Source organism: Aotus nancymaae, unplaced genomic scaffold (assembly GCF_030222135.1).
Source record: "Aotus nancymaae isolate 86718 unplaced genomic scaffold, 86718_ANA_hifiasm-v0.15.2.pri h1tg000051l, whole genome shotgun sequence".
Lineage (NCBI taxonomy): Eukaryota > Metazoa > Chordata > Mammalia > Primates > Aotidae > Aotus > Aotus nancymaae.
In genome coordinates this window covers 133,515-421,872 of record NW_026988465.1, presented here as the reverse complement: position 1 = coordinate 421,872, position 288,358 = coordinate 133,515, and the positions used below count along the sequence as shown (strand labels likewise).

The 288,358-nt window shown below is 43.7% G+C and overlaps 4 protein-coding genes and 1 long non-coding RNA gene across 12 annotated transcripts; 4 read left to right on the top strand and 1 right to left on the bottom strand.

Annotated features, from left to right (window-relative positions):
- The first annotated feature begins 3,403 nt into the window (after window positions 1-3,403).
- LOC135269214 (uncharacterized) lies at window positions 3,404-10,222 on the top strand. The gene is made up of 2 exons (XR_010337502.1): window positions 3,404-3,935; window positions 9,813-10,222. It is a non-coding gene; the product is annotated as an uncharacterized LOC135269214 (long non-coding RNA).
- A 4,773-nt stretch (window positions 10,223-14,995) lies between these two features.
- On the top strand, window positions 14,996-29,625 carry SERPINB9 (serpin family B member 9). Of its 2 annotated transcripts, none has more exons than XM_012464865.2 (7): window positions 14,996-15,162; window positions 17,725-17,902; window positions 21,586-21,723; window positions 22,229-22,346; window positions 24,168-24,310; window positions 25,699-25,854; window positions 27,073-29,625. In XM_012464865.2, the coding sequence occupies exons 2-7, from the start codon at window positions 17,735-17,737 to the stop codon at window positions 27,475-27,477; spliced, it is 1,128 nt and encodes a 375-aa protein (XP_012320288.2). In that variant the 5' UTR covers window positions 14,996-15,162; window positions 17,725-17,734; the 3' UTR covers window positions 27,478-29,625. The 2 variants fall into 2 exon arrangements, with proteins under 2 accessions (XP_012320288.2, XP_012320289.2); XM_012464866.2 differs by lacking the exon at window positions 14,996-15,162 and adding an exon at window positions 17,455-17,636.
- A 36,244-nt stretch (window positions 29,626-65,869) lies between these two features.
- On the top strand, window positions 65,870-74,992 carry SERPINB1 (serpin family B member 1). Its single transcript, XM_012464867.3, has 7 exons — window positions 65,870-65,966; window positions 67,100-67,275; window positions 69,602-69,739; window positions 70,282-70,399; window positions 72,014-72,156; window positions 72,242-72,409; window positions 74,477-74,992. The coding sequence occupies exons 2-7, from the start codon at window positions 67,108-67,110 to the stop codon at window positions 74,879-74,881; spliced, it is 1,140 nt and encodes a 379-aa protein (XP_012320290.2). The 5' UTR covers window positions 65,870-65,966; window positions 67,100-67,107; the 3' UTR covers window positions 74,882-74,992.
- A 41,908-nt stretch (window positions 74,993-116,900) lies between these two features.
- On the bottom strand, window positions 116,901-137,958 carry WRNIP1 (WRN helicase interacting protein 1). 2 transcript variants are annotated; one of them, XM_012464868.2, is made up of 7 exons: window positions 136,902-137,958; window positions 134,430-134,621; window positions 132,946-133,187; window positions 123,158-123,387; window positions 119,046-119,201; window positions 118,233-118,312; window positions 116,901-117,634 (listed from the first exon to the last, which is right to left on the bottom strand). In XM_012464868.2, the coding sequence occupies exons 1-7, from the start codon at window positions 137,727-137,729 to the stop codon at window positions 117,359-117,361; spliced, it is 2,004 nt and encodes a 667-aa protein (XP_012320291.2). In that variant the 5' UTR covers window positions 137,730-137,958; the 3' UTR covers window positions 116,901-117,358. The 2 variants fall into 2 exon arrangements, with proteins under 2 accessions (XP_012320291.2, XP_012320292.2); XM_012464869.2 differs by having other exon boundaries at window positions 132,946-133,112.
- MYLK4 (myosin light chain kinase family member 4) lies at window positions 132,988-245,088 on the top strand. 6 transcript variants are annotated; one of them, XM_012464872.3, is made up of 13 exons: window positions 132,988-133,249; window positions 153,325-153,595; window positions 216,776-216,854; window positions 220,817-220,922; window positions 223,430-223,523; window positions 223,600-223,709; window positions 225,814-225,955; window positions 228,716-228,786; window positions 229,601-229,729; window positions 230,464-230,616; window positions 233,348-233,426; window positions 237,479-237,554; window positions 241,001-245,088. In XM_012464872.3, exons 1-12 carry the CDS (start codon window positions 133,194-133,196, stop codon window positions 237,527-237,529), a joined length of 1,341 nt encoding a protein of 446 aa, XP_012320295.2. In that variant the 5' UTR covers window positions 132,988-133,193; the 3' UTR covers window positions 237,530-237,554; window positions 241,001-245,088. The 6 variants fall into 6 exon arrangements, with proteins under 6 accessions (XP_012320295.2, XP_012320294.2, XP_012320293.2 ...); XM_012464871.3 differs by lacking the exon at window positions 132,988-133,249 and adding an exon at window positions 138,240-138,431 and having other exon boundaries at window positions 237,482-237,554; XM_012464870.3 differs by lacking the exon at window positions 132,988-133,249 and adding an exon at window positions 138,240-138,431.
- The last annotated feature ends 43,270 nt before the right edge of the window (window positions 245,089-288,358 follow it).

The following is a 288,358-nucleotide window of genomic DNA, read 5'->3' as shown; positions in this document are numbered from 1 at the left end:
TTTTTTTTTCCATATGTGAAGCCTATTGTGGGTGAGTGGCACCTATCAGGGCCAGTGGTGCTGGGGGAAAAGAATTTCCCAAGAGAGTTGTAGGTAAAGAAAGGCAGATTTATTAGAGAAAGTAGGATATACATCATAAGGTCGAAATGGGCAGAATCAGCAGGAGAGGAGCTGACTGCAAGGGAACGAAGGCTTGCTGAAGATTTTATAGGATGGTTCTCAGGCTGATTGATAACGCCAAGGCAGCAGGCAGCTCACTTGCATTCTTCTGTCAGCCGAGGTGTTTGATGATAAGTTGAAGTGTTTGATGATAAGCAGGAAGTTTGTGAGTTATGTACATTATTTGCGCAGGAGGGCCATATGTCCTGGGCCATAAAGAAAAGCAAACCTATAGCTTATCTACTTTCCCTTGCTACTCCTGAGTAGCTGGGACTACAGGCGTGCGCCACCATGCCCAGCTAATTTTTGTATTTTTTAGTAGAGACGGGGTTTCACCATGTTGACCAGGATGGTCTCGATCTCTTGACCTTGTGATCCACCCGCCTCGGCCTCCCAAACTGCTGGGATTATAGGCGTGAGCCACTGCGCCTGGCCAACTTCAGATCTTTAGATAAACTTTCAACCAATTTACAGCCAGAAAATCTTAGAATCCACCTATGACCTGGAAGCCCCCCACACCACCACCTTGGGCACGTGTTCCAGAATCTCCTGGGGCTGTGTCAGGTGCCGTGGTCACTCACATTTGGCTCAGAATAAATCTCTTCAAATACTTTACAGAGTTTGATCATATTCAATTTTATTGCATATATTATATTGCATATGAGTTTAACTCATATTTTATTGTGAGTTGTTGTTAATCTCTTACTGTGGCTAATTTGTAAATTAAACTTTATCATGGATATATATGTATAGGAAAAAAAACACGTATGTATAGCATTCAGTACTATCCATGGTTTCAGGCACCCACTGGAGATCTTTGAACACGTCCCCTGCAGTTAAGTGGGGGACCGCTGTGTATTTCTATATAATGTGCCGCATATGTAGTGTAGACAAAATGGGAAATCTGAAAATGAAAGGCAGAAAATGAACATAAGGTTTTATTTATTTACTTTTAGAGACGAGGTCTCGTTATATTGCCCAGGCTGACCTCAAACTCCTGGGCTCCAGCAATCTTCCCACCTCGGCCTCCCAAGTAGCTAGGACTACTGGCAAGTAGCCACCACACCCAACTTGGGTTGTTTTATTATTATTTTTATTTGTTGTAAATCATGTTGGCTACAATTAAAAACAACATATTATATACTTGAAAATGACTAAGAGATTTGGAGTGTTTTGTTAACTATGTGTGTCTGCAGCTACCTGGAGGAACTCTGGAGTGGCGACCTTGCAACCATCTTGATCTTGGTCTTTGTACTTTTGAGGTTAAAGAATTCAAATGAGAGACACAGGCAAGGTTTAAAGCATCAGGGAACGTCTATTTTAAGCAATGTGAGAGTTTATTGGAGAAAGTAGATTTGAAATTGGAAGAGGGTCAAAGAGGAGACTTGAAAATTCAAGTGCCTCTTCCACTTCTTTGCTTACAGTTTTATTCTTTTCTTTTTTTTTCCTTTTTTTTTTTTTTTTTTTTTGAGACAGAGTCTTTCACTGTGACCCAGGCTGGAACTCGATCTCAGCTCACTGCAACCTCTGCCTCCCGCGTTCAAGCGATTCTCCTGCCTCAGCCTCCCGAATAGCTGGGATTACAGGCACCGGCCACCACATCCAGCTAATTTTTGTATTTTTAGTAGAGACAGGGTTTCACCATGTTGGTCACGCTGGTCTCGAACTCCTGACCTGTGATCTGCCTGCCTCAGCCTCCCAAAGTGCTGGGATTGCAGGCGTGAGCCACCGTGCCTGACCTGCTTACAGTTTATATCCCTTACTCTTTTCCGGGCTCTCTGTCTCCACTCTTCGTTCTTCCCCTGGGCGGGCTGTCCTTCAATTACCGCATGCCCAGTAGCCTTGGCAGTAGGCGCAGGATGTTCGGGAGGAGACCCAGGTGCGGTATATTTACTGAAGTTATCCGCATGTCCATTAGAGGCAATTCTCCCTTACTGGTCGAGCACCCCTAGAGGAAGGTCGTATATCGGGCAAATTTCACACCTTGCTATTTTACTGCAGATGCTCAAAACCTTGTTTGGGACTGTGGCTTGCTAACTCCAGGTGTCTTCTGTCTGTTTCAAGGCTCCTGTTATTCCCAGGGCCAGTCATGGCCACTTATTACTCTAGAGGGATAGGTTTTTTTTTGTTTTTTGTTTTTTGTTTTTTTTTTTGTCTTTGTACAAGATTTTATTAAAGATCGTTACAAGCAACATCCAGACTCCAGAATGCAGCTGCCAAGGAGACCCTGTTACGCTGTGCGGACGGGCTGGGGCATGGCAGGCGGCTCTGGCTTCCCACCCTTCTGTTCTGAGATGGGGGTGGTAGGCAGTATCTCATCTTTGGGTTCCACGATGCTCACATGGTCAGGCAGGGGCTTCTTAGGGCCAATCTTACCAGTTGGGTCCCAGGGTAGCATCATCTTCACCTTGATGCCCAGCACACTCTGTCCGAGCAACACGTGGCGCACGGCAGTGTTAACATAGTAGTTAACAGGGTCTCCGCTGTGGAGGGATAGTTTTATGCCCTCCTGTCCCCACCTCAATGAGAACCAGACAGCTCTGGGGTCCCTTCCTTGTCCTGCTTGTTATTTCAGAGGGACAGATTTATAATCGTCTGACCGTAGCTCGAGCGGGCTAAGACGTCGTTCTTGGTATATAGTCATATACTGTAATTCATTTCTTAGCTGAATCTACCTTTATCTAACGTCACTGATATTTTTCCTCAATAAGGTCTTTTTCAATAATATTTAAAAAAAATTTTATAAACTGCACTTCATTGTCAATCAGTATAAAATGACTATCATGGCCAATTGACTCTTGTCTGTTGACCACAGGTCCTGTGTGACCTACGAAACCATACAGGGCTCCACACTCACAAGGCCACACACTTGGATGGATGTTTGACTGTCATCAGTTTGAAATTCTTTATAATTTTTGAACAGAGGATCCTGCATTTTCATTTTGCACTGGGCCCTGCAAATTATGTAGCTGTTCCTGCTGTTAGACCGTGGAATTTTTATAGAGAAAACACTCTTCAGGAGATGAGAGACATGGTACGCTCAGAGCAAATTCTGACAAATGAACTGTCTCAATTCTAATTTTTCTCATATTAAAATGTACAAGTATTTCAGTCTGAATATTTTCAGAGTTACAATCTTTTTTTTTTTCTGGAGACAGAGTCTCGGTCCGTCGCCAGGCTGGAGTGCAGTGGCACGATCTCGGCTCACTGCAACCTCTGCCTCCCGGGTTCAAGCAATTCTCCTGCCTCAGCCTCCTGAGTAGCTGGGATTACAGGCGCGCGCCACCATGTCCAGCTAATTTTTGTATTTTTAGTAGAGATGGGGTTTCACCATGTTGGCCAGGCTGGTCTCGATCTCTTGATCTTGTGATCCACCCGCCTCGGTCTCCCAAAGTGCTGGGATTACAGGCATGAGCCACCATGCCTGGCCAGAGTTACACTCTTTTTGCCTGCATACAATGTGTTTCTTTTCCAAATACACTTATCAGACAAAACTTATCAAATGACTTACTTAGCTGGGCAGTAAGTTTCATTGCATTCTGATGTAGTCTATAAATTTATCTAATTAAAAATAGGAAGTTCATCTAAAGAGTCTTCCTCCAAATGAAGATAGGCCAAAATTCAATTATAGAATTTGAGAAAGTTAAGTCTTATACATTATTAAGCTGATGCTGTTTAATTAGTTTCTCCTTTCGTTTTGTAGAACTTTGAATATATTCATTGAAAATGAAAAGGCTGTGACGAATGTTAACCCAGGCAGGACACCAAGGCAACAGGTATAATTGAGACCGTCCCAGACAAACCAAGTTGTATGGTCATCCTACTGATATGCCGTATTTCGAAAGGAGATGAGGATTGCATTTCCTGTTTAATTTTCCTGTCTGCATTGCATCCAATCAAATCACCCAAAAAAGGAATGGATACATTTAGAAGACAAACAGGGCCCCCTTACTGCTACCCAACTCCTTGTCATTTAATATTTTCAGGTAACACCCCTGGAATTAATGGGGTTTCTCATTTTTTCAACAAGACACTGAGGAGGCACTAGAGGCAGCTTCCATGTGGGATCCAATCAGAAACACTTGTTTCTCTCACAAGTCCTTTCTAACAAAAAAATCGGACTAACTAATTAATGTGACGCTTTTCAAATTGAGATCCACTGCGTTCTGCACATTTCTCTTTAATAGCCTGCTTTCATTCGCTAATGATCTTTAAAAAGAGGGTTGGTCAGGCTGGGCACAGTGGCTCAAGCCAGTAATCCCAGCATTTTCGGAGGCTGAGGATGGCAGATTATCTGAGGTCAGGAGTTCAGGACCAGCCTGGCCAACATGGTGAAACCCCGTCTCTACTAAAAATACAAAAAATTAGCTGACTGTGGTAGCACGTGCCTGTAATCCCAGCTACTCGGGAGGCTGAGGCAGGAGAATCTCTTGAACCCAGGAGGCAGAGGTTGCAGTGAGCCAAAATTGCGCCATTGCACTCTAGCCTGGGCAACAAGAGCGAAACTGCGTCTCAAAAAAAAAAAAGAAAGAAATTTGGTTAATTTGATATTTACTTTTTTTTTCTTTTTGAATAGCAAGAGTTCCAAATGTAATGACCTGTTCTTGATATATGGTTGTTAGTAGAATACCTAGCAAATATTTTTGAAAAACTATAATCAATTGACTTTGTAGGTAAAGATGCATCTTATCATGAATAAGGAAGAGTGTGGAGTGATCATTTTAAAACACCCATTTGGAAGTTTTTCTTTCCCTTGTTAAATGATGTTATTGCTACAAAATGATGTTAAAACTCATATACTCTTTTTTTTTTTGAGACAGAGTTTCGCTCTTGTTACCCAGGCTGGAGTGCAATGGCGCCATCTCGGCTCGCCGCAACCTCCACCTCCTGGGTTCAGGCAATTCTCCTGCCTCAGCCTCCTGAGTAGCTGGGATTACAGGCACGCGCCACCATGCCCAGCTAATTTTTTGTATTTTTTTTTTTTTTTTAGTAGAGACGGGGTTTCACCGTGTTGACCAGGATGGTCTTGATCTCTTGACCTCATGATCCACCCACCTCAGCCTCCCAAAGTGCTGGGATTACAGGCGTGAGCCACTGCGCCCGGCTCATATACTCATTTTTAACACTTGGAAATGTAGTTTTATAACTTTTAAAAATCTCTTCCAAAAAGAAGAGGTTTGGTTGGTTTCATATAATTAAAAGTATAAATATATAATATCTTAAATATTACAATTAGCATGTAGATTGATAATCAAACATCAAGGCTTGGTAAGTTTTTTTCAATGATTTTATCTTATTTAAATCAACCTGCATAATTCCAGTGCCGTAGGAGGCTGAGGTGGGAGGATTGCTTGGGTCCAGAAGTTTGAGCTCGAAGTGAGCTATTGGTAGGGAAACAGGAGCCCAGGAGAGCCAGAGTAATGTCATTTTACATTTGACTTCATCTTGAGACTAACAAGGCACATTCCTTTTTAGTCACCACTGATAGTCATTGTAAGGTTCGAATAAAGCAACTGAGGCCAGTTGCTTCATTCGAACCTCGGTTGCTTCATTTGAACCGTATAGTCATAAGATATTTACACTTAAGAAACAGCTTAAAGATACCTGCAGGAACACAGGGCTACAACAACAGAAAGTCAAGATGTCCCAATGCCCATGGCAATATATGCTTTCAAGATAATTATATTTATGCTTTGATGTATGCACACTCTAAAAAAAAACCAAGGATTGTTTTCTTTTAATCAACAGAATAATTAATTTTTCATGCTGTCAGCCTACCCACACATAGACATGGCTTAGCTTAGCTTTTACATAGACAAGACCTGCTATAGAAGAAAAAACTTAAAAGGCTGGGCGCGGTGGCTCAAGCCTGTAATCCCAGCACTCTGGGAGACCGAGGCGGGTGGATCACGAGGTCAAGGGATCGAGACCATCCTGGTCAACATGGTGAAACCCCGTCTCTACTAAAAAAGAAAAACTTAAAAGATAAGTTTCTCCTCTTACTTTCTGAGGACGCTGTACTCTGTATTTGAGCAGCTTTCAATAGACAATGTCTTCTCGCTGCACTCTGAGACTTGCCTTGAATTTCCTCCTGCATGAGATCCAGGAACCCTCTCCTGGGGTCTGAATCAGGACCTAAGATCGTGCCACTGCACTCCAGTCTGGACCACAGGTCCTACTCTTGGGGCTTTGTGTGTAATTGTGTGTTTGTATGTGTCCAAGCAAGTGAGTGTCTTTCTTCTTTTTTCCTTTTTTTTTTGAGATGGAGTCTCACTTTGTCGCCCAGGCTGGAGTGCGGTGGTGCCATCTTGGCTCACTGCAACCTCCACCTCCCAGGTTCAAGCAATTCTTCTGCCTCAGCCTCCCGAGTAGCTGGGACTACAGGTATGTACCACGTGTAGTAATACGCCTGTAGTGGTGTATTTTTTTTTTTTTATTTTTAGTAGAGACAGGGTTTTGCCATGTTGGCTAGGCTGGTTTTGAATTCCTGACCTTAAGCGATCCACCTGCCTCGGCCTCCCAAAGCGCTGAGATTACAGGCATGAGCCGCCGTGCCCAGCCAATCGAATGTCTTTTGTGGGTACCAGACAGTGGGACTGGCTCCTCTCAAGTGAGAAATTCCAAAGGAATTTTTGTTTGCAGATTGATCAAGTCCAATCTACAGAGACAGGAAGTGCCTCACTGCCTCAGTCTGGACGCTTGGGCTTGCTTGTTGCTGCACCAGTTGAATTGCGTTTTGGTGATTGTTTGTGCGTGTGTCGATACAGCCATGGGAAGTTTGAATCTGATAAACTGATATTCTTCTGTAATACTGTTTGGCCCCAGTATTCTTTGGAATCTGAAGTTTGCTGTTGAATGAGAAAGTGGGATGGAGCTCCCCGTATCCAGGCTTTTATGTTGCTGTTCTAAGCAGGGTTGGGCCTGGTTGGTAGGTTTCAGGTGATATTCTTCTGTGGTGCTGTTTGGCCCCTAGTGTTCTTTGAAGTCTAAAGAGGTTTTGGCCTTTAAAAATCAAACTGTCAGGCCGGGCGCGGTGGCTCACGCCTGTAATCTCCGCACTTTGGGAGGCCGAGGTGGGCGGATCATGAGGTCCAGAGATCCAGACCATCTTGGCCAACATGGTGAAACTCCGTCTCTACTAAAAATACAAAAATTAGCTGAGCGTGGTGGTGCGTGCCTGTAGTCCCAGCTACTCGGGAGGCTGAGGCAGGAGAATCACTTCAACCCGGGTGGCAGAGGTTGCAGTGAGCCGAGATGGTACCACTGCACACCAACCTGGCAACAGCATGAGACTCCCTCTCAAAAAAAAAAAAAAAAACTCAAACTGTCATGAAAATTGCTTTACTCAAGGCTGGGCGTGGTGGCTCATGCCTGTAATCCTATAACTTTGGGAGGCCGAGGTGGGTGGATCACCTGAGGTTAGGAGTTCAAAACCAGCCTGGCCTTCATGATGAAACCCCATCTTTAAAAAATAAATAAATAAATAAAATAAATTTTTTAAAAATTGCTTTACTTAAAATTTTGGTCCACAGTCTTTATTGGATCTAAGAAAAAAAAGTGTAGCCATGGAAACCAGTGAGTTTGTATTGCTATCTCATGACTGGTGTTCTGAGGTAAAAGCTATTGGATTTTTGTTTATGTGTGTGTATACATGTCTAGATGTGTTTATGTATGTCCATTTATTATGTTATACATTGTGTCTACCAAATTGGCTTATAAATAAAAGAGCGCTCATAAATTAAATAAATCCAAAGCGTTTTTCAAGTTTACGTGACTTAAAAAGATCTTTACTAAACAAGCTGGCTTTAAAATGTCTTCAGAGCTGTCAGCATACATTTCTGCCTGGGTTTTATATTTGTCTCTGCAAGATATATATTTTTTTTTTTTTGGGACCGAATTTCGCTCTTGCTACCCAGGCTGGAGTGCAATGGCGCGATCTCGGCTCACCGCAACCTCCGCCTCCTGGGTTCAGGCAATTCTCCTGCCTCAGCCTCCTGAGTAGCTGGGATTACAGGCACGGGCCACCATGCCCAGCTAATTTTTTGTATTTTTAGTAGAGACGGGGTTTCACCATGTTGACCAGGATGGTCTCGATCTCTTGACCTCGTGATCCACTCGCCTCGGCCTCCCAAAGTGCTGGGATTACAGGCGTGAGCCACCGCGTCCGGCCCTCTGCTAGATATTTTGAGGTGTCACAGTTTGACATATAAGGTTATAAAACCATAAACTCAGCCAGAATGAAATGATGTTGGTTTGTGTGCCTTTTTTGACAAATATGACTAATTTAATGTTGATAGTTAAATCTTCTGACTTATTGGAAAATTATTTAAATATTTAACTTTAAGTTTCTTCTGTCAGCACCTGATATTCACTGGCTATCCAAAAAAAATTCTTAACAAGGAAATAACAAACTTTAAATGATGAGTAGCTGTGTCTAATATCTCCATTTTCAAAAGTAATCGAGATAAACTGTTTAAAATGAAAGTACTGAGTACAGGTATACAGGATAAATGTTGCAAGTGACTTTTTGTGTAATTTAAAATATGAAAATTATTTCTGATGCTCATTGGATGTCTGGGACATTTCCAATTAAGAAAATGTTATGAGGAAACATGTTTCTAAAAATAGTGAAATATAAAATGCTAATATCTGATAGGCAGCTCAGAACTTCTTGCTTCCTAGGTTTTCACTAAAATGTAAGGTTACTGAGGATAAGAATTATAGTTAATATATAATTCTGTATATAAAATGTGCCAAAGAAGACATGTTCTTCCTGAGATAAAGAATAATTTTGTCTAATTTAGAAGTTATCTAAAGGTTAATTCTAATTATGGTCTGGAAAAGGTTATTTATGAAAAGAGGTAGTAGGGAACCAGTAAGTAGGGCAGAGAGATGGGAAGAAAGTTCTGTATATGAAGACGTATTTTTGTTTCTGTTAACTCTGAAGATTGTGCCATTGGATTAGAGAGAACATTTCCAGGGTACTGATTGAAAGGCTTGGCCGGGTGTGGTGGCTCACACCTGTAATCCAAGCACTTTGGAGGCCAAGGCAGGTGGATCACCTGAGGTTGAGAGTTCAAGACCAGCCTGACCAACGTGGTGAAACTCTGTCTTTAAAAAAAAAAAAAGAAAGAAAGAAAGGGTGATGTGCTCATAAAGATTGCTAACCCAATATGAAGCAGAGCAGAAGTTGATTGCATGGACTGAACTAACGGAGGACTGAAATAATTTCTTACGGTCTGGAGAATATTTTTCTTTTTTTTTAAATTTTTATTTATTTATTTATTTATTTATTTATTTATTTATTTATTTTAAAGACGGGTTTCACCATGTTGGTCAGGCTGGTCTTGAACTCCCGACCTAGAGGTGATCCACCCACCTTGGCCTCCAAAGTGCTTGGATTACAGGTGTGAGCCACCACGCCCGGCCCACGTTTTTCCTTTTGAGCTATTTATAACCTTTAACAATTGAGTAGACTATACTTTTGTAAACAGAAATTAAGGCATATTTTGCTCTCTGTCCAATTTCTCCAGAATTTGTAGTTCATTTATGAATATTCTTAATTCATGGCAATGCGTTTGTTTGCATAACTTCAATATGAATCTGTTTTCTTGTATACTGGGACATAGTGGAGGAACTGGCTCTTTTCCCAGGCTTTGACTGAAATGCCTTTGTGAGAGGTTCCAGCCAGCCCAATCTAGGTGAGCCTGTGTGGACAAGCATTCCTGCTGCGCTTTGTGTGAGTAACGAGGCTACCTATGTGGGTCTGAAGGTTCTTTTGCAGGTAGGTTGGTCCTGCTGTTACTTGTCTTTGGTGGAAGTGAGGCCTGGAGAGAGAAAGATTGTGTTTTGGAAGAAAACTCTGTATTAAATTAACCTTTGATTCCTGGGTGGTCATGTGGTCACCCCTGGTGTGTAGCTGCCCATGATGCCCCTCCTCAGCGTGAAGGAGCCAGAAAGATCAACAACCAGATTCCCCAGGATTGAGGAATTCATAAACAGAAAAATGGGACTGAAACCAACCCAATAGCCCCACAGGCAGTTTTTTTTTTTTTTTTTTTTTTGAATAAACATGGAAATTGGTGCTCTGATCATAAATCTTGAAACTTACATTTGTTTTATCTGAATTCCTTCCTCAGGAAAGGACTCCTAGGCCTCTCAGAAAGTATCAAAGGACTAAAACTCACCAGATCGCTGTATGCAGATAAGCTGTCAAGCCTCTCATTCATCATGATCCTTGTCATGCTTCCTTATCCCTCCCAAGTTCTTGTTTTCTATACACAGTACATTTAGCCTCCTATATAAACCCTTAATTTTAGTCAATCGAGGAGATGGATTTGGGATGGAGCTCCCATCTCCTTGGCTCCAGGAGTTGATTAAAGCTTTCTTTCTTGGTAACACTTGTCTCAGTCATTGGCTTTCTGTGCAGCGAACAGCAGGAGCTAGACCCAAGCCCTGGTGTTTCAGTAGCAGTAGTGACGGCAGGAGCCTCCCAAGTGCTGGAGTCTTGGAAGTGTGGGCCCCATGGATGAGCTAGGACTCTAAGTGAGCTTTGGGAAAGGAATCGGACTAAGGCCTGAGGCAGGCACAGGGGAGGGGAGGGAGAGCTGCAAGCGGAAGGGTCACAGGGAGGAACTGCCAGAGGGGAGGAGCTGTGGGCAAGGAGGAGCCTTGGGTGGGAAGAGCCACTAGTGTGGAGTTGCTGTGGGTATGGCGGCTGGAGAGTGGCCATAGCAGTGGGGCCAGCGCCCTGCAGGGTTCGCCAGCTGGGAAGTGGATGGAGAGGATGGGGTCATTGCTCAGACTCAATACGCGGGTCCCAGGTAGCAGGGGCAGTGGGTCTTGTTTCTCTGGGTTGGTGTGGGCCAAGGAGTCACCAGATAGGAGAAGAGAAAGTCCTGATATAGGAGAAGGGAAAGTCCTGATGTGCTCACTGCCCGCAGTCTACAGCAACTGTCATGTCTGTAAATCAAAAGCAGAATTCTATGCTTCCCAACCACCTGAAGGACATTCCAAAGTTTACCTGAAAAACTAGTTTGGGCCATGATGGGAAGGGAGAGCAGGACGTGCCTCATTATACCCTCCTCCCTTTTGGAATTACTGATGGAACAGATTCTTGAAATCTGATTAGAAACATTTACTTGGCCAGGCATGATGGCTCACACCTGGAATCCCAGTACTTTGGGAGGCAAACATACATGGATCATTTGAGGTCAGGAGCTCAAGACCAGCCTGGCCAACATGGTGAAACCCCATCTCTACTAAAAAAAAAAAAAATACAAAAATTCGCTGGGCATGGTGGCATGTGCCTGCAATCCCTGCTACTTAAGAGGATGAGGCAGGAGAATCACTTGAACCCAGGAGGTGGAGGTTGCAGTGACAAGATCGTATCACGGGGCCGGGCGCGGTGGCTCATGCCTGTAATCCCAGCACTTTGGGAGGCCGAGGTGGGTGGATCACGAGGTCAAGAGATCGAGACCATCCTGGTCAACATGGTGAAACCCCGTCTCTACTAAAAATACAAAAAATTAGCTGGGCATGGTGGCGCGTGCCTGTAATCCCAGCTACTCAGGAGGCTGAGGCAGGAGAATTGCCTGAACCCAGGAGGCGGAGGTTGCGGTGAGCCGAGATCGCATCACTCCAGCCTGGGTAACAAGAGCGAAACTCCATCTAAAAAAAAGAAAAAAAAAAGATCGTATCATGGCATTCCAGCCCTGGCAACAAAGCAAAACTCCATCTCAAAAAAAACCAAACAAACATTTACTTTACTTTAAATAGGATAAAAAATACTTACAATCTATTCTCTCTGAAGCCTGCTACCTGGAGGCTTCACCTGCATGATGAAACCTTGGTCTCCATGACCCCTTATCATAACCCAGACATTCCTTTCTATTGATTCAGAAAGTCTTTGAATCTGCTTATGACCTGAAAGCCTCCACTTTGAATCATCCCACCTTTCTGAACCAAATTCATGTACATTTTACATGTATTGATTGATGTCTTATATCTCCCTAAAATGTATAAAATCAAGCTGTGCCTCGACCACCATAAGCAGAAAACTAATACAAAAATCTCCTGGGATATTGTTATATCAGATTCTGATTCTGTGAGTCTGGGGTGTGCACTCAGATTTCTGATTAATAACAAGATTCTGCATAATTCAGGTGCTGCCAGTCCATGGACCATACTTAGGGTAGCAGGAGTCTGGAGTTTAGGCGAGAAATGCCCCTTAGACTTGCTTTTTTGACTTGGACCGAGCCCCACCTGCTCCCAGCTCTGTTTTGGAGTCACACGTTATCATCTGTTACATGAGCCATTCATAATATGGCTCTTTTTAAAAATATACCACGCTAGACTAGGTTCTCTGTTAGACCATGCCTACTCCCCACCAACAGACCCCAGTGTGTGGTGCTCCCCTCCCTGTGTCCATGTGTTCTCATTGTTCAACACCCGCCTATGAGTGAAAACATGCGGTGTTTGATTTTCTGTTCTTGTGTCAGTTTAAGAAACTGCCAAATTGTCTTTCAAAATGATTGTACACTGAACATTCTCAGGAGCAGAAGAATGTTCCAGTCACCAAAACTTGACAAATTTTGTCATTTTTATCAGTGTTGTTGTCATTTTTACTAAGGATAATCAATGTGTAGTGGTTTCTCATGGAGGTTTTAGTTTCCATTTCCATAATGATTAGCGACGTTCCGCATTTTAAAATGTGTTCATTTGCCATCTATGTATGTTCTCTGATGAAACGTCTTTTTAAATTTCTCACTCACATTTTATTTTATTTTGGTTTTGTTTGAGTATTGCATTTGAGAGTTCTCATAGATACTAAGTTCTTTATCAGATAGCTTATTTGTAAATATTTTTGCCCAACTTGCAACTTGAATTTTCATTTTATCTAATTTGTCAAATTTATTGGCATGAGGTTGTTTATAATATCCGTATCTTCTTTCTAATATATATAAAATCTGTAGTGACACCATCTCTCTTATTCCTGATACTGATCATTTGTGTCTTCTCTCTCTCCCCCTTTCTCTCTCTCTCTCACTCTCTTTCTCTTTTTTTGTCCTGATCAGTCTGGCTAGAATTTTATCCATTTAATTTTGTTTAAAAAATAGATTTTTGGCCAGGTGTGGTGGCTCAGGCTGTAATCCCAGCACTTTGGGTGAGTCACCTGTGGTCAGGGGTTGAAGACCAGCCTGGCCAACATGGCGAAATCCCATCTACTAAAAATACAAAAATTAGCCAGGCGTGGTGGTGCATGCCTTTAGTCCCAGCTACTGCAGAGGCCTAGGCAGGAGTATAGCTGGAACCAGGAGGCGGAGGTTGCAGTGAGCAGAGATCACGCCACTGTACTCCAGCCTGGCGCCTAGCGAAGCAACACTCCGCCAAAAAAAAAAAAAAAAAAAGAACTAGTGAATTGCATGCTTTAAACGGATGAATATTATGGTAGTCAATTGTCTTTTAGTAAAGGTGCTAAGGGCGTGGTGGCTCATGCCTATAATCCCAGCACTTTGGGAGGCCGAGGCTGGCGGATCATGAGGTCTGGAGTTCAAGGCCAGCCTGGCCAACATGGTGAAACCCCAACCGCGTCTCTACTAAAAATACAAAGATTAGCCGGGCGTGGTGGACCGCGGCTGTAGTCCCAGCTACTTGGGAGGCTGAGGCGGAAGAATCGCTTGAACCAGGGAGAGGAGGTTGTAGTGAGCCGAGATCATGCCACTGCACTCCAGCCTGGTTGACAAAGCAAGACTTCGTCAAACAAACAAACAAAAAAAAAACATTTAAAAAAAGCAAACTGGGCACCTCGGGTGTAAAATTGGAGGAGGTTCTGATTCTCAGGGCCGCGCAAATGCAGGGTTGGCACCTACGAGTGTGGCCTTCCTGAAATTTTGGGCTTTAGGCACCTGACTTGCCTCTCCCTGATTCAGGCCCTCAGGAGAAAGCTCTACTTCTGGTCAATTTGAAATAGGAGGGCGGGCTTCTGGGAGACTCTCCCTGGGAGCCGTTTGGTCTGTTCTCTTCCTCTGAATGTCACCGTGTCAACACAAAATGCTTCAAATTGCGTCCAGCCTAGGATGGAGAGGGTGGGGGGATATCGGATGACATCACAAACTGCTGCATCACCTCCCCCAGGTCTGTGCCCCTGGACCCCTGATAGAGGATGCAGGAGTGTCCTGAGCCCGCGTAACTCAGCGTCTCTTCCCATCACTTTGCGGGAATGGTGGGGCTGCTTAAACCAACCGCAGTCCAAGCAGCTGCGGCAGGAGAAGGGCTCGGGTACTAGGAGTGAGGACGCCTGGTTCTCTATCTGGACTAGTACCAGTTAGTACCAGTGCCCAGGACTAGTACTAGTTAGTGGCGGAATCTGGAACAAATGCTTTGGTTCTAACTGAATTCCTCATATTCCTAAGAAAAGAGGCGCGGACAAAGATCCATGGGGCCTTCCCACTGGAACATCGAGCTTGGCGGTCACCCGACCTTCGCTTCCTGGAAGTAGAAAAGTCCAGGGTTTCAGGCTCTGTCTCCTTCCCGCAGACCCCTTGTTTCTTGGCGCGGAGGCCCTGGGCACCGCAGACTCCCAGCCTACTTCTCTGGGCTGTCAGTTTCAGAACCGGGTCTCGAAGCGGCCGTGGGGCTGGGGTGGGCCAGGCCAGGCGAGCGCCTTCGGCACCTGGCTGGCCTCAGGCGGGGGGCGGGGGGGGTGGTCATGCGCGGACATCGCCCTGGGCGGGGCGGACGGGCGAACCTGACCGGCTCCGGCCCCTAGCCCCGCTCTCGGCCACCTAGCGCTGCGACCCTGCTGGTCCTGGAAGGCGGAGCCCCAGTCAAGCGGAAAGTGTGGGAGGCGCCCGACTTTGTGGTAGTAAAAGGCGGTGCAGGCTGAGGCCGAGAGTGGGAACCCACTGAGCGCAGCAGCAGGGCCTGGTCCTGCGCTTTGGGAATCGGCGTCCAGACTCGGAGCGCGACACGGAGAGAGGACAGCGCTGGACCAGGTGGCAGGTGAGGGCGTCCCCGCGCAGGGCCGGGGTGGGGGACGGGAGTGGTGAGCTTCAGGTCCCCCGGCTGCCACCGCGAGATGGGACCCGAGGATAGGAGCGGTCTCTCGGCCAAGAGCCCCGGGGAGGCGGTGCCGTCTCGGGGTGGGGGGGACAGCAACGGTCTCTGGGGGTCCCTTGCAGCGCGCAGCCGGTCTCTGCCTCGGCGGCCCCCAGCCAGCGCGGACGCCGCCTTCCCCTGCAGGCCCTGTTTTCTCACTGCTCTTCTCTGCTCTGGGATCCGCAGGATGACGTCTGTCCTGCTGCTTCTCTGTCCTTTAAAGTCGCCAGTCTCGGCCGGGCGCGGTGGCTCACGCCTGTAATCCCAGCACTTTGGGAGGCCAAGGCGGTCTGATCCTTTGAGGTCAGGAGTTCGAGACCAGCCTGACAAACGTGGTGAAACCCGGTCTCTACTACAACTAAAAAAATTAGCCGGTCGTGGTGGCACACTCCTGTAATAATGTAAGCTACAGGCTGAGGCAGGAGAATCGCTCGAACTCGGGAGGCGGAGGTTGCAGTGAGCTGAGATTGCGGCCACTGCACTCCAGCCTGGGCGACAGAGCAAGACTTAGTCTCAAAACAAAACAAAAAATCAAAAAACTCACAAAAGAATAACAAAATAATTAAAAAATAATAGTCACCAGTCTCCATTTCCAAATCCGAGCACTCTTATCTATCCTAATTCTTTAAATAATTCAGCTAAACGGATGGGGTCTTTCCTTCCCCGGAGCACTCCTCCAGGGCTTGAGAATCCGGGCAGCCAGGCGCAGCCCTTTGCCTGCAGGTCTGTGGAGACCGCCAGCAGGTAGATGAGGAATCAGTTTTGGGAGGAAGGGTCGTGCTGGGGAGGTCCGCACCAGCGGAGTCAAGGGAGCCTCCTCTAGGGTGGGAATCAGAGCCTCCGGGCGGGGTCGAGGTGTTTGAGGGTGAGTGGAATTAATCCGTGATTGTCATGGCACCTCCTAAGGGGACCAACAGTGTTTGCCAAGAGGTGACTTTGGGAGGGGTTCAGGATGGCCAGAGATGGAGGCTGTGACCTGAGTGAGGCTGGATCAGGGGAGGGGCAGGTGGAGAAGAAACCATTTCAACAAGGCGGCTTTGAGCGGACCATAAGGCCCCGGGAGATTTAGAAGGAAGGACAAGAGGATTAAGACATTGCTTTCCTCTCAGGATGCTGTGTGGCTGAGGCTGAGGGTAGCTGGCGGGCAGCGGGTTGTGTTCATTGTCCAAGGCTCTTTAGTGATTTGGCTGGCGTTTTGGGAAGCACAGGTGAGGTGTCCGGACAGTGGGGAGCCGCTCTGGGGAGACCAGAGGCTCGGGAGGAGGCCTGGGCATTTGGCCAGGCACAGGATCTGAAGTGGAGAGAAATGTGGGCGCAGAGGGCAGGCCTTGGGGATGAGTGTGGGGGAGGAGGGAGATGGGAAGGAGTCAGGGAGGTCTCCCAGCCTCACCTGGATGAGTGAGGCTCATTTTCAAGGGCATTGGGAACTGCAGCCTGGGGGTGGGCATTCCTTTGGTTTCAGATCTGTGGCCAAGAGACCCACCCACTCACATTCACACTTTGGCTTCACAGGCACCACCTCCTTGTTCTCACTGGTTTTACTTCCTCACCTTGGGCTGCTTCTTGCCTTTCCATTCTGGCGTTCTGCAGGGATCGGTTCCTTCCTCCCATGCACAATCTACTCTCCTGGCTTTTGCTGGGAGTAATGAGGAAAGCTCCCACATGAATGTTTCTGAGTTAGCAAGAGCATTAACAAGAAAATGAAACAAAGCAAAAACGACACACAATTCTCTAAGTCTCACTTTCAATTTTAAACGGTCACATGATGTCCAGAGGCTAGGGATGGGCAGGAACCCTGAATGCATTCCTGGGATGTCAGAGTGGGCCTGGGCCAGTCTGGCTGGCTGGGAGCAGACTGGCTCCACCCCAGCCGTCCAGGACCCAGTCACTTGCCTCCATGGACAACAGCTCTTTGCCTCACAGCTGTCTCTGGATCAGATTCAGCATCTCAGTGTCTTTTGTGTATCAGCTAAATGACAGGGAGGCCACGGGCTGGTGCCTAGTTGAAAATCTCACAAGGACTCTGTAAATGCATGCAAGAATAAGAATAGCATTTTCCTCCTCCTCCCCGGCCCCATTGTCCTCCTCAGATGGGGCCAGGGAGGAGGATCTGGTCCTTACGGAAAGAACTGGAGTTCACTGCTCCCAGCTGTGCGCGCGCGTGTGTGTGTGTGTGTGTGTGTGACAGAGAGAGAGAGAGAGCGTGCGCGCAAGCGCTCTGCAGGCGAGCCAGTTCTGTTGCTATGGCTGGTTTGAGCTGCTGCTATCACCACACTTAGCTAATTACCTTAATATTTGCACTTAGTTTTCCGTCAGAGAGTAACAGAAAATAGGTTTTTCTCCAACTTAAAATATGAACTTTGAGATGAAAACAAAAGGTACGATTCCAAAATCGCCACATAGCAAGTAGGTCAGTAACATTCAGGGAATGTCGAAACTGCATTTCTCTTTGTTCTTGGTTTCCAGGCCCTGCATCATGGAAACTTTTTCTAATGCAAATGGCACCTTTGCCATACGCCTGTTAAAGTTGCTCTGTGAAGATAACCCTTCATGCAACGTGTTTTGTTCTCCTATGAGCATCTCCTCTGCCCTGGCCATGGTTCTCCTGGGAGCAAAGGGAAACACCGCCACCCAAGTGGCCCAGGTAAGCTTGCCTGTCCCCTAGGAGGGGGGACTGGTCTGGGTTGCGTGTTCTGTCACCAGTTTCACACTCACACTCCAAAGCCACTGAGGAAGAGGGAAGGACTGGGGCCCGAGTATGCACGGGCCATTTCAGGGAGGTGGGGGTCCACTGGGGAAGAAGAGGGACAGGGCAGGGAGGCAGGAACTCCACTCCGCCGAGATTTACTTGGTGGGAGAGTGTCATCAGTTAATCTTTTGGAAAAGACCGTCCAAGCTGTCTGGTCCTAGCACAGAATCTTTGTTTAGAAAATGATACTGAAATTATTTGAAACATGAGTTGCAAAGATGTACCTCTTTTTTGGAGCAGGAGACTTTGTAGCTATAAACTTTTATTGGTAATGAGGGTTAATACCTGTTTCAAGTTGTTTCTGTACCAAGGGCTCAGGGAGGGCAGAAACAGAAATTTGCAAGAAGGATTCCAAGGCGTGTGCTTAGTTACAGCTGCACACCTGTGCGGGTACTGCTCAGCTCAGTCTCAGCAACACTCAGAGAACCTCTGGAAATGATAAGAGCTCTGTGCTGGTCCCCAGAGGTTTGTGGAGAGGGGAGGAGACACGTACCTGAGATGAAACCAAAACCTTGCGTCATCCCTGAGTGCAGGCCCCTGGACACGCTTTCATTGTGGGAGTGTTTCCCACTGCGCTTTGCTCAAGATGACTCTTTTTTTCTTTGATGACACTTTTCAGTAGTGAATTACTCATCTTAATCATTTCCCAGCTCATTGTGTGAAGGAAAGAAGGTTTATGTGTAGAGGGTACCAACCTCAATAATAAGCACAGATAGGCTCTCTAAAAGATATTTATTTGCACGTCGAGCATTGCAGTGAAAATGCACATGGCATAGCAAGCTATGTGCACATTCAGGGTGGTAAACAAACACTACAGTTTTTAAAGAAAAAGGTAAAGAGGATTACATAATTCCTTTGAAATAATTATTTCTGGCAAAAAGATCAATAAGGAAGGTGACGCCAGTGTGAGGTTGGATGGGGAGTTCTTGGGTAGATGTCCTTGCACAAGTATTTTTTGTGTAAGGCTGTGATGGCCTTTGTGCAAGGGTGTGGTTTTTAGAGTCCTCTGTGATAGTTTTGTTACCAGGCATTCAAGCGTGAGAACCCTTCCTTTGTGGCTTTCGCTGGCTCTGTCAAGGTTATTTGTGTGTGTGTGTTTTGCTTTTTTTTTCCTTTTTTGAGATGTAGTCTTCTTCCACTGTCTCCCAGGCTGGAGTGCAGTGTCGTAGTCTCGGCTTACTGCAACCTCCGCCTCGTGGGTTCAAGCGATTCTCCTTGCCTCAGCCTCCCTAGTAGCGGGATTACAGGCACCTGCCACCACACCTGGCTAATTTTTTTTTGTATTTTTAGTAGAGACAGGGTTTCACCATGTTGGCCAGGCTGGTCTCGAACTCCTGATCTTGTGATCCACCCACTTTGGGCACCCAAGGTGCTGGAATTACAGGCATGAGCCACTACGCCCAGCAAGCTGTTTTTTTTTTCCTTTTTTTTTTTTTTTAACATTAGTGACTTCATTTTGATTCTGAAGTTGCTTATGCTTAAATTTTTATGATCTTTTTCTATGTTTTAGGCTCACTGATAAACCTTTATTGAAAGTTTTTCTTTGAGAGCACCAAAATTGTCTGGTTACCCTCTGCGGTGTGACGCCGGGAGCTCTCCATGGCTCCAGTGTGCAATTGGATACTCCTCAGGCACCAAACATGCTGAGTGCACATTGCTACCTGTAACATGAAGGGAAGCATTAATGTCATCAGAAATGTTTTAAATAATTGTTTATTTTTTCCTTCATTATATAAATAGTAAAAATCCACTATAAAAATCTTTAAAAAAGTAAAGTAGAGCTGGATGTGGTGGCTCACGCCTGTAATCCTAGCACTTTGGGAGGCCGAGGTGGGTGAATCACCTGAGGTCAGGAGTTCAAGACCAGCCTGGCCATCATGGTAAAACCCCATCATATTATTTAAAAAAAAAAAAAAAAAAAAAGAGGAAAGTAGAAGGGAGGAAAAAAAAATCCCTATGAAATCATCACACGGAGACAACCACCCTTGATAACGTAAGGCATCTTCCTCCAGCCTTATTTCCCCATTTCCGCTTGACATGTTGTACTTTGGTGATTATACAGTATCTTTACTTTTACAAATGTTCTTTCAGTTAATTGAGGAGTCAATGAGAGTCTATGTAAAGCAAGTGCTCAGCATGTGTTGGCTATGGCTAGTCATTGTGGTGTCACAGCCGTAGGTGAAATTGGCCTTAGCTTTTGGTTTTGTTCTACTTTTGACAGGGTTTCTTATCAACAGTCCATGAACTGTCTAAAATAAATTTAGTAGCTTCCTCTTTTCTCTCTGTTCTAGAACAGTGTGTATTACACGGGAAATAGAAATTGTTTCAATATTAGAAATAATCCCTCAAAAGATCTTCTAAGATCATCTAAGCCTTTTTAGAAGTACTTCTCTCTCTCTCTCTCTCTCGGTTTATTCATTGTCAGTGATAATAGATTCCTTTTTTTTTTTTTTTCTGAGACAGAGTCTTGCTCTGTCATCCCAGCTGGAGTGCAGTGGCGCTATCTCAGCTCACTGCAACCTCTGCCTCCTGAGTTCAAGTGATTCTCCTGCCTCGGCCTCCCGAGGAGCTGGGATTACAGGCACATGCCACCATGCCTGGCTAATATTCATATTTTTGACTGGCATTTGGTAACTTATAATCGATACTTCACTGAAAATAATTAGACATAGTTTTTATTGTTTTAACATTCCCTTTGTATACATCACTATAACCTCTTTTTTTACATATAACCTTCCTTTGGGGTACTTTTTCTTATATGTGCTGTGTGGTTGTCTGTTTTGTATGTGAGTATGTGTGTTTTCTTTTTTCTTTGAGACGGAGTTTCACTCTTGTTACCCAGGCTGGAGTGCAATGGCGCGATCTCGGCTCACCGCAACCTCCGCCTCCTGGGTTCAAGCAGTTCTCCTGCCTCAGCCTCCTGAGTAGCTGGGATTACAGGCATGCACCACCAAGCCCAGCTAATTTTTTTTATTTTTAGTAGAGACAGGGTTTCACCGTGTTGACCAGGATGGTCTCGATCTCTTGACCTTGTGATCCACCCGCCTTGGCCTCCCAAAGTGCTGGGATTACAGGCGTGAGCCACCGCGCCTGGCTGAGACTTTTCTTATGACCCAATATGTGTTACATTTTTTGAATTATTTAAGTAATACAGACACGTATAGTCTCTACAGGGTACAATTTAATAACTGTGTTTTCGTCTTATTAATCACATTGCTCATTTAATATCCTCATTTCCTTTTGAGGATCCTGATGATTGTATTTCTATTTCTCCTTGCACTTTTTCTGCTTTTAACTTTTTAACTGCATCTTTTTTTTTTTTAACTATAAATTTTAGAGATAATTTTCCCACCACTTAGGGTGCATTTATGTTTTTCTTTGGATACGAGATTTTATCACAACCTCTTTTCTGAACTTTTCTCACCTTGCCATTTTTTCTGTTACTCATCTTTAAATGAGCGAGGTCCATTCAGGCAGGATACCTACATCTTTTACTTGCCTGTTTTCTATCCCCTCTTTCCTCTCCCCATCCACCAAAGAGCTAAATTGATAATTTTTAAAATTGTTTTTCACAACAGGCACTTTCTTTAAACACAGAGGAAGACATTCATCAGGGTTTCCAGTCGCTTCTCACTGAAGTGAACAAGCCTGGCACAGAATACCTGCTGAGAACGGCCAACAGGCTCTTTGGAGAGAAAACGTGTGAATTCCTCTCAGTAAGTTGAATCAACAGAACAAGAAAAGTTGTATTCAACATATCTGGTGATATAGAGTCTGAGAGAAAGGCTCTAGAGAAATTGAGAAACTTACGTTAACCAAATTTTTAAAAATTTAGTATTTTTTTTTCTAAGATGGGGTCTCACTATGTTGCCCAGGCTGGTCTCGAACTCCTGGTCTCAAGTGATCCTCCTGCCTGTTGGGATTACAGATGTGAGTCATCACGCCCAGTCTAAGCTTCTTTTTTTTTTTAAAGACCATAATTCTATAATTATACCTTGCATTAACAAAAACTTGACTATTCTCAAGTTCATTTCTGGCTATTCAGGGTTCAATACGTACCTATTTATAAATTCTGATATTTTAACATATCTTAATATGATTGCTTTTAAAGAGTTATGTATATTCTTTTTATTAAGAAGAGATAAAATATTTAGAATTTTTGGAAGTTTGCTGACATTTGTATTTAGCAATGCAGCCTCACTGAACTTTTTCTCTCCAAAGACGTTTAAGGAATCCTGTCTTCAATTCTACCATGCTGAGCTGAAGCAGCTTTCTTTTATCAAAGCTGCAGAAGAGTCCAGGAAACACATCAACACTTGGGTCTCAGAAAAGACTGAAGGTCAGAATGACAAGTTATTCCACACTCCTCCCAACCCCTCCTCCTGCCGCTCTCCTATTCCTTCTTCTCCCCTCCTCTATCCTCCCTCCTCCTCCTCTCCCTCCTATCCCTCCTTCTCTCTCTCCTCACCCACCTCCACCTCTCTACTCCAGCCCCTCTAATTTCATGGTGTTTCAGATGGTCAGAGTAATGTTGACTGGCAGGGCCTCCTGGCATACTGAACCTTTGTGAATGGACTCACAAAGGTTCTGATTAGACACTCAGGTTTTCAGCAACAGAGATTTACTTTTGTCTGTTCTCCCAGGACCAGAGTAGCTGATACAAATGTCAAAAGAGGGCCGGGCATGGTGGCTCTCGCCTGTAATCCCGGCACTTTAGGAGGCCGAGGTGAGCATATCACTTGAGGTCAGGAGTTCGAGACCAGCCTGGCCAACATGGTGAAACCCCATCTCTACAAAAAATACAAAAATTAGCCAGGTGTGGTGGCCCATGCCTGTAATCCCAGCTACTCGGGAGGCTGAGACACGAGAATCGCTTGAACCTGGGAAGCAGAGGTTGTAGTGAGCTGAGATCACGCCACTGCACTCCAGCCTGTCTGGAAAACAAAAAACAAACAAAAAAACAAAATGTCAAAAGAAACCCAGGCCAGGTTTCCAGTTTAATAACTTACATTAAAATATACTCTCCCTAGCCTGTAACATTCACATGTCAGGTGACTCCGTTGTCTCTGTGAGAAGGAGGCTGACGGACACATCTTACTTGAGTTGTACACTTGGGCTGCCTCTTCCTAGGTTCTGTGGGACATCCATCACTATCACTTTTACCCGCTAAGGCCACTTCTAACTTTTCAGGTCTTCCACTTAAGCGCCTTTAATTTGACTTGATAAGCCTACATTTGCTTGGTTAACTGCAGACCCTCTCTCAGGGCTGATGAGTTCCACAGACTAATACCCTCCATTTGGGGTTGAACCTTATTCATCTTCATTTCAGAGAGGGACATGTTCCAGTCTTGGCCTCCAAGACCAATGATGGTCTGAACCATTCAGACTCCTCTGCACCAATGCTTAGTACCACTAAGAACGTTTCCATTCCGGTGAATAAATGAGATGGTAAAGAGTGGGAGATGTTCTTCACTTAAAGTCTCAGCAGTTGTTTCCCCCATTCCTGGTTGGAATATTTACCACAGATGCCCTCTTGAGGCTGTGAATCAGCAGGGATGCTCTCAATTCATTGAATAAGTACCACTTGGTCTCCATGGAAAGAAGGGGTGATCTTTGCTTGTCTACATTCTCTTTTCCAGGGATGCCTGGTGCTTTGTTTAGCAGATTCAGTGGTAATATCTCTTCCAAAAGCTTCCAGAAACCCCCCATGTGCCCAGTGCCAGCTCTTCCCCCTTTGAGCCATCCATTCTGGCTGCTTCTGACATGTCCACGTGTAGTCATAGCATGTTAGAATCGGGTGTGACCACGAAGGGTTGGATCAAACACTCCTTTTAACCACGTGAGACAAACACCCCTGCAGCCTATCACATTTCCTGCTGGTCTTGTTCTCCAACCTGGTGTAATCATTCTACTTTCTGCCAACCTGTTTTCCTCGAGTGACTTAACAAGTCTTTCACTATCCTCAACTTGGTGGGTGCTCTCAAGGTGTCAGTAATCATGAATACCACTCATAGGTGCCGTTGTAATTTCTGTACGTAATAACCCAAACTCAGCAAATTTGAAAACAGAAGTTTGGTTCTCAACTAATAATTCAGGATCACTGAATACATCAGGTTCTTATAAAAAGCAACTGAACATAGGCCTCTGCTTTTCTTGAAAGGTAAAATTGAAGAGTTGTTGCGGGTTAGCTCAATTGATGCAGAGACCAGGCTGGTTCTTGTCAACGCCATCTACTTCAAAGGAAAGTGGAATGAATGGTTTGACGAAACATACACAAGGGAAATGCCTTTTAAAATAAACCAGGTAGGGGGAGGTTTTTCAAAATCTTGCTAGTTTGTTGAAGAAGTTGAATGGAAAGATTTAACTTTGTAAAAGTGTAAGTAACATAAGCTTAAGCCAAAGAGAATTTGAAACTTAAACTATTTCTGAATGAATTTCTTAACTCAGTAGAAAAAAATGGAAGGAGTAAAAGACATTTGCTGCATATAGATAGATTTAACATATAGGTAGTGTTTTATCACTGCTCTTATGGCCTTTGATAATTTCTCATAAACCATTGCTGCCACCTAGTTTTGGAAACTAAAGATCTTCCTTCAAGCCCAATTTACTTGGTTAGAAAGCAAAAAAAAAAAAAAGAGGTGTTAATGTTAAGGTAGTGTGATATATATATGGGGAGTGAGGAGAATAGGGCAGGATGGAGGGAGAGAATGTGAAAACACATGTCTTTGATTAGTTATTTTTAAAATTAAGTTTTATTTGAATTGTTAACTAATTATTATTAATTCAGTATTTACAGCTTTCCAATATTAAAATTTTGTGACAAAGACCTTAGTTTTGACATCGAAGTAAAAATTAAGGCAGGTGTTAGAATAATTTGCCAAATCCTCCAGCCCCTAAAAATACACCATTGTAATGCAATTAGAATACGAAAGTAGGTAGCCCTCCTGCATTTTTTGTAAGTTGTACCTTACATAACTTAAAAAAAATTAGTTGTCTAGTTGCAAAGGGTGGGAGGAGGAGAATTCTTCTAACCTTGGTTTTAGAACTATTTTAATTGTATAATAGATGATCTGTATCAATTTTTTAAAGTAAGTTTAATAACTGTAACACTTTGCTGAACTTCTGTGTGCATATGCCTCCTCGGTATTAAAAAAAATATTTCCTTAGAGTATCAGAATTGAAAAGATTTGGTTAAAATGCATTACCATACATGTAGGTTGTTACTCTTTCTGAAAGTGTTTATTCATTTATACTCCCTGTCATACTGTTGTGAAACTAAGTTTCACTCCCCTTTATGACATTTTTTTCTTATATGTTGGGTTGGATAAATATGAAAAACAATATACTTTTTTCTAATTAAATAGAAATAGCTGTATTTAATTTCATTTGATTATATTGTTTTCTTAGATCTATTTGCTGAGCATAATTTAAATGAGAAAAATCTGACTTTCTCCTCTGGAAAATGCAGAGTATCACATCTTATTTTACAGAGCAAAACCTTTCCCAGGGTAGTACTGTGTCTGCTTGAAATGATGATAAGAAGGAAATGGTTGACTTTGTTTTGTTTTTTTTTTAGTGTTAACTGGGGCATGAATATGGCGGTTTCCATCACAGGTGCTGAAAACACTCCCGGAGGCAACTGCAGCTCTTTTGAAACGATTAATTGCTTCTTTCAATAATCCTTCCCCCAGGAGGAGCAAAGGCCAGTGCAGATGATGTATCAGGACGACTTCTTTATGCTCGCCCACGTGGGCGAGGTGGGCGCGCAGCTGCTGGAGCTGCCCTATGCTCGGAAGGAGCTGAGCCTGCTGGTCTTGCTGCCTGACGAGGGCGTGGAGCTCAGCACGGTGAGACCCGGGCTGCGGGAGAACCCCGGGACACCTTTGCGGGCAGAACTCTAGCGCCACTTCCACCTCTTTACCTTCCGGGTTGGGGACGCGGCAGACGCAGCCTGCGGAGCGCACTGTGCAGGCTCGTGGCTTTGGGATCAAATTTTTGTTCAAGGCTGACCTTCCCCGGTATTCGTGATCTGCCAAATTACACATCCCAGTCCTCTGTTTTTTCATCGCTAGAAGGGGTGGGGGGCGGTTAAAATGCCTTTTAAAATAAACCAGTTAGGGGGACGCCTATAAAAATCCTGCTAGTTTGATGAAGGACACCAGACTTTTAACTCTGTAAAAGCACTGCTTAGGGTTAATGCCTGGTAGGCTTATGATGAGGATAAAATGTGGGTAATTCAGGTAGCAAGCTTACGGCATTGCCTGGCAAATAGTAAACTATATGCAAATGTGATCCTTTATTAGAAGTATTATTATTATTAGCATCATGCTTTTAAAGGCTAGAATCTGAAATAGAGAATGAAGAAGTCTTTCACCTAACAAGGCTGGGAGCAAGGGGATCGTGGGATCCAGGGAGGTGTAAAGTCCAGTGCTCAGAGGGTCGGCCCAGAGACAGCCTCTGATGGCACATCGAGGCACCTGGCTTCCCTTCAGCATGGATCTCTGGGGTGACAGAGTCAACCATGGCAAATGGCAGGCAGTGGAACCCCATGACTTAAGAGGCCTGTGTGTGAGGCAGCCATTGGCACTCCCTCTGCCCACCTCCCTGACCACAACCTCTCTGCTCCAGAAACTATGCAGAATCTCACCTGGGGCAGATTCCTCTACTGGGGTGGCTCACACTGAGAGCCCTTTCATTTCCAATCCTTTCCTTTACTAGCAATGGTTTGTTGTTTTTAAAAATAAGCATAGGTTGGAAAAAAAATCCTAGTCGCCTGGGCATTGACACTCGTCACAATAGAATTAGTCTTGGGAGTTGTTGGGTAAGGAAAGGACAGCCACAGCCTTCCTGCCTCTGGCTGCTTGGTGTCTCTCCTCCTTGTCAAGGAGGAGGTACATGGGATGGTGCATGAGACACAGGACAAGTAGGAGCGTTCACAAGCTTCTGGCAGATCAAGGGGCCGCTGGTCCTATGCAAATAAACAATACCCACGTGCAAAAGGAGGAAGGGGACTGTGAGTGCCTGAAGTCGAATCGAAATCTTAAAGTCTCATTCTGGTCTTTCAGGTGGAAAAACATCTCACTTTTGAGAAACTCACAGCCTGGACCAAGCCAGACTGTATGAAGAGCACTAAGGTTGAAGTTCACCTTCCAAAATTTAAACTGCAGGAGGAATATGACATGGAATTTGTGCTTCCACGTTTGGGAATGGTTGACGCTTTCCAACAGAGCAAGGCTGACTTGTCAGCAATGTCGGCCGAGAGAGACCTGTGTCTGTCCAAGTTTGTGCACAAGACTTTTGTGGAGGTGAATGAAGAAGGCACGGAGGCGGCGGCAGCCTCGGGCATGATGATGGTAGATTGCGGCATAGAATCTGGCCTGAGGTTCTGCGCTGACCACCCTTTCCTTTTCTTCATCAGGCACAACAGAGCCAACAACCTTCTGTTCTGCGGCAGGTTCTCATCTCCATAAAGGGTGCATTTACAATGTACTCAGCCATTTCCCTCTTGCTGTGTCCCCAGATCCCCCCCTCCCCTACAGCTCCAAGAGGATGTGCCTAGAAAGCCAAAGACGAAGGCAGATTCCTTACCTGTCTGCCCTCATGACTTGCCAGGATGAGTTCATGATGCTCCACACTCCGCCCTTCTATACTGACCACTCCTTTATACCACACTTAATCAGCATCTTGGGAAAATCAACCATACTGATTCCCTGTTGCATTAAAATTGTGTTCCAAATCCCATAGGAGGGCATGCAGAGTTTTCTAGAATTCCACATGCAGTTCACCCTGGCTACCGTGTGCTTTCCTGATACCTCAAATACGTGACTTTAACACGCTGCCTCCGTGGTAATATATGCTGCTAGATACTGCTATTTTATAGATTTTTCTGGTGCTTAGCCTTTTTAAAAGTTTTAAAAATGCACATTTATATTTTATCTTTATTTTATTTTTGACATTTACCAATCATCAAACATGTACTTGGGGACTGCATTTGGCACTGGGGATGCAAAGGGGACAGAGCCATTCTCTATTGACACTTGGTCTTCAATTCTGTGTCCAATTTATATAGCTTTGACAACAACCGGGTTGGACTGTTTAACAATGTCTTTCCACTTATCAGGTAATCCTCTAGTAGGGATCACACCTTTCTTTATGATATTGTGTGTCTCTACCTCTAACGGTAAAAATTCCAGTCAACCCTTAAAGCTCATTTCAAATGTCTTATTTCAGAAATGTTTCCTTTCTCCACAACCAGATGTACATATGTGAACCCTGCACTTGAAGGGCACCTTCTTTGTGGTAGTTCTTTTATTTGTTAACCTCTGTATCCTTAGATAGTCCTCCAACAAGACCTGAAGTTCGCCAAGGGTTGGAACTCTATCTTACATATCTGAGCACAGTAATAAGTAAGTTGATTATATACGAGCTGTGAAACTTTTTTTTTTTTTTTTTGAGATGGAGTTTCGCTCTTGTTACCCATACTGGAGTGCAGTGGCACGATCTCGGCTCACCGCAACCTCCGCCTCCTGGGTTCAAACAATTCTGCCTCAGCCTCCCGAGTAGCTGGGACTACAGGCGCTCACCACCATGCCCAGCTAATTTTGTATTTTTAGTAGAGACGGGGTTTTACCATGTTGACCAGGATAGTCTTGATCTCTTGACCTTGTGAACCACCCGCATCGGCCTCCCAAAGTGCTGGGATTATAGGCGTGAGCCACAGCGCCTGGCTCGAAACTTATTTTTTTAATGGTTGGATATTACTGGCTTTATTTTTTTCTTTTTTAAGAATTTTTGTATTGAGGTGAAATTCACATAAAACTAACTATTTTAAAGTGAGAAGTTCACTGCCACTTGGTATTGTTAACAGTGTTGTATAACCACCGCCTTTGTTTAAAGTTCCAGAAAAAATGTTCTGCTCTAAAAGGAAACCCCATCGTATTAAGCAGACACCCTCCATTCCCACCTCCCTTCAGCACCCAGCAACCACCAATCAGCTTTCTGTCTCTATGGAGTTATGTATTCTTGATATTTCATATAAATTGAGTTGTATGAAACCTTTTGTGTCTGGCTGTTTTCACTTAGTATAAGTTTTTGAGATTCATTTACATAGTAGCATGTATCAAAACTTCATTTTTATGGCTAAATAATATTGTATTATGTGTTTATAGCACAATTTATCCACTCATTCATTGATAGACATTGGGTTGTTTCTGCCTTTTAGCTATTGTGAATAGTGTTGCTATAGATGTTTGTGTACCTGTATTTGTTTGAATATCTATTTTGCATCCTTTTGGATATACATCTAGGAGTGGAACTGCTGGGTCATATGGTAATTCTATGTTTAGCTTTTTTAAGGAACAGACAAACTGTCTTCCACAGTGGTTGAACCATTCGACATTCCCACCAGCAATGTTAAGTTACGGCCATCTTAGTGGGTATGAAGTGGTATCTCATTGTGTTTTTTATTTGCATTTCCTATGTTATGAACTAGAAACTGAAGTACAAACGAGAAGGGACTCTAGTTCCCTGGGGATTTCCATAATCAAATATAGGAAGGCAGTTGGCTTTTCACATCTCAGTTCTTTGGAAGGCCCAATAAACTCTATGAACAGGAGTGAGCAATTTTCTCTCTTTTATTGCCTTTTAAATTTTGTTATGATGTTTCATTAATAAACAGGGTTTTGTTTTCCTCTGTAATCAAATCTAGATTTTCCCTTCGTAATTTCTGACACCACTTCAATTCTTAGAAGTACCTTTCCATTGATGAACTAGTTAAATAAAATGGCTATTTTTTTATTCTAAACTTTTATTTTTATAATGATTTAACTAATCCACATGGGATTTGATTATGTATTATTGACATGCAGGGGGAAAACATAATTTTATTTATTAATAGCCAATTTCTGGATATTATTTGTAAATCTATTTTTCCCTACTATTGATTTCTGATTTTCCATCTTTATTCTTCTAGGTGAATGTTAGAATAGAATAACTTTTTAATACCCAAAGTCATTTTTTTAACTTTGAGATTTTGATGGGGGAAGGATTAGCATGACATTAGCATACAAATTTCTTGGGTAAATTGAAGTATTTACAATGTTTAGTCATCTCATTAAGGAAAATGAGAAGAGTCTCCATTTATTCAAGCCCTTTCTATATTATTTTATTAAAACTCTTTTTTGAGTTTTTTTCAATGTAAGTCCTACACATCTTTTTTTTTCTTGTTATGGTTATTTCTAAATTTTAGTAACAATTTTAAACAAGAGGATTTCCCCTGACCTGATTATAGATGGCAGATAAGTGAACCACTGACATTTATCTTGTGCATGACCAATTTGGTATACTCTTTTGGTAATTTAAAAGTTTTCAGTCAATCATCCTGGAGTTTCTGCTATATAATTACACAGTAGGCAAATGATCTTTACTACGTATGTAATGGTATGTACAAATAAGAAACAGGAGATCCTTCTAATTGATAGGCCTGCAACATCTGTTTTTTGTTTATTGTTTTGTCTGTCTTTTTTTGCGTTTCCCAGGCATTATGAGACAACACGCTATGGTTTGGATATTTGTCCCCCAACATTTCATGTCAAAACTTGATCCCCAGTGTTGGAGGCGGGGTCTAATGGGAAGTATTTGGATCATGGGGGCAGATCCTTCATGAATGGCTTGGTGCCATCCTTGAGGTAATGAGTGAGTTCTGGCTTTATTTGTTCCCTTGAGAACTGGTTGTTGAAAAGAGCCTGACACCTGCCCTCTGTCTCTTGCTTTTTATCTATTGCCTTGTGATACCCAGGCTGGAGTGCAATGGCACGATCTCGGCTCACCGCAACCTCCGCCTCCTGGGTTCAAGCAATTCACCTACCTGAGCCTCCCGAGTAGCTGGGACTACAGGCGTGCGCCACCATGCCCAGCTAAATTCTTTTTTGTATTTTTAGTAGAGACGGGGTTTCACCTTGTTGACCAGGATGGTCTCGATCTCTTGACCTCGTGATCCACCCGCCTCGGCCTCCCAAAGTGCTGGGATTATAGGCGTGAGCCACCGCGCCCGGCGCTATTACTTTAAATAAGTTTAATCAGATTGCTGTCTTCCTAATGCACAATTAATGCTACAGAGTGGAGAATGAAATTTTATGGGAAGGTGGTGAAGAAAAGTAGGAGGGAGACAAAAGTAGTTAATGAATTCGTTAATGCAGGTGTTTGGGCAGAGGTGATGGTTCTGGAGCACATGTTGAGGTGTCTTTGGACAGCAGAGGCAGAATAAGGGAAAGTCCTGAGTGCTGGGCAGGGCAGGGCAGGGCGGAGGAGAAATGTGGCTGCAAGTGAGTGAGCAGAGAAAGGAGCAGTGATTTTGGCTCTAACTGGCCTTACTCTTCCTCCCTGACATCAGATGGCCTCCGGAATCTGCCAGTTGCATTGCTGTCCCCCTTGGCAAGCATAGCCTCCTGACTCCTAGCCACCCAGCCTTATCTGCTGGTCGCTCTGCCCTGCCTGAGCGAAGAAAAGATCTGCTTCTTAGTACCCCTTCTCCCGAATTCCCTGGGCTGTACAACAGCGAAGAGCTACTCCTCCTCCCCCGACCCTCCCACATTCTGCTGCTCCATCTGAGAAACCGCTTGTCCTTGTCCTCCTCGAGGATGACAAACTGCCAAACAACTTCTCCCTGTGTTCCGATCCCAGACCCTCCACCATGAGCACCCGCTCTGAAGCAAAAGGCTCCAGCCATCAACTTTTAAAGAAACCACACGGAGAAAACCCTTGATGCAATGCGCTTTTGTCTGCCCCAGGTGTCTCCTGTTCTGGCTGTGCTCTTCCTGGGAGTGGAAGGAAACATGGCTGCCCAAATGGCCCAGGCAAGGAGACCTCCACTGCAAAGAGAAATTGTTTGTAGCCATTAAAGCTGTTTACCAGAAAGGCCCGGATTTCTTTCCCTTCCTCTTCAGCACATAGTAGGTGATAAAGCCTGGGCCTGTGTCCCCACCCAAATCTCATTTTGAATTGCAATCCAAACTGTAAGGTCTGTTCTCGCTGAGTTTAAAAAGGAAGAAACTAAGGCCAGCACAAGAAGATCCAATGTGAAGTAATTTATTCAGGCTCCCGGGTGAGGTTCTTCTGTCTAACAGGAAGTGCCGAAAAAAATCCCACAGACACCTCTTCGACATGGGTTTTTATAGGGAGTGAAACAGTTCCATTGGTTGTGGGAGAGCAGGACTGCTATTGGGTAAGTTACAAGCCTTTACCTAGGACTTGGCTTGTTGTTGGTTGGAATTACTCGGCTGCTATTGGCTGTTAAGACTCGGCTGCTATTGGCTGTTAAGACTTGGCTGCTATTGGCTGCTATTGGTTGTTAAGACTTGACTGCTATTGGTTGTTAAGAGGCTAAGGTTACAAGACCTCGTTTGCATACTGGGCTCTTTAAGGGAAGGCCAGGCTGTGCGAGCATGGGAAAAGGTAATATATCTGAGCATGTCTGAGCTTGCCTGAGCTCGTCCGGGCTTGTCCGGGCTTGTCCGGGCTTTTGAAAAAGAAGGGGGCAGGGGTGTATGTCTGAGCTCCCGAGGAGGCAACCGGCCTTACACAAACTATAATCCCCACGTATTAGGAGAGGGACCTTGTGGGAGGTGATTGAATCATGGGGTGGTTCCCCCATGCTGTTCTCATGATAATGAGAAAGTTCTCATGAGATGTGATGGTTTTGTCAGGGGCTTTTCCCCTTTTTGCTCTGCATTTCTCTCATTCTGTCTCCTGCTGCCTTGTGAACTTCAATGTGTTTGCTTCCCCTTTCGCCATTATTGTAGGTTTCCTGAGACTTCCTCAGTCACGCAAAACTATGAGTCAATTCAAAATCTCTTTTCTTTAAATTACCCCGTGTGAGAACAGGTTTGTCTTTTTTAGCAGAGTGAGAATGAACTAATAGAGTAGGATAGTTTTTTTTTTTTGGCTCCCTTTTGGGGCTTTGTGACCCGTTCTGCCCAACAAGTTGTGTGTAGAAGTGAGACACACTGAAGTATTTAATGGAAAGTTTGAGGTCCTCTAGAATTCTTTTGTTCTTCTAGCATGATATCAGCAACATGCGAGGGGATAGCTACTCTACTTGCTTGGGTCCCCAAGTATCCCTGCCTATTCATGATGGACTTGTAGCCTGAAGCACAAATGATACCTTTTTATCTGCAACCACTGAGATTTGAGATGTTCTTTGCTACTACAGAGTAACCCCTTCCACAGGTTATGGAGTTCCTCATGAGCACTCTTGCCAGTGCTGCTGGAGCAGGAAAAGGAGTAAAAAATGTGCCGGGCATGGTGGCTCACGCCTGTAATCTTAGCACTTTGGGAGGCCGAGGTGGGTGGATCACCTGAGGTCAGGAGTTCAAGACCAGCCTGGCCATCATGGTGAAACCCCATCTTTAAAAAAAAAAGAAGAAGTAAAAAATGTGTTAGGACTTTGCAGACCTGTGATAATTTCTTCCATGGCTCTCTTTTTATTTAAACTCAAAGGTTTCATTGCCTTGTGGAAAGGCAGCAGGCTTCCAGTGAGTTGATGAGCTTTAAAGTCCAGGTAGTGCCTCTGATTAACTGTGGAATCTTTTCTAAACCACATAACTTTTCAGGGCCTTATAAAAGAGAGAAGTATCAGCTTGGCCTACTATACATGAGGTGTTTATAATCCAGCAAAATGTGTATGTGAGAGTACATTATAAACTGTAATATATTTGTCTAGTAGCCAGAAAATGTTGGGTATATCTCTGGAGAATTTTCTAGCTAAAAAATATTTCTATGATTGCATAAGAGTACATTCAAGAGAACAAATCTAACTTTTACACTGGAAACTCATATTGTAGATGAGAAAGTGTTGCCTGACCTGAGAAATAAGTCTGACTATGGACAGAATCATACGCGGCAGGTGACAGCTTCAGGAATGTGAGGACCTTCTGCCTAATTTGAAACTGATGCAGTTTTGAGAGTCGTCTGTTGGATGCCATCTCTGCTGGGATGCTCTCGTGTCCCGTCTTTTGGAGTTGGGAGCTCTGCTTGGCAAACTTTCCTTGTCCCATCATCTTGCTTTCCTTCCCCTAGATGAGCAAATTCTCTGTCCTTCCTTTCCCTTTGCAAGTTCCGTCAGGTCTCCATATGCAAGCCTGGAGCCTGAAAGTCTGAAGTCCTGCCTGCCTCAGCTGAAGTCTCCCAACCACTGCCTGGGTTCGCCATTGTGCCTGATCGCCCAGCAGAGCTTCCCTGGACAAGCCCCTCACCCAACCCTGCCGTCTTAACTGTTCTTATGATACTGTAAATACCTCTCACCCAACCCCACTACTGTAACTGAATTTACTCTGCAACCCCCCTACCCCCCAAAACACTACCCAAACCTATAAAACCAACTCCAATCCCACTGCCCTTTGCTAATGCCCTTTTTGGCCTTAGCCCACCTGCACCCAGGTGAATAAGCAGCCATGTTGCTCACACAAAGCCTGTTTGGAAGGTCTCTTCATTCAAAGCTCACGTTTTTTTCAACATTTGGTGCCCAAACCTGGGAAGAGGGAACTCTACAGGAGACCAAACTCCCGTCCCTGTTCTTGTGCTCCCTCCATGAAGAAATCTACCTACCGACCTGGGGTCATCGGACCAGCCCACAGACGCACACCACCGGCTATTTTGGTAAGCAGTCTCTCTGTTTGCTTTCCCATCTTTTTGTCTTTTCCTTTCCATTTCGTCCTCCTTTCACTTTCGTCCTTTTTCCATCGCAAAGACAAGGATAATCAGGTAAACCAGGTGCTTCCATGAGGTTCATGACCGGAAAATCCCATGTAGATCATGGATCTGGGGACCCAGTTTCCCCAGGGATTTGACTATCTTGGAGACATTCACCCTAGTCACTTGCCCACCAGGCTCATGGCCGATATTGGTGGCAGGTCGACGTAGAGGACACTCTCTTTGACCACCCACCAACAACGAGGTTCCACCCAGCCTCAACTAGGGACGCATTTTAAGTGGCTGTTGCGTGCCCATTTTCCTTGTCTCTGCTGCCTTTCCAGAACCATGGGCAATCGTCCGTCCTCTATCCCTCCCTCCTTTCTGCTGGCCTGTGTTCTAAAAATCCTCAAGCCTCTGATCTGTCTCCTGATCTAAAACCCAAACGTCTCATCCATCTTCTTTTGTAACACTGTGTGGCCACAATGCAAGTTAAACAACGGCTCCAATTGGCCAAAAAATGGCATTTTCAACCTATTTTACAAAATTTAGACAATTTTTGTCGCAACACAGGCGAATAGTCTCAAATTCCCTATGTCCAGGCATTTTTATACACACCAATCCCTCCCTAATCTCTACTCCCAGCTTACAGTTTAGCCCCGTGGCTACCTCCTCTGCCCCTCCCCAACAATTCCTCCTTCCAGAGGTGGCTGGAGCCAAAGGCATAGTTAGGGTGCACATTCCTTTTCCTTTATCCAACCTTTCCAAATTGGCCACGAGTTAGGCTCCTTTTCGTCAAATCCTCCAATACTTAACCCAGTCCTATAATCTCACCTGGAGTGACTTAAATGTCATTCTTATTTCTACTCTCACCCCTAAAAAATGCTTAATATGCATTTTATCACCCAATCAACCCCAACATTACAAAAAGGTACACAAATTAAAATCTGGCCCTCAAACCCCAAAACAGGAATGAAGCAACCTCACCTTCAAGGTGTTCAATAATAGGGAAAAATCTGCCCGGCGGCAGCGCATCTCAGAACTACAGATGCTTGCTTCTTTTTTTTTTTTTGAGACTGAGTCTCACTCTGTTGTCAGGTGCCAGGCTGGAGTGCAGTGGCACAATCTCGGCTCACCGCAACCTCCGCCTCCTGGGTTCAGGCAATTCTCCTGCCTCAGCCTCCTGAGTAGCTGGGATTACAGGCGCGCGCCACCACGCCCAACTAGTTTTTTTGTATTTTTAGTAGAGACGGGGTTTCACCATGTTGACCAGGATGGTCTCGATCTCTTGATCTCGTGATCCACCCGCCTCGGCCTCCCAAAGTGCTGGGATTACAGGGTTGAGCCACCGCGTCCGGCCAGATGCTTGCTTCTTCTGTAAGACAAACCGCAGCCACACCACCGGCTCACAGAGACTTCGGAGTGCCCAGACTGCAGTGTGTCCAGCCACCCCTCCTGGACCTTGCTTCAAGCGTCAGAAACCTGGCCACTGGGCCAAGAAATGCCCGCAGCCTGAAGCTCCAATCCTCAGCTTGGTGGCTAAAGACTAACGCTGCCCTAGCATCTCAGAAGCCCCCTGGACCACCACAGATGCCAAACTTTGGGTAACTTTTAGGGTGGAGGGTAAATCCATCCCCTTCTTAATCAACACGGAGACCACCCACCCCACGCTGCCTTCTTTGCAGGGACCTGTCTCCTTGGCCTCCATAACTGTTGTGGGAATTGACAGCAAGGCCTCCAGGCCTCTCGCAACTCCCCAAGCCTGGTGTCAATTAGGCCAGCACTCCTTTCCGCGTTCTTTCCTAATCATCCCCACTTGTCCAGTTCCCCGGTTAGGCCAAAATATCCTACAAAATTGTCTGCCTCCTTAACTGTTCCTGGGCTACAGCCCCACCTCATTGCCGCCCTCCTCCCCGAACCTGGACCTCCCTCAATAGCTCCCCTCACGTCCCCCTACCTTAACCCTAGGGTGTAAAACACTGCCTTCCCATCCGTTGCTATAAGTCACTCACCACTCATCATCCCCTTAAAACCTAACCACCCTTACCCTGCCCAGCCCCAGTACCCCATCCCACAACAGCCTTTAAAAGTAAAGCCTGTTATCACCCTCTATTGCAACATGGCCTTTTAATTCACCCTCCTGCTTCTTCAGCATCTATACTCAAAGGGATAGCATGTATCCCCTCCCAAAGCCCAAATTCTTCCCCACCGGTTATAATCTTTCACCAGCACACACACGCTCCCCGTTGCCAACAGTATCCAGTTAATTTCCCAAACCCCAACCCCACCTACCAAACAACAGCTTCTCTCCTTCCTGGGTGTGGTTGCCACTTTCACCTCTGAATACCAGGTTTTGCTATTCTAACTAAGCCATTGTATAAACTCACTAAAGAAAACTTATCCAACCCTATTAATCCTAAATCCTTTCCTCATTCCTCCTTTCTCTCCTTAAAAAAAAAAAAAAAAAACAGCTCTAAAAACTGCTCCCTCCCTCCAGGGAATGGAGAAGTAAAAATAAAACAAAACAAAAGAAAAACTCCTCCCTCCCTAGCTCTCCCCAACCTGTCTCAGCACTTTTCATTATATTCTGCTAAAATCCAGGGCTGTGCGGTCAGAGTCCTCACATAGGAGCCAGGCCCATGGCCTGTAGCCTTTTTATGCAAACAACAATAGCCTCAGAGTCCTGGGCTGGCCCTCATGACGACGCGCAGCAGCAGCTGCCGCCCTAATGCTCTTAAAATCCCTCAAAATCACAGGCTACGCCCCATTTACCCTCTAGCTCTCACAGGCTCCGAAGTTTTCTCTTTACACCTCACACACTTTCAGCCCCTCGCCTTCTTCACCTTTATGCAGTCGCCCCTACTCCTTTAAACCACACCTCAAAAAGTCTGTTTCTATTATTTTCTGTCTAACTGTGCTCAACTTCACTGTACTCATTTACTTTTCCATGCCCTGCTTTTTTTTTTTTCATTTTTTTTCAAGATGGGGTTTCACCATGATGGCCAGGCTGGTCTTGAACTCCTGACCTCAGGTGATCCACCCACCTCGGCCTCCCAAAGTGCCAGGATTACAGGCATGAGCCACCGCGCCCAGCCCTGCTTTTGTTTAAGTTGCCAGTTTACACATTTCCTCCAGGCAATTACAGCCAATATTTCACTTTTAATCTGGCTCCGGTTCTCTGCTCAAACCAATCTTGTTAATAAAAGTAACTCGTTGCTTACAGATGCCACAGGCTTCCTCATACACCATAAAAACCAAAGCTCTGCCTCCACACAGTTAACCTCCTCTAATACTATCTTTCTCCTTCTCTCATTTAAACCCTGTGTTTTTCCAATTAATCTCCCAATTCCTACAAAATCGTATACAAGCAGACAAATGCTCCTTCTAACAACCCCACAATATTATCCCTTTCCCCAAAATCTCCCAGCAGTCTAAATTCTTTCCCATTTTTAGGTTTCCACCCCGCCCCCAATCCCGCTCCAAGAAGCCTTGAGAAACTTCGCCCCCACCCCCCAAAACCTGTTATCACCCCCTCTTCTCTAATTCTTTCTCTCTCTATATAAAAAGACAGGTATGTCAGGTCTCCATACGCAAGCCTGGAGCCTGAAAGTCTGAAGTCCTGCCTGCCTCGGCTGAAGTCTCCCAACCACTGCCTGTGTTCACCATTGTCCCTGATCGCCCAGCGGAACTTCCCACAACCCCCTCACCCAACCCTGCCGTCTTAACTGTTCTTATGATAATGTGAATACCTCTCACCCAACCCTGCCATTGTAACTGAGCTTGTATACCCTTGCCCCTGTAACTGAACTTACTCTGCAACACTCCCACCCCCCAAAACACTACCCAAACCTATAAAACCAACTCCAATCCCACTGCCCTTTGCTAATGCCCTTTTTGGCCTTAGCCCACCTGCACCCAGGTGAATAAGCAGCCATGTTGCTCACACAAAGCCTGTTTGGAAGATCTCTTCATTCAAATCGCACGTTTCTTTTCAACAAGTTCCACCCTGTGTGTCACGGAATTGTAGGAAGTCAGAGCTGGATGGATACTAGAGACTATCCAGGCCGGGGGTTCTCAGCTTTGGCTACATTAAAAAATCTCTGGGGTAGCCGGGCGTGGTGGCTCACGCCTATAATCCAAGCATTTTGGAGGCCAAAGCGGGCAGATCACCTGAGGTCGGGAGTTCAAGACCAGCCTGACCAACATGGTGAAAAAATAAAAATAAAAATAAATAAAAATATTTTTAGAAAAAGAAAAATAAATAAAATTTTTAAAAAAATCTCTGGGGGAGATATTAATTCTATTTAGGCCTTGATATTTTCTCTGTTTTCAGTTTACTCATTGCAGTGTTTTCATTTTTATTTGTCTTGCATGTAGTTTTATCAGTCAATATAAATCAATAAAAAGAAAATAATGATACATGCACATGAGGTAAGTTCTCCTTGGCCTCCCAGATACAAGAGTGAGCATGAATGGGACAATTTTAAAGACTGACCTTATATGAAAAAACAAACAAAAATTTTACCTTCCACTGAAAGTCTAATTATTTTAGATTGGTGCCTAAGCAATGGTGTTTTTTAAAACCTCTCCCAGATGGTTTCAGTGTACTACCAGGGTTGAAAAATCTGGCTCTAGTCCAGTGATTCTCAAAGTGTAGTTCTCTGTATGAGCAATATTGGAATTGCCTGAGAACTTGTTAGACCTCCAAATTCTCAAGCCCACCCAAGACTTTAGGAATCTGAAAATGGAAACCTCCAGGTGGGTGATTCTGATGCATGTTACGGGTTGAGAAACACTTATCTAGCCCAGCCCCTTCCCACACGTGGTCATGAACCTGGGGTTGAGAGCCTAAGAAGTTCATGTTACTTCTAGTTCCAGCCAAGATGGAGTAACAAGCATTAGATTTACCCTGTCGTTGTTATTCACCATAAACTGGACAAGATATATGAAACAACTGGGGGTTGGTTTGATCTTGTGGAAGCTTGGTTTTATTAGGAATAGTTTAATCTTTATTCTAGGACTATACGAGCCCTCATCCTAAGGCCTGAGACTTCTGGACTCTCAACTATATCCCAAAATGTCCAGTATATCATAAAAAGTTACTAAACCTACATAGTGTAGGTAAATAGGACCCATAACCAGAAAAAATAGCCATCAATAAAAACAGACACAAACGTGACAAATGTTGAAATTAACAAAGACTGCAACGCAGCTCTTATAAATGTATTAAAGGATTTAAGGAGCAGATGGCACAGTGAGTGAACAGATAGAAAACCTCAACAGAAAAGTAGAAACTTAAAAAAATATATAAAACTGAAACATTTAAAATGAAACATTTGGTAGATGAACTTAATATTGGATTGGGCATTTTAAAAAATCAGTGAATTGTATACATTATTACTTTTTACCCCTTAATACTTCAGTGTGCATTTCTTACTTTTTAAAAGAAGATTTTCCTATATAACCATAATAATGGCCTCACACTTGTTAAAATGAACAATTAGTTTGTCATACTCAATCCATTTTCAAATTTTCCAGTGGTCTTGGAAATATCTTTTATAGCTTGTTAATTTGAACAAGAATCCATTGAAGGGTTAGCACCAAATTTCACTGTGATGGTGCTGAAAACTCTTTGAATCCAGATCACCTTCTGTGAGCATTCTGTCTCCTTCATTTTCTGACACATTCACTTGTTTCACAGCTCATTATCATACAATATCCCATGAGCAAGATTGCTGTTGGTATTCATTTTAGTTGATTTCAGCCAGAATACAGGTGGGAGAAGAAAAGATGCATGAAACAGAATGTTTCTGGATCTTTATGTCTTTAGCTGCTAAATCAGAGTCACTGTGCCTATGCATATTTCACACAACCGAAAAGCACATGGGCTTTGTTAAATGTCTGTGAATACATCTCTATGGCATCATTTACAACGGCTACCTTGTGTTCCATTAGGTAACTTAACCATATGTATTATTCCATCATGTAAAAATAGACATTGCAGCTAATTACCTTTTTACCATTACAAATATCACTTCGATAATCTGATGGGAGGAAAATTGCATGTCATCATTATTTAATTTTTCATTTGTTTATTGTCCACTCATATTTCTTCTTTTAGAATTAGCCCATTTTTATTATTTACCTACTTTAATCCTTGGGATATTCATTTTTTTTGTCTTGTAGTTTTTAAGCACTCTCTACCAATTAAAAAGATTTTCTCAGTGTTATATACATATTGCAAATAATTCCTGTGCTTTTTTTTTTTTTTTTTGAGACGGAGTTTCTCTCTTGGTACCCAGGCTGGAGTGCAATGGCGTGATCTCGGCTCACCGCAACCTCCGCCTCCTGGGTTCAGGCAATTCTCCTGCCTCAGCCTCCTGAGTAGCTGGGATTACAGGCATGCGCCACTATGCCCAGCTAATTTTTGTATTTTTAGTAGAGACGGGGTTTCACCCTGTTGACCAGGATGGTCTCGATCTCTTGACCTCGTGATCCACCCGCCTCGGCCTCCCACAGTGCTGGGATTACAGGCGTGAGCCACCGCACCCGGCAATTCCTGTGCTTTTAATTTACACTTTAGTGTTATTAATGTTTTAAATAAAGAACTTTTACTTTTTATTTAAATAGTCCATTTTACCATTTTTCTTTATTTTTTTTCCTTCAGAGTCTTGCATATAAATTCTTCTTGACACTAAGATTATATAAATAGTCACTTGTCTTTTTCCTTAGAGCTTTTATAATTTTGTTGTTTTTTTTTTTTTTGCATTAACTCATTTGGAACTTCTTTCAGACTAACATATGAGAAGTTTAATATTTAAGGTAATAAGTCTTATTGTGTGTATTAAAAATACTGAGGCTGGGCATAGTGGCTTACACCTGTAATCCCAGTACTTCGGGAGGCCAAGGTAGGAAGATCGCTTGAGCCCAGGAGTTCAAGACCAGGCTAGGCAAGTAAGACCAGTAAGCCAAACCTAATGAAGTCATGACTGGTAAGAAAAAGGAGTTACGGACTTAGCAACACTATTAGTAAGTGGGAGTAAAGATCTTAAAGAGTTTTTCTCCTTACACCAATCAATTATTTGACAGGAACTCGTGTCCAACAATTCAATTCAATTCTGACATTTACCTCCAGTTAGATGGCTCAGCCCCCAAGACTGCCGCCTCTTCAGACATCTGTCACAAATGGAGCGCCCAAGTATTCACACTGCTGCCCGCCCAGCTACAGATTTGGGGATTTCCATAACCCCCCTCAGGCTTAATAATTTACTAAAATGACTCACAGAACTCAAGAAAGCACTTCATTATCATCAGTTTATTATAAAGGCTGCAACATAGAAACAAACAATGGAAGCGATCACAGGGGAAGTTCCAGGGGCGGGGGGCGCATGGAGAGCTTCCGTGCTCTCCCTAGGCACGCCACCCTCTCAGCACCTCTGTCTGTTCTTTAACCCAGATGCTCCCTGAACCTGGTCTTTTGGATTTTTATGGAGGATCCATTACATAGGCGTGATTGAGTAACTCACTGGCCATTGGTGACTGAACTCAATTCCCAGCCCTTCTTCCCTCTCCAGGGCACCACTAAGAGCCACCTCATTAGCATAAACTCAGCTGTAGCTAAAGAGACTGGTTGTGAGTAGCAAAACACACTCCCATTACTCAGGAAATTCCAAGGGTTTTAGGAGCTCTGTGCCAGGAACTGGGTCCAAACACCAGATATATATTTTTTATTATATCACGACCTTATATGAAAGTAACCTCTTAGGAAGCCTGAAAATGGATGAAAATAACTAGTTAGGAGTTGTTGACCCAAAGGAAGAAACTGAGGCAAATTTAATATACAGAGTTTATTTGGGCCAGGGTTGAGAACAGCTGCTTGGAAAACACTTCCAAGTTGTCTTGGGAAGTGCTCCAGAGAACAAAGCATGAAGCAGGAGACAGGGCAATTACACGAACGCATACAGAGGGAAGACACCATATAGCTACAGCGAGAGGAGGGCCATCTGCAAGCCAAGAAGAGAGGCCTGGAACATGCTCTCCCTCTGAGTCCTAACAAGGAACCCACCCTACTGACACCTTGATCTCAGACTTTCAGCCCTCAGAACTGTGAGTCGATAAATACCTTTCTGCTGTTTAAGCTGCCCAGCCTAAGGTACTTAGTGATGAACGGCAGCCCTAGACAGTTAATACAAATATTAATATGAACTGTCACAATGAGTCCTTTTGGGTTTTTAAATGCAAATGAGTGTCTAAACACCAGAGATGCTTTTTCTTTAGCTGAATCATGTGAGTATTCTGAGTCAAGTTTATATTTTTAATAAGTTAAAACCTTTTGCCTTCCCCTGTCCATTATATGGTTGTGGTCACCTGGTGTCAATAATATCCACTTTCTTTTACAATGAGAACAAAGCCAGCACACTCATATCTAAAACATACCCTTCTCACCATCTGTTCTGGGGTGATTAATGATTGTTTAAAAATTAAATGCAGCTTAAGTTGTGGCCAGGCAAGGTCGACTGACTTCCCGAGATGTCAGGATCCTGTTCTTGGAGCCACCTCATTTGCTTGCATGGCTCTAGGGGACACCTTTCACATTGGGTGTGACTGGAGCGTCATCTGTGAAGGTGGGTGACTCTATAGCCCTGCCTGCCTTCTGGTGACACCTGAAGTGTTGCTGGCATCAGTTTTAATTCAGAGGAACTCTACACAAATATCTTGGGTAATCCTATGTGCTGAATACTGTGGGAAGATCATTCCTCAAGGAGTTCACGATCTGCTTTACAGGTGGAAAGGTGTTGTAAGCCAGTGAGCGCGAAATCACCACTGAGACAGAAGTAAGCCAATTCAGAGGGTCATTTATTGCCGGCGACCATGGAGGACTCGCATCTCTCTAACCCGTGGCCCCGAAAGGAGGATGTCTTGACACCTTTTATGCCCGTAAACCACCTCCTAGGCAGGGGTGGTGGTGAGGGGCTTTGGACATTCTGAGGGCCAGTGGACTTTGGACATTCTGTAAACCACCTCCTGGGCGGGGGTGAAGGTGAGGGGCTTCGGACATTCCGATTGTTACTAAAGTGGGTCACAGAAATCAAGATAGGTGTTAGTTTACACATTGCCTTGGTAGGGTGGAAATTATAGAGCTTAGTTACTTATTACAAGTCACAGGGGCCAAGATGGCGTGGGTTTGGACTGCTTGCCTGTCACATCAGGGTTACAGAGAGCAGTTTCAATGGAAAGCCGAGGTATGGTTAAGGTGTGCAGTTTTATGGGGCTTTTACTATGTCACAAAGGCAAGTCCGCTTTCAATAGACATAGAACATGGTAACAAAATAGGTGTGTAAAGCAGCACTTTTGCTACTTAGAAACACTTCAGATTTATTTTAATATTTGTTTTTTTCCAGCATTCTTGAGGTATAATTGACAAACAAAAATGGTATATATTGGCAATGTACAATGTGATGTTTTGATATACGTCTTAGTCTGTTTTTAAAAAATTTCCTTTTTGACCATATCTTAGTCCATTTTGTACTGCTATAACAGAATAACACATACTGGGTAATTTATGAAGAGTAGAAATTTATTTCCTTACAGTTCTGGAGACTGGGAATCTAAGATTGAAGGGCTGGCATCTGGTGAGGGCCTTCTTGCTGCCTCAACCCATGGTGGAAGGTGGAAGGCAAAAGAGGGTGACTGAGACAAAATAAGGCCCAACTTGTCCTTTTATAAGGAACCCACTCCCCCAGATAAAGGCATTAATCCATTCATATGGGCAGAGCCCTCATGGTCTGATCACCTCTTAGAGGTCTCGCCTCTTAATACTGTTAGAGTGGCAATTAAATTTCAACCTGAGTTTGGGAGGGGACAAACATTCAAACCATAGAAATATACAGATACATAGAGAAATGATCACCATAGTCAAGCAAATTAACATATCCTTCACCAAATATACTTATCATTGTGCGTGTGTGTGTGTGTGTGTGTGTGTGTGATGAGAACATTCAAGATCTACTCTCTTAGCAAATCTCAAGCATACACGCTCATGAACTTTTGTCAACATGCCGTACCTTCAATTTCCAGAATGTGTTAATTTTGAGTAACTTAAAGTTTCTTTTTTTTTTTTTTTAAAGACAAGGTCTCACTCTTTCACCCAGGCTGAAATGCACTGGTGTGATCTCACTGCAACCTCCACCACCTGGACTCAAGTGTTCTTTTCACCTCAGTCTCCCAAATTACTGGGATTATAGGTGTGAACCACTGTGCTCAGTCCATAGTTGAAACTTTATACCCTTTGACTGACATCCCCCCATTCCCATGTCCCCCAGCCCCTGGCAAGCTGTTTTCTAGTCTCTGCTTTCATGAGTTCTACTAGTTTAGATTCCAAATATAAATGAGATCATGCAGTATTTGTCTTTCTGTGCCGGTGCCTGGCTTATTTCACTTAGCATAATGATTTCTAAGTTCATCCATGTTGTCAAAAATGACAGGCTATTTTCTTTTTTAAAGTTGGACAATATTCCACCAGATATATATACACCACACTTTCGTCGCCATTCATTCATGGACAGACACTTGGCTTGTTTCCATATCTTGGCCATTGTGAATAGTGCTGCAATGAACATGGAGTGTAGATACCACTTCAAGGTGAGAATTTCATTTCCTTTGGAGATATAACCAGTAGTGGAACTGCTGGATCGTATGGTAATTCTATTTTTTTTTTTAAGATGGGGTTTCACCATGTTGGTCAGGCTGGTCTTCAACTCCCAACCTCAGGTGATCTGCCCACCTTGGCCTTCAAAGTGCTTGGATTACAGGCGTGAGTCCTCACGCCTGGCTGGTAATTCTATTTTTAATTTTTTGCGGGACTTCCACACTGTTTCCCCAAATGCTTGTACTAATTTAAATTCCTAACAACAGTGTGCAGGGTTTCCCTTCCTCCACATCCTGACCAGCCCTTGTTATCTTGATTTTGTTTTTTTTTTATTTATTTATCATGCTATTTGATTTTTAAAACAACTCTAAGCCATGGGCAAAGCAGAAGCCATTCCCTTCCTTTCACAAATGAGGAATTGAGGACAAGGAGTTTTAGAAACTTACCCGACATTCCACAAGACACTTGTCTAAGATCACACAGATAGTAGACTTAAATTTAGATGTTTGATGACACAGAGATACAATCAACAGGGAGAGTATGGAGGTTAAACCCAAAAGCTCCAGCAAAGGGCTGTTGAGCTCAGCATCTGCAAGGCTGCACTATGCCGAAGGACCTGCATGAGCAACGGTGCAGAGAGAGAAGACGCATCAGTCCCGGGAGGGACCAGCCCAGACGGGAGGGGGCAGGAGACAGAGCCATTGGGGCTAGAGCCATACCGAAGAGGAGCTGGAAACTTTTCCAAGGCCATCATTTATGATCAGTGGAGTCACATGATTTCCTGAGAGGCTGGGACACTGTTTATTCCTTTCTTGTCTTTCCAGAACCTAACCTAATATTTGGCACTGTAATCGAAAGTGCGTAACAAATGTTTATTGTCCAAGCCAGCAGGGAGCTCTCACTCCAAGGGTAATCTGGCAGCGGAAGGAGGCTGGTTTGGTTGTGGGGGAAAAAGTAGGGTGGGTCGAACAGAGGTGGGGCCATGAGAAAGGGGCATTCACTCAGAGAACGGCTGTCAGCTGGAGAAACAAAATGAAACCAAATTATTTTTCGCAGGCCTTGAGGCAGAGCTCGTTTTTTCTAGAAACATGATAACAGAAAGAAGGGGCCAGGCGAGGTGGCTCATGCCTGTAATCCCAGCATTTTGGGAGGTTGAAGCGGGCCAATCACAAGGTCAGGAGTTTGAGACCAGCCTGACCAATATGGTGAAACCTCATCTCTACTAAAAATATAAAAATTAGGTGGGCGTGGTGGTGTGCACCTGTAGTCCCAGCTACTCAAAAGGCTGAGACAGGAAAATCATTTGAACCCAGGAGGCAGAGGTTGCAGTGAGCCGAGATCTCGCCACTGCACTCCAGCCTAGGCCACAAAGCAAGACTCCACTCCGTCTCAAAAAAAAAAAAAAAAGGAAGGAAAAGAAGTAGAGAGAGGGTGAGAGTAAGGGAGAGAGAGAGAGATGGGGAGGGAGAGGGAGGGACAGAAGAGGGAGAGAGGCAAAGACAACAATTCTGAAGGCCTGTCATCTATTAATTACCCTCGCCTTGGCCACAAACACAGCTGAGTCCCAACACACACAGAATTTTCCATATTCCCTTTCCCTCCTCAACAGCTCTCTCTCCTCCCACGTAGAGAGTTTAATTCAGTGCTGCTTTCGCTTTACGCCCTCATGGAAACAGTAAATGGCTTGCAGCGTTATCATAACCTTGCTTAGATCTATTTTTCTGTCTCAAATACGCTGTCCTCAGGAAGACGCATCAATGCTGGTTGGCCTCCCAGCACCGGGGCCTCTGCTCACGTGCAGCTCCTGCTCTGCCCCGCCTCTGAGTTACTGTGAGTCCCTGCTCACTCCAGAGCACACCACCTGTCTCACCCCAACAATTTTAAAACGGCAGCCCCCTTGCCTTTAGTTATAGAGGGGTGCTTTCCCATCCTTAAGTGCTTTTTTGGTGGACAGGTCATAAAGTTTCCTGTTATGGCATGGGGTGGAGGGGACAGCCCCCTGAGAGGGGTGTGGGGACCTCAGCCAGTGGTCACACGTCACACTGGCCTCTCCCGCCTGCAGCCTTGCCCTTTGCAGATGACTCAGGTGGGGAAAGCTCAGAAGGAAGGACAGACACCACGTCCGGATACCCTACCCCACATGCAAAGTCAAGCCTTTCAGGGAAAGCAAGCAGGAGACGCTTCAGGAGACTTTTCTGAGGCCAACCTTGGGCATCTTTCTTTGAAAAGACATTTGTGCCCCTTTGCTCCATTTTTTTTTTTTTTTTTTTAAGAGGGAGAGTGTTGCACTGTCGCCCAGATTGGAGTGCAGTGGCGGGATCTCAGCTCACAGCAACCTCCATCTCCCAGGTTCAAGCAATTCCCTGCCTCAGCCTCCCAAGTAGCTGGGATTGCAGGCACGCACCACCATGCCTGGCTAATTTTTTGTATTTTAGTGGAGACAGGATTTTACCATGGCCAGGATGCCTTGATCTCCTGACCTCGTGATCCACCCGCCTCGGCCTCCCAAAGTGCTGGGATTACAGGTGTGAACCACCGTGCCCGGCCACTTTGCTCATTTTTTTGATGATTAAGGAGGGTCCTCCCAGGCTGCCCTTAGTGAACCCCTTTCCTCATACCCCTGTCCACCCTGTCCTCTGGCTTCCAGCCTGTCCGCTCCTCTTTCCTGCTTCCCAAACCTCACCCAGAGCCTGCAACCCTCTCGCCCTGGTCCAAAGTTGCAGACACAGATTTGAAGCAGCGCAGCCAACGCTGTTTTCTTTATGTGACTTCCTGAGACACCGCCTAGCGCCTCCTCCCATGTCTTCCTCAGGCTCCAGCACCTCTCAGGGCTCACAGAGGCCCCTCTTACTCCAGGGGGACTTCTTGGTCTGTTTCACCGGCCAGGAGACAGTGTTCAGATACATCCCCGCCAGATGTTCTAGCCACAGCAGTCTGGCCTTCCCATGAAAAGCCTCCGTGTGAGCAAATTGAAAATGGGGTTTCTTGCCCCAACCTTCCATGGAAATGGCTATGGTTTCAGTCTCCATAAAGGCTGCTTACTCTTTTTCTGAAAATTCAAAAAGTCAGCGTGAACTCTTTGTACAAACTGCATTGGCCATTTGGTCATAGCGCAAACTTTTTGGACTGTGTTTCATTTTCATTTTGGGATGAAAGGAAATATCAAAGCCTCCTAGCATCATTTTGAAACTACTCAAATATCAAGTGCAAAACTGCTGATGGGATCAAAGATGCCGGCTAAATTCTTGGCCAATAAGATAACACTCTTTCCTGTCAGCTAACAAGCAATACATGAATATGTGCAGGGTAGCTGACAATCTATGAAATTATCGGCTGGGCACAGTGGCTCACACCTGTAATTCCAGCACTTTGGGAAGCCAAGGCGGGTGGATCACCTTAGGTCAGGAGTACGAGACCAGCTTGGCCAACATGCTGAAACCCTGTCTCTACTAGAAATACAAAAATTAACCAGGCATGGTGGCGGGTGCCTGTAGTCCCAGTTACTTGGGAGGCTGAGGCAGGAGAATGGCTTGAACCTGGGAGGCAGAGGTTTTGGTGAGCCAAGATTGCACCACTGCACTCTGGCCTGGCGATAGAGAGAAAAAAAACAAAGGAAAAAAAAAAGAGAGCCGGGCATGGTGGCTCACGCCTGTAATCCAACCACTTTGGAGGCCAAGGTGGGCGGATCATCTGAGGTCGGGAGTTCAAGACTAGCCTGACCAACATGGTGAAACCCCATCTTATTTAAAAAAAAAAAAAGAAAGAAAGAAATTACCAATTACTAACTAGTAAGTAAGGAGTTATTTGAAATAAACTTGATCCTTGTCTTAAACCACGGTAGGGTACAGGAAACTTGAAAATTCTTGAACTGCAGCTCCCTTCTGACTTGCGGCTTTCATTGCAATACACACCTCTCTACTAGGCACAGGTGACGTATAGGAGCTTGTGTCAAGACATGTGGGGGCTCTGTACAAGGTCCAGACCTCGAGGTGCCAGGCAGCAGAGCCCGTGGCTGGGAGTGGGGCTACATGGGGTTTTTCCTGAGTCGCATAAAGGGCCTCAAAGCTAAACTGTTGAAATTATTTCCTAGTGATCTTACTACGTATAGAGTCACAGAAACAGACACACTAAAAAGGTAAGACAGAAATTAATGATAAAAGTGAAGCTCATGTTCCATGAGAAAAATGCCATAAGAATGTTTTCTAGGCCGGGCGCGGTGGCTCATGCCTGTAATCCCAGCACTTTGGGAGGCCGAGGCGGGCATATCACGAGGTCAAGAGATCGAGACCATCCTGGCCAACATGGTGAAACGTCATCTCTACTAAAAATACAAAAAACATATATATATATTAACTGGGCGTGGTGGCACGTGCCTGTAGTCCCAGCTACTCGGGAGGCTGAGGCGGGAGAATTGCTTGAACCCGGGAGGTGGAGATTGCAGTGAGCTGAGGTCCCACCACTGCACTCTAGCCTGGCGCCTGGTGAGAGTGAGACTCTGTCTCAAAAAAAAAAAATGTTTTCTAAATCCTATGCTTAACTTCAGAATAGCACAGTTAAGATTGTGTTGCAGTTTTGAAAGATCACTGGTTAAATACAAAACTTTAAAACATACCACAAGGTTTGGTACTTCATATTTTTATTAAACAGGGAGAGTCGGAAACTCACAGTGGCCTGGGCCCATGTGAACCTCTGAAACCATCACACCAAGAGAAAGGACATGGAGGCTATGGTACTAGGTGGTGTAGGGTTTGTTTTCCCCGAGTTTAAAACGAAGAAGCTGAGACCAGCACAAGAAGATCCAACATGAAGAAATTTATCGAGGCTCGCAGGTATGCTTCTGCAGTCCGAAATGAGAAGCCACAGAAGTCGCACGGACTCCGCTCAGACGTAGAGTTTTATAGGGAGTGAAACAGCTTGATTGGTTGTGGGAGAGCAGGACTGCTATTGGGTAAGTTACAAGCCTTTACCTAGGATTTGGCTTGTTGTTGGTTGGAATTACTCGGCTGCTGTTGGTTGTTAAGACTAGGCTGTTATTGGTTGTTAAGACTAGGTTGCTATTGGTTGTTAAGACTCAACTGCTATTGGTCAATAGGGCTTGACTGCTATTGGTTGACAAGAGGCTATGGTTACAAGACCTTGTTTGCATATTGGGTTCTTTAAGGGAAGGCCAGGCTGTGCAAGCATGGGAGAAGGGAACATGCCTGAACATGCCTGAGCTTGTCCGGACTTGTCGGAGCTTTTGAAAAACGGGGAGGGTGTGTGTCCGAGTTCCCGGCGAGGCAACAGTGGGAATGGGAGAGCAGTGTAGGCTTTGGTGCTGACCTAATGCTGGGGCCCTAGGGCTCTCTTCTCTTTTCTTCTAGGTGAAAAATGAGCTTCTGTATGAAGAGGTCAGCGAGACGACAAAACCAGGTGCAATGGATAGCAAAGATGGGGAGGGCTTTCTTCTTGATTCAAGTTAGAAGAAAACTGCAGTGTGGGGACTGCTCTCAGCTGTTTGGGAATTACTGATACCTTTGACTAAGCCAAGACGGACTTTTCCAGATTATCACGCAAGAGATAGCGCCTCCCCTGTCCAAGTTTGTGCACTAGTCCTTCATGGAGGTCAGCAAGGAAGGCAGAAAGGCAACCTCAGCGGTCACAGTGTCAGAACGCACGATCCCCATAGAGGTCGAATGCAGGCCAGCCACCCCTTTCTGTTCTCCAGCGTGGTAGGACAGAGAGCGTTCTGTTCTGCGGATGGTTTTCCTCTCCACGAGCCTATCCCTCAGCCGCTTTGCTGTATTCTACTGTCGCCTGTCACAATGTGTATGCAGTGACCTCAGCCAGCAGCTGGGAAAACCCCCTACCCCCACTCTCAACAAAGGAGCTCATTTGAAATCCTGAGCTCAGAGCTTACAGACTTGTGCACTCACACTTTACCTAGGCTGTGACTTTCAAAAAGCTTCGGGAAACTTTAGGATGCTCTGTGTACGTGGAAATTACAGCAGGGTAGAATGTTCATTTGGATTTAGAAAGAAAATGCTTATTTTATATTTGGCTGCTCCCAAACTGTCCCTGCACTTCCTCTCCAATGGGTGACCCTCCACTGCCCCGACGTCCCCCATTTACACTCACACTTTGACCCTAACAAACTCCTCCAGGGGTCAAACCACACATTGCCTCATCTCTGTAGTGACGACTTCCTGTCCTCTGCTCTGTGGGTAAAGGCCCAGATAAAGATGCCTCTATTGTTCAACTCTCATTGGAAACCTTTTGAAAGCAGAAGGAACGGAGACAGATGATGTGGGAAAATAAAAGCGATGCTCTGTTTGGAAACTTTTGAGAATCTCCTTCCCTAAGAGACAGCAGTAAAAGTGCACAGTGCTTCCCAGCTTGCGGGTTCATATGGCCGGCCAGACTGCGCTGCTTCTCACGGGAGAAGTCCTCTCTCCTGCAGGCACTTCCCTGCCTGCCAGCCGGGTCTTCGCTGCAATCACATCATGGTGCATTCCCAAGAGGGAAGTGCTTGATCAAGACTTCTGCTTGCGTTTGACTATCGGTTCTGGTTTCCTTTAAGGCACAGGATTTTCTCTTTAAGGCTCAAAGACCCCCTGACACAAAGTAAGGGACAAGGGAACTTTAAACCATTTGTACATCCAAGCACAATAGGCTGTAGGTCATGAGGAGAAATCACAAAGGCAATTTTACCTGGAAGAGGGAGCAGCTGAACTTCTGTAGAGTAAGGTTCAGATCCACTTTCGTAACTGAATAGAAAATGTTCTAAATTCTTGGGAAATGCCGAAATGTTTATCGTCGGCATTCCACAGACACTTTTCAAAGTTCCCTAATGTTAGTTTCCTGTGTGCTCATTCCCAAGGCTACTAAGCAACCTCAGTAATTAGCTTGATTGAGAAAAGGAACCGAAACTGTGGGGGACTCGGGGCTTTCACTTTCCATGATAGGAAAACCAGGCAAGAAATACTGTGTCCTCAAGTTGTGATTAGGTAGTATTTCTTGCCTGGTTTCCCTCTCACGGAGTCCTGGTATGGACTCTGCTATGCGTCCCTTGATGAAATGTGATAGTAGCAATGGAACAATTAAGAAAATGGATGTGGCCGGGCGTAGTGGCTCACGCCTGTAATCCAAGCACTTTGGAGGCCAATGTGGGCGGATTTCCTGAGGTCGGGAGTTCAAGACCAGCCTGACCAACATGGTGAAACCCCGTTTTAAAAAAGAAAGAAAGAAAAAAGAAAATGGATGTTGCGTGGTGGAGCAGGTTGTCGCTACTAGAGTTTCGGAAGCACAGTGGGGAAAACTGAGAAACGTCCCCCAGGTCATCACAGCCTCAGCACTCATTAGTCATGTTGATGGCATGCACCCTGGATATGACACAATGAGATGGCACTTTATCTCTGTGGCCTTTCCCCAAAAAACCCATAACCCCTGTTTGATTATGAGAAAAGTATAAGACAATGGTGCAGGGTGGTGTTTCAGGAGAGGGTCAAGGAAAGGGGAGGGGGCCCCAGGAGAGGGTCAGGGGAAGGGGAGGGGGCCCCAGGAGAGGGTCAGGCAGGAGAAGGGGAGGGGGGTTCCAGGGGAGAATCAGAGAGAGGGGAGGGGCCTCCAGTAGGGGGCTTCAGGAGAGGGCCAGAGGGAGGGGACTTCAGGAGAGGGTCAGGGAGAGGGGAGGAGCATCCAGGAGGGAGCTTCAGGAGAGGGCCAAGGGGAGAGAGGAGGGAGCTTCAGGAGAGGGTCAAAGAAAGGGGAGGGGGCTCCAGGAGAAGGCCAGGGGAAGGGGCGGGGCTTCAGGAGAGGGTCTGAGGACACCCGGGCAGGAGATACCTTAAAATCCCATCTCAGTCAGCAGTGACTCCTCATAGGCCCACCATGGGCTTAAATATCAGAGACATGGTCAGCACCACCCCGTGTGAACTCACTTCATACAGAGGGTCAGCACCGCCCCGTGTCAACACGCTTTATACAGAGGGTCAGCAAAAAAATTAGCTGGGCGTTGTGGAGGGTGCCTGTAATCTCAGCTACTCAGGAGGCCGAAGCACAAGAATTGCTTGAACCTGGGAGGTGGAGGTTGCAATGAGGAGATCGCAGCATTGCACTCCTGCCTGGGCAACAAGAACAAAACTCCATCTCAAAAAAATAAAATAAAATAAAATAAAATAAAATAAAATAAAATAAAATAAATATGTATTTGGTCTTAGTTCCTGGTTCCTGGCACAGAGCTCCAAAAATTCCTGGAATTTCCTGAGTGATAAGAGTGTCTGTTTATTTGTAAAGAGCTCTTTCTGGCCATGCCTGAGCTTATGCCAATGAGGCACTTCAAAGTGGGCCTACAGAGAGCTTCAAGGGGGGGCTGACCATGCCAGAGAGATCAAGTTCTTATTTAGAGGGCTAGAATGTTCAGCCCCACCCCACCTCTGCAGGGGGCAGAGGCGGGCACTGACTTCATTCCTGCTTAAGTGGCTAAATTTTATTTCTCTCTCTCTCTCTCTCTCTCAATCTCTTAAATGAGTTGAGACCCATCACAGTGGCTTACACACGTCTGTAATCCTAGTGCTTTGGGAGGCTGAAGTGGGAGGATCACGAGAGCCCAGGAGTCTGAAACCAGCCCAGGCAACATAGCAAGACACTGTCTCTTAAAAAAAAAAAAAAAAAAAAAAATTGGCCGGGCGCGGTGGCTCAAGCCTGTAATCCCAGCACTTTGGGAGGCCGAGGCGGGTGGATCACGAGGTCAAGAGATCGAGATCATCCTGGTCAACATGGTGAAACCCCGTCTCTACTAATACAGAAAATTAGCTGGGCACGGTGGCGCGTGCCTGTAATCCCAGCTACTCAGGAGGCTGAGGCAGGAGAATTGCCTGAACCCAGGAGGCGGAGGTTGCGGTGAGCCGAGATCGCGCCATTGCACTCCAGCCTGGGTATCAAGAGCGAAACTCCGTCTCAAAAAAAAAAAAAAAAAAAATTAACCAGGCACAGTGGTGTGCACACCTGTAGTCCCAGCTACTCAGGAGGCTGAGGCAGAAGGATCACTTGAGCCCAGGAGGTCCAGGCTGGAGTGAGCTATGATGGCACAGCCTGGGTGACAGAGCAAGACCCAGCCTGAAAAAAAAAAAGTTGAAATTTTAATGTTCATATTTTAGCTAGAACTTACTGAAATTCTAAATAGCCTTGAAATTCATAATATCACGAACAGGCCAGGCACAGTGGCTCATGCCTCTAATCCCAGCATTTTGGAAGGCTGAGGTGGGTGGATTATCTGAGGTCAGGAGTTCAAGACTAGCTTGGGCAACATGACAAAACCCCGTCTCTACTAAAAAATACAACAAATTGCCCAGGTACTGTGGCTGACGCCTGCAATCTCAGCACTTTGGGAGGCCGAGGTGGGTGGATCACGAGGTCAGGGGTTCAAGAACAGCCTGGCCAAGATAGTGAAACCCCATCTCTACTAAAAATACAAAAATTAGCTGGGCGCAGTGGCAGGCGCCTGTAACCCCAGCTACTTGGGAGACCGAGGCAGGAGAATTGCTTGAACCTGGGTGGTGGAGTTGCAGTGAGCCAAGATCGCACCACTGCACTCCAGCCTGACTTCGTCTCAAAACAAACAAACAAACAAAAACAACAACAAAATTAGCCAGCAGTGGTGGTATGCCCTGTAATCCCAGCTGCTCTGCAGGCTGAGGCAGGAGAATTGGGTGGTTCCCTTGAACCTGGGTGGTGGAGTTGCAGTGAGCCGAGATCGCACCACTGCACTCTGGGCTGACTTCGTCTCCAAACAAACAAACAAACAAACAAAAACAACAACAAAATTAGCCAGCAGTGGTGGTATGCCCTGTAATCCCAGCTACTCTGGAGGCTGAGGCAGGAGAATCACTTGAACCTGCGAGGCGGAGGTTGCAGTGAGCTGAGATCACATTACTGCATCTCAGCCTGGCCAACAGAGGGAGACTTGGTCTCAAAAAACTAAAATAAAAATTAAAGAACTATTAAAAACACACACTGAGGAGAGAGTGCTCAAGGAAAAAAAGGGCTTACATATTCTGCTCTGCTTTTCCTCTAAAGAAAATGTCAGAAGAGACAGGGAAAGGGTCCCAAAGGCTGTCCCCCTGGTAGGTCCCCAGGTCAACACTTGGGGTGGGAGCTGGGAGCGCTGGTGTGGAGCTCAGGTGGGAGCCATCTCCTCCAATGCAGTCGTTACATAGAGTCCTACGTTGAGGGTCCCAGGTGCATATATATATATATATATATATATATATTTGAGATGGAGTCTCACTCCGCTGCCCAGGTTGGAGTGCAGGGGCATGATCTCAGCTCACTGCAACCTCTGCCTCCTGAGTTTAAGCAAGCCTCGAGAGTAGCTGGGATTACAGGCATGCACCACAACTCTCAGCTAACTTTTTGTAGTTTTAGTAGAGACAGGAGTCTCACCATATTGGCCAGCCTGGTCTCGAACTCCTGACCTCAGATGATCCGCCTAGCCTCAACCTCCCTAAGTGCTGGGATTACAAGTGTGAGCCACCGGGCCCAGCCCCAGGTACATTTATTTTTTATTTTATTTATTTATTTATTTTTGAGATGGAGTCTTGCTCTGTCACCAGGCTGGAGTGCAGTGGCACAATCTCGTCTCACTGCAACCTCTGACTCTTGGGTTCAAGCGATTCTTCCGCCTCAGCCTCCCGAGTAGCTGGGACCACAGGCGCGTGCCCAGCTAATTTTTGTATTTTTTTTTGGAGAAAACATGTTGACCAGGATGGTCTTGATCTCTTGACCTCGTGATCCGCCTGCCTTGGCCTCCCAAAGTGCTGGGATTACAGACGTGAGCCACTGCTCCCGGCCCCCAGGTACTTTTAAAAAGCAGACACGGCCGGGCGCGGTGGCTCATGCCTGTAATCCTAGCACTTTGGGTGGCCGAGGTGGGTGGATCACCTGAGATCAGGAGTTCAAGACCAGCCTGGTCATCATGGTGAAAACCCATCTTTTTCTTTTTTTTTTTTTTTTTTTTTGAGACAGAGTCTTACTCTGTCGCCAGGCGCCAAGCTGGAATGCAGTGGCACAATCTCGGCTCACTGCAACCTCCGCCTCCCAGGTTCAAGTGATTCTCCTGCCTCAGCCTCCAAAGTAGCTGGGACTAGAGGCGCACGCCACCACGCCCAGCTAATTTTTTGTATTTTTAGTAGAGATGGGATTTCACCATATTGGCCAAGATGGTCTCGATCTCTTGACCTCGTGATCCACCCGCCTCGGCCTCCCAAAGTGCTGGGATTACAGGCTTGAGTCACTGCGCCCGGCCGGAAAACCCATCTTTTTCTAAAGAAAAAAAAAGCAGACATTTTGCCTCTGCTTTGCCCCTTGCACCTGTCCAGAGTGCTGGGCTGGTGCTGGGTTCCTTACAAAAACGTGGCCGAAGTTGCTGATTTCATAGACAATTTAGAATTAAGAACAAAATTTAGAACTCTGATGTTAACTCATTCACTCTTTGGTCCAAAGTAGAAATTTCCTCTTCACTATCCCTGAGTAGATTATCAAGTTGGCTTCAGTGGCAAAAACGAGCATCTCATTTCCATGGAGGGCTTCCCGTTTGTGTATGAGAAAGGTCCTGACATCGCACTGCTTCTGTCACGTCCATCATCAGTCACCAGAGCCATGCAGGAGCCTGCTGTCCATGACATGATGCTCCATGAGACAGCACCTACACCTTTGGAAGGTTGCCTAGGTGTCCCCCACCCAGGTGGTGTTGGAACAAACATTCTGGTCTATCTTGTTGGATACCAGCCCCAACCCTATTCATGGGTACCCTTAGTCTTGGCGGTGACGAGGGACTGAGAAAAGGAAATAAAGACAAAGACCCAAGAGAAGAATTTTACAGCGTGGGTCCAGGGGACCAGCGCAAGTGTGGGGACTGCATTGGCCCCGAGTTCTGGTTTCCAGAGAAACCAGAACTTTTTATTAGGTACACACACTTGTTAATTGAGGGGTGGGGGAGCAGGGAGGGGTGATCAGAAAGAACTTGAAACTACTGTGGGCAAGATAGCTTGGGGGAGAGGTGTGGTCTGCAGTATCCAGTAGCAGACGTGATTTTTTTTTTTTTTTTTTTGAGTCTGGAGTGCAGCGGCACAATCTCGGCTCACTGCAACCTCCGCCTCCTGGGTTCAAGCGATTCTTCCACCTCAGCCTCCCGAGTAGCTGGGACTACAGGCGCGTGCCACCACACCCGGCTAATTTTTTTTGTATTTTTTAGTAGAGACGGGGTTTCATCATGGTGAGGATGGTCTCGATCTCTTGACCTCGTGATCTGCCCGCCTCGGCCTCCCAAAGTGCTGGGATTACAGGCGTGAGCCACCGCGCCCGGCCGCAGATGTGATTCTTACGAAAACCTAGAACACTGAATTCTACCTTTGGTTCCTATCAAGGTGCATTTGCATCAGAAGCATAGCAGATAAGGCAGCCTCTCCAGGTCTGACCACATCCAATGCATGAAGGGGCTTTTATCTCCCAGCATTGAGGACACAGAACAATCAAAATTACTGCACATTCTGAGAAACTAGGCAGAGCCTGTGTTCTCCACCTAGGATCATCTCTGCCCTGCAAGGCTGTTCTTCCTTGCAAGCTCCCATCTGCAGAGACCCTCCTGGATCTTGTGGGCAGAGGTGGCCTCCCTTCTCAGAGATCTTGCACAAGTCCTCTTTACGAGACCCTCAGGCAGCCTCCATGCTGAGGAGAATACATGCTGAGAAGCGGTATTTCCTGTTCTGCAACCACCTGGCGGTGTTCCACGGTTTTACAGCACTCTCAGATGGTCTTACCATAGTTCTGCCCCTGGCCATCTTAACCCACATGTCTCTCATCCAGAAGGATGGAGGCGCACCAGTCTGGTTGGTTAAGTGTCTGTTGTGAATTGCGCCGAGTGGCACTAGTGGGTGGGGCTAGGGGTGTGGCTCCTGGGACAGGTGCTCTCATTTGCATTCAGCTTCCTGTTGCCATACCTGAAACACACCAAGGCAGCCTGAGCTCCAACAACCAGTTATTGCACGCATGCTGTAGGCTAAGCATGCTCTTACCACCTGGGCTGTATCTAGATTGATCCTAACCTTTACAGTCATTTCATTTAATCTACCCGAAAACCTTAGGAGGTTGCCATTGCTATCCCCAATCATAGATGATGCAGCTGGGTCTGTGAGGATATGGGAAATTTTCCCCAAAGATCCAGCCAGTAAGAGGCAGCACTGGCATCCAGACCCAGGGCTTCTTGCCACAAAATCTTCCTTCAAATGTCCTATTGAATTGTCCAGTTCTACCTGATGGTTTTCGCTCATTTCAGAGTCTTTTCTTCTGAATTAAGCAAATCCAATTCCTTCCAAAATTCCCCACAGAATATCACCCTTGTCCCCCTCTGACTGCGTGTGGCACCCACATCTGAAAGCCATCTCTGGACAGATCAGGCCAGAGCGTGGGGAACGGCCCCTACCCCCTTACTGGATGTGGCTGCTACACTTATATCAGTGCTAAAACCTTCCTTACCCTATTGGTGAATATTGAGTTTGCGGTCAGTTAAAATTTCAGATTTTTCTTCATGTGAAGTGCTTCTAAAATAGGCCTCCCATTTCTGGCATTGGCAGAATTGATTTTTAAAAATATCTAAATTTGAAAACATCTCTATCATCATTATGACATTTCTTTGTATTGGTCTGGGATGACATTTCAGCTAGCAGACTTCTTTCAAATCTCAATTCTGTCATCACTGCAATAGGCTTGTGCTATTAGAAAATTTCTTCTTTATGGCCTTCTATGCTTCCATCAAAGTTGTTTGTGAGAGGGTAAGACAGGAACACATACAGGAAGAGCCCTGGGGTATACCTTGAGAGACCTCCTTCCCAGGTGAGCCACAATTTTGAGTCATTTCTTTTTTTTTTTTTTGAGACAGAGTCTCGCTCTGTCGCCCAGGTTGGAGTACAGTGGCATGATCTCAGCTCACTACAACCTCCGCCTCCCAGGTTCCAGCAATTCTCCTGCCCCAGCCTCCTGAGTAGCTGTGATTACAGGCATATACCACCATGCCCAGCTAATTTTTGTATTCTTCGTAGAGACGGGATTTCACCATGTTGGCCAGTCTGGTCTCGAACTCCTAACCTCAGATGATCCAACTGCCTCGGACTCCCAAAGTGCTAGGATTACAGGCATAAGCCACCGCATCTCGCAATTTTAGGTCATTTCTATAGCCAGCTAACAATCCTGTATTATAATTGTTAGGGATGAGCCGTGCTGTCTCAGAAAACCCCCTCCGTGCTGGCTGACCCCTCCCCGCATCTAACTGCTCTGCAGCTGCACTCCTGAACCCCTACCTAGGTGCCACACCACGGCTGCCAGACATGTGGCAATTAAGCAAAGTCTGATTACAGCCATCCGGGCAGCTCGAGGGAGGATGGGGAAAACAGAGGTTGGTTCTCTATACTTGTCAATTCGTGTTGACACACGTCTGTAAAAAATCCTGGTTTCTGTCTTTTTTTAAAGACTGCCGCCACAGAAGTCACAGGATGATGTATCATAGGTTCGTTGCAAGTTAACAAGCTATCTCTGCGCCTGTTACCTGAAACGCCACCCCCCAACTTATGCCCCTCTCACCCTATATAAGCCCCTTGTTTTGTAAGCTCAGGGCTGCCTCCTCTGACTGTTGGGGAGCAGCCCGGCAGGTTAATAAAACTTTCTTGCCTGACTTTGGGTCTATTCTCCTTTCTCTCGGCTACCCTGACAATAATATCAGCTTACCCTTGTTTATCTCGTCCTCAGAGTAACACTGGGAGGCTTCAGTAAATGCCACTTTCTTTGTTCTGAATTCCAGGCAGACTTTTTGCACCGTGATTATGCCATGCATATCGTTTCTCTCACGTACTTTGTTTCATGTATCTTGCTATTTATACTGGGACCTGAATTCCTCTTGTGGGGGCTCCATTTTCATTCGCATTGTAGTTATTCTATGCATGCAGTTTGGAGAGCCTTTTCTTCTCCTTATCATTAATCAAGAAATTGAACTGAGCATATCATCTGTCCACATGGCTCGGTTTATTCTGAACTATAACCTTCCTTCACTTATTCAACAAAATTTCTTAAACAACTACTATATGCCAGGTGTTTTAGAGACTGGGGGTGCAGCAGTGAACAAGTAGGTCAAAGCCCTCTCCTCCTGATGTTATGTTCTATTGAAGGAGGTAGGCAACCAGTTTCTGATGGCGATTGAGGCTACAAAGCAAACAGAAAGTAATTCGGGATGAGAACAGAAGTCAGGGAAGGTCTCAGGGAAGAGGTGGCATTGAACCGAGACCAGAATTAGAATCAGCTAGAAAGAGGCAATAGCAGGGGGCTAAGACCTGAAAGAAAATGAGCCTTCTAAGGTGAGACACTGAAAAGAAGCCTCTGAAACGAGGGAGAAAGAAGGACGCAAGGTCAGGGGAAGTCCCCAATGGACTGCTTACATGGATATTCACAACATAAAATTAAATTAGAGACATTCTAGCTACCCCAGTAAGGAGGACCAAGCTTGACTGAAGAAAAATTACATGCTGTCCTGGCATTTATGTTCTCAGCAGAAGCCAATGATTTGCATTTTATAAATGATGCAATTCTGCCCTCTGGAGGATAAAGCCATGTTGCACAGCTGAAATTTTAATGCTAGGTTAGTTCCATTATTTGGCAGAAAATAAAAGGACTAAAAGAAACTCTGGCCAGGCGCAGCGGCTTGCTGGTAATCCCCTCATCTTGGGAGGCCGAGGTGGGCGGACTGCTTGAGGTCAGGAGTTCGAGACCAGCTTGGCCAACATGGTGAAACCCTGTCTTTACTAAAAATACAAAAAATTAGCTGGGTGTGGTGGTGCACGCCTGTAGTCCTAACTACTCAGGAGGCTGAGGCAGGAGAATCGCTTCAACCCAGAAGGCAGAGGCTGCAGTGAGCAGAGCTGAGATCGTGCCACTGCACTCAAGAAAAAAAAAAAAAAAAAAGAAACAAACAAACCCTGAGAGGTTATTTGGTTACTTTGTTCATTTCTGTCACTTCAATCATGTAAGCTGCCTAACATAGGAAAATGTAAATTATTTTAGACTTTCCTGAAAATGTCTTGTTATCTGTAACCACAGCCCAGGGGCCAAAATTATTCACGGTCATGAAATTAGCCTCACCCAAAATTCTCAGACTATTATAAGAAAGCATTATCCGTAGAATGATTTTGTGTTATTTTTCTAGCTTATAAGTTATTAACTCATTTTTCGATGTTTTTTTTTCTTTGAGACAGGTTCTCACTTTTTCACCCAGGCTGGAGTGCAGCGGCGCCATCATAGCTCACTGCAGCCTCACCCAAGTCCTGGGCTCAAGCAATCCTCTCACCTCAGCCTCCCAAGTCGCTGGGACCACAGGTGTGCACCACCATACCCAGCTAATTTTTAAATTCTCTTAGAGATGGGGTCTCCCTATGTTGCCCAGGCTGGAAAAACTATTTATTAAGAACAAGTTTAACAGTTATTTTCATATTTCTCTTTTACTATAGCAAATACACACTATGGCACACAAAAATTGCTTTTTTAGTTTAAAATGTTTTGAATTGTTGAACTGCTAGTGAATTACTGTGAATTTTATGTTTTGAGGAATTGATTATCTTTTTTTTTTTTTTTTAGAGGTGAGGTTTCATCATGTTGGCCAGGTTGGTCTTGAACTGCTGACCTCAGGTAATCCACCCATCTCGGCCTCGCAAAGTGCTGGGATTACAAGCATGAGCCACCACTCCCGGCCTGAGGAATTGATTATCTAAAATAAAATACATTACTCAGGGAGCACAACATGGAAATAATTTACCCAGAAGAATTATATTTAACATATTTATAATACGCTGTTGTGAGACTTTTAATTTCACCGTGCTGCAAGTTTATTAAAAGTGTCACTATTCACTTAATAGCAGTTTCTTAAACTGAACAAGAAAACAAGCTAATTCCAAATGACTTTTGAAAAGTGAGGAAAAAACTTCTCAAGATGCTTCTGAGAGTTCTGGGTGATCAGTTGCAGCTTGAAAAGCCAGAAAAGTCTAAGAGTAAGTCACTTTTACTTTCAGGAGCTGGGGGCAGGAGGAATAATTCAGAAATAATTCAAGGTGGAGGAGAACAAGGAAAATCTCGTAGGAGACTGACATTTCTCCATGTTATTGTCAGAAGAGATGGGCTAGGAAGACTCAGGGGGCAGTAATGTGGAGGTGTCCACACGTTTCTCCTAGACAAGAGGGTAAGGACAAGGCCAGCTTCTCAAGAAGAGCTCCTGTCTTGGCCTTTTCCTGCTGCTTTATCAAAACACCTTGTAAACAATAGACACGTATTTCTCATAGTTCTGGAGGTTGGGAAGTCCAAGGCTGGGAAGTTCAAGATCTGCAGGTGCAGACCCAGTATCTGATGAGGGCATCTTCTTGCTGTGTTCTCACTTGGTGGCAAAGGCAGAAGGGACAAATGCTGTGTCCTCACGTGGCAGAAGAGATGTTATGGGCTGAATGTGTCTCTCCAAAATTCATATGTTGAAGCTTAATCACCAATGTGAAAGTATTAAGAGGTAGAGCCTTAATAAGTGATAAGTTATGAGGGCAGAACCCTCATGGGTGCGATTAGGGCCCTTGAGGGAATGCATTCATCCCTTTCCATCCTTCCCACCACCACGTGAAGATACAGTATTTTCCCCTTTAGATGCAGCAACAAGGCACCATTTTGGAAGCAGAGAGCAGCCCACACCAGGCACCGAGTATGTTGGTGCCTTATTCTTGGACTTCCCAGCCTCCAGAACTGTGAGCAATAAATTTCTGTTTTTAATACATTGCCCAATCACAGGTATTTCTTTATAGCAGCACAAATGGATTATGACAGAAATTGATACTGAGAAATGGGATGTTGCTATAACTAATACCTAAATATGTAGAGAGAGTTTTGAAACTGATTAACTGGTAGAGACTGGAAGAAGTTGGAGATGCATGCTGGAAAAAGCCTAGATAGACATGAACAGAGCATTAAGGGCAGTTCTGGTGAGAGCTCAGAAGACAAGGACTGCTGCAGGGAGAGCCTAAATCTTCTGAGAGATTAAGTGGTCATGATCAGAATGCAGTTAGAGGTAAAAAGACAGTTTTTTTTTTTTTTTTTTTTTTTTGAGGCAGAGTTTCGCTGTTGTCACCCAGGCTGGAGTGCAATGGCGCGATCTCGGCTCACCGCAACCTCCGCCTCCTGGGTTCAAGCAATTCTCCTGCCTCAGCCTCCTGAGTAGCTGGGATTACAGGTGCGCACCACCATGCCCAGCTAATTTTTGTATTTTTAGTAGAGATGGGGTTTCACCTTGTTGACCAGGATGGTCTCGATCTCTTGACCTCGTGATCCACCCACCTCGGCCTCCCAAAGTGCTGGGATTATAGGCGTGAGCCACTGCGCCCGGCCATAAAGACAGTTTTGATGAGATCTTAAAAGGAAACTGGAGGAAAGGTCATCCTTATTACACAGTGGCAATGAACTTGGCTGAACTGTGTCTGTGTCCTAGTGTTTTCTGAATGGCAGAACTTAAAGGTAATAAACTAGGCTATTTGGTGGAAGAAATCTCTGAGCAAAGTTTCAGAGTGCAGCATGGCTTCTCTTGACTGCTTATAGTACAATGTGGGCAGAGAGAATGAATTAAAGACAGAATTTATAATCAAGAGGAAAGCAGAGCTTAAAGGGTTAGAAAATTCTTTCCTAATCTTTGGCCGTGTAAAGAATGAAAAGGCATGTTTGAGAGTGAAGACCAAGGGTGTGGCCAGGCTCACACTTGATAATGAGATGAGTATGGATAGAAGGAAGCCAGATGCTATTTATCAAGACAATGGAAGAGTGAACCCAAAGGCATTTCAGAGGTTGCTGGTGCTGGATTCCCATCACCATCCCAGAGTGCCAGGCCCCTGAGGGCAGCATGGTTTTAAGGGAGGACTCAGGACACCATGGAACCTTGGGGCTTGCTGCCCAGGGCTGCCTCAAGTCTCTGCCCACCCGCCCCCTGAATTCTGGTGCAGCACTCTTTGGCCACCACTCCAGGTGTGGCTTATGCAGGCCCTTGTCAGGACACCCTTCCCGTGAGCCTTGGCAGTGTCCTTGTGATGTTAACTCTGCAGGTGCACAGAGTGCATGAACTGTGGAGACATAGCCACCTCCACCTAGATTTTGAAGGATGTCATGGGGAACCTGCGGGTCCAGGCAGAGAATTGTCACTGAGGTGAGGCTGCTGCAGAAAGCCCTCACTAGGGCAATGTTTAGTGGAGCAATGGCACTGGGGCCACTGCAGAGAGCCCCAACTAGGGTAATAGCTAGTAGAACTCTGGCGACAGGGCTGTCCCTGAAAACTCAGAACCGTACAGCCACCAGCATGCAAGTCCCCGCTGTGAAAGCCTAAACTTCAAACTGTCAGAGCTGCTGTAATGGTTACACCTGGTAAATCCATGGGACTGGGTCCCCTGGACCCCAGAGGACCCAATCCCCACCCCGATGTGCTTGAAATGGGGGACGCAGCATCAAAGAAAATTATTCTGAAGCCCCAAGATTTAATGCTGTTTGCCTTGTTGCATTTTTGGACTTCCTTGGGATCAGATGCTCCTTTCTCCTTGTCTGTCACTCCCTTTTGGAATAGGAATGTCCTTCCTATGTCTGTCTGGCCACTGTATTTGGAAGGCATGTAACCTGTTGGATTTCACAGGCTCATGGCTGGAGGGGAATTTCAGTTAGGATGAATTGTACCTTGAATCTTATGCCTTTCTAATTTAGAAGATATTTAGATGAGACTTTGGACTTACATTTTAAAGTTGATGCTGGAACTTTGTGGGCCATTGGGATAGAATGCATGCATTTGTATGTGAGTAGGGCATGCATTTGTATGTGAATAGGGCATACATTTGGAGGGCCGGGGCAGAATGCTATGCTTTGAATATCTGTGTTCCCTCCAAAATTCATGCTGAAACAATCTTCAATGTAATACTAAGAGGTGGTGCCTTTAGGAGGTGATTCGATCTTGAGAGCACCTCCCTCAGACGTGAGATTGGCCCCTTTCAAAGAGCCTTCACGTGGGATTTGGCCCTTTTGCCCTTCCACTTTCCACCATTGAGGATGCAGCAGCAAGCTGTGATCTTGGAAGCAGAGAGCACGTGTTTGGAATTGGGTCTGTTTTATCTGATCCTGGAGGCCCCTCTTTTTCCCTATGTAAGATCCCCACATTTGCTTCCTCCCTTCAAAGAAAGCTCCCAATATAGATAGGACTCAAAGAAAGTCATTTGCACTCCAAGAGGTGACACACTGTCTTCTCAGTCTTTCACACCTTTGTAAGAAATAGCTTTTCAGGTCTTTGCCAGAGATTCCGGGAAAGGCTTAGAACTGAGAAAGGCGCCAATTCCCTGAGGAGGGCGCTGCTGGGAAGCCACGCTCACTTCTGCCTCCACTTAGGCAACCCCAGGAGCTCTGACTCCTAGGCAGTCACGGGGAAGGGCGGCTGCCCCGCCCGCGGCCGCGGCCTGAGAAACACTTCCGCACGGTATAAGGGCAGCGGCCCTGGGCGCTTCCTCCCAGACCTCGCACCCAGCTCGGAGCCCGGAGCGTGCCTCGGCGCATCGGGTAAGGCCGGGACTCGGAGGGACCAGGCCCCCTCGCTCAGCTTCCAGCCCAGCACCCCCCACCTCTTAGGCTCAGGCCAGTCTGCCCCACAGCTCCGCCTGCACCCCCGGTGCGCGCCCCCATCCCCTAGCGGCGCCCGGTCTGAGATAGACCCCTCGGATCCTCGCCCTTGCGGAGGCGCAGGCCGGGCCAGCCAGCGAGGGAGGCAGGGAGGACGACAGATGCAGGACTGAAACCTGAGATCCGAATGTTGTTCTTTCTCTCTGAATTCCCTGCTTCCCAGAGCTGTTTGTGAGTTTCCAGGCAGCCCAGGGCCAAGCCGCTTCCCCTTTCTGCAGCTGCAGGGAGGGAGAAGAGGAACCCCGTGCGATTCTAGACACAACTTAACAGCAAGGAGAAGTCAGCTTTGTACTTACGTGCCGAGCAGCCAGCACAGTTCTTCTTTGCCTGTCCTTGAGGAAATAAGGGCTCTTGAGAGTGGAGATCAAGATGGGCTGGTGGGTGGAGGATGGGGATGTTGCACCGCCACACCCCGGCGCATCCTGCGCCGGCGCTGAGACTTTGGGCACTGGACCTCTTACACCTTTTGAACCTCAAAAATGAGGAATAATTATATGATTATAATAATTACAGCGATACCCTTGCTGGAGTTTTAATGCACAGTAGCTAGCTATGAGTCTCTGATAGAACGCTTTTAGTTCAGGTAAAGGTAGGCAATAGATTCATTGCCCAGTGAATCAGAGACTTGAATCAAAGGCTCAGAAGCAGGTGCACTCCCAGATGTAGGTTGGAAGGACCCAGGGCTGGGTGGCTATGCTAGGGCTGGGGTGGCTGGGGTCTGCCCCACCCTACCCCCCAGACTCACCTGTCTGCAAAGTCAGAGCCCTATAGGGCACCCTGGGTCCTGATCCCCTTTAACTGCTGAATCCTCGGCCAGCATGATCCCATATCTGTGGGCCTGGGAAAGTGTTCTTGCCCCGCTGGAATAAAAAAGTGGGGAGAAAGTACAAGATCCAGGGCATCACAGGGTGGTTGGCACGAGATGAGGAAGCTTCTGGGGAAATGGTGCTGCCTGATCAGCTGGGATGAGCAGCGGGAACCAGGCACCATGGGGTTCCTGTTATGTGTTACAGCTTTCACCATGGAGCAGCTGAGCTCAGCAAACACCCGCTTCGCCTTGGACCTGTTCCTGGCCTTGAGTGAGAACAATCCGGCTGGAAATGTCTTCATCTCTCCCTTTAGCATTTCATCTGCGATGGCCATGGTCTTTCTGGGGACCAGAGGTAACACGGCGGCGCAGCTGTCCAAGGTCAGCAGAAAGAAACAAAAAGGGTCTGCTTTCCTGCTGTCTCCCTACGAATGGACAGTCTGTATGGAAAGGTTGTGCCGTTGAGCTCTTACAGCATGTTTTCAAAACGGTATTTCTGTGTTCAACAACTATACATTATGAGATCAGACTTTCCGAAAAGTCCCATTTGTATGTAGACTTTCTTTTTTTCTTTTTTTTTTTTTTTTTTTGAGACGGAGTTTCGCTCTTGTTACCCAGGCTGGAGTGCAATGGCGCGATCTCGGCTCACCGCAACCTCCGCCTCCTGGGTTCAGGCAATTCTCCTGCCTCAGCCTCCTGAGTAGCTGGGATTACAGGCATGCACCACCATGCCCAGCTAATTTTTTTTTTTTTTTTTTGTATTTTTAGTAGAGACGGGGTTTCACCATGTTGACCAGGATGGTCTCAATCTCTTGACCTCGTGATCCACCCGCCTCGCCCTCCCAAAGTGCTGGGATTACAGGCGTGAGCCACCGCGCCCAGCTGTATGTAGGCTTTGATTCATCATCAGGTTTTTCCTAAGTACCTACCACATGCCAGGAACTGTTTTTTGTGTACTTGAGGAGACAGCAGTGAGCAAAGCTGACAAAAATCCCTTCAGGGCGAGGCTTCTGCTCCAGTGGATGACTCTGACAGCTTTCCTGAAAGCCATACCAGATCCTCCTGGGCCAGCAGCTTCCAGTTTTTTCTTTGCATATGATGATTTGCAACTCATAAATACTGCCTGTTATATAATGCTACTTTCAATTATAGTGAGAGCAATGAGACATAAGGAATGCACTATAATGAAGATAGTGGCATTGCTTTTTTGCAGGGAAGAAAGTGACCCTGTGGTTCTATAGTCCCAGGGCGCTGCGCATGGCTTAGTGGGCTGTGGCATAACAAGCCCTGCAAGGGAGGTGACGGGGAGACCCAATAGCTTCGGGAGCAGGACCCAGCCCCTGGCGATGTGACAGGTCACTCTCATGCCCAGCCTTCCTTCTTGTCCTTAATGGAGGGGACTTCTGTGCTTGGTACTCTTCAATTCTGAGAAGAGAACTCTAGCTGCCTCTCAACGCTCAGCAGAAAGGAGAGGTGACAGTGGAGGTTCTTCTAACATACCTGCCGCAAATTATACTGCACCTGCTCCTTGGCAAGATGCAGCCCGGGATTCAAGTTTCAGGGGCTGTGAAGCTTCTATTACTCATCGCTTTAGATATGAAAGCATTTTAAAGAATTTTTAAAAAGTTTGTTAAAGAAACTTCTGTTACTAATTGTTAGTTGCTTCTTGCAGGGTTATATCAGTTCCTAGCTTGAGACTTTCCAGGGACTTTAAAAACCTCAGCAACGAATAGTTTTAAGGACTCCCCCTTCATTTCCATTAAAGCAGATCGATCATAGGCACAGTGGAAAGATTCCATATCCCAGTGAGTAATGTGGACTTTGTACTCTATATAGTTTTGTTCTTTGTGTCTTAATAATAAAAGAACCAGCCTAGGCCTCATAAAACCACAAAGGGCCTCTTGATTTGTAACTGATACATGAGGAATGTTTTGTTTAAGAATGTTAAGTTTAAGGAAGTTATTTTAAAATAAATGAGTTAATGTTTAATAGGGTAATAAAATTTTAAAAACCTCAGTTTGTAATATGTTTGTGGTTCTGAATAGAGGATGAATCCTATTTTTACTGCTTATTTCTAAGAACTTTCAGTAAAACTGTATTTGATACAGAAAATAAACATGAACATACCATTTATGATTTGCTTTGGAAAAAGACAGACGTATACATAAATATATAGTGTGTTAACCACTCACATTTGAGGAACTGCAAGTATAACAAAAAGTGATGTGAAAGCAATGGCAAATTAATAAATATTGGGTTGGGGATCATCGATAATTAGTAATAGAAACACACTAATTTAATTTGATAGAAGGAAACACCAAGGAACCACTTTATGGTTTTAAAATAAATGGTTGTGGCCGGGCGCGGTGGCTCACGCCTGTAATCCCAGCATTTTGGGAGGCCGAGGCGGGCGGATCACGAGGTCAAGAGATCGAGACCATCCTGGCCAACACGGTGAAACCCCATCTCTATTAAAAATACAAAAAAACTAGCCGGGCGTGGTGGCAAGCACCGGTGGCCCCAGCTACTTGGGAGGCTGAGGCGGAAGAATCGTTTGAGCCCAGGAGGCGGACGTTGCAGTGAGCCAAGATTGCGCCACTGCACTCCAGGCTGGTGACAGAGCAAGACTCCGTCTCAAATAAATAAATAAATAAATAAATAAATAAATAAATAAATGGTTGTGGAAAGAATGTTTTCTTTATTTTAGACTTTTCATTTCAACACGGTTGAGGAGATCCATTCAAGATTCCAGAGCCTGAATGCTGATATCAACAAACGTGGCGCATCCTATATTCTGAAACTTGCTAATAGATTGTACGGAGAGAAAACTTACAATTTCCTCCCTGTAAGTACTTTGCCTTTCACATTCTAAAACCCCGCTACACAGTGCAGATATTCTCCGGCACAATCAAGTCATGGAAGTCAGTTTTAATATTTGTAAACTTTCAGAAAAACAATACAGAAGGCAAATATGGCAGAAACAACACGGAAGGCAACATGACAGAATGCAAACAGCCAGAATGCAAACTTTAATTGACGTGGTGGTTTGTGTATTACAGTCTTTTTAGTGAAAAGATAGCTCCTGGAGGTTTTACTGAAGCAAGAGTACAATCAGTATTTGTGAAATCTTAGTCCAAGGTCAGAAAAGAGTGGTAATTTTTATATAACACCGACAGGATAAGGGTTAGACTTACCATGATTGAAACGCACATGTAAAAACGGCTAAGATAGTACATTTAATGTTCAATGCTTTTTGCTACTATGAGAAAAACTGTAAGAGTTGAAACTGTAGCCTTTTAGGACAATTTCTGTTGCTTTTCAGGATTTTAGAAAACAATTTCTATAGGTAGGAGGAGTTGCTTCTATTTTCTTCTTTTTTTTAAATAGGAGTTCTTGGCTTCGACTGAGAAAACATATGGTGCCGTCCTGACCAGTGTGGATTTTCAGCACGCCCCTGAAGATGCAAGGAAGACCATAAACCAGTGGGTGAAGGGACAGACAGAAGGTGAGAGCCTGGGCAGAATGGAATCATTATACACAGGTCATTCCTTTCCTCAGTCTGCCTTCCCCACCTGCAATTCTTCCCTCCCCAGCTCCCACAGTCCTGGCACACATCACGGTTACAGTCGGAGGATGCTTGGGGTGCGTGAACTCTGCACTGTCCATTGCTGGACAGCTCTCAAATATTAGAAGTTCACCAGAGTGGAAACTTAAACAAGATTTAACTCAAGCAGCTAAATTCTTTGTTCTCATCAGCTCCCCAAAACTACATTTTAAAGTTCAAACCAACATTGGCAGGCACGGTGGCTCATGCTTGTAATCTCAGCACTTTGGGAGACTAAGGCAGGGGGATCATTTGAGGTCAGGAGTTCAAGACCAGCTTGGCTAGCATGATGAAACCCTGTCTCTACTAAAAATACAAAAAAATTAGTTGGGTATGGTAGCACACACCTGTGATCCCAGCTACTCAGGAGGCTGAGGCAGGAGATCGCTTGAATCCGGGAGGTGGAAGTTACAGTGAGCCAAGATCATGCCACTACACTCCAGCCTGGGCAACAGAGTAAGACTCTGTCTTAAAAAAAAAATTAATTAAGAAAGTAAATAAGTAAAGTTAAAACCAACACTGAATATAGCAAAAAAGAAATTAAAATTTTGAGGAGAATCCAGCCTGCCAAAAATTATCTAATACCCATAAGGAAAGAAATGTCCTGGAATTTCATGGAAATACCTGAAATCAATATTCACAAACTGCTGTGGTCATAAATTTTTTTGCCAAGATCTTGTCCAGTAAAAAAAGGTGTGGTAGGTGGGGACTGACTTGCTCTTTAGGGGGCAATTTATTTCTTTACCACATCTGTTTTCTTATATAGTCCTGTATCAGTCAACCCACTCCAGAAGGCCTGTCTGCCATTATGGGAATTGTTCCTGGCCATACTTGTGGTCACCAAGGTGACCTTTGTTTCCATGGAGTAGCTGTTTTGCTGTTTTTTTGGTTTGTTTCATTAGTTTTGGTTTTTAAGAGACAGAGTCTTGCTCTGTCGCCCAGGCTGGAGTACGGTGGTGCGATTGTGGCTCGCTGCAGCCTTGACCGCCTGGGCTCACGGGATCTTCTCACCTCTGCCTCCCAAAGCACTGGGATTGCAGGTGTGTGCCACCATGCTTGGTCTTGTTCCGCCTTTGGGATATTGTTTAAATCTTTTTTGTGAGAGTAGGCATCTACTCAGCGATTTGAAGAAGTGATTTACTGATGACTAAAGCCATTTTTTTCATCAAGAATTGTTTTTCTAAAAATGAATGCTTGTTACAAAATGAGGCTCATTGATTATCATACAGTCCAGAAAAGGAGAGTTTTCCTGTCTTTAGTCTTTCAGCACATTTGACTTGTTTAAATTTTCGAGTCCTTTTTGGGTAGTTTGTGTGTCACCCTGGTCTGCCCCACAGGTTGTTATGTTTAAAGTGAAGACATGCTACTAGGTAGGGCTTTCCTAACTTAATATGTGGTTTAATGAAGATTAAGTACAAAGTGTACATTTGCATTGCATTTCTATGCTAATACATTGTCAGCTAAATTTGGAATTCCAATTTGGATTTTTTCTAAAGCTAACTTGATTTTTTTTAGGGAAGATTCCGGAACTGTTGGCTTCAGGTGTGGTTGATAACATGACTAAACTCGTGCTAGTAAATGCCATCTATTTCAAGGGAAACTGGCAGGAGAAATTCCTAAAAGAAGCCACGACGGATGCCCCGTTCAGATTGAATAAGGTGAGGTGAGGTAACTGTACAGAATCATACATTGCTCTAAAAGAATGCAGAGAGTAATTTCAGTGATTTTTTTTTAACTGTTCAGAAAGACACAAAAACTGTGAAAATGATGTATCAGAAGAACAAATTTCCATTTGGCTACATCGAGGACCTTAAGTGCCGTGTGCTGGAACTGCCTTACCAAGGCAAGGAGCTCAGCATGGTCATCCTGCTGCCGGATGACATTGACGATGAGTCCATGGGCCTGAAGAAGGTATGGCTCCTGGCCTTCATGCTTTGTGGTTCCTCCTGTGTGTATGTGTCGCATGGTAGGTAGGTGCTCATTAAGTGTTCACCGATGGCACATTTTCCAATAGTTTGTTATTCCTTTGTAAATGTAGCCTATCAACACTTACTATACCAAAGCTCACAGTTAATTTTTTTTTTTTTAATTTATAGACACAAGGTCTCACTATGTTGTCTAGGCTGGTCTTGACCTCCTGGCTTCCAGCAATTCTCCTGCCTCAGCCCCCTGAGTAGCTGGGACTATAGGTGTGAGCCACTGTGCCCGGCTAACACTTCATTTTTCAAGAAAGATGGGCAGCTACTTTCAGTGGACACATGTGATGGGGTCATCTAAAGATCTATACTAAATATAATACTGGTTAGTAGCAGCCCATGGAAAAGCTCTTGAATTAACTTTAGAGGAAATTACAGTAAGATGAGGATTGTTTTACTAAGGAAAAATATTGAAACATCCCAATAGTGCAGCATATAGCTTCATCATCTACTATAAAATTCTATTATTACACTGTTCATTCTCATCACAGTTCATAGAGATAGTGAATTAAATTTCCAATGGTTACAAGACAGAAAAAGCCTCATGTGACATATTAAGCCTATTTACTAATATGAACTTTGTATGACGTTTCCATTATGTGTATTTTTTTTTTTTCAGATAGGGTCTCATTCTGTCTCCCAGGTTGGAGTGCACTGGTGATCATTTAAATTTTTTGTAGAGACAGGGTCTCACTATGTTGCCCAAGCTGTCTGTTATATGTAATTTAAAGGCTATTACATTTCTTGCCAGGGCTAGAAGTAAGCAAAACTGTGAAGATTAAAGTTTTTCTTTAGGGACCCTGGCCTGCTCTGTGCTCTTTCTTTCCTCCCCAACTAAACTTGCTATCAGGAAGGGAGTCTAATAATAATCATTTGCACCTAAAGTGCAATAAAAAAATACATATATATATATAAATAATACTGGTCTTAAATAATAAAAGTTTTGCCTTTTATTTCTAAAAAAAAATCATTTGCATGTACAGACTTTTAATACATTGTATAAAAATCAATGTGGTCTTTCTTTCAGTTGTATTTTTGCATTAGTTCTTTTTTTTCTGATTGTAAAGTGAAAATCTCTAGCCTCATAAAAGGAATTATCAGCACGACTGGAACAAGTAGAGTGATGGCTCTGTCCCAGTCCGATAGCTATAACAATAGTAATGATAATAGCTGACATTTATATAGCACTATGCACCAAGCACTTTATATACATCATTTCATTTAATGCTCTCAACATTCTGTAAGGTAGATATAAGTATTGTCCACATCACAATTTCAGATGAGGAACTATACCCAGTGCATAATCTGCCTTTGTAATTTTTACCTAGGAGCTAAAGTTATTAGATATTACTTCGGCTCCAGTGAGGTTCACAGATTACCACAGATTCAGTGGGATTCAGACTAAACAGAAGAAATATTTTAAATTTCTTCTAGCACTACTCAGCCAATGAAGAGTAATAGCAGTTGTCATGGCCTATCACAGTAATCCATTGTGGCAGGGGTTTAGTAAGCCTTGGATGAATGGATGGATAAATGGGTGGACGGATGGGTGGATAGGTGGATGGGTAAATGGGTGGATGGATGATGGATAAGTGGATAGGTGGCTGGATGGGTGGATAGGTGAATGGGTGGATGGATATATGGGTGGCTGTGTGGCTGGGTAGCTGGGTGGGTGGATGGATGGATGGATGGATGGATGGATGGATGAGTAGATGAATGGATGAATGGGTGGATGGATGAATGGGTGGGTGAGTGGATGATGGACCCAATGTACAAAGTCCCTGTACTTGAACCTTTGATGACTTGGAACACTAGCTCTGGCCTATTTCATCAATTGCCAGAAATAAATAAAATTCTCCAATGGAATCTGTTTTGGCACAAAACGTGAAGGAAAATAACTAGCAACTGATATTATGGGTCCATTCATTTAAATATTGCCTTATTTTGCCTTACTTATGTAAAAATTGATATCACTTCTTCTTTTGCCTCATTTTAATTACAGGTTGAGGAACAATTGACTTTGGAAAAGCTGCATGAGTGGACCAAACCTGAGAATCTCAGTTCCATTGAAGTTAATGTCAGCTTGCCCAGGTTCAAACTGGAAGAGAGTTACACCCTCAACTCTGACCTGGCCCGCCTGGGTGTGCAGGATCTCTTTGACAGTAGCAAGGCTGATCTGTCTGGCATGTCAGGAGCCAGAGATATTTTTATATCAAAAATTGTCCATAAGTCCTTTGTGGAAGTGAATGAAGAGGGAACAGAGGCAGCAGCTGCCACCGCAGGCATCGCCACTTTCTGCATGTTGATGCCAGAGGAAAATTTCACAGCCGACCATCCATTTTTTTTCTTTATTCGGCACAATTCCTCAGGTAGCATCCTGTTCTTGGGCAGATTTTCTTCCCCTTAGAAGAAAGAGACTATAGCAATACAAAATCAAGCTTAGAGCTTTATTACCTGAGTTTTTAATGGTGCCAATGTTCTTACATCTTTACCAATAAAACCACTATCCAGAAACGAATCTTTCAATTTCTTTCTAAGTTCTGCTCTGTTGGGTGTTTACACTCAGGAATTTTGGCATGAGTATCTATTTTTCTTTTTTCACATTGAAAAAATCCAGTGGTTACTTTTGAGTGCATCAAGTAAAAATGAAAAAAGAATACATCAGATGTGTAGATTCTTGACCATGTAGTAATCTATAAAATTGCTGTATCTTCCTGATAGCCATGGGAAAACGTGATAAGGTGGTCAAGCATTTTGAAATTAGAATTTTGGACCTCCGGGTGCGGTAGCTTACGCCTGTAATCCCAGCACTTTGGGAGGCCGAGGCGGGTGGATCACGAGGTCAAGAGATCGAGACCATCCCGGTCAACATGGTGAAACCCCGTCGCTACTAAAAATACAAAAAATTAGCTGGGCATGGTGGTGCGTGCCTGTAATCCCAGCTACTCAGGAGACTGAGGCAGAAGAATTGCCTGAACCCAGGAGGCGGAGGTTGCGGTGAGCCGAGATCGTGCCATTGCACTCCAGTCTGGGTAACAAGAGCGAAATTCCATCTCAAAATAAAAAAAAGAAAAAGAAATTAGAATTTTGTAAGCTGCAAAATAGACAGACACCCTGACTGTTGAATGGGCAATTAAAAACAGGTATTCAGTTGAAATATAAGAGAGCACCCCAATTGAGAGCCTGGGTTATGAAGACAAACTTGCCTTGCCTGATGTTTCTGTTTCTTGTTCTGCAGGATTAGTATTCTGTTACAGCCCTCTAGTTCTTAGACTCTTCAATTAAAGGGCCAACAGTTATAACCTGCATTCCCTTTTTTGTTCTTCTTTATGTATGATATACATACAGTTCATGTGGGACTGCATGGAGTCAAGAAGTGAGTGTTTTAGGATAAAAGATGCCAAGAGTCTACAAAAATAACCATGTAGTAGGATAAACTGCTGAACAAAGGTTTTACACTTAGCCACCTTCTCATGTGTGTTCTTTTTTTCTTTTTTTGAGACAGAGTCTTGCTCTGTTGCCCAGGCTGGAGTGCAGTGGCGCTATCTCGGCTCACTGCAACCTCTGCCTCGTGGGTTCAAGCAATTCTCCTGCCTCAGCCTCCCAAGTAGCTGGGATTACAGGTGTGTACCACCAGAGCTGGATAATTTTGCATTTTTAGTAGAGATGGGGTTTTGCCATTTTAGCCCGGCTAGTCCTGAACTCCTGATCTCAGGTGATCTCTGCCCACCTCGGCCTTCTCATGTGTTTTCTGATTGAGGCTCTTGACTTCCCTCATTCACACAAGTTGTTATGGCAATAAGATGGCACTGTGCGAGGCTGTGTGGGGAGATGGGGTGGGGGCTCTTGGACTAATAGAAAAGTTTATCAAATGTAGTTCTTTGGGGCTTGAAATGCTGCATTTTCTTGCTCCCACAAGGATAGGGGGCATCATAAATTAATAAAACTTCCTAGGATTCTGCAAGCCAGACTGGTCTCAGGCCTCTTCTTATTTCTCCTTGATCCTAAACAAGTTAAGACTACAAAAGGGGATTCCCACTTCAGAATTAGCCTCCACTTCCTTTGGGTCACCTAAGGCAGTGTTTCTGAAATATTAAAAACTCGGAAGATATTTGGAAGCCAGTTCTCCAAAGTTGTGACTACACGGAGGTCCCTCCGTCTGCCTTCACTATACTTTTTCAGCAGCAGCTTGGGAGATCACAGAGTGAAGTGGGAAAAGCTCTAGAATTGGAATGCTGCCAATGGAAACTCTCAGATCCTATTCAGATGTTACAGCTTCTTGGGGCATTGGTCTACATAACTAACCCTGAGGCTCACCATTTCCCTCTCTTAATGCTATGTTTTGCAGAACAAAAGTTCTTAATTTTCATTTGGTCCAATGTAGCATCAAAAATGTCCATATGCCTCGGACTAAATGTAACAAAACCTGTGTACGTGTCTTCTTCAGAAATCTCTCCCTTCACAAGTTCACGAAGATAGACGATTCTATTATCTCCTGAAAGCTTTATTGTTTTGCTTTCACAGTTAAGTCTACAGTCCATCTGGTATCAGTGTTCGTGTTGGTTGTAAGGCAGGAAACAACTTTAAATTGATTCATATGGATTCCTAAATGTCCCAGACAACTTATTGAAAATTTTGCCCGTTAACTCTCAACCCTGAAATGCTGCATTTGTCATAAGTATAATGACCATAGGATTTATTATCCAAGGTGATTAAATTTTGAGAATAAAAGATAAAATATATAGCCGGGCGCAGTGGCTCACACCTGTAATCCCAGTACTTTGGGAGGCCAAGGCGAGCAGATCACGAGGTCAGGAGTTCAAGACCAGCCTGACCAACATGGTGAAACCCCCTCTCTATTAAAAAAAAGCATTTCTTCAGCTGCTAATTACGTATATTTAAAATGACAGAATTGCAATTCTGGGGAGACTTCTGATCTGAAAAAACATCCAGCAGCTGCTGTGAGCACAACTGAATCCCCACGTTGTGGAAGAGGGGTGTGGAGTGAACGAATTGACCTCAAATCACTGTGCCCAAGGATAACTTATAATGTGACATCTTACCTGTTATGTGTAACAAAGCTGATTTTCTTTCTGAGATGGAGTCTCACTCTGTTGCCCAGGCTGGAGTGCAGTGGCACGATCTTGGCTTACTCCAACCTCCACCTCCCAGATTCAAGCAATTCTCCTGCCTCAGGCTCCCATATAGCTAGAATTATAGGCGTGTGCCACCACGCCTAGCTAATTTTTGTATATATATTTTTTGAGACATAATCTTGCTCTGTTGCCCAGACTGGAGTGCAGTGGCCCAAACTCATCTCACTGCAACCTCCACCTCCTGGGTTCAAGTGATTCTCCTGCCTCAGCCTCCTGAGGCAGGGATTACAGTAGCTGGGATTACAGGCGTGAGCCATCACACTCAGCTAATTTTTGTATTTTTAATAGAGATGGGGTTTCATCACGTTGGTCAGGTTGGTCTCGAACTCCTGACCTCAAGTGATCCACCCACCTATAATATATAAAATATATATACGAAAAAAATGTATATTTTTTAATGTCAAAAAGCCTCATGGCTGCTGAAGCATATTATGGCCAACAGTGACATAAACAAATTCACATTAAAACACTGACTCTGCCTGCCACTTGAAGAATAATTGCAAGGTAGTCAGAGGTGGGAGCTGCAGGGTCACTTAGGGGTCACGAGAGTGGCTTCCACCAGGGGCCAGAGGCAGTGGACATGAAGAGATGGATGTGAGACCTACTTGAAAGCAGCACTTTGCAATGTTGATAAGTTGTGGAGGGTGAAAGAAAATGAATGATCTATTAAAGTTTTCCTTCAGCTTTCTAGCAGTTAGGCAAATGAACATGCTACCCCTGAGATGAGACACCCAGAAGGCTAACAGTTCTGGTGAGAAGGTTGGGAGTGCAGTCAAGAACACGTGGGTCTTTCAGAAGGAGGTGCTATGTTGGCGGTTGGGTACGTGGACCTGGAGCTCAGAAGTGAGGTCTGGGAAGAGATGTGAACCTGGTTACACACACCACAGAGCTATGAGATTACATGGATGAGAAGGTGAAGGATATGAAGAGGGGAGGGCCTAAAAGAGAACCAGAGGTATCCACCATTCAGGGCCAGGAACAGAGTGAGGATGACAAGAGGCCAACGAGAAGTGGCCCAGGAGATGGGAGGGCTCGAGATGAACTGCATCACATTCTACTTGGAAGTCAGGTGAGGTGAGTTAGCAACATGGACGTCATTGGGGACCTCAGCAAGGAAAATGTATTTGGAGTGGTGGGAACAAAAGCCAAGTTGAAGTGGTTTAAAGAGTAAATAGTGTAACTCTGGCTGCAAGATTGGGGCGCTAACATACATTTTTTTCTTATTAATCAGTCTCGAATCATAGTTTACACATCATCGCCCATTTTAAGCATAAAGCTCAATGAACTTTGATAAGCGTATATCCTTGTGAATCCAGCACCCCAGTCAACATATAGAAAACCCTGTCACTCCAGGAGTACAGTGATTTTTAAATGTCACTATAGATTCCTTTGTTCTGTAATTTTATAGAAATGGAACCATATACTGTGCACTTTTTGTGCTTGACTTCTTTCACTTGGCATGCTTTTGAGATTCATCCATGTTGTTATATGTATCAGTTCATTCTTTTTTAATGCCAAATAGTATTTCATTGTGTCTTAGTCCATTTGGGCGGCTATATCAAATCACAATAGACCAGGTGGCTCATAAACAACAGAGATGTATTGCTTACAGTGCCGGAGGCTGCAAAGTCCAAGATCAAGGTACAGAAAGATTTGATGTCTGGCAAGGACCTGCTTCCTGGTTCCTAGATGGCCCTTTCTCGCTGAATCCTCATGTGGAAGAAGTGGGGAGGCAGCTCTCTGGGGTCCCTATTATAAAGGTGCTAATTTCATTCATGAGGGCTCTACCCTTATGACCTAATCACCTCCCGAAGGTCCCACCTTCTGATATCATCAGCTTGGGGGTTAGGTTTCAGCACACAAATTTTAGGGGAATGCAGACATTCAGATCATAGCATTTGGATATATACCATAATTTAATTATCTGCATATTTTTAATGGACATAATTGAGTTGACTCTACACTATGAAAGCAAATACAATTCTGCATTAGACAGTCTAGTAAGAAGAAACACAATATAATGAGAAAAAGATATAATCATTATGACAAATGGCGACAAAGCATTTGGAATAACACCCTACCTTGATAAGGAACTTTTGCTAGAAACCCATAACATCATGCTTAGTGATAAAATATTATAAGCATCTCCATTAAAGTCAAGACCTGTTATTAAGGATGCCTGCTATCACCAACACCAACATTTTTCTAGATATTGCAGTGAAATGAGTCAAGAAAGAGAACCGAAGTACGAATATTCGAAAAAGAAAAAGACAATATCTAGAAAATTAGGGAATGAATGAATAAACTGCTATAACGAATAAAGGAGACCAAGAGGATAGCAAGATTCAAGGTAACTATTCAAAAATTAGTAGCTTTGCTATATAACAGCAGTGGTAAAGTAGAAATTGGAATAAAAATCCCATTTACCATATCAGATAAAAAAATCTAGAGGGCCGGGCGCGGTGGCTCAAGCCTGTAATCCCAGCACTTTGGGAGGCCGAGGCGGGTGGATCACGAGGTCAACAAATCGAGACCATCCTGGTCAACATGGTGAAACCCCGTCTCTACTAAAAATACAAAAAATTAGCTGGGCACTGCGGCGCGTGCCTGTAATCCCAGCTACTCAGGAGGCTGAGGCAGGAGAATTGCCTGAACCCAGGAGGCGGAGGTTGCAGTGAGCCGAGATCGCGCCATTGCACTCCAGCCTGGGTAACAAGAGCGAAACTCCATCTCAAAAAAAAAAAAAAAAAAAAAAAAAAATCTAGAGATTAATAGAGGTGCAAGAGTAGGAAGGAAACTACAAAACTTTAGCGAAAGATACAGAAGACACTGACTACGGCGTCACATTATTAGAAGACAGACTCAATATGGCAAAGACACTAATCTCCCCGAATTAATCCATAGTTCTAATGTAATCCCAATCCCAATTTGGCAAACTAACTCTAAGGCTTTTCTGGAAGAGTAAATGAGTAAAATGGGAAAAGTATTTTTGAAAGAGGGGAAAACGAGAAAGAATTAGTCCTATAGTTAAACTCTCTGGCTCTGGCTCAGAAATAGAAAAATCAACAGAGTACACAACTGTCAAGTAATAAAATCTGTGAAAATCTGTGAGAGTTCATTGTGTGATTAATGTGCCACCTCAAATTTGGGGAAAGGATGGACTAGGTGGGTGTCGAGGCTGTTCTTTGGTAAGAAGTAGTTCTCTACTTTGTACCCTGAACAAATTTCAGATACATCAAAGTGATAAATTTAGATGATAAAGCCGCAAAAGCACTGGAACAAGATACTGGAGAATATATTTTATATCCTTGAGTGAGGAAAGGACTTCTCAAACAAGACAAAAGATCCAGAAAGTAGAAATTTAGCCATAAAGTAGAAATTTAAAGATTTGATTCCATAATTTTTTTCTACTACCCGTATAAAATATTTGCACAATACATAACAAAGGCGTAATGTATCTGAGACATCTGCCAGGAGAGTAATCACTGTGTCCCACCATCAGGGACAGAAGGTTGTGTGAAGGACCCCTCAGAAAATGCCTTTGTCCCTGTGGTCCTGTGATTCCAGGAAGCTGCCTCACCGGGACCCAGATGCGAAGTCCTCTTGTCCATCCACCCACTCAACAGATGAATTATGAACACTTGATAAGTACCTCTCCTTGCCCTAGATTCTGAAGAATAACATGTAAGTAAGAAAAGGTGGTTCCTTTGGAAGGTGGCCATCTATCTGGGGAGGCAAATACCATAAGCTGGCAGCAGGGACATCCACTGCATTCTGCAGCACAAAGGGAGAAGAGATTCACTTTGCCCTGGGGAGCTCAGATAAGCCTGGAACTGGGTTCCACACATTACTATAGTTATTTTGTTGCTCTTTGATGATGTTTGTTTTATTTAATTATTGTAACCAACCATTTTTCTAGCAAGGGAATACCTTTATTTGTCCTCACGAAACTTAGAAAGCTCTTTACAAACAAATGAAAAAAAAAATACACCCATGTATTCAGCACTCAGATCAAGAAATCCAATTCTCCCAGCACTCCAGAGGCCACAGACCCCTTCTAATGAGCATAGAGGAATTTTGTCTATATACTGTCTTAATTTTCTTACTGTTATATTTTTTGTATACATATGTGTGGCATCCATGATCAATTTGTTTTGAATGACCAACTACCCTTGTGAAGAAAGTAACATCCTTTAGGACTGAAGTTCTGTATTTGGCTTTTAGGTACATGCAAGTTCATAGCAAATTCTTGCCGTCTTTTTTTGTTTTTTCCCTAGCCTGCTCTTTTCTCTTGGACGTTAAGAAACCCTTCTAGATGTGAGCAATCTAGCACCAGTTAAGCAGGAAACCATTCTCTTCCTGAACAGTTCAACCACAGTTTTGTCATGATGATCCATCAGATTCTCAGGAAGGCCTCTTGGCCTGGTACTTTTTAGAAAAAATAAAAGTTTACTTTTATTATATGTCAAAATCAGCACCGACACAGAAAATCCCAGTGAAGAAGAGCCAAACAATTGCTTAATTTATTTTGCTAAGAATCACCAAGCCCCAGCAATCAATCAAGTGGATCATGGGAGGAAAGTAAAAAACCCCAAAGAAAAGGAAAGGTGCCTGTGTTCCCCCAGCCCTACCCACTTTCTGTTTTTCTTGGCTTTTGGTTTTGAGCACAGCCCTTCCAAATTCCAATCTGTCACCCTGAGGAAGTTTTGCGTTGACATGATCAACGATGACATTGACATAGATTGAACTCTAAAAGGAAGATGATATCTCACGCTACAAAGCGCTGAAGTAACAGAAACTTTCCTAAGTTCTAGGAGTGCATTTAATCCTCTCAACAATCTAGGAGTTGGGTATGACCGGTGTCCTCATTTTATGGACGGTGACACCGACACATACCCTGTTAGGCATGTTGCCAACAGTCACGAAGGACCAGGATTCAACCCAGACTGCCTGGCTCCAAAGCCTGTGCTCTTTTTTTTTTTCAATTTGTATTTACTCATCTATTTTTACCTTTTAAAAAATGATTTTTACTTTTATTTTGGATTCAGGGGTGCATCTGCAGGTTTGTTACATGAATGTATTGCATGATACTTAGGTTTGGGGTCTGATCGATCCCATCACCCAGGTAGTGGGCATGGTACCCAAGAGAGAGTTTTTCAGCCCCATTCCCTCCCTCCTCTGCAATCCAGTAGTCCCCAGTGTTCATTGCTCCCATCTTTATGTCCATGTGCACCTCGTGTTTAGCTCCCACTTATAGGTGAGAACATGCGGTATTTGGTTTTCTATTCCTGTGTTAATTCTCTTAGGATAACTGCCTTCAGTTGTAGTCATGTTGCTGCAAAGGACACGACTTTGTTCTTTTTTTTCTGGCTGAGTAGTATCTCATGGTATATGTATACCACTTTTTTTTTAAATCTAATCCACTGTTGATGGGCACCTGGTTGAATCCATATCGTTTCTATTGTGAATAGTGCTGCAATAAACATCCAAGTGCAGGTGTCTTTCTTATAGATTGATTTCTTTTCCTTTGGGTAAATACCCACTAATGGGATTGCTGGGTCACTTGGTAGTTCTGTTTCAGGTTTTTTGAGAAGTCTCCAAACTGCTTTCCACAGTGACTGAGCTAATGTACATTCCCACCAGCAGTGTATAAGTTTTCCCTTTTCTCCACAGCCTCGCCAGCATCCATTGTTTTTTGCAAAGTCTGTGCTCTTACCCACTTTACTGCCCCCAGCATAATACAGGGTGGCAAGGGAGGAGTGACATTTCTTTATGTGCTCAAGACAGCCTGCGGCAGACCAGAATCTACTGTGCATCCTGAAGATCCTTGCTCAGATCCACGTATTAATGTTTCTGAATACTGGAAAGTGTGCTAGTGGCTGGGGACCAGGAATGAGTATAGCAGAGTCCTTGCTAGCAAGGAGTCTTTTAACAGAGGAAAAAGACAGGGCAGGATGAGCTCGGCTGCACAAGACTCTGAACATAAAGACCAGATTCTATTTGGACCTGTTGACTCAAAGAGCAAAAGGAGATGGTCATTAGCATATCAGGCATAGAAGCCACATTTCCCATGGGCGAAAATGAAGAATGTTCTGTAATGATCCTTCAAGCTATACCACCCTGCGGTCCTCACTAGTGTTCATGGTCCTGTTAAGGAATGGGACTCACTGGTCAAATGCTGTGATCAAGCCAGCAAAGCTTCACCAGGCAGGCAAAACAAGATATCTGGCATTATTTGGATGCATCACATGACTGCAGTTGATTGTGTTAAGTAAAAATATTACACACAGCCTGGGTATGTAATCAAAACAAAATAGGAAAAAGAAAAGCCACAAAATGTCCCAGCTAGCCAAGAGACTGCACTCCAAATGCGACGGATCCTGGACAGGAACCACAGTCCATGTTTACGGAATATAACAGGAGAGCTAGATGCTTTGGTTTTTTGGAAAGTATTTGGCCTAACCCAGTCACAACACAGCTATTTTCTAACTCAGGGATTCGTGAGTTATTATCATAGATTGTTCATGGTTATTACCGAAGGTTGCTCTGTCTCTTTGACAACCAACCATGTTGCCGGGCAACAACTTCCTTGTTGATTTCATTTCTCCTCTTATCATTGTCTCAGTAACTTCGGCAAATGTATCCCTATTCTGTTCCCTCCCACACATAATAAAGTCCCTTTACATTCCTGAATTACCAGGCAGCAGAAGTAAAAAGTGATAGATTCAGCAGGCTTAACTATAGGATAAGATGCTGGATGTTTTACTGCTATTTCTGCAGTCTCAGCTTTGGTTTGAGTTTGAAGCATTATGGTCAAAATTCCTATTGATTTTTGAAAATGCCATCTGTGAGGCCTGTGGCAGAGCAAGCAGTTATACTGGGAGAAAGCAAAGATAGAATTTCAGAGTTCAGGTTCACGTGCTATAAGTGATTTGGTCAGAACTAGATTTTCCTGGAGAGCAGGAAGGGTATGATAACCTTTGAATTTTCACCAAGAAGCAACAAGGCATGTTTCCTTTTTAAAATGGTAAAAATGTTGGAGGATTCTTTGGGAACATAAAGTGTTTATTGTACCCGAAACCAGGCTCATCTAAGCCAAAAAGAAATGTTGACAGTCTACAGCTCTTCCTGCAGGAGTCCAGTTCCTCTGCTTCCAGAGATCGTGCTTATCCTCTGACTAATGCCTGAAATTCCATGGCTGAGCTAGAAAAGAGACTGCACTCCAAATGCGAGGAATCCTGGACAGGAACCACAGTCCATGTTTACGGAATATAACAGGAGAGCTAGATGCTTTGGTTTTTTGGGAAAGTATTTGGCCTAACCCAGTCACAACACAGATATTTCCCTGTTACCTTAAAATCTTAAGTTCTGTTTACTATAAAAATGCTTACTACAGGAATGATGGTCTTTAATCTGCATCTTAGTAAAGATTAGTCATTTATATCTTTGTAGGAATGAAGAATCTGAGAGCAAGAAAGAATGAAGGCACCGCACTTTGGATAAAGTGACAAAATAGGCTGGACGCGGTGGCTCACGCCTGTAATCCCAGCGCTTTGGGAGGCTGATGCAGGTAGATCACAAGGTCAGGACGTTGAGACCATCCTGGCCAACATGGTGAAACCCAGGCTCTATTAAAAATACAAAAATTAGCTGGGCATGGTGGTGCATGCCTGTAATTCCAGCTACTTGGGAGGCTGAGGCAGGAGAATCGCTTGAAGCGGGGAGTTGGAGGTTGCAGTGAGTCAGGATTGGGCCACTGCACTCCAGCCTGGCAACAGAGCAAGACTCCATCTCCAAAATAAAACAAAACAAACAAAAACAGACTTTGGAGGAAACACTGGCCTAAGACTGTCCCTAATTTGAGCACCCTACTTGTCCAGTGACTTACATAAATAGCTGAATGCACAGATATCAGACAATACAGACTTATTTTGATTCCTCCTTCTTTTTCACCAGCACCCCATCCTCATCAACCACAAAGCTATAAAGGATTACAGATTCCCTTCCTCCTAAACTGATTCTAGACCATGCACATAACAAAAGATCAAAATACTTTGAGCAAAAACTGAAAGAATTGAAAAAAAGGGACAGATAAACCCACTATTATAGTAAGAGATTATAGTACATCTCTCTCAATAAATGATAGAACAGACAGAAAATCAGTAAAGATATAGAAGACTTGAACAACACTATCAACCAAATTGGCCTAACAGACATTTCCAGAACACTCCACCCACCCAACAACAGCAGCATACACAATCTTCTCAAGGTACATGGAACACTGAGCAAGATACACCATATTTTGGACCACAAAACAAGTCTTAATACATTTAAAATTATAAAAATCATATGAAGTTTTTCTCTGACCACCATAGAATTACATTAGAAATCAGTAACAGAAAGATATCAAGAAAAATCCTCTATGAAAAATTAAACAATGTACTCTAAAGTAACCCATAGGAGAAAAGTAAAAAGTAATCAAAAGCATTTTGAAGTAAATTTAATTTTGAAAAAAAATGACATATTAAAATTTGTGGTATACATCTAAAGTAATGTTTACAGGGAAGTTAAAGTATCAAATGTCTATGATAGAAAAAAGAAAGGTCTCAAATTGATGGTCTAAGCTTCTATGCTTAGAAGTTAGAAAAGAAAATATATGCCAAGTAAGCAGAAGAAAGGAAAGAGTAAATATAAGGGCTGAAGCCAATCAAATAGAAAGCAGAATTAAAAATAGAGAAAATCAACAAAGCTAGAAGCTGGTTCTCTAAGAGTATACATAAAATTGACATATCTCTAGCCAGATTGAACAGGAGAAAAAGATGCAAATTACAAATACCAGAAATGAGACAAAGGACATCATGGTTATTCTATAATGTAGATCTCTACAAGAGATTCTACAGACAATAAGAAAATATAATTACAAACTTTATACTGATGCTAATTCAAAAACTTAGGTGAAATGAGTACATTTATTGAAGATAAAAAATTACCAAAACACACTAAAAATAAATCAATAACCTAACTATCAGTTAAAGGAGTAGAATTTGTAACTAAACATCTTCTCATCAAGAGAACTCCAGGCCCAGATAGCTTTCGTTGCTGAATTCTACTGAAAATTTAAAGAATATATAATAATTCTATATAAACTCTCCTAGAAAGTTGAAAAGAATGAAACCCTTTCCACTAATTACATGAGGCCAGTATTACCAAAACCAGACAGATATTACAAGAAACAAATACTAGACAACAAGATATAATATGATGCAGATGCAAAAATTACTAGTTAAATTTTAGCAAGTCAAACACAGCCATATACAAAAAGATAATACCTAGTGATCCAATGGGGTTTACCTCAGGAATGCAAGGTTGGTTTGACATTCAGAAATCAATCAAAACTCGATTAAAAAAAAAGAATTAAATTAACCATATTGACAGATTAAAAACAAAAGACTATATTCATGACTATCTCAATATAATCATCTGAATAGATACAGAAGAAGTTTTCAAAAAATTAAATATCTATTCATACTAACACTCTACCTCAACAAACTAGAAAGAGAAGAGTGGGCCCATACCTGTAATCTCAGCACTTTGAGAGGTGGAGGTAGGAGGATTGCTTGGGGGGCCAAAAGTTCGAAATAAGCCTGAACAACACAGTGAGACCCTGTCTTTACAAAAAAATTTAAAAAGTAGTCAGGCATGGTGGCTGCACCTGTAGTCCTACCTACTTGGGAAACTGAGGTGAAGGCCTGCTTGAGCCCAGGAGTTCAAGGCACTGTGAGCTATGATTGCACCTCTGCACTCCGCCCTGCATGACAGACTGAGACCCTATCTCTGAAAGAAAGAAAGAAAGAAAGAAAGAAAGAAAGAAAGAAAGAAAGAAAGAAAGAAAGAAAGGAAGGAAGGAAGGAAGGAAGGAAGGAAGGAAGGAAGGAAGGAAGGAAGGAAGGAAGAAAGGAAGAAAGGAAGAAAGGAAGAAAGATAGGACTTCCTGAACCTGATGAAGAACATCTACCAAAAAACCCACACCCTAACATATTTAATGGGGAAAGATTGAATACTTTTATCCTATGACTGAGAACAAGGCAAGGATGTCTTTTCTCATTTACTTCTATTCAGCATGATATGGGGGGTTTTAACCAGTGCCACAAAAAGAAAGAAATAAAGGCATCCAAATTGAATAGAAAGAATTAAAATAGCCTTTATTCGTAAACAACACAACAATCTATGCAGAAAATCTAAGGAAAGTACAAAAAGCCACTTAACAAAGTTTCAGGATGAAAGGGCAATATGCAAAGCATCAGTCTTAGAATCATTATTTCTATATGTTCACAATGAGCAGTCAGAAGTTGAAATTTAAAAATATCACTTGCGGGCTGGGCGCGGTGGCTCACGCCTGTAATCCCAGCACTTTGGGAGGCCGAGGCAGGTGGATCACGAGGTCAACAGATCGAGACCATCCCGGTCAACATGGTGAATCCCCATCTCTACCAAAAATACAAAAAATTAGCTGGACATGATGGCGCGTGCCTGTAATCCCAGCTACTCAGGAGGCTGAGGCAGGAGAATTGCCTGAACCCAGGAGGCGGAGGTTGTGGTGAGCCGAGATCGCGCCATTGCACTCCAGCCTGGGTAACAAGAGCGAAAACTCCATCTCCAAAAAAATAAAAATAAAAATAAAAATATCACTTGCAAGATCATCAATATAAGATACTTATTCAAAAATTTGACAAAATACATTTAAGGTTTGTACACTGAAAACTACAAAATGGCTCATAGAAAAGAAAGAAAACAAAACAAAAATGGTGAGAATTACCATGTCTGTGGACTGCAAGATTCAATACTGTTAATAAGTGAATTCTGCCCAACTAGCTCTGTAGATTAATGCAATTCCAATCAGAATCTCAGCAGGCTACTTGTAGAAACTGAAAAGCTACATCTAAAATTTACATGGAAATGCAAAAAATCTAGACTAGGTCAAAGCAACTTTGAAAATGACGTAAAATGTTGCAGGCTTTAAAATATTTTATTATTATGTTTTTTAGCAGAGATGATGTCTTGCTATTGAGCCCAGGCTGGTCTCAAACTCCTGGGCTCAAGCGATCCTCTTGTCTCAGCCACCCAAAGTCCCGGGATTACAGGCATGAGCCACTGTGCCCAACCTAAATGCCTTACTTTAAGATATGTTATAAAGATCCAGTAATCAAAGTAGTGTGATATTCAGATTAAGGAGATAGATAGATAGATAGATAGATAGATACATAGATACACACACACATATATATATGTATTCATATGTATGCAATTATATATGTGTGTGTGTATATATATGTATTCTATATCATGTATACACATGGAGCAGAATAGAGTCCAGAAATAGACCCACACATATATGGTCAATTGATTTTTAACAAATGTGCCAAGGCAATTCCATGGGGAAAGTAAAATCTTATCAACAAATGGTTCTGGGACAATTTGACAGCCATATGCAAAAATATGAATCTCAACACTATTCCTTGTGTATAATTTTAATATGCAAAAATGAAGTACAGAATGAAGCACAGACCCAAATGCAAGAGCTTAAAAAAAGCATAATTTCTAGAATAAAACATATAAGAAAATCTTAGTGACATTGGGTTAGTCAAAGAAATCTTTAGTGTGACATAAAACAAACTATTTTTAAAAAAAAAAAAAACAGTATATTGGATTTTATCAGAACAAAAAACCTCTTTGCTCCTCAAAAGCAAGCCATAGACCAGGAGATAATATTTGCAAGACATATCTTTGACACAGGACTTGAATGTAGACCGTATAAAGAATACTACATGATAAGAAGACAAACAGCCCAATTTATATATTTGTTTTTAAGTTTCATAGAGGTATGAGATAAAAATGCAGTTGTGTGATACAGATTTATTGCATAGTGGTGAAGTCTGGGCTATTAGTGTACCTGTCACCCAAATAGTGTACCTTATCCCCAATAGGTGGTATTTCATTCTTCACCCCCTTCTTACCTCCCACCGTTCGGAGTCTCCAATATCTATTACTCCACTCTGTCAGTGCATATCCACTTTTTAAAAAATGGGCAGAAGATGTGACCAGACACTGCATCAGAGAAGATATACGGATGGCAAATAAGCATATGAAAAGGCGGATGCCCATACTTAATGGTTGACTACTTTCACCCTATGATCAAGAACCAGGCAAGGACCATCATTAGTCATGTAATGATCGTCATTAGGGAAATGCAAATTAAAACCATCATGAGATATAGACCCACTAGAATGCCTAGAATTAAAAAGTCTGACCACACTAAATGTATTCTTCTGGGGGGACTGTCAACTAGTACACTACTTTGGAAAACAATTTCTTTTTTTCTTTTAGAGATGGGATCTTGCTATAGTGCCTAGGCTGGACCCAAGTGTTCTTCCCGCCTCAGCCTCCTGAATTTTTGGGATTACAGGCATGAGCCGCTGTGCCTGGCTTGGAAAACAATTTCCTAAAACATTAAATGTATACCGGACATGTGACCCAGTCATTCCACTTCTATTAATAGGTGTTTACAAGAAAAGGAAGCATAGACCCATACGAAGTATGCACAAATTAATAGCAGTTTTATTTGCAATAGCCAAAAACTGAAAACAACCAAAATGTCTATCAACAGGAAAATGAATAAACAACCTGTGATATAGTCATACGGTGGAATACTACACAGCAAAAAATAAAAAATAAATAAAATTATTGATACACTTTATAACGTGGATGAATCCAAAAATACCTATGTTGAGTGAAAGAAGCAAGACAAAAAAAAGAGTATATATTATAGAATTCTGGTAATTGCTAACTAATGTGCAGTGACAGAAAGCAGGTCGATGGTTGCCTGAGCTGGGGAAGGGAGGGAGGGATTATAAAAGGGAATGAAGAAATGTCGGGGGCTAATGACTATGTTTGCCCTCTTGATTGTGATGATGATTTCACAGGTGTATATATACGTCAAAACTCAACTGTGCATGGCGACTCACTCCTGTAATCCCAGCACCTTGGGAGGCCGAGGCCGGCAGATCACCTGAGGTCAGGAGTTTGAGGCCAGCCTCACCAACGTAGAGAAACCCCGTCTCTACTACGGGTATGGTGGCACATGCCAGTAATCCCAGCTACTCGGGAGGCTGAGGCAGGAGAATTGCTTGAACCCAGGAGGCGGAGGTTGTGGTGAGCCGAGAACGTGCCACTGCACTCCACCCTGGGAAACAAGAACTAAAAAAAATTTAAAAAAAACCAACAAAGGTGTTAAAGAAATCTCTGTCTCCAACCCATTCCTTCTTTTTTTTTTTTTTGAGATGGACTCTCACTCTGTCACCCAGACTGGGGTGCAGTGGCATGATCTCAGCTCATTGCAACCTCCGCCTTCCAGGTTCAATTAATTCTCATGTCTCAGCCTCCCGACTAGCTGGAATTACCAGCCCCTGCCACAACACCCGGCTAATTTTTGTATTTTTAGTAGAGATGGGGTTTCCCCATGTTGGCCAGGCTGGTCTTGAACTCCTGACCTCAAGTGATCCACTTACCTCGTCCTCCCAAAGTGCTGGGATTACAGGCGTGAGCCACCACGCCCAGCCCGTTCCTCCTTTTCCATTTCCACTGACACCCTCTATGTTCAGGCTCTAATTACACCCCACCTCTGCTAACACCTTCATTGTCGTTTACTGTTTAACATCCTCCAATCAACCATTCATCAATGCCACAAGATCCAACTTCCGAAAATTCAGCCATACCAACATAACAACACAGCAACACACCAACACACCAACGCCCTGCTCCAATATCTTCAACAACTCCTATTATCCACTGATTTAAGGAACGATGATAGCTCTATGTGCCAGAAACTTCACATACATTATCTTATTTAATCTTTTCATTAATCTTTCAATGTGTTATTACCCTCATCCTCTTTTCCAGGCAGTACTTGCCCAAGTTTGCACAGCAGCACCAGAAAAAACTCCATGTCTGTCTGATTGTGTGACCCTTCATCACCTCTTTACAATCCATCCTGGCGTAATCTAGTCAGCCTGACATTCACAGTGGCCCCTAGTTCATCTTCCCAGCTGTCTATTGCTACCTATATCTTATAGGGTCTACATTGTTGAGCCAATATGAGGTTGCCATTTTTGTAGGTAAAAAATGGTGAAATATGGACAATTTCAACTGGTTCAACTATATATGTGTGTGTATATATATTGGTGCATGTATACATTTATAAAGATACATGTACATGTTTGTATATTACATATACATACATATATGTGCAGTAGGTCTGAACTTCCCCAATAGGTTTTTGGAAACTGCAATTGTAAGTGAAATGATGTATAATGAAAATGAGTTTTTTCTCCGTTATGCTCTAACAAAATGATGTGAATGAAATGATGTTATTGGAGGACCTGCTGCACATTGTCAGTTCTCTTGAAGCCAAAGTGCCTTGGACAGTTACTGTATGTATATATGTCTCCTCATATATGTGTCTGTGTGTATATATGCTGTGTCGGTAGCTCTCCTTCAAGGTGATTTTGCCCTCAACCCCAGGGGACAGTCGGCAATGTCTGAAGACACTCTGGTTGTTATGACTGGGGTCGGCGTGTCACTAGCATGCCGCTGCACAGCCTACAGTTCACAGGACCGCCCCCGCAACAAAGAATTATCTGGCCAAAATGTCAGTCGTGCTGTGGCTGCGAAACCATCTCCTATACTGAAGCAGAGCTGTGGATGCCCTGTCTTCTTTATGGAATGCCAGTTTCTGCCATCTGCACCTGTTGGAATACTGCTTAACCTCCAAGACGCCCTCGGTGCCCTCTGCACTTGGACCTTTTCCTGATGGAGCAGCATCCTTGCTCACGTCCTCGGCCCTCCATTGCTATTTAAAATGCACCACATATTACTTCTTTGAGTTACCATTAACGTTTCTGTCTTCAAGCTGCAAATATAATAGACTTACCGTAAACTCCACGAGGGCAAATACCCACTTCTTGCTTATCTTTGTACCTTCTTCAGATCCTAGTAATTTAACTAAAATACAAAGCAGACCGTGAAAAGGAATAGAATATCAAAGATAAGGTACTAGCCCTATTTGACCGAACAAAAAGATTAATTCTGGTCAAAAGACTTCTCCTAAGAGATTGTGTTGAACCTGTCCTGTTCCTAGCAAATTTTCTCTCTGTCAAAGTACCAACTCTTTTGCAATTATGTGTAAAAGTGTTTAAGCTTCCAACTGTGTGACTATTTAGGGATCTTTAAGACTGCTAAGTTAATTGGAGTGATGGCTTCTCTGAGATGCTGGATTTTATAAAATTAAGGACTGCACCTGAATTATAGGGCACAGTGCAGTGTCGGAAAGATGACCGAAGCCTGCCTCTGTGGGTGATAAGGCATAGCATTGCCTAGCTGGGAGTCACCGAGGCCTGTGGCATTGACTCTGTGATGATAATTGTGAAACAGTCTCTACATATTTGAGAGGCACTCCCTTTCATAGAGTAAGAAAAGCTAACCTGTAGGACAGTCAGCAACCTCCATTACACAATTGTAACCTGAGGCATAAGTTCATAGAGTTCCCAGAATTACTCTCCACATCCTTCTTGGGAGTTCCCTTCTTTTGAAAACCTCCGGACTGTTTGCTGTCTCAGCAGAGACTGAAGGGAGGGAGAGGCCCAAATCCTTAATCAGAAACTTTCTGACCACACCTGTGCCTTATCGTCTCATGGGTAGCACCTGTTCCGCAGAATAGATCCCTGAGTCACCCTCTTACTAATCCTCCTCGGCTGACTCCCAAGGCTCTCAACCCGCTCTGTCCTCACCCGCCTTCATCATGGGAGATCTCACCTACTGCACCCAGCCCATGGGAACAGCCTGTGATTCAACCCCACTGCGGCTGCAGTTCACAATACAGAATTCTAATCCGCGGAAATCGCTCTTTTGACTGAAAATCTTTCATGACTCTGCATCACCTACAAATCACTAAGGCACGATTATAACTCCAAGTACTACTCTGCTTTCCCCACGCCAGGTGTTCCTCTTTCTGTCTTCTCTCCCACCGCACCCAGGGACACCCCTGGTGTACAGGAAAACAAACCCAAAGATGAAAAACTGCTGATTTTGTTGCCGTGGTTTCTAAGGGCAGCCTCGAGGTAGGCATATCTGAGTCTTTCTGATTGCAAACCCTTGATAACACTGGCTTAGGCTGAAAGACGAGATGCTGTGAGTGGCGGGGGAGGAACTGGCACAACTGAGGAAGGCAGGAAGGGAGTGAGGTCCTCTGTGCTACAGTAAGAATGGGTGGAGGAACCAGAGAGCAGAGATAACTTGGGCCAAGTTGTCCTCTGACCAATCCATTGCCTAGGACAGCCTGTCCTCCAATAGTCCTGGGTACAAACAGAGCCTTGAATAGAGGGACTTATGGGGGGAGTCAGGCTTGAAGGGGAAGTTGTGCTCATCGATAGAAGTTGAATAGAATGAAATTGATAGAGAATTGATTTTTACTTAGGGAGGGTGAGGATTTAGCTCTCAGCTTCCACTACTCCCTTTGCTTCCAATCACCCTCTTCTTTGCTTATAATTTTGAATTAAACAGTATTTGGTATAACATTATTTTTATAATCACACAAGGGTTATTTACAACTGAGCAGCATGGTAAACTCTGATTGCTTCTCTTCTTGCTTTGAAGTTTTTCCCGAGGTTAACAGCTGCCTTGTTTTTCATTGCTCAGTTTCTTTGTACCTATAATTTTCCCCATGCTTTCCAAGAGCCTCTTAGCACTATTTTCACAGCAAGGTCAATGACATCAGTTAATCAGCTGCATCCACTTTGTTCATGGAGATATCCCCCCGCGAACCTCCTTGCTCATCTGTCTGGAATGATTGCATAGATCGCATCCTGGGACTTCCGTTTACAAACCCCCAACCCAGCTTTATTAAAGTATGATTGTCAAATAAACTAAAAAATGTATATATTTAAGGTAAAGAACATGATTAGACATATGTATACCTTGCATAATGACTCCTCAAGCTCATATATTGATCACTTCACAGAGTTATGAGTGTGTGTAATTTCAAGTGTACAGTACATTTTAAAGTGTGGTCACCATGCTGTACATTCCCGGAACACAATCATCTTATTACTGCAAGTTTGTACCCCTCGACCAACGTCTCACCGTTCCTTTCCCTGCATCCCAGCCCTCCTCCACCCCAATTCCACCCTCTGTTTCTAGGAGTTTGACTTTTTTAGGTTCCATGTATAAATGAGATCATGCAGTATTTGTTTTTCTGTGTCTGGTTTATTTCACTTAACATTATGTTCTCCAGGCTCATCCATGTTGTTGCAAATGCAGGATTTTCTTTTAGGGATAAATCACATTCTACTCTATGTATACCACATTTTCTTTCTTTTTTTTTTTTTAAGACGGGGTTTCACCATGTTGGTCAGGCTGGTCTTGAACTCCCGACCTCAGGTGATCCGCCCGCCTTGGCCTCCAAAGTGCTTGGATTACAGGTGTGAGCCACCACGCCCGGCCTATATACCACATTTTTAATCCATTCATCCATCAACGGATCCTTAGATTGTTTCGTTATCTTAGCTATTGTGAATAATGCAGAAATAAACATGACAATGCAGTGATCTCTTACATCCTTTGCATATATACACAGAAGAGGGATTGCTGGATTATACGGAAGTTCTTTTTTTTTTTTTTTTTAATAAGAGACAATCTGTCACCCAGATTGGAGTGCAGTGGTGCAATCATAGTTCACTGCAGCCTCAACCTCTCAGGCTCAAGCAATCCTCCTGCCTCAGCCTCCTGAGTAGCTGAGAACGCAGGTGTGTGCCACCATGCCCGGCTAATTTTACTTTTTGCAGAGACAGGGTCTCACTATGTTATCCAGGCTGGTCTTGAACTCCTGCCCTCAAGCAATCCCTTCTGCCTCAGCCTCCCAAAGTGCTGGGATTACAGGCAGGAGCCACTGTGCCCGGCCCCTCATAAGGCAATTCCATTTCTTAGTTTTGTTTTGTGGAACCTCTATACTGTTTTTCATAGTGGCTGTGCCAGTTATGTTTTGATTTCCTCCAGCTGTATTTAGGTATGATGAACAAATCTTTTTACTTTAACTCATGGAATTCCCTTTATCTTTTTCCTGCTTGGATTTCCTATTTCCTGGATCTTGCCTCTTCCTACTTTTTGACTTTATCTCCTTGGTTGGTGGGGCACATCCTCCCATTGTTTCATCCCAGGGAGGTGGTGGCACAAGGCTGAGGGCACAGTGACATCCATTGCAGTGTGCTGCCTCAGAGTCTCACTGCCTGTTCTGGCTGGGTGCTCCCCCTGCCCTACACTTATTTGTCATTATAGAATTCTTTTCCAGCTCAAGATGTACATCATCCTAGAGATTTCCTTTTCCTTCTAGGTAGGACTTCTTCATATTCTATATTCCATGTCTTCCTTTATCTTGGTTCATTCTCTTCTTTGGGGGAAGCTATCCTGGAATATGATACGGGGCAAGTATTTTTGTTGTTGTTGTTGAGAATTTACATGTCTGCACCTGTTTTGTGCTACCATCAGATCTGATAGGTAGTTGTGGTTTAGAATTCTACTTGGGAAATCATTGTCCTTTTGAATTCTGAAGGCAATACTTCCTTGCCTTCTATTTTTCCAGTGTTGTCATTTGCAAGCCCCCAATCCTTTGTATGTGACCTGTCTTTTTCTTTGGAAATTTGAAACATATTCTCTTTACCCTCGGCATTCTGAAATATCATTTTTCTTGGGCATCCGATGATTGGTTATCTTGTGACTAAGAGTCGGGGACTAGACAAGTAATTACAAGCTCTGTGCACCTAGGTGGTCAGTGTCAGCTTGCAGCTTACTCTAAGGTGGGCCATTGTCAGGGTGTCTGGGTTTTTCCTCTTTCACTGATTAGAATCCCAGAGGATATCCCCAATTTCCTGCCTAGATATTAAAGATCTGGCTGCCAATGTTTTGGGAAGAATGAAGTGAGTTTCTGCATTGATATTTGGTATGTACAGGTTCATTTAATCTCCACATAGGCCAAAGACCCTCTGTTTTACTCTCTCCAGACTTCTTCTACTCCGGGCAGCTTTCCTGAGCCTTGGAATGTAAGTGCTCAGTGGGTTCCTCTTATCTGCTGTCCAGATAGAGTCGATTTATCAAGGCAAGGAAGTTGAAATAGAGAAAGAGTTTTGCATAGATAGAGCTGACTGAATGGGAGGTCAGAGTTTTATTATTCCCCAAATCAATCTCCCTGAAAGCTGGGAGGCTAGGGTTTTTCAAAGGTAGTTTGGGGGAAGACAGGAGTGGTGGCTAGGCTGGGTGTTTGCTGCAGATTGGCTGAGGCTGCAATCACTGGGCTCTGGGAAATGGTTCTCCTGCACACTGAGTCACTTCTGGTTGGGGCCATAGGAGTGGTTGGTGGGTCCAGGTGGGATATCATGTCAGACATGCAAGAGACCTAAAAAGACATCTTAAAAGGCCAATCTTAGGTTCTACAATAATGATGTTATCTTCAGGAATAAATGGGGAAGTGGCACATCTTGTGAACTCCAGAGTGATGTCTGGGCCGTTTTGGGTGCAGTGACCATGGTTCCCGCCTCTGAGTGCACTATAACAGGGGTCCCAACCCCCAGGCCACAGACTGGTGCCAATCTTTGCTGCCCCTCCTGTCAGAACAGTGGCAGCATTAGATTCTCACAGGAGAGCGAACCCCATCGTGGACTGTGCATGTGAGGGATCTAGGTTGTGTGCACCTTATGAGAATGTAATGATAAATATAATGCACTTGAATCATCTTGAAACCATCCATTCCACTGTCTGGGAAAAATTGTCTTCCACAAAATCAATCTCTGGTGCCAAAACGATTGAGGACCTCTGCATGACAGGCACTGACACTTGGGCTGCAGTGGCACAGAAGGTCACACTACCTAGATGGTATGCCCTCGCAACCACAGTGGGGTAGACCCACTCCTGCCCACCACCTAAGCTCCCCAAGCCCCAGGGGGCTGTTCAGCAAAAGCGGTACTGAATGCAAAGGGGAAAACAGGACATTGCGTTAATTCCGATAAAAAAGGTTACAAACATTCTGTCACAACGTGACAGTTGACTCTGGCTGGTCAAAAAGATCTTTGGGGCATGGAGACCAACAATGGGCTGTTGCGGGCTGAATGCCAAGGCCACTTGGGTAGCAAGCCAAAGAAATGTCCCAGATGCCATCAAGAAAAATTGTTGGCCTGGCAGCGTCCTCTAATAAAGAGGAGGTCCCATAGCAGGTAGGTCGCTTTGGGTGCTAGAGAGAGGATATACCCACCTTTTGTTTTTTTTGTGCCCCCTTTAGTCAAAGTGACAGGCAAAGCTGCCAACTTTGAACAGGGCTCTTTGCAATAGCAGGCCTTGGAAGTCATTTAACAAGTTGTGTCCCAGGCACTGCCTTTAAACTTTTAGAACCTGACAGCCCAAAGGAATTATGGGAGTCTGCCATCTCCACACTTGCCCATTGGAGTCTCTTGCAACAGGAAACTGCCACTGGGGTGCACCAGCCTTAGGTTTTGGATGCATAATTCCTTTTTTTTTTTTTTTAAAGACGGGGTTTCACCATGTTGGTCAGGCTGGTCTTGAACTCCCGACCTCAGGTGATCCATCTGCCTTGGCCTCCAAAGTGCTTGGATTACAGGCGTGAGCCACCATGCCCTGCCTGGATGCACAATTCCTAAAGCAGCCCCCAGATATACGTCTATTGAATGGCAGCTCCTTGCTTGCTACTGGGCACTGGGGGAGACTGGAGCCACATGTGACATTGCAACCTGAACTGCCCAACTTGAATGCATACAAATCCCACCAATAAAATCAAACAGGCTCACCAAAGCCCAATTGTTAAATGAAAATAGTACATTTAAGATTGGGTCCAGCCAGGACCCCAGGGGCCAGTGGGCTTCATGAATAATGGCTAGTTTGACAGAAGGCATGATGTGAGCTGACGGGGGTGCTTCAGCTCCTTCTGTGGCTACCTGGGACCCAAGATTCAGATTCAGAGACTGGACTGCCTATGATATGGCATGGTTCACTGACAGCTCTGCAAAACAACCAGCAGACAGGGTCCACTGGGCTGCGGCCACTGTCTAGCCAATGAATGGCTATCTTTTGATTGAGACTGGGCATGGACATTCTGCCCAATGGGCTGGACCACAGGCAGTGATGATGGCCACGCAGGCCACCACCATATCTTGTTATATATTCACTGATTCATGAACTGTGGCTCACAGCCTCGCCATCTGTTCAGGAGAATGGCTACTGAGTAGCTGGACTATTAAAGGGTCTCCTGTTAAAGAATTATGACAATAGCTTGCTGCCTGAAAGGGACACAGAGATGTCACTCATGTGGATGTTGAGACTCCCATGGCCACCCTTGAGAGGAGTCTCTCATGTTTTTGGATCTCCCGGAACCTCGCTCTTCTCTCTCACTGCCCGAGCAGCATAACGGTGGGTGCATACTTACAGAATAGGGTGGACTTTCCATGCACGCTGTCATCTGCAGGCCAATCGGGCTACTGAATGATGGAACCGTTGTCCACAGAGCAACCAAAGACAAGACATCAAGATGGCCCGCTAGTGGGGTGACACCATCTCACTGGGGCATTATGGCCCTAAACCCTGCACTCCCGCACAAGGGAAGCATGACACTGCAGGGCACGTTAGAGACGCTGCGCTTGTGAGGGTGGCAGGGGACCAGGCAGCGCCTCATTAGGCTGCACCTGCGAAATCCCAATCTCAGCATTCCCTGCCATTCTTCTTCCCTTCTGCCTTTAGAGTGCACGTCCTGAAGGTGGTTTGTGGTTCGGGCTGCCATAGTACCCCAGACAGGGCCCCCAACCTGAACCTGGACTCAATACTTCCCCTGGGGGCCTCCCCTCTATGGGGTCCCACAGGAGTGGGGATGGGACCAAGGAATACCTAGGTGCTCGGGTCTCTCTAGTGGCATGGGGAACATCTGATCTTCCACTAAGGTGGGTAACATTATCAGGCATGTCGTTTGTACAGGACGTGACACCTCTTCCTGGACTGGATGAGTGAGGCCAGAAGGTCTGTGTCATGCAACCGGGGCCATGGGTGCCACAGAGGTAGTGGCCTGGGCTGGGGCATACAGACTGGGTCACTGCAGCAACTCAGCCCAGCCTCCTCCACGGGTGAGGAACACTTGGGACCCCGCGTTGGGGAGGGGCACTAACATGTCATTGCTTTTCTACAGGGACGCGGCAGCAGAGGTCCAGAAGCGCAATGTGTTTGTCAGGCTCTCTGAGCTGCAGCCCCCTTGCCCCCACCAGGCAACCTGGCAAAGTGCTAGATCTACCCTCCTGGACCTCATTCTGTCCCTGACCAGAGCAACCCTCTCATCCCATCAATGGTGAGTGACATCTGTGTGCCTGATGCCACCGCGCACCCAACAAAGCCAGAGCCCTGGCTGACCGAGGAAGCCTCTGGCACCCAGGCATGGGAGGGAGCTGGAGGCGGCATGTTTTAACTTAACCGAGTCTGCAGTAAAATGGCATGAACACAACTAATAAAACCTCTCCATGGGCTTGTCCTTTGACACACCACACTCCTTTGTTTCCATGGACAAGAGGTGTCCCCGTGCAGTAAAGAAAATCAGAATTGGATTGGCACCAGCCCTCTGTGCAGGGGAGACTGAGCTCAGCAACTCTGCATCCATGAGGCTTGGCTGGTGAACAACAGTGCCTCCACCCCCGCCGAGTGGGCACTGAGCAGTAACGTGAGGAAGGGCTACACCTTTCTCTGTGGGCAGCCCTGGGACAGGCAATGCTATGCCAGCAAAGCCTCTAGATGGTGGGATCCTGCATGCTGCGTGTGCTAGGAGCGACCCTGGCTATCACCTCTGAGAATGGGTCACACCATTGGGCCAAGAGTCTGGAGCTTTACACCAGGCTTGCTAGGGACCTGCCAGGAGGAGTAACAGACCGAGGGTTTCTGTCCCCAAGGGATCTCTGGTAGCATCATATGAATCAGTGCTCACGAAAACCTAAGAAACCTGTCCCTGAGTGTTGCAGGTATCACAGCCTCCACCACCTCTGCCTGGGCAGCCAGCAGCCAGCCCTTGGCTCCTTCTGGAAGCTACTTCAGACGACAGGATTGCTCAAGACTGTCTTCCCTGACCAAGAAGAGTGTGTGTGTCAAGGACTGCAGAGACACAAGGAGAGGTCTGGAGGCAGACCTACTACAGGCTACCTAAGGACCCTTCTCCAACCTCGTTACCTGGATCGCTGGGATCCTGGGCCAGATTGCTGCTCCCGGCAGGTCTGACCATGCTGCTATGGTCATCATGGTCCTCCTGGGCCTGGTGAAGTGTAACCGGGCTATGGCACAATGACATTGCACTGAGCCTGTGTCTGTCAAGGTGTTACATGCCTCTGCCCCTAGATCTGGAGAGGTCCGAGGGCATATGCAAAGGACTGGCTTTGCGAAAGGGGGCACATGGGTCCTGAGGTGGACTGCAGGACAACTCTCCAGGTGACCCTGGACTAACCCAGTTCTGCCGACTTCTCACTCATAGCTGTCAAGATTAACCATAGAATGTGTTGGAATGCAACATCCCAAGATAGGGAGGGACTGACTGGGCCTGCCTCGGCTCTGTTCCAGTCTCCTCTAGAAACAGTACGTCCTTCAACACTGAAGCCCAGTGTGTCCTGTGACCCCAGGGTGGGCTGCTTTCTGGGGGGGTCACTCAGCTGCAGTGCAAGAGGGGTACACATAGGAGACTCTACCCACCTGGGCAGCTTTCCTGAGCTTTGGGGACTGGCTTGCAATGGAGCCAAGTCTTCTGCGGTCCCTTGCGGTCCACCTGTGAGTAAGAAATCTACCTCATGGCGCTTGTTAAATTTGACTGCGTTCTGTCTCACCAGGCTCAGACGTATTCATAACCAGTGCCCAGTGATGCTGCTTCACAAACTCTTTCTAGACCGTTCTCCAGCGAGCCTGGACCATTCACAGAAACTCGGAGGGAACTAAGTGGAATATCACGGGAGGGCATAGAGTCAGTGGAGGAGTTAACTTGGTCTGTTACTCACATACTTAGTGAAGGCAGTCAGGTTTCCAGTTACATTCTCCATATCTGTAACCTATGGTCACTGTGCTAAAAATAATGTACCATTTTTTATTTGCAGGCAGAAGTATTATCGAGCTGATTAGATTAGGGATTGGTGTTTACTAGCTATATCAACAGAAAACGTTATAATCAGACACATTATCTACCAAAGTATCCGTGATTTTGATCTTTCCTTTTCCCACCACGGTGTTTCTGGCACATTGTCAGTGGATGACACGTGGTTACTATGGAAATTGAATTAAATGACTCAGAAGTTCCTTTCCAGTCCCGTAATGCTATGTGACATGGTGCTGATTATCTACAAGGGATCTAATCTTAGACCTCGAACACAGACCATCACCCAGCTCCATTTACTTATGTATGTTTTAACAACACAGGGAAAAGGACCTCCAGAAGCAAATCCCCCAGAATGAGTGTTTGACACTCCTGGCTTTGCAGGTGGACAGAAAAAACACATCTGTCCAGGTCTCAGCACAGGAGTACTATGCTGGCCACTTCTAAAAATAGTCAGGCTCAGAGAAAAAATCTTTGCTTTGACTAGAAAGTGTTATTACATAGGGAGCTTTCAAGATATGCCGCAAAACACCTTGTGTGTGCCCGGCATTTTGTATTTGTTGTCTGAACTCCTCTCTGGTCCTACAAGTAGTTGTCATTTGCTTGGTTTTGCAAATGAAGGATGGAGGTTCAGAGTGTGGCTGCAATGAGCCAGGAAACCGGGCTTGAGTGCAAGGCCCATGGTCTCTCCAGAGGCTCCGCCCCTTGGTGGGGGATGTGGTATCAGGGCCTGATGGAGAGGGGCAGAGGTAAGCGGGGAGCAGCCGCCAAACCTGGCTGCTCAATTGAAATTAAGAAACAAACAAACAAAAAAACTAGAGTAGAAGGACGTTCCCACCAGACTTTTAAAGTTCTTGAAGACAAAGACACTCTGCTTACCTCCATTTCAAAATAAATTTTGAGCTTTCCTTTTTCAGTAGAAAATCCAGGCCGAGTGCAGTGGCTCATGCCTGTAATCACAGCATTTTGGGAAGCTGAGGCAGGCAGATCGCATGAGGTCAGGAGCTTCGAGACCAGCCTGGCCAACATGGCGAAACTCCGCCTCTACTAAAAATAAAAGAATTAGCTGGCTGTGGTGATGCATGCCTGTAATCCCAGCTACTTGGGATGCTGTGGCAGGAGAATCACTTGAACCCAGGAGGCAGAGGTTGCAGTGAGCTGAGATCCCACCACTGCACTCCAGCCTGGGTAACAGAGCAAGACTCTGTCTAAAAAAAAAAAAAAAAAAGGAAAGAAAATCCAAATTCCCGGCTGGGCGCGGTGGCTCACGCCTGTAATCCCAGCACTTTGGGAGGGCGAGGCGGGTGGATCACGAGGTCAAGAGATCGAGACCATCCTGGTCAACATGGTGAAAACCCGTCTCTACTAAAAATATACAAAAAATTAGCTGGGCATAGTGGTGCGTGCCTGTAGTCCCAGCTACTCAGGAGGCTGAGGCAGGAGAATTGCTTGAACCCAGGAGGCGGAGGTTGCGGTGAGCTGAGATCCCACCACTGCACTCCAGCCTGGGTAACAGAGCAAGACTCTGTCTAAAAAAAAAAAAAAAAAAGGAAAGAAAATCCAAATTCCCAAGTTCCCAATAAACCAAGGTACCCCAATGGGTATGGGGTTTCCGGGGCTGCGCTCCACCCACCCCGATGGCTACTGAGCCCCGGCCTCATGGGCCTCCGCACGGCAGGAACCCAGCTGTCCTGGCTCCACCCGACACTAGCCCTGCTGTCCAGTGGTCATAACACCTCTTGGTTGCCAGTTATTGAAACTCAATTTAAACTGGATTAAGAGGAAATAAAGGAAGGGATTTTTGGAAGCTTCAAGCTACCACAGAAATGGCAGGGGTGTGGCTGGCGTCAGAAACACCTGTCACTAGGCGTGCCAGGGGTCCCCCCTGTCTCCTCCTCTCAGCTGTGTTCTTCCCAGCCTTGTTTCCTCACACTGGCTTCTTCACATAGCAGGAAACACATGTTCACATCTCTGAGCGTCATGACCAAAGAAGAATCAGGGCTTGCTCCTGTGTCCCCAAGGGAGAACGTAGGCCAAGAGCCCGTCTTTGGATGGAGTGATTGGGGCCTGAGGAGGGGGCACCAGAGGAGGCGGCCTGGAGGGAGTGTTTCTCCATGTGCTGGGCGGGGCAGCCTGGGACTTGAGAAGTCCACACCTCCCCTCACGTCACACGCTTAGACTAGAGGAAGAGGAAATGTCCCTGGAGAAAGGAGTTGCTGTCATGTGTATGTGAAATCCTCCATGCCTATGGTAGCCAAGCAAGCAGATCTCTGCAAATGTGTCTCCATCCACCGCCCAAGAGAGGGGTCTCATCACTGGGCATGCAGCAGGAGCTATCTATTTAGTAGAACTCACTACAGGCAGTGATTCCAATCACTAGGGGCTTTGTGTGAATTTTAAGTTTAAAACATTGTTTATTTCAAAGTTATCACTACCTCACAAGTATTTTAACAACTGTTTATTTAAAAGTATCTTCTTGATGCAAAAATAAGAAGAAACTATGACACTTAAACATATTTGGATGGAGAGGAGGAATTCATTTGAAGTTAGTTTGATGCATTAGCTTGAAGTCACAGCGGAAGCTGATTTTAAAGTGACAGCAGCTCTTTCCCCGTCTTCTCTCACAGCCTGCCCAGGGCAGCATGAAGGGGGGAGGGGGAGGGGGAGAGGGAGGGGGAGGGGGAGGGGAGAGGGGGAGGAGGAGGGGGAGAGGGAAGGGGAGGAGAGGGGAAGGAGATCTGCCTGAGGTGAGATCAGGCCAGGGCTGAAACCGTGGTGTTCAAATTGGTGGTTTCATGGTTTGTGTACATTCTTGTGAAGTCATTCCTTGGGCTTTGTCCCTCCCGCCCTTGCTTGCTGTTGTCTGTCTCAAGGGACTTCAGGGAACTGGGAACTGGGAAGTGTGTTGCTCATGAATGTCACCTGTCACATATCCTGGGAGGAGATCAGGGAGGGAAGGACCACTGCACAGTACTGCTGAGGACACCACATTCATTCTCAGCTCTTGCCCAAGTTTCCAGGGACTACATCACTGAGGGCCAACCCCTGCTCTCCCACCCTTGCCCATTGTAGGGAACTTCAGGTGCCTTCCTCCACCCACCATTCAAACTCCTAACTGGAAGGAGCTGGCCAAGGCCTCGGAAGCTGCAGCAATGAATCTGGTGTCGCGCCTCCAGGCCACTGAGCCCAAAGTCTCACCTGGCCAGCTTCCTCTCATCTCCTTCCTTCTGTGCTGAGGCCTCAGTTTCTCAATTCACCAAGACCACTTCCTGCCCCAAGGGGCTTCCCCTGTGTCCTTGGTCCTGCAGACACAGTGCAACCCCGGAGCTGTCCTTGCGAGCTCCACCATGTGTGGCCATCCTTGTGGCTCTTCCCAAATGCCAGGGGCCTAAATCCAGAAGGAATGAGTTGAGTAAGAGTCTTCTCAGTCAATGGAGAGACATCCAGCCTTGGAGAGCCCTGGACATTTCCATATTAAAGAGACTTGAAGTGGAGGAATGGGGGGAGAAGAGAGGACTGGACTTGTTCTCTGAGAGCAGCTTTTGGGCTGGTGGTTGGAGGTGGGCACAGGGGAGGAGCAGGAGCAGTCCACCCCCTCTTCCTCCTTGGCCTTCAAAATGCCCGGTGCTGCCCTGCAAACTCTGTGGAACTGTGGAATGATCAGCTAGCCCTTTTAAGGCATCTGCTTCTAGATAAAAGAGGAGAGTCCCAGTGAGGCACTTGAGGAGAAAGAGAAGAGACTGGGAAAGCTGATCTGCTGCTTTTTTTTGAGACAGAGTCTTGCTCTGTTGCCCACGCTGGAGTGCAATGGTGCGATCTAGGCTCATTGCAACCTCTGCCTCCCGGGTTCAAGCGATTCTCCTGCCGCAGCCTCCTGAGTAGCTGGGATTACAGGCACCCACCACCATGCCCAGCTAATTTTTATGTTTTTAGTCGAGATGGGGTTTCACCGTGTTGATCAGGCTGGTCTTGAACTCCTGACCTTGTGATCCACCCACCTCGGCCTTCCAAAGTGCTGGGATTACAGGCGTGAGCCATCGTGCCCCGCCCCGCTATTTTGATATTATCTGACAGTTACTGAACCACGTGATCCATTTTCCTGACATTCTGACACAAAAGTCTCTTAGCACAACCTACGATATTGTTTCTTAAAATGTAGGGGTACAACAAAATCTCTTGAGTGTTTGTTCACACAGATTCCTTAGCAATTCCGGCTGAGTCGGCCGAGCCTGGGCCTCGTGTTCTGCGTTTCTCGCGGGCTCAGGCGCTGTTGGCTGCTGGTCCGGGCACCAGACCCTGGGCAGCACTGGCTGAGAGCACAGGGCTGGCGGTCCTGCGGGGTCATGGATGTGCCATCCACCTGGAGGGCAGCTCATACTCCTAGTTCAAGTTTGACTTGCAGAAACTTTTGCAAAGATTTCATAAGCCTCGCTGTTGTGACACTGCCTCTGTTCTCTTCCCAGTTCTGTGTCACGGTGACAACCCACAGGCCAGAGGAAACTAGAAAAGAGGTTTCTGGTACGAACTGTCCTGAGGGCTCCTCTCCTCTCTATTTCACAATTTCTGCACCATCACCAGGTTAGCAGTATTCTTTGATGATCTTAAATTCTCTAAATTTAGCTTCTCAATCAAGCCTGCTTCCGGTTACAGGAATGGGCAGATGGAGTGGGCAGACGGGCAGTAACAGATCTTTCTAAATCTACCAAGAGGCCAACGACAACTCCAGCTTATAAAAGGCAGCATGTCCGTCAAAATCTGTGGCCATCCAGGTCTGTTCTCTCCCAAGGAGGAAGGAGCCAAGGTTTCTCCAACGAGGGAGGAAAGGAGACAAGGAAAGAGGGAGGCACACGGCACTTTGATCATTTTCCCATCGGAGTTCATTCCGTTCCTATTTGACTATCATGAGAGTTAATGAAACAATTCTGACTTCCACAGCATCTCCCTTCTGAAAACTGCTAATATTTCTTAATGCTTTCCTATATAAACAGTCAAAATAATCACGCCTTAAGTTTATATAGCACTTGACACTTGGTAGAATATTTTTATCTGCATATCTGACTTGATTTTCATAAGAAACTTCCCATGTAAAAGTGGTCCTGCCACAAAATAAAAGTGAGCCTGGAAGTCATTGTTATACCCACTTCCAAGCTGAGAAAACTGAGGCCTGAATGAGTGAAATGACTTACCAGAGATTGAACAATGGCCTTGTCTCAAAAACCATTTTTCTCAACATAGAAGCTTGTTGGAAGGATATAAAATACGTATTTAACAGCTCATTAGCAAAATGGAGAGTTTCCTTTTAGTGGTTCTTATGATATCGATAACAACTATGTATTTTTAAACAGCATGAGTTTTTAGAGATTATTGTAATCGATCCTCCTTTAAGAGATAAGGAAACTGAGACTTAGAGAGGCTGATATCCTGTAATCCAGAAGTTGTTCAAATCTGTTTTATGATTTATGACCCTAAGCATGTTAATTATATTTTAAAATTCTACTTCATTAAAACACCATAGGAAGGTACAGCAACACTATATTTGCAATGAGGATATTGCATAAACTATCATGAAGCAGAAGGGATGTGAATCCTGTTTTTCGTGCACTAGTAGGAAATTCATACCACATCTTAAGCTATACCAGTCGTTCCACTCTGCAAACCAGAGCATGGAAAATGATCTCAAGTCATGATTAATCCACTGCCCTGAGCCAGGGGATGTTCACGCCTACACTATCTGAGACATGTACTTGCCTATTCTTGAAAAGCACCATCTTCTGTAGCGAGGAAAGTCAGTTAAGCAATTGCTTGCTGAAAACCTACTAAGAGCCAAACGTTGTGGAGTGAACATGACTATGATATGACTGTGCTTGCCCTCAGAAAGCTTATAATCCATAGCCAAAAAGACAGAACCTCTGCAGTGTGATGTGAGCAGAGGAAGGAGAGACTTAATGAACTGTATGGTTTATTTTTAAATAGATCCTGGGGTAGGATTTCAAAAAATTAGGAAATGGAAGAAATGTGGAATTCAAATTCAAATACTTTCTGCTTCAAACAAAGTTGAGGAGTCATAGAGATGGCAGTTGAGTAACTTCCATGCAGAGTAAAGAAATACCACACCCAGGACTTTGCAGTTGCTCAAGCAGATGGCCACATGGACCCTGGCTTCCTTAGAGCCTACTGTGACTAAAGCACAACCAGCACAAGTGACAAGAGACCTGCCCCTTGTGTGCACCTGCGACTCAAGCTTCCGACATTCACCATTGCCCACACTGGGGGAATCTCGAAGCAGAAAGTCTATTCTTGACCCAGTAGACTTTCCATTTCACTGTACTTGTCTCAAGTACCTGGAACAGTGAGGAGGTGATGAGGCAGGTAGAGAATTTGCAGGCTATGGAGTGGAATTCGTGTATTTTATTCCTCAGTAAGGAGCCAAATGAGTAAGAAGGTGTATTTTCTCTTGTTTTTTTCTTTGAGACGGGGTCTTGCTATGTTGCCCAGGCTGGAGTGCAGTGGCTATTCACAGGCACGATCCCACTACTGATCAGCACGGGAGTTTTGACCTGCTCTGTTTCCAACCTGGGCCGGTTCACCCCTCCTTAGGTAACCTGGTGGTCCCCCGCTCCCGGGAGGTCACCATATTGATGCCAAACTTAGTGTGGACACCCGATCGGCATAGCGCACTACAGCCCAGAACTCCTGGGCTCAAGAGATCCTCCCACCTCAGCCTCCCAAGTAGCTGGGACTACAGGCACGCGCCACCACACCCGGCAGAAGGTGTATTTTCACTGGAAGCCACAAGCTAAAGCAAAATAGGCATGAGGCATGGATGGACTTGCTCAAAAGCCTCTATCTTCCCTCAGAGCCCAGCTAGCCCATGTGTGCCTTTGTGGACTCAGAAAAAGGCGTCCTATCCTCTGGATTTCTGCCTGCTCACTGTCGGCCCTCAGCTGGACCCCCTGGGCATTGCCCTGTCCACACAGCCACACAGCAGCCAGTTCTCCACCCATGCAGCAATCTCAAGTGTGGATGACACACTTGGAGAGAAGCAGCAGCTGCCGTTAGAAGGGGTGACAGGGGAGGGGGAAGAAGGAGGCAAGTGCAGGTGGCATGGGGGCTCAGGACTGCCCGAAGGCTGCATAAGTCACTGCCTGTGTTTGGAGCAAGGAAGAAAAGATAAATGACAGCTACAGGTAGGGAGGCAGGAGGTGGGTCTGGAAAGAGCCTGTTTGCCACTAAAAACTTATTTCTAGGCTATTGATGGCAGGTCACATAGCACAGTGTAGTGGTTCTCAAAGTGTGGTCGGTGTGGAACAGCCCCGTTAGCACCACCTGAGAACTTACTGTTAGAAATACAGATTCTTAGGCCCCATTGAAGACGGACTGAATTAGAAATTCTGGGATATTTAATGAGCCTTCCAGGCAATTCTGATTGCACATAAGAGCCTCGGAGCCACTGGCAAGGGGGCCGGGCAGATCAGGCTCTGGGGGTTTCCATCCTAGCTGACTCTCAGGAAGTCACTCCACCATTTTAAGTTGTACATTCCTTTTCTCCATATAAAAGAGACATAATAACAGCACCGGCTTATGTAGTCTTTTTGGAAATGGAGATCACATACGGAAAACATTTTGCATGGTGCCCAGCATATGGCTGGCAGGGAATACATGTTTGCAGTTACTGCTGCCAGCCAAAATGAAGCATCAAGTGTGCTTGCAAGACTGCAAGCCTCCGCTGTCCCCAGGTTCAGCCTGGCCCCTGAGAAGAAAAAATGAAGAAGGATACAGGCTGGCGTCCAGGGGGAGCCCAGAGGGAGAGAGCAATGCCCAACCCGTAACCACCCAGGGCCCTGGAACACCACAAGGGCTCAAGGCCATGAGCAACAGCACCTGGGGCTGCACACAGCTGGGCTGGAAAGCTGACCCAGCCTGAGGGCTCAGCACAGGCTTTTTTTTTTTTTTTTTTTTTTTTGAGATGGAGTTTCGCTTTTGTTACCCAGGCTGGAGTGCAATGGCGCGATCTTGGCTCACCGCAACCTCCGCCTCCTGGGTTTAGGCAATTCTGCTGCCTCAGCCTCCTGAGTAGCTGGGATTACAGGCATGCGCCACCATGCCCTGCTAATTTTTTGCATTTTTAGTAGAGACGGGGTTTCACCATGTTGACCAGGATGATCTTGATCTCTTGGCCTCGTGATCCACTCGCCTCGGCCTCCCAAAGTGCTGGGATTACAGGTGTGAGCCACCGTGCCCGGCTTCAGCACAGGCTTTGAGAAGAAAACAATGCTTGAACTGAGATGGGAAGAATGACTAATGGCAATAACCAACATTTATGGACCATGTGCCAGACTTGACTTAAGCAATGCCAGGTTTGAATCATGTAAACTCCATTGGGATTAAGCAATATTTTAATCCCCATTTTAAAAATGAGAAAATAGGAAGACGATAACCTTGACCAAGGTCATGGAGTAAAGATAAGGATTTGAACCCGAGCAGACAGATTTTTGGGCCCACACGCCTTGTCATGTACGGTTGGCTGGAGAGCTGAAAGAACCCTAGGGGCGGGGTGCTGAAGGAGGAGAGAAGGAGAGAGTGGTGTGAGGCTCTCCATTTCTCTTACTAAATCCAGTTCTAGGCCAGGTGCGGTAGTTCACACCTGTAATCCCAGGACTTTGGGAGGCCGAGGTGGGTGGATCACCTGAGGTCTGGAGTTTGAGACCAGCCTGGATAGCATGGTGAAATCCCCATCTCTACTAAAAATACAAAAATTAGCTGGGCGTGATGGCATATGGCTGTAATCCCAGCTACTTGGGAGGCTAAGGCAGGAGAATTGCTTGAACCCAGGAGGCAGAGGTTGCAGTGAGCTGAGATTGCGCCACTGCCCTCTAGCCTGGGTGATAGAGCGAGACTCCGACTCAAAAATAAAATACAATAAAATAAATGAATCCAGTTCTTAGATGCCCAGCTTGTCCTATCCCCTGTGGATGAAACGGCCAGTGGGGTGCAGCACAGGAGGGGTGCAGCCCCCTGGTAGCTCCAACTCAGCCATGAAAAGTCACATACTAAGAGACTAATTCTGCATGTGGGAAATCACGTGAGTGGTGAGAATCAGCAAGCTATAAACAGATGGTGTAGGTCTCCGATTTTCACACACACACACACACACACACACACATACCCATTGGAAAAAATTCCCAAAGGACGTACACTAAAATCTTTATAGTGGTTATCACTGAGAAAAAAATATTAAATATTAAAGTTGATTTTTATTATCTTTTATCGACTTTTTTTCATCTCTCCTGTGCCTAGGTGCAATGATCATGTATTACTTTTGCAGTCAGACAAATACATAAACTCTATTTTAAAACCGTTTATTAATCTATTGGGTTAATGACAAATACTGAAACTCAGTCTTGGCCTGAACCTGGTCACCTGGACCTGGTGGAAGCCCTGGTGAGAGACAGCGCGGACATTGCCTCACTCTCTCCTGGCTGAAGCCTGCCTCCTGGTGGACAGAAACATCAAGGGCAGACTTCTATTTTAAACGTCTACATACACACCTCAGGGAAAGTTTATTTATTCCCTCATTTTGTCATTCAACAAATATGTACCCATCACATTCTACTTCCCCAGTGTGACGGGACTGTAAAAATAAATTTGAGATGAAATCTTGAGGAAAATGGCTTCTGTCTACTTTCATTCACACTTTCTTTTGTTTCAACAGTATGGTATCATACAGTAGTTTTCTTCATGTAAATCCTGCTCCTCAGTTACAATTCGGTTTATTTCCAGCTTGCTACTGAGAATGGAATCTTTTTCTTGGTGTCTTTTCTGATTACCGTAGTGGCCTGGAAGCTATGGATTTCCATTCTTGTTTCCATGTGGCCACTTTACTGGACTATTAGCTGTTCGGACTATTCTTGGCTCTCAAGGTATACAATCACACAGAAAGAATTTTGTTTCTCCTGAAATAGAGCAGTAGTATTTCTCATTTCAGAAATCTGTCCCCACTGGGTATTCTCTACCACTCTTGCCTGGCTTTTTAACCAGGGAAACTTCTGGTTGTTCCTGCTCGTGGGAGAGGCTGGCAGGAGATGAGAGGGCAGGAGAGAGAGGGGTCAAACCATCCATTTCCTCCTCCAACCCCTAGTTCCCTACTCCAGATGTGCAGCAGCTGCTGAGTTTTTTGCCTCTGCTAAGGGCTGCAGTTCCTGTCTGAAGGCCGCTGGCCAACTCCTGCTCTCTCAAGGATTCCTGCCTGTTCCCACCCCTTGTCTCTTCAGGTCTGGCCAGGGAATTGCTTCCTACCTTGTATTGGTCCCCTGACCCATCCCCATACTTTTCAAAGACTTGTGATCCCTGATTAAAAGTTACTCAGTGGCCTGTTGAGAGGACCATCTGCATCCTCCCCGGAGCCTTGACTGGCTTAAGAGCTTCAAAACGTTTAGTTTTAAATGATTGCTTTCTATGAAGATTTGTTAACTCTGTTAAAAATTATTTACTTCTGCTTGGTTTCTACTTAAGTTATAAAGGCCTTTGTGGGCTCAAACTGCCTGGAACTGCATCTATGAATGTGTAGTAATGCTTTCAAACTGTAGTCGCTACACAAAGGCTAATTCATAAAAAAGTAAGACATCCATGGCATTTATATGAAAGTATAGGAAATTCATACTTTCTCATGTAACGTCAGTATCAAAAGGCAGGTTCTCTCATTTGGAATTAATTGATAACATTGTCTAGGGTTGAAGACTTGTATCTGAAAAGATGAGTTAACAACTATTCTTACTGCAATACTTGGAACAAATCTCTGAAAGTCACCATTCTTACTGTTATTAAATTCAGGTTTGGCTGTATGAGGGTGAACAAAAGTACAAAATACACTAGGAACATAAGGAACAAACTGTGTCTGGTGGTGATACTGCTTTTTCAGAACTTGCGATATTTATTTATTTCTTATTTTTCGAGATGGAATCTCAGTCTGTCGTCCAGGCTGGAGTGCAGTGACACGATCTTGGTTCACTGCAACCTCCACCTCCCAGGTTCAAGCCATTCTCCTGTCTCAGCCTCCTGAGTAGCTGGGACTACAGGTGTGCACCACCACACCTGACTAATGTATTTTTAGTAAAGATGGGGTTTCACCATGTTAGCCAGGCTGGTCTCAAATTCCTGGCCTCAAGTGATCCACCCGCCTCAGTCTCCCAAAGTGCTGGGATTATAGGTGTGTGCCACCGCACGTGGCCGATAACCTGTGATATTTAAATGGCATCATACAAAGGGCTGCCCCCAATTGTTGAATTCTACTATAAACAGGCAAGAGATCTGCCTTCCTCACCAGAAACTGGCTCACTGCATTAGTTTTTCCCAGGGTTCAGCTAATGTATGTTCACACTCATGTTCACTGTGGTATATGGTAAGTATTTAGGCAGTAAACATCTGCTTTAAAAAACTTAAGGGCCGGGTGCGGTGGCTCATGCCTGTAATCCCAGCACTTTGGGAGGCCGAGGCGGGTGGATCACGAGGTCAAGAGATCGAGACCATCCTGGTCAACATGGTGAAAACCCGTCTCTACTAAAAATACAAAAAAATTAGCTAGGCATGGTGGCACGTGCCTGTAATCCCAGCTACTCGGGAGGCTGAGGCAGGAGAATTGCCTGAACCCAGGAGGTGGAGGTCACGGTGAGCCGAGATTGAGCCATTGCACTCCAGCCTGGGTAACAAGAGTGAAACTCCGTCTCAAAAAAAAAAAAAAAACTTAAAAAAAACTGCTTTCACATAAGATCCGTTGAAACCAAAAAACGAACGTTTCCAAACTTTCAAGCTTGATTTTACAATTACAGAAAGTTGGCTGCTCAGCACCCGCGGCTGGATACAGCAAGAACTGTGCTGCAGGCTCTCCCCAGTACCGTGTGCTCCGGAGCAGGCCCCGTGTCTGTGTTACACACTGTGTGTCCAGGGCCACATGTCTCTCATCATGTATTTTTTGGCTTGAGTTATGATGCTTGCATATTTTCCTGGCATAAATTCACACCTGTGCCTTCACCACCACCAGGCTCTCCGTCCCTCAGCAAACTGGCAAGAGAGTCATGACTGACCAGCTTGTTTGAGAGTTAATGCTGCCTCCAGTTATATGACAGCACACTTCTTATCTGAAAGTGACTCCATCCCCCAACAAAAATGTTAAAGAATCAGGATTGGCTGGGCACGGTGGCTCACACCTGTAATCCTAGCACTTCGGGAGGCCCAGGTGGGTGGACTGCCTGAGCTCAGGAGTTCAAGACCAGCCTGGGCAACAAGGTGAAACCTCTTCTTTACTAAAACACAAAAAATTAGCCAGGCATGGTGGCATGCACCTGTAGTCCCAGCTACTCAGGAGGCTTAGGCAGGAGAATTGCTTGAACCTGGGAGGTGGAGGTTGCAGTGAGCCGAGATCACACCATTGCACTCCAGCCTGGGCAAAAGAGCAAGACTCCGACTCCAAAAACAACAACAACAACAACAAACCAACAATAAAAACTGGGCAATAAATTTCTTAATGAAATACCAGTAGAAATAATGGATTGAACCCATATGTAATTTTATTTCCTCCTAAGCCTCCACCAAAACTACAATAAAGAAATCCTTAAAAACCATCAATCCTTAAAAGTAAGGAGAACAAGTGAGAGAATGGGAACATGGTGCTGGAGGTGGAAACCTGACAGGCAAATGCTAACCGACCCGGCAAGTCGAGTGGGGAATGCCAAGAGGTCAACGTGGCAAACATCTCAGAGGCCTGGAAAGTGGCAGCAGGTAGGGAAGTTAAGAGGAAGATGGGTCCCCAGGCACCTTCTCCTACTCCAGGCCATGGGAAGATCTCTGAAGCAGAGCACCCCACATAGAGCCAGGGGCTTGGGTACCATTTCAGTCAGAAGGTCAAAATTATAGGCACATACTAATTGATGTATGACAACTGTCCTCTTTCCCTACCTGGCACTCAGAAGGCAAGGCAGGGAGCCATGCCTTGACCTACTTGACTGAATAGATGAGTCTTACCCTATCTACCATTTAGTCTCAACACTGTGGCAAGGGATCCCTATAACATCTAAGTCTTATCATGACACTCCTTTGGAGGAAACCCTGAGTAAAAGCCAAAGTCCTCATCATGACCTAAAAGGTCCCACCTTATCTGAAGCTCCATGATCCTCGACCTTGACTTCTATCACTGCTTCCCCCACTCTGGTGAGACTGGTCTCCTTACTAGACCCTGAACCCGCCCAGCCTTCCTTCCTCCCTCGGGGCCTTTGCACTTGCTGTTTCCTCTGCCTGGGATGATCTTTTCCCGGATGTCTGAATGGCACATTCACTTCCTTGAAGTCTTGACTCAAACACTCTCGTGAGATCCACCTTGGCCATTCTACTAAAACTGCACCCGTCTCCCTACCCTTTCCATATCCATTCTTCCATTCATTTTCTCCTTAGCATAGCACTTATTATTTGAGATATTAACATGTTATTTTTCACACCATAGGCTTTGAGCCCAGGATTTTTGGTCCCTTCTGCTCACTGATATGTTTCCAACATCAACAAGAATGCTTAGCACAAAGAAGGCACTCAGTATTTATTGAGGCCGGGCATGGTGGCTCACACATGTAATCCCAGCACTTCGGGAGGCTGAGGTGGGTGGATCACCTGAGGTCAGGAGTTCAAGACCAGCCTGACCAACATGGCGAAACGCTGTCTCTACCAAAAATACAAAAATTAGCTGGGCTTGGTGGCCAGCGCCAGTAATCCCAACTACTTGGGAGGCTGAGATTCGCTTGAACCCGGGAGGTGGAGGTTGCAGTGAGCCAAGATCAAGCCATTGCACTCCAGCCTGGGTGACAGAGCGAGACTGTCTCAAAAAAATAAATAAAATTAAAATAAATAAAAATATTTATTGAATGAGTAAAAAAGAAACTTCTTTAGAACTGAAAGACAAAACTCCCTAGAGTTTCCAGATTGAAAGGCCCACCAAGTGCCCAGTGCAAACTTTTAAAACATGGGGAGCAAAGACAGAAGAGTCTACAAGTTGACAGAGATTACAAACAAAAGAGCACACACATCAGGATGCCTTCAAACTTGACAGCAACGTGGGAAGGTGGAAGACAACAGACAAGTAATTTCTGACCTACAATATATTCCTAGCGAAACCCTCAGACACATCTGAAGGTAGAATAAGAGCATTTTGAGTCTCTCGAAGCCTAAAAATATTTTTCCTCCACACACCCCTGCTCCATAAAGCTACTAGAGGATACGCACCACCTGCACGAGAAAGCACAGGATCCTGCGATCAGATGGGGTGCAGGGAGAAGCAAAGGGAAGCTCCAGGGTGATGACGAAGGGAGATTCTGGGGATGGCAACTGCACACTACAGTGCAGCCACTCCAGGCAGAGGGAGGGAGGCCCAGTCGGGACCAAGCCTCTGCAATGTACAGGCCCTCCAGCATGATAAAAACTACTAGAGGACGGGTCACACCGAAATAGCAGAATAAACCAAGAAGGCAGGGTGGCGCATACAGAAGATGGGAATCTCACTCAGAAGAAAGGCAGAGGACGTCCCGGGCCAGCAACCGGCAGCTTTGCAGACATGGCAGGAGGACCCCAGGAGGCATCACGCCAAGGCGGGAAGAGAATCGACTACCTGAAGGGGCCGTCCTTGCGGGAATATGCATGACATGCGACTAAGGAGAGGAAGTAGCAGCAGGCACAAATAACTCTAAACTGAGAGGGGGAGTGGCATATTTTATGTTCAGGAAACACAAAAACTCAAAGAAAAATTACTGTTTGGAAATATGGAGCTGCAAGAAGAAACCAGGGGAGGCGGGGAGGAATGGGCCATGGGGACTACTGGAGTCTTTCACAAGCCATTTAAAAAGGAATTCCTTTAAAGAAATCAAAGTTAACTTCCAACAAGATAACCCTGACTTCTCAACTCAGCTCCCCACTCTTCCCACCACCAGGGTGATGTTTCTCCTTCCCCGTATCCACCCACCAAATGCAATGGTGACGATGTTGGTACCTAGCATCCAGGCGGGAAAATCATGACAGAATCTGAGTACTTTCAAATAGTTTTATTGGCTCATAAGACCTTTGCATATAAAAAAAATACCCAAAACACTATGCAGTATTAAATCACAATTACATTTTTTTACCAATTGAAACTACCTAGAATATACATTTTTAAAGAAAAATCCTACAGAACTTAATTCTGAAATGACATTATGACTTAAATACTATGACAAAATAGATAATTCCTTATAACATTAAATCATTGCACAAAGCTGCCAGATATTTTCATAAGCATAACCGCCGCACCAAGTGCAAATGAACACAATTTCAATGTTACACGTTTAGTTGAAATAACTGCGCCTCCACCTACGAAACTCTGAAATTTCTGGCACAAAATGTGGTTCTGTTTTAACTTCCACCAGGCAACCAATTTTGCAACCCAGTTACTTTCTTTCTGGCCCTCCCTTAAAAAAGCAACATCCTTCTGCTGTCATGGCCTGAAGAGTCAGCACCTCCTCTGCTTGAAGAAATCGACTCCCCGCAACTCTTCCGGCAGGTACTCCTGATCCACAGGCTCGCTGTACATGGGGTTGTACTTGTAGCCTTTGCCATAGCCCAAATCCTTCATCAGCCTAGTGGGTGCGTTCCTCAGGTGCAGGGGCACGGGGGGCAGCGGCCCCTGGTGGTTCCTCACGCAGGCTTTGACGTTGTTGTAGGCGCTGAACACCTCAATGGACTTTGGGGCTCTGGCAAAGTAGACCACACACTGGGCCAGAAGCACCTACCGATGACACAGAAGGACACATTTTACTAGCAAGATGCTGCGCTTCTGCTCTGCAGAGCCCCTTCCGATTCACAGCTCTAGGTAATGCTGAGAAGATCCCCACATGATTTTATCCCCCTTTTGTGCCTAGAGCCTGGATAACCACCTATCACAGAGAGAAGAAATTCCCACGAGGTGAGAGGCAAACCAGGTGAGTGGTTTTCTTTTTTTTTTTTTTTTTTAACTGAAGGATTTTTACTAAATTAAATTATTCTTAGGCCTCCAATATATAAAGAGATGAATATGAAGCTGCTCTGGGGGCAAACTTGCAGAGGCTTCCTGTTTGGCTCCTTTAACCTTTCTGCTCCCTGGAAAAGCTGGCGCATGTCCTCTGAATCCCGGAATCCTGAGGACAGTTTGAAACACGACCTCGCTGACAAAGAAGGTTTCCCTCTCTAGGAGTCTAAGAGTCTACTATAGGCATTCAAAAGCCAAGTAGCCTACTCGGTGGGCTCAATCCACCAACGGTGAAGGAGGGACATCTATTCAAATCTACAAAGGGACAGAGCACAAGAGAAAAGAAGTGATGTGCAAGGAACTGAGCTGATTACTTTACCTCACATTCGGGCATGCCTATAAAATGACAGCCTTGGTAGGCAGCAACTGCTTGTGTTAATGCAGATGGGTCTGCCAGACCTGCCACACACAAAGAGATAAAGGAGAGTTTTAGTCACGACACACGCTGTCCTCCTGGCCTATGCGCAGGTGACCACAGACCACCACTGCTTGTACACTTGACGACCAAAACAATCCCATGTAGCAAAACCGACTGACTTAGCTCTAGTCTCTGATCCCATGCACTTAAGCAAGAAATATTTAGTGAGTGGTTACTGTGTGTGGTGTTAAGAGCGGTTTCCCTGTGGGTAAAAACTCTACGTCTAGGAAAACAAGAGTCTCGGTACAATAAACATAAGAAGTCAAGGCTATGGAGACATTTGCCAAGATGGAAACACTAAAAACCAAACATCCCAAGACCAAAGAAGAGGAGTGCTTTCCTGATCTTTCTCTTCATCTAGTGTCTAGAGTCTTCCATTTCTACCTTGGGAGTTATCCAAAGAAAACCCTGAACACCTGACTTCAAAGCAAATTTAAAAGCAGCTCATCTTACTGCAATACTCTGAATGTTAGTAAAAACATTCCCAAAGAGGAAACAGAAAATGGTGACTTTAGGAACACAAATATTCAAAAGCACACACACACCAAGTAATAAACACCTAAGCTTAGACATAAAGTCTTATCTTCCCCTGCCAGTCTCACATAGCCTGGAGACATTCTTCCTGCCCCCCTCCCCCGAAAAGCCACGATGTAACCGTCAGCCATTCCCCCACCCCCGGGACACAGGGCTCCGGGACTCTCCCACCACACTCACCTATGTCCTCGCTGGCAAACCTCACAAGCCTCCGTGCCACATAGAGAGGGTCCTCTCCTCCCTCGAGCATGCGAGCCAGCCAGTAGAGGGAGGCGTTCTGGTCGGAGCCCCGCATGGACTTGTGCAGGGCGGAGATGCAGTTGTAATGCTCCTCTCCTGACATCACAAAGAGCACCACTCACATAGAGCTCACAGGAGGAGCGCCCAAGCCATCTTCGTCTCCACCAGCTGACTTCCAGGAAGCCTGAACTAACAAAGGCCCTGGGAAAGCCGAGGAGAGGTTTGGGCAGCTGCCTCAACTGTGCTCTGAGCGGGGTGCACTGGCTGCTCGGGCCTAAACCTGGGACATGGCCCAGCGCAGTTCTCTGTGGGGCTAGGAGCCTGTTCAGGAACCCAGTCCTATTCAGGGGAAGAGGCTGCTGCAGCAGCAACCTGTGGCTATCCACACAGTGTGCACACACAGGCACAGAGGCAGCGGGTAAGAGACGTTCACTTGGAAAAGTGGTCCTTCCAGCTGGCGGATTTGCCAGAGACAAGAGTGAAGGGATGGCGAGTCTCATGTTCTGGCTCCATCCTGCAGCCCACCCTCTACAGCAGGAAAATCGACAGTGGGCCTGGTTGGAGCCAGGAGGATGCAGAGCCAAGCGGCCAGGGCAGCTGTTATAGCCCATCTGTTCCTCAGTGTCATTTCCAGCTGCCTTTCTGATATCCAAAGCCTGCCGTCATCTAAACATCCTTCTGCCAGCCTTGGTGTGGGGACACCTGTGTGGCAGGGTCCCAGAAGGACCGACACATGGACTACCAGTTCCCGCCCTGAAGGTACAGAAGCCCAGTCTCTCACTGCCTGGTCTTATCCCATTTTTACTTTAGATTCACATGAAATCAGTGAAATGTGCTTTTAAAAAAAGGCATATTTAAGGGCAAAAAATTAAAGCTAAACAGTTCTCAGGAACTAAGCAGTGGCACTTGCACACATTTCACTATTCTTTGGCTATTGTCCCTTAGGTAAGTTCAAGGAGGGGGCACCCTTCTCACAAGAAAGCAGAGAATGGTGTTCCTGTGAGTCTCACTCCTCCCAGAGGAGCTCCTGGTCTGTGCTCAGCCTAAGCCCATGTCCACAATACAACTGGCGCCAGTCACAAATCCTGGCAGCCGAGCTCGCTGGCAAAATGTCGGTTGGTCCTCAGGTAGAGAACAGAGCAAGCAGAAGATGCTGGCCTCCCACAGGGGAAAGACCTGCAGGACTCACGGCTCAGCCTTAGTGACTCTGGTTTCCGAGAACCGGGGCAGAAGGATGGGTCAGCTCAGCTACTGGATTTCTGAGAACAAACTGAGGGTCTCCTGTCCAGGGCTTCCCTGGTGAAGTCAGAGTGCTAGCAACACTGGCTCAGAGGGTGTCCTGGAAGATATCTGCATGATTCTGGCTCACGCTATCACCCTGCTGGCCCAGGCACTCTGGCTAAAATCTGCTCCTTTGCAGGGCGGAGGAAGGTAGGGAGGAGGGTGGCAGAGAACAGAGCAGGCTAAACTCAGGGCACGGGGGCTGGAAGAAACTACCCAGGCCACTTTACGTCAAAGTTAAACTCTTCCACACAGGTCAGTCATCCTCTCCCACCTTGTCAATGTCAGAGGCAATACCACCAATATAATAGGCAAGAGCAACAGGTTCTGGGACCAGGCAGCCTGGGTTGGACCCCCAAGCTCGTGAGTCATGGGCAAGTTTCTGATTCTCACTGTGCCTCAGGTTTCTCATCTGTAAAATGGGGACAACGAGACCACTTACCTCACAGGGCTGTATTAAATAACACACGCCTGGCACAGAGCAGACACTGTAGAAAGATTCTTTTGCATCAGTGGTAGATACTTGTATTATTCTATGCTACCTTCCATGTTTACTTTTAATATATACTACTTTATAACCTGTAATTTGACTATTTATATAGAACCCCGATGTCAATGCACGGCAGAGACTTTGCTCTCATTTAGAAATTCCTTCACTCTGATACAGAAACATCACTGGATCCTACTAGCAGGTAACTATGTACTAGGTGACATATAAAAAAAAAATAAAAACTCTGGGTCTTTGTCTGACTCGAGTTATAAAAAGGCCTAAGAGTATAAGCTAACAGGTTTCCAGGGCAATGCTTCTACCATTCTTATTTATGGAGCAAAGCCTGGAAGAGCAGCTTTCTCCAGGATCTGAATGATATTTATGTGTCTGTGGATCTACAATGGGGCAGACATGTTGCAGTGGGGTGGGGTGTGTGAGCACACTCATCCTGGCAAGACATGTAGGATGTGGGGTTCTTAAGGCTGTGGTACTAGGCAGCCTCCATGGCCCCCCAGCTACAAGCTATAGACAAGGTGATCCCCACTGTGCAGAGTTCTGCAACATGGGGCTCAAGAAGTGGGATTCCTAGGACTGGACCCCTTCAAGATCCCCTCTGCATGTATGTGGATGGAGGGGTGATGCCTCTCAGGAGCATGATGTAACAGGTAAGATCAGTTACGGCACAGGGAGGCTGGTATGGAGGCAAACACGGATGTGGGGAAGGACAGTCTTGGGAACCAGTCGGACTTGGATTTAAGGGTCAGCTTCACTGCTTGCTTTGTGAACACAGGCAAGTTTTATTATCTTAAAATGGGGTAATATAATAGCTATCTCCATAAGATTATTTTGAGAATTTAAAAAAATGAATGCATCTATAAAATACTCTATGGCTGTTAGTGAATGCCATGTTACACAGATCTCAAAGTCTGATAAAATGTCAAAGAATAGTCCTAGTCGGTCCAATCAAAACAGGGCGAAACCTTTGGGACGCCTACAAGAAGGGAGAGAGACTGCTGCTGCTGGACCTCAGAAACAGTGGCGAGTCCGGCATGGGGAGATTTTTTTTTTAATGTCTTAAAACCTTTTATCTTGTTCACATGTACAATTTTTGTATTTGGCCAAAAGTTAAGCAGAGCTCTACACCTAGAACGTGTTGCTTTTCAGACTTTGCAAGCATTCACGTCACATTGCAGAGCACAAGGGAGAGCCGGCCATCTGAGAAGGCCCCGCTGAGGGCACATTCACGTCACCGTGTGGATAGGACTGTTTGTTCAACTTGCCAATGTATCCTTAGCACCAATGAACACTCCCGAGCTACTATCAGCTGAGGTGTGCTGAGGCTGAAAAGCTTTGGTCAGCCTCCCAAGGTCATGCAGCGAGTGTGCTCACTCACGAGGAGGCAGCGCCCAAACCAAAGTCATTCTTAAGCCCCTCCACCCCTTCTCTAACCAGTAAGGGCTCTCCATTGTCATGTGGCACAGCCTACGTGAGATCTGGAACATTCAATTATCAGCTTCCTTTTCTGGCAGAGCTTTTAGAAGTGTGGAAATTATATTCCACAGTGACTGCAATATGACTCCATCCAAAGTCCCACAAACGCTCAGGCAGCAGCAGTTTGGCCTAATCTACGTGTGTTATCTTCATCTCCCATTTCTTTTATAAAAAGCTGCAAATGTGCTGTGCTAATGACATTTAATATCGCTAGGTCACAGATTTCATAAGAGCTGGTGTCAAATCTGGTATCTGTAAATGCAGTTCTACACAGGTAAGTGTGCACAGTGAATTTAATTTTTGAAAAAGCTACTAAAAAAAAAACCAAAATCTTCAAGATCCACGACAATTTATTTTTTAGTATAGACTCTAGAAATAAAGCATTGTAATTCTCAATTAAACCTATTAAGTCATCATGGCAAAAGTCCCCTTTTTATTTACTGCCATTGTAAATGATCACAAAACATATTCACTGTGAAGTGAACACACAGGCTTCCAAAGGTGCTTGTATTCTGCAAGGTGGGGAATAGCTAACTACCTTCTAAGGTGAATGTGCAGCCTGCCATTTCCAACCCCAAAACTCCTCTAGATTCTCATCAGGGTAGCTTCTGCTTCAAGCCTCTCTTTGGAAAGGTCAGCCCTGTGTGGAAGGCTTATACCAACATGGAGATCCACCTAAGAATCACTGGCATGCTTTGGACTCAGCTGAAAGTCAGGCTTCCAGAAATGAGAATGTGTGCACACACTTCTTTCCCTACAGTTTTACTCTTTCCACATGTCAGTTACTTACCTGCCCGGTCATATAAAATGTGGGATCGCTGGAGGCCTTCCTTCACATCATTCTCTGTGATCAGAACTCTACTGGGAGAATAGGTTTGCCCACTCTTCTTACAGAACATCTTCCTAGAGCTTAACCTAGCCAGCACTGCCAGCTGCAGTCCGTTCAACCCAGCTCGGGCGTCACCGTCACTGAGGTAAGCCAGGGTGTCTACTGCTTTATCCTCTATGAAGATGGCGGGCCTGAAACACAACCAGGGTTAGTTACCCTCACACTCAGGCTGCATACGTCTCGTTTTGCATACGTCTTAGAAACTCATACTTCTCGGCAAGGACACTGAAGAGTTGAAGGCCTTTGCCTCTTATTCTCACCTCACATTGTCAGTGTGCTTAAGCATCATCAAGACTATGAACTGACTGGGTCTCCTAAGTCAGCAGGTTATCGCCCTGTATCTTATGAGTGTCGAGGGTTTCTCACTGTACAGGTTCACACATCTAAGCTTGTGTGAAACAGACACTGAATGGCCTGGAAAGTTACTGTTGACAGGTGGTCTCTCTGGTTCTACCCTACAGAACAGTGAAAACTTTATTAGAAATGCTAGCACCTCATTACCGTGTATGGAAAACATGTTCCAAATGCAGCCTACATCCTGCTGAGACAGGCATAAGCTTAGACTACTTTCCACACAAGGGAGAGACAGCATCACATCTGAATACTAGCTCTGAAAGGCTCCAGATCATGCAGTTCAATTTCTTTGCTTTAAAACAACAAACTGGGTCCCTAGTTACTCTGAGCACAGCAGGTCCTAGAAGGTCTCAGGAATTTGGCCTGGGGCATTTTGGAGGTTGCAATAGGTCATCTCATAGTGGGCATGAATCATGCAAAATCCGCACAGGTAAGCAGAGAAGTCATTAGCTGGGAAGCGACCAGAAGACTGCTGGTACATAGCCATGAGACCCTGCGTAAGCCATCTAACCTCTCTGAACATCAGGACTAAAACTAACAGTCACATTTCTAAATTTGGACCCTCATAAATAAGACCTAACTACAATCAGAAGACTGAGTCAGTAAAATTTTCTATTCCTAGTCAAGTTAAACAAGATATCTAACATATTTCATGACTTAGTGGGGTCTTATATTATTCCTGGCTGGGCTGCTAGTTGCACATTTGTGAAGCAAAAAAATAATTTTTCAGTTACAGTTCTCTTATGTCATTATCAACGTTCAGCTTATAAGCTGAACAGTAAATAAAAAGCCCATTAGGACTGTCCGAATCAGCTACCTGGAAAATAATGTACAAGCACCAACGAGGCTGGGCCAGGAAGGGGGTGGCAGTTTCCAAAGGGGACCAAGCTTGCCTGCTGCATCAATGCAGAACTCCCCACCACACACCCATTCACCGACACTACTCTGCTCACTGAGGAACCCGAGTAACACCAATCGGCATTTCATTCATGGAAAGATTTGTTCCTAATGTCTTCAAGATGCCTCATCTCATCCCTATATTTACCAAAGTGTTGATTTCCAGTTATTCCTTGTGGGTCTCTCACCACACCTAAGACACCTGACCAGCCCCAGCTTTACAACAAATGACTCTCTCCTCACTCATGCCAACCACTGGGGCCCCAGAGCCACCGGTGCAGCCTGGAGACCCATCTTCCTCTCTCCTGATGGCAGCATTCTCTCAGTAGACCTCACCAGAACACACACACAAAACACACACCAAGGCCACGTCACTGGCACTCTATAAAGTCTGTGGATCACTTCTTAACTAGAAATTGGTTGGCAAGTTTTCTGGAAGATGATTTGGAAGATAATGATAGACAGAACATATACTAAAGAAAATGTATGGGACATATACTAAAGAAAATGTATGGGAGGGACCAGCATCAGAGGGGTGTGGCAGTGTGCGACATCCCTGGGAGAGAAGGGCATGCTCTTAGCCCCTTACCGGGCTCGACCTGTGTGAGGGGACAGGAAGGGAGAATAGAAACTGCCTGGGCATCTCACTTCCACCTCGGAAATAATAAAAGCAATGGCTTCTATCTCCTTGGAAGGCTGCTGAGCAACAAAAGGTCTGTAGGACAATTGAGGGAAGAAAAAGGAGTAAAAGCAGGAGCCCCAGTGGATCCTAACGGACCGAACCAGCCTATCTCCTGCACCATGTTGCTTACGTTACGTTCATCATCTCTCCATCTCTACTACATGTTGAGCACCTCAAGGACAGGAATATTTTATTCTTTTTTTGTATTCCCAGACCTGGTAGATGAGAGGCATCCAATATTTGCACAATAAAGGGACTAACTTCAGTTTCATCATAATCTCAGAGTGAAACCTTTACTTTTTATAAATTATACGGAAAGTGTAGAGAAAACAAAAGGAATCCATATTTTCGGCACCCAGAGATAACAGCTACCGTGTCGAGAATTTCTTTTATGCAAACATCAACCTTACGCCTAACTTTTTAAACAAAAATTGGGACCATACTTTGTATAGTTTTACATGCTTTACCATTAAGTAGTTGTTTGAAAAACAAGTTACTCAGACCTGTGAATATTTACTTTTAAAAAATGTACATTAAATTTTAAAAATAGACAAAGGGAGAAAATTCACCTTGCGCTAGACTACCTTGACGTTAGTATTTTGGTATGCATCCCTTTTCCATGTATTTGTCCTTTGTATGCATTCAGGGGCAGGACAAGATGGGTACAGTGGGGACAGTGACAAGATGGGTAGCCTTATATACCACGGCATTTATTAGTATACTGTCCCACTTCTATTAGTCCTCATATACAGTCAGGAAGGCAGGCCTTATTAATTGGAAGAGAAGCCAACTAGCAGTTACAGATTCATGAACAGCATGCTGTGAATAAGTCTTTAGCAATGATGATGTATTTTATGTGGCTGGAAAATAAGGTCTTCCTTTGGCTTTTAAACACCTGACCAAAGTACAAATAGTTGTACTCTTCTGGTTTGGGGTCATGAGGAATGGAGGTGCTGCCACAACAAAAGCCACCTGTGCTCCCACCACTCCCACCACTCCACTTCCCCTTGGATATAATCCACATTTTAAATTTCACCCCGTCCAAAAGAAGAAAGTATTTCAAGGTCCAAATCAATCTGTCAGCAACACTCTGTCCAAGTAATACAGGAGCTGCTGACACCACTCACAACGGTCACACAAGAAAATTATAAAATGGGCCGGGCACAGTGGCTCACACCTGTAATCCCAGCACTTTGGGAGGCGGAGGCAGGTGGATCACGAGGTCAGAAGATAGAGACCACCCTGACCAACATGATGAAACCCCATGTCTACTAAAAATACAAAAAAAAAAATTAGCCAGGTGTGGTGGCACGTGCCTGTAATCCCAGCTACGCGGGAGATTGAGACAGGAGAATCGCTTGAACCTGAGAGGTGGAGGTTGCAGTCAGTCGAGATCGTGCCACTGCACTCCAGCCTGGGCAACAGAGCAAGACTCTATCTCAAAAAAGAAAAAGAAAATTACAAAATGGAAATTTACCGTGAAGAACACTGAGCCTTTTAGGGAAAGATTCCACTTAACACCCAATATATCTTGAACCCCTATTTACTAAGTCCTGAAGAATAAAGTAAGATACACTAAAATACTTTGAGATCTTCGAATGGGGAGCTCATGAGAGAATTCATGTCAAGAGTGACGAAAGGATAGCTGTATTGATATTGGCAAAATCCCTCAGCAAACAGTAACTGCTACACAAACTCTTTTGAAAGAGTATTCCCAGTATAGAGAATTTACAATTATTTTTAAATTTAAGCATATATTTATAAAATGTTTTACATTTAAAAATAACCTTCCAAAGTTAGAATACAATTAAATGACGTGAGATGTATTCTGGAGACAGACTGCCCAAAATGTCATGGCATCCAACATCGAAATAAACAATAGGAAGTAAATTATGTTGTTATAATAAAACACTATTCAGTAACAAGGGAAAACTGGTTCAAATAATGCACTGGAAAAATCATATTTCTAGTTAACAAGATCTAGAGATAAACACAGACTTAGAAAGCTTAGCTTCTCCAACTGAAGAGAAGAGCTTTAATCTTAATAGAAGAATACAGGAAGCTGTCTTCTTTCTTCTTCTGGGTACCTAAATCCTGAAGCCTTCTATACATTGGATAATACTGGGATTTGGAGAATAATTAGATAGCTGGATTTATAAGTGGAAGAGTGTAGTAAGTAAAAATGTATCTGTTATTTCATGGCAGAACGAAAGAATATACACGGCTTGATTAAACACTCCCTCTCTAAATTACAAACCAAACCCCACAAATCGCTTTCACTAAGGAAAAGGAACATTTCACAGTCAGGGTGATAACTGCTGTGCAGTGGTTTTCAACTAGGTACATGCATCAAGTTAGACACAAATACAGCCACATGCACCTTACCACAGACTGACCTCAAATCTCCAGACACAGACCCTGGGCAAGGTATGTTTCTAAAATGTATCCCAGGGAAGAGTGATGTACAGATCTGGTTAAAAGGCTCTCCTGGGCTGGGCGCAGTGGCTCACGCCTATAATCCCAACACTTTGGGAGGCTGAGGTGGGCAGATCATGAGGTCAAGAGATTGAGACCATCCTTGGCAACATGATGAAACCCCATCTCCACTAAAAATACAAAAATTAGCTGGGCGTGGTGGCGAGCGCCTGTAGTCGCAGCTATGTGGGAGGCTGAGGCAGAACTGCTTGAATCTGGGAGGTGGAGGGTGCAGTGAGCTGAGATCGCGCCACTGTACTCCAGTCTGGCAAGCGGAGACTCTGTCTCAAAAAAAAAAAAAAAAGGCTCTCCTGCTACTTTACAGATGGAACTACTTTGTTCCTAATCCATTAAAAATGGATACAGAGTTGCTCTTACACAAAGTGCCAAGAGAGAACAGTCACAATGGAAAAACTGAGCGGTGGGTTCCACCTCTCTAAACTTGGCACCTCCACCTGAAGTCGCTGAGTACACAGAGACATGTCTTAAACACTGGCTCCATCACACTGAAGCTAGTTGGTCTTGGGCATGTTAGTTAATCTGTCTGTGCCTCAGTTTCTTCATCTAGTAAATAGGAGGTAATGATACCTACTTTGCAGAGCTGTACTGAGGATTGAATAAGACATGTGGAATGCTTGGAGCAGTGCCTGCCATGTCATGAGACTTAACAAATGCTGCTATCAGGATCAACAGTAAGGAGAATCACCCTCATCAGACTGCAACAGCATACTCTCCAGAACTGCACATATTCAAGGGAGAGCCCCAGACGCTGCTGGATCCCTAACACCAGAGTGAAAGCAAAGCAAAACAAAACTTACACTCTCCACAAAGAGAGAAGGTACATTTCAGATGATGGTATCTTTCTGTTTAATCCCACAGAGGCACATGTCTTTCCAAATTACATTATACTTGGTAGAGGTCTGTAGTGGGTTGAACAGTGACCCCAAAAGATGTAAGTCCTAATCTCTGGAACCTGTGAATGTGACTTTATTTGAAAATAAGGTCTTTGCAGATGTAACTAAGGGTCTCCAGATGAAATCACCCTGGATTTAGGGTGCACCTTAAATCCAATGGCAAATGTCCTTATAAAACACAGAAAAAGAGAAGACATAGGGACACAGAGAAGGCGGCCACCATGTGAAGATGGATGCAGACTTGAGTGACATGGCCACAAGCCAAGGAATGCCAAGAGCCATCAGACGCTGGAAGAGAACATGGCCCGGCTGCTTCTTGGATTCTGGTCTTCTGGCTTCTAGAACTGTGAGGATAAACTTCTGTGTTCTAAGCCACCCACTTTGATTGTTACAGCAGCCACAAGAAATGCATCCAAGGCCGATGAGACCTGTGGTTCTGGCTGCTGGTGCTTTTATGGCATTATTTTGGACCGTTATATTAAAACAGCTATGTTAATTTACTATATTAATGTACTTAAAAAAATTTTCAGTTAAAAGTATTGAGATCTACCCTATACCAACAATTTATTCTGACCAGGACCTTGTATTCTGAAGTTCTACTACCTTTTTTTCTATCCAATGGCAGAAAAGATTATTTTAAACAAATATTTAAACTTTTATAAAAAGGAAAAAGAGTGCATAGCCACCTTATTTGGGGGCCAGGCTGTCAGGGGCTCTCCTCTCCAGATGATTAGAGAAAAGTCCCAAACCCAGTTATGCCACAGCACCTTACCCAGGGACAGACCCCACTTTCAGTCTTCCAGTCAACTCTTGGAACTTGGCCTAGTGAGGCAGAGGGCAGTTATAACTTCTCATTTCACTCTCTTGATCTCCAAAGACTTGTATACTCTATCTGGTTCACAAAGAATTGATTCTTTAGGAGCGTTTTTGAATATGTATATAGTCTATGACCTAGGAATCCACACTCCTTCAAAGCAGCAAGTAGTGCAGGATGATGAAATACTAGTTTACTTTTTCATTTTCAGCAGCACAAGCTCATTCGTCGTGTATCACAGACCATGGACATTTTTTCCTGCCCTCCAAAATTAAAGTAGAGCAGATAGCATGCTTCACTGTTTATATCATGTGACCCAAATATTTTTAGAGAGCAAAATATGTGAACACTGTTGCTTAGCCATACAAACCAAAGCAACTATGGCACAATGAGCTTTCTATTTCACTCAGCAAATTCTGCTTATCCTTCAAAACAACTCTGCACCCCTCATCTAGGAGGTGAATACTGTATTTCGCATATTCTGAACGCTTCTTTATACCCACCGCACTTGGCATATAATCATGGCACTGGAAGCAGACCTGCTCCTCTAGCCTACATCATACTGCACTCCCTTTAAAGGCAAAGGAACAAGCTTTTCAACCCTCAGCCAATGCCTAGCATATGCAAGACCTTCAATTTCGACTGAATAATAACTATAGGAGAGACTTTTTTTAAAAGAACACTTATTTTGCTCTAACGGGAGTGTATCACTCACATGAGTATACTGCATGAGAACTCATAATTCCTCAAGTATAATCAAGAACAGCTAAGCGGCAGCTTGATTAGTTTCCAAATCCAGTGCCCTGCTCACCTCCTCTCACGTGCAGTTCAACAGCCTGGGGACTTCTCTGTAAATGTTCTAGTTGCTATCTAGGGCACCAAAACGTGACACAAGAATACAAATGCACACCAATAGCTTCCCGGAGAGAGAAAGTAAGTATTTGGGATTAAACGTCTTTTCTTTCAGCTAGATTATTGTCACCAAATCTGATTTATATGCACAAGGATGTATATATAGCCGTCAACAGGGATTGGAAAGTAAAATTTTACTTAAAAACAACTGGAAGATATCACAATCCACTCTTAATTATCCATGACAACTGGGGTGGCAGGTACTTCTATTTGGAAGTCACTTGTTATGTAAAAGTTCTTTCTGTGGGCTATGATATCTCCGAACTTAACTTCTTGCTAGAATTGCTAACAAGTAGACCAATTAATGGATTTAAGCTAAATATTCTTTCACTTTACTCTGCTTGCTGCTGATGAAAAGGGCAATAGTATTAAAGAAAAAGGCTCTTGATACCTGGGTAATTATCCCTTATGCTGGATAATACGAGAAAAAAAATTAAACTACTTTTCTCACATCGAAAGTTAGGATTTATTCATTTACAAACCATTCACCCAGCACATTATGCATGCCAGGCACTGTGCTGGGGATATGAACAAGGACGAGTTCCTGTCCTCCCAGTCTTCCCAGGAGAGGGGAACACAAGACAGCAAATACGTGAATGAAAGAAAGTCATACTTGGGATCAATTCTAAGCAAGTGGTAGTGGAAATAGTAAACCATTTACTGGGTATGGGAGGTTTTCTCTGAAAGGCAATTTCAGCAGATTAAGAATCTCTAGCTCATTTTTCTATCAGTTTCAATAACTAAGTCTTAATTCTTTCACTTGATCTTCTCAAACTTTAATGTGCCTGCAAATCGCCTGAGAATTTTTCATAATAAAATACAGAAATTCTTCTCACAAGGATGAGCTCCTTGGCTGCTGCCTTCCTCATTTCATTTAAATTCTGGCATGGCAGTGACTGGGGAGAAGCGGAAAATCTGAGGATATCTGAGTAACGATTATTATTGATTTCATGTCATCAATATTAATTATTGATTTCATGTTCTATTTCATGAACTGATGACATGAAATCAGTAATAATCACCCTAGAAAAATACACATGCAAGATATTAAGTTGCAGATACATTATGATAATTAGTACACAGGAAAAAGAACACACAGAAACGTGTTAGGATTTCCCTCCGTTTGCTTTCAACTTGTCTTTAACATGTGGTTTACATGAGGCTGTAATGAGAATTCTGTTACAGGAAAGCTACACAGGTTGAGAATCTCACATCTGAAGTACCTGGGACCAGAAGGGTCTGAATTTCATATTTTTTTTTATTTTAGAGTATTTGCATTATATACTTACCAAATGAGCAACCCAAAATCCAGAAATCTGAAGTGCTCCAATAAGCATTTCCTTTGAGCATCATGAAGGTGCTTAAAAAGCTTTAGATTTTGGAGCATTTTGGATTTTAGATTTGGGATACTGAACCTATACTAGATAGGAGGAGCTGGCAGGCCCCCTTAGGCCCTGACAAATGCCCACCACACAAGGGCTTCTGAGTATGAGTCCATATGGCTGATACCAATAGGTTCTACACTTCACTTGTGGTCGCAGTCCTAATGGCTATTCCCATCACAACGGTATTCCAAAATGAGGCCACTCTAACCTACCCAGCGGTCCATGGGCCAAATGTTTCAAGGCTTTCATTATACACGGCAGAATTCTTCCTCCATCTCAGACAGGAGCAAATGCGGCCAGACACATAGGGAGAGTTGCTGAAACCTAAACCCTGAGCCTAAAACTATGCCTTGTACTTTAATCCTCACAGAAAAGTGGCTCCAGAACTTGGCCTCAGGGCAGGCACGAGCAGCTGCAGAATCCACAGCAGGAGGAGGTGGGCAACAGCCTCTCATCAGACCAGATTATGTTCCATGGCAGTATTTCAGCCAACACATGGACAAATACCATCTGAAGAATATGTTGTAATACAAAGAAAAGGAAAACCTCTGACCAAGAAATCAAATTGAATATCTATGATATATACTTGGTATATTAATGAGCAATGTGGTACTCATGATGCAGAAACAGGTCACCAAAAGAATAGGGACAACCTCTAATGTCATTTCCAGTTGCCATTCCTTTACTTTCATGAAGTTGAGTTTCAAGTATGCAAAAAAGGATTACATAATTTTAAGGTTACAAGTACTTCCACTGCAAGTACATTAATTTTTACTTGATATTTTTTAACAAAATGCTAAACTGCAGGTTAAAAAGAAACTGAAATGGGAGTACAATGCTCAAAAGAGTTGTAAGTCTAGGAAGTATCTATTTTTTTGTTCTATTCAGTTAGGGACATAAAGCCTTTCAAATCATCAATGAGGGACATAAAGCCTTTCATATAATCACTAAGACTTCCCATAGAACCCTAAGCACAAAAGCGAACACTCGAGAACTAAAACAACAAAGCTAAATTAAAGCTTGAACAACTATAAACACACATTAGAGGCTAGAAAATTATAAAGTTTGCCAGGATACCTTTGTAGATAATCAAACACTTCCCTCTTCTTTTATTTTCATTATTGGCAGATCAACATTTCTTCTCTGTCCCCTCTGTCCCCACCCTCTCCTCATTGATGCCCAGCCCCTTCTGGCCCCCTGCCAGGAGACTCGCTGGGAGGTGTGTGCCCCCAGGACGCTGCACACTGTCAACTTACTCTGAGCTGCTGTTGCTGCTGTGGCTCAGAGGGTCAGTGGGACGGCTAGAGTCTAGGACGTGGATTCCCAGGGAGTTGATCGCTCGCATTAAAATAGTCACCATTGCTTCTACTGGAAGCTTCTCAAGAACAATCACTCGACAGCGGCTCAGAAGAGCAGCATTGACCTGGAAGGAAGGGTTTTCAGTGGTTGCCCCAATCAGAGTGATCGTCCCACATTCCACGTGAGGAAGGAAAGTGTCCTAAACATGGGAGGAAAACAGAAAAAAGTGATTCCAGTCAACAGCCACCTGCAGAATCCTATGTAAGTTGGCTATCCATTCCTTCCTTTTCCTCATTTTTACCTTTAGAGTTCAGGAATAGCAGCAGCCTTATAGTCATTGAATGTGGATGCAATATTGGGGGAGTACAACTCTTAAGTCTAAAACACATCTTCTGGAATGACTGTCTAAGCCTGATCTCTTGCTGGTAGACTAATAGCTTTAAGTAGAATTCTAACTTAGTTTCGACCAAAATGATTTCTTTACTCAGAAAAACATCTACCCAAGGCTGAACTGGCACAGAGCTTATATGTTAACAGCTATTTATTTACAGAAGAGAAAGAATACACAAAAACATTAATTAACACTTCCAAAATCTTCTTCCACTGCAAGTACTCAATCATATTATTATTCCTAACAAAATTGGTGATTATGCTGTTTTATAAGGAAAAAATACTAACATGAGTCAATGGTCCAATATGAAACCTAGAATGCTAACATCCAGTCAGAACTTAAAAAGGTCTGTTTATTCAAAAAGTTTCAAAGAAGGCTTAGTAGAATTTTGTGAAATATTCTGTGTGTGACTAAAAAGTTGCAACAAAATAATTAATAAGTATGCCTAAAAATTTAATTTTTTTAATTTAGAGTATAGCTCTCAGATGTTAGCCTGATAAAATTTTAATGTTTATTTTTTAAAATCCCAAAGTGGCTTTGTTTATAAAAATAATTGTGTCCTTTTATTCAGAAAGCCATTTAAATAAACAGTAACCATTAGCTCTTGCAACATTCACCTTGAAGGGAGACTGGAGTTACAGAAAATAGATTCTTTAATTTTGAAAATAAAAATACCATTAAAGAAATTAAAAAACACATTAAAATAATGATCTTAAAATCATTATTTTACTGTTCACAATGACTCCTAGTATTTAGATTAAAAATTTCTAAAACTTGAAAATTTGATTCAAAGCTGCTTTTCTGATATGTACAGCTCAGGGATATACCAACCACTTCATTTATCAGATAGAGAAAACATTTTCTTGTTCCCAAAAAACACTAATAGGCTTGAAGGAGATGGGTTGACAAGCCTATGCTTCTTTATAAACAAAGCTCATAATAACAAGTCTCTAGGATTTGTATAGTGCATTGTTCTTTCCAAGGTGAGATCACATACTTCATATTGTTTGATGTTCACAATGACCAAAAGGTAGAAGGAAGTTAATATACCTGCTGAGATTTATTGAACCGATGAATCTCATCAATAAAAAGGATGGTTTTCCTTTTGAAAAAGCTCTTTTCATTTTGAGCTTGTTTTATGACATCTCGCACATCATTTGTCTTGGCATTTGTTGCAGATAATGTCACAAACCTTATGCTATGTTTCTTGCTGTTGTTGGCTATGATGTGAGCCAGAGTGGTCTAGAAAAGATGACACACATACAGTTTGAAAAGCTGATAAGACACAGAGAGACCAGCACCCATGGGAACTACTACAAGCAGCATCACCATTTCCCAAGCAACTTGAACTCTGAAGAATGCTTAGCAGCACAGATGCAATCTAAAATACCACAGTACATTTCTAAACAAAAAAACCAAAAAACCAACATTATAAATAAAACAGGAAAGCAGCTAAACCTCAGGCTAATCCTGACCTTTTCTCCTCCGTCCCTAATCATCTTTGATTCCTTTCTGTGGGACTCTTTAAGATCTTTAGAATCCCAGTAAAGAGCGGTTGTCTTGATTTAGCAGAGTGACAGCTGTGACCTCTCACCAAAGAGAAAATTCTCCCGCCTCCAGCCAAGACAGCACTGCTGCTGAAGGATCTAAGTGCAGAACTCATCACAGAACCACAGCTCAAACTGGAAGCTCAGCACAGCTGAGAAAAGGAGAGTGGAGACTTTGCCTTGAGACCAATGACAATGACCTAGCATTTGAGATGACTGCAGGCCACTTCTGTGTGTTCACTCTGGTAGGAGATGAACAACAGCACTGTGGTCACATTAGCAATTACTAGAAAACCAAGGAGACCCAAGTAAGGCACTGGCTCAGTACCTAGTACTTCATGGGTGCTCCACAAATATGTATATGCTGTTATGAATATGAATGTTGTTATTGTTAGTACTAAAGAATGAGAATGAAGAAAAAGTGAAGACTGTTTAATGAGTGGAATGGAATGGTGGCACTTTGTTTTCTCAAAGTTGTAGAGCACCATTCTGTGGCTGCTGCTTTAACAAATCCCAGCCTGCCTGCCTGCCTGCCTTTTGGAATCAGGCTCCCATGTCACAGATGCCTAGGTCTGCAACTGACCAACACCCATCTCACCGAGCAGCCTGGACCACTCAAATCTCTTGCCTGGCATCTGGTAGGTGGGATGAGCTCACCCACTCACTTCCCTAAGGACCTTGCTGACTGGGGCTACTAACAACTGATTATCCATTCTCATGATCTTATGTAAAGACTTCACAATTACTAAGAATGCTATTGCTCAATCCCCTAAATGGGGTAACACCTAAATCCATGGGGACAGACCTCAACAATTTGACCACCATCATCATAAAATGTTATTTGGGATAGCTCCAGTTTATTCCTGGCCAAAGGGAAGACATGAGGGCAAACAAGGCGGCACAAAAAGGGCAAGATGCATTCCAGGAACTGGAGTTAAAGGGGGTGTGGTTAAGCGTGGGAGATGAAGCTGGAAAGAAAAATAGAAAAATCATAAAAGCTTTGTGTGCAAAAGAGTCTGAATCTCAGAGCTACAAGAACTCTTTACAGTTTGATGCTGAATTCTCCCTTTCACTCCCTGATGCTGGTTCTTCTCCCTTATTATGGATACAAAAGCATCCTGTATTTAAGCACTTCTTGGCTTTCTGTTTTCTGGCTCACCGCCTCCATTTTTTCTCAAGTGTTCTTACACTGACATGCTTTCTAGACCCACAGTATCCTAACCGCCCTCGTCTGGACTTGTGCTAACGCCTCACAAAGGGACATAGAAATGGACACCAAAATGCACAGATGTTTCTTCTCTAGAGTACAAGACATCATGAGAAAAGTTATGAAAATATTGGACGAAAATAACTTGCAGATGAAAAAGTTTTTATGTTAGTTTTGTAAATGTATGAATATATTTAGTAAAATAAATATATTCTCAAGAATATAAGAATGTTAAATAAACATATTCTCAAGAATAAATAAATATCAGTCTGTTAAACCAACAACTAGTAGAAAGGGAAGGAAGCACAACAGAATTCGATTTTTTTTTCAAAGCTGAAACACTATTATGTACAAATGGAATACACAAATGTTTCTTTACAATTTAAACTTGCTGATTTCTGGTGAATTCAGTTACTAAATCAAAGTCTGGGGAAGGGGCAGGGAGGCTGATGGAAGATAAATGCAGATCAAATCTAAGAGTCCACATCTTGTAAAACTGTGGATTCACAGACAACGTCCTTTTTAAAACTCGGCAGGCCTGTCTTACGAATCTGGGGAGAGGAGTGTGTGCCGTTTTCACACCCATCACAGACTCCACCTGTGGACCAGGCACTGGCCCAGCTACATAGGCTGCGTCTGCACTCCTGGGCCCTCCTATCCAGGCGAGCCAGGCGGCTTCTTTGCGGGCAGCAAACCCGGCTATGGGACCGCCAGCGGCATTCACAGCCAAGAAAACTAAGGAAGCCCGGCGGCCAAGGCGGCACTCACCTTGCCGCAGCCCGGCGGCCCCCACAGGATGAGCGAGGGGATTTCGTTGGTCTCCAAGAGCGAGCGCAGCAGGGTCTCCTGGCCCACAGCCCTGCTCTGCCCGAAGTAGTCCTGCAGCGTGTCAGGACGCATCTTGTCGGCCAGCGGCTTGCCCTCTAGCATCTGTCGGATTTCCTCGGCCGCCATTGCCCGGGGGTGCGGGCGGCCCCCGCCGGTGGCCCCGAAGGCGGTGGTGGCAGCGGCGTCGGCAGCGTCCGCGTCCCAGTGCCCCGGGTCGTCCTCGCCGTCCGCGTCCACGTCCCCATCGCCATCGCCTTCGCCCACCGCCTCCTCCTCCTCCTGCGCCTCCGCGTCGTCCCAGCTGTGCGGAGACGCGCTCCCCGCCGCAGCCGCGGCCGCCGGCCTCTTCCCAGACCCCTTCCTCCCGGGGCTGCTGGAGCGGGGCACCGGGAAGTCGGGGATGAGGCGGGCGCCGCTGGGCGTGGGCGGCGCGTCGTAGCTCTCACGGCTCTCGGTCTCGCCGCCGTCGTCGCCCTCCTCGCCCTCGCCCTCGCTGCTCTCGGCTGCCGTCGGGGTGGCCGGCTGCTTCAGCGCCGAGCTCTCCGACAGCCGCCGCCTCTTGGCGCCGGGTGGCGAGGACCCCTTGGCCCTCTCGCCGGCGCGGTGCGACCCGGCCGCGGGCTCCGCGTGTCCCGCGGGGTGGAGCAGCAGACAGCGGTCCAGGTGCGAGTTGATGTGCGCGGCGGGCATCATCTGCTGGCACACGGGGCACTGCACCTGGTGCAGTTGCGAGAGGAAGGGGTCGTCTTCCGGCCCGCTCACCTCCATGGCGGCCGCCGCTCTCCCCGGCGCCCGGCGCGGCCGCAGCAGCCCGTGCGCACGCTGAGGCCTCTGATGCCCTCCACTAGGCCCCGCGCCGCGCGACCCTTGCTCGGGGTGCCGGCAGGACGCGCGCGGGTCGGGGGAGGGCGCAGCTCATGCCTCACGTCCGCAGCTCCCGCGTCTGCCCGCCCTCGACCGGCCGCTGGTAGCGCCTCGCGCGGCGTGTCGGGAAGTGCAGTTCGCTGCTGTTTGCCCCGGCGGCCGCACCTCTCCGCGCGGCGTGTCGGGAAGTGTAGTCTGTGGCCATTTGTCCCAATCTCCGCCGACAATACCTCGCACTGCACTTGGGGAATTGTAGTCCGCGGCCGTTCGCCCCAGCCGCCGTGCGTCCATTTCCGGCTATGAGCGCAGCATTTGTGAGGGGTCGTGGGGCAAGCGTGGTGCGCGTGCGCGATATTGCGAGGTGGAGGAGGCAGCGCCCCACTCGAGCCTGCGAGGCGCGCGATGGCGGGGCGGAGCGGTGGACTGCCTGCCGTGCTTGCAGCGGCGAGCGTCGCTTTCCCGGTCCTCTGCGCCTGGCTGATAAATGGGAGGAGCAGGAGGAGGCCTCAGCAGGTCGTTTATAACTGAAGGAAAATGGAGAACACCCCTAAAAGTCTCCAGTAGAAAACTGGACAACGGACCTGAACAGCAGAAAAATACAAACAAGTACGCAGGTGAAAGAAATGCTCACCTCAGTGGCGGTCAGAGAAATGCAAATAAAAGTCCCTCGCCCCCTTTTAGAATTGTTGGCCTTTTTAGTCAAGGGCGGTTCACCTACAGCGCGCTTCGAGCCTAGAGACGCTTCTCGCGGGCCGCTGTGTGATAGTGGCAAATCGGAAACACGAGCCTTCTGTTACCTTAGCAACCAAATGATGGGAGGTGCCCGTGTGCAGTTACGTCGTAGGCAGGGATAGATATAGACTATCAGATTAAAACAAGTGTGGCATTCTGCATCTTTGAATGAATTACCATGTTCTGTGATTTTATTTTCTCCTTTTCTGTAAGTATTTCGTTTTAAAACATGTATCTTAAACATGCATTTTTGGTAACCAGAGGAGGTAAGTGAATTGAGGGAGAATGAAGACTTTTCTGAAATTTGGCGGAAGTTGAATTTTTATTTAATCTGCACAAGAGCAGCTTGAGGATGTCACTGGTTCTGTCGCCCAGGCTGGAATGCCGAAGCCTCGAACTCCTGGGCGCCAGGGACCCTCCCATCTCAGCCTTTGTAGTCATCGGGATTACAGGCTGAGCCACGACACCTGGCTTGATGGTTAAGAGTTTTTCTAACTAAAAAAGTTAGGCTCAAAAATAAGATTAATAGAAAAGCTAGAGAAACATGAGTTAAGAAATTTTATTTCGTTAATCATCGTATAATTTGAAATCGTGCAAAAGATAGAGGATCGTAAGCTTAATTGATTGATTGATTGATTGATTGATACGGAGTTTCACTTTTGTTGCCCAGGCTGGAGAGCAACGATGTGATCTCGGCTCACCGCAACCTCTGCCTCTTGGGTTCAAGTGATTCTCCTGCCTCAGCCTCCCGAGTAGCTGAGATTACAGGCATGCGCGACCAGCCCAGCTAATTTCTTTTTTTTTTTTTAGAGGCAGGGTTTCTCCAGGTTTGTCAGGCTGGTCTTGAACTCCCAACCTTAGGTGATCCACCTGCCTCAGCCTCCTAAAGTGCTGGGATTACAGGCGTGAGCCACCATGCCCACCTGAGCTTTTATTTTTATTTGTCCCTCAGAAGGACCATCACAGGAACATCACAGAAGCAAGTACTTCTTGGAAAAAGAGGTTCTAGGGCCGACCTCAAAACAGGTTTTCAAAAGTGTTACTAAATTTGGAAATACACTACACTGATTTTAAACATTTATAGAAATATATGGACACATGATCACTCTTAACCCATCCAAAAAAATTTTAAAATATTGACAACAAACTAGACAACTGTGAAGTTTCTTGAATCTCTTTTTTTTTTTTTTTTGAGACAGAGTCTCACTCTATCACCAGGCACCAGGCTGGAGTGCAGTGGTGAGATCTCGGCTCACTGCAACATCCGCCTCCCGGGTTCAAGCAATTCTGCTGCCTCAGCCTCCCAAGTAGCTGGAACTGTAGGCCCGCGCCACCATGTCCAGCTAATTTATTTTATTTTATTTTTTTTAGTATAGACGGGGTTTCACCATGTTGGCCTGGATGGTCTTGATCTTTTCACCTCGTGATCCGCCCGCCTTGGCTTCCCAAAGTGCTGGGATTACAGGCGTGAGCCACCGCGTCCAGCCGAATCTCTTCTTTTAATAAATGTAAGGCCTAAAATTTCTTTTTTTAAAAAAATACGTGCTATAGAAAATTTACTTATAATCATTGTTAGTGTTTTAGCACCTTTTCCTAGTCTTTTAAGGTGTATTTCAAGATTAGACAGTATACTTACATACAGATGTAATTCTATGTCCAACTTTATTGTTACCTAATACGTGTTTTCAAAAGTATTGTTATGGGAAACTATTTATTATATACTATGGGAATAAAAAGAGATATAGAACATATATATAGTATAATCCCATTTCCTTTTTATATTTGTGCTTTACTAATCTATGTTATATATATAAGAAATACAAAGCAAAGATTCTGTGTGTATGTACATATGTGTGTGTGTGTGTGTGTGTATTTTACTCCCATGGCCACACGTATGGATGAAGTTGAGCTATTTGGATGAACTATAAGGTGAAAATGGTACTAGACCTTGAGTTCAAGAACCCGGGTTTTGAGTTGTCCATAGTGTGACCTTGAGAAAAACTACGTAAATTCTCAGACTCAGTTTCCAAATGTAAAGGAGGAATAAGAATGCCTACCCCACAGTCTGTTGTGAGGATTAAATGAACTTGTCAATGTGAAAGTAGTATAGTGCCTGGCACCCAATAGGTCCTGTATGCTTTTTTCCCTGAACCCTAGCCCACTCTGTCTGAAGTTCAGGGTTTTCTCCACTAGGTGGCGATGGTAGAAAAATAAATGAAAAAACATACTTCCAAAAATCACCCCTCTTCTATTGCTTTGCCAACCGTGTTTAAACTTTCTTTTCAGATCACCATAAATACAAATAAATTTAAACTCATATATTATAAGCTCTCAGGAGATGACATCAATGTAAAGCAGAAACCCAGGCTTCCATTTTCTCCTTTAATACCTCACTGTTGAATTGTCTGCAGGTGGCCTCAGTGGTTTACTTTTAAGTGTGTAACCATCTTCTCTGTCTTCCTTCCCCAGAACCAGAATCGGGGGGATAGATTCAGTGGTGACTCGATAGACCTTCTGTCAGTAACCACAAGTAGAGTCAGCTTGGCTGCAGTGCCTACGAGCAGGTATTTTATAAGAGTCCTAGTATTAACGAACCTTTAGGCATCATCTTGCACCCTCATTTTCATACGTAAGGTATGCTGGACAGTTGAGTCCAGTTAATCCCACATGACTCACATCCCTGCCATCTTTAGTCAGCATCCTCAAAGTTAGTCCTATGGTCATCTTTTCTTCCTACTCTGATTACTCTCCCCTAACCCAACCTCATGTTCCTTTCTCTTCTTGTCTTTCCACTACATCTTCTGGAACCTATGCCACATTTCTAATTGTTTATTCTAACACATTTAAATTTTCTTGCTATTGTAAGTAGAACCTTTTATTTACTCTGTTACTGCCCTTTATTGATATAAAAGAAATGCATTGACTTTTTGTTAATTTCTTTCATACTTGGCTTTTTTGTGAACTCTTACTAGTTTTAAGTGACTTTCCATTGATACTGGTAGTATAAAAAGGAGTATATTCAGCCTTTCTCCCCAGCTCCTGGCACAGATCTTCAGAATCCCGTGGGATTTCCTCAGTGCCAGGAGTGCCTTTATAATGCTAATGAAGCAATTCCTAGTGGCTCCCTAAGGTTGGAACTTGGGACCAGACCAATCTCTGGGGCTAGAAATTGAATTTGATTGCTCGGTCAATGATTTAATCAGTCAGGCCTACATAATGAAACCTCAGTAAAAACTGTGGACACAGAAGCTCTGTGGAGCTTCCTGGTTGTGAACATGCTAATGTGCTGGGAGGGTGGTGTGCCTGGATTCTGCAAGGAGAGAGTATGGAAACTCTATGTCTGAGACCCTCCTGCCCCTCACCCTGTGTGTCTCCTTCATAAGAAAACTTCTAATAAAACTTTATAATAAAACTCTGCACATATTCCCATATAGTTTAAATCATCTCTAGATTACTTACGATACCTAATACAATGTAAATGCTATATAAGTAGTTATACTGTATTGCTTTTTTACTTGTATTGCTTTTTATAACCTATGCATATACTCTCATATTTTAAATCATCCCTAGATTATTTGTGATACTTAATACAATGTAAATGCTATATAAATAGTTATTATACTGTGTTGCTTTTTTATTTGTATTATTTTTTGTTACTGTACTGCTGTTTCTTATTTTTTCCCAAATTTTTGATCCACAGTTGGTTGAATGAGTGGGTGCAGAACATGTGGAAATGAAGGGCCAACTGTATTGTCAAATTATTGGAAAGATCAGTTTTCTGTATCTTATAAAGTGGAATGTGAAGTGACTTTTGATAGAAGTCTACTTCAATCCCTGATTTTAAAAAAAATCTAGTAAAATAGAGAAAATTATCTTTTTAACATGATGATTTTTTTTTTTGCCTCAGACCAGCACAACTATCATGTTAAATGGTAAAAATATCATTGATGAGGGAAAGATTTCTTTTTAAAAAATAATGCACTAACCATAAAAGGAAAAACTGAATACATCTTACTACATGAAAATGAAGATCTATTTATTTATCAGAAGATACTACAAGAAAGAGTGAAAATACATCGCACAGAGAGGGAGAAGGCATCTGAAACACACATTACTGTTAAGCACAGTGTGTAGGTTGTAGAGTAAGTCCTACATAATGATAAGAAAATAGTAGAAAATTGCTGGGCCCTATGGCTCACACCTGTAATCCCAACTCTTAGGGACCCAGAGGCAGGAGGATAGCTTGAGCCCAGGAGTTCAAGACCTGCTTGGGCAATATATCGAGATCCCATTCTCCACAAAAAGAAAAAAAAAAGTAGAAAATTTAATTAAAAGTGAGTAAAGAACATAAATATGTACTTCATAAAAAACAGAGACCAAGTGACCAAATATGCATTTGAGAAAATCTTGGCTGGTCCAGTGGTTTATGCAATCCCAGCAGTTATGTAATCCCAGCAGTTTGGGAGGCCAAGGCAGGAGGATCACTTGAACTCAGATGCTGAAGACAAACCTAGGCAAGAAAGCAAGACCCCCATCTCTACAAAAACTTTTTTAAAAATTAGCTTAGCGTGGTGGTGTGCACCTGTGGTCCTAGCTACTTGGAAGGCTGAAGTGGGAGGATCACTCGAGCCCAGGAATTCAAGGCTACAGTGAGCTATGTGCCATGGCACTCCAGCCTGGGTGACAGAGTGAGACTCTGTCTCTAAAAATAGCAACAAAAAAGAAACTCTTCAACTCTAGTAATCAGAGAAATGCAATTTAAATTTAAAAATGATATATTATTGTACCCACTAGATTAGCAAAAACTAAATCTTCTTCAAGCTCTAGAGCAACAGGAGAATTCTTAGAGGTGGGAGTGTAAATTGTATATACATTTAAGTGTATGTACTTCATGCCTGCACATTGGTCTTCATAGCAGCCCCAAATGGAAAACAGCCAAATGTCCGTCAGTGAATAGACATATATTTTATAATATTCATACAACAAAATACTACACAGTAATGAAAACTACAGAGACATCTGTACACACTATATAAAACAATATGATGGATCAAAGACAGTTTTGATTGGAGGAAAGACTAAGAAAATAATACAAACAGTGAATACATTCATACAAATGAAAACTGCCAAAACAAAGCTATATGTTTAGAGTGCACATGTAAATGGTACAACTGCAAGGAAAATCAAGGAAATTATTGAAAAGTTTCAGATTAGTGGTTAGCTTGGGAAGGGCAAAGGATGGGATTTTGGAATTTGGGGATTCTTGACCTGGTGGTGGCTTTATGAGTATTGCTTTTATAACTATTTATTAAATAGTATTTATGGTTTTATGTACTCTCCATATATATATCTTCCAATAAAAGATATATATATCTTTTATTGTCATATATCTTACATATTATATATCATGTATACTTATATAACATTTGTATGTTATATTATCAAAAATATGTATTTTCATATATACATATGTAATATATATTTAATATATAAGTCCTGATAAAAGAAAATATTTTAAGTTACTGTGACTTCATTTTGCAACTGCTGAGGCCCTGGTGTACAATAACAGTAAGTGATGTTACACTGTTGATGAAGAAAACTGAGCTACTCCGGAATATTTTTCCTCCTTAGAATCTTGGCTCTAAATTTTTCAGCCAATAATCTTTCATTTCTTATGAGATTTGGTAACATCAATAGCAATAATATTACCAATGATAACCATAAAGGCTGTCATTTATTAAGTCTCTCTGATGCATGAACCGTTTTTATTGCAAGTTTTACCCCTAAACAACCCCATGGGTAAATGTCGTTGTCCTCACTTAACAAATAGGAAACACTGAGGCTCAGGAAGACACAGCTGGTAGAGCTTGAACTGAAGCCGAGGCTGCCTCCAAGGCCCCGGAGTTTCCTACTAGGCTGGGAAATTTATTTTGGCAATTTTTTTTTTTTAATTAAGAAGGAAATATATGATTAGGAAAGCACAAACCCATATTTGGTGCAGCAATCTTATCTACTTAGCTGTGGATCTCTGTATTATCATTCCTCTGCTACGTATTGACACTGCATCTTTATTCAGTTAAAATTCGGATCCTATTGCATCTACTGTGCCCTGATCTGCCCTTTTTCCCCTAATGATAACATTGACACATGACTAATAGAAGCCGAGTATTTTTTTTATGGTAGTACCCTATTTTACCAACTCTTGCACTTAGTTTCTATTTCAGTGTTCTATATATAACAAATGTTATGATGATATCTTCAGAGATAATATTTTGTGTACAACTGTATTTCTTTGAGGTCAAATTCTTAGAAATGCAATTGCAGGGTCAAAGGGCATGGCCAAGTTCCCTTCCATAAAAATTAGAGCAATATGCATTTTGACCAGAAGTGTACAAGGCTGCCAATCTGCCTTCTCCCTCCCAGGGTTCATTCACACTGAAGATGTTTTCCATATACTAACTGGGGCTTATAATGCCTTTTACCATTTTACAAGCTGCCATGGTCCTTTCGCACCCCAGAATCTTCAGTATTTTTAGACATAGAGAATAAAAGCTAGCAACCTATTATGAGCCATTACATAATAGCTCAATTTATTTTCTACCTAAAAATACAACTTTTAAATAAAAAAAAATACCTCTGAGAGTGTGTGTTTTCACCAAACTGCCCATCAGCCATTAATGCATGCCCCATGGCAGTGTTTTTCCGTGTGGAAAATTTCTCCCCTCAACCTTACCCTCTTCGGACAAGCAGGCCAACATTTGGTCAGAAGAGCATGACTTGGACTTTGCACTTCTGTAATTTCATGCCTTGTTACTATCATAAGCTTATTCTAGCTCTGAAATCCACTTCCAATTTAGAAGGTAGGAATGCATTCCCAAGAATGTAAATATAAACATATTCTTCCTCCAGTTCCTAAAACTAGAAAATGATGACTCATGCTGTAGCCTGGGATTTTTAAATATTGGAAATGAGCATCCTTAGACTTTCCTCAATTGTTTAGAATGGATAGTCACAACAGGAGCATGAATTTTACCTTGTAGCCAGCATTTTATTTTGTGTTTTCTTATGTTTAAAATTTTTAGGCTTAAAGAATCGGTGGGAGGGGATTACGTATGTGGTATGGGGAAAGGGTGGAAAGAATCCTATGATATTGGTTTGGAATTAGAACTATATTAATATGAGTATGAACTCATAATGTTTTTAAACAATTATATTTCCTTGCTCTATCCTCTGAAGTGTCTAGGAGCAGTGACACCCCAGTAGAAAAAACACTGCTGGTGCCCAGGGCTTGATTTCTAAATACCATTCTACTTAAGAGGAAGGAGGGCTCCTTGAAGAAATGGCAGAATTCAGAAATAGGGTGAAAACAGTATAGAAAGTAATGAAGTACTCAAAAAATAATAATGACGTGTCAAAAGTACGTAGGGGCTAGCTCAAAGGTACTTCCATTGGCCATTCTGGGACAATTAGAGCATCAAAATAAAGAATGTAGGGCAAGTATATCCATTTTTAAAAGGCCATGAGGCTGGGCACGGTGGCTCACACCTGTAATCCCAGCACTTCGGGAGGCCGAGGTGAGTGGATCACCTGAGGTCAGGAATTCAAGACCAGCCTGGCCAACATGGTGAAAACCCATCTCTACTGATTTTTAAAAATAAATGGCAAAGATATAAATCTGAAAGGCCATGAGCTCATCCTGATACTAAAAAGAGCAAGGTTCAGGATGGGGATGGAAAGCTCTTCTTTATAAAAGAATACCAACTAGTAAGTATAGAAGAAGTGGTAGAATTAGAAAATCATTTCACAGTCACTGTGGTAATTACTGATTCTTGAGAGTAGATACTAAGAAACATTGGGTGATGCAGTGTTGGGGAACATGATACCTACAAATTCCCACAAGTTACTTATCAATCACAAAAATTAAAGGGTTAATTTTACATTTGAGAAGTCTGGTGGACACAACCTTAATCAGATCACCAAATTTGACATCACAGATAATAGCACAAACTGACATCATATGCCACCTTTTGCGATGTTCTGAAGAAGGTACAGTATCACTTCTGTAGTTTACATGCTCAGATATAACCTGGCTCCAGGAACAAAGACACAATAGAAGTATATTAATGTGAGTGTGATCTCATAATTTTTTTAAACAGAAATTAGAATTGAGAGATATTTTATGAATCAATTTGTCTGAAGACTCCAAAAATATGAATGACATGAAGGATTGAAAAAAAGAGAGAGAGAGACTAGGAAGGCTTATCTTCACAAAAAATACAAAACTTAGCCCAGCATGGTGGTGCCTGCCTATAGTCCCAGTTACTTGGGGGGCTGAGGCAGGAGGATCCCTTGAGCCAAGGTCAAGGCTGCAGTGAGCTGTGTTCACGCCACTGCACTCCAGCACAGGCGACAGAGTGAGACCCTGTTTCAAATAAATTAAGACGGAATGACTATTTCCTAAATAGATAAAAGACTAAAAAGACATGGTGATTAAATGTACTTTGATTTTTGAGTAGATTCTGTTATGTGAGAAAGTGTCTTTTTTCTCAAGAAACATACACCAATTCATATAGGGGTAAAGTTTCATGAGATATACAACTTACTTGCAAAAGAGAGAGAGAACAAACAGGGAAAACACATTTGGCGAATATGGGTGAAGGATGTATAGGTATTCATTGTACTATGCTTGCAAATTCTATGTAGGTTTGAAATTTTTAAAAAACGTGTGAGAAAGGAAAAGTATTTAACAAAAACAATATGAAAGTCATCTATGAATTTATTTATGAGTAGTTTTGCATAATGTACTTTGTTCCCATTGAAATATTACACGTGTTGTTTTCTAAACAATTCCTCAACTTAATGATATTTATAAGAAAGTTTAAGGGATATAATTAAAGGAACAATTTATATAGCCACTATAGAGGTAATAAATGAAACATTATTTAATATTTCTGAAAAATACTAATTTTTAAATGATCCAATACATATTTTTATCTAATTTTTAAAGCCTATTTTATTTTCATTTTTAAGTTTCATAATACTTAGCTAATTGCTGCCATTTAGACATTTTAATGGTCTAATATCAAACTTTCCTGTGAATAAAACTGAATATTCTATAACATTATCTTTCTTGCTCAAAGTATCCTATCTCCAAGCAGAAAATAAGAGATAGAAATTTTTAAATTACGATTAATTTTTCTATTAATTACAAAATCTTACATTATGTGATATTTATGCCAGGAGAAGAAAAGCATGAGAGTCCTGTCTCCTGCTCACCATTTCCGTTTCTTTGGCCCTAGGTGACCTGGCAAGTGTGGAATATAATTTATGTTTCCCTGGAATCCAGCCTTGGTCACTGGGGACAGATGGCCACAAAGCGTTCAGTTTTTTTTCTCTCCTTTTAACAACCTTACTTTTTATTAATTGTATTATTGGGTTTTTCTTTTTCTTAATGACTCTATTGAAATATAATTTACATATTATAAAATTCACCCATCCGAAATGCACAATTCTACTCTGTTTTAAGAAACTTAATGAGTTGTGCAGTCATCACTACAACACATCATCTGGTAAGATTCTGTTTACAGTTTACCCCCATTCCTGCACCCAGCCTCAGGCAACCACCAGTCTGCTTTCTGTGTCTATAGATTTGCCTTTTCTGGGCACTTTATACAAATGGAATCATACAGTCTGTGGTCTATGTTTCTGGCTTTTTTTTTTTTCAATTAGCACAATGTTTTTGCTCATTCATGTTGTAGTAGATACCAGTATTTCATTCCTATTAATTACTGAGTAGTATTCCATTTATATGGGTATACTACATTATCTTTTCCTAGTCCCCAAACCATCTGATGGACATTTTGGTTATTTTCAGTTTTCGGCTGTTGTGAATAATGCTGCTGTGAACGTTCATGTTCCATGTTTTCTGTGTTCATATGTTTTCATTTCTCTTGGGTAGATACCTAGGAGAAGAATTTCTAGGTCATATGGGAAATAACTTTTTAAGAAACTCTCAACCTCTTTTATAAAACCTGTGCCATTTTAAATTGCCTTTAACATATTTGGTGAGGGTTGCACTTTTTCCACATCCTTGTCAACACTTGCTTTTCTCTGTCTTTTTTTTTTTTTTTTGGTAGAGATGGGGTCTCGCCATGTTGCCCAGGCTGGTCTCAAACTCCTGGGCTCAAGTGATTCTCCCGCCTTGGCTTCCCAAAGTGCTAGGATTACAGGTGTGAGCCACCACATCCAGCTTCTCTCTCGTTACTTTTTCATGATTATTACAGCTCTCCTAGTGGGTGTGAAATGATGTTTCATTGTGGTTTTAATTTGCATCTCCCTGATGACTGGTTTTCAGCATTGTTTTCATGTGCTTATTCACCATTTTTATATCTTCTTTGGTGATGTCTGTTGTAATCTTTTGTCCATTTAAAAAACTGGAATGTTTTGTCATCCTATTATTAAGTTGTAAGAGTTTATTATATGTGCTGGCTGGACACAGTCCTTTGTCAAATATGTGACTTCACAGTATTTTCTACACATCTGTAGCTGGTCTTCTTATCGTCATAATAGTGTCTTTTCATTTTCCTAATAGTGCCTTTTCAAAGCCAAATGTTTTGAATTTTGAAGAACTGCAATTTATCAATCTTTGCTTTTATGGGTCGTGTTCAGCGGTGCTTTTTGAAAGTGAGGAGGTTCCATTGTAATGTGGATAACAGGGATGCAGTAGCTTCTTATTTGGGTTTTGGTATTTGTGTTGTTGCTCCACTTTTGTGTGTAAACATTCAAGAGGCCTTGTTTTGGAAACATTCAGAATGCTGTGTGGAAACAAAAACTCTCAGTGCAGTCCAGGTGGGTTTCAATGCCAACCAGTAGACAAGAGCTGCGACGATGTTTCTTCCTGTGGCTCCTTTGACAGCACAGTCTCTTACTCAGCTAACGGAAATGTCCCTTGAAAAGAATCAAGGGATTCTTTTCCATTGCTCTGTAGGGTGCTATTTTCCTGATGTTCTTTTTTTTTTTTTTTTTTTTTTTTAAAGATATATAACTCCAAAATATGGAAATACTGGAAAAGTATTACTGGGCCTGCTCATATTCCTCACTAATGAATATTTCCAGGTGTAAGAGCATCTTTAAGCATACAGAATATGTTACGGGTACGGGCTTAGGGTCCTGAGACTAGGCCAATAGACCAGAATGAGTATGCGTGTATAACTAGTTTTTTTGTGGTCAAGTGTTGTGCCAGCAGTGAGCTTGTCCTCTCTGCCATCGAAAGCTGGGAACAGTGTGATGTAGCAGAACCAGACAACTGTCACTAATTTTAGAGGACAAGTAGCATGGATTCTTTTAATTGACTTGTTTTTTAGGGCAAGTAGACACAATTAAAGATCATTCTGCCTAGTAATTAATCAAATATGTATTGAATGTATATTGCGCATGGAAATATCTGTATGTGGATGACTTCCAAATTCTTATCTCCAGCCTACACCCCTCCCCTGAACTCAGATCTCTATCTCCACAGCCTATTCAACTTGAATGTTTAATGGGCTTGCCAAAGACTGCATGCCTGACCTTTCCCCTCCAGAGTCGCCCTCCCACGGCCTTCTCCATCTCAGTTAAGGTTCACTCTGTCTTTCAAGTGCTCAGGAGAAAATTTGCAAAGGTGTCTACCATCTTTCTTTCACATCCCTTACCCAATCTATCATAAATCCTGATTCTAAATGTAATTTGGAATCCTGCATGGGATTCTGGAACAGAAAAGGGGCATTTGAGGTGGGGGGGAACCAACAACAATAAAGTATTGAGTTTATGTAAAAATAATGTTCACAATGTTTCATTAATTGTGACAAGTATACCAGACCAAGGTAAGATGTGAAAAACAGAGGATTTGGGGTGCAGGACAAGGGAAACTCTCTGAACTACCTTTGCACCTTTTCCGTAGATGTAAAACTACTCTAAAAGGAGAAGTTTATTAAAAAAGAATAAGCAAAGGAGCAGATTCTCCGGGCCTCTGGCTCACTCGAGCCTGTGGTTGGTTTGCTGGAGCCAAGGAGATGGAAAGTCTGATTTTGTGTGGTGGTGGTCTGGGTGGAGGATGTGGTTGGATCAGCAGCAGCCCACACACATTTTGCTTCTGGCAAAGCATTTGTCATCTTAGCAGTACTTTTACACAATTTAATTATACTAACAAAATTGGTGACCTCAAATCAGCTTAGTCTTTATATAATAATTTTGTCAGATAATTTATCTCTCACAAATTTATAGTTCCACTTCATTACTTTTCCTGAAGAACAAAGCTCTCTAATCTGAAAAATAGCAAACGTTTTGTGTTTTTAAAAAGATTTTGCTATAAGTCATTAGTACTACATAAAATGGAAAAATGTGTATTTTTATTTCACATGGAATGCATTAATCTGAATTAAAAATAAGGATTTTTTTTTTCTTTAAGAAGCAGAAGAGCTGTAGAGGCTGGTGTTATAATGGGGCATAGAGGGGCTGGCACAGGCTCCAAATAAGAGGTGACAATTGTCCGGGTCCTGAAAAATTGCAGAGTTGTCTGCAGTATGAAGTCCAGCCTCTGGGCAATCAAGTTTTTTATGCCACTTCAGTGAATCTAGGCGTGCACTTCTGTGAGAGTGGGGCAAGCAGGCTGAAACTCCCCTTTCTTGGTCTGTGCAAAAAACTACGGGGGAAGTCCCAGTGTTGCTTAAGGAGAATTTATGAAAAATTCATTCCTGTTTCCTGGGTGCCTGTGCCTTTAACCTTTCCCTAGAGCTATAAATGGTTGGAGACATTGCAAACATCTTTAAGAACTGAGAAAATTAAAACAAACTTGCTAACTGCTTTCAGAAGATCTTCTGTATTGCAGTTGGATATGCTCAAAGCATAAGATGGGCAAACAGAGGTGGCTGTGGAGTTTCCACGCCTGGAATTTTCCCGACTGGGGGAAATTTAATGAGCACTTAAATAATCCTGAGTCTGAAAGGGGCAGAGGGGCCGGCAGATGATGGCCGAGGACAAATCTAGCTTTGTAAATTCGAGAGTATTGCCACACTGATACGAGGGAAAGGTCAAGGTGATATTTCATCCAGTGCTCCCAGTTCGTCCTCTCCTTACCTGACCTCTGAAATGGAGCCATCAGCCTTGAAAAGCCTAGTGTCTAAAATTAATATTCTTCCCCATCTGACTAAGAAGGCAACAGCTGAGCAACATGAGATCAAGGGCCATATTAATTTAAACAGGGGCTCAAAGTGGCATTTGAGAGAGAAGATACTTCCTCTCGTAGTGAACACTTGTCTTTTCAGAAGATTTATACGACTGAGAGTCAAAACTTTTACCAGAGACTTCCACAGTCAGTTTGAATTCCGTGAATTTTCTCTTTACCTTCTGGAATGTATGTTCCACACTTGGAGTGGCTCAAGCTCTTTGATGTTCTATCAACGGTAATTATTTTTGTTTATTGCTATAACCTCCCAAATCTCTTTCCCTTTTTTCTAAGTTGTCTTCAATAACAAATTGTAATAAAATTCAGGTAGAGCTTAATGTATAATATTTCTTTGCAAAATTATTGTGTCTTAAACCTAAGCTTTTGTTTTAATACATTAATTTTATGTGGCTTCCTGATCCAACTTGAGTTTCATCTGTAATTAGCCATAGCATTTTAGTCATAGTTCGTTTTAGAAATAGCCATGCGTTTGTTTCCTTATTTTAATAATTTTTTTCAGGGCAATTTGAAAGAATGCTGGGAATGGTCTGTAACGTATTTGTAGAGCTCTGGTTAATAGTATTAATATTTGCATTTTTATTTGTTTGAATGTAAGCTCTTTATGTGGACGTGTAACTTTTTAGAACAGTGAATTTTAAATACTTTGAAACTCAGGAGTATCATTTTACTATAGGAGTTGAGAAAACAAAATATTAAGTTTTGTGGTGAGAATTACAATATGGTTTTTAAGGTGAGAAAATGCTGGTAGAGGCGCTTTTCAAAAAATCTCCACCAGGGGGTCTCAGTAGTCAGCCATGCGGAACTAGCACAAATTAAAATCTTTCCTCTTTCTCTCTCCCTGCCTCTCTATGCAATCAAGTGATGTGTACATATAGACATGCGTATATGCTCCAGTATCAAGGCATATTATGTATTTTGCATTACTTCATTTGTGAGGAAGGTATTTTAAGGAATGTGAAAGGACTCTGAACTCCTCAGTACATAGCTGTTAATGCAGATGCAAAGAAAGGTATCTGGGTATGCTGCCCACGTGAGAGGACCGTAAGGAAGCACGTTTCTGTCACAAACACCGCACATGTTAAGACGTAGGTAGAGAAGAGAACTGGAAAAGGACTCATTTGGGGGAGATCCCTCTGAAGAGGGAGGCCAGGGGAAGCAGGAGAGACCCCTTCTGTGATAAGCCCTTCCCACGGGGCTGCAAAACCGGCGATTCCAATTAAACCCAAAGATACTTTGTTATTTTACATTTAAACTGGCCACTTGATCCACAGCTTATTTTATGCAATAAGGAGCAGTTTCGTCACCCAGTGAAACTCAACATTGCTTCTTACTGTTCACTTTTGTAGTTTTAAAGTGAAAAAAACATTTTTCTTTTAAAGTTCCAATGTTGGAAACTCGATATGAATATTAGCATTTCTCTTCTTAATTTTGGATCTACTCTCCAGTTTAAACAGGAGAGATTTCCAAATTCTCACTGTTCATTTTCCCAAGAAGTCAAATATGTGAATAAGTGATGAGAACTTTCTGTGTTTCTCTTCTCTGCAGTCAAGAAAAGGAAGCACTGAAGAGTCACAATTGTGTCTTGATTTATAAATCGGAGACAGAGGGAGACGAAAACCGCAGTCCAGACAGAAGCTTAATCGGACTCACCACTAAGATGTTAAAACTGAAGAGGCTGGAAGAATTCAACACATGTTACAACAGCAACCAGCTGGAGAAAATGGCCTTTTTTCAGTGCAGGGAAGAGGTGGAGAAAGTGAAGTGCTTTCTGGGAGAAAGTTCTGGGGACCAGGATTCAAGATCTGAACAGAATGAGGTAATCATGTGCTAGTTTAATCTCCTAAAAAGTATTCATTCTACCTTATCTTTTCTTATGTCGTGGAGCGGTTCATCAACCCTTTCCAAATTGAGTAGAATTAAGGAAAGTCTATGAGTAGACACCATTCAGTTTCGCTTCACTGAGAATTGTGTGTGTCAACTAGGCAATTGCATTTGGTAAATAATTAGGCGTTTGAAACTGCATTTCTGCCTGCAATCTACTTCACATTATGGTTAGTGGCTTCAGAGTTATACAGCCAGCTTGTGGAAATGAAGAAGAATCCTTTAAAATGATGGATTTGGGCTTGAAATTCAGAAAAGTGCTGTGAGAGGCACAACTGTTCTGCAAAAGAAGTTTCTCATTTCCTCCAGACTTTGAGTTCCTCACGGGGTAGATGGCAGAGCTGTTGATAGTGAAGTTCGGAGAAGGGACAAGAAAGAGTTGCTGATGGCACGACTGTGGGGCTGTGTCCTCCTCTGTGCAGAACGAGAGCTCTGAACTCAACGCAGCTGCTTGTTCTTGGGCAAAATATTAATTTAACCGAGGGCTTGCCACCTCTGAACTAGTGAGATAACAGCAGTTGTGAAAAGTAAGTGTGATCACGTCTGTAAAGCACTCAGCCTAGTATCTGTCACTAGAGTAAGCATTTCATATGTGTTAGCAGCAGCATCAATTCCCTCGCCTGCCTTGGCCCAGTCAGTTCCGGCCCATCATCCATTGGCTCCTTGCCTGGTGGGAGCATCGAGCATTTTGCCCTTGCCTTCATTCCAGCACATGCAGTGGTTTTGAACATGTGAATCACCTTTCTCTAGACAAGCCTTCTCCAGGTTGGGACCTTGTGTTATTTGTTCATGTTTTCTCAGTTGCTTTCCTGGTAATGGGAACAAATAGGCACCAAAAGTGTTTTTGGAACAAACAGATCTATTTAAGTTAATTCTGCTTGAGGGCTGGGAACCATTATTTTTGATAATCAGAGCAAGTGATTCTTATCAGGCAGGTTTAGAAAACGTCCTTCTTTGCCCAGCTACTGTTCTAAAAAACACTATTCAGGTAGGAAGAGCGTTTCTAACAATGCGACAGACAATGAGATAGAAATATTGTATATGAAAGGTCTAGGAGGCTTTTTATTGTAAGTGAATAAGAAATGACAAAATGTGCTGGAGAGAATAAATGAATCAGGTTGAAACAGATTTTTTTTGAGACCTCTGCTTTCCCCATGAGTTCAATATATACCAAGAAGAAATATCCACAGGCAAAGTTAAGTGAGACATGACTTTCTCATTAGGGTCCTTAGTGGTACAAACAAACAGGATACTTTTTTCTGTTTATTAATTTCGGCAGGACAGAGAAGACAAAATATTCTTCTTGGATAACTTTGAAATCATCAACTAACTGCAATAGTTTATATGAATTTCATTATCTTTCAAGTACTGTTTTTCTCCAAATTCTGTGACACAATGTTTAGAAATGGGAAGCACTTTCAAGAGTGAGATAGGCTGGGTGCATGGCTCATGTCTGTAATCCCAGCATCTTAGGAGGCTGATGCAGGAGAATCACTGGAGGCCAAGGGTTTGAGACCAGTCCAGGCAACATAGTGAGACCTCTATTTCTACAAAAATAAAAAATACAAATAAAATAACCAGGCATAGTGGCACACATAGTGACACACAGCTACTTGGGAGGCTGAGGCAGGAGGATTGCTTGAGCACAGGAGTTCAAGGCTGCGGTGAGCTATGATCACACCACTGCACCCCAGCATGGACAACAGAGCAAGACCCTGTTTCTGAAGATTAAAAAAAAGCATGAGATAGTGCTAAGTTGGAGCATAAATATATGTAGGGATATTACTTTCGTGATAGCCAACTGCATCCAGAAGTTGATGATTTGGAAGTTAAATATTTTTAGCATGTTTTTGAGGGAAAAACTGAGACTGCTATTTAACCCCTAGAAACCCTCAGAGAATGTCCTTTGTAGTAAGTCTCATATCCCTTCTGTAACTTGGGCCTCCTGGCTTAGGTCCTGCAGTTGACAGCCTGCGGAAGGTGGGAAGGAGTCACTAGGAGCTCCATGTGTCCCATTCAGTTTCTTACTTGTAAATGGTGAAGGGCCTGGAGACGTCTGCAATAAATTTCCCTGTCTCTCTCTGTCCATGTGGAGAACGGATGGGCGCACGTGTGTGAGGCACAGGGTTCTCCTTTCCGTGGCCTGGAGCCCCAGCCTGCCCAGTTGGTGGGTGCCAGGGCAGCCAGCAGGCTTGGCAGCGAGTGGGTGGAGAAGGACATTCCAGCAGCTCAGATGTCTTCAGGTATGCAGACAGAGCAAGATTAACACGTCTTCATCTTCTGCTGGAGTAGCAATAAATCTTTAAAATGCCACTCTTTTCTCTCCAGGGACTATAAAAAAATGCTTGTCAATTTTCTCCACCTATTCCCCTTTCTCTCTCATCCCTTTTCTCTTTGAGAAGATTAGCACTGCTAATCATAGTAGAAACGTGCTGTGGTGCGCTGGATAGAATTGACTCTGAATTTCAGACTCTGGTGACATGGTGACATGAAAGCTTTGTTCTGGAAGCTTGCAGTGCAGTTTCTTTAGTGTCTAGAATCACTCTCCGGTCCCAATAGGGGAAGAATTTTACATAAACAACTTATAGTTGTTAAAACAGTTTGATAAAACTCAGATTCTTTATGTTTTCCTGCTCTTAATCAGATTTTTCTATTTTTTTAATATTTCCTCCACTGAATTGATTAACGATCTTCTTTCTTTTCCTCTATGTTTTGTTGAGTTTATGAAACACTTCATAGTGTATTTTTCTTTTTTCTACTTAAGTTCTTTTCTTTTTCTTGTTCTTTTAATTTTTCTTTTTTTTTTTTTTTTTTTTTCATTTTGAGACAGGGTCTCACTCTGTCACCCAGGCTGGAGTGCAGTGGTTTGCTCTTGGCTCACTGCAGCCTTGACCTCCCTGGCTCAGGTGATCCTCCTGCCTCAGTCTCCGGAGTAGCTGGGACTAGGCAGGCACCACCACCCATGGCTACTTTTTTTTTTTTTTTTTTTTTGAGACGGAGTTTCGCTCTTGTTACCCAGGCTGGAGTGCAATGGCGCGATCTTGGCTCACCACAACCTCCGCCTCCTGGGTTCAGGCAATTCTCCTGCCTCAGCCCCCTGAGTAGCTGGGATTTCAGGCACACGCCACCATGCTCAGCTAATGTTTTTTGTATTTTTTTGCAGAGACAGGGTCTCCTTATGTTGCTCAGGCTGGTATTGAACTCCTGGGCTGAAGTGATCCCCCTGCCTTGGCTTCCCAGAGTGCTGGAATTATAGACATGATCTACTATGTGTGGCCTGTTTTTCCTACTTTTCTTTTTAGTCTGTTTTCTAGTGACTTTTCTCATTCTATTATTTCCAAAGGCTGTTCAAAGTCACCCAAGTTCTACGTATTATGTGAAATTCTAAGTTTTCAGCAGATAACCATATGTCATAATAAACTAGATCTAAATATACATACATGGTATGGTATTGACATCAAGTAAAATTTACAAAACCAAATTGGTCTGACTCATATAGTGATGAGCTTGATGGCTACTGTGTCTGTACCATTAGGTTATAAATGATGAACAGATCTCATCATTGTAATTAGTATTGTTTTTGTACAATCAAATCTAGGATCTTTTCTTTTTCTTTTTCTGTTATCTATATAGTAAATAGCCCTCATATTGTATTTCCCTCAGATTTACTTGAATGTTTAATAGGATCTTTCTCTCTCACATACACCCCTACACCCCTCTACTTGCTTAATGAAACAAAAATGTGCCTGGTAATATTCTCAGCCAACCATTCGGCTCTGTGTGCTTCTCACTGATTTCCTCTGTGCTCCGCCCCCATCCCTGCTTATGAGGCCCGGGGTTGTCTGTGCTCACCTCCTCGTCCCTTGGCTTTCTCCACCTTCCTGTTCACCCCTAGTTACTCATTCTCCATCCAAAAGGCATGGTCCCAAGTACAAAAATAGGACACAGGTTGTGAATGCTCACTCTACACAAATACGTCAGCATGGCCCACCATTCCACATCTGCGCCTGGAGGACCCCTAAGTAAATCATTTCTGAATTTATCCTAACCCTCGTTGATTTGTGTCTAGAAGCCTTCCTTCATCGGGAATAATCCCGTCTTAAAACCTGTCTTAAGTTCTTCCATATCCCAACCAGGGGGTATCCCAAAGCTGTGGGGGTAGAAACAAGAATGTCCCCAGCAGACTCAGGACCCACAGCCCCCGGAGTGTTTAAATGGCCAGGACAAATGCTCCCAAGACCAAGCAAAGCAAAATATTTATTAACAGGATGTGCAGAGGGACAGAGTGGGTTGGAGTAAAGTGTGGATCTCCCCTTTTTGATTGCAGTTGGTGGATTTAACACCAGGTGGAATTTCCTGACCAACTGCTGTGAAATTGTACCATCAGCACCATCCATAATGACTATAACTTAGATCTCAAAATAACAAGGCTGAGGGCAGAGGTTTTGTGATTTTTAAAGTTGTGTTTCCCCACCCCCATCCCTGTGCTCCTCACCCTGTAAGGCCAGGAGAAATCTCCCTGGCGGTGGCCCAGCCTTGGCAGCCAGCAGATGCCAGATACAGTCGTGCTAATTGTCCTTGAACTGGGAACAAATGCACATTCATGGTGTAAATTGTTGCCAGCAGGTCTCCCAACGCCCCTACACCTGTTTCAGATCTGTCACACGAGGCCGTCATATTTTTCCTTTTAAAGAGGCAGATAATTTGCTGATCACGTAACTGGAGACATCATTGCATTGGCAGGACTCTGCAAGAACCTCTGTAATTTGGTGACACCCACTCCTCAGGGCAGAGCAAAGGGTGATACTGCTTGGGAAGTGCTGGTGCTAGATCAGGGCAGGGAAGGAGCATATAAGCCAAGCGACATCCACAGCTACTCCCAGAGAATGGACTTCACACTCAGAAGAAAAGACGTCTGGGTTATAGGCAGCGTGTGCCTTCTCTCGTCTTCAGTTCTCTGGCACTTGATCCGGTTCGTGATGACCCGGGGAGGCCACTGCCAGGCTCCTGCTCTTGAGGACGTGCAGGTAGTAAAATCACTTTTATCTGACAGACTCATTTTGTTTGAACGCTTCCAACCTGGGAGTGGCGCTTGCCAAAGAAAATGGAATGCATGCCCTGGCTGAATCTTTGCCCAGGACACTGGCCTTAGGAGCAGTTGGGGTAATAATAGTGGCATGAGGCACATTTCAGCCTTTCAAACACTTGCACCAACTTTTGGGGAACCTCATGGGTAGGGATTCCCTGTGCATAGTAGAGTTGGTGACCTGTTTTTGTTTGTGAGGGCTACAAATAATGTCCATATCTCTTCATTCTCCTACTTATATGAGTTATGAAAAGAAAATAAAACCTAAGCAGAAGTTCTTTTACTAAGAAATAGATTGCAAACAGCACGTGCAGCCATAGCCCTTCTGAGCATAGCCTTCTCTGCTTTCTTGGTTGAACTGTTGCCTGATAATGTGTTTCATGTGACACCATAGCTATTCCAGGAATGGAATTCAGTCAGGAGCATAGTAGAATTCTGGAAGAAAAGAAATAATTCCTATTCTAAGGATTTTAGCACTTTGCAAGAGAGGGTATTCATATCTGGGAAGACAGCTCTTTCCTCATATTTACTACCTTATAATTAGCATATGATAAATTATTTTTAAAACAATATACAACAGTTTAGAAAGCACTACAGAAAACCGTGTGAATCGCTGTTCCTGTCTGAAGGTGGGTTTGTAGCAATGTTTCTCAGTCTTTTTTTTCCATTATTGTGCACCCTCTCCTAGAATTTTTAGGGTTTTTTCCCCCAGGTGACTCTTCCCATTAAATTTTAATACCACATATATACTGTATACCTATTGATGCATTGTTTGTATATCTATGCTTTATACATAAAAAGAGTAAGATTTTTTTTTTACATGCCTCCAGAAGAACCAATTTTCGTTCCTTTGGGGTGCTGTTGTCCCCACTGACAATGCATGCAGTTAAAAACATTTCTCTAGGGGAGTTAGACAATCTATCCCTATACCTGTGTATAAATCCCTTATTTATATCTTATTCAACAAGAAGCCACCAACCCAGCATCTTGTTGGCATTCCGAAGTCAGAGAACTCTAGGAGTCAGGCTTCCTACATGCCCTGAGCCTTTCCAGGCTCCACAGCAAATATTTCTGGAGCATCAAGTTCATAATAAGAGGAACTGAATGGACAAGCCAATCTTGGAATTGTTTGTCAATCATCTGATCTATCTTAGTTGAGGACAAAGTGAAAGAGATGGAAGAAACATAGGGAGAGATTTTTTTGTTTTTAAAGTAAGAAATCATAAAACATTATAATTCTCTTTAGGTCTGACCTAACATCATGGTTAAGTCTATATTTTTAGACAGTCACTGTTACTCATGTGTGAATCATTTTTTGCTGTTTATCATATTTCCTGTGGGCGATACTAGGAGGGATATCTTTCTCCTTGGGAGATACCAGGAGGACTACATTTCTCCTATGGGAAATACTGTGAGGGCTTTCATCTTCCATGTGGAAAAGAATGTTATGAGAATGTAGCCCTCGCAGCATTTCCCAGTGAAAAGGTCAACAAGATATATGAGTTCATTAGGAGTATTGTGGATGTGTATTTCAGAATGTTTTTGCAACTTTTTAGCCATAAAGAAAATCTCTCTTAAATTAGAATATACAACATGTCCTCATCGCTTTTCTTTTTATTACTGAATATTTAGAAATGTGAGCGACCTATTGTCTTTGAAATATCTATAAGCACAGCAGTTTTAAGAACTGTCTTTTGTAGAGGTGTCAGTGAATCCTGTTTATTTTTATTTTATTTTTTTAAAATTTTTTACTGTTTCATTTTATTTTATGTTATTTTATTTTTATTGCATTTTAGGTTTTGGGGTACATGCGAAGAACATGCAAGATTGTTGCATAGGTACACACATGGCAGTGTGATTTTCTGCCTTCCTCCCCATCACCTGTATCTGGCATTTCTCCCCATGCTATCTCTCCCCAACTCCCCACCCCCCACTGTCCCTCCCCTGTTTCCCCCTGACAGACCCCAGTGTATGATGCTCCCCTCCTTGTGTCCATGTGTTCTCATTGTTCAACACCCACCTATGAGTGAGAACATGTGGTGTTTGATTTTCTGTTCCTATATCAGTTTGCTGAGATTGATGGTTTCCAGATTCATCCATGTCCCTATGAAGGACATGAACTTATCGTTTTTTATGGGTGCGTAGTATTCCGTGGTGTATATGTGCCACATTTCCCTGCCCGGTCTATCATCGATGGGCATTTGGGTTGGTTCCAGGTCTTTGCTATTGTAAACAGTGCTGCAATGAACATTTGTGTGCATGTGTCCTTATAGTAGAACGATTTATAATCCTTTGGATATGTACCCAGTAATGGGATTGCTGGGTCAAATGGAATTTCTATTTCTAGGTCCTTGAGGAATCGCCACACTATCTTCCACAATGGTTGAACTAATTTACACTCCCACCAACAGTGTAAAAGTGTTCCTATTTCTCCACATCCTCTCCAGCATCTGTTGTCTCCAGATTTTTTTAATGATCGCCATTCTAACTGGCATGAGATGGTATCTCAATGTAGTTTTGATTTGCATTTCTCTAATGACCAGTGATGATGAGCATTTTTTCATACGTTTGTTGGCCTCATGCATGTTTTCTTTTGTAAAGTGTCTGTTCATATCCTTCGCCCACTTTTGAATAGGCTTGTTTGTTTTTTTCTTGTAAATCTGTTTTCGTTCTTTGTAGATTCTGGATATTAGCCCTTTGTCAGATGGGTAGATTGCAAAAACGTTTTCCCATTCTGTTGGTTGCCGATTCACTCTAATGATAGTTTCTTTTGCTGTGCAGAAGCTGTGGAGTTTGATTAGGTCCCATTTGTTTATTTTGGCTCTTGTTGCCAATGCTTTTGGTGTTTTAGTCATGAAGTCCTTGCCTATGCCTATGTCCTGAATGGTTTTGCCTAGATTTTCTTCTAGGGTTTTAATGGTATTAGGTCTTATGTTTAAGTCTTTAGTCCATCTGGAGTTAATTTTAGTGTAAGGTGTCAGGAAGGGGTCCAGTTTCTGCTTTCTGCACACTGCTAGCCAGTTTTCCCAACACCATTTATTAAACAGGGAATCCTTTCCCCATTGCTTGTTTTTGTCAGATTTGTCAAAGATCAGATGGTTGTAGATGTGTGGTGTTGCCTCCGAGGCCTCTGTTCTGTTCCATTGTTCTATATCTCTATTTTGGTACCCTACCATGCTGTTTTGATTACTGCAGCCTTGTAGTATAGTTTGAAGTCCAGTAGTATGATGCCTCCAGCTTTGTTCTTTTTGCTTAGAATTGACTTGGCTATGCAGGCTCTCTTTTGGTTCCATATGAAGTTTAAGGTGTTTTTTTCCAGTTCTGTGAAGAAGGTCATTGGTAGCTTGATGGGGATAGTGTTGAATCTGTAAATTACTTTGGGCAGTATGGCCATTTTCACGATATTGATTCTTCCTAACCATGAACATGGAATGTTTCTCCATCTGTTTGTGTCCTCTCTTATTTCATTGAGCAGTGGTTTGTAGTTCTCCTTGAAGAGGTCCTTGACATTCCTTGTTAGTTGTATTCCTAGGTATTTTATTCTCTTTGTAGCAAATGTGAATGGCAGTTCGTTCTTGATTTGGCTCTCTTTAAGTCTGTTATTGGTGTATAGAAATGCTTGTGATTTTTGCACATTGATTTTATATCCTGAGACTTTGCTGAAGTTGCTTATCAGTTTCAGGAGATTTTGGGCTGAGACGATGGGGTCTTCTAAATATACAATCATATCATCTGCAAATAGAGACAATTTGACTTCCTCCTTTCCTGTTTGAATACACTTTATTTCTTTTTCTTGCCTGATTTCTCTGGCTAGAACTTCCAATACTATATTGAATAGGAGTGGTGAGAGAGGGCATCCTTGTCTAGTCCCTGATTTCAAAGGGAATGCTTCCAGTTTTTGCCCATTCAGTATGATATTGGCTGTTGGTTTGTCATAAATAGCTTTTATTATTGTGAGATACGTTCCATCAATACCTAGTTTATTGAGGGTTTTTAGCATAAAGGGCTGTTGAATTTTGTCAAAGGCCTTCTCTGCATCAATTGAGATAATCATGTGGTTTTTGTCTTTGGTTCTGTTTATGTGGTGAATTATGTTTATAGACTTGTGTATGTTGAACCAGCCTTGCATCCCCAGGATGAAGCCTACTTGATCATGGTGGATGAGCTTTTTGATGTGCTGTTGCAATCAGTTTGTTTGCCAGTATTTTATTGAAGATTTTTGCATCTATGTTCATCATGGATATTGACCTGAAGTTTTCTTTTCTTGCTGAGTCTCTGCCAGGTTTTGGTATCAGGATGATGTTGGTTTCATAAAATGATCTGGGAAGGATTCCCTCTTTTTGGATTGTTTGGAATAGTTTCAGACGGAATGGTACCGGCTCCTCTTTGTATGTCTGGTAGAATTCGACTGTGAACCCTTCTGGACCTGGGCTTTTTTTGGGTAGTAGGCTCTTAATTTCTGCCTCAACTTCTGCCCTTGTTATTGGTCTATTCAGGGTTTCGACTTCTTCCTGGTTTAGGCTTGGGAGGATGCAAGTGTTCCAGGTTTACTGGTTTATGTGCATAGAGTTATTTGTAATGATCTCTGATGGTGGTTTGTATTTCTGTGGAATCTGTGGTGATGTCCCCTTTATTGTTTTTTATTGCATCTATTTGATTCTTCTCTCTTTTCTTTTTTATTAATCTGGCTAGTGGTCTGTCTATTTTGTTGATCTTTTCATAAAACCAGCTCCTGGATTTATTCATTTTTTGAAGGGTTTTTTGTGTCTCTATCTCGTTCAGTTCTGCTCTGATCTTAGTTATTTCTTGTCTTCTGCTAGGTTTTGAGTTTTTTTTATCTTGCTCCTCTAGCTCTTTCAATTTTGATGATAGGGTGTCAATTTTAGATCTTCCCTTGCTTCTCATGTGGGCATTTATTGTTATATATTTTCCTCTAAACACTGCTTTAAATGTGTCCCAGAGATTCTGGTACATTGTGTCTTCATTCTCGTTGATTTCGAAGAACATCTTTATTTCTGCCTTCATTTCATTGTTTATCCAGTCAACATTCAAGAGCCAGTTGTTAGTTTCCATGAAGCTGTGTGGTTCTGAGTTAGTTTCTGAATTCTGAGTTCTAACTTGATTGCACTGTGGTCTGAGAGACTGTTTGTTTTGATTTCCATTCTTTTGCATTTGCTGAGGAGTGATTTACGTCCAATTATGTGGTCAGTTTTAGAGTAGGTGTGATGTAGTGCTGAGAAGAGTGTATATTCTGTGGATTTGGCGTGGAGAGTTCTGTAAATGTCTGTTAGGTTTGCTTGGTCCAGGCTTGAGTTCAAGTCCTGGATATGTGAAGGTGCTCTATCTCTATTCAGGACAGAGAGCAATAAAAAGATTTTCCAATGTACTGTGTATAGATACCTGCCCATGTAAATTCTGAGTGTCCTTGATCAAATGCACAGATGAGTCATATTTATGTGTATGTTGTTTGAGCTTCTTAGAGTAATTAAAATTATGATTGTTTTATAGATTTTTATAGATTATGCTATTTCTGTTATTTGTTTTAATATGAGAAAAATATCTTTATTTGTTCTCTCTGAAAGTTAAAATGACAATGTCAAAAATACAAATGTTGCAAATCAAATCTGTGTTCCTAAGTAAGAGAATAGTTAGCACACTTGATAACCAAATTCCTAAATATAGATGCCCAAACTACGATCCTATCCACTTATCTAAAACACAATGGTTATAAAATGCACATTCATCTATTAGTTTTCCAGACCTTTTTTTCACACACCACTATCATGGTTTTTGCTGTATTTGCATGCTAACTTTATTTCTATTAATATTTTTCATATGTCAAGTCATTTAAAACATTTTAGCAAAAGCAAAAATAAAGTGAAATCATGGTTTTGATGTTTTATTTATAGATTTTCTAATGCACAATAACACACACATAAATTTTTAAAATGGTTTGTTACTTATGGTCTAAACCCACCTTAAGCCGCTTGCAGTGAAGTGGCCCCAAGTCAATCTGTGGACATTCGACTGAAGAAGCTATTCCAGGTCTTTGCTCTGTGGAAATGCCACTTCACTTATTTCTCATTTTCTGCCCACCTTATGGTGACAGCAAAGAAGACCATTTCCCTCAAGAGAGCATGTCAGTTTCTGCAGCCCCATCTACCACCCAGGGTTGCTCTTAGTGCCGTGGAGAAGACTGATAATAGGCAGCGTTTAGTATAGAAAATGGCTAACAGGTAAAGTGTATGTAGGGTTTCTTATGTGCCCAGCACCATGTCTCCACGATGTCATTCCTGAGTTCCTACTAGAAGGCAGAGCCTGAGACCAGAACATGCATGATGGGGGCTTGTTTTGGGGACTGACAATAGGGAATAGATATGAGGCTTGAGGAGTATGAAACAGGGAAGGAGAGAAGCCCCAGCAAGGTTGCCTTGCCAAGCTGGCTACTTCAGACAGGATGACCTCAGAGCCGCCCGCCCATAGGACTGAAGTGGACACTGGCACTGATCCCTCAGGCACCATCTCCACCATCAGGCGGGTCCTGGGGGGTGACTATCCCCTGGCATTTTCAGTTGCATATGCATACATGCCAGTCCCCACTAGAGTCCCGCAGCAATGCCAGAGACCCTGGAGAGAAGGCGTGATGCAGTGGCCTGAGGTGAAGCACTTTCAGACTGCACCTCCACGAGCTGGTTGCCACAGTACTGGCTGGAGCAGAAGTGGATGAACCATGCACAGAGGACGAGGAGAGGTGCACATATTCTGATGCCTTTAAAGTCTCACTGTCAGCCGTGAGGTAGGTACTATTTCCTCTACTTTACAGACCCAGGAAGGCTAATTGACTGGCCCAAAACCCACATGCAAAAGAGCTGGGCTTTGAACCCATTGGTGGGCACCTAGCTTGCACTCTACACCACCATCAAGGATTGTCCTGCTACACCCAACTTCATGCTTCACAGTTAAATATCCTGTTCAAGATGAACCACTGGGGTCAGGAGATGCAGCTTCCAGTCCTAGCTGTGCCCTCTCAGGGGAGTTCTTTAAATTCTTTGTACAACAGTATATGCATGTCAGTTTCAGCAGCCCCATCTACCACACAGGGCCAAATAAAATACCATGTGTGTATGAAAGTTCATTGTAAAATGTAAGATGCTGTAAGTACTGCGATCAGTACATTTCTCTTATGTGCTTAACTATCGTCAGGTCCTAGGTCTATTTTTTTTTTTTTTTTTTTTTTAAGACAGAGTCTCACTCTGTCGCCCAAGCTGGAGTGCGGTGGCTTGATCTCAGCTCACTGCAACCTCTGCCTCCTGGGTTCAAGCGATTCTCCTGTCTCAGCCTCCCTAGTAGCTGGGACTACAGGCACGCACCAACATGCTCGGCTAATTTTTGTATTTTTAGTAGAGATAGGGTTTCACCAACTGACCAGGATGATCTCAATCTCTTGACCTTGTAATCTGCCTGCCTTGGCATCCCAAAGTGCTGGGATTACAGGCGTCAGCCACCACACCTGGCCCAGGTCCTAAGTCTTATTAAATATGGAGATACAACCTGTTCAGTACCTCCTGGCATTTTGTATTAATTTTAATGATTTTTTAAAACTTCCTTTGCTATTTTCAGTGGGGAAAAGTGTCCAATTTGCTCATCCATTGAGGGTGGTATTATGCTGTGTGCTCGGCTGGATACCAGTAGAAACATAATCCGTGGCTCATGGATTCCTCCACTTGGGGTTGCACACAGGTTATCATGGCATTTCCATGTGAATGGGACACTGAAGGTCTGTGCTCTGACCCGCAGGTTGTGACTCAAAGATTAGGGACCTTAATGCATAGATCTTGAGGGACCTTGGGGGTCAGCTCATCCAAACCCTTCTCTGAAGAACTCAAAGATCAGGAGAAGTTAGATGGACTTGTGCAAGATTCCTTAGTGTCTAAGCATTCCTTCAAATATTTATGCCTAGATTCTGTATTAATTTACTCAGCAAATAATTGCTGAGCCCCCACTGCACAAAAGACACTGTGTTGGTTCTGGCTGGGCTTTCCAGTAATGGTTGCCAATGACTCTTGTTTGGAGGAGAAATACTTGAAACCCAAAGGCAAGTGAGACAGAGTAGGGACCCTTCTTAGGTGCCTGCCAGGCACCCCTCTCCGCAGGCATGGAAATAAAACAATAAAATTTAAGTTTCTTCCAAAAAATTCCAGGCACCTAGCTAGCCCTGAATATTAAACAACTTAATAAACAAGAGGGTAATAATAGCATAAAACAATAGCCAAGGAAGTTTGAGTCACAGAATGTTTGGTTCCTTATAAAAACTAAATATAACACCTTAACATATGTCCTGGAGTTGTTTTTCAGAAACCCGGATCCATGCCAAATAAAAAAATGACATCTGCTGTTTCGTAGACCGTAGATAAGGGGAAACTGAGGACTCAACTTTCACCACTGCTCTTTGTTCTAAATTCCTTCCTGAGGGTCCTGGAAGAGGTCATGCCCACAGGCCAGATCTAACATTCTTTTCTGTTAATCTCAAATTTTTAGACAAAGCTTTCCCTCCTTAACCAATCACAAATGGGAAAATCTTTAAATCCATCAATGATATGTGGGCCTTCACTTCAAGATGTCCCACATTTTTAGGTCAAACCAATGTAGAGCCTTGAAATATTGGTTTATGACTTTGCCTATAACCTCTGCCTCCTGTCTTTAAAAACCCTTACCTATAAGCCATCTGAGAGCTTGGTGTTAAGAATGAGTTGCCCACTTCTCCTTTCTTGGCACTCTGCAATAAATGCCTCTCTTTCTCTTGCCAAAATCCCAGTGTTTGTCCTCGGCTTTAGCTTGGCCATGCCAGACCAGCAGACCCAAGTTTAGTTAGAGAGCATAAGTGGTTTTACTTATTAATGGTTACTGATGGTCTTAAAAAGAGACAGAATCTGATGAAACAGGATCATTTCTTGAAAAGGTAAACATAGATACATATTCCGTTTGTGACGGGCTTTTTTTCCCTTGATACAGAGATGTTCTATGTCAGGATGTCCCTTAGGCTACTTGGCAATCCAAGTAGTTTAGAAACTGAAAAACTGACAGTGACAAGTAAAGTCTTACTTCTGTTCTGCCTTCTAGAATGAGCATGTTGAATTGAGATGATACAGATACATTTTTATAGTCTTAAAGCTATGTTTGTGTGTTACCTATTTTGGATTTAGGCTTTTGACTTGAGTATATTTAATTATTTACTTATTTTATTTGACAAATGTGTAAATGGGCATTACACATTTACACATTTGTCAAATAAAATGACAAATATTTAACCAGACCTGGTTCTAAGTGCTTTGCAAATGTGAACTCAAATCTTGCCACAATCTCAGGAGGTAGGTACTCCCTGGGTTGGCTCAATGGACGATAATAGTGAATGCTAACGTTGCTGTTGGAGTGACTGTGTTCCAGGCACTGTGCTAAATAGTGTGGAACATTCACAGGGACCCATGAAGTTGATATAATTCTTTTTTTTTTTTTTGAGCTGGAGTTTTGCTTTTGTCACCCAGGCTAGCATGCAATGGTGTGATCTTGGCTCACTGCAACCTCCACCTCCTGGGTTCAAGTGATTCTCCTGTCTCAGCCTCCTGAGTAGCTGGGATTACAGGCACCTGCCACCACACCCAGCTAATTTTTATATTTTTAGTAGAGATGGGGTTTCACCACGTTGGCCAGGCTGGTCTTGAACTCCTGACCTCAGGTGATCCCCCTGCTTTGGCCTCTGAAAGTGTTGGAATTATAGGCGTGAGCCACCTCACCTGGCTGCAGTTGGTAGAATTCTTATCTCTACCTTGTAGGTGAGCAAACTGAGGTGTAATGAGGTCAGGAACTGGTCCAAAGTTATGAAGCTATGTGCCATCTGATCTTTGAATGCATTCTCTTACCCAACATATGAAACAGGTGCTTAGGTCTCTTTGTAGGAATTTTAACTGAATTAAAAAAATTTATCAACTATCGATGATAATTTATCAAGCTCTTAACAATCCCAACAGAATTGGGCATTTTTTTACAATTGATACATTAACATATCAGTATCACTCAGAGGCCGTGGTTCACATTAGGGTTGACTCTTGGTGTTGCACATTCTGTGGGTTTGGACAAATATATAATAACATGTATCTACCATTATAGTAACTTAATAATTAAAAAGTGTGAAGATGAAACATTAAGTATCTGAAAACAAGCTGCTATCACTGATGAATTTTCTAAGGATAGTTTATAGCCACATGATCTGAAGTATATTTAAAATTTTATTATTGCTTTGGTTGGTTGATTTCCTTATGCAACTACAGCCAGCCTAGATAGATAAAAGCATCCACTTTCTTTACCACCACAAACTGAGGTTCTTCTCTGCAACTACAAGGTAATAGTGACCTCTAGTGGGGAAAAGTTGCAAAAGTTACTGCGGCAGTGCAGTGAAGTCACAGCATTTTAGGCTAATCCTAATTGTTGAAATCAATGTCAGGCCACTCTCAGCTCTCCATTCGTGGACACAGAAGTGGCTGGGAAAGACCAAACTGGAACGAATGATTCCCTCAAGTATATAGAATAAGGCTGGACGATTATAAACTAAATGCAGTTTGCCGGCATGCTCTAAAATACTTTGTTTCATTAAACAATGTATTAATATATTCCCATGCTCAGTACTTTATTAATCATAATTAAGTCTTGACTACTGAATGGAATTCACATTTCACTAAAGACAGATCAGGAAGGTGGGTGATCCAAAATTTATCCTGTTTAGCTTTTTATAGCGTCACCCACTTGCTAGTTTTGCAGGGTTGCCTACTCACCTGTTTTGCCTAATAAGTTGCAATGTGACACATTCTTACTGTGCAATCTAGTTTCACATAAGACCACCAGCTTGAATTTCATTTCTGCCTCTTGCTAATTCTGTGACACTGAGGAGATCATTTAGCCTCTCTCAACTATTTCCTTATCTGGGGTTAATAATATTGACCCCACAGAGTTGTTGTATAAAGCAGTTAACACAGTGCTTGGCTTGGAGAAAAAAAAGCAAAGTGAACAAAACAATGCACTCTTACTATTAATACAGCTAAAACTTTACACCACTCTACCGTTACAGTAATTTATAGGGCATATGGTCTATGACCCAATGTCTTCCCTGCTCAGAGTCCTACAGATCTAGTTTCCTGAAGGACATTTTCTTCTTTCATGTCTTTCCACACTTAATTTCTTTCTGTGGGTGATGCTGCCACATTTCTCAGGCACTGGGCTGGGATCCTGGCATCGATGCCACATTGCCCGAGCTATGGACTCCCCCTCCCTCCCCTATCATATCCCATAACATACCAAATTCTGCACATGATTTCTTGAAATGTGTCTTATGTCTATGCTTTTCATTCCTACTGGTAAGACTGCAAAATGTGTTAGTCCCTCCCCACCCTGACTGTCATCTAAGGATGTGGATGGATGAGTCACCATGAGAGACTGAAGAAGGAGAATGGAACTTCATCCAGTCCAGCATGAATACGATGCCCAAGTACTATCAAGGTCACAGGTGTGAAAATGCCTTGGAAAATCCAAAGCATTAAGCAATGCGTCATGGTAGGATCGTATTATTTGATGTGCCTAAGAGCTTAGCAACATAGGCTTCGTAGAACATAAGAGAAGGCAGAGACTATTTTATTGGACACATGCAACTCAGTATGTCACGAAAGCCAGGTGATGGATGGCTACTTTAAGCTTCGTGCAGATAGTGTACAAAGACTTATAAATTAGGAAATTACAACAGTTAATATAATCAATGTAACAAAAGGGGCAAGAGAGATTCCTTTGGTGTCTTGTCTGGAACCATTGCCTCTTGATATGTCAAATGGTGACCCACCAGACCTGACTTACCTGGCTGTTAGATACCACAGCGGAAGCTGTGTCTCCACCTTCCATTCTCTGTCCTTTTCCCCTGAGAACTGCCGCAGTCTGTTAAAGTGTGTCTTCAAATGAAATTAGCTGGGGATGTAAGGAAAAATGGAAAGTCATCAGGCACACAGTGTCGCTCTTAAGCTAGTTCACCCTAACATAATGACTGATCGTTGAAACACACCAGAGTCTACTTCCCATTATTTGATTTCAATATTATGTTTTTACATGATCCATATTTTCTTATGTGGGATTTTTAATATGATTCTAACACATAATATTAGAGATTTTCAATGCAGGCTAGAGTGTTAAAGGCTCTGAGAGGTTTCTGTTACAAAGATTAGCTGGGTGTGGTGGCACACGCCTGTAGTCCCAGCTACTAGGGAGGCTGAGACAGGAGATTCACCTGAACCTGGGAGGCAGAGGTTGCAGTGAGTCGAGATCATGCCATTGCACTCCAGCCTGGGCGACAGAGCTAGACTCTGTCTCAAAAACAACAGCAGCAACAACAATAATAATGGCAAATATTTTAAACCAGGCACACGGGAAGCATGCAATAAATGTTAACTTCTATCTGTAACAGTATTATTATTTATCCTGAAAGTTTTCAAAATTAATTTGATTCTGGCATTTTCTTTTTCCTGATGCATTATTAACATTTTAGGGAGCTGTAAGATGTGCTTTGGGGAGTGCTGGTTTAGCGTGGACTGATGATTGACTTTGGTATCAAATCGGTGCAAATTCAAATCCCAGTGGTGACCGTCTACCAGCTGTGTGACCAAAGTCATTGAACTTTTCTGAGTTTCAGTTCTTGGTTCATGAAATTGGTGGAATAATGCCACTTTGCAGGATCATTGGGAGGACTAAATTATCGATGTGTCTGTTAGAGATGTGACCCAAAAACTTAACTTCTGTCTGCGTCATTGTTTTTCCCCAAACCTGTTCTCTTCTCCCTCGTCTTCTGGGCCTTTTAAAATCCTTCACGCCAAATTGAAATCCCACCTCAGCTGATTCTCATTTTCCCTCCCCAGTTTGCACTGACTACATACGCTGCACCAGGTGTGTGCATAGTTTTGGGGTACTGTATGATAAATACTATTTCATGGGTGTGGACTTCCATTCCTGAAAAGCTGGAGGTCCCTCCCCATGGGAATCGTTCCATGTATTTCTTCGTATCCTTCACATGAGACGTGTCCGTTCTCAATGGATTGTGTACCAATTATTACCAATACATTTTAGGCATAATTTCATCTTTGATGTTTTAGAAGTGAAGATAATGATTAATGTACTTATTTCAAATATTTAAACAATGTAATGAATAGGGCCAGCCTTCATATAGCAGAATATTTGGAATAATATAGGGTTTGCATATTTTTTCCCAAGGGCTTCCAAGACCTGGAATTTTAATCATTTCTAGACTGGTGGAATCAATTTTGAAGAGTCAGAGTGGCCTGATATGCCCCAGCTTTCTTCATTTACCTTCAGATCAGAGTGTCAAAAATGAAAGAAAAATACCCATAGTTCTGGGTGCTCTCTGTCCTCTTCTGAAGAAGGCAACCTGATTCTTGTAAGTCAGGACTTGTCTGTTAACTCTTACTGAGATGGCTCTAATATTGGAAGAATTGTTTGTAATGATGGCTAAGAGGCATTGAAAGAGTGTCTTAGTTTGAACTTAGTTTTGTTTATTTTACATATTCTAAGTTTTGACAGGTGCTGTTTTATGTGTGATGCAAATATGGTCATCTATCACAAACTGGAAGCTGATTGCTCTGAGTGGCTCCTGCCTGAGCCCCAGCATTCCCTGGGAGCTGGCTGCAAATGCAGGCTCTCGGGACCATCCAACCTGGTAAATAGGAATCTGCAATTTTTTTTTTGAGACACAGTCTCGCACTGTTGCCCAGGCTGGAGTGCAATGGCATGATCTTGGCTCACTGCAACCTCTTCCTCCCAGGTTCAGCGATTCTCCTGCCTCAGCCTCCCGAGTAGCTGAGATTACAGGCGGCCGCCACCACGCCCTGCTAATATTTTGAATTTTTGGTGTAGAAGGGGTTTTACTGTGTTGGTCAGGCTGGTCTCAAATGCCTGACCTTGTGATCCGCCCGCCTCGACCTCCCAAAGTGCTGGGATTACAAGCATGAGCCATCACGCCTGGCCCTGGAATCTGCATTTTATCAGGGTTCCTGGATGACTCATGTGCACATCAATGTGTGAGAAGCACTAGAATATTCATTAACCCTTGCAGTCGAATAATGAAATTTACTTCAAAAAATTGCTGAAAAAAATAAAGATAACGTGTACTACTGCAGTTGTGACTATATGCTCACCTAAGTAATATTCCTATGCATATTACATTTAAATACACACACATATATACACATGTGTGTATGTGTGTATGTGTATGAGTGTGTGTGTGTATATATATATACACACACACACATATATATATATGAGACTATATATATATGTACATATATATAGAGAGAGTCTCTCGCGCTATTCCTTGGGAACCAGGCAGTATCCTTTCTTGAACATTTTAAGAGCATATTTTCCTTGATAAAATAAATATTTCTAATAATAGTACTTTCCATTAGATTTCCCAGGCAGACAAAACACAGAACTTGTCTTGCAGCCAGTGAGATAAGCCAGGGTGAGAGGACGTGTGAAGTGGCAGCACTCCCCCTGCCCTGGGAGGATCACACTGGTGCCCCTGGAGGGCAGGTCTGGGAACCAAGTTCCCCACCCTTTGGAAGGGTGGTGGTTCTATGACAGACCCCGACAGACCCCAGCATGGAAATTCCTTGGTCGGCCCTTGTCAGCAAAGCAGCAGGTGTTTTAGCAAAAGCCACATATGTGCTGGGTAAGGGAACAAACCACGAGATTCTATCCTGTTACAGAGTTGCTTCTGCCAGGTGCCCGCTAGCAAGGGTTTGCAGACATGAGTATGTGTGGCGTGGAGCAGCTAACTACCACTGCATCCTACTGTCTCTGGTTTTACCATGTTTTTTAGCTCGTAAGTTCCCAGGGTTGAATGGGAAGGTCACTAGTGTCTGGAGTTTGTGGTCCTTCTGGGCTTTGGCACTTATGTTAGATAAGTGACCTTGACTTTGAGCATGTTGTGGGATGCTCTGACATTTATTATTTATTTATCAGGGATGAGAACCACTGTAGATAAGAGTAACCCAGGGTACTAAGTTAGCATCCAGATTCCCAGGATTCCCTTAGAGTCACCAAAGCAGCATCTCCATGGGTGGAGCTTGGGTATCTGTGCTTTTGATAACCCTCCAGGGGTCTCATGAGAAGTATGGTTTGTGCTGTTGGAGGGAATCCACTTGATTGCTGTCCACTCACTTTCCTCCTTCATCCTTCTAAATTCACTTGTACCAGGAGATGCCAACTGACAGCCAAGAGGGTGATATTGTGTCATTGCTAGCTAGGGATTGGTTAGACTATAAAAAACATATTAAACTTTAAAACATTTGAGCTCTATCTGTGCTGACTGCGCATTGCCCCTCCCTTGTACAGCTCATTAGTTTTGTGACTACTAAGGTTTCCTTCTCTGTGAGTGAGGCTGATGACAAACACCTCTTAGGTGGTTCCTCGTTCTGAGTGAACACTCCATGCTCGTTTTGGCTGATACCATTGGGTTTCTAGTTCTTCCCATTGCTTGGTTGGTTTCTGAGGTCTGTTGGTCTCTGGGGATTATGAATTCACAGAAAACTGTAGAACTGTAGTTTTTACACATGTATTTCCATTTCTGCCATAACTCTTCTTCCTTTGTATCAGCTGCGCTAAGACTGAAATAGGAAAAATTTGGTGGGATTAAAAATTTGGTTCTCTTATACCTAGTGAAGTCAGAAACCTTTCTCTGACAGTAGGCTGGCTTCTTTTACAGTTTGCAAAAGAGATCTGATATGTGGTTGAAGTAGCAAAAGCCCATTTTTACAGGATAAAAACAACAGATTATAAATAATTCAAAAAGAAGAAGAATATAATTTGACAATTTGAAGAAGAGTTGAGACCATTTTTGTTCTGTGTGAAAGCAGTGGGCCATTCTCTGCCTGAATAGTTATAATAAAGTCAGCCTTCCTTTAATCTACTTGAGAAATTGAATGAAATCCAACTCCAGTGTTGTTAGCCCTAAGCACGTCCACAAATAGATCGAGGGAGCAGATGGGGACAGAGGGTCAAGGAAGGTTGTGAGTGAAAGAATGTTTGGAAGGAACAGCCAGGGCTAGGTGGAGTGAAGCCCAACTCTCTGTGATATAGGGTCACTCTCAGCAGAAACAGAGCACAGTCCAGTCCCTTTGATCGTTCCTGCAAACCCTCTAGATTTTCACTTTTATGGCATCAGAGGAAGCTACAGCAACCACTCAGGATGTTGATCTAACACTCTCCTTAGGCTCCATCAGCCCCAGTGGGTCTCAGGGGTCACTTGGCATGATAGGCATAGTGTGGTGTTTCTAGGGCCACTGCAGAGCTGGCCGACGAACTCTGTCAGCCCAGGGGTCACTCAGACCGACTCTGTGGCTGTAAGTGTAGGCTCAGGTGGAAGCTTCTGTAAATGGAAATACAAGGACTTCTACTCTGCTCTGGCTAAGTTGAGAGGATTTATTGAGTGCTTCCTGAGTGCTCAGATATCCATTAGGATCTATGGAAGATGCCAAAGAAATGGGGTTTCCAGTGCCTATCACAATGAGCTGCTGGACCTATGTAACCTATTTGAAATATGGGGTTAACGCTATTGTTTCTGTCTGGGCTGTGATGCAGGTAAATATATGCTGTGCATAAAATGCTTGGACTGTGTCAGGCACAAAGTTAACACTCACTAAATGGTAGCTAAAATCATTATTGATGGTATTGTTACCGTCACTCCGGAAGCTTATTATTTTTTTGGAAACTGACGTGTCTGATTATATGAATCAGGAAGAAAACAAGGCTGGCCAAATCCCAGCATGGGTCTTTGAGGCTACAGTCTTCTAGGTGCATTTTGCAGGTGCACGAGCAGGCTGGTCCAGGCCAATTTCCAGGTCTGTTTATTCTTTCTTCCCTCTCACTTAAGTTTGGGCAGAAATGGAGTGTACCCTGTGCTCCCCGGAGATGGGCAGCCTGACTGCCTGTGGATGGCCTTCCCACTGCTGGAAGGACGATGCCGTGGTCACCTCACCTCTCCTTGCTGCCGCTTGCTCTTCCTTACCAATCTCCTTAAAATGCTAACTTTGGAGCCAAAGCATCACGTCCTATTGTAATAAAAGATAACCGAGGCATATAAAACTGGACTCACAGAAAATAGTATTGATTCATTTCATCAGTATTCATTCAGCACCTAACGGTTGGGTATGGGCTTGGATGAGTGAGGGAGGGTGAATACAGTGATGAATAAAAAAACAGTCCCCTCCCCCACCAATCTTAGAATTCAGCAGTGGAAAAGGATGCTCAGGGTTAAGACCAGAGCAGGTGCTGTGGGAGTCCAGAGCAGGGGAATTTTATCTAATCTGTAGGGATTAAGGAAGGCCTCTCTTAGCAGGTGAAGTTTCATCTGCACCTGAAGGACAGCGGGGACTAAAGCCAGGGCGCACAGGAGGCGCTCAGCAAAGGCTCAGCAGGGGGTGAAGGAATGCCGCCAGGCAGAGGCAGAAGCACCTCCAGCAGCCATGGCTCCGTGACCAGGTTTCAGACCTGCCTACCTAGAGTCCAGAGAGACTGGGGCCTCGTATCCAGCCCCGGAGCCAAGACACCAGGGTGCAGCCTGTTTCCATCGTCCTGTCAGGTCCCATTTTCTGATCATAATCCTACCATTTTTTTTGGTCACCCCTAAAAGTTAATTCTGGCAGTTCCAGGATTCATTCCTGGGACTTCTTAGAAATGAAATTATGCTTGGTACCATTTTCCTTCTTCTGAAATTACTGTCGCTATATTTTTAGTATGTTTTGGGGGAGTGAAAAGCATTACTTACCTCTAGTTTTCCATATAACCTCTTCTGATGACTACCCCTTTTAAATCCTTTTTTTTTAAAAAAAGGCTATCCAGCCTGAATTAGCTTTTCTGTAAGAAAAGGTCTTTCGTGGTTTATAAATTTTAATGCAGGACGCTAACTGCCAGAATATTTTTGGACCACAACCAGGGTTTTAGGCGGCCTCCCGTAACAGATGAAGCGAGGCCAGCCTGAACTGCACCTGGACAGACTGGGCCTTTCATCCTGCACATTCACAGTCATGGCACCTCCCGCTTTCAACCTTAGGACGTCAAGAATTTTCTTTTTAAAACTCGTTTCCTGGAAATAGGTCTTTGCTGTGCAAATGGATAATTTTTCACTTCATATTTTTTTAAGGTGAATTAAGTCTATTTTTTTTCCTTTTGCAAATAAGAAAAAAAAAACAGGGTGTGGGGGGCTGTGGTAAGCATCTCCTCTGTATTAAATAGCACAGGCCATTACTGTCCTGGATTTTTAAATGTTTCATTAGCAACAGGGGATTCCTACACTGCCCTATTCATTCCTCCTCAGACACTGGACTGATTATTTTGACTAAAAGTGCTGAGTAAGAGAATGTTGCCTGGAAATTCGCCTGTTACGTGAATGCTGGGGCTTTTAACTACACGAGGACCTGTTCTTGTGGCTCCTTACAGTCCCTCATTCAATGTTGCAATGAAGAAAACTGGAATTTTCAAATTCAACACTTTGCTTGTGTTTTCTGCATCCTTCCTCCCTCTATGCTATACAATTCTCCCAGAATAATGGATCACTCCAAGCAAGCAGGTACAAAATTGAAAGAGACACTCCCTTGGGGGTAGCAGATTGACAGGGATATCCTTCTATTTTTTTTTTTTTGAGATGGAGTCTTGCTCTGTTGCCCAGACTGGAGTGCAGTGGCACAATCCCGGCTCACTGCAACCTCTGCCTCCCAAGTTCAAGCTATTCTCCTGCCTCAGCCTCCCAAGTAGCTGGGACTACAAGTGCATGCCACCATGCCCAGCTAATTTTTTTTATATTTTTAGTAGAGATGCGGTTTCATCGTGTTAGCCAGGATGGTCTCAATCTCCTGACCTTGTGATCTGCCCACCTCAGCCTCCCAAAGTGCTGGGATTACAGGCGTGAGCCACCACGCCCAGCCGACAGGGATATGCTTCTACGTGCCCTGTTGGCTTACATCTTGGCCAGCTGACAGCACTTCCCCTCCTTGGGTTTGGCCAAGGGAGCACACACTTGCTTTCAGCCCCTTACCTCCTCGAAGGGCCGCCCTGTGGAGGGCGTGAACTATATGCTGCAGGCGTATGGCCTGCTGGAACGCTTCCCCAGCGCTCTATTCTCATCTACCTCTCTATTCTTTCTTATTGAACCACTAACATTTTATCCAAAATCATTTACCCCAGATCATGAAGTTTTGAAGGAAGTATAGTTTCAGTAAGGCGATGTGCTTTAGGGAGAAAATCCAGCGTTTGAAGACTGCCAACTGTGTTTCTGTCTGGACGGAGGGAAGAAGTTGTCTTGGGCCCAGTGGCCTGGCTGGGAGGGATTGCTCCAGCCACCCTTCTTGCTTATGTAAATAAAAAAAGATCACAGAAGCCACTGCCTTCGTATAGGTCCTAATGGGGTTCTTTGTAGGTTGTGAGAAACCTCTCCCAATGGTCTTGGTGTGTAAATGCTGAAAAATGCCTCTTAGAGAGAAATAGCATGAGGCCTTCACCCCCTCTCCAGTGAAGTTCAAAGTCACTAAAACACATGGGATCCACTGAAGTCCACAGTCTGGAAAGCATCCCAAGAGACCTGAAGAGAAACACTCCTTGAGAGAGCCTGGCCCCTTGCTGCAGTCAGGGTTTAGGGTCGGAGAACTAAGAAAAATACAGGACCCCTTGGTGAAATTGGAATATAGATTATGGTGGATCGTGTTTGGTATAAGTTTGTAATGATTGGTAAACATCCTAAAGTTGTTTGTTGCTTATCTGAAATGTGAACTTTGCTGGGCATTCTGTATTTTTATTTGCCTGATAATAGGGGCATGACCTGTAAGTGGGGCTGGCACATGAAGCGTGTGTCGTTATCTGCGGCTTTGCAAGAGTGTGAGCTAAAGAGCTGGAACCTTGGGAGCCCAAGCATGAGCACAGTTGGTGGATTGTGAGCTAGGAGGGAGTGGAAACCTCCTTTGAACTATGGTATGTGTGTACAGATAGCAACCAGCAAAGACTGCCGAGCTCTATTATAGCAAAAAGGGGAGGCAGCAACAGAAGGCAGAGACACAGAAAGCCAGGACCTGCCATGCACCGTGGAGATTCTCAGCTCCCTTTCCTCTGAGGTCAGCAGTAGGGATAGCTTCTTGGGATGATGCCATTTGTTGAGACTTCATTTCTCAAACTGTGGTACCTCGATCACTTTTAAAAATAGAGATATCAGCTCTGCTACTTACTCAGTGACCTTGGACTCATTCTTTATCCTTTCCGTGCCTCAGTTTACTTGTGTTTAGCATGGGGAAAAATGGAGCCCATACAAGGTGGAGGTGAGCACTACATAAGGGCTATGCCAGGGATACTGTAAGCCCTAGTAAATTACAGCTATTAATAATAATGATGATGATGAGATATGAGTCATCTTATTTTTATTTTAGAATCCCATTCCAGGCTTACGAAATTAAAACTTCTGATCCTTCTGTCTAAATGCAACCTCGAGTGGTTTGTAGGCACTCTACGATTTTGGAAGCACTGACTGTCATTTTCTGGGAAGAGTGGCTGTCTTTGGGGGGCCTTCCCACTCACTTGTGCATGGGGGCGGGAATCAGGGGCCCTCCTGAGACTCTAGAGGAGAAGGCAGAGTTTTTCAGTGCCCCTGCCTCCAGCTCTGGGCAGCCTTTTCGTGGCATTCCTCCAGCTCTCCCAACTTCATTTAACGCTGACAGCTCTGCGAGGCTTGCCAGGGTCTTCTCTTTCCTTGTGGGCAGAATCTTAGAGTAGTGGAATCCAAGTTTTTATTTTTAAGGCTGAGCAGTGGCTTCATTTTGCTTTAAAAGATAGCAGCCTTTGATTGACCTAGTTAATAGAGCCACTTCTTTAAGATCTGTGAAAACTGACAGTAAGACAAAAAAGAGCAAATCCTCTAGGTTGGGTTCCACCTGTTCTGCCCACCTCTCTGAAGCCATGCTCTCTGTTCAGCCCACTCTTTGGTATTTTGTGTCATGAAACTGATCTCTCCTGCTGTGAGATAATAATACAGTTTTAAGATATTTACACAGAAATTTGTTTTAGCCCAGGTAATCATTTAGTTAATTATATAGTAGGTGGCTGGGCATGGTGGCTCACATCTGTAATCCCAGCACTTTGGGAGACCAAGGCAGATGGATCACCTGAGGTCAAGAGTTCAAGACCAGCCTGGCCAACATGGAGAAACCCCGTCTCTACTATATATACAATATTAGCCAGGTATGGTGGTGGGCACTTGTAATCTCAGCTACTCAGGAGGCTGAGGCAGGAGAATCGCTGAAACTCAGGAGGTGGAGGTTGCAGTGAGCTGTGATCGCATCATTGCACTCCAGCCTAGGCAACAACAGCAAGACTGTCTTAAAAAAAAACCCTAAAAAACAAAAAAATAAACAAAAACAAAGAAACAATTCTAGCCGGGCGTGATGGTTCATGCTTGTAATCCCAGTACTTTGGGAGGCTGAGGCGGGCGGATCACGAGGTCAAAAGATCGAGACCATCCTGGCCAACATGGTGAAACCCCGTCTCTACTAAAAATACGAAAATGAGCTGGGTGTGGTGGCGTGCGCCTTTAGTCCCAGCTACTCGGGAGGCTGAGGCAGGAGAATTGCTTGAACCCGGGATGCGGAGGTTGCAGTGAACCAAGATTGCGCCACTGCACTCCAGCCCGGCGACAGAGCAAGACTCCGTCTCAAAAAAAAAAAAACCAATTCTATAGTAGGCACAACTAAGGATGTGGGAATTATGTTAGTTTGGGGTTCCTTTGAGCCACTCTGGCTCCTCACTTTACCTTCTCATATTTGGTAATGCCCTAACAACTCTGGGCATGGCTTTTGTCTCCTCTAAGTTGGAGTGACTAATTTTCTCAATGACTGAAAGGATGCAATTTATGGAAGCAGCCCCTGAATGCTGAGATCTGGTTTCAGGCCAGCTACTCACCTAACAGTCCAAAAACACTTAAGGCTACTTCCTGGAAAAATGGCTACCGGCTCTGATGGCCCAGGGCTCCTTCCTTCTTCTCACCCACTACATCTTTCTGCTTTTTATTACATCTGTCTATAGCCCAAAGTATTTTCCTTTTTTGTGATTTTGCTGTTGGAGAGTCTCGAAACCATCTTTGGACTTTAATAACAGTATACGTCTTCTAAACATACTGGATATGTGGATTATTTCTCAGTCGTTTTAATGCCATAACTCCATGAGATGTTTGCAACTGTCAATGAGAGAAGTCAGCCAGAGAAAGGGATGATTCAGCGCCATTGGCCACTGCGTACTCCTTGGAAAACCCCTCAAAGTCTGTCTTAAAGATAAGAGACTAGGGTTATCTTAGTCACTTTGTTATATAAAAATAGACCTTCCAAACACTGAGCTCATTCCATGCTAGAACGCCTTCTGAAATAGAGTGCTCGTGGCTGGATGATCAGTTGTCAGGTGTGTTATTAATATCACAGAAGGTTGAGTGAGATGCACTCACGTGTCCCTCCAAACTGCAGGATTCTTTGATTTTTAAAAATGTTAAATTCGGATGTGCTTTGAATTCTGATGTATATTCCCCCAGAATACATGAGGTTATTTCAAGAAGTGCTCTGCCTAACAATAGTTAAAAGATAAGCTTAACATTCTGCTTATCTACAACATATTCTTTTAAAAAATGATTTCATTCTTTCTCGCTTGCTTTCTTTCATTTTTAGAGATGGGGTCTTACTGTGTCACCCAGGCTGGAGTGTAGTGGTGCAATCATAGCTCATTGCAGCCATGAACTTCTGGGCTCAAGCAATCCTCCTACCTTGGCCTCCCAAGTAGCTCGGACTATAGTTGTGTACCACCATACCACACCTGGATAATTGTTTTAATTCTTTTTGTGGAGATGGACTCTCTGTTGCCCAGTTTGGTCTCGAAATCCTGGCCTCAAGCAATCCTTTCACTTTTGCCTCCCAAAGTGCTGGGATTATAGGCGTGAACCACCATGCCTGGCCCTATATTCTTTTTTTATTTTTTTATTTTTTTATTTGAAACAGAGTCTCATTCTGCTGCCCAGGCTGGAGTGCAGTGGTGCAGTGGAGCAATCTTGGCTCACTGCACCCTCTGCCCCCCAGGTTCAAGTGATTCTTCTGCCTCCAGTTGGAGGAACCCTTTCATACCTCCTAAAGATCTGAACCCTCCGGGATTTCTTAATGTGCCCCTATCCAAGGCGACTCCCTTTTGGAACCTCAGGAGCGGGAACATCAGGAGACATGGGTTTTTGGTGACAATGACTCATCAGTCACTGGAAAGTCCTCTATGTGTATCACCCATCTGCAGCAGATGTTGGGTAAGGAAAGAAATGTCATTCTTGGCTACAGGGAGACTGAAGGAGGACAAGGTCATCTTTAAAATAATCAATTGGTCAGGTGCGGTGGCTCACACCTGTAATCCCATCACTTTGGAAAGCGGAGGTGGTTGGATCATTTGAGGTCAGGAGTTTGAGACCAGCCTGGCCAACATGGTGAAACCCCATCTAAAATACAGCAATTAGCTCAGTGGTAGTGGCACATGCCTGTAATCCCAGCTACTTGGGAGGCTGAGGCAGGAGAACCACTTGAGCCTGGGAGGCAGAGGTTGCTGTGAACCAAGATCACATCATTGTCCTCCAGTCTGGGTGACAGATTGAAACCCTGTTTCAAAAAATAATAATAATAAAATAAAATATCAACCCACAGAGGCAGTGTGAAGGGCATCAGAAACTGACAAAATAACTGTGTAGAAGACAACCAAAGTTGTCTTAGAGCCCAGAAATAGTGCGGCTCCTATGAGTGCTGACAACCTAATGAAGGGCGTCTGTCTAGCCAGAGATGACTGGAGCCAAAGCTGCCCACAACCCGACCACTTCCACCTGAACTCTTACTGAGGATGCAAAAAGCCAAAACCCTAAGTTTATGAGGTGCTCTGACGGGGCCGTAAGTGAAGAGGAAATATGGAAAATTGATTCTGAGTGAAAGGACGAATGCAGACCCTGGCGTGCTGGTGAGGGCGAGAGAACCTCAAGCTAACTCAGTGTGAGGGAGGTTACCAGTTTTTTTTGAGAGATCTTTGCATCTGTTTTATTCCCCAATATTTGAATGCTCATTTGCTTCAGCAGATTTGTTTCAAATTAGAGCTTTAAAATAAACTCTTCCCCATGTTCCACAAGTATGGAGAACAAAAAGTTTTCAATTAGAACCTTACTTATCTTAATAATTATCAGCACTTACATAGCTTTTTCTTTTCTTTATTTTTGAGACAGGGTCTGACTCTGTCACCCAGGCTGGAGTGCAGTGGCGTGATCTCAGCTCACTGCACCCTCGACTTCCCAGGCTCAAGAGATCATTGCACCTCAGCCTCTTGATAGCTGGGGCTACAGGCATGTGCCACTGTGCCCAGCTAATTGTTTGGAATTTTTGTAGAGATGAGGTCTCACTATGTTGCTGAGGCTGGTCTTGAATTCCTGAGCTCATGCAATCCTCCTACCTTAGCCTCTCAAAGTGCTGGGATTGAAGGTATGAGCCACTATGCCCAGACTTAGCTTTTTAAAAACACTTAAAGAAGTAAAAATATGAGAAGCTGATATATCATTGAAAAAATGCATATTAAGGTGATACAATAGATTCTCAAATTGTCATTCTAACAATTGAGGCAATTCATTCATAATTCATTTATATGGTATATAAAGTACTTTTACATGAAAATCTTTATATTTTTTATATTCATTATGCATTTACATAATTTCAAGAGTCATATGGTTTTACAAAGCCTTTGCCAAGACACAGCAGCTCCTACCCCTTCTGTGTCCATTTCCCACTCACCAGAGGTAAACATTTTCATTTCTTTTATCTGATTCTTTTGTTATTTACCTCCATGTGCCTAAATAATATGCATGTGTCCTTTTTTCTTTTCATAATTGGGTTTTAAAAATTGACTTCTGTATAGAGAAAGATGAGGATTAGGTCTCTTCTGTTTTCCACCTCCAACACACACCCCCACACACACACATCACACACACACACACACACCCCTACCTTTTATGTCCTACTTCCCCTGCCCTTATTCTCTCAACATAGTTATAGGTTTTGGTTAAATAAAAAGTGCTTCCATGATTGTTATTTTGAAAATGTTATTATTCATAGCTGAGAGCTATGTAGAGCGCTATTATAACTTTTTATTTCTCTCTCAGATTTTTCTTTTCCCTGGAGTTATTGGTTGCCGTGATTTTTAAAAACTTGCTTATTTTTGAAAAACACATATCTAACTCTCAACCATACTATCTACTAATGGTCAAAATCCTTTCTACATACCTTCAGATTTATTAAATATTCTATCAATTTTATCTTCTTAAAGAAATCTCTCCAAGAGACTTCTAACCAATCTGGGCTTTTTTACAGTGGTTGCCCTTTAAGTCTGAAGCACAGCTGGCATCTGAGGATTTCAACTCTCCAACAGTCTGGAAAACCCTGTCTCTTTTTGTTGCATCACCTCTGTTAGGTATCTTTTGCTTTCCTTTCTGATTTTACTCCTTGTTTAGTTGTAATACATCTTCCAGTAGTTTTCTGAGGATGATGCAGGGTTGTATATTTTTGAGACCTTACATTTCTGAAAGTGTCTTAATCTTACCCATATACTTGGATAGTTTATTTGACTTTGTTTTGCATTGTCTTCTAGCTTTCAAGCTGCTGTTGAGAAGTCTAAATAAGTTCAGAATCCTGACCTTTTTGATGTGACCTATATTTTCTGTCTCTAGCAACTTGGGAAACCTTCTCTTTGTCCTTGTGTTGGGAAAAGTTTCCACCAGAACCAAGAACCACTGCCCATAAGTGGAGGGCAAGTTCAGACTGAAGAAAGAGGCAAAACCACTCTAGGTTGGTAGGTAGTCAAAGGCTCATTCAGGAGGAATTTATATCTGAGGCAGCCTTGGGTAGGAGAAAGAAGAGGTAGCTCTCCGAGCTTGCGATGCATGCCTCTCTAACCTTTCATATCACAAAAAGAAAAGGGGAAGAAAAAAAAAAAGAAAAGTCACCGAAGGTGTGTTAAACCATCCAGTTGCTTTCTTAATCTATTTACTTTCTACTTAAAGAAATTGGATTCCCTTCAGTCTGTCAGCACTCCTGAAGCAGGGGCAGGTATTCCTGGCAGCAGCAGTTATCTTGGTGCCCCAGTCACTGCATCCTGCAACTCACTTTGAGGTCACGTACCCAGAATACATTTTCACAACACGTAGATTTTCTGAAATTTCGCAGTGATAGGCTTTGTATGGGTGTTTCATCCATTGTGCTGGACATTTGCTGGGCACTCACATCTTTCAGTCTGGGAACCTTTCTTGGATAGTTTCATCTTCTCTCTCTCTCTCTTTTTTTTTTTTTTTAAGACAGAGTCTTGCTCTGTCAGCCCAGGCTGGAGTGCAGTGGCGTGATCTCAGCTCTTTGCAACCTCCACCTCCCAGGTTCAAGTGATTCTTCTGCCTCAGCCTCCCGAGTAGCTGGGATTACAGGCGTCTGCCACCATGCCCAGCTAATTTTTGTATTTTTAGTAGTGATGAGGTTTCACCATGTTGACCAGGCTGGTCTTGAACTCCTGACCTCGTGATCTGCCCTCCTCGGCCTCCCAAAGTACTGGGATTACAGGTGTGAGGCACCACCCCCAGCCCACATTCTCTTATTCTTGTTCTAGAACTCCTATTATTTATGTTTGCATGTTAGATCTCCTGGTTTAGTTCTTTACATCCTGTCCTTTTTCTTTTCTTTTTCTTTTCTTTTTTTTTTATGACGGAGTTTTGCTCTTGTTACCCAGGCTGGAGTGCAATGGCGCGATCTCGGCTCACCGCAACCTCCTCCTGCTGGGTTCAGGCAATTCTCCTGCCTCAGCCTCCTGAGTAGCTGGGATTACAGGCACGCACCACCACGCCCAGCTAATTTTTTTTTGTATTTTTAGTAGAGACGGGGTTTCACCATGTTGACCAGGATGGTCTCGATCTCTTGACCTCGTGATCCACCCACCTCGGCCTCCCAAAGTGCTGGGATTACAGGCGTGAGCCACCGTGCCCGGCTAGCTTTTATTTTTCTTCTCTGTATCTAGTGGCTCTACTTTCAGGGAGACTTCTTTACTCTATTGTGGCAACTTTCTTTAAGTTTTCTTATCTACTATCATAGTCTTAATTTCCAAGAATTTCTTTTTATTCTCTGAATGTTTCTTTTACATGAACCCTATTCTTGTGACATAGATTTAATACATTTTCTTATTTCCCTGAAGATATTAGGTTGGTGCAAAGGTAATTGCAGTTTTTTGCATTACTTTTAATGGCAAAAACCACAATTACCTTTGCACTAACCTAATATCAATGAGTAATTTTTAAAGTTCTCATTTCCTTGCATAATCTCTGTTGCCTCCAACTTGCTTTGTTTCATTAGTTTTAGTCTCTCCTTTAAAAAAAAAAAAAGGAAAGTGGTCCCTAAACTGTCTGTCTATTAGAATCAGCTGGGAAATCTTTACAAATTCTAAAGACCAGGTCAGTTAAACTATAATCTCTGGGAATAGGACTTAAAAAAAAATAGCTTTTCAGGTGACCTCATGGATGTTGGGAAAAGTTTCTTCTCAGCTTTGTCCTCTGTTGTTTTAAGATTTAACTTTCTTGCCCATGTCCTTGATCGCCACTCACTCGTCTACCTCCAACTTCCAAAAGTCTAGTGCTACTGTCTCCTCCCTTGTCTTTTTTCACTGTGTGTGCATGTGTTTGCCATTTTACAAATTCCTTTACTGTTATTTTAGTGGGGTTTACAGAAGAGCAGAGCATGGAGTACAGCTAGGTAGGAAATGATAATTTGAGGTGGTGAGTTTTGAACTGGAAGGGTCCTATTGGCATATATGTAAACATATCAGCAGTAATTTGGACTTTGTTTTATTTGTTCAAAAAGGAGCTACAAGCTTAAGAACAACCCAAATCTTTAAATACAAGAGCACTGGCATCGTAGTCAGTTACACAATATAACCTCATGGTGTCAAACTTTGCTAATTTATAATTAGAGAAAATGCACTGGATTAAAATTTATCTTTCTTCTCTTTGGCAGGGAGAGGATTTGATTTTTTTTTTTTTTAAATAGTGCAAACAAGGTTCCAGATTGGCTGTTAACCTGGTTAAGAGAGAACATGTGCAAAAATATTATTAGATCTTATAGGTAGAAAGACAGACTAATTTTTTTCTTTTCTTTTTTTTTTGAGACAGAGTCTTATTCTCTCATCCAGGCTGAAGTGCAGTGGCATGATCTCAGCTCACTGTAACCTCCGCCTTTGGGGTTCAAGCAATTCTCCTGCCTCAGCCTCCCGAGTAGCTAGAATTACAGGCTCCTGCCACCATACCCAGCTAATTTTTGTAGTTTTAGTAGAGATGGGTTTCAGCATGTTGGCCAGACTGGTCTTGAACTCCTGACCTCAGGTGATCTACCCACCTCAGCTTCCCAAAGTGTTGGGATTACAGGCATGAGCCCCTACACCCAGCCCAGACTAATTTTTCTGATGACAAATGCTGCTTGTTGATGTGAATCTGATATGGCACACACCTGAGCCTCACTTTGTTAGCTATTAATTTGTGTTACTGAATTAACAGGACTGGGATACAGTTTGTGCTGCTCTTTAAACAAATTTCATGCTTTTTTGTTTTGTTTTGTTTTACGGACTTGTAATCTACCTGAACTTGGAAGTGTTGGGGGTTTATGCTAATGAAAATAACAGAAAGACAAACTGTGAGATATAATATGTCATTTGTAATTAATAAATCACCAAACAGAGGCACAAAATTCAAGGGCTATTAAATGCCACACATTTTCACAGAGAGTTAATAATAAATTATTTGGCACAGGCACTTTTGTAGCTGGGTAGGAAGTTACTGTAGTTAGTTGCTTTCAAACTCATAATGTTACCTGTGAAAGGGTGGCCCTCTTTTGACTGTTTCAAGAACTATTATAAAACACGAGGTACTTGTGTGCATGTGGTGGGGGGATTATGCATTACCCTTACAGTTTACAGAAATGCTGTTGGTTTGTTTCTTTTTAATACCACTGGTCTGGTCCTCCTCCCCTCCCACCTTTCTCACTGATGAAAGTTCAATGTACTGGTTTTTATGTGTGAAGCTGACTGGAGTGTTTTCTCACATATGTGGGTGAATGTGATTCAAGAATGTAACCCAGGATTTAGCTGCACATCCTGCCCTTTGAAGAGCTTTTTGTAGAGAGTTCTAGCTTTCCCTAAGAAACCCTAGGACTTTTGCTCAAAGCGAGTGCCCCATTTTCCCTCACTCCTTGCTGATACAGTCTGTCTGCAAGAACAGTCTAAAGTCACGTCAGTGGGATGGTGGGAAGAGGATCACATCGTGAGTCTAGATAACTGGTCTTAGAATGTCACTTTATAGATCAAAGGAGACTAATGACTTCTAGCCATATCAAAAGGCCTTCTTAATGTAAAAGAAAAACATTCACAGACTTCCTTATCATAGTAGCTGTACCCTTGTTATTTCCTGTTGAGAAAATGCACGACTAATAGCTATTTTTATTCAGTTGTTCTTTTGAATAAATTTGATTCTTACTAACCACACCAATATAAACAAACATCTGAACAATGCTCAGACATTCCTTGGTGTGCTAATATTGAGTTAGAAATTGTATGCAGCTTCTAGAAACAAAGGTCTAAGCATAGTGTATTAAATATTAAACATAAAGATATCGGCCCTCACAATAAAGAAGCCCAGAAGTGTTGGTTTATAGCCAAGATCTCTGAAATTCTCTGACCTTTTCTTCATGATCCCAAAGTGGCTGCTTGAGCTCCTACCACATCTGCTTTTCCTGCAGCTTGAAGAAGGAAGGATGATGGAAGGGCAAAGAGTTTTCCTCAAAAGGTTCTTATACTTTTTATGCTTATTTATCAATGGCTACCCCTTCTTCAAAGGAGGCTAAAGGATATAGTTTTTTAGGAGAGCACGTTATCCAGGTATCTGTTAGAATAGAAGAAGGCAGGACACTGGCTAGGCTACTAACAATCTATGACTTGTTCAGTCTATAGACAATACTTGGGAGTGCATCTGGAATCATGGGCATGGTGGAGATTCTTGGTGTATGGTTTGGAGACCGCAGTGCTAGATGTCTAGGATTCCTCCCTCCCTCCTTCCCTCCCTTCCTTCCTTCCCTTTCTTTCTTTTTCTTTCTCTATTTCTCCTTTCCTTTTCTTTCTTTCTTTCTCTCTCCTTCCTTCCTTTCTTTCCTTCTTTCTTTCCTTCCTTCCTTCTTTCTTTCTTTCTTTTCTTTCTTTCTTTCCTTCCTTCTTTCTCTCTCTCTTTCTTTCTTTCTTTCTTTCTTTCTTTCTTTCTTTCTTTCTTTCTTTCTTTCTTTCTTTCTTTCTTCTTTCTTTCTTTCTTGTTGGAGTTTGACTGTTGTTGCCAGGCAATCTCTGCTCACCACAATCTCCGCTTCCCAGGTTCAAGCGATTCTCCTGCCTCAGCCTCCTGAGTAGCTGGGATTACAGGCATGCGCCACCATGTCTGGCTAATTTTGTATTTTTAGTAGAGACAGGGATTCTCCATGTTGGTCAGGCTGGTCTTGAACTCCTGACCTCAGGTGATCTGCCTGCCTCGGCCTCCCAAAGTGCTGGGATTACAGGCATAAGCCACTGCGCCTGGCCGATGTCTGGGATTTCTTATATCTCTCGCACAATGATCCTATGAAGTCGACATCTTGGGGTGCTGAGTGTAAAGCACTTCACTGCATGTGGAAGTGAAAAGAGCACTGAATGTGGAGTCAGAAGACATGGATCTAAATCCTGAAGTATTGATAATGAACTCAGGCAAAATTCTTGACTTCTCAGAGGCCCAGTTTTTCTCCTACAAAAGGGAAAAAATGTCTGCCCACAAGTTTCTGCTGAGGATTGGATGAGGGCATCTTAGTACAGTATCTCAAACATGTAGGTGTTTACTAGTGTAACCTTAAGTTGAAAAACCCAAGGCTACAGTCTAATCCCTCTCCCTGGGGGAGCCAGGGAAATGTGACCTGCAGGTCCAGCCCTGCTTAGTGGATACTGAACGGATCTCCCAATGCCCAACAGCCATATTGTACATTCCCCAGCCCCAGAAGCAGGTGTCAATTGGATTTCGAGAGGTGTGAGGCCCACTGCATACTGCATGTCTGCTCTGGAGGTCTGCTTAGGGATCTGCTTTATATTTCAGGATTTTCATTTTTTATGCTAGCTCATTTACAGATGTTTGATCAGGTGTGAATTTCTACCAAGAAGACTGTAAAAAGTAAATTTAACAAGTGAGTCTGAAATGCCATAGGAAGGGTCAGACTTTACACAAATGACGTACTGGACTTTAAAAACCAACAAACTTGCTCTTTCTTCTTCATTTCCTTGAGACGCTCCTGGAAGGAAAGTTCAGGAGTTCACCTTGCCTGCGTCGCCGCTAACCAGGCAGTCATACCAACCTGCCTCTGCTCATGCTGTCCCTTTCTCTTGAAACATCCTTTCCCTCCTCTTACCTGGCAGAACACCACTTTTCCATTAAGGCCTAGCTAAAAAGCATCTCCACTTTAGAGCCCTGATACCTCAGGGTCTAGACAGAAGAAATCCCTCTTCTACTGGCGTAATGCCTGTCTCATATCTTTACTTTAGTAACATCAGGCGTTTATTGAGAGCTTACTATGTTCCAAGCACTGTCCTAACTGCTTTACATAGATTCATTCATTTTATATTCATAAAAACTCTTTCAGATAGGAACTACAGTCCTCATTTTACAGATGAAAATTGAGACACAGAAAAGTATAGCTTGTCCAAGATCACATGGCTAAGAAACGGCCAAATCAAGATTTGAACCTAAGTTCTTGAGCAATTACAGTACACACATGGTAACTAATAATGTGTGCGTCAGTTTCCCCTACTGGGTTATAAGGAATTTTCTGTCAGGGCTCTGTCTTACTCCTCTGAGCATAGGCAGCTTTTATCCTGAATGAATGAATGAATGAATGAATGAATGAATAGCACATGCTAGCACATGGTAACAAATTCAAACTACAGAAAATGCTAAAATAGAGTATCTATGCTCCCAGTTCAAGTTTTTATCTGCATAACAAACACTACTTTTTGTGATTTCTTTGACACGTTTTAATGTATACACCAGCATATATGTATTTTCCTTTAAAAATGTATCCAAACAGGATCACACTTAAGCACATTCTGCTCCTTGCTAACACATACAGGTATAAAGATAATTTTTAACTTATGACAAAATGAAAACCCAATGAAGGGGTGACGTATGATGTTTTGGTTAACTATAATACTTGAAAATTCCTTTGATTTTGTGTCCATAAAAATAGTTGTTCTGACCACGTGGTCGTAACCTCAGATCCTTTGGTGATGAGGAAAAGAAATTAGGAAAGAGAACTAATTAGCTGTCTTAACTAATGTGCTTGTCCACAATACTCAGAATCACTAAAGGATTCTTCCTGTAGTTTCTGTTATTCTGTATTTACAAAAAAAAATTACTGGAGGTTTTTGTTTTGTTTTGTTTTGTTTTATAAATAAAAGGGGGACAGCAGAGAGCTTTGACCAGAGTGCAAAGGCTCTGGAATCCCTCGGGCAGCAGTCATGGTAGCCTGGGTGGTGGCAGTGCACAAGGAACTGTGGAATCCTGGCTAGCACGGAACAGGTCCCATAAATCTTGGACTTTCCAAGGACCTGGAGTTTCACCCATGTTCTGAGTTATTTGACTGTGCAAACATTTCATCTCCTCTGGCAGGGAAAACCCTTCCATATTGCATATGCTACGAATAGGCCCCTCTCTCAGAAATGCGGAGACAGCAAGAATGCATTCATGAACCTGAGATGAGCATATTTGTGAGTAGGTTTGACCCTCACCTGTAATCCTGATACTTGAAGCAGGACTTGCTCATTCTTGGAAGTCAACTTTGATTCAGATGCCTTGTAGGGAGACACTCCTTTCCCCTGGATCCAGCAAGCCCCTGCACTCAGGCAGGAGGGGAAAACCTCTTGCTCATACAACAGTTAAATCTTGTTTTTGTTTTTGTTTTTTGAGATGGAGTCTTGCTCTGTCACCCAGGCTGGAGTGCAGTGGTGTGACCTCGGCTCACTGCAACCTCCACCTCCTGGGTTCAATCAGTTCTTCTGCATCAACCTCCCGAGTAGCTGGGATTACAGGCGCGTGCTATCACGCCCAGCTAATTTTTGTATTTTTAGTAGAGACAGAGTTTCACCATATTGGCCAGGCTGATCTCGAACCCCTGACCTCATGATCTGCCAGCTTCGGCCTCCCAAAGTACTGGGATTACAGGCATGAGCCACCGCGCCCGGCTTTACAACAGGTAAATCTTAGCACTACACTTTTCTCTGGCCAACATTGGATCAGCCAATTTTCTTCTCAGAAAGGTTCCAAATAGCCATATAGATGAAATTGGCTTTCATGACTTAAAAAAAAATGTGGTAAAATACACAGAACATAAAATACTATTTTAATCATTAAATGTACAGTTCAGTGATGTTAAGCACATTCACATTGTTGGGCAGCCATCACCACCATCCATCTCCAGAACTCTCTTCTTATGAAACCTCAACTCTATACCCATTAAAGACCAACTTCCTATTCCCTGACCCTGGCCCCTGGCAAACACTATTCTACTTTCTGTCTCTATGAATTTGACTACTGTAAATGGAATGGTACAGAATGTATCTTTTCGTGTCTGGCTTATTTCACTGAACATAAAGCCTTCAAGTTTCATGTTGTAGCATGGATCAGAATTTCCTTTCTTTTTAAGGCTGAATGATATTCTGTTGTGTGTAAATGCCACATTTCGTTCATCCATTCAGCTATCAGTGGATGCTTGGTTTGTTTCCACCTTTTGGCTACTGTGAGTAATGCTGCTGTGAACACACGTGTACAAATAGCTCTTCAGATCCTTGCTTTCAGTTCTCGTGGATGTATACTTAGAAGTAGAATTGCTGGGTCATATGATAACTCTCATGCAGGACAGACGAACCCCCAGACTGAGGCTTTGCCCAGGAAAGAATTCAAGGGTAAGTCAGTGACATTAGACAACAATCTTTAATCGAATGATACTGCTCTTTGCAGAGAAGGGCTGACTCATAGGCAGTGTGTCCAGAGTGCAATGTATGGGCTATTGGCAACTGTATTTATACTCCTTCGAACCCACTTTCAGTTGTATGCAAATTAGGGGGTGAGTTAATGGAAACTGAGGGGCAGGTTACTTAGCACTTTCTAGGAAGGGGGTGGTAACTTCTGGGTCATTGCCATGGCATTTGTGAACTGTCATGTGGTCATGGGCTGGTGGGATGTGTTATGCTAATGAGCAATGGGGCCAGCTAGGGATTGCTTTGGTCGCCATCTGCTGGTTTTGGCTGGTTTCTTCACTTCCTCTGTCTGGGTCCGGGAAACAAGTCCTGCTGGTCTCCTACCTCAATTCCATGTTCAATTTCTTGAGGAACTTACACACTGCTTGCTATAGCAGCTGCATTATTTTACATTCCAAACAGCCGTGCACAAGGGTTCCCATTTTTCCACATCCCATTTTTCCACAATGCTTGCTATTTTCTTTGTCAGTGGCCATCCTAATGGGTATAAGATACTATCTCGTTGTGATTTGGGCTCGTATAATTTTTCACCCAAGAAAAATTATTCTTCACCCTGGGTTTGAGTGAGAGTGTCCTCGATTTATTTGTGTTTTGAAGAGGAATTTTTACAAAGGCAGATTCTCTACTGAATGGGAGCTCAGGGCAGCTTTGCCAGCCTATGTGTAGGCCTAAATATGGGATACGACCTTTAAAAGGTACTGGCTGTACCACCTGGCCCTGAGGGTCCTCAATGACCTCCCCAGGGCATTCCTGGCAGTTAAATTCTGCCCTGACTCATGGGGTGGGGAGTGAGTTCTCTCTAACATAATACCGGGGCAGCTTTGTGCCTCCTGTTATGTAAAGGAAGAATGTTGTTCCAAGTATCAGGGCCATGCGTGGACGAGCCTCCTATTTCACCAAGCAGTGACAAAGACTCCGCACTGAGACACACACAGAACCTTCTCTTTGGCCCCGGAGAGAGGATTCTTTGCACTGCTCCGTTTGTGCAGAACTTGAAAATGCTTATTGATGGGAAGACTAAATCGGGTTAGTATTTATGTTGCTTTTCTCTTTCCAAAAGCACCTTCACATGTGTCATTGTATCTTGGCCTCACAATAATCTTTGGATCCGGTAGGAAGTATGCTCATTTGACAGAGAAGCATAGACTTTGAGATATTAAATGCCTTCCTCGAGGGTACATGGCTAGTTAGCAGAAATAGGATGAGAACTCAGCATCCTGGTTGTAGATCAATCACTGGTTTTGAGAGAGAGGATCCCATCCAGGAGTTAACATTTTGTGGATTTGAATAGCCTGCTTTCTTCAGGACTTTTGAGGGCTTGAAGCAAGGTACTTTGTTGAGTGATGGCAGAGAGTAGCTTGTGTCCAGTCCTTTCTCCATAACGTCTTGGTGTGTGAAAGCCCGATGCAGCAGTCTGGCTCTGTGAAGAGAGGCACATCTCATCTGGGCCTTCTTAACCTCAGTGGGTCCCACTTAGTGTACCTCAAAATTATTGGAGATTCTGTTTGTTTGATTCTGCTTAGCTTAAGTTTAGAAACTATTGCTTATGACTTTTGTGATCATTAAAATCTGTTTCTCAAAAACATGAATGTCATAGACTAGTGAATTTGCTGGGTTTTTGTTGTCATTGCTCTGTTCGGTGCAAGTCAGAGATCACTTGACATTTTACATCACTGGCGATGTACTTTGAATGCCTGCTGGCTCTCTCCTTGAGTTTAAATGGCCTGAAGTAGACACACAGGGCTGGGCAAGCCTACCCGCATGTGGTCCATCTCCTGGAATTTGCTAGCCAGGACCTGCGTGTCACTGAGTACGTGAGTGCTACCGAACACAGCTGATGACTGCCGTTGATGGACAAAAGGGAGCCAGCTTAGATTTATAGCGTCTCTCCACAAAGGTCATTTATCATCTCAGGTGGCCTCTGCTGAACATGAGCTCCAGAACATGATGAAGCTGTTGTTTAGCGAGAGGGGCATCCGTGCTTGAGGGCCTTAGATTACAGTGAGTATTAGTGGAAACACGGCGATGCTTTCTTTAAATAAACCAGTTAACAGCAGTCCCTCTTCTGCTTTTAAAACAAAGGATAAGAAAAATCTACTTCATATGGCCAACTCTGAATATATCCTGATATTTATGTACCTGCATAATGTGTAACTTGTGTTTTCATGATTTACATCTTTACTGAAGCACCTTTTGTCAAGGATGTCATGATTGCATGAAAGAGCTTTAGTTATTCTGAAAAACATTTATCATTTATATGTTGCTCTTTCAGATGAAATTCTTAAAGCCTACTTTAAAGTTATATACCTTAAAATTTACCTTTTTTAAAAAACAATGATACTCAACTTTAGTATTGTTAAAAATGGTTTTTTGGCCGGGCGCGGTGGCTCACGCCCGTAATCCCAGCACTTTGGGAGGCCGAAGTGGGCGGATCACGAGGTCAAGAGATTGAGACCATCCTGGCCAACATGGTGAAACCCCGTCTCTACTAAAAATACAAAAAATAGCCGGGCATGGTGGCACGTGCCTGTGGTCCCAGCTACTCGGAAAGCTGAGGTGGAAGAATCGCTTGAATCCAGGAGACGGAGGTTGCAGTGAGCCAAGATTGTGCCATTGCACTCCAGCCTGGCGATAGAGCAAGACTCTGTCTCAAAAAAAAAAAAAAAAAAAAAAGGTTTTCAATTAGTGGATAATGTTACATACTAAATGCATGTCTCAGATGCATCTTTGCACCTCTTAGCGTATCAGAGAAGTGCTGCCCCGTTAAAGTGTGTTCCTGTGCAGTTGTGGCCCTTCCATGGAGCTGACGCCGCATAGGAAAGCTCATGTAGGATAAACAGGAAATTGTCCTCCTATGTCATAGTAGTGCAAAGTTTGAAAATAAGAGGAGCGTCTTCCCCTCATTTCATTTCATCTCTATTGAGCCATAGGCAAGAACATTTAATGAGAAGATTCTGAAGTAATTGAAATCTATTTAGGATATGGAACCCCCTGAGCATGAAGGTGGGGGGATACTAACACATCCAGAGCACTAAAAATAATTTGTAACTTAAGTTCATTAAGAAATATCATGCTAAAGTCATTTTATTTCCTTTTCTTTATGGTTACTAAACTAGCTGTTGATGGCAATACCTGGATTAGATTAATTTATGCAATTCAGTTTCTTACCATGTCCCTGTGGGAAATTCAGAAGCATGAGAACTGGGTAGCAACAGCTGGGTGAAGTTGTGGCACTGATACACTTTGAGTAATGGACTGATGTGAACCTGGAGTGGAGGTTCTTGTCATTTTCTGTTGTGTCTCACATGGAGGATGTTCCCAGCCTGGTCTCATGTACACAGCTGTATGTGGTTATACGCAAGCCAGCAGAATGGCCACAGGTCCTCCCCTGTGTCTCCTACTCAGGAAAACACTGCTGGAGACAAGTGAGTGCAAGATATGTTATTATAAGGAATAAGCCTGAAACCACTGATGTGAAAAAAAAAAAAAAAAGGCTGGCAAGATTTCAGTACCTCAGACGTTGCTGGTAACAAATTATTGGTGATATTATAGGTTACTGTAAGACAGCCTGTGCTGTAACACAGCCCTTCATTCTGTTCATCTTTTTTTTTTTTTTTTTGAGACGGAGTTTCGCTCTTGTTACCCAGGCTGGAGTGCAATGGCGCGATCTCGGCTCACCACAACCTCCGCCTCCTGGGTTCAGGCAATTCTCCTGCCTCAGCCTCCTGAGTAGCTGGGATTACAGGCACGCACCACCATGCCCAGCTAATTTTTTGTATTTTTAGTAGAGACGGGGTTTCACCATGTTGACCAGGATGGTCTCGATCTCTTGACCTCGTGATCCACCCGCCTCGGCCTCCCAAAGTGCTGGGATTACAGGCGTGAGCCACCACGCCCAGCACTCTGTTCATCTTTTTAAACACCAGCTTTAAAGAATACTGAAAGCCATGTGTCTAATCTTATTTCTGGAACACCAGGGGTTTGGTCTAGGTCCTGTCACTTGCAGCACAGAAAGCCAATCATTGAGACTTCGAGTCTTGCCAGGGAAGAAGGCTTTCTTTGGGTGCTGCAACCAAGGAGATGGGAGATTTGTCGCAAATCCATCTCCTTAACCGGCTGAAATCGAGGTTTTTATAGCAGTGAAGAAATGTAAAACAGGAATTAGGGATGGGTAAGGAAGAAGAGTTGGTCAGCAGGAAGGAAGTGGTTGTTTAGGCAATCATGATGGATGAGGAGGCTGGCATTTCATTGTCCAGATGTGGTGGTGACCTGGTAAGTTTTAGTTCTTTGATACTGTCTGAGAGACCTGATGGTTTCCTGAGAAAGGGACTCAGATAAGAAAAATGTAACTTTCTTCAGTTTTAAGACTAGGGGTGGGAGTGGGGGCTGTAAATTTCTAATACGAAACTGTGAACATCTGTTCTGTGGGACAATTGGGCTGATTTCAATCTCCTAAGGAACCACATGGCTTGAGAGCTTTGACACCAGCACTGGGAGGATCAATTTCTATGTTTATTCAACGCAGCCTGCAGGAGTGAGACGTCATTCAAACCTGGAAGCAGCATTCAGTGTCAGAAAACTTTCAAGTGAGAGAAGCTTTATATTAGTACTTAAAAGTTGCTAATTTTTAAGAATATATTTTTGATACCTCCATCTGAAAGGGTTTTATTTATGTCTTATTCTAAGTGAACATCTCTCATAAACAGAAATGTCAACATAGCCAATTACTGCTTACATATTTTTATACTTTAAAGAAATGATTTATTGTTTTAATATGTATTCAAGTGTGAAATATTTTATTTTATTTCAGCTCTGGACTGTTAGTTTCTTGAGGACAGAGACAGTATTTTGTATATTTCACTGCTGTCAATCCTAGCACCTCCCAATACCTACTATTAAAGTTTGGTGAATTAAACATCGTTAACCAAACCCGAAAGAGAAATCTTGGCTGGGGCTACAGAATTCACTTTCCACTTAGCACAAGCTTTACAAATTATAGGCATGGTACATTAGGAAGCTAACCCTAGGGCAATTGTTCTCAACCCTTGACTGAATGTTAGAATCACATAGGTTGCCAGAGAAAAATGTGCAGAACATGAGTTCAAATGGAATCGCACAGCAGCATTTCTCTGGCTTGCCATGCACTGTGCTTTCTTGCTTGTTGAATTCCTGGTGCCATTCATGAACCTCAATCCTGGGGCTTGGGATGGCCCTGAATTCTAAGGTGGTGAACGTCCTTTGTGAGATATGCTCAGTGGTAAGGTGCAAGGCACAGGTCTGGCTCTGTCTGGCTTTAAGTGGGACCCCATACCTTACAGGCAGATCCACGAATAAGACACAGGTTTCATGGCACCGCTGACAGAAATTGAACAATGGGAAGGCAAGCTAATACGGAGTGTAAGATGTTGATGTAAAATTATGTTTTCTTTTTGATATGTAAAGTTCGAGATCCTTACAGCATGACCAGATGTTAAGGTCTACTCATCATTGTGTGATAGGAATAAAGACCGAATTTTGGAATGATTGGTGCAGAGTTGAGTAGAAAGGGCTGATGAGTTTTCCAAGAGGAAGAAATCTCAGTTCACTGTTCATAGATGCCTAGTAGACTAGTAGATGAGAAGACTGATAGAGGGTTATGATGGCCAAAGTGGGAAGAAACGTCAAATAGCAGTGAGGTGTTCTGATTAAACATAAATGATGAGTACCACTAACAGGATAAAGGCCATTAGCAACCATGATCATTCTGTTATTATCTAGCTGAAGAAGGCAAAGTATCTTCTAAGAAATGGGGACAATCTGAAATTTTATAGGCACATGGCTTGAGAAGGGAGGTTAAATGTTTTCAAGTTTTTACAATAGTAGCTTATTTAGAAAGAAATCAGATTCTGTGTTTAAGACTATGAGTAAATACAGGGAAATGCAGAAGCCAGAAGGTGAATCCAGGCTTTTCTATAATGCTGACTTCTGCCTTGAGGGAACCACGTTTCTTCATGGGAACGGGGACTTTTAGTTATGAGTCGGAGCACAAAGTAATGTCAAAAGACTAAGTGGACTGGAACATATAGTTCTGGGTGTAACCAAAACAACAACCTTTGGGAGAGCGGAGAGTTTCCAGAATCCCTAAGCATATTAGAATAGCCGATTAACTTTGGGGCTGACGGAGACTAACGGTTTAAGTCAAAGTAAATATACTTTTTTGAGATTGGATAATTCCTCTACTTAGCAGAGGAAATGGAAAGGTGAGCCATGATTTTTTTCTCCCATAGGCAAAATGGCAATGAAGTTTACATTGTATGGCTAATCTGTGAAGTTGAACTTTGGTGAGCAAAGATAAGCTACTTGGTATTCTCTGAAAAATCATTCATAAACAAGAGAATGTAACAAAATGTAATACTCAAAGGCAAATTTTTAAAACTGAGGTTTTCATCAAGGAATAGCACTCAGAGGCGCACATTTTTATTATTTCTAAGTATGAATATGTTTGTAGATTCACTGTCAACTTTCCCAACTTTTATTTTGGAGTTGGTGTCCTTTGATTGTTACTTGAACTTAGTAAGGAAACCAACTTTAACATATTGATTATTAAAATAAAACATTGCTTTGAGAAATTTTGTTTCCACATAAGTTTGAAATTAATACCATCAAAATTTCTATTTTTGAGTTTTAATAAAGATATTAAATCATCCAGGGGAAAAGATTCTATACACTCTGTGAATGTGAATATGGTTAAATAAGTATTGATGGGAGCAATATTTTAATAAAAATATGATGCTTAGGAATGGTATGCTATTTCACTAAAATATATATTTCCATATTATATAATAAACTAGTCTTAGTTACTTAATCACTTGAAAAAAATACAGATTTTAGGATTTTGATTTGTTGATTTTTTTGCAGCTGGAGTCTCAATTTTACAGAATGTGGATTTTCTTAGGTGTCGTAATCTTTATTCGGTTCATTTTCTTTAAAATTCAAAAGAAAACCCACATTCGACTTTGACATTTATTGTCACAACTTTTAGTGGAGTAAAATTTGGAGGTGATACTAACTAAAAGTAGAATTCATAAAATGTGCTTAACAGTTTTTATAGCATCTACCTGGGAACCGAACTTACTTATTTTAAATAACACTACTTCTCTATTAGGAGAAGTTCATGCCAGTATAATTAATTCTGTGGGGGTGAATAGAAAATGAACAACAGCAACGTAATGGCATTCGAACTTTTCATGTTGCGATTTGACTGATGTTGCTGTGGGAAGTTATGTGTATGTGTAAATGTGTGCCACCAATAATGAGATCAGTTTGAAAATATATTGCTATATAACTGAATTAAATCAAAATGAAAAATTTTATAGCGATTGTTAAATGCCAAATTGAACTGATCTCATTAAATGTGAAATTCAAGTATATTTATACTGTGGCCTAAATTTTAATACATGAAAATAATGAGATATGACCAGAATAGTTGGGAAAAGTTACTATTTTTAAAGCAGTTTTTTATTTCACAGTTTAGATCTATTTTCTGCAGTTGGGTGAAATAGCTCAGGATGTGAGGATGGAGTATGTAATGCCTCTCAGTGAACAGAGGAAGAGAAACGTGTACTGTCCCGTGCTGCTTTGTGCAGGATATTTACTTCAGGTTGCTAACTTTGTATGCAAGTGGACGTTCACAAAGAAGAAAAAGTTCATTAAGCACTTTGAGAAAGACACAGCTGCATGTAGTAAACACAGATGGAGCCCTGCTTTATACGAGGCTCCTAACTGAAAACAGACTTTAATTCTGTTCTTGGAATACCCATAATTGAACTTTCCATCTGTGATCGTGTATTTTTGCTGCAGAGGCCAACTGTCACCTCATCGTGGGCACTGATTTACTTATTACTGCTCTGGGTGTAGTTCGGCATGTTTCTCCGTGAAGGAGGAAGAGCCAGTCTGCATTGTTGTGGCTTCCTATGGAAATACACACCCTGGGTGATAACTGTGCCCCTCTCCTCCTTGGAGAATTCCAAGTGGGACCCTCTGCAAATCAAGGAAGTAGGCCAGCCTCTCCTGGCTCCCACGAGCTGTCTAGCCCAAGGCTAAAGTTTCTCTCTAGAAACCATAGGTGCTAATATAGTTTTCATAATCCTGTCCATTATTATATCTATATTCATAAAAGCTTCATTGAGGTATAAGTTTATATACAAAAAATTGCACATATTTAATATACACATTTTGATGAGTTTGGACGTATGCATACACCTGTGATACCATCACCACCATCAAGTTACTAAACTTATCCATCACCTCCAATAATGTCCTTTTGTTCATTGGTGGGGTTTTTTCCTGAAAAAAAATTGCTTTAGAGTGACGAAGAACATGACTCTCACTATCGCAACCTGATACCAAAACATAAATTAATTCTTATGCTTATACAAATACCTAACACAAATTAATCTATAGTTGCCTACTCTTCTAAATGTCACAGAAAACCAGTGTATAATAACAGATGGAATGTTAAGAACTGTGTGTGCCTTTGCATTGTGATGGCTGGATGTTTAATGAGAGGGAAAAAATCATATATTGCAATGTCCTATGACATTTTTAAAGATGAAGATGTGTGGAAAAGATCATCAGTATTAATCAGTATTATCAACAGTCAACTTTTTTGGCAGAAACATTTTAAACAGTTTTGAAATTTCCTGTAATTAGGCGAAATTGGGTAGAATCTCATTTTCTCTTTTCTTTTTTTTTTGAGACAAAGTTATCACTCTGTCGCCCAAGCTGGAGTGCAGTGGCATGATCTTAGCTCACTGGAACTTCCGCCTCCCAGGTTCAAGCAATTCTCCTGCCACAGCCTCCCAAGTAGCTGGGCCTGCAGGCATGTGACACCATGCCCGGCTAATTTTTGTGTTTTTTTTTAGAGACAGGGTTTCACTATGTTGACCAGGCTGGTCTTGAACTCCTGACCTATCCACCTCAGCCTCCAAGTTGAGCTGATTGGGCTACATGCTCTTTAAGGTTTTGTTTTTTTTCCCCCAAATTCAAATATATTATATAATTTGAGAAATTTTCTTTTTCTCTGTCTTATTTTGAGCTTCTAAAATACTGTGTTCTTTTGTGGTAAATTGTATGGTCGAGAATACAAAACAGTTACCTTTCTAACCAAATGGACTAGGAGGCAAACTCCTTTCATTGCCATAATTTCTTTGTAACATAAAATTAAATGTGATGTTAAATCTAAGTTTTTTTTTTTTTTTTTTTTTTTTTTCAGATTTCTTCTTGTTCTGCCTTTAGCCAATAAGGAAAATAAATAGCTGATTTACACAACAACAAAAAAAATGTTACTTTTTGGGTTTGTTTTGGTTTTATTCACCAAAACAGCAATTTCCTGCCTTGGAGAATAAGAGATTGTTATTCTTATTTGAGTCAGCAAATCAAGCTCCCTGCTTAAACAGGGAAGACAGGCTCATTGCCATGGCTGACTAGGACCAGGAATTTGAAAAGGACCTGGAGGGGCATGTGTTACAAGCTCAGACTGTGTATACCTCCATCCCGCCTCACTGATTACTACCTCCAAGCAATGCTAGAAAAGAAACTTGAGAAGAACTTCCAGACCACTCCCATCATCTTCCCTTCCCTTTGTATGGAGGGGAATGGGAAACTTTGTTGAGGAAGTCCCCAGTAGAACGATTTCCATGTTGACAGTTCCTAATGCAGTAAGGAGAAGCTAAGAACTTAACCCAAGCGAAGCCTTCACCTGCTGAGAAATGGGGAAGAACTAAAAATACTAAATAAATCAATAAGCAGCACAGTCAGCCAAACAAGCATCTTGCTTTTTTCTGTAATCTGTCATAAAGACATTTTTGCTTAGGAAACTGGTTACTGCTAAATCTTAATCACATCAGAAGACAAATTCCAAGGGCGGAGATACTTGGAAAAGCACCCAAGAAGGAGTTTCTTGCAACCATACAAAGCTTCTGAGCGTGCTTCTCTGCCTAGCATTCTTCTAGCTTCTGTGACATCCTAGAACTTTAAAGCTGAGGGGACATTAAAGTGATCGATATGATGTGTAATTGGATTGGCTACTTAGTTGCCATTAGAAATACTGTAAAGGACCTTAATAGTAAAATGCAAAGACATTATTTAGCACCTGATTGGATGTTGAGCTAGGTGATGAACTAAGAATTTTTTTTTGTTTTGAGATGGAGTTTTGCTCTTGTTGCCCAGGCTGGAGTGCAATGGCGCAATCTCAGCTCACTGTAACCTCTGCCTCCTGGGTTCAAGTGATTCTCCTGCCTCAGCCTCCCTAGTAGCTGGGATTACAGGTGCCCGCCACCATGCCCAGCTAATTTTTTGTATTTTTAGTAGAGATGGCGTTTCACTGTGTTGGTCAGGCTGGACCCAAACTCCTGACCTCAGGTTATTCATCCACCTCAGACTCCCAAAGTGCTGAGATTACAGGCATGAGCCACAGCGCCCGCCTGTACAAATAAATTTAATCAGGCATTTCAAAGGAAAGAGCTACTGCCTGCTCTTGCCTTCTGGCAAAATTAGTTTCCATGATCATAATAAAGTAAAATGTGGCAGCAACAATACCTAACTCTAACCTCATTTCCCATCATCAGAAGTGTTCATGAACTACCTCTCTGTGCTAATACGTTAAAGCATGCTAAAGAAGTTATGGCCAACGCAGAAATAGGAATAATAGATCTTAAATATATACACTAAGCAAATGAATGTTTATAGTACATGCTCTGATTTTTAGCAGGTCTAAGAACTTTCAGAAGGTGGGCAAATGGTAAATTACTTCAAAAACCATACTGAGGACAGAGTTTCAGATGCTGTTGGTGACACAAACATTTGAATTTCTACAAAGGTCTGAGAAGACTTAGCTTTTTTTCTAGTGGTACAGGACAACAGATTGCCCTGCATGGACATGGGACTTGTAGGTATCACAGGAGTTTGGGAGCTGGACATCAAAGTGTGATGTCGAGGAGGATGTAATAGAGGCATGCAATGGCAGCCCTTGACACAAATTTTTATACAGGTGGTTGAGATGCTCAGTAAATACAGCCTGGCATCAGTTCCCCGCATCCAACTTTCTAATCAATAAATCAGTCAATCAGTGTCTGTCATGAGCTGACACTGAGTTAGATGCTAGAGATACTGAGATGCCTTGGTGGGGTCAGAAATGTGAACTAATCATTCAGCACAGTGTGACAAATCCACAAAGATGCATGATGAACAGAGGTGGAGAGAAGGTGGACTCCTCTTAGCATAGAACATAAGGGAGGGGAGTGTTTAAGAAAGAATTCACAAAGGGAAACCTTCCTGAGTTGGGTCTTGAATAATAAGTAGGAATTCCATCAGTTTTCTGAAAGTAGGGTCACTGGAACACGTGCATCAGAATTACTCCCAAAGCCCATGAAAAATGTTCTTGGGCTTCAACCCAGACCTACGGATTAATAATTTCTGGGGAAGGAGCTTTATAAATTTCAGGGCCACTATCCCAGGCCCTAAGGTAGGCAAAGGCATTGCTGGTAACAACTCACCTACCTTTCTTTACTGTTGTCCATTGCTCTGTCCTTGACTTTCAAAACACACTCTGATTACCCACCTAATAATTAACTTACAGGGATAGTGTAAATATTTTTTAAAACTTCTTATTTAAATATTGAAAATTACATAACCAGCAGCCAATTGTGGCCATGTGCCTTCATATGACACCCTTGTTCCCTGGTCTGTACACTAATAACTGGGGAAGTTGCTCACATATCAGGGTGTACTGCATTGGAGCAGGGTTCTGGGGGCCCCTTCCCTGCTAGATATTGACCCTGTAGTTACCGGTCCTAGGACAGTCCTGAGGCTGAGAGGAGGCAAGGTCGGCAGGTGGGAGGAGCTCCTGGGAGTCTCCGAACATCCCCTATTTGCCAGCCAGTATGGAGGTATTTCCATGTTTGAATAACTGGGACAGTACCGGCATACCAGTTGAATATTCCCCCATGTCCACAATCAAACGAAGGACAATGAGACAGGAACCCGAAGAGTTCAGCTAGGTATTCATGTTTTTCATATATGAGGGCTTAAGCATATCTTAAGAGTAAAAGCACAGATCAGTCAAGGGTGTTGGCAGGTATGTGCTAGCTGTGTACTTAACGTTTTTTATTAATTTATTTTTAACTGACAAATGACAGTTGTATATATTCATGGGGCACAGCGTGAAGTTTTGATCTATGTATACTTTGTAGAAAGGGTCAATCAAGCTAATTAACACATCCACCACCTCACCAACTTAACACTGTTTTGTGGTGAGGATGTTAAAAATCTATTCTTTTAGCAGTTTTGAAATACTTACAATACATTATTAACAACTGTGGTCACCAAGGCATGCAACAGTTCACTAAAACTTATCCCTCCAGTCTGAGACTTTGTACCCTTTAATCAACGGCTCCTCTTTTCCCATCCCTTCCCCACCCCACCCTTCAGCCTCTAAATTTTGATTTGTAAGAAAGGTGCTAAATACAATGACTCTTACTTTCTTTAAAGTTGATAGCCACCAGGTTACAGCACTTGTATTAATCCTAACTGTGGTCTTTGCATTAATCCTGACTGTGTAATTTGCATTTTGGGGCCTATCAGAATACGTTCCTAATTCTCTAGAGCTTGGTTTGCTTTCGTTTTCAGCCTCTCTGTGCGCCTAGATGTTGCTCTTCTCTGAGGCCTGAGTTTGGACAATCTGTCAACCCCAAAGATTAATGGAGAGTTCCAGGCACATGATACCTAGTCATGCATGCTCTTCTCTGAGCCCCGGCGGCAGTCCTGAGCCACCTGAGCAGCTCATGGATGTTCCACACAGCGCTGGGTCTCCACCGACAGCTGCCCGCGAGGCCAGCGGCATGCAGTCCTTGCTGAGTTCAGTCTGACTCCCTCCCCACTCCTCACTGGCTTCCCTCTGAGTTGCCCAAGTATGAGATTAGCTCTTCAGAGCCCTAGTGGATGGAGGCAAGATGTAAATAGACACACGAGACCGGGACACATATTTTGTAAAATGTTTCTTAACACCAATTCATGACGTATATTAACTAGGTCAACGCTTCTGAAATTCTAAGGTGCATGGGAACCACCTGGCGATTGGTTAAAGAGCAGATTTTGATTAGGTGGGTGGTGGGGAGGGGCTGAGATTCTGCATTTCTAGCAGGTTCCCAGGGGATGTCGCCGCTGTGTGTTCACCAGCCTACTTTGAATAAACTGGACCAGGTGACTAAATGCTGGGGGCAGTCATAACTGATTAGTTTTTTACCTGCGAAGTTTGTGTTATATACTACAAATTGATTCATGCAAAGACATTTTTTAAGAGCTTTGTAGTATCTCCTTGCTTTTCAGAGGTAGCTTTTTTTTTTTTTTTTTTTAAGATGGAGTCTCGCTCTGTTGCCCAGGCTGGAGTGCAGTGGGGCAATCTCGGCTCACTGCAACCTCAGAGGTAGCTTTTTAAAAGTCACTCTGCTTTGCAGTGTGTGTGTTTCCTGTGGAAGGGAAGATGTAGAAATGTAAACCATTAGGAGGTTAAGCGTTTTGCTCAGTGAGTCTAAGTGCAGATCTCTAAATATTCCTGCAGTCCAGGGGACCACACCTCGCCTCACCTTAGGAAACACCAGGCCCCTCTGAGCCTCGACCAGCGTGCCCCACTGCGGGAAGCCAGTGCGCTGGGGGAGGCTGGACTGAACTTAGGCTCTGAGTGGGAGACAGGAGATGCAGTGATAAAAAATGAACTTAAAATAAAAATTAAAAAGCATACCGAGAACACCATGTGAAATGAAGGCTCTTAAAACTGTCTGTGGCGGGAAGAAATCAAAGAGTTTTATTGGGTGATGAAGAAATGCTGTAAACTTCATGTGAAAACATTCCAAGATTTGGACTTGTGTTATAAAAGGGAAATTTTACTGAGTAAGACTCATTTTAATGAAATGAACATGAGGAGCTGTGATTCCATTTGAAGTTGGTTGACATACACATGCACTCATGCTCTCAATTTCTTAGTAGCCTCACTGCGGTGTTTGAAGTGTGCTGTTCTGGTGACGGAATCCCAAGAAGGCAAAACATGCCTCTTGATGTATAGTTTTTAGATATACTTTTACACAAAGTGCTATAGATACTTCTATGCCCCGAAAGGCGGTATTTCTCCACCTCAGCCTGAGTCCTCCTCTCTTTCGTTTACCTCCATTTTAATGGAGGAATTAAATCACTTTCAATTACTAAATTTTGGCCAAGAAGCAAGGCAGAAAGCTTTCAGGCAGAGGACCAGAGGCATGGTTGGGAATGTTGGATTTTTTAATTTGCTTCCCTCCCAGGATGCCCCGTAGATCATTTTCGGAGGGAGGTTTTATGGTTGTCAGGGCTGTCTGCCTTGGACTCATTTCCACACACGTATCCCTGGGTGGGGAGATAAGGAGGAGGCAGTGATTTGCTAGATAATCCATCCTGGATAGGATCAAACACCCTTTTTTGTGCGGGGGAGGAACAGGGATTCCAGTGTTGTTACAATTACTCCAAACTGTGGCCGGAGAAAGCCTGGCTGGTATGAAGGCCTCAGAACAAAGGCCAGAGTGACCGGAAGCAACAGAGGAAATGGGTCCCCACCCTTTCAGTACTTTACAATCCCTGGGGTGTGGGTGGATTAAAAAACACCGGTGTCCTGGCCCCACTCAAGACCCAGTTTATCAGAATCTTCAGGGGAGGACCCAGGCAATAGCATCCAACGACCCCAGATGGTTGAGAGCCACGTACTGGAGCTTAGAACACTTTGGGCAACAAAGGCAGGTGCAGTAGTGGAGCGGCAGGGTGAGCAACGGGAGTTTGAGAGGGAAAGAAGGAGCGGCCTCCTGTCAGAGGGCTCCGAGTTTTCTCTTTGGAGACGACAGATAAGGTGGCAGTGGGAAGAAAATAACAATATCCAACTCATTATAAGGTGTCAGCACATCCAACTGGTATAAGATGGGGGAAATAAAATCTGTATTATCGAACTACTCACTGTGGCCACGTAGGTAGGTGAAGGTTCTTAATTTGTTCATTTTAACTGGCTCTTTTTAAAATTAATGCAGACAGGCTAGATAGAAGAATGGAGGAGAGCAAATATTTGTAATAATTTGTAGCTGTGACCCACAGCCTGGACCCCAATGGTGGGAGGTAGATGTTAGGGATTGGCCACCGCACCTTACAGCTCTGTCCTTTATTGCCAGGCTCAAGTGTTGAGCTTTTCAAACCTCCTCAGCTCCAAACATATCACCCTTTCTACAACAAAAGGGTTATCAGGATAAGAAAACTTAGAAGTGGGCCAGGCGCGGTGGCTGACGCCTGTAATCCCAGCACTTTGGGAGGCTGAGGCGGGTGGATCACGAGGTCAAGAGATTGAGACCATCCTGGTCAACATGGTGAAACCCTGTCTCTACTAAAAATACAAAAAATTAGCTGGGCACGGTGGCGTGTGCCTGTAATCCCAGCTACTCAGGAGGCTGAGGCAGGAGAATTGCCTGAACCCAGGAGGCGGAGGTTGTGGTGAGCCGAGATCGCGCAATTGCACTCCAGCCTGGGTAATGAGTGAAACTCCGTCTCAAAAAAAAAAAAAAAAAGAAAACTTAGAAGTATATTTATAAAAAGTTTTGATGTCAATAAGTAATAGCCTAATGGAGTAAATTTCGCCAGTCCTGGGCTCCACACAGTCTTTTCTTGCTGGCAGAGGCTGTTAAATGTGGTAGCAGCCGGGCATGATGGCTCACGCCTATAATCCCAGCACTTTGGGAGGCTGAGGTGGGTGGATCATGAGGTCAGGAGTTCGAGACCAGCCTGGTCAAGATGTGAAACCCCGTCTCTACTAAAAATACAAAAAAAATTAGGCAGGCATGGTGGTGGGCACCTGTAATCCCAGCTACTCGGGAGGCTGAGGCAGAGAATTGCTTGAACCTGAGAGGCGGAGGTTGCAGTGAGCCGAGATCGCCCCACTGCACTCCAGCCTGGGTGACAGAGCGAGACTGCATCTCAAAAAAACAAAAAAAAAGTGGCAGCATGCTTTCTCTTATGATACAGCTTGATACATATTATAATAAAATAAAGTACAGTTTTCTATGCATCTTCATTTAATGGATGATCCAGTTAGGCTTTCCTGAATTCACACCTTTAATTTCAGGCCCTTTCTTCGTCTGTGTCCTCGGAGGGTCCCATTGACTTGGCTTCTGAATAAAGCATTGTGCACATAATGTGGGGTACATCAAAAGGCTTTAATTTTCCTGGCAGGGTTATTTTCTCAGGTGACTGATTCTACCTAATGTCATCACCAGCCTGGGGAGGAACCACTTACTGAGTTCTGGGGACAGGCACACACTTTCCCTTTCTGGATTTGGTCCGTCAGATCCTGTTCTGCCTTGCGCCATGCCAGTCCCCAGACCACGAAACAGGCTGTGCTTTGTGAGAATTCCTTTTATTACTCAGGACTTCAGGGTTTTCTCGCTGGATGCCTGGAGAAATTGAGTGTGTGCTGACGATGAAGGGAAATTGATTTACTTTACAAACAATCTCTAAAAGTATCTTCTATGCTTAGGCAAGAAAATGGTTTAATATTTCTTCTGAAAATTCCTCTCTTTGTATTCTTGTAGGATTTATTTGTTTTTTTTCTCTCCCCCATTAGGAACCTAATCAAAGTTTAATAAAGTCATTATAAATTGTTATAATTTTGCTTAGATAGTTCCAGGACTTAGGTTAAGATGGGTAAAAATTGTTCATCTTGGCATCTCCATAAGCGGTAATATGAAAAGCTGTTATTCGGGGTACATGACCTAGCATCCTGTACTAGCAAGAAAAGACTGTGGAATTCATGACCCATCACATTTATTTCATTAGGCCATTCCTTTTTGACATTGAGCTTTTAAATTTTAAATATACTTCCAAGTTTTCTTATTCTGATAACCCCCTTGTAGGAAGGCTATGTGGGTGATACGTTCAGAGCTGAGGAGGTTTGAAAAGATCAACGCTTGAGCCTGACAGTAGAGGACAGAGCGGTAGGACAGGGTGGCCGAGCCTAACACCTACCTGCCACCATCAGGGTCCAGGCTGTGGGTCACAGCCACAAATTACTACAAATATTTGCTCTCCGCCATTCTTTTTTTCTGGCCTGTCTGCACAAGTTTTGAAAGGAACCAGGCATGCCCTATATATTATGTTATGAACACAATTTTCTGTAGCAACTGTAATCCCAAAATGCATCGCTGTTGATATTGCTAGCCATCAGCTCTGTAAATTCAGGGCTGTGGATATGAGTCCCTGTGGCAGGGATGCATCTGAGATGGCCCCCAGGGCAGCCTGGCTTTTCAGTGGTGCAGCCTGATGAGAGAGTGTTCTCACAGTGAGAGTGCCATTCCAAAAAAAATGTGTTTTTGTCATCACACATTGCTTCACCAAGCACTTTTAGAACCTGTGTTTGGTGCTGGGGAAACAAAGGAGAAGAGAAGGGTCCGTATGCCGGTGGGCAGACAGATGCATTGAGAACGCTGCAGTAACATGGAAAATGATGGGGGTATTGTTGAGGTCCACAGGAGACAGCCCTTATCTTAGGCTTTATGTCCTTTGAAGGTCAAATCTACTTTATGATTGATTTTTAAGTTGATTTTTATTGAATGGGAATGAAAGAAGGACTAGACGATGTTGTTCAATTGAATTAATTTCCCTTTCGGTTATTCCACCACTTTCAGGAAAAGCAGAGTTTTGGTGTAGTACTGGGACAGGTCTGTAGGGCAGGGCGAGAGCGCCCTCATGCCCAGGTAGCCAGCACACACCTGTGGACCAATGCTGACCTCCTGTTCAAATCTGGATTCTATGGCAGTAAATGGGATGGTTGACAGAGAAAAGAGGAAAAAGCACTTGCTTAAAAATTGTTTAAATAATCAAAACTGGCATGTGAGCAATGAATACTGAACTCCTAAAAGCAGTACTTTGCAGAAGGAGAAAAAGAGTTTGTAATAATTGAGCTAAGAGTTCTAATAATGTTCTTGGCCTCAAGCCTGCTAATTAGAATGGTTCTTCTCCAAAGCACACTTCAGAAAATCAGAGCGTGAAGCATGATGTTATCTAGAATTGTCTCAAAATTATTTTGATTTTGCGCTGCCATCGGTAAAAGATTTTAAAGGACATCCAAATATATCTATTTATAAATTGTATACATTGATGGCCACTACATGCACTTTTATTATTTTATTTTATTTTGAGACAGAGTCTCGCTCTGTTGCCCAGGCTGGAGTGCAGTGGCACAATCTTGACTCACTGCAACCTCTGCCTCCCAGATTCAAGTGATTCTCCTGCTCCAGCCTCCCGAGTAGCTGGGACTACAGGTGTGTGCCACCATGCCTAGCTAATTTTTGTATTTTTAGTAGAGATGGGGTTTCATCATTTTGGCCAGACTGGTCTCAAACTCCTGACCTTGTGATCTGCCCACCTCAGCCTCACAAGTATTGGGATTACAGGCATGAGCCACCATGTCTGGCTGCACTTTTATTTTTAGAAATAACATTTAATATATCAGATACTTTTATATGTGGCCAACTGTAGCGATATATTTTTTAAAAACATATGTAAAATATAAATGTTAAAAGAATGGTGTCTTAGCTTGGGCTGCTCTAGCAAATTATTCTGGACTGGGTGGTTTAAACAACAAACTCATTTATTTCTCACAGTTCTGAGGGCTGAGAAGTCCCAAATCAGGCTGCTGGCAGATCCAGGGACTGGCAAGGGTCGAGTTACTAGTGTGCAGTGGCCGTCCCCTTATAAAAAGTGAGCAAACTTTCATGTCAGTTCTTATAAGGGCACTAATCCCATTCGTGAGGGCTCCCCAGTCATGACCTAGTCACCTCCGAAGGGCTTACCTTTTAATAGCATCACCATGAGGGTTAGGATTTTAATTTATGAATTTGTATGTGTATACGGTTGGGGGGAGAACAAACATTCAATCCATAAGAAATGGAATAAATTGAAATGAGTTCTAGCATTTTTTGACACCCTCCAAAGGACTACTATGGACACTCCCTGGGTACGTATGCCCCACTTCGGAGACCAATCTAGGAAGCCAGACAGAGTGCAGAGAGCTGAGTTGTGTTTTGAATACTTGGGCATTTGGACCACGTAGCATTTTTTCCCTGTGTCATCCTACATCCACGGATAAACTATTATAAAATGAATTGGTAAATAGTTCCAAAGGAATCCTTATGCAAACATAGAAATATTTTTAAGTGAATTTGCACGAAAGAGGCCCTTAGGTTCATCCCAGCCATTGATTTGAATTCAACAGAGGAACATAGTCACTGACGTGGTTTTCATCCCATTAACTGGGGATGGTCAGGATTGGATCAGAAACTTCATGCTTAAGAGCACTGGTCCTATCCTCTTTAATCTGTAGAAGACATGTTTTATTTTTGGACAACAAACAAGATGTATCTACAGACTTGTGTTTCCTATTTTAGCAACTTCTAGGCATAACGTAGAAATACAAAGTAAAAACGTTTCACACTGAGGTTCACTAGGTTGCCGTCCTGGAAGGAACAGGCAAAATACAACTTCTGTTTGTTGGAAACTCTTCAATTCAAAGTTCCTCTAGATGTCAGTATTACATAGGGAAATGAAAATATAACAGCCTTTGGCAATGAATAAAGACCTTCTTACATTATTTAAATGAAAAAACATATGTGACATATAATTACCGAAGAAAAAAGCAGCCTCACTTGGAAGCTGGCTTCTTATGTTCCTCAATACCAACAGCTTCTCCTGTTGGTCAAGTCCGACTCCATACCCAAAGAATATTTGCCCAGCGTGTGGACTTTTCCACTTGACACTCAGACGGCCTCAGAGGCAAAAGTGGATCCATCAGTGCTCCACGGAGTCTTACAGCCAGCTCTTCAATTTTATATACTTTGATGGGCTGAAATTGACTGATACATAGCAGTTTTCATTATTAAATCCACATATGCTTATATCATTGCCTTCATGCCACACAGAATAAATCCAGAAGCACGATGTCTATTGCTACACCAGGAGTTTTCATTTCAAAAGGGAAGAACTGCAAGATGGTTATAAAACATCTTAAACATAATTTGTTAAACTTATTTGACTAATTTGGATATATGCTTTCAAAATTGGACTTAAATTCTCTCTCTTCTTCTTTTTTTTTGCCTCTCTTCCATGTTAATTGTAATCTTTTGACCAATAAATATTTATCTCTTCACTATGCTAATTTGTTTTTGATTTATGACCTTCTCTCTGGGGGCTGAGAAGTCCCAAATCAGGCTGCTGGCAGATCCAGGGGCTGGCAAGGGCCAATTATGTAGTAGATCTCAATAAATATGAATCATGTAACTTGGCTATAATCCTTCTATTTTTTTTTGTTCCAGAAAGGCAGTACAGTGTGGTAATTAGGTGCACAGACTGAAGTAGACAGCTGGGTTAAAATCCTAGCTCTATCATTTATAAAGTTTATAACCTTGGGAAATTACCTAACTTCATTTATAAGATGGGGCTAATAGTATCTATCTTAAAGGGCTATTAGGAGCAACCAGGTAAATGAAGTGCTTAGAAGAGTGACTGGTACATAGTGTGTATGCTCAATATGCGATTGCCATCACCACTACCACCATCATAACCATGACCACCGCCATCACCACTACAACCACCACTATCACCAGTACAACCACCACCATCACCACTACAACCACCATCACCACTACAACCACCATCACCACTGCAACCACCACCATCACCACTACAACCACCACTATCACCACTACAACCACCATCACCACTACAACCACCACCATCACCACTACAACCACCATCACCACTACAACCACCACTATCACCACTACAACCACCATCACCACTACAACCACCACTATCACCACTACAACCACCATCACCACTACAACCACCATCACCACTACAACCACCATCACCACTACAACCACCACTATCACCACTACAACCACCATCACCACTACAACCACCACTATCACCACTACAACCACCATCACCACTACAACCACCATCATGACCACAACCACCATCACTACAACCACCACCATCACCACTACAACCACCATCACCACTACAACCACCACTATCACCACTACAACCACCATCATGACCACAACCACCATCACTACAACCACCACTATCACCACTACAACCACCACCATCACCACTACAACCACCATCATGACCACAACCACCATCACTACAACCACCACTATCACCAGTACAACCACCATCACCACTACAACCACCACCATCACCACTACAACCACCATCACCACTGCAACCACCACTATCACCACTACAACCACCATCACCACTACAACCACCATCACCACTGCAACCACCACTATCACCACTACAACCACCACTATCACCACTACAACCATCATCACCACTACAACCACCACTATCACTACAACCACCACTATCACCACTACAACCACCACTATCACCCCTACAACCACCATCACCACTACAACCACCATCACCAGTACAACCACCACTATCACCACTACAATCACCATCACCACTACAACCACCACCACCATCACCACTCCCACTACCACCATCACTAGCACTACCGCTACCACTACCACCATCACCACCACCACCAGCACTACCACTACCATCACCATCATGACCACCACCATTGCCACTACCACCATGATTACCACCACTGCCACTACCATCATGACTACCACCATCACCACTACAACTGCCACCGCCATTACCACCATCTCCACTCCCACTGCCACCATCACCACCACCACCAGCACTACCACTACCACCATCATTACCACTACCAGCATGATTACCATCACCGCCACTACCACCACCACCATCACTTCCACTACCACCATCACCAGCACTACCACTACCCCCCATCATAACTACCACCGTCATTACCACTACCAGCATGATTACCACCACCACCACTACCATCACCACCACCACCATCACTTCCACTACCACCACCAGCACTACCACTACCCCCATCATAACTACCACCATCATTACCACTATCAGCATGATTACCACCACTACCACCACCATCATGATCCCCACTATCATGACCACTACCATCATCATCATCATCATCATCGCTATATACTGGTCTACTGGTCTCTGGGGTAAGCACCAGGGAGTCAAAGATGAACCAGTCTTTTTGCCCATTAGAAGTCCACAATCTAGTGGGATATTGACAGGAAAAAAAGCTTAACAAAGTGTTATAAGGGTTACCAGGGCTGGGGCTATGTGCTGAGTTCTGTGAAGGCACAGAGAAGGGAGCAATCAGCTTTGCCTGAGGAAGCTCATTTTCTCTGCAATTGGAAAAGTAGGCAGATGCCTCTCTGCACCTTCACTTAAAGAGAAACTTTAAGAGAAACTCTGAAGCTCTCGCTTCTAGCCTTGGCTTTCCACAGATTTACTAAACATGCCTTTATGTTGTAAGTTCACCATCTAAAACACAGGAATACTTTGAATCCATGGAGCTGCCCTCTGAATTGTTTAAAAGCACATTTGCAGCCAGGCGCGGTGGCTCACACCTGTAATTCCAGCACTTTGGGAGGCCAAGGCGGGCAGATCACCTGAGGTCAGGAGTTCAAGACCAGGCTGGCCAGGCTGGCAGTCATGGCAAAATCCTGTCTCTACTGAAAATATAAAAAATCAGCTAGGCACAGTGGTGCATGTCTGTAGTCCCAGCTACTCGAGAGACTGAGGGAGGAGAATAGCCTGAACCTGCAAGGTAGAGGTTGCAGTGGGTCGAGATCATGCCATTGCACTCCAGCCTGGGCAACAAGAGTGAAACTCCTTCTCAAAAAAAAAAAAAAAAAAAAAAGCACATTTGCAATTTGTCTCGATATCTGTTCTGTGAACTTACATGGTGTTTCATGCTTGCAAATGAGCTGAAGGCAAATTATGTTGTGTTTCAAAGGGGAAATAAAAACTTTTTTGGGGACATCCACACAATGTCATTAATTTATAATGCATAATTTTAGAATTTGTGATAATTTGGGTGGATTGAACTAATGTTTCCCTTTTATATGGGGTGCATTAGCAAACGGTTTGCTCAACTAATTCAAAGCCTCCAGGACCGTGAGAAGAATGTTTACCCACTAGGAAAAGGGCCATCTGTTCTAAGCACTGTAAAGGTTCCATTTACAAAGCTGACTTTCATCTCCTATTCTCTGGCTTACAGAGCCCATTCACATGTATCCTCTCATTTTTATTTGATTTATATGTAAACTATATCAAGACAACTTAAATAGAGGTCAAGGGTGATGTACACATTATTAATATTCTTTAATCTATTCATGAAGATAGGCCTTTTCCCACAAGGACGGTTTTACAGAATTTCTTTGAAAATAGTGAGTTCATTTCAGATACTGTAGGCTATATGGAGTTCCATTAATTCAGACTATTCTGCCCTCTACATTACTATTAATTTTTGTTTTTTTTGTTTTTTTTTTTTTTGTATGTTTGAATCATATAGTAGTTTTTAGCCTGGTGTGATGGGCGATTTTGCTGTCAGGGGCCATTTATAGATCTCTGGAGACCTTTTTGGTCATCACAACTGGGAGAGGGTGCGACTTGCATCTGGTGGACGGAGGCCGACAATGCTGCTGAACATCCTGTAATGCTCATGACACTCCCCACGGCACAGAATCATCCAGCACAAGTGTCAGGAGTGCTGAAAAACCCAGATGTGATCTGTAACTTCATTACTCGATTGTGCCTCCACAGGAGAAGGAGAAGCTGTGGTCAAACGCTGGCCTGGCAGAAAGGATGCCCGTCAAAAGCAAAAGGACATCAGCCCTCACAGGTAACATCTTCAGAAAACTAGATAGTTAACGGATAAAGAAAGTTCTGTTATAAAAGTCCTGTTGTTATTGAAAGAGAGGAAATTGCATGTGCATAAAGCCCTGTGTAGGAAGAAGTGATGTTTTTCTCTTTCTTTTTTTATTATACGTTAAGTTCTGGGATACATGTGCAGAATGTGCAGGTTTGTTTCATAACTATACACATGCCATGGTGGTTTGCTGCACTCATCAACCCTTCATCTACATTAGGTATTTATCCTAATGCTATCCTTCCCCTAGACCTCACACCCTGACAGGCCCCACTGTGTGATGTGTTCTCATCGTTCAGTTCCCACTTATGAGTGAGAACATGCGGTGTTTTGTTTTCTGTTCTTGTGCTGTTTTATTTAAAAAAAAATACTTTTTTTTTGTTTGTTTTTGCTTGTCTGGGTCTCACTAGTTACAAACATGAAAATCTTTTGGAAGCCAATTGGTTATGTTTCCATCTACTTTGTTTTGAAAGCCTTTATCTGCTGATAAAAAGAAACCTGGATAAAGATCCCATTATAGAAAGCCAAAATTATACTGCATTCTCCATTAAAATATTTTGTGTCCTACGGTGGCTTCTAGAGAGATCTACCCAGAAGAATCTGCTCTCCTCTGAGAAAGGAAAGGTTAATAAACTCAACAAGAAAAATGCTGAGAAGACCAATGCCTCTCTGGTTCATAGAAGTTTTGCCATCTTTCATACAGAAAGACAAGACGAAGTAGAAGCTTTTGCTCCAAGAAATTCTGTACAGCCAAGAGATCATATAGATGGAAAAGACATTTCATGCACAGAGAGCCTGAATACACAAGAAAGTGATAGTGCTGAGAATGCTAAACAAGCTACTGTAGATGGAAATCAACAGCAAGTGTCTGAAGAAGAGGAAAATGGGTTTCATTCTAAGGGAGATACTAGAGGAAGAGAAGCCGAGAAGAAAAGAGAACTGGCAACTGCATATGAGACAGTGCTGGACCAACGTCCAATAAATATCGATATGTGTATAAAACTAACAGTGACCAATTCCATGAAAGGTAGGGTTACAGCGTTGCATATCCACAGCGATGCTTCCTGTAGACATATGTGTGCCACTGCAGTCTAAGGCCTTATTAAAAGGATAAATGAAGAGATTTTTTGAAGCAATGATTTATAACTCGGTTTTCCAGCTTATATGAATTTTTCATGGCCACATTTTCTTGCCATTATTTTTTCTTCTTGCCTGTGATATTTTCAGGCATTTTATTACTTTCTATGTTTTCTACCAACTGGTAGACAAAGACGATGATTAATAGTGCCCACAGGAATCAGTATTTTTTTAAAGATCAAGCAAAACATTGTTCTTTTCAGCAATACAGAGCATATCCTTTTTAAGGTCGAGTGATTAGATTTATCTATAAGTTAAAAACCGAAATCTGAAAAAGCTTGCCTACTCTATTATAAATGATAACTTTTTTTAAATCTCCGTAATTCCTTATTAAAAATACTGCTGTACACACAGAGACTGAAACAGGATTAAAGATGAATAACACAAATTGGGTCATGACATTAGAACTTAACATACTGGTGCTTTTTAGGGAAGTGGTTGACACCCAAATCACAGAACCAAGGTCAAAAGCAAAATACAAAGGTCCCCTCGCAGATAAATTGCCTATTTTTCCCAAATATTGTGAGGATTAAGTAAGATGTAGATTACTGAATGACTTTTTTCCTCAACTACAAAGTTTCACATACACATTCAGGTAATATTGTAGCCAATTACAATGAACTACTCTAAGTTATGAGTAGTCACATATGACAATATCTATTTGGAACCAAAAGTATCAAAACACTTGTGTGGTCTTAAAAGGGACTTAAAACATAATTCTTATTTCATTTTTAAATAAGATATCTGAAACCTCATCTTGGAGAAATTTAATTTCCAAGATTTAAGCATAAATACTACTAATTGCTGAGAAAGAAACCTCATCACTGTCAGATGTGTTCAATCAGGTCAAGAGCTGCCGAGAAATGGACGTTAGGCCAATTCTTCCACTGAGAAAGGTTTAGTCTCACTGCTGTTAAGATTCAGAGAGATTATTGTTTATTTTATCGTGCTGTCATTTAATAATTTCTCTCTTCTCTAAAGGAAAGGAAGTGAAAAAATGAAGATCAAATTAGTTAGGTATTCATAAAATGACTGCTTTTATAAGGGCCGGTGGAATAACTTGGGGTCACGATTTGGGCAGCAGGGAGATTCCCTGGGACCCTGGTTATCTACACCTATAGGCTTGATGGGGAGAGCATGCTGCTCCATCTCGTCTCCAAGCACCGAAATGGTCACCTCTATCACGGAACTTGCGTCCTCGTCACCAAAACACTGTTTGAAGAAAGCCTTAGTTCTAAGAATTTTCACCATCTGGAAGTTCTCTTCTTGAAACTTGGAGAGCTGCAATTGGATTTCACCTTCCAGGTGTGTCAGCAGCATAAGGGCCATTTCTACCCCACGCATCCCTGGACGTTCAGCAGTAGGATCCATTTTCTGGAATGTGCACCAAACAGAGTACCTGGGCAGCAGTAAGCGCAGAGTGGCAGAGGAGCGCTTCGTCAAGGAGGACGGCAGAAAGCGCAGAGTAGGTGACGTAGTGGGCGCAGGTGAAGAACACACGTGTCATTAGACACAGGCAGCCGGGCAGGCTGAGGAGCTCCCAGGGCAGATTCCAGGAGCCTGCTGGTGTGAAGACCTCCCGAGGGCAAGATCGCGTGGCCCCATTGGGTAGGAGTTGGCTTTTGTATTGGCCTTTGAAGGCTCTTTAACCTTTTCCAGCAAGCATTTCAGACTAAATTTCATTTAGTCTAACAGCCTGCAGAGGATATAATGCCATTTCGATGCCACTTGTGTATTTAACTCCCTCTTTTTATTAATCTGAAGCAGTGAATGTTATCAAGACGCTTCTCTTGTGACTTCATTTTTCAGCATATTTACGCTGTGAGAGGTGATGTCCATGTCAAATCAGATTCCCAGAGATTTATATTATCTGAATTTCAAAAAATATTAACACTTGCCAGAGTGTTTGGAACAAAAAAAATGCTCAAGAAAAATATGTTAAATAAATTTAGATTTCTTTGGAAGCAAGGCTGTTATTTACTTCTCTTTGTATTCTTATTGTATGCATGTGGTAGCTTCTTAATAAATGAATTAATGGAGAATGAGCGGGTTCATGGCAAGCCAATTTTAACAGTAGTAGTCATGGAAAGGTAAAAGAATACTGGAAAGAATATCCCTGAGTAATTCTGTATGTTAGAGCTGGTGCTGATGTGGGCTAGTGTTTAAACACTTAAGGTGGAAGGGAAGAAAGTGGGAGAAATGTGATCGCTGTTGAGTACACACTTACGTGGTTTTATTGGGTGTTTTATTTCCAGCCAGTCAGAAAAAATTCATCTTTGTGTCTTAAATCTGTCTTAAATAAAGTCTAAAACATTTTGGAAAGTAATATATACTATCAGGCATTTCGATAACATGAAGAAATGTTTCATTTTTCTTTTTTTCTCTCTGCTTTAATTAAAATAACGGGTTATATCGGTATTGCATTTTTAAAAATGGATGAAACAGTTTCTCATGTCTGAACTTGAATGGTCTCAGGCTTGGAAGTATGACCTGTTTGGACTGTGTTGGGTTGGAAATTTTCAACTATTCTGACATTTCTAAAAGTGATACTGAAGATGGTGTAGATAACCATTGAGCCGCCCTGACACACTTCCTCAGAGGGGTCAGATATCACCTCTGTGAGTCACAGCTCATAATCTCAAGTGAGAATTTATAGCCCTGGATCATTAGGAATCAAACAGATGGCTCCTTGTGTTTTCTTATTAAATGAGCATATTTTTACCGTGAGTCCCATACTTGCTGCTGTAACGAGGTCAGACTGCTTGACCGATGGCCCTTCCATTTCTCTTACCTTCTAGTTGATGTCCCGGCCCCTCCTGCCCCCTTCGATCATCGTATTGTGACAGCCAAGCAAGCAGCGGTCAACAGCTTCTATACTGTGAGCAAGACAGAAATCTTAGGAGGGTGAGTAATGCTCAATGTTAACATTCTCTCAACAAAAGAAGAGAGCTTGCAAAGACACGGGGCGGACGACTTTGTAAATGTCTGCCTATCTTGACCCGACAACTAGCAACGTTAGAAACAAACATTTTAAGAAACTGTAACCATTTCTGAAAATTGTCACTGCTGCCAGAAAGGCTGATGTAGTGACTAAACTCCACATTTATTATCTGCTTTACTTCCCATGTTGTAATGTCTAAAAGAAAGAAAAACCCATTGTGAGTCACCAGAAGGTTGACCAGCTATCCAAAGCGCATAGTGTAGCCTCCAGGAGACAGAACACAGAAATGAGTCAACAGCGTGTCATTCTCGTGGCCTGTATTAGGTCTTTCTGTCATTGCTGCTGGTTTTTCATTTATGTTGTTACTGTATTAATTGCTATTATCCATTTCAATTGATTACTTTGCTCAGCAAATAAATTATTTTAGGGACACCTAAATGCACACTGTCCCTAAGGAAGGAAGATTAAAATCCATCAGGGACCAGCTTCATGCTGGGGGTGGGGAGAGAGTGTTCTTTCTTCTGCTGCTTCTTTCACAATCCCCCTATGATATCTTGTAACTCAAAGTCTAAATTACAACGTTTGCTGCCATGAGCATGTCTGTGTAAAATAGGAAGAGGAAAGCAGAACATTTGTACGCGTACATACAATATTTACTCACCAACACAAAGGAAGCATGCATCGCCACTGCAGTTCAGGCTTCTGCTAGTCTTCAGGGAGTCACTGATATTGTGAAGTCCCTTCTTCCTCTTCCACCCTCTGCCGTATGGAACCACCTGGACTTTTCCTTCCTGAGCTGGCTGATCTTGGAGAATGCCCCATGAGACTGCGGGGATGGGCTGAGGGAGAAATAGGAATTCCACAGCACGAAGTGGTGCCATGGAGGCCTGAGGGATTTGAGTCTTCAGGGACTTCAGTGGCAAGCCAGCAACTATTTCTCTAACCGAGAATAGTTATTTGCAGAAGAAGCTTTGAAATAATTCCCAGGGTTTGTGCTGTTTTTTTGGTCAAGGTTTGTCAGTGGCTCCTTGAAATTTCTTTTCTGTCTCTTTGGGCACCATGGAATCTTCCCTTTGGTACCATAGTCTAGACCAGCTGCCCATCAACCCTTGTTATGGGCTTTACCAAAATTGGCAGCCATAATTCACTCAGCAAATAAGTTAAAGGAGCATGATGAAATGTGCGTGGATGCCTTCAAAATGCAGACGTCACCAGTGCTGCATCTCCTTTTTAGGGGGAGGAGGTTCACGATGCAGCAGCCCCTGAGTTTTCCTGGGGGTTAATCTCCTGCCCTGTGGCTTCGAGGGTCTCTAACATCCCTGCTTGCCATGTTCAGTGAGCATAAGGTTATCACCGTCTTGTCGAGCCAGCATGAATCCTGGGAGTTGGCCTCAACCTTCCGGGCCTTGGAGAATAAATCACGGGAAACAGCCAGAGGGTTGAGGGAGCTGGGAAGTCAGACAGTGATGGCCCCCACTGCTGGCTCAGGAGGTTCTGGGGCCATTGCTAGTGAAGGGGAAAAAACATTTTTATAAGAGCCACTGAAGAGGTGGCTGGGGCTGTGTCCATGTGTTCCCATAGAGACCCCAACTGGAACAGAGGTTGGAATTGAAGTCACCCTATGGCTATGTTTACAGTAATCCTGTGTCATTCTCCAAGATCCATCTGCTTCTGTGCTGGGTGTGCAGCCCCACAATGGGATGCGGTGGCTGCCAGTGGCCCTGTGTCTGCCCAGCGTTGCCATGAACTTCATTGTTGAAGTCCTTGGCCTTGTCACAGGGCTCGCCTTGGGTTCACTGTGTTGCTAGGGAAGCCGTTCCTCACTCCCTACTGTGACAGCCACCATTGCAGAGCAGGGACACATGTTCTAGCTTATTTTGCTAAATAAGAAATCAAAGTAAGCAAATTAAATTTAAAACCGCTCACAAGTGTGCACATCTGTACGTGATTACATAGGTAAGAAGCTGTCTTATGTTTACATTCAAGCTCATAGGTGCCTGAGCAACATGTAGTCTTGACTATATGGAGATATATGCAGTATAATTACATATGCAGTTTCCAAAAATAATTTCATATATCTGAAGGTAGGCTCTTGTTCATATGCCAACAAAGCCCAGCTTATCACATTCATATGTATTCAGAAAGATTCTGCATGGTCTGTAAAGGTGGTTCTCAAATGTTAGGGTGCATATCAGTCACCCAAGAAATGGGCTGAAATGTAGATTCTGGGGCCTCCCCCTGGATTTCTGCCTCAGGAGGTTTGGGGCAGGGCCCAGAAACCTGCATTCTAATGCAAGTGACCCACAGACCACACCTTGACAAATGCTGCCTAGGAGTTTATTGAACAAGGTTGATGCACTCATAGGTCTGCTCATTCAGACTCAGGAGAAATGCTGGGGCCACTGTGTCCTGTCTACTTGGTAGCTGACCACAGGGCCTCATGCTGTGCGACTTCCTTTTTTTTTGGCAGAGGGCGTTTCGGCCAGGTTCACAAGTGTGAGGAGACAGCCACAGGTCTGAAGCTGGCAGCCAAAATCATCAAGACCAGAGGCATGAAGGACAAGGTACAGCCTGTGGGAGGCAGCTCCTCCCTCCCCGCCCTGTCTTGACCACACTAATGCACTGTTTCCTGCTTCTCAGGAGGAGGTGAAGAATGAGATTAGCGTCATGAACCAGCTGGACCATGCGAACCTCATCCAGCTCTACGATGCCTTCGAGTCTAAGAATGACATTGTCCTGGTCATGGAGTAGTACGTATCCTCCCTGCTCCCTCCCTGGCCTCCCCAACAGCACACTTGACCATGACTGTGCGCCAGCAGCTCCGTCCTGCTCTAGCGGGAACAGAACCAAGCTTGCCCCTGCAGATTCTGATTCCCTCGGATCACACAATCACATCAGTTCTACAAGGGAAACTACTTGGAATTACGCATCTCAATTATAGGATTTTATTGCTAAGAAATAGTGGGGCCAAGTAGATCCAGCTTTGTGTATAAACTGTTCATCAAACACCAAGCTTAACTATTAGCCAGGGCGACCTGAGGAAAGTGGTTTTTGAGCTACGTCTTTCTTTCAACATATTCACTAATACAAAGTTCATGTCAAAAACTGTTGATGATTAGGGCTAAGAAGCTTCCATTTAAATTCACCTTTATAAAAGCCTAAGGACTGGTTAGTTAGAAACTGGGTACAGTCATTACTTGGTATCTGAGAGGGATTGGTCCCAGGACCCTCACAAATACAAAAACCAGAGGCCACTCAAGTTCCTGATATAAAATGGCATAGTCTTTTGCATCTAACCTATGCCCATCCTCCTGAGTTCTTTGAATCAACTCTAGACTACTTATAATACTTGATACACTGTAAATGCCATGTAAACAGTCATTATATTGTATTTTTAAAATTTTGTATTATTTTTGTTGTTGTATTGTCAATTTTTATTGTTTTTTGGTCAAACATTTCAATCTGCGATTGTTTGAACCTGTGATTACAGAACCCACTAATAGGGAGAGCTGACTGCATTTCCAACACTGAATCGATATTGTGATTCCGTTTTGTTTTCCATTCTGCAAGAAGGCATTTTGAATAAAAAGTATAGTATCGTGGTCCTCCCTTATCCACACTGTCACTTTCCATCGTCTCAGTTACCCGAGGCCCCAAAATATTAAGTGGAAAATTCCAGAAGTAAACAATCAACAGGTTTTAAATTGCACACTGTTCTGAGTAGCCTGATGAAATCTCCCACCATCCCGCTCAGTCCCACCCAGGACGTGAATCATCCCTTTGTCCAGCGTCTCCACCACTCCCTGCGGTTAGTCACTTAGTAGCCAGCTGGGTCATCAGATGGACTGTGGCGGTATCGCAGGGCTTGTGTTCACGGAACTCTCATTTTACTTCATAATGGCTCGAAAGCACAAGAGTAGTGAAGCTGGCATATTGTTATAATTGTTCACTTTTCCCTTAGTTATTGTTGTTAATTGCTTACTGTGCTTAATTTGTGAATTAAACTTTATCGGAGGTATGTATCTATAGGAAATAACATAGTATATACAGGGTTCAGTACTATCCACAGTTTCAGGCAAACACGGAGGGTCTTAGAACGTGTCCCTGAGGATAAGGGAAATTACTGTGTCTAGCACCAGACACATAGAAGCACTTTATCACTGAATTCAGTCTGGAGACTTAGAGGGCTGAGACTCTGACCACCTTCAGTCAGGGCTTGGAGTTCCCCTCCCAGAGTTCTTAGGGTCCTCTTTCTCGTCAACATCTTTAGAGCATGATACATGTGGGCTCACCCTAGAGCTGAAGACATTGGATAAATGGGCTTTGAGGACCAGGTGTGGTGGCTCACTCCTGTAATCCCAGCAGATTGGGAGGCCAAGGGGGGCGGATCACTTGAGATCAGGAGTTCAAGACCAGCCTGGCCAATGTGGTGAAACCCCATCTCTACTAAAAGTACTAAAATTAGCTGGGCGTGGTGGCACGTGCCTGTAATCCCAGCTACTTGGGAGACTGAGGCACGAGAATCGCTTGAATCTGGGAGGCAGAGGTTGCAGTGAGCCAAGATCCCACCACTGCACTCTGTCTAGGTGACACTCCATCTCAAAAAAAAAAAAAAACACTAAAAAGTTGGCGGTGGGGGGGCTTTGAGGATTTCCATTTGCAAGATTGAAGGTATACAAAATACAGGCCTTCAAGATAAGAATCATCTAAGTAAGATAGCAAAGAAGGCAGAGAAATAACTGCACATACACTTTTCAGAAGAGGTAGCAGAACTTGAACAATGAGTTGCTACGAGAAAGGCGCATGGTGATTGGAAAATCAGGACTGAGGGCTTTGCTCCTCTTCCCTCTGCAGTGTGGATGGTGGGGAGCTGTTTGACCGCATCATTGATGAGAACTACAATTTGACGGAGCTTGATACCATCCTGTTCATGAAGCAAATATGTGAGGGGATAAGGCACATGCATCAGATGTACATTCTCCACTTGGACCTGAAGGTAGAGCGTGTTTTGTATCTCGTGAGACCTAAGCCCTTCCCACCCCTTGCTCAGTGGGCCCTGTCTGCTATTACACATCAGCTGGGGAAATTGGTACAGTCATTTCAGAAATAAATAAACATCTGGATTGTTACCCTCATCTCCTTATTCTCAGCTCTGTCACCCTCTAATATTTGCACGTTCCATCTTTGGGGCTAATATTCGGATTCTTGTAACTTGCCTGTTTTAAGGAAATCTATATGGCAATGGTTTCCCTGAAAGTTTAGAATTAAAACAGTCATCACCACCACCACCACCACTTGTCCAGATGAGAGGGATACCACATGGATCCCTCTCGTCTGGACAAGTAGGTGGGAGGATTTTAGCTAACTCAGAATTCCCTAAGTAGGAGCCAGCCTTTCTAGGTCTCCAAGAATTGCTGGCAGCTCCTTGAATCAATCAGGTAGCTCTGGACTTTGGGACTTGTTTTTCTGTGGGTTTGCTGCACCATGGAATAGAATCCTATGGAGAATGGAGCAGAGGACAGTCAGAAGGATGGGGCTGAAATGCTAAGGAGCAGGGAGGATGGGGCGGGCACCCCACTGCAAATGGTGGAAAACACACAGGATAAGCCAAGCCGCCTTTCTCTATCCTCCTATTGATTGCCTCTTCCCTCCTTACCTCTCTCACTAAGAAGTTCCTAGAATCGGACTGTACATAGTCTTAGTTACAACCAGTAAAAGACCTAGGCCCAATAACCCTGATCAAGTCTCATATTGGGACTAAGTACCCGTAAAGTACATCTTGTGCTGCTCGGTCATTTTCTCATTTCCCTGTTTGCACAGCGTGACAGTGAGATAAAATATATATTCTATATAACATCCCATCTATTGCAAGTCACTTGGGATTGCATAGCAAAATAAATTTAGCCTCCTTAAATAGGTTTCCATGGGCCTCTCTTCCTATAACTTGGCTTCCCTCACTGTCTTGATTTATGTGCCTTGCCTTTCCCATTCACTTTTGAGCAGGAGAAGTGCAGGAGGAAGTGGTTTATAAAATGACACAGTCCGAGGTTAAAAATCATTAGCAAAACCCTCACTATGAACTGAGTTTGATAATGCATGCTTTCATGGAGCATTTTCATTGAATGTAGATATTCTGCAGATATTCCTACAGGGATTTGATTGGCAACTGGAACTAGGAGCGAACCTATTGTAAGTCAAATGACTCCATATGGGGCTTCATAACATTGATTGAGGACTTGCAGTGGGCAATTTTAGTTATGGCTTGGATGCAAAGATCATAATAAAGGTGACAGCTGGATGGGTTATTAAGGAGCTGCTTTTCTGAAAGCTTCTTGGAAGGAAAAGGGCCAAGAATATTGAGCATTTGTCACTATGTGGGGGAGATTATAGGTGACTTACAAACAGTCTGCTTTATATTTTTCTGTTTTGCAAATTTTATCCAGTGAACATTCTTTAATTTTATAATCATAAAAAGGCTAACTTTTGAAATGCCTTCAAAGCAGTTTCTCTGTATTCTGCAAACTTTTTGACGCCACAATACTCCTTCACAATTGGACAGCTTTATACATGATCAATCAGTTATCAAAGCATGAAACCAAACGTGTTACTTAGCACCCCCTTCTCTATAATGATTTTTACTCACAGACATCTGTTTTAGTGATATTTTAGAAAAGCACTTCCAAAGATATTCTACCCAACCAAATGGACTATTGAATATTGATAAGGAGACACTATGTCATTTCATAATGTGTTTCTGAATTTCTGATCCCATTGGAACCTCTTCTCCACCCAGACAGGTCGGGGAGCAGGAGCTTGATCCCACTAAAGGCTGAGGAATGGGATTCTGGGCATTCAGCTTCTGGGCTGGTGGCCTCTAGCTTGTAAAGAAGCATTGGGACTGGAATGTGAGGGTTCTTGACTCTTCAAAAACTTTTTTTCTCTTTTATAAATAGCCTTGGCTTTAAATCAAATCCCTTACTTTCCTCGGACCTCTGTTTTTCTACCCCAAAAAACATTAGGTGCACTTGTAAGACATTCTGTAATCACTGAGTAGCTGCGCTGCAACCTCCTTTTCTCCCCAGACACCCCAAGACCGTCAGGTTAGCAGGGTAAGGTCTTACCAGCGCCTAGCTCCAAGGGCACACTTAGTCAGGGATTTTAGGCATTGAGACCAAACTCAGCAAAACCTCGGAGCTGCTGAGACCGAAGAATGACTGGAGAGAAAAGCTCTCCTCTGCCGCGCGACTTTCCCATAGGCGTTGAGCAAAGGGAAGCTCTGGAGGCCGGAACGTTCACATTGCAGTGCATGTTCAGTGTGGCTGTTTCAACAGATCAGGTCAATTCTCTTGGAACTCATAAATCTTAAGAAAAATATTTCTCCAAGAAGGGGAAATTCATACTGAATAATTTAGAGGGGCAGATGTCCGGCCTGAGCGGGCCTCCACCAGTGCATTTGGGAAGGACTGAAGCGGCCTCCTCTTCTTGCTCCCCTCAAGGCCTCTGCCTGAACTCAGGCATTATGGTGAACTGTGAAGCCGTGGAGAGGACAGGCTGGATAATGCAGGGCTGGCAGGATACCCGCAACCTCATCCACCACATAATTAAAGGAGAAAATACCCACACGGACAAGCCCGCCCCGAAGTGAAAAGCCTGATATGTTTTTTCTGAGCATCGTTGTATTTTTAGTTGTGGTTCAAGGACAATTTGAGTGAATGATGGTTGTTTTCATTGCTAATGTGTCTCTTTCTCCTGGCAGCCTGAGAATATCCTGTGTGTGAATCGGGATGCTAAGCAAATAAAAATTATTGATTTTGGATTGGCCAGAAGGTACGTCTATTTGGACACAGATGTACGAATGGAGTTGGGGGACACGATGGGTGCCCTGTCTTTGCAAACATATATCTGATCTGCTCCTTGATTTTGTGATCTCGTTTATAATTAATTTAACAAAAATTATGTTTGGCCTTAACTTGCTAAATTTGAGATTTGAATGTTTAGAAGTTTCTACAATGCATGCAATAAAAAGTATAAAAAATTAACACCTAATACAGTGAAGTTTATTAAGTTAGAAGCCATTAATTTAGCATTTGCAAGAGTTTGTGCTCATTGTTCATATTTGTTCCATCTGTACAGAGAAGATTTACTTTAAAAATATTAACAACGTAAACACGATTGTGAAGGGTTCTGGCACATAAAAGCTTCTTCAGGGAACAAAGTGTTTACGTGGACAAGTTAACAATTCAGCACATTAACGATGCGTATAAAATGGATGTTGTAAATTACTGCAGCACTCTGTTTATTCATTAATACGGCTTTATTGGAGTCATCCCCTGTCAATGACTGTATCAGTTTTCCTCTTGTCATCTTCTATAATTCACATGTTCTAATTATTCACAGTAGCTTCTCCCACAACTGGTTCAGCTTTTTAAGGTTTTCTAGTATGAATTTTGACTTTAAAATTTTCTGGGGCCCCTTTACAAGTTTTTGACACTCTTGCTTAATGGCTTGATTTCCTTTAATGTTTATTTATTTGAGGTTTGCTGTATGGCTGAAGTTATTTTGTCTCATAGACTGCATCATTTCAATGTTCATGATTTTTGATTGACACTTCCATCCTTCCATTTTGTCTCTTAAATTCCAGATACAAACCCAGAGAGAAGCTGAAGGTGAACTTTGGAACCCCAGAATTTCTCGCCCCTGAAGTTGTGAACTATGATTTTGTTTCCTTTCCGACGGACATGTGGAGTGTGGGGGTCATCGCCTATATGCTGTGAGCAGCTCTCCTCTCTCTCTTACCCTTTGCCAACTTCATCCATATTTTCTGAGGTTTTGCAATTTGATCTCCTAAATGACTCAGGCTAGTCTCACCCCTCAGAGGTGACATGCCTGGCGTTTGCCATCTGACCATGTAGTAGCACTTTGCAAGCTATAAGGTACTTTAAAGAGGAAACTGCACTATTCTTTGAGATTCATATTCTGTTGTTGTTGCTGTCTTTTTTCTTTTTTTCTTGAGAGGGAGTCTCGCTCTGTCACCCAGGCTGGAGTGCAGTGGTGCAATCTCGGCTCACTGCAACCTCCACCTCCTGGGTTCAAGCGATTCTTCTACCTTAGCCTCCCGAGTAGCTGAGATTACAGGCACCTGCCACTGCGCTCGGCTAATTTTTGTATTTTTAGTAGTTATGGGGTTTCACCATCTTGGCCAGCTGATCTTGAACTCCTGACCTCATGATCCACCCACCTCGGCCTCCCAAAGTGCTGGGATTACAGGTATGAGCCACTGGGCCCGGCCTTTGCTGCTGTCTTTATTGCCGCAGTTGTTGAATTAGGAGTTGGGTGGAGGTGGCAAGCATTTTCTTGATTGCAATAATATATTATAAAATTACACTTCAGGATTAGGTTGTTTTCCTTCTCTCACTTTTAAACGGCAGAACCGAAAAAGCAACCTGTATGGAAAGGGGTTGAGGCTGTTTAAAAAATACTCACTCTGGACCCTATGTCCTCCAGACTTAGCGGTTTGTCCCCTTTCCTGGGTGACAATGATGCTGAGACTCTGAACAACATCCTGGCCTGCAGGTGGGACTTAGAGGATGAAGAATTTCAGCACATTTCAGACGAGGCCAAGGAGTTCATCTCTAAGCTTCTGATTAAGGAGAAGAGGTAATCCAAGTTCTGCCTGTGCTCTGGGCAAAGTAGGGACAATCAGGAAGCAGTGGGCACCACCAGGCCTGTTAGAATTCATTCCCTGATGAATCCGTGATGCTTGAGCAAAGTTGTAGATAGAATGATGTTTGAGCCTCTTGACCCAATCTACTGAGATCTGGGGCTTCTTTGGTCATGAAGCTACACAAACCTTTCTCCTGCCATTCACCATGCAGCTGTACAAGTCATGGGCTCCTGCTGGGCCTCAGCTGACTCATTGTCAAAATTGGGAGAAGTTGTTTCTAGGATTCCTTTCACCTCTACAAAGCTGTATATGGTTCTGTGTAGCTGAATCTTTTAGGTACAATTTCATTTGAGAACCTACTACGGGCCAGATCATGCCAAGTGCTTTGTAGACATTATCTCTTTTAACGACCACCACACCCCCAACTCCATGAGGCAGAGATGAGGTAGAAGATCCCAAGAGGTTTGGTCCGTGATCACACCGCTAGTAATTGGCGGAACGGAGGCTCAAGCAAGTAGTTCTCCTTCCTCCAAGGCTACACACTTGGCTGTTACTTATTACATGGCCCTCTATTTTCTGTCACGCTAAAACCACATTAATTCAATATTCAGTGGATGAAAAAGAGTAACGTTGAAATACAAGGATCTGCATTTTAGAATCATAGAGGGAGAAGGGCATTGTGATTTTAACCCATCAAACACGCTGTTTCAGATGGCTTTATAACTGAACCATGTAACGATTGAAGCAGTTGAGATTTTCAGGGCCAACAGCACTTGCTTTATCATTTTATTATCTTTACGGCTTTAAAGTCATTAATACACATGGCCAGGAATCAGTAGGTAGGGGGGTGTCACAGGGAGTGGGGAAACAGTGTGGGCAGTGGGTGTGGCACAGAGACTGGCAGGAGTTGCTTTCATTTAAGTGTTGATCACCTACTGTGTGCCAGGAAATGCATCGTGTGCTAAAGAATAGATGCATAAATCCAGTTCCTGCCTTTAGTAACTCACCATCTAATCAAAGAGATAAGGCATTTTTTATTTTATTATTTTTTGAGGTATTTTTTAAAAAGATATAATAAAATGTAATAAAACTGAGTCTCAGAGGATGAGGAGAACCTAGCCAGGTTAAGAATATCAGTACAACAGGAGGGACAATTCACAAATAGTGGATTAATAATAATAATAACCTTGGCTGTCATTGTGCCTTTCTGTCAAGGCACAATATAGCCAAGGTTGTTATTATTGACACATTACCCTACCCAAGGCAGTGAATAGATGAAAACTGTAAACCCTATCAAATCTTTGGAAGATGAGAAATCCATATTTACTGTGAACCTGTTTTACATGTGTACTTTCACGTGTTATCTTATTTGGCTTCTGGATAATCCTGTGGTCTGTGGAGACCATCATTTTACAGATGGGGAAACTGAGGCTTAGAGCAGTGCCACAGTCACATGGCCAGCTCCGAGCAGATACAGAGGCGGGCCCAGTAGGCTCTAGTGCCACTCATCCTTTCAGTCTGGGTGCTTCATTAATGCCCAAGGAGCATCAGATACACATTTGGGCCAATGGCAACTGGCTTAGAATTCCAGTCAATGCTTGGATGAAACGAAAGCCAAAAGCCAAACTCCACTATCAAAGAATGAATTTCTGGGGTACAAAAGTAAACTTGAAATGTTATTCAAAGTTTAATCATTAGTACAATGTTATTGTTAACTTTTTAATAGCCAGATTTAAAAAGCTCGACACTAGAGTACAGAATCATTGTTTTTCACCTTGGTCAGCCATTGGAAGGCTCTGGAGGTCCAGTACTGAAAATTTATGATACTAAGCAGAGCCACACTTCCACCTGAGGTTGGTGGCACTCAATAGGTTTTTAAAAATTACCTCTGCCTGTTTTGGGCACTATAATGGTGATGTTCTCACCAAGTTCACTGACCGTAATACTTATCTCCTCTTCAAATCTGATACTTAAAGACTTTGGTATCTGATGAAGTGATTGCATTGAAGCGATCCTACAAATTGAAGCTTTCGTGCTGCTTGAAACTAATTCTTTGCCTTCAGATTGTTGCATTCACTTACAGTTTTTATTCTGAGAGGTTATTTGTTTTAATGTGATAAATGTTAGCACATCAAACAAATTTATAGCACTTAGAATTCAAATATAATAAATCAATATTATTCTTTCTCATATTATTTTCCAAAATTGTATAAACCTTTGCTAGCTCCAAAAGGATATTGTTTCTTCATAAAAGTTTCTAATGGTCCTTCTCTTCATAATTACATTAACTCTATTTACCTACAAAAGTTAGTAATATTTATTATTCAGAAGTTTTAATACATAAATTGCTTTGGCAATCATCAGGAATCATTGTAGCATTTCATTCTTATAATAGTAAATATATATTTATTTTTCAACTGACTGATAGGAGTTCACTTTACTAAGCTCAGATGTTATATCACAGAAATGGTTATATTTGACAGTAAGTGTTCAGTTATTAAGAAGAATTTTGATTATTGTCTTTACTAATGTTATCCTGATTGGCTCTGATAGTCACCTATGCCATCGTCGACAGCATACAATTCAAGAGAAGGCAGAATTGACCATGAGTTTGGCATCCGGCCATCTGGTCTCCCAAAGGCAGAGGCTGGAGCTGAAATTGAACAGCAGAGACAGACCTCCTTCGGCGTATTTCTACTAATTACCTTCTGAATTTCCCTCTAGTTGGCGAATAAGTGCAAGCGAAGCTCTCAAGCACCCCTGGTTGTCAGACCACAAGCTCCACTCCAGACTCAATGCCCAGGTGACCATGGCTTCTTGCTCTTCCTCTTCTTCTCCTGTCTGTCTGTCTTTTGAAGATCAGATGCTAGAGTTATCTTAACCTTAAATGAGGTTCTTTCTCATTCCTTTTCTTGTAGACTGCAAATCTTGTGCCGGTATTAAATTACTTAAAATGCCTTTTTAATTTTTTAAAAAATTTTATTTATTTTATTTTTATTTTTATTTTTTGGAGATGGAGTCTTGCTCTGGATTCTCACCCAGGCTGGAATGCAGTGGCGAAATCTCTGCTCACTGTGACCTCCGCCTCCCAGGTTCAAACGATTCTGTTGCCTCAGCCTCCAGAGTAGCTGGGACTACAGGCGCGTGCCACCGCGCGCAGCTAGTTTTTTGTATTTTTAGTAGAGATGGGCTTTCACGGTGTTAGCCAAGATGGTCTCAGTCTCCTGACCTTGTGATCCGCCCACCTCGGCCTCCCAAAGTGCTGGGATTACAGGTGTGAGCCACTGCGCCCAGCCAAAATGCTTTTTAAAAAAATTTTTTTTTGACATGGAGTTTTACTCTTGTTGCCCAAGCTAGAGTACGGTGGCACAATCTTGGCTCACTGCAACCTCCAACTCCCGGGTTCAAGCGATTCTCCTGCCTCAGTCTTTCAAGTAGCTGGGATTACAGGCATGTGCCACCATGCCCAGCTAATTTTATAGTTTCAGTAGAGACGGTTTCACCATGTTGGTCAGGCTGGTCTCAAACTCCTGACCTCGTGATTCACCCACCTCAGCCTCCCAAAGTGCTGGGATTACAGGTATGAGCCACTGCACCCGGCCTTAAAATGCTTTTCTGAGCAATTCGCATTTTAAAAATAATGTATTTGTTGTTTAATAAAGTATTTTCACCATAACTGTTTATTATTAAATTATTATATCCATTATAAAATGAATTACTTCATTGTCTTATGTGCACATACATACACAGATATAACCTATAAACATATAAAGTTCTGGACAATATACAGTAATGTCCATTCAGGAGAACTATGCCTCCTTTAAATGGAATTCAGAATTCTAAATTCTGTGCTTACCTGGTTTGGTCTGACTGGGCACCAAATCTTAACTCTAATACTCTGCTTGTTCCAGCTATCTATACAAGTCTATGTGTAGGAGACTCTTGGACTACAGACTGAATATTGGGAATAAGCAAGCCCTCACTCTGTAGTAACTTCTTACAATGAAATCTCCATCTACTCTCATTGCCTTGATTACCAGATGTTTATATTCCAACTTCCTCATCTGACTCTTTGGCGCAGATCTCCTTCCTCAGTTGCAGATCCATATGTCCTCCTGTGTACTAGATGTTTCCACCTGGATCTTCCCATCCCTAAACTGATCTCATCTCCCTGAACCTTGCCTCACCGTCAGTGACCCTCCTAGGGAAGGATGTCCAGGAAGCGGCCTCAGCCAGGCCCGGGCATCTTCTTTGTTTCCTTCCTCTCCCTCGATCCCCCATCGCATGTTTAATTTACATCCATGTTCTGTACCTGATACCCCTACTTACCTCTGGAATCTGTCTATTTCTTTCCATTCCCGTGGTTACCGCAGCCTGGGACATGCCTCCCCTGAGTGACTGCAGCCTCCTAACTGGCTTCTCTGCCTCCTTCATGTTGTCTCCATCCAAATAATTGTGGATTATATAATTAACACAGAAACAGATGTGTAATGCCCAAGTAACTTACTAAACACCTTGGGTGTTCAACTGGTAAGATGCACTACAGGCAAGATGCCATGCAAGCCTTTGGGCTCACCAGGGACCTGTCTGACATGCCCATCAGTTAGGGTGGCTGGTGCCCTGCCCTGGCATAGCATGGGTTTGATACATTTTTGTTTCTTCCACCTTTGCTCCTCATCCTCTCCATTTCCTGAGGTTTTCGAATGGAACTTTTTCACTGACCAACAAACCTTGGAATGACTATGCCTTAGGTACTCACTTTTTCCACATCCAGTTTTTATTGAAATTAACTTTACTTCTAAATTCAGCATCGGCACTAAGTTTTATTTGTGTCTGAATATACCTTTCCTTGATAATTGGTACTGATGTCAAATAAAAATAGACTTATTACCTAGTGGGTACCTCACCCAGACTACATAAACTGCTTATTAGGGTTACCAACCTATTTTGAGCCAATTTTCCACCAATGTATTTTTATCCAAGCTTATTGGTCTCCAAATACACTTTGACATGGCAGGACAGTATAGAAACCACGGCAGATAATTAATGACATTGTACAGTTCGAAAAGTGTTTAAGAATATTTTTTAAAAACAACAACAACAGGTAAAATCACCTTTTGTATCCATCCGTCTGCTGGTACCTGAAGTGATAGATAGTTCAAGAGTAATGATGGATTTTTTAAAATGAAAAACAAATTCAATTTTATAAATCTAGTTATTATAGTTATAATTATATGGCATTGTGGAGGCACTCTTCTAACTGCTTTACAAAAATTAACTCACTCACTCCTTATACCAACCCACAAAACAGGCACATTAGTGTCTGTAGCGGAGAATACGCAGGACCAGGGCTGAGCTCTGGAGTCCAGGTAGGGCCTCACTGCTCAGCTTTCCTGCCGGTGACGGGCTGCTGGGCACAGGGGACCTGAGCGATGCTTCCAGAACCTTTCTTGTACCATACAGTTTTAGCGTTTCTGAAAGTCAATTTTCAAACTTAGTGTATCTTACTTTTCAATGAAATATTGAGGCTACAGTTTTCCAGAAGGCTTATTTTGGGAATAATCTTGGTTCTGATATGTTTTGCAAAATTAGAATTCACCTTTATGTTGAAAATTTAATTCTGATCCAAAACTGTTTACCATTTCAACCTAAATTCTATTTTTTAAGTCTTTCGTATATTTTTCTTTGTCTCTTTGGCATCAAGCTTAAAAGCACTTACTATTTCATAACCACTTGAATAGCATATTGACTGTCACTAAATTTAAGAAGGATTTTTTTTTCTTAGAAGTTAATATCCTAGAGATCTCTGCCCTCTGTGTCACCCTCAAGGTGATATGCGATGACTCGCAGGTCTTTCTTACGTCCCCAACCATCTGTGCGTAACCTGTTTCCATCAGAAGCGTCTCTCAGCTGGGGTGGGGCAAAGCACTCCCAAACTAGGAATCTACTAGAACTCAGCACCTACTGCAGAATTAGCCAGGGTTCTGGGACCAGAGGAAGGACCACGACACACACTTCACATGGTTTCTTTCCCCCAGAACTACGAAGCCTCTGACCCTTCTTTCCCATTCTCAGTGTTATGACCTTGGCTCATGTCATCTCAGTGAACTAATAAAACAACCCATGAACTGATATGCAGCCTCCACTCACCCTTTTCCCTGATCTATCAAATCATTAGTTCCTTAATTACACCTCAGACACCGATTGAAAAAAATCTTCACCCGTTCCCCATTGTCCACAGCAGACCCGACCCAGCAGCAGTCAGGGCCTGCTCCAGGGCACCCCCAGCTCTTGTGTTGAGCCTCGTCTCCCCTGCTGCCTCCAGAGCAGCCCACAAGTCGGTTCCTGTCTAAGGCCTGTATCAAATGCCACTGCTTTTCTCAGTCCTGAAACCGGAGACTCTTTCTTTGTCTTCTTAAATCTCTTTGTGTATTTATATTATTACTGTTGTTTCTCAATTTGAAAACTTTTGGAAGAAGCCGTTTCTGTGTGTGACTCATCTTTGTAGTCATGGTAGCCCCAGTATCGCGCGTGATAGAGCACTCTTGCGCTGTATCAGCATGAGTTTTGGCAAAATACACCTGAGTGTGATTAGGTGCTGTGTTGTTTGGCGCTGACTCTAAGTGAGAGGGAAGCGTTGTGTGACAGGGGCCTCAGGGGAGAGTGGACTCTGAGATGGACTCTCAGGTTGGCCAATGTGTCCGCCAGGGGCTCGCTGGCAATTTAAGCTTAAGGAACCTCTCTTGAAGAGCACCTTCTACTCAGTAGCAAGTGATCATCTCTTCACGTGTTCCCATAAGTCAGGACCTGATGGAAATGTCCTAATCCTTCCCATGTGCCTTCTGCTTTCCCTAGAAGAAGAAGAAGAATCGTGGCTCTGATGTCCAGGACTTTGTGACCAAATAGTCTACCGGAGGCACCCATTTGAAAGGTTAGTCATGGGTCTCCTGAACAGGTGTCTGTGAAGGCCTTAAGAGAGAGGGAAGAGAAGGAAATGGAACATTTGCTCACAGACTATGCAGGAAGAAGAGCAGCGTTTTGGCTGCTGTGGAGGGCCCTGAAATCAGACTGCTGTGTCTGCACCCTGGCTCTGCTGTTTCTTACTGGAGGAAGCTCAGTGCCTGACTTGTGGGTTGGGGAGAGTCTCACTTCCTAAGCTTCTTGAGTGGCTCCCATGAGAGCATCCAAGCAAAGCCCTGAGACCAGGGGCCTGGTGCATAGGAGGGATCAATAACCGGCCCAGGGGATGCTGGTGACTGTCTGAGGGTAATCCTTACGACAATGTGTGAGATCAGAGGAAGTGACACCCTCTTTTGTACAGATAGGAAAATTGAGTCTCAGATACTCAGACTAAATAACACCCCCATGGCCATGCAGCTTGTAAAGCATGGAGTGTGGTTCCCTTGGGTGTATCTGAAGCTGAAGCCCATGATTTTTAGTCCCCTGAGCTGCGTTCTGATCTTGACCTGCTCTATGAGCACAAGGAATACCACCTCCTGCGCACCCAGACACATGCCAACCTCCACGCAGCTCAGGTGTTTTTGGAATTATTGAGAGATGGGTTTACACATGAATGCCTTCTTTGATATCAATAATCTAGCCCAATGTAGCCCTAAAGGAGAAGACTAAGAGGCACATGTACTTACAAAGGACTCTAAGAAAACCCAACATTCATGTCCTTGCCGGGGGCCCTGGACCCTGCAGCAAGTCAGCTCCCTTATCTTGGGCAGAAAGTCCACAGCCATTCTTGCAGCTTTATGCACATAACTGCACAGGGTTGATGACTTGTGATGAGTTCTTGCTGCCCACTGGTATTTTTTTTTTTTTTGAGACGGAGTCTCACTCTGTTGCCCAGGCTGGAGTGCAATGGCGCGATCTCAGCTCATTGCAACCTCCACCTCCCAGGTTCAAGGATTCTCCTGCTTCAGCCTCCTGAGTAGCTGAGATTACAGGTGTGCGCCACCATGCCCAGCTAATTTTTGTATGTTTAGTAGAGATGAGGTTTCACCATTTTGGCCAGGCTGGTCTCGAACTCCTGACCTTAAGTGATCTACTTGCCTTGGCCTCCCAAAGTGCTGGGATTACAGGCGTGAGCCAATGGGCCCGGCCTGGTCTTAATCCTTTCTTCTGATAGGTATGTTTCTGGGCCTGAAGTTTTTGCATGTCTGACTGTACTTTTTTTTTGTAAGCTGCCTTCAATTTTTTGTAGAATAAGATGGGGGTAGAAATGAATCAGCACCTCATAGTAAAGGCCACACATCAGTGCTAGGAAAACATTTGGCCTTCAGAGGAAGGGACACTTACATATGTCCTGTCACTTATTTAGAAATCCATGAAAAGTGAACGGGAAGGCTTGTACATTCTATTTACAAAGACCATTCTTGTTTGTCAAAAACAGCAAGGACATGAAAGTCTCCATAAGGTAGGAGGGAGTTCTGTTTCTTGTGAGGACAACCTGGAGTAAGAAAGGACCCTCGTGTCCCCAGGCCTGGGTTATGGCACTCAGCGAGTGCCATGAGAGCCTGGATCCACAGGCAGCCAGGCTGTGTCCCCCCCTTCCCTTCCCCGCCTTCACCCTCTCCCCCAGAAGCAGTTTTGTCCCCAGTGACCACAAACCCTGAGGGTTTGCCACAAACCACCTTCCCACCATAAGGACTGGAGCCACTTAGGAGGCCTGGTGGGAACAAATTCACTGGGTGACAGGGTTGCATTCCAAGGCGGGCCTGCCGCCAGGGTCTGGCCAGGGAAGAATGAGGAGGAAATGGTGGTGGGAGGGGTAGAGTCCTTCCACACAGACATGGGTGCTTCCAACCCAATGTGATGGAAGACAGCAGCAGCCTAGGAAGTGATGGCTGTGCAGAGGACGAAGACAGCAATATCCGGGCTGGCCACGCTGGGGCAGCGGGACACAGCCTCTGCTGGAACTGCTTGAGGAGGGCTCCTGACAACCACGGGCCTGGCTGCCTTCCTTTCCTGCACTCTCCAGCCCATTTGGCCTCAGAAATTCACCTGAATCACAGCAAAGGCCAAGGAAGAATCATTTCGGATACACACAATCTGGATGCTTACTAGTTTTCTTTCTTTCTCTTTCTTTTCTTTTCTTTTTCTTTCTTTCTTTCTTTCTTTTTCTTTCTTTCTTTCTCTCTCTCCTTCCTTCCTTCCTTCCTTCTCTCTCTCTTTCTTTCTTTCTCTCTCTCTTTCTTTCTTTTGAGACAGGGTCTTGCTATGTTACCCAAGCTGGAGTGCAGTGTCATCAGCATGGCTCACTGTAGCCTCATCCTGGACTCAAGCGATCCTCCTACCTCAGCCTCCCAAGTAGTTGGGAGCAAAGGCATGAACTACCATACATGGCTAATTTTAAAATTTTTTGTAGAGGTGGGGGTCTCACTATGTTGCTCAGGCTGGTCTTGAACTCCTGAGCTCACGTGATCCTCCTGCCTCTGCTTCCCAAAGCATCGGGATAACAGGAATAAGCCACCATGCCCGGCCTACCTTCTTACTCTTTTTTTTTTTAATTGAAACTTAATGTAAGATTTTTAACTCTGGGAGTGGCCTTGTTTGAGAAGTTCGAAAAAAAAAAAAGAGATTATTCTTCATAATAATATTCCCTGCCAGGATGAGATGGGTTTATGGCAGGATGTATTATGACGGAAACCAAATTCAAGATAATGTTGATTTAAAAAATCTGGTGGTTGAAGATTATTCCTGTGGAAAAAGGAAAGAGTTCCAGACCGATAAATAAGGCATAATCCACAATGTCAATCGAGTCATATACACCTCCTGCAATTTGTTAGAGGAAACTCTCCCAAAGTCAACCTGGTGGCATTTTGTTTCTGGTTACCTCCGTCGTATCTTTTGCCAACTTCTGGGATATAAATTTAGGGCACTTCTCAGATCCACAGGAATGATGGCGGGCAGCCGTGTGCGGGCCCCAGGTCAGACGTGGTTGTAAAGCAGATGGAAATGTCCCCACGCCTAAGGCTGCATTTTCCCTCTGATGCCGGGATCAACTGACCAGATGGACGGAGTGGCTGTACTTCAGATGAAACAAAGACGCCTTGTCCTTCAACACTGCGAATAGTACTAAAATATCCCGCACAGATTTACCCATGTAGCAAACCTGCACATGTACCTCTTGAACCTAAAATAAAAGTTAGAAAGAAAAAAAAATACCTTGCACAAACTAAAAAATAAAAAGCCCAACTCTGGTGAGTGGTGGAATCCATCAAGAGGTTTCTTTCTTTCTTTTTTCCTCTCACATGCACACATACATTATTAAATAAATCATCTGTGGTTTTCCTAAGGGGCACAACCAACTAATTATAATTTTAAAAGCCCTGCTGAATTAACAAGATTCATATTTTGTTTGCTTTGCAGGAAAACTGCTGCGGTTGCTGCTGCTTTGAGAAAATTTTTGGAAAAATCAGCAGTTCTGATGCCTTGACCCCTATGATGACTGGCAGTCTTAGCAGGGGAGCTCTTGACCCTGAACTTGAACTTGAACTGGAGTGCCTCTGCTGCGCTCAGAACACCCCGCGCTGGAGTCCCACCCCAGGGCGCAAACGCATCCCTGCATCGGGGGATCGTGATGTTGGGAAGATGTTTTCCTGCCATCTTGAGATTTTTTTTACTTGTTTTTTTAAATTTTTTGATCTTAGTCACTGGGGCAGGGGGTGCATTATGTCTGCTATTTCTCATATTACTACAGCTATCACACTGGAGATTTGTTGGAGATTTTAAAACTGGAGGATGCATTGAGAGAGAGAAAACTGCTTCCAGCCATTAGACAATGCCTTTCAAAGGGGCAATTTGATGACCAGATAGAATTCTAAGTCCAGTGCACCCTTGAACACTTAGTTTCTCAGACTCTTCGTTTTGGGTTGCTCTGAGGTCACGTGACTACAATGGCTAAATGATTTTCTTGCTGGAACAGAAGCCATCTTTGAATTCTCAAACGAGAGGCATCAGCCACTGTGTCTTTCATTTATTCTGAATTGTCCCCCATGCACGTTTTCTTCCAAGTAGCTGATTCTGTTTTCACATCTGTACTTCCCGGAGCCTTCTGACTGACAGTTCATCCCCACAAAACACGTTGGTTTTGAGAGGTGATGCAGAAAGTGTATGTTTATGGTTGGTCTTTGAAATTCCAACCTTTGGAATAATGTCAGCAGTCACAAAGAGCTTTCCTCAAGCCCCAGTTGTCAACGAAAAGAGACGGTTCTGCACCTCCTGGAGAAAGACAGTGCTGAGCTTCCAATGTTGAAGTGACTTGGGAAATAACATTCAAGCTTCTGGGTAAACACAAACACTGCCAAAGACCAAGTGCAGTCTCTGGCCCGTGCAGTCTCACAGGACTCAGTCGTAGTGAAGAAATCGCAGTCGCACACCAGAGCTGAGGGCAACTCTGCTGGCTCACCTGCTGGACATGAGGTCGTTGGAATGTTCCAGTTGGAAGGTTCCTATGCCTAGCCCGTGTGCCATTTCATGGCAGATATGTAACAGGGAAGTGGGCCCTACTGTAGATGGCTTATGGGATTCTGAAAGGAACTGGGCTTTAAAGAGGGAAAAACGAGTGTGTCATTTCCACAGGAAGGAGAGGCAAGGAAAAGCCCCACAAAATTCCCATTACCCGCTCAACTCCAAGCTCACCGCCCAGCTTCATGAGCTTTCCTCACATTTTCCATTTCCAAATAGCTGTTGTGTTGACATCGGCTGTGTTAATACCTCTGTTTTTATCCATCCGTCCTTCTGGGCTACTGTGGTCACAGTAGCAATGAAAGGTATAAGAAATTACTTGGTGGCCTCAGCAGGGAGGGCGGCTTCACTTTGCATCAGCTTTCCCCCAGTATCTCTCAGATCCACCTAAGGAATCCTTACAGCATGCCATCAGTATGTGCGACGTCTTTATTCTCATATTTAAGGTGAGGAGGAAGTAGAGGTAGAAGGAAATGTGTGATTTGGTGAAGGCCACATGCAAATTTTGTGGTGGTGCTGGTTACAAAGCTGACTCCTTTCTGGCCTTTGCTCTTACATTAGGGTGTATTTCTTTATCTCCTTTGGTCTTGCATTTATCCAAGGTTGGTTTCTTATGTTCCTATTATGTGACTATGCTTAAAATGTTTAGTTTCCTTAAAACATGCACACACACACACGCACACACACACACGCACACACACAGACGCATGCGCAACCCTGTGACTGAAGTGTTATATTACTGTGCTATCTTTAGCTGATGCTATTCATTGAGTCTGGAAAAACACAGGCCAGTGCGTGCATTAATATTCAGTTAGACCACAGAGAGCTGGCCTCCACTCAGATGCTGAACGGGACATGAGGGTCTGATTTGAAGCCCCTCGTGGAAGGGCGTTTTCTGTCCTGTGGTGAGGATTCTCTACCAAATCGAGCATGAGGTCTTTTGCACGATGGGCCATTTGCATCCACCTTCCCTTCTGACTCACACTGGCAGATCCCAGACCCTGCCACACATGGAAGAGACAGCTCAGGTCAAATGCAGGCATGCTTTCTTTGCCAAGTTAATCCACTGATGACCCTGCAGTGAGTGGGTGTGAGTTTTGTTTTGTTTTGAGGTTTAGAAAGGAGACTCTACTTTCAAAATGAGTCTTGTTTGATTCTGTAGTTAAATTTCAACATTTGGAATGGGAAGGCATCTCCATGCCAGCAGGGTGCCTTTTATATGAGTGCTGAGGGTAGTTTGCATTGCAGAGTTGATGATTACAGTCTAGAGTTACTTGAAATGAGAGATTATCAGTCTAGAGTTCATCCTGCCCACCCCCACCTCCATGCCTTCGTGTGGCTGCTCCAGCGAGAACTGGTAACTAGGTAGATTGCTGCTCTAATGGGAAAAGTGGGCTTTGCAAAGCCGAGGAATCAAGCCAGATGTGAGCATGGACTCAGAGAAGCTTGAGTCTGGCTAGACCAGGGCTATGGAGATCAATTTTTCCAACAGGTCATTAGGATTTGGGAGGCTGTATTTCTCCTCCACCCTCTTAATGGATGCTACGGCTTTGCTCACTCACTAGGCAGTTCCCATTTTCTTTAGCAAACGGAGGAAATTAAGCGCCTCTATGGCACTTCCCACCGCCTGGAGAGAAATAAAACTCGCAGGTTATTAAGGGCAGGCATGCCACGTTGGTATCTGGAGATACTAACGCTTACCCAGAATCTGATGCTATTTCAAAACCAGGGGGGCATATATCCCCATTTGTTACAGTTGAAATTTTGGAAGACTCTCACGTGAACTAATTTGGAGAAACAATTTCTAGGTTGAAGTTGGTAACACTCGTGTCTGTTGAGTGCCATAAGTTTGTTTTCAGTTATTTTGTCTGACTAGATATTAATTTGCTTTCTTTCCTCAAAAACATAAGTAGGCATGTTGCCATTGTTGTGGCTTGCTTTGATGTGAGTATGTTTGGAAAGATGTGTGAATGCTTAATTTTTATCCATTTTGTGGAAATTAGCTAGATTTTTTTTTAAGAATCAAAATATGGATTTGATACTAGGAACAGAATCAGCTCTTTATTTCATTCCTTTTTTGTCCCTCTGCTTCCTCTGCCCCTCCCCCAGCCACCCAGCACGGGGTGCCAGTGAGCATGTGTGTACTGGGTTAGTTTGTGCTGGGGGCCAAATGACAGAACCCTGGTTGAAAATCCACTTGGAAAAGTGCAATTGAGAGGCAGCCTCAGGCCCCCAGAGAGCTGTGGTCCTCGGACTCGGTTCTTTCCTGTCCCTTGGCCGTCCTGTCGTCTCTGTGAGCTGCAGCGTCACCAGGGTCCACTTCCCAGTATCCACAAAGCTTCCCCTTGCTTTTGCACTCTCTTTTACATTTTTTTCTACTTCTTTCCTTTTTCTTAAGTTAGAATCGAAGTTTGTCTTCTTATCCATCACCATGCTCCCTGAAAGCCTTTTTGAGATTAAGACATTTTCTTACCAGAAGGCAACTTTCCATCTGTCCTAAAGGGAAGTGGGTTACTGGATTTATTAGATGTTGGGTTTCTGGATTAAGATGACTTCCTTACATAGCTTGGAGTCTGCAGTTTCTCAATTAGAAGCGTTCTATGTTTCTTTTTGCTCCATTTTAGTGGGCTGTGCTTTGTATAGGTGGTCTTTCTATGGGCAGTTTGACCTTCCGTGAAGGCTTATAACTCAACCACTGCTACTCATTTAGAAAAGCAGAAAGCACCTGCTATGTGAGCGTTCACATGTGGCCTAATGTGTGTTTTGCTGTCATCTCAGCTGATAGATGTGTCAGTCTTTCTGACTAGGTTTACTGGTGTTGGTAAGAAATAAAAAAAGAATTCATAATGTGGTGATTGTGTCTATGATGTATATTTTAAATTTCCGAACTCAGTTTTATTCGGCTGTTTTTCTTTGCTTTATAAAGACATGTAACAGTCATGTATATGTATTATATTGAAGAATAAACATGGACCTTATTTATCTTTTGATTAATGGGCTCAATCATTCAATGACGTTGTATTAGTCCATTCTCGCATTGCTCTAAAGAACTATCTGAGATTGGGTAATTTATGAAGAAAAGAGGTTTAATCGGCTCATGGTTCTGCAAGCTGTACAGGCCTCTGCTTCTCGGGAGGCCTCAGGAAACTTACAGCCATGGCAGAAGGTGAAGGGGAAGCAGGCAGGGTCTTCACATGGCCAGAGCAGGGGAGGGAGGTAGAGAGAGAGAGACAGAGAGAGAGAAAGAGAGAGAGAGAGAGAGGGGAAGGGGAGGTGGGGGGAGGAGCTACACACTTTCAAACCACCAGATCTCGTGAGAACTCACTATCACAAGAACAGCAAGAGGGACGTCACCCCCATGATCCCGTCACCTCCCACCAGGCCCCTCCTCGGATACTGGGGATGACAATTCCACATGAGATTTGGGCAGAGACACAGAGCCAAATCAGATGTCAACTTGGCAGATACAATGCAAACTCCTTTACTTCAGGTCTATCATGTCAATTCCTGTGACACTCAGAACCAAAGCTACCTAAAACAGCCTCACACTTGTCGGGGCCCTAGACCCATCCACAGTAACACTGGCCAGCCACATTGGGGAAAAACAACTCTCCCATTTGAAAACGTGGTGGTTCTGATGTACCAAGACAAGGTTCAGGGTGCTTCTTTCCCTATTAACACACAAATATTGACTGAGATTTATGTGAAGTGTCTAGTTCCAGAGGATATTTAATAAATTATTAAGGCAATTAGTAGCAATTCAACCCCTTTCACGTCGTTAGTGATTATTCCTTAAACACTGAGAAGTGTCTGCTTCAAAAGTCCCAATGCTGAAGGACCTCAGTATAAAGCAACCGCCATAGGCTATTGCATCACTTTCTGGGCCCATTTCTTGTCTGGAGATGGGACTGTTCTCTCGCAGGCCTGCATGTGAGTCTGTGGTTGACGCCTGGATCTAGGCCAACACTCCCATCTCAGGCCAGCAGTGATCAACTCTCCCAGCAGCAACAAGACCCCCGACCCTGGTCTGGCTTGAGGCGGGCCCACTGGGTTTTCTATTGCCCTTATTGCAAGCAGCAGGGAGAGATGGGGCTTGGTGTTCTCACATGAAGCAATCTTGCCTTGAACCCAGTCTTTTCCCACTTGGACTTCTAGCTGAGGCATTCTGATTTCTTCCCCAAAGTGAGGAAATCTTCTTGGCCCTCCCGCCATTATTGGTGCAGTTCCCAGAAGATGACCCCAGCCATTCCCAGAACAGATTCTCAGTGCTGGAGTTTCAGGGCCTGCGACTCAGAGAGAAGGGTCAGCCATCTTCTTCTTCCCTGGCCCTTCTTGGCCTCTCCCAGGGTAAGGTGGATGGCAGGTGTGGGGGTGTCTCCTTCACCATGCCCACAGAGGGAGGGTGCTGAATCCCTTCACCACTTGCCTTCCCTCTCCCAATTTGGAAAGGGGACACCAGCCCCACCCCATGATTCTGAGCCATTAAGAAGACTGGTTCCCGCTGCTCATCCTTCAGTCATTTCTCTCTCCTGCTCCTAATTTAGGGTTTCCCCAAGAGCTTGTAATCAGCACTCTCCAGACAGTACCATGATGACACAGGGTCTCATGAAAGATACTCATCTGAATTTAGCTGGCTCAGGACCTCACAGCTCACCTGGTTATTTCTAGAGACCTCTAAAATATTCTAACACGAGTCTAGCATTTAGTGTGTCAGACAGAATGGGCTCTTCTGGCAGGATACACCCCCACCCCCTGGGCACTTCCCTGCCACTTCCCTGGTCCACCCTGACAGACACAGACACCCCTGACAAGGATGCGGCTTCCTGGCATCCCCCAGGAAGTGAGAATCACTGGGGACTACTTTGTAGGTCAGTGATCACTGTCTATCCCTGGCTCCCCAATGACACATGTCCCTCTCCATGCAAGGCACAGTCACCCACTCCTGGATCCACCCTCCGGACTGTTGCTTTTATCTTCTGAGTCATTCTCCCTTTTCCGTGAAGGTTAGTCTGTGTGTGTAGGTTTCTCAGTCTACTTCCTGGTGGTGGAAGTTTGGGAGCACAAAGGCCTCTTTTCTCTTTATGGTCATTGCCCATTTCTGTCCAAACTGATGGTGTTTCGAGCAACATAAGTCAAAACTTTCTAGGCCTCCTGTGAATTTTACTGGGGTTCACTTCATTAGACAAGGATTACACTCACCATTCAAGATAAGCTCTTCTTTACCGTGAACTTCTGCTGAGCCTATTGAGGGACAACAGCCTTAAACCCCTTAGAAGCCCTATCGGTTGACTGAATAATTCTCTAATGCACTGTCTTGAATATTTCTGAGGTCTTTACAAATAATTTTAAATTCTTGGCTTTCATATTTAGACCATGTTTTCTTTAGAGTGTCCTGGATTTGATCTTTACCTAGAAGTCATTTCTTAATTGTAGCATCATTTGTTGTCCTTAGAGGTTGGCATCTTTTTAAAAAATCATTTTTTCTTCAAAAGTCTTTCCTTTCCTTTATCCCTCTCTTCTCACATTTTATTACAAGCAGCAAAAAGAAACCTGGAAGACTTTCAGCACTCTTTGGAAACATCCTTAGTTAGATCACACAGTTAATTAGGTAAACTTTTTACTTTTCCCATTATTACAGGTGACAGTGTTGCTAAACTTTCTACCACCATATAACAAAAATTTTTTTTCCTCCAGTTTCAAATAAAATTTTCTTAACTTTTCTTCAAACTCTCACTCTCAACCTCCTCAGCAATCATTAAGATGTCATGAGGCCGGGCGCGGTGGCTCACGCCTGTAATCCCAGCACTTTGGGAGGCCGAGGCGGGTGGATCACGAGGTCAAGAGATCGAGACCATCCACATGGTGAAACCCCCGTCTCTACTAAAAATACAAAAATTAGCCGGGCATGGTGGCGTGTGCCTGTAATCCCAGCTACTCAGGAGGCTGAGGCAGGAGAATTGCCTGAACCCAGGAGGCGGAGGTTGCGGTGAGCCGAGATAGCGCCATTGCACTCCAGCCTGGGTAACAAGAGTGAAACTCCGTCTCAAAAAAAAAAAAGATGTCATGAAACACTCTTCAAGCCTCTTCGAGCTTTCACTAATACTTTCATCAAAGTCTGTTCAGCTTATTTCCACAGCCTGGTTCCCATGTCTCTCCCACCTTTTAGATTTTTGTTATGGCAGTACTCTTTTGAGTATTGTCAAATCCTGACAACACCAGTACAATCGGCTTGTTTATAATTCTGAAGCTTTATACATCCTCTTCTCTTTGTCTGAAATATTTTCCACTAATCTTACCTGATAAATACCCAGATCGCACCATCCTTCCCAACCCAGGGTAAAGTCCTTATGCCTTTGTCACATCTTCTATTAATATATGTTTCTTTAATAGCATTTGTCACATTATTTTCTAACGTTATGCTTTTTAATTTTGGCCTGACTTCCCTCCCCACCATAAATTCTTTGAGTGCAGAAATTAGGGTATTATTTTTGGCATATTTATCCCTTTTCTCCCCAAGTCTCAGGAGAGACATTCTTTAAGTGCATGTCTTTATTTTACTGAATTTGAAATGAGAACATTTCAACACCACTAGCAAAACTTACTGAATAAACTTCCAAAATGTTTAGAATTAATTTTTTCTTTTAATTTAGACATTTTTCTTCTCTTTCCATGTCTCATCAGGTGATTGATAACAAAAGTACAGAGTATTATGAATAAAGTTTTGTTTTCCATGTGTATCCACGATTTTAAACTATTTCATATATATATATACATACATATGCTTTAAAATACATCAACTTGAGAACAACCTAACATGAAAATTCATAATTCTTGCTAATTAATGTCTGAACTTTTTTCCCCTCAATTATTTCACACACCTGTTCACTGTAAATTTTCTCAGCAATTTTTATACCACATTAATGCTACCCAGAACTTGGACGCACACTTGAAGTTTTTCTGTATTTTAATTATTTTCAAATTAATTTTAATATTCTGGATAATTTCAAGGTAACCCATATGTTTAATAAAGTTGAACTTTATATTTCAAAAAATGATGAAGTATTCCTAAGGTTTCAAAAGCTCATGTATGTTCTGCTTTTAGAAATGCTTTTAAAATAGTCTTTAAAAAAATTCTTTCACCTTCTTATTTGTCCCAAATCTTATTGTTTCATAATTAACTTAGCAGGCTTGTCTTGTGTGCAGTAGCTCACGGATTTCCAAGATGAAACGTGGTTTTCGCTACCCTGCCAAACCTACCTTCTGCCAACTTCCCTTAAGCCAGATTCCACAGTCTTGGTCACTGTTCTGCTGCAACAGTGTTCACTGTCCTTCTGCCTCACTCACCAGTTCTATCGCTCTAGGTTGTGCTGTCTTACAAATGTGGCTAACAACCACGTGTTTCTTAAAACGTCAAATGTTACTCGGTTAAGGTGCTTCACAACATTAGAACATTGTTAATACCATAAAGAGGAGCAAATCAGATAATGATTGTTCCTGTCGTGACAATCTATTGGGACTTGTGATTTTCAAAATAATACCACTATAAAGTATAGGATAAGAGGAGGTCTTGTTTATATTGGCAAAATGAGATTTCCATTTGCTCAGAGTAAGCAGTAAGTGATTTATTGCTTAGCCTTTATACAGTAGTTTATATTGCACAGGAACTTAACAGTCATTTTTATTAGTGATCAGTAACTATTGTGTACTAACTGTACAGAGGCACCTGGGTAACCGAAAAAAAGATCAGGCTTAGAGAGTATATACGGTACATGGACTCTCTGTCTTTAAAAAGTTTATTGTATTTCTTATGTACACTTACACACATACACATTCATCCCTAGACTTACGAACAGAAGACAATGGAGAAAAATTGAATTAAGATCAGATAGAAACTGATTTAATCAATATGAACTTAAATTAAAGGACCAAACTCCTAGACCAATTCTTGCCTACTGTTTATTGCAATAGAGGCTGACGTAATGATAACCACCTGGAAACAATGAGATACACAAAGTAATTAACAAGATTCTGAAGATGCTTACTTTGAAATATGCCTAAAACCTACGCATGTGAATGACTTGTACTCAAAATAGTCATCCTCTATGGGTAGGTACTTAATCTGATTATGTTTTCTCTACTTCATGCACACTTGGAATTCCTCTTCAGGAACTACCCTGTGTTCTGTTTCATAAATTCCTCTGTGGAAATCAGTATAATTTATTTAATGACCACTCCTAGTGTTTAGCCCAACAATGGGATCATTAGCCTCACTCATCACCTTATTCATTAATGCATCTCCAAATTACTTGTGTTTTCAAAAATTATTATATACAACATCCAAATGTAAAGAGCTACACCCTCATTCAAGACGTTTTTAAAACTATAATGGCTACCCTAAAAATTATTCAGGAAAAGTTCCAAAATGGTTTTCAGATATGGTAGAACAATTGAATAGATGTAACTTGCAAGTTACCTTCATTATGGTAACCACACGCATTTCTAATATGGGTGTTTACAGATATAAATTTCCCTATAAGCGCTGCTTTAGCTGGATTCTGTAAATTTTGACATATTTCATTTCCATTTTCATTTATCTTAAAGTATTTTCTACTTTCTTTGTCATTTCTTTTTTGGCTACTCGGTTATTTAGGAGTGTGTTTCTTAATTTCCACGTTTGTGAATTTTCCAAATTTCCTTCTGTTATTGATTTCTAGTTTAATGGCTTTGTGATCAGAGAACATAATTTCTATAATTTCAGTCCTTTTAAATGTATTGAGGCTTGTTTCATGGCCTAACATGTAAACTACCCTGGAGAATGTTGCTTGTGGGCTTTAGAAGAATGTGTATTTTGCTGCTATTGGGTGCGATGTTCTACAGATGTTTGTTAAGTGTAGTTGGTTCAAAGTACCGTTTAATTCTTCTCTTTTCATGTTGATCTTCTGTTTGTTTTATTTATTATTGAAAGTGGTGTGTTGAACTCACCAATTATTATTGTGAATTGTTTCTCCTTTCAATTTTGTATGTTTTTGCTTCATGTATTTTAGAATTCTATTGTTACACATATATAAATTTTAATTGTTGTCTTCCTGATGAATTGATCCTTTTAGGATTAAAAAAAGTCCTTTGTTTTTCTAGCAAAACCTTTTTTTCTTAAAGTCTATTTTGTCTAATAATGGAATAGCCACTTCAGTTTTCTTTGGGTTACTGTTTGTATGTGTATTTTTTCGTGCAAACTGACTTTTAATCTAAAGTTTGTCACTTCCAGATAGCATATAGATAATCATATTTTTTAAAAAGTCTTTCTGCCAGTATCTACCTTCTAATTGGAATATGGAACACATTTGCATTTAATGTAAGTACTGACAAAAAAGGATATACATCTGTCATTTTGCTATTTGTTTTCCATATATCATATCATTTTCCTCCTCTATTTCTCTATTACTATTTTATTTTTTATTAAACAGATTTTTTTTCAGTGTATCATTTTGGTTCCTCAAAGTTTTAACTACATTTTCTTTCTTTCTTTCCTTCTTTCCTTTCTCTTTCTTTTTTCTTTCTCTTTCTTTCTCTTTCTCTTTTTTTCTCTTCCTTCCTCCCTCCCTCCCTCCCTTCCTTCCTTTCATTCTTTCTTTCTTCTTTCTTTCCTTTCTTTTTGACAGACTCTCACTCTGTCACCCAGGCTGGAGTGCAGTGACGCGATCTTGGCTCACTTCCACCTCTGCCTCCCAGGTTCAAGCAATTCTTCTGCCTCAGCCTCCTGCGTAGCTGGGATTACAGGTGTGTACCACCACACCTAGCTAATTTTTCTATTTTTAGTAGAGATAGGATTTCACTATGTCGGCCAGGCTGGTCTTGAACTCCTGACCTCAGGTGACCTGACCGCCTTGACTTCCCAAAGTGCTGGGATTACAGGTGTGAGCCGCCACACCCAGCCAGTTTCAACCGTATTTTCTGAATCATCTTCTTAGAGGTTTTTCTGGTGATTACAATTAACACTTTGACTTACAACAATCTACTTTAGGTTAATATCAACTTAATTTTAATAATAAATAAAGCTTTGCTACAAGATAGCTGTATGTCAACTCTCTCTTTTATGTTCTTATCATGCAAACTATTAATATATTTCTATATACTATAAGCATATTAATGTAATTTTATAATTACTGCTTTACACAGCTGTATTTTAAATTAGGAGATAGTATATTTACTTATGTACCTCTATTGGTGTTCTTTATTTCTTCATATAAATTTGAGTTACTGTCTGGTGTCTTTTCATTTCAGCCTGAAGGATTCCCTTTATTATTTCTTGTAGGGAAGTTTGGCTAGTAATACATACTCTTAATTTTTGTTTATATTGGAATGTTTTACTCTTTCCAATATACAGATCACCAAATATAGAATTCTTGGTTGACCGTCTTTTTCCTTCAGCACTTTGAATGTACCATTTCACTGTTTTCTGGACTCTGTGGTTTCTGAAAGTAAGTCAGCTGTTAACCTTATTGAGGATCACTTGTATGTGATGAGTCGCTTGCTTTCTCTTGCTGCATTCCTGATACTTTGCGTTTGTCTTTTGGCAGTTTGAGTGTGATGTTCCTAGGTGTGGATCTCTTTGTTTATTCTACATGAAGTCTTTTGAGTATCTTAATGTTTTCCATCAAATTTTAGAAGTTCTTGGCTATTTTTTCCCTAAATATTATATCTTCTTCTCTCTTCTCTCTCTCCTCCTCTCTCTCTCTCTTTCTCCTATTCTGTCTCTGGGGCTCCCATTGAGCATATGTTGGTATGCTTGAACCATCTCCACAGATATCTGAGGCTCAGTTCATTTTTCTTCATTTTTCTTTATGTTTCTCAGACTTGATCATCTTAATTGGTTTATTTTCCAGTTTGTTGATACTTTCTGCCACCAATTCAGATCTACTGTTGAGCCCATCTCATTCAATTTTCACTTCAGCTATTGTAACTTTTTAGTTCTAAAATGACCAATTTAAAAAAATAATTTATATCTCTTTATTAATATGTTCTACTTGGCAAGACATAATTCTTACATTTTCCTTTAATTCTTTAGACATGGTTTTCTTTAGTTCTTTGAATAAATTTATAATAACTTTCTAGTAAGTCCCCAAGTCTGACTTCCTTATGGATAATTTCTACTGATTACTTTGTTCATTTATTTGAGTCATACATTCCTTTGCTTTCAGTGTTTTACAGTTTTTTGTTGAAAGAAGGACATTTTAAATAATATAATGTGATTACTCTGAAAATCAGATTTCTCCCTCCTCAGGGTTCATTGTTGCTGTTGATGATAATACCTGTTTAGTGACTTTCTTGGACTAATTCTGAAAAGTCTGCATTCCTTGTCATATGAAGCCACTTAAGTCTCTGCTCAATTGGCTCACTGATTGAACAGTGATTTTAATACATTTCTTAAACAATAAGTCTTCTAACCTTTGTTAAGGGTCTTTCTCTGTGTGTTGGGGCACATAGTCAATGCAATAACCATTTAGATCTTAATTTTCTTCATTTTCTGTTTTTATGGGGCCTCAAGGACAACCACAGGTGAGAGATTAGGGCCTTCTAAGATAATTTGTGCCATTTGGCATTGTCACCAGTTTCTCCACATCTTTGCCAATACTTCTTACAGTCAGCCTTCTAAATTTTGGCCATTCTAATAAATCTGTAGTAGTAAATTATTATTTATTTTGCATTTCCTAATGACTGTTTAATTTGAGTATCTTTCCATGTGCTTATGTTCCACCTGCCTATCTTCTTTGATAAAGTGCCTGATAAGAATTTTTCTCTCTTTTATTGAGTGGTTTCCTCTCTTATTATTGAGTTTTGAGAGTTCTTGATATTTTGGCTATGGATCCTTTATAAGACATACAATGTGTGAATATTTTATATTAATTTGTGGCTTTCTTTTAACTTTCTTAAAAGTATCTTTTAAGTAGCAAAACTTAGTTTTATTTTATTATTTATTTATTTAGAGACGGAGTCTTGCTCTTTCACCAAGGCTGGAGTGAAGTGGTGTGATCTTGATTCACTGCAACCTTCGCCCCCCAGGTTTAAGCAATTTTCCTGCCTCAGCCTCCTGAGTAGCTGGGATTATAGGGTGCCTGCTACCATACCCGGCTAATTTTTGTATTTTTAGTAGAGACGTGGTTTCACCATGTTGTCCAGGCTGGTCTCGAGCTCCTGACCTCAAGTGATCCCCCCACCTTAGCCTCCCAAAGTGCTAGGATTATAGGCGTGAGCCACTGTGCCCAGCCAGAAAAACTTAATTTTAAAATCAAATTTATCAACTTGTTCCTTTATCATTTGCACTTTCATTGTTATAGCTAAGAAGTCTGTGCCTAACCCCAAATCATAAAGACTTTATCCTATGGTTTTTTCTGAATGTTTCATTATTTTAAACTTTATATTTAGGTTTATAATGCATTTTGAGTTAAATTTGGAATATGGTGAAATATATGAATAGAAGTTATTTACTTATTTATTTATTTACCAATGACTATTCATTGTTGCAGCACTATTTCCAGAAAAAAAAAAAATCTTTTCTGCTTTGTGCTAACTTCATGCTTTTGTCTAAAATCAGTTAGAAAAGGCCATATGTGGGGTCTGGACTCTCTATTTTTTTTTTTTTTTTTTTTGAATAAATCTACTTGTCTGCCTTGATGCTAGGACCGCACTGTCTTCATTACTGGAATTTTATAAAAAGTCTTGAAATCACATATTGTTTGTCCTCTAACATTGTTCTTTTTCAAATTGTTTTGATTATTTCAGGTTTTTAATATTTCCATATTAATTTTTGAACTAGTCTGTTAATTTTACAAAGACCATCTGCTTGGAGTTTGATTGGGATTGCATTAAGCCTACGAATTAACTTAGGGAGAACTGAGACCTTGAAAATACTGAGTTATCTGACAAATGAACACACTGTATTTATACATTTAATTAGATCTTTTTTAAGTTCTCTCACCAGTGTTTTACAGTTTTCAGTGTGCTAATCTTTCATTCTTTCTGTCAGGTTTTATCAATAAATATTTCATATTTGTTAATGCTACTGTAAATGTATCTTTAAAACTTTAGTTTTTGATTTTTTTTGCTATTTAAGAAATAGTGGATTTCATATGTTGATCTTCTGTCTTGCAGTGTTGCTGAGCTCAATAATTCTCACGTTTGTATATTTCATTACATTTTCTGCATAGAAATCATGTCACTTATGAATAAGAATAATTTGTGATTCCTCAAGTACCTAGAAATAGAAATTTCATTTGACCCAGCAATCCCATTACTGGGTATATATCCAAAGGATTATAAATCATTCTACTATAAGGACACATGCACACGAATGTTCATTGCAGCACAGTTTACAATAGCAAAGACCTGGAACCAACCCAAATGCCCATCGATGATAGACTGGACAGGGAAAATGTGGCACATATACACCATGGAATATTATGCAGCCATCAAGAATGATGAGTTCGCGTCCTTTGTAGGGACATGGATGAACCTGGAAGCCATCATTTTCAGCAAACTGACACAAGAACACAAAATCAAACACCACATGTTCTCACTCATAGGAGGGTGTTGAACAATGAGAACACATGGACACAGGGAGGGGAGCACTATACACTGGGGTCTGTTGGGGGGAAATAGGGGAGGGGACAGTGGGGGGTGGGGAGTTGGGGAGAGATATCATGGGGAGAAATGCCAGATATAGGTGAAGGGGAGGAAGGCAGCAAATTACACTGCCACATGTGCACCTACGCAACAATCTTGCATGATCTTCACATGTACCCCAAAACCTAAAATGCAATTAAAAAAAAAAGAATAATTTTACTTTTTTCCAATCTGAATGCCTTTTATTTCTTTTCTTCTCTTATTACTGCAGCCAGAACCTCTAGTACAATGTTGAATAGAAGTAGTTAGAACAAATAACCTCATCTCATTCCTGATCTTACAGAAAAGCTTTCGCTCTTTCAATATTATATATAATATTAGTTGAAGTTTTTTTATAGATGACCTTTATCAGGCTGAGGAAGTTTCCTTCTCTTCCTAGTTTTCTGAGAGTTTTCATCAGTGCTGTGCAATGGATTTTGTCAAATACTCTCATTTATTTAGATGATCATATGGCTTTTCTTTTTTAGGTTATTAATATGGTGAATTACATCTACTGATTTTCAAATATTAAACCAATCTTGCATCCCCGGAATAAACTCAACTTGGTCATGGTTTATCATCCTTTTATATGCTCTCAGAATCAATTTGGTAAAATTACATTTAGAATTTTCGCATCTATGTTTGTGAAAGATATCCTGCAGTTTTGTTGTCTTTTGGCTTCAGGGCAATGCTGGGCTCATAGAAAAAATTAGGCAGCATTTCTTCTTTTCAGTTTTCTGGAAGAGTTTGTGTAGAATTGATATTATTTAGTGAAGCCATCTTTTCTACAGTTTTCTTTGTGGGAAGATTTTAAAACCACAAATTTAATTTAATTTCTTTAATAGGTATAGAACTATTCTAGGTATCCATTTGTTCTTGAGCGAATTTGGTAGTTACTGTCCTTTAAGGAACTTAACTATTTTTTATCTAGGTTTATTGGCATAAAGTTGTTTGTAACATTTTCTATGATCCTTTTAACATATGAAGAGTCTGTGTTGATACCACCTTTCTCCTTTCTGATTCGTGACTTAGCTCTTTTTTCCTGATTAATTTGACTTGAAGTTTAATAATTTTACTGATCTCAAAGAAGTAGCTTTTGTGTCATTGGTTTTATGTATTAATTTTCTATTTCATTGATTTCTGTTCTTTACTGTTTTCTCTCTGTAGGTTCAGTTTGCTGTATTTTTTCTAATTTCTTAAGGAGGAAGCTTAGATCACTGATTTGAACTATTTTTTCTTTTCTCATATAGTCATTTAACACTAATAACTTCCCTAAATCCTGCTGTAGTAGTAACCCCAAAGTAGTCTGTGATACAGATAGGGATGACTCAGCTTACAATATACAACAAAATGCCAGCACTCTTCCAAAAACAGCGCGTATGGGATCCACTCCATGGCATCTCCTTGTAAGCGAAACTGCATTAACTCCTTCATGGCTATACTCTTTTGGATACAATCCATGGCAGAGCAGTGTTGCTTTTTATGCTGTCATGTACCGTATTAAAAAAGTCCTACTGTGCTGCCCAAAGACGCAGGCTGGCCCCCAAGACAAACACATCAAGGCAATTTTCAAGCATTGGTGCTTATGTTTGTAAAAGTCATCTGGTATACCATGGGTTCATAGTTATCATCATTAATTGGACAGACACTTTGTGTCTGACACTATGCTAAGAGGTTTACCCTCACTATTTAATTTAATCGTTATAATAAATCACTAAATGGTATGTGCTGGTATAATACTACTTTTCTAGATAAGGAAACAGTTTTTTACAGCTAAGTGTTGCAGCTAAGTTTATTCAGTGAGAAAGTGGCCAAGTTGAGACTTACGCTAAGAACTTTCTATCCCAAAAGCCATTCCACCACTCTCCTCCAATGTCTGTTCACAGGCAAACCTGGAGCTTGTGGGTGCTGATCTGGTGAGAATGGCGTCAAAACAATGAGTGGGGCACAGGAGAGACCATGTGAAAGAGGTCATTTGAGAAATTTTGAAAATATCTCTATTGGCCGGGCATGGTGGCTCATGCCTCTAATCCCAGCACTTTGAGAAACTGAGGCAGGAGGATCACCTGAGGCCAGGAGTTTGAGACCAGCCTGACCAACATGGATAAATCCTGTCTCTATTAAAAATACAAAATTCGCTGGGTATGGTGGTGTGCACCTGTAATCCCAACTTCTTGGGAGACTGAGGCAGAAGAATAGCTTGAACCCGGGAGGTGGAGGTTGTGGTGAGCCAAGATTGTGCCATTGCACTCCAGCTTGGGCAACAAGAGCAAAACTTCTTCTCAAAAAAAAAAAAAAGAAAATAAGATATCTCTATTGTGAAAAATGCCTCTTAGAGGTTACTTGGAAGATGCTCCTCTGACCCATGTCATTGCAGCAATGATAACTGTGGTCACAAAAGTAGCCAGCACTGAAGTGGTCCTTATGGCATCAGACAATCTCCTTATGTCTATGCTCACTGCTATTATTTTCTATTCTCTATAAACTCACACACCCTTACACCCTTGCACACCTATACCCACCCACCCACTACACACACACACCTGTGCACACCTATACCTACCCACTGCACACACACATACTCCACATGCACCTATAACCACCCACCCACTACACATATACACCCACACACACCTATGCCCACCCACCCACTACACACACACCCACACACAGCTATACCCACCCACCCACTATGCACACACACACCCACGTGCACCTATACCTATCCACCCACCCACTACACAAACACCCACATGCACCTATACCCACCCACCCACTATGCACACACACCCACACACACCTATACCTACCCACTACACATACACACCCCACATACGCACCTATAACCACCCACCCACTACACACATACACCCACACACCTATGCCCACCCACCCACTACACACACACCCACACACAGCTATATCCACCCACCCACTATGCACACACACACCCACACGCACCTATACCCACCCACTACACACACTCATGTGCACCTATATCAAACCATCTACTACACACGTAACACCCACACACGCCTATGCCTACCCACCCACTACACACACACACATACGCACCTATACCTATCCACCCACCCACTACACACACACCCACACACACCTATACCCACCCACCCACTACACACACATCCACACACAGCTATACCCACCCACCCACTATGCACACACACACCCACGTGCACCTATACCTATCCACCCACCCACTACACAAACACCCACATGCACCTATACCCACCCACCCACTACGCACACACACCCACACACACCTATACCTACCCACTACACATACACACCCCACACACGCACCTATAACCACCCACCCACTACACACATACACCCACACACCTATGCCCACCCACCCACTACACACACACACACACGCACCTATACCTACCCACTACACACACGCACCCCACGCATGCACCTATAACCACTCATCCACTACACACATACACCCACACACCTATGCCCACCCACCCAGTACACACACACACACCCACACGCACCTATACCCACCCACTACACACACACCCACACACAGCTATACCCACCCACCCACTATGCACACACACCCACACACAGCTATACCCACCCACCCACTACACACACACACCTATGTGCACCTACACCCACACACCCACTACACACACACCCACGTGCACCTATACCTATCCACCCACCCACTACACACACACCCACACGCACCTATACCCACCCACCCACTACACACACACCCACACACAGCTATACCCACCCACCCACTATGCACACACACCCACACGCACCTATACCCACCCACTACAGACACACACCTATGTGCACCTACACCCACACACCCACTACACACACACTCATGTGCATCTATATCAAACCATCTACTACACATGTAACATCCACGCACGCCTATGCCTACCTACCCACTACACACACACACCCATGCGCACCTACACCCACCCACCCACTACATACACACACTCATGGACACCTACGCCCACCCATCCACTACACACACACACACCCCTATGCCCACTCACCCCATACACACACCTGCACCCACCCACCCACTACACACACACCCATTCACACCTATGCCCACCCACTCACTATAGACACACCCATATGAACCTACACCTACCCATTCACTACACACACACACCCCTACACCCACCCACTTACTACACACACACAACTATGCCCACCCATCTACTACACACACACACGCACACCTACACCCACCCACTACACACACCTACACCCACTCACTACACAAACACACATGCACACACAGTGTTTCACTCTCAGAGAAAATGTAAATATAGGTTAAGCTAATCATGAGTTCATATGTAAAATATTGGAATCCTGTAAAGTTGGCTTAAAGATGGAAAACTGTTTAAACACACACACACTCACAGCCCGCCACTTCCTTGCACCTGTCATGAAAGGCCACCATTCCAAGTGGAAGACAAGGAAGCACATTGGGGCTCACATAATATCCCAGCCTTTTCCCAGGCTAGGTCAATGTCTACCAGTTAATTACTCATTGTAAACGTGTCTGTGGGCTTGATTTTATCTATCATTTGTGTTTTAAAATCAAACTCTTCATTCAAAATGAAAGTGTTTCATTCCTTTTTCACTTTTCCTTCCAGCCTAAAATGTTGCCCATATTGTCAGCCATTCTGGAGCTGTTTAAATTAGTGCAGGTTTTTTATTGAGTGTCAAATACACTCTGGGGATAGGCTGGCCTCACAGTTACCCAACGTGCTTAGCCGGGTCCTGGAAATTTGTGAGGCAGGGAAACACCATTGTTAATAAAGGGTTTTTGTTATTAAGAGCTTATCTGAGATCCCTCCTTTTGCCTCTGGTTTCCCCTCTATGAGCTGGTTGTGAGCTTTTCAGAGAGTTAGAGACATTTACCCAAAGCTCCAGCTGGAATGACCTTTATTGAGCAGGCAGGGCACAGTCAGCTGATATTTCAAAAATGGCAGAAACCTGCTGATTCTTGCCCGTCTCCAAAGAAAAATTCAAAAAGCACAGAGTATCCCCCAGGCCATTTGGCAAGTGTTCGGTCACCCCTGGAGCTCTTATTACACACATGCACACTGTGCACAGCTACCCCAGGAAGGAGGCTGAAGTATCGGATTGTCTCAAATGCACCTCGTCTTCCACTTAGATCCAGGGCCTTCACTGCAGCTGCAAGGCAGAAGGGCAGGAAATGTGCCCCCAGCTTGCCTGGTGGGAATTGGATGTGATTAAAGTTAAACCATGAAACTTTCACATGTTTGTGCAATGGCTTGGTTCAAGTCTCAGGATGACAGTCACATGGCAAAAATCTCCTATCTCTGTTTATTCCAGGCTTGAGGAGACCCACACCACCAAGGTCCAAGAGAATCAGAGGGCCGACGGCAGCCTAGGCATGGCTGCAAGTCCCGTCCCCCCCGCCCAACCCCCCACCGTGCTCCAAGCAGCGCTGAGGGACAGCCAAAGCATCTCCCAGAGTGAGCTGTCCATTCCGCTCTTCCTCTTCAGAAATGTTGGGTTTGCATCTCTTTGATCGGAAAGGTTGTCATCCCGGCCCCCTCCTTTGGACCTGGATGCTGCAGTTGGTGCCACACCACTTCGCCAACCTGATTTCAGTGCACTCCCACATGTGTGCCCCAGGGGTCTCTCTTCAGCCCCAAAACTTTCTCCTAAGCCTCAGACAGTAGCTTTGTCCAGGCGCACCCAGCCCTGGAATGGGGACCCTCTACTAAGGGGAGCTGGGAGTCAGCGGGAACTGCCCAGCTTTCTGCCCTTGGGAGAGAGGTCTAGGAGGCGTATTCTTTCCAGTTCCTCAGAAGATCCCCAGTGGAGCTGAGCCCAGTTGCCCGCTGCAATAGCCAGCCCAATAACACAGTTCATGCTGACTTTCTTCCCTTTTGCTCTTCCTCTCTCTGTTTCCCGCTGCTTCCTGCGATTACTTTCCATGGAAACTATCTGCATTCACATGTGTGTTTCAGGCTTTGCTTTCAAAATAACTCAAACTAAAACAGCCACCGCTTCAGCATCCTTGAGGTTGGGTTTATGTTCATATGTACATGTGATCAAAATGACCAGTTGGTCAGGTCGCTTCTGCTGATTCTCCACCGCTCGATGACGTGGAAGAGAAGGTCCGTCAGTGCTTATTTGAATACACAATGGACCCAGTTATTTGAATGAATGGTGGTCTTGTATTTATTTTTAATGCAATGGGAGGATGAATGTTGCTTCCTCTGAGTGGTTTTCCTCCCTGCATGTGTCCCTTTGGATGTGAGATCTACTTTGGGAATCTCTTACTCAGGACCTCCCCTTTTACTCAGCTTCCACCATTTCTCTCTGTAAGGCTCTGGCCATCGCAGTTAGTGACCAGGGCTCTCTGAGAACAGTAAAGGGTGTAGAAGACAAAGCCACCCCCTTAGAAATCTCAGAAGTGGCAGAACCATGCCAACGTGATCCTTAAACGCAACCAAGTGCCCCAGAAGCAGGTAACACCAGCCATGGGTGGAAGTCAGAAAATACTGCCTCCCCCAGGATACTACCATAATGACAGTATCAAAATGGATGATGCGTGGGGGAAAATTCATTTAAATGTCTTTCTGGCTTGATTGAGGCATTATTTACCTATGATAAAATTCAGGCATTTAAATTACACACATTGTACAGTTAACATACACTTTAGTGAATGGTGTGGTGAGTTTTGGTTATTTTATAGAGCAGCCATCACCACAATCAAGATCTGGAACGTTTTCATCACCCTAGAAATTTCCTTGAGTCTGTTTGTAGCTGATTCCCTCTCCTGGCCCCAGTCCCTGGCAACTATTGAGGACCTTCATGCCGCTATAGCTTTGCCTTGTCTAGACTTTCGTATAAATGCAATCAAGCGATATGAAATGCTGTGTGTTTCACTCCTTCACTGAGCAGAACGTTTTCGAGCTCCATTCATCTGTGGCTTGTGTTCATGCTGTGATCCTTTCTATTGCTCAGTAGTTTCATCGCATCGATATCCCAGACTTTATTTATTTAGCAGCTAATGGAAACCTGAGTTGTTTCCAGCTCTCGCTTATTTGAATAATGCTGCATGAACGTTGGCATTTGAGTCTTTGCATCATCTTAGCAGTCATTTCTCTTGGGTAAATACCTAGATGTGGATTTCTGGGTCATGGGTAAGGACATACGGCCACACAGTTTTCCAAAGTGGCTGTGCCAATTTTCCAGTAGTATAGAAGAGTTCCTGCACTTTGGGAGGCTGGGGCCAACTGATAGCTTGAGCCCAGGAGTTCAAGACTAGTCTGGGCAACATGAAAAGACCCCGTCTCTACAAAAAATACAAAAATTAGCCAGGTGTGGTGGTACATGCCTCTAGACCCAGCTAGACTCCTCTTCCTCATTAACAAGTGATGTACTCAATTTTTTTTAACTGTAACCATTCCAGTGGGAGTATAGTGCTATCTCAATGTGGTTTAATGTTGAGTACGGTTTCATGCACTTATTGTCCAGCTAACATTGCTACTAAGTGATATCCTGAAATTTTCTTTCTCTTTCTTTCCTTCCTTCCTTCCTTTCTTTCTTTCTGTCTCTCTCTCTTTCTTTTCTTTCTTTCTTTCTTTTTGACAGGGTTTTGCTCTATGACCCAGGCTGGAGTACAGTGGCATGATCCCGGCTGCCTGCAGCCTTGACCTGAAATCAAGCAATCCATTCACTTCAGCCTCCCTAGTGGCTGGGTCTAGAGGTATGCACCACCATACCTAGCTAATTTTCGTATTTTTTTGTAGAGATGGAGTCTTTTCATGTTGCCCAGGCTGGTCTTGAACTCCTGGGCTCAAGCTATCTGTTGGCCTCAGCCTCCCAAGTGCTGAGATTACAGGCACGAGCCACTGTGCCCAGCCCTGAAATACTCTTAAGGGATGTGCCAGCCGTAAGGCAGATGTTATTCCCCTCAATTTGCAGAGACGATCTGAGGCACACAGTGGCGGCACTATTGCCTTGCATTCCTTTCGGCAGAACTGGGGCTGACGCTTCCTAGACCCGTGTTCTCAGCTGGACCACATGTTCTCCACTGCTGGGAACGACTGTTCTTAAAGGGCCTTGCAGACATATTAGTAACTTCAAATGGTGGGAGACTGGCTGCGCATTTTGACATTAATATGTTGTCGTAGTTTGACATAAATAGAACTATTCAATATTACTATTTTTTTCTTATTTAATTTATGTATTGAGATGGAGTCTCCCTCTGTTGCCCTGGCTGGAGTGCAGTGGTGTGATCTTGGCTCACTGTAAGCTCTGCCTCCTGGGTTCAAGCGATTCTCCTGCCTCAGCCTCCTGAGAAGCTGGGATTACAGGCACCCACCACCATGCCAGGTTAGTTTTTGTATTTTTAGTAGAGACAGGGTTTCAGCATATTGGCCAAGCTAGTCAAACTCCTGACCTTGTGATCTGCCCACCTCGGACTCCCAAATTGTTGGGATTACAGGCATGAGCCACTGCACCTGGCCTATTTTTTCTTTTAAGCTGTTGAGCCTCTACCATTTCTACTAGACTTAATAAATGGCACTGCCATGTGCTTAATTAGTAAGTGTGGAGAGTTATTTTTCTGTGAAGTATTCTCCTCCACTATCTTGGCCCGTGTAGTATTTATAGGAAGGAAGCTTCCCATTTGTCCTCCCTGGTCCTGGGAGCACGTGGAAAAGGTCCAGGTCACTCGATCCTCCCTCCCCTCTTGGTTGATGGCTAAAACGCTTTCTGTCCTGGTAGAGTTGGTCTTTTAACTAGCAGCTGTGAGCCCTGTGGGAGTAAATGCCTAACACTGCAAGCAGAGATGCTAAAAAGAGAAACTTCGTGACACACACGTCCTGCAGGACGTAGGGATGAGTGAATGGGGGAGAATGGGGCGGGGTGAGGAGTGAGTTCTACCTGCAGGAATGAAATCAAAGACCTGAAACCAATTGGCTTCCCAGCCAGCCACTAGGAAACACATTGGAGCCAGAGGTAAATGAATGTTTCTAATCTCCTAAAAAAGGCAATTGAAACCACAGGGAAAAGAAATTTCCATCTTTGTTGACTGTTATCGCCTGCACTTGTCATTCCTACCACCTTGTCTATTTCTCTGTTTTTTTTTGTTTGTTTGTTTTTGTTTTTTCTAAGTTCTCTAAAATAAAAAAGTCTTATAGACTTATGAGGGAATATGTTCTCTTTCTGGGTCCACAAGGGGGCGTAGTTTTAAGGGCAAGAACTTCCCAGCGCCATGCCCTCCTCCCATCTCTCTCCATCCGGGAGATTTAAGGGTTTATGTTTAAATTTTGCAGGCACGGGAAGAAGCTAAGAGTCAATCACTCCAGTGGAAGTTCTAAGGAACTCCTTTCATTGGCCAGGGATCTTAGAGAAGGTGGGACTTAACTCCCAGGTTAAAAGTCCCCTTCTTCCACATCCCTTTGGACTCCATGTCTGGGTCCCCTTCCAGGAACACTCCCTTCATGAAAGCCATCTTTGTCTCTCCTGGATTTCCCTTCTGGAGTCCCCTTCCACCCTCTCTCATGGAAATCTGTCTTCCCTTCCTAAACTCCCTCTCTCTCTATTCCCTAACACTCCCGTGGAAGGTGCTTTCCTCTCCTGGATTCCATCTTTCTGGATTCTCTCACTCAGTGTGAGAGTTAGCTGTTTCTTTCTCTCTCCTTCTCCTGTTTCTCTCTCTCTAAATAAATCACTTTCTATAAACACTTTTGAGTCCAGCATTTACTGCGCACTGTGCCGTGGTCCCCTCTCTCATTCTTGAGAGAGCAGGAGACCAAGAACCTGGAGAAATGTCCTCTCAGAGGATCTGAGGGTACCCTAAACCCCTGAACCCCAATATAACACTTGTTTTTAGGAGAACTATGGGACAGGATCCCTGGGGTACAGCTAATCTTAGGGGAAGAGCAGATGGTTTAAAAAAGGCAAAAAGAAAACTAACCTAAGACTTGAAGAAAAGTGGTGATTTATACCGTGGTGATTAGGAGAACAGCCTGCTGCCCTAGTCATGTTTGTGCTTGCGTGTGTGTGTGCCTGTCCATGTGTGTGTACCCATGTGTGTATGAGTGCATGCATGTGTGTGTGTGTGCGCACACAGGTCCACGTCTGTGTGGTTGTGCATGTGTGTGATGTGTGCCTGTGTACTGATGAGTGTGGGGAGGAGGGGTGAAGTGTGAGCACTCCAGAAAACGTATCACTTTGGTTCTCACTGGTCATTGACTCTTTGGGGTGAGTTAACTACATTCATGCATCGAGAGCAGTATTTAATGAGGATGGAGAAGGAAAGTTCACAGGCACTGAGTCTTGAGGAAGAAACCAGATGGTTGAAACGGCTTCAGAAGACTGTTCTCGGGTTTGGTTTTTTGGTCTTTGTGGTTATATTCTGTTTGCTTTACTTAAGAACTGCCTAAAGTATTATGACTCTCAGAAATCCACTAGTCACTGGCCGAAGTCAAAGAACCTTTGCTCCATTACTTTCTTTTACAATGTCTTGTCGCTTCTGTTCCGCGGCTGCACGGTCAGATCAGCTCTGGAGCTCCATGTGCTGTGGCCTGCTAGGTGGCAGTCTCCACCAGTACAAGGTGAGAATCCACTAGGGCGCTTTCACAGGCCCATCCCAAGGGTTGGGGCCTGATGACAGGTCTGAGGTGAACCCTGGGTGGGGCTGGGTATGGAGCTTTGAAAATCTGCCCAGGGGATTCTCAGAGGTAGCCGTGGTTGAGGGGACCGCTAAGGGGAAAGAATGAAGGCAAATGGAGATGTTGATTCCCAAAACTTGGAGAATGCCTGCAATGAGGGGTAAAGGGGCAACTAAGCCTCTTTCCTCATTTGCTTTGCAGGTATTTGGATGCCACATGGTCCCAAGACTATGGGATTATCTTCCTCCCATTGTCCCTTTGAACGGGCACACACTGTCATTCATAGTTACACCTCTGTGGATGGGTGAAGCATTAATATAAACTTCCAGTGAACTGAGCAGTTAAAAACAAAGTCAGATGAATGATGAGATATGAAAAGAAGCAATCCCTTGAGATTCTTTTAATCTTGCTTTAAATGTTCAAACACCCAAACAGACTGACTAAGATTTCACGAAAAGCCGTGTGTAGCTTTCAGCCACAGCAATCGTCTGGGGTTTTAATTCTCTGGTGCCAATAATCAAATAATTTCAAATGCAAATAAAAAGTCTGTGTTGAAAATGATCAGTTTAGAAAAATTGTGCTCTAGTTACCAGCTCTCGTACAAACAGTGCCTGAGAAAGTCAGATCACAGGCTATAAACAAGCTATATTTAGATGACTTCCAGTCCCAAGGCATTCCCAGACCTGGTCAGAGCTAGGCAGCTTCCCACTTGGTCATTTTTATCCAACACAGTCTTGTCCCCTTGTAATCTGGGGACCCTCTCTTTTCCCAGGCTCCCTGGGAGACCGCTGTGTGGCTGTCCATCATGCGGAGCCCCATCCTAGCAGGACGGCCGCCAGCCACTAGCGGGGCCTTGAGCTGTGAGTTCAGTCGAGCTGTGTGATCCAGATGAGCTGCAGATGGTCCACGGGCTGCCACCCAGACGCTGGGTCACATGGGCTCCCCGTGTGCTTTACTGAGACTGGTCAGCCCTCCGCGACTCCTGAGAAAGAAGATCCTTGCCAGGACCTCGACTTCTTCTCCACGATTGGGCTGTGGTGTGTCTAGACTTTGGAAAGAGAGAAAAGGAAAAAAAAAAGTTCGTCTCCCGTCTCACATGTGTCTGTACCTCTCTTGCGGGCGGGCACAAAGCTCCTGTGAGGGTTTTGGTTTGGGGTATGTCATCTTCTCTCTAGAGACATGGTCCCTCTAAATGAGGAAGTGATTTGGACCCCCGCTGGACCAAGGCAGCTCCCCACTTTGCCAAGGTCTAAATAAACCCAAACAGGAGGTGCAAGATCAACGAATGCCAACCGGCCACACAGCCCAAGTGGAAACGCAGAGTGCTGACATTAAAGAATCTGCCCTGGAGTATACAGGCCACATTGGTCCCTCCTGACATGACAAACACACACATACACATGCACACACACACAAACACAAACACGCACACAGATATGCGCACGCACACACACACACAGGCATGCACACAGACACACACAAACACACATGCACACACACAGACACATGTGCACCCATACCCAGGCTGCCCTGAGGCTGCAGAGTTCTGCTGCTGCCAAGAAGCCCCTCTGGGAAGAGAGCAGCCCACGGCCACACAGGCAGGCCAGCCCTCGAAGTCACAGTGGGACGACCTGGGGAAGACTCGCCCACACATTACCCCGGCAGGCCTGAGACAGGGGTCCTGCGGTGCATCGCTGGGGCTATGATTGACATTTGTTCATCCTGGTCAGCCCTCTGCGACTCCTAAGATCCCGGGACCACCCTGGCGACGCCCTGGAGAAAACAGACCAGGGCAGTGCGACACAGAGACCGTGGGAGAGAGCCTGCCACAGAGGGTGCCCGCTCCACCGAGCCTCAGGAACCCACCCGCAGGCAACAGTGGGGGGTGCTGTGACACGGGACTCCACGAGGCTGGCGAGCGGGTGGAGTGAGAGTGTGTCTCCGAGGCGGGATTCCCACCTGGAGACCCCCTCACCAAGAAAGTGAAGAAAAGGCCAAGCGCACCTAGGGACCCCAGGAGGGCCATGCTCGGTTCCAAGCTGCCTTTAGGGATGCCTGCCAGAAGACCCAAGACGTTCCTGTTTCATGCCAGCCACTCCCACCCCTATGCTGGCGATGGCACACACACCGACAGCTGAAGCAGGCCAAACCTCGGTCCGCTTGGCTCAGTGAAAACCGTGGCAGCCAAAAGATCCAGTCCTGTGAGGCGGTCTCACCCAGGAGCAGAGCGCTGGATATCCCTCAAGAGCGGCAGAGGCAGTGTAGATGTCAGGAAACACCGTCTTTCTTAGAAGGCAAAGGCCAGCCGCACTTCGCTACGCCTCATCCTACAGGAGTCATGCGCCGTCTGCTTGAACTTGGAGACCAAGGGAGTTTCCGTGTGGGCGACGGGTGTGGAAACCCAGAGCTCCAGAATCCTCACACCTGCCCAACCATGCAGAGATAGGTTTGAAGGGAACAAAGGATCCCAGATGAACTGGGAAATGTGGCTGGTTGAAGACCCTAAGCCAGACCAAGAAACATGGAAGACAGAAAAACAGTGAGGGCAGTGTTGAGGCCCGAGCCCCTACAGAATGCAGCAAGGCGCCGTGTGGCGCTGGGAATGGTACTCAACGGGCGGCGTGGCCAGAAAGGCCACAGTTAGGAAACGAGATCCCTGCCAGGTCTTCGGCTGCTTCTCCGTGGCCGGGTCATGGTGTGGCTAGATTTTGCAAGAAGAGGAAATGGGGAAAAGGATTTCCATCCACCGTCGTGGACATCTGTCTGCGCCTTTCTGGAAGGTGAACAAGCAGCTCCTGTGAGGTTTCGGTTCTTGCTTGTATCATCTTCTCTCTAGAGAAGGGGCCTCTTGGATAGGGAGGTGATTTGGACCTTCACCTAACCGAGGCAGCTCCCCACTTCGCCATGGCCTAAATAATTTTTTTTTGAGATGGAGTCTCACTCTGTCACCAGGCTGGAGTGCAGTGGCACAATCTTGGTTCACTGCAACCTCTGGCTCCTGGGTTCAAGTGATTCTCGTGCCTCAGCCTCCGAGTAGCTGGGATTACAGGCACACACGACCACACCCAGCTAAGTCTTGTATTTTTAGTAGAGACGAGGTTTCATCATGTTGGCCAGGATGGTCTCGATCTCCTGAACTCGTGATCCGCCCGCCTTGGCCTCACAAAGTGCTGGGATTACAGGCATAAGCCACGGTGCCTGGCAGGCCTAAAGAAGCTTTAATGGGAAGCGCACGATAAACAAATGTTAACCAGTCACACAGCATGAGTGGAAACGCAGGGAGCGGAGCACCAGAAGGAAGGCTGACTTGAAAGAATCCGCCCTTGAGTATACAAGACACATTGGTCCTGCTGAATACCACACACACACACACGCACACACGCACACACACATGAATGGACATGCAACCGTGGCACAGGAACACACATACCCAGGCCGCCCCTGAGGCTGTGGAGTCATACTGCCGCAGTCGAGCTCCTCTAGGAAGAGAGTGGCTCGCGGCCACACAGGCTGGCCAGTCCTCGAGGTCACAGAGGGGCAAATCTCGGGGAGACTCATTCACATACCATCTGGGCAGGCCTGAGGCAGGGGTCCCGCTGTGCAGCCCAGGGCTTTGCTTGACCTCGGGGATTTAGGTGCCTTTCCTCTACCAGCTCCCAATCTCCCTTGAGGGGGTGAGGGCTGGCAGGGCAGTTTGTGGGGGGCAGAGCAGAAGGAAGAAGTGCTGTGGAGGTGGCGACTCCTTGGGGAGGTGAGGTCTCATGTAAGCCTGGCCTGAGTAGATCCTCACTAAGGACATCCACTAAGTTCTGTTCTTTCCTGATGCCACAAAAAGACATCACCATTCTGTAAAACTCCCAGGCAGAGGGTGTGACTGTCACATTAATCAAAAAGCAGGCAGCTCTACCACCTCATACTCATCAAGAGGGCCACCGTCAAAAACCCAGAAAACAACAAGTGTTGGCAAGGATGTGGAAAAAGTGGAACCCTTCAGATCCGTGGGTGGGTATCTCCTCCAAAAATTAAACAGAATTTCCACATTATCCAGCAATCTCGCTTCTGGGTATATATCCAAAGGAATTGAACTCAAGGAGTTATTTGTACACCCATTTCACAAAATGTGATTCGCCTTAACAGGGAAGGGAATCCTAACACACACTGCGACATGGATGAGCCTGGGGGACATCACACGAAGCGTAGTAATCCTGTCATAAAAATGATAAAGGCTGCGTGATTCCACCTACATAGGGTTCCCAGAGTGGTCAAATTCACAAAGACAGAAAGTGGAACGGGGGTTGCCAGAGGCTGGTGGAGAGAAACTGGGGAGTTGGTGTGTAGTGGGGCCAGAGTTTCCATTTGGGAAGAGGAGAAAGTCCTGGAGATGGAGGGTGGAGATGGTTGAATGTACTTAATGCCCCTGAACTCCGCACTGACAAATGGTTAGGAGGGTCCGTTTTACGTTAGGTGTATCTTACCAGAACTAAACAAAACAGAAGGCAGCTTTAAAAACTGTGGAAGACGAGCTCTCAAGGAGGTGGAGGCCATCGTCCACTTCATTTGGGGGACCCCTGCTCTCAGGAGCGCACACGTCACGGGGTCACCTGGTGTTCAGTGCCGGCGACCTTTCCTTCTGTCCCTGTGGCCTGGCCCCCTGGTCAGGCGGGAAGAGTCTGTGCAGCGCGGTGTGGGCTTTGCATACTCCTTTTCGTGTTTGCTTGGGTTCTACTTTTCTGGACTGTGACACTTACACTTCCATTAGAAAATGTCACTTTCAGACCCACACACTCATTTATTAGGCACTTACACTCCATAAAATAAAATGCACGGGCCGGGCGCGGCGGCTCACGCCTGTAATCCCAGCACTTTGGGAGGCCGAGGCGGGTGGATCACGAGGTCAAGCGATCAAGACCATCCTGGTCAACATGGTGAAACCCCGTCTCTACTAAAAATACAAAAAATTAGCTGGGCACGGTGGCGCGTGCCTGTAGTCCCAGCTACTCAGGAGGCTGAGGCAGGAGAATTGCCTGAACCCAGGAGGCGGAGGTTGTGGTGAGCCGAGATCGCGCCATTGCACTCCAGCCTGGGTAACAAGAGCGAAATTCTGTCTCAAACAAAACAAAACAAAACAAAAAAATAAATAAAATACACAACAAAGTCACTTACATGCTTCCTTGATGTTTCTATCAACTTAATTAGGGACAGATTAGACCTGTAATGTTCAGAGCACATCCTCCCTGGGAACTCGGTATCTAAATATGTGCATATATAGTTTTCTGCTTTACTGAAGGTAGCTTTCATAAAGCTGCTCAAAGTACTTACTAAAAATCCATCCGAAGATTCTTTCTGCACTTTGGGAGGCTGAGGCGGGTGGATCACCTGAGGTCAGGAGTTTGAGACCAGGCTGGCCAACACGGTGAAACCTGGTCTCTACTAAAAAATATGAAAAATAGCTGGGTGTGGTGATGGGCACCTATAATCCCAGCTACTCTGGGCGCTGAGGGAGGAGAATCGCCTGAACCCAGGAGGCAGAAGTTGCAGTGAACTGAAGTTACGCCATCGTACTCCAGCCTGGGCAACAGAGCAAAACTCTGTCACCCGCCAACCCCCCCACCAACCCACCAAAAAAAGAATCTTTCCCACACATGAAGTGGCAGGACAGGAAACGCTAGAATTCCTCCAGTTTATAGGGAGAGTGGGAGAGCTGCGGCTTCACAGTGACACAGCCAGGCGTGGAAAACACCAAAAGAAATACGTCTTCTTGGATGACAGTACTCCACCCCAATTTCCAAGTATGCTACAACTTTTCCTCAGCCTCGATGGGAGATACTTACAGTGCGTGGGTGAAGCTTTAGTGAATTGCCCTGGTAAACAGGCTCCACCAGGCTTGGCTTCTGTGCTCTCACTGGGTCTGCGGATGAGCCAGGTTTCTGGCTCACAGAGAACCTAAGCGCTGAGTTTATATAGAAAGTGCACAGTCTGAATAATTAAATATGAAAACGTGTACACACCAAACAGGACAGTTTTACTTAATGCCAAAGAAGCGCAAACAACCCTTTCTTTTGGGAGTTTCACAGGCATTTCTGATCAATAGTAATTCCCCAGTAACAGTAATAACAATGGTTTAAATATTTCATTTATAAAAAGCAACATTACAAAATGCCCTGAAAGGTCTTGGCTTCTTTTGTGAGCTCTGAACTGTTCAGAAATTCAGCTTGCTATCTGGGAACAGTAAATAAATTCATACTCTGAAAAAACGGGATTCGGATTTTTCTCCTGTGTTCTTCCTGGCCTTAATGCTTCCTGGAGAATTCTTGTCATTGCTCAATTATGGTTTCTTTTTTCTTTTTCTTTCTTTCTTTCTTTCTTTCTTTTTTTTTTTTTTTTTTGAGACAGAGTCTCGCTGTGTCGCCAGGCTGGAGTGCAGTGGCACGATCTCGGCTCACTGCAACCTCCGCCTCCTGGGTTCAAGCGATTCTCCTGCTTCAGCCTCCTGAGTAGCTGAGACTACAGGCACTCGCCACCACGCCCGGCTAATTTTTGTATTTTTAGTAGAGACGGGGTTTCACCGTGTGTTGGCAAGGATGGTCTCGATCTCTTGGCCTCGTGATCCGCCCGCCTCTGCCTCCCATCAATTACGGTTTCTATGGGATGAGTGGGGAAGCTGCATGGTGAAGAACCCTGGCTCGCACCGGGCCTGCGCGCCCTCGGGGGCGCCACTGCTTCGGCCACCAGGGGGCAGTGTTGTCATTCGCTGGCCGCGCCGCCCCGCCCCGAGCGGATGCCCTGCCGTTTCCAGCCTCCGGTGCTCACCGTACGCTCTGTTATTATTGTTTTTTGATTTATAAAGCGCCATTCCTCAGCAGATTCCCCGCCCCCCAGCTGCTTCCGAGAAAGCTCGCAGAAGCATTGGTGCGCAGGAGCGAAAGCCCCGCAGAGCCCGCAGTGTGGGGGGCGCACGGCCGAGGGCGTCGGGAAGAGGCTGCGGGCGCGGGGCGGCCGGGCGGGAAAACGGCTCGGTCCCGTGGGGCGCAGGCACGAACGTGTTCCCAGAAAAGACACAGGGAAGACCACGTCTGGGCGTTAGCCATCCAAACATTCCCTCCGGTGCGAGCCCTACTGGGCCAACGCTGCGGCCGGCACCGTTAGGGACGCGATCGAAGGAACCTGGGAGCCCGCGAGGGTCGCGCCGCAGAGTCCGGGCGCCCCTGAGCGGGGCGGAGGTGACAAACGGAGCCTTTTTAAGGACAATTGAAAGAGATTATCAAGACGGGGTGCTGGGATTTTGGAAAGGCCTCCGGTCATTAATGAGGGCGAATCAGAGGGGAGTATGTTGATGGGATAATAACAAAAATAAAGAGGCTTGATAAAAATGACACGGCTTTCGGAGTCCAAGGGAAAATCCTGGACAATGAAGGTTGGCAGGTTCCTGGGACGCAAACCAGGAAAAACAGGGCCACACTGAAGCGGCCTCCCTGGCTCCAGCACAGCCGGTGCAGAAGCTGATTTTGTTCCAAGTCCCCCTAGCTCAACAAACATGCCGCCATAGCACCTATCTCTTAAGCAATTCTCACACCAATGTAGCCAAATGGAGATCATCTTCATCACTGTACAGATGAAGAAACTGAGGGTCAGACATTCAAGGTTATGTGACCACATGAGAGAAATATTAGAGCTGGGATGAAGACCCGCGGCTCTCAGACACCAGCTTCCTTCTTGAGAGAGGCAGGATGGATGTGCACCCAGGGAGGTGAGCCTCAACACAGGTCCGCCTTTCTCCCATGGGTGTTCTAGCGGCTTACAGTTAGGGTTAGGGTCCGGAGGAGGAGAGGCGTCCAGAGCTGGAGCCTGTTTTATGCCCTGCTGTCCCGGAGTGGCAGCGAGGGGTGGCCTGGCCTAGAGGATCTTTGTCTTCTCTTGTGCCTTGCTGTTGCTCCTCTGTCTGCAGGAGCGAGGGGTGGGGAGGGGGGCGGGTTGGAGAAGCCACAGCCAGAAAGGCAGGGAGGAGACCATGTCCGAGCTTGCTGGAGCAAGCCTTGGAGGAAGGCCACAGGGACGCTGTCACCAAGGGCCAAGGCAGCATGCACCCTGGGTTAGGAAAGGGGCAAATTATAGATATGAAAAATGCTTCCCTCTATGAAAAGGACCCCGCTGAGACAGGATGGCTGTGGGCCAAATACCCCTACAGTGCCTGATTCTTTTATCTTATTATTATTTATTTAAACAGGACCAGCGTTTTGCTTTCGATAGAAAATCTCTGTCTGCTACGAAATTGCAAGTCCTGGGAAAAGTCACCAAGGATGGTTGATGCCACAGTAAAACAATAACGTGCATGTCGGGGTGAAACGGTGCATAGAGGATGGAAAAAGGGAACAGCTTAAGGCCCCGGGAGGAGGGAGCTGGGAAGGTGGAGGCTGTGGATATGCCGGGAAGGTAGGGAGGACAGAAAGTGGATCCCCAGCCCTCTGGGACGATTTAAACTAAGGGTGGAAAGGACAGAAAAGCCAGCAAGGGGAATTGTCTTCTGCCAACCTGTCAACTTTTGGAAAAAGATGGATCACAAAGAATGGGAGGTGGAGGAGAAGTAGAGGAGAAATCAAGAACAAAGAGCAGACACTGTGGGCAGAGGTCTGGGGCGACCATGCGTGGCAGAGCTGGGTTCTAGGGCCCTGGTTTTGGCTGTGTGATGGCTCGCCCAGCCCTCATGTCATCCCTCAACAATGAGGGCCTGGCAAGGGAGGGCATGCTGGCCTATTTCTGTCTCATGCATTTGTGGACTCTGTCCAAAAGCTCTGAGATGCCAAGTTAAAATGGAGAAGGCTTGAGTCACCACCACCTGGCCAGAACCTCAGTGAGTGGGACGCCAGGGCTGGGGTGGGGTCGCATGGGTGGGGGTCTGCACAGTTGCTGTTGATTCACACGGCTTCTCTGGGGTCTGGACCTCAGTTTGGCTGTGATGCGAAGCCCCAAATGGGTGGATAGCAGCATTATTCTGGAGTGCCGACAGCCCCCACCTTGCCACCCACATCTTAAAAGCATTAGAAAGTTGGGTACAACATTCCCCGCCTCCCTCTGATTTTCCTGGAGTGGACTGTGATGAGGGGATGGTCAGTCTCCAATAAAGTCAGCACCTTCCATGAAAAATGACTTTCCCTGACGAGTTGTTTTGGAGTGGTAAAGAAAAAAATCTTCAAAATTCTTTACCACTTTTTGAGCCCGATTCCAGATGTTTGGCATATCCTAAATTATCCACTTTCAGCTTCGATAACCCTAGGCGGCAGATACTATTATTCCCATTCTGCAGATGCAGAAACTGAGGCCCTCTGTAATGCTGAGACTGCTCACGGTCACAGCTGGTGGTAGTGGAAGTGGGATTTGAAGTCAGATCTCAAACTCAGAACTTGAGTTCTTTCATATTTCCTTTTCCTCCCTTATTCAAAATAGCTTAATTGCTTTTGTAAAACAAGCATGAACATCACCCCAAATGCCACCATCCGGGGATAACCAGGAACATTTTAATGAATATCCTTCAAGACCTCTCTCTCTTGCATTAACTTGAAGACAAGCTTGTCAATACCCAGATTATTCCTCCTTGGAAGCTGGTCCTACACATTTAATTGATTTGAAGTGGGCGGCATTTGCTGGTCTTGACATTTGCCTGCGTTGGCCTCGGGATTCTGTAAAGGAAGCGCCTTCCGGGCTGCAATTCTCTCTTCCCCCATTCCCCATGGTGTCCGCTCCTCATCTCAGTCAGGTAAGGCCTTGGTCCTCCTTTCCTTGCCCCCAGGAAGGACCTAACTTCTCTCTTCCAAAAACGCTCTCGAATTCCGGGACAGCTAAGGGATCAGCTGCCAGGATGGGGTTGTTACACCGTCGGCCTGTAGGGGGCAGTGTTCCGTGGAAGGCGCCTAGGGATGGGCTGCCTCCTCCATCCTCCCCAGGCCTCCACCTGTGGGCAGGAGAGTTTGTGACGTTCCTTCTGGTCAGCAGGACGACAGGAAGAGCTACCGCTTAGCTTGGGAGCAGGACTAGCCAGGCTCCCTGCTGAGGACTTCTCATGCTCCTGACAAAGCTAAGGATGAGCTTACTCGCCCATTTTCCACCTGCGGAAGTGGGTTCGTAAGTTCAAACACACACAGCTGCGGGTGGGTGTCAGGATTTGGGATCTGGGCTCAGAGCCTGCATTCACATCACAGCATCACTACACTTCACTGCTTCCCTTGGCCACATCTCCATCACATCTGAAGGGTTTTGTGTTCAAGTCTTTTAAAAACAACAATTTTTGACCAGGAAGAATTAAGACCGAGCAAGACTTAGTCATAACAGACAGACAAACGCATCCACACTCCACACCCTGGGCGGTGTGGACGTGGTCTACCCCCTTCTTTTTGAAGTGCCTGTAAATACTAAATAAACCTGTGCTGAGCTGAGCTCAAAGTTGAGTGGTTTACCCACGTTTGACATCCAGCGCAACCTGTGAAAGCTGCTTTGTTTTTATTATTGTGCAAAAAGTGTTCTAATTACAATATGCTTTTCTGAGTCAGAAGAGAGCGGTAAACCATTTGGCTATGGAGTGATATTTGTGAAATCCCATTGGAAGAGACTATAAACTGATTTTAATGCACTTTTACTAATGGTTTAATAATCCTAAGGAGAACTGGCTGAGCCCTCATCATGAATGAAGAATTTTGATGGCAGGATCTGTAAATGCTGATGTTAGAGAAGGTCAATGGATTAGTGAGTCAGATGCTTCCAGGGGCTTGTATGAGTCAGGAAAAACAGGTCATGCTGTGGAAACAAACCCCAAGGTCTCAGTGACGTAAGAAAAGTTTACCTCTTGCTCATTAAAGGCCGGATCAGGCAGCTCTCCAGGCCAGCTCTCCTCTGGTGAGCGGGATCCTTGCCACTTCCATCTTGTAGCTGGGCTGTCTGGAGGCCCTGGCTTCCAGCATTACTAAAGTGAGGGAGAGAGGGCCAGAGGGCTGGTGGGAAGGTCTAAGACCATATACTAATGTAGAAACTGGAATGTATAAATTCTAATGTATAAATTTATTCTACCCAAGAGGGACAAGGGCGGGTTGAGAGGTGCTGTGCAGGTCAGATCAAATCATCATGCCTTTAAGTCGTGTCTTCATTCTCTCTCAAATACATTAACATATTTTTTGAGAAGAGATTCCGAATTTTGGAAGCAAAACTGGAGTCTGTGATGGTAAGGACTTGTCACTGGATTTAGGGCCCATTCTAATCCAAGATGATCTCACCTCCAATCCCCAACTTAATTGCATCTGCACAGGCTCCAAATATCATCACATTCACAGGTTACGGGTGGATGTAGTTTTTTTGATGGGGGCACTATTCAACCCACTACAACCACCATCCAGAAAGGACAGATGTGAACATCCTATCCTAGGTGACCGGGGTATTTTTCATAACAAAATTCAACATTCGAGAGAGAATGAGAAGTATATTTTGAGGACTTGGCTCATGGCATCGTGGGGCTGGCAGGTTCCCATAATGCAGGGTGAGCTGGCAGGTTGAGGACCCAGGGAAGTTGTGTTTGGGCCTGAAGACCATCTGCTGGCAAAATTCCCTCTGACTTGAGGGAGGTCAGTCTTTTCCTTAGGCCTTCATATGAGGCCCACTCATATCACGGAGGATAATGTGTTTTGCTGAAAGTCTCCTGATGTAAATTAATTCCCGGAAAAACACCTGCCCAGAAACATACAGGATAGTGTTTGACCAGACATCTGGGTACTGTGGCCTCGCTAAATGGACACATAAAATTAACCATCACACAAAACAACATTTAAACCACATCCTCATACAAGTTTTCTTCTTCTTGGGGTGTGTTTTTCAGACCACGGGTCATGAACACGAACAGATCACAAAATAAATGTAGTGAGTCCTGACTGGCATTGTATAACTCGTCAAATGGACTTGATTCTGTACACAACAATGATGACTTTTTTTTTTTAACTCTAAGTTCTGGGGTACATGTGCAGATCTTGCAAGATTGTTACATAGGAACATACACATGCCCTGATGATTTGCTGCCTCCATCCCCCTGTCATCTACATTAGTTATTTCTCCTAATGTTATTCCTCCCTAATCTCCCCACCCCGTTATCCCTCCCCTAGCTCCAAAGCCCCCAACAGACCCTAGCGTGCGATGTTCCCCTCCCTGTGTCCATGTGTTCTCATGGTTCAACACCCACTTATGAGTGAGAACATGTGGTGTTTGGTTTTCTGTTCTTGTGAATGATGACTGTTTTAGTACTCAAGTAATACACAGTCTTTGGGAAATATGCAAAACCGTACTGAGGGACAAAGAACGCAAGTTGATATTGTCAGAGTTTTTAAAATGTGGCCATTTTGGCCGGGCACAGTGGCTCATGCCTATAATTCCAGCACTTTGGGAGGCCAAGGCAGGTGGATCGCCTGAGGTCAGGAGTTCAAGACTAGCCTGGTCAACATGGTGAAACCCTGTCTCTACTAAAAATACAAAAATTAGCCGGCTGTGGTGGTGGATGTGTGTAATCCCACCTACTTGGGAGGCTGAGCCAGGAGAACTGCTTGAACAGAGGTTGTAGTGAGTTGAGATTAGGCCATTGCACTCCAGCCTGAGCAACAGAGTCAGTGAGACTCTGTCTCAAAAAAAAAAAAAAAAAAAAGGAATGTGGCCATTTGAAGGGTGAAAAGGGGCGCTCCATTTTCTCAATTTGTGTATTAATTATGAAGAGCTTGAGTGTTTCTTCAATTATTATTGATTAGTTGGATTTCTTCTGGGCATCACATTCTTTAAAGATCAAGCTGGAGTCAGATCCCTTTTCCAGACCCAAGACAACGTCTGTCTCCTGCCTTCAGGGGCAGCTCTTGGAGTGTTCGGCTGGGCTCCTCCCTGCAGCCCCAACTCCTTACCAAGACCCTTCACATTCTGTAGCATCAAACTCCAATAAGCCCTAGTCCTCTAGCTGCACAAATAAACTTTTAGGGGCTCTTTCTACCCACAAACATTTCATAAATCTCGCCGCACCTATGTGACCTACAGGTAGTGCTAGGGTGCCAGCTTTCCTCTCCCTCCCCGGCTCCCATCTCCTCCTCCTGCCACTCCCTGGATCGCTCACTTCGGAGGCTCAGTGAGGTTTCTCACCCTCAGCACTGCAGACACTGGGGCCAAATACTTTGTTATGGGTGCGGTCCTGTGCGGATACTTAACAGCATCCCTGCCTCTACCAAGAGGAGATGCCAAGAGCAACTCCTCCCCAGTACTGATAATCAAAATGTCTCCAGACATTGCCAAATGTCCCCCGGGTGGACAAAGTCACTCCCAGTTGAGAACTACCCGCTTAATTAAAGACCAGAATTGAGTGCTGGTGGCAGATACTCAGAGAAAATACTCGTCCATCCAGCAAATACTGAAACTGAAAGGAGAGAAGATATTTGAAAGCATCGCCGACCCACCCGATTCAGTCCTTTCTGGTGCTGTCTGCTTTCTGGTTGCTCTAAATTTTCAGGCTTCAGTCAGGGTTTATTTCTCTGTCTGGGCACATATGAAGGAGGAGTAGTTTCAGGAGAAAAATTATGTTCATGATGAATCAAGAGCAAATAGAGAAAGGATCTATCTTTTATTTCTATGGCAGGAAACGGTAGCTACCTAGAAGGGACTTTTGCTTGAGTTTTCTCTTTCGCTTTCACAATTGGGAGTAGGCTACCAGATGTTTTTGGTATTTTTTGCCTTTTGATGTTAAGGGAAGCTTAAGGCAACCAAGATAATACAAGAATAAGTCCTCCTTCATCCACAGGTCAGATATATGTCAATCACTGCACTCTAAGACCAAGTTGAGATCCTGAAAGAAGCAAAAATGTTTTACAAAGAGCCCAGATGCATATCATGAGATATTGTCGGGGTATTTTTGACCCTTACTCACGGGGAGTCTTTCTCCACACTGGGACTCCTGGTTGAGTACAATTCTAACCAGTTTGATTATTGGGTTTCCCTGCAGTCATTAGGAAAGGGTAGATGCCCCAGGTAAGTGTACTGAAAGTAGATAAAAATGACTGCCTACAACCGATGGAAGAAGACAAAGAACAACAACAAATATAAGGACAATAAAAAAAATCTCCAGACCTCAGAAAGCTTAGCAACCTGAGGTTATCTTGTATGTGGGATAAAGAGTCATAAACACTTCATTCGTCCCTGCGAGTGCTATAATGAATGACCCAGCGCAGGACTGGATATTTGTAATCATGGCACAAAGTCATCAGACGAGGTTAATTTATGTTTTTAAAAAAATCAGTTCTCATGGACGGTGGTGATGGTGGTACAAGATGAATATACTTCATGCCTCTGAACGGTAAACTTCAAAGTTGTCAGAATAGTAAATTTTATGTTTTGTATGTTTTGCCACAATAAAAAAAATCAGTTCATAAGAGGATTAGGAACTTCATAAATATTTCAGGAAAAAAAATGTAACCAACATTTCTAAGATTAAAAATAAAAATGTGCTCCTTCAAGAGTTTGCAAAAGTTATCTTGATGATTCACTCATAATAGTCTCTCCTTCATCAAAGATGCTTGAAAAATAAGGTGTCACTGGAATTCATTCAAAAGCAAATAATCATATTCTGACAGAAGGAATTGGATATCGTGATTTTTGGGGACTGGGTCTTATTTTTAACTCTGACAATGAAATATGGCTACAAATCTTGTGGTCTGATAATGTGACTTTGAAACAACAACAAAAAAATCCCCCACTGTAAGTCTGGGCTCACTCTGTGGCCCAGCCCAGCCTGACTCCTCTGATGAGTGTTGGCTTAGGGTTTCCACATGAACAGCCAGGGTTGATGGATGAATACGTTTACTGTCTGGACTGATAACACTGAACAGATTCCTGGTGGCAGGCACTGGGCACAACCCTCCCAGGCTTCTGGAGTAACCACGTTGATTCAGCAACATGGCCATCTAGAGTTAATTTTATCAGAATGGCAGAGGCTTTGAGAGCTCACTCACGTAAACCCACAGTTTGTCATGTTCCCAAGACCACACCAGGTATGGTCTGAGACTGTCCATTGAGAAAATTCATCCTTGTCGTTTCCCGCTCCCTACTCCTTAGCAATATGTTTTCCTTCACGTTTTTGCTTTTCCACATTGAAAGGGGAAAAAGTCTGTTAGGAGGAGCACTGAAGATTCACCAGGAGATGGAGCTGTGTTTGGAAAATTAGTTGGTTTGTACAGATCCCCTGCCTTCTGGTAACTGTTTTTGTTTTTTGTTTTTTTTTTTTGAGACGGAGTTTCGCTCTTGTTACCCAGGCTGGAGTGCAATGGCGCGATCTCGGCTCACCGCAACCTCCGCCTCCTGGGTTCAGGCAATTCTCCTGCCTCAGCCTCCCGAGTAGCTGGGATTACAGGCACGCGCCACCATGCCCAGCTAATTTTTTGTATTTTCAGTAGAGACGGGGTTTCACCATGTTGACCAGGATGGTCTCAATCTCTTGACCTCGTGATCCACCCGCCTCGGCCTCCCAAAGTGCTGGGATTACAGGCGTGAGCCACTGCGCCCGGCCTGGCAACTGTTTTTTAAGGGAAATAGCTTTGACTCTTTTGGTGGGGAAGTTTGCACTGAAATTCTTACCTTTTTTTTTTGGTTTGCACAGTGCGAATGCTAACGTTCTGTAAATGAGTCTACACTACGTTTTGTTTGATGCGGGCCAGTACTATAGATGCCTTTAATTTCTGTCACGTGCCAATTGCGAAACCCATTTCTTAGTTAGGATATAAAGAACTCTAAGAAAAGGCTGAGATACTCCACTCAATGGGTAAATAGAATTTGGACAGGAGTTTGAAAATATCAGCCATCAGTTTGCTTGGAAGTTTTGGGCAGCCAACTGGGATGGAATTCTCTGAGAAAAGAAAGAATTTTTTTTTTCTGAATCATTTCCTTAGGAGGGAACTAACCATGCCAATTTTAGTCTCAAACTTTCTAAGTTATTTCTCAAAATCTTTGGGGGCTATTCTAACCAGTTCCAAAAGTTTTCATAAAGTCGAAATGGCTCTGAAATCTCCTGTCCAAGTACAGAGACACACGCTGAATGGATAGGGTGTGAGGCAGTTTTCTGAGAGTTTGTTTGGATTTCAGGAACTGGACACGATAAGCTGAATGGCCTTTTCCTGCTCTGACTCTTAAAAAAAAAAAGAAAAAAAACTCACCCAAAGATGCTTGAAAGAAACCATGGACATTTCCTAACTTCAAAAGAATAGAAAATTTACTAGGAAGAAAAGAAAATCACAATCATAGGCCCAGGATGTAGCAAAGACATATCAGAGCTGGAACAAACATACAACTCTTGAGGTTGTATTTTTAATGGGCCGTTTGTTTTTGTATGAACTTCCCTGTGAAAGAGGCTGAAGCAGAAACACACCAGTACGGTCTGAAGGGTTTCCCTTTTCCTTCTGCCCTCTGCTTCTTTTCTTTGCCATTCTCGATCAGGAACAGAGATAATCTTGGCGGTGAGGAATGAGCCATTTTGAAGATTGTTTCAGCAAAGTTTCTTGTTGAGAAAATAGATGATTTAGAGCCCAGATGCATTTTTGCTATTTTAAATTAAATAAATAGCAGCATGTTGCTACGTTTATTGCATGACAAAGTTCAACATGGGTAGAATTTTCAGGGGAAAAGCCACTCTAGTTGCTTCCTGGGCGGCTCCAAGTGTGAGTTTTCACTCCTGCAGAAACATGAATGTGTCATGTTCACTTTGTTGGAGGGGTTCAATGTCACAGGCCTCTTTGGATCCTCCAGGCCTATGTCCAGGCCCATCTGGCAGGCTTAAAGAGCTGCACTGGGCTCTTCTCTCAGGAACAGGAAAGAAAATTTGGATCCTTCAGTCCTGGGACAGAGACTCAGAGGATCCCAGATTCCCCATTCAACAAGCCCTCTCTCAGGCCCTCAAGATGAACAGGTGACCCGTTCTCACTGCGCTATTCTAGAGTGGAAACCTTCAGTCAGGAAATTTGGGCTGAAATCCCACTACTGGGGGAAATCTACTAACCCCTCTGAATCTCATTTGTCACATGCATCAAAGGAGATAAGGTGTCCTGCCTCTTGCCTCCGGGCCGTGGGCACCTGGGGGATTGGATTGGGCCACGGGGAGTTGGGTGGCATTGGTGGGCAGCAGCAGCCGCCAGCATCTCTGAGGCCTTTGCTTTCTCCGAGGGAAGGCCCAGTTTGATTTAGGTCCTGAGAACATCAGAATGGCCATTTCTGGAAAATAACCAAAAGCCTAGTTTTCCCTTTTAATTTTATCCCACACAGGCCAGCAACATGCATGACAAAATATTCCATTTCTCAAAAGGAAGTCTTGGAATATTGGATGAGTGCACTGTGTGACTTGACTTCATTCACAAAGCACCCACGTCCCTTGGATCCCCTCTGCTCTCCCTCTCGCCCCCACACTGCCCTCATTCTGAGAAATCTGACTTTCCAGGAGCATCCAGCACAGTGGGACAGGGGGCCTGAGCCCTCCTAAGGCTGGGCTCCCAGCAACTCCAGTTGTCTGCTGTCTGCTGTCTGCTGTCTGCTGTCTGACTTTAAATTCTCTGAGCACTTGTCTCCTCATCAGTAAAATCCAGGGACGAATCCACTATCTAGGGCAAACATGAAGTCAATGTAAACTGCCTATGTGAAGATCTGACCCATGCTCTGCCTCTGTCTCCCTTTTCTGCAGGGAAGTTGCCTCTGAGGAACGGCCTACAGTGGCTTACAATTCCCATGAGGGATGTGGATTTTATCCCCCCAACACCCCATCAAGACTCGTAAAAGCTGGGAAGAGATGCAAGGCTTTCAGTCATTCCTTTGATAAGATACTTTGAAATTAAAGTACTTCTGCCCTAAAAGCTGAGCGCTATTTCCAGAAAATCAAAAATGAAAGTGATTTGTATTTCTTTTGAAACTGGCACATTCATGATAGACATAGAAGAATCAACATAAGAGAGTAGCAAGTGTTGGTCTTTCCTGTAATCCCTGACGATCTGTCCACTTGATCTCTTCAGGAACATTCCCTGGAGGCAGTGGGAGGACTTGCTTCCCTGTCTCCTGAGGGAGAAAGGGCATTTGATGGCATGGAGCCACTCTGCCAGGGGCCAGGCCCGCTCTGAGGGGGCTGTAGCATGCCTCAGATTGCTACAGGTTCCTCTCCCCTCCCAGGTCCAGCTTTGTCAGCTCCAACCCCTCATTTCTGACCCATCTCCCCATTGCAGTTGCTGTCAGGCCTGGAGCATTTCCTCCTTCACCCACGGGTCCCACACCCTCCAAGATCAACATTGACCAGGCCACTCCCTGGCATCTGAGAAGCCCAGAGACTGTCTTCCGTCAGAGGGAGATTAGCAATGAAGCTGTCTGACGTCTTTCCCTGTACGGGGCTCAATAGGAATTTCATCCTTTCTTTCCATTCACTGCAATGAGCTCTCACACTCATTTGACACGGCCCGATGACCCACACACCACTTAGGGGAGCCATGGCCCCATGGCTGTCTCCCCTGAGGATGTCACCCTGGTCCAAGCCCCTCCTCATTACAGGAGGGAACAAGCACCTGCCAGCACTGGCAGTCCCTCAATCTGAACCTCATGGCACCCTTTGGGTGTGAGCTGGGTGAGGAAGGAGACTCAGCTGGTGAAGGCACAGTACTTTGCTTTTTCCCCAATCACTAAGTAATTCTCTCATCCCTGAAAGCACTTTTCTGCTGAAATTCAGAAAGAACTTATTTTGAAGTCACGCCAGTAAAAGCTCTGGAAACTGTGATGGGAGCTTGTGCTGGAAGCCGAGGACAGAGCTCCATGCTGATTCTCTAGTCCTCTTATTTATTTGCATGATCTGAGCTAATTTTTCAGCTGTAATCTACACCACCCACCACCTAGAAACTTCCCAGAAATGTCCAGCAGGGGAGGGTGGGAATGAGAAAGAATGCACCCGATGCTCTGGCGGCGACTGCGCAGCCGCCAGACTCCGTTTCCAAACTGTCACCGCCAACTTAGTAATTCGCTTAGAAGGGCTCCTGAATAAGCACAAAATGTTGGCAGCAAATGGTCAAAGGGAAATGCCCCAATTTTATTAGAGGACAAACCCTGTTACTTTATCAGAGCGCAGTGTGAGCTAAAGTGTGAAGACAGGGCAGACACCAATGGTATTTTGTTCATCCTGAGTTTTTTGTTTTTTTTTTTCACTAATCTGGATCTTTAAAAAACATTGCATTAGGAAATGTAAATGCACATCAGTAAGTGAAAGAAACCAATCTGGAAAGTCTACATACCGTACGACTCCAACTATATGACATTCTGAAAAAGGCAAAATTAGGGAGGCAGTAAAAAGGTCAGCAAAAAGTAAAAATAAGTCGGGAAGGGACAAATAAGATTTTTAGGGTGTTGAGACTACCTCCGTGTGATAGCATGATGGTGGATACATGTCATTATGCATTTGTCCAAACCTACTGAATGGAAAACGCCAAGAGCGAACCCTACTGTAAGCTGTGGACTCCGTGTGAATATAATATGTCAATATGTCATCGACTGTGACAAATGAACCCCACAGGTGGAGGATATTGACATGGGGGAGTCTGTGTGTGTGTCAGGGAAGGGAGTTTGTGGGAACCCTCTATACCTTCTGCTCAGTGTCATTGCGAACCTAAAACTGCTCTAAAAAATATAGGCTAAGAAAAAGTAACTTTGATCTGGGGAGTTATTGTTTCCTGGGTACAGAGTTTCAGTTCTGGAAGGTGAAAAGAGTTCTGGAGATGGATGAAGATGATATTTGTACAACAATGTGAAAGTACTCAGTGCCATTGAACTGTACAAGTAAAAATAGTTAAGACGGCTAATTTTATGTTGTGTATATTTCACCGCAATTAAAAAATGTTACTTCTCTTAATGACTGAGTTTTTGGTACTCCCTTAAACTTTGCACCGAAGGCAAGTGCCTTGCTCATTGCACCCTGGTCCCTGCCACGCCTTTCCTGAGCCCAGGAAGCTGAGGCAGTGGGTGTCAGGGGAGAGCCAGGCACATCACGCATCACTAGGAGTCACCTGTTTACACTTTACACAGTCAACAAGCTTTTTTTTTCCCTTAAGACAGAAAATCTAAAATGCCAAAAACTTATTATAGAAATATTACTTCTACCTTAAAACATGAAGGACTCTCCTCTTAGACCTCGACAGACAAAATTGTTCTTGTGTGTCTGGCTTACTTTTTGCTTTTTGTACATCAGAGATAGAGGATGAGAGTGAGGTGGAAGGAGAAAGACAAATGCCGGAGGACATAAAGGTGGCTGTGTTTGTTTTCCATTGCAGAGTCATCAGTGACTGCAGATTAGCGGCTTAAAGCAATACACCTCTCTCTCTTCTTTCTCAACCGTTTCTGTGGATCTTTGTTTCATTTTTATTTTATTTCAGATTTGTGGGGTACCTATGCTTGTTTGTTCCATGGGTATACTGCCTACTGGTAGGCACTGGGCTTCTAGTGTACCCCATACTCAAACAGTGAACATTGTACCCACAGGAAACTTTGCAACCCTCGCCGCTGTAAGGCCGGTCGCCTCACCGGGAGCTCGGACGCACCCTCTCCCTCTCCGGGAGCTCGGACACGCCCACCCCCCTCACACAGCCTAGCCCTCCCTTAAAGAACCCCACCAAAATGCAAAAGAAGTCTTGCAAATCTACCCAATAGCAGTCGAGTCTTAGCTACCCAATAGCAGTCGAGTCTTGTAAATCTACCCCATAGCAGTCAAGTCTTGTAAATCTACCCAATAGCATTCAAACCCTGCCTAACTGCCAATAGCAAGCTTGCCTGCTCCCTATAAAACCCCACATCTAAGAGGAGTCCGTGTGACTTCTCCGGCCCCTCCTGTTGGACTGCAGAACCTCACCCGGGAGCTGAATAAATTCGCATTGGATCTTCTTGTGTTGGCCTCAGTTTCTTCATTTTAAACTCAGCAAGAACCCAAGGACCCTTACAGCCGCCCTCCCACACTCTCCACTTTTGGAATCCAGAGTGCCTATTATTTCCACCTTTATGACCATGAAGCAACACACATCTCTTATCTCACAGTTTCTGCAGATCAGGAATCCACACGGTGTGGCTGAGTTCTCTGCCCAGGATAAAGGCTGAGGTCACAGTGTCGGCTGGACCAAGTCCTCGTCTGGAGGTTCTGTGGGAAAATCTGCTTCCAAGCTCTTTCTCATGGTTGGCAGAAATTGGTTCCTGTAGCTGTAGGATTGCAGGCCCCATTTCTCTGCTAGTTGCCAGCTGGGGGCGCTCTCAGCAATTAGAGGCCCCCTTCCTTGCATGTGGCCCTCCATCTTTTGTTTTTGAGATGGAGTCTCACTCTGTCACCAGGCTGGAGTGCAGTGGCTCAATCTCAGCTCACTGCAACCTCTACCTCCCAGGTTCAAGAGATTCTCCCGCCTCAGGCTCCTGAGTAGCTGGGACTACAGGCACCTGCCACCATGCCATGCCTGGCTAATTTTTGTATTTTTAGTAGAGACGGGGTTTCACCATGTTGACCAGGATGGTCTCAATCTCTTGACCTTGTGATCTGCCCGCCTTGGCCTTCCAAAGCGCTGGGATTACAGGTGTGAGCCACCGCACCTGGCCAGCCCCTCCAACTTTAAGTTGGCAATGGCACACAGAATCCTCATGCTCCTTCCACTTCAGAACCCCTCCATTCAGGCCTCTACTCCCAGGTGTAAACAGCTCATGGGGCAGGTGAGGCCCACCAGGCAACCTCCCTATCTTGTCAACTGATTTGGGACCTTAATTACATCTGTGAACCCCTATCCCAGCCATAATTAGATCAGCGGCTGAGAGGGCAGAAATCTTGGGCCATCTCGGAACGCTACCAATGGCCTTTGAAACGTATTGGGTTTCTGGGTGAGAGGCTTTTGCG

Coding starts and splice junctions, on each gene's coding strand:
- SERPINB9 (XM_012464865.2), top strand. CDS start 17,735: ATGGAAACTTTTTCTAATGCAAATGGCACCTTTGCCATACGCCTGTTA. Junction 21,724..22,228: donor AAACGTGTGAATTCCTCTCA/GTAAGTTGAATC, acceptor TTCTCTCCAAAG/ACGTTTAAGGAATCCTGTCT. Junction 24,311..25,698: donor TGCCTTTTAAAATAAACCAG/GTAGGGGGAGGT, acceptor TCCTTCCCCCAG/GAGGAGCAAAGGCCAGTGCA.
- SERPINB1 (XM_012464867.3), top strand. CDS start 67,108: ATGGAGCAGCTGAGCTCAGCAAACACCCGCTTCGCCTTGGACCTGTTC. Junction 69,740..70,281: donor AAACTTACAATTTCCTCCCT/GTAAGTACTTTG, acceptor TTTTTTAAATAG/GAGTTCTTGGCTTCGACTGA. Junction 72,157..72,241: donor CCCCGTTCAGATTGAATAAG/GTGAGGTGAGGT, acceptor TTAACTGTTCAG/AAAGACACAAAAACTGTGAA.
- WRNIP1 (XM_012464868.2), bottom strand. CDS start 137,729: ATGGAGGTGAGCGGGCCGGAAGACGACCCCTTCCTCTCGCAACTGCAC. Junction 134,622..136,901: donor GGCCGCCGGGCTGCGGCAAG/GTGAGTGCCGCC, acceptor CATCTTTTCTAG/ACCACTCTGGCTCACATCAT. Junction 118,313..119,045: donor GTTTGCCAGCGAGGACATAG/GTGAGTGTGGTG, acceptor TGTGTGTGGCAG/GTCTGGCAGACCCATCTGCA.
- MYLK4 (XM_012464870.3), top strand. CDS start 138,310: ATGGGAGGAGCAGGAGGAGGCCTCAGCAGGTCGTTTATAACTGAAGGA. Junction 223,524..223,599: donor CCAGAGGCATGAAGGACAAG/GTACAGCCTGTG, acceptor CCTGCTTCTCAG/GAGGAGGTGAAGAATGAGAT. Junction 233,427..237,478: donor ACTCCAGACTCAATGCCCAG/GTGACCATGGCT, acceptor TGCTTTCCCTAG/AAGAAGAAGAAGAATCGTGG.